The 243,508-nt window shown below is 39.6% G+C and overlaps 5 protein-coding genes across 29 annotated transcripts; 2 read left to right on the top strand and 3 right to left on the bottom strand.

The window, feature by feature from the left end:
• Nucleotides 1–36,967: 36,967 nt before the first annotated feature.
• Nucleotides 36,968–53,329, bottom strand: FAM177B (family with sequence similarity 177 member B). Of its 5 annotated transcripts, none has more exons than XM_061382277.1 (5): nt 53,225–53,329; nt 42,081–42,261; nt 41,727–41,793; nt 38,420–38,517; nt 36,968–37,786 (listed from the first exon to the last, which is right to left on the bottom strand). In XM_061382277.1, the coding sequence occupies exons 2-5, from the start codon at nt 42,249–42,251 to the stop codon at nt 37,604–37,606; spliced, it is 519 nt and encodes a 172-aa protein (XP_061238261.1). In that variant the 5' UTR covers nt 42,252–42,261; nt 53,225–53,329; the 3' UTR covers nt 36,968–37,603. The 5 variants fall into 5 exon arrangements, with proteins under 5 accessions (XP_061238261.1, XP_061238263.1, XP_061238262.1 ...); XM_061382279.1 differs by having other exon boundaries at nt 42,081–42,482; nt 53,225–53,318; XM_061382278.1 differs by lacking the exon at nt 53,225–53,329 and adding an exon at nt 50,351–53,157 and having other exon boundaries at nt 42,081–42,482.
• Nucleotides 53,330–55,269: 1,940 nt separating this feature from the next.
• Nucleotides 55,270–76,238, bottom strand: BROX (BRO1 domain and CAAX motif containing). Of its 4 annotated transcripts, none has more exons than XM_061382270.1 (13): nt 76,156–76,238; nt 73,620–73,736; nt 70,337–70,443; nt 69,931–70,027; nt 66,546–66,641; nt 65,479–65,551; nt 64,389–64,494; nt 63,337–63,426; nt 61,694–61,779; nt 60,874–60,955; nt 60,427–60,577; nt 58,869–59,028; nt 55,270–57,652 (listed from the first exon to the last, which is right to left on the bottom strand). In XM_061382270.1, exons 2-13 carry the CDS (start codon nt 73,718–73,720, stop codon nt 57,566–57,568), a joined length of 1,236 nt encoding a protein of 411 aa, XP_061238254.1. In that variant the 5' UTR covers nt 73,721–73,736; nt 76,156–76,238; the 3' UTR covers nt 55,270–57,565. The 4 variants fall into 4 exon arrangements, with proteins under 4 accessions (XP_061238254.1, XP_061238255.1, XP_061238256.1 ...); XM_061382271.1 differs by lacking the exon at nt 76,156–76,238 and adding an exon at nt 75,722–75,825; XM_061382272.1 differs by lacking the exon at nt 76,156–76,238 and adding an exon at nt 75,577–75,755.
• Nucleotides 76,239–76,640: 402 nt separating this feature from the next.
• Nucleotides 76,641–124,503, top strand: AIDA (axin interactor, dorsalization associated). The gene is made up of 10 exons (XM_061382275.1): nt 76,641–76,884; nt 84,763–84,832; nt 92,960–93,013; nt 93,405–93,459; nt 99,104–99,167; nt 99,411–99,517; nt 118,387–118,509; nt 120,540–120,662; nt 122,445–122,562; nt 122,674–124,503. The coding sequence occupies exons 1-10, from the start codon at nt 76,775–76,777 to the stop codon at nt 122,768–122,770; spliced, it is 921 nt and encodes a 306-aa protein (XP_061238259.1). The 5' UTR covers nt 76,641–76,774; the 3' UTR covers nt 122,771–124,503.
• A 2,157-nt stretch (nt 124,504–126,660) lies between these two features.
• Nucleotides 126,661–184,856, bottom strand: MIA3 (MIA SH3 domain ER export factor 3). 7 transcript variants are annotated; one of them, XM_061382262.1, is made up of 29 exons: nt 184,666–184,856; nt 181,670–181,803; nt 178,059–178,145; nt 172,895–175,700; nt 171,359–171,520; nt 167,487–167,632; nt 147,380–147,511; nt 144,557–144,578; nt 143,752–143,840; nt 143,424–143,501; nt 143,230–143,340; nt 142,140–142,211; nt 141,857–141,961; nt 141,052–141,174; nt 140,830–140,941; nt 139,596–139,651; nt 139,202–139,292; nt 138,915–139,053; nt 132,653–132,754; nt 131,938–131,998; nt 131,791–131,826; nt 131,648–131,715; nt 131,427–131,527; nt 131,121–131,258; nt 130,308–130,376; nt 130,104–130,183; nt 129,895–129,966; nt 128,220–128,370; nt 126,661–127,223 (listed from the first exon to the last, which is right to left on the bottom strand). In XM_061382262.1, exons 1-29 carry the CDS (start codon nt 184,796–184,798, stop codon nt 126,910–126,912), a joined length of 5,790 nt encoding a protein of 1,929 aa, XP_061238246.1. In that variant the 5' UTR covers nt 184,799–184,856; the 3' UTR covers nt 126,661–126,909. The 7 variants fall into 7 exon arrangements, with proteins under 7 accessions (XP_061238246.1, XP_061238250.1, XP_061238249.1 ...); XM_061382266.1 differs by lacking the exon at nt 184,666–184,856 and adding an exon at nt 182,287–183,797; XM_061382265.1 differs by lacking the exon at nt 129,895–129,966 and having other exon boundaries at nt 184,666–184,838.
• A 20,172-nt stretch (nt 184,857–205,028) lies between these two features.
• On the top strand, nt 205,029–237,683 carry TAF1A (TATA-box binding protein associated factor, RNA polymerase I subunit A). 12 transcript variants are annotated; one of them, XM_061382258.1, is made up of 12 exons: nt 205,029–205,911; nt 207,341–207,473; nt 211,769–211,938; nt 215,663–215,776; nt 221,465–221,663; nt 229,145–229,275; nt 230,540–230,698; nt 231,728–231,794; nt 232,531–232,654; nt 234,123–234,277; nt 234,841–234,922; nt 237,310–237,337. In XM_061382258.1, the coding sequence occupies exons 1-11, from the start codon at nt 205,861–205,863 to the stop codon at nt 234,873–234,875; spliced, it is 1,338 nt and encodes a 445-aa protein (XP_061238242.1). In that variant the 5' UTR covers nt 205,029–205,860; the 3' UTR covers nt 234,876–234,922; nt 237,310–237,337. The 12 variants fall into 12 exon arrangements, with proteins under 12 accessions (XP_061238242.1, XP_061238241.1, XP_061238243.1 ...); XM_061382251.1 differs by lacking the exon at nt 234,841–234,922 and having other exon boundaries at nt 205,332–205,692; nt 205,810–205,911; nt 237,310–237,683; XM_061382257.1 differs by lacking the exon at nt 237,310–237,337 and having other exon boundaries at nt 234,806–234,909.
• The last annotated feature ends 5,825 nt before the right edge of the window (nt 237,684–243,508 follow it).

The raw sequence follows: 243,508 nt of genomic DNA, 5'->3' as shown, positions 1-243,508 counted from the left end.
TTCTGGCCACAGTGCCCTGCAAGCAGGATCTCAGTTTCCCAACCAGGGATCAAATCTGCGCCCCCTGCATTGGGATCATGGAGTCTTAACCACTGGACCATCGGGAAGTCTCACTTCATCAATTTTTAAACTAAGAAGAAACGTGTATATACATACCATATACCAAACATTGGTTTTCTTTTTATTCTTATCTTTTGGCTGCACTCCACTGTGTGTGGGATCCTAGTTCCCCAACCAGGGATCAAACCCACACCCCTGGCAGTGAAAGCAGAGTCCCAACCACTGGACTGCCAGGGAATTCCCATGATTTCCAAGCTAATGAATTTTGCAAAAGTTCATAGAAGGAAGAGCTCAATTTCACTTGTATTGCGCACAAGGGGTCATTCTTCCAACTGGGAGATCTGAAAAATGCAAATTTAATCTCTTCCTATTACTAAAGAAAGTCAAATATATAGACAGAAGAATGATAAAATGGTAAGTGAAGAAAGGTAGGTGCTACAAGGAGAGAGTTAAGGAGTGGCCAGTGGGACTAGAAGAAAAAATAGACACTCAACAGTGAGGTGAGTAACTCTAGATGATTCAGAAAAGCTAGCTGTCAAACAGTTCCAAATCTAAAATTAATACGTTTAGTTAAATAATTCATAAAATGAACAAAGTCAGCAGTAAAAACACTAACACTTTTACCTTGATACACAGCATTCATAGCTTGAAAAATACTTCTTTTCATTTAAGAAGCTATTTCCTTTTTCAGACTTGAGTACTTTACATAAAAGGGTGACACGAATCGTTTTGTAAAAAGCAGATGTAGAAGAATAAGACTGAAAATAAAATCACTCATAGTGACTTTAACAAAACAAATGGATGTTTAAAATATTGAAATCATTCAGTCATGATGTGAAATGTAGTTTGTTTTTTTTTTTAATTAACAAAAATAATAAACTGTTTTGGCCAAATCAGCTTGAAACACTTAAAATATTAGGTTACTCGGCTAACTCAGTTTTCACCTTTCTCTTCCTGTTTATTCACAGACCAAAGAGAAAGATAAACTTTTCCTGCTTTTTTTCTTTTTAAGATCCCAAAGGGATCTCAATTTACAGAGGTAGATAACATTCTTTCCAAACCTAAAAATCATCAGTTTCTCTGAAAACTGGACTCACTTCAGGACTCTCCCAGTACTCCAGGCCTACACATGTCCTTCAAAATGTCAAGAACAATCCACTGTGCCTTCTTCAAGTTCATCATTAGTGAGTCAAATGAATTTATTACAGCCAATCTAACTTTTTCTTGAACTGCTGCAGCTGCTGCTGCTAAGTCGCTTCAGTCGTGTCCACCTCTGTGCAACCCCAGAGATGGCAGCCCACCAGGCTCCCCCATCCCTGGGATTCTCCAGGCAAGAACACTGGAGTGGGTTGCCATTTCCTCCTCCAATGCATGAAAGTGAAAAGTGAAAGTGAAGTCGCTCAGTCGTGTCCGATTCTTAGCGACCCTATGGACTGTAGCCTACCAGGCTCCTCCGTTCATGGGATTTTCCAGGCAAGAGTACTGGAGTGGGGTGCCATTGCCTTCTCCGTTTCTTGAACTACACCAGAGTAATTGAATTTTTGAAATACAGGAAAATAAAGTAAAATTTAATAAGATGAAACTCTTTCAATAAAAGTGCCCAAATAAAAAGTATAATATTTTGAAGCAGTAATTTTCCTACAATTTTCAAGGCAAGGAAAAATTCCTGTCTTACAGTTCACATGGCCTCCAGCCAGTAGATCTAATTGTAGGCTGGGAAGGGTGTAACCCTACAAACTAAAAAGGAGTCGGCCACCTTCGGCTAAAGTTCACTCTAATCTCAAACATCTTATCCCATTATCCATGTAAGTACACTTGGACTTGTCAGATCACTTGAGGAAATTTTTATTTCAAATATATGACCACTGAACCTTTGACACGTGGGCCACTAATAACTTTTGATATTGCTGGAACAGAATTCTCAAAGAGGTAAATTCCTAAGGCTCAATTATGAAACATATTTATCAACCCACCCATTTTTCCTCCCTGTTTCCAACACTTGCCATGGTTTTGACTCATAATTGAGGTGTTAGCTAAAGAAGTCTTAAACATTGATCCTCCCAGGGATATTTTTATTTCCCTGAAAAATGTTTCTTTTTCTTTAAAAAAAAAAAATCCTTCAAGAAATAACTAAAAGGAGCAGTAATAGTGGTCTTCTATAGAAGATCGAGTTTGCCAGGCCAGCATGATAGCTCCAGACCTTTCCATCCTTCCGATAGGAGGTGTGAAGCTTGGTGCAAGTCCCGTACAATAAGTCCCCTACATATGAGCGAGTTCCCATCCAAGAGCATGTTCGTAAGTCCAATTTGTTTGTAAGTTCACCAAAGTTAGCATAGGTGCCCAACTAATACTATACTGTACTGTAACACAAACAATACTTTTCACACAAACAATATATAAAAAACAAACAAGCACAAAAAATGAAACATTTTTAATCTTACAGTACAGTACCTTGAAAGTCCAGTAGTACAGTACAACAGCTGGCATCCAGGAGCTGGCGTCCAGTGAACAGGATGGAAGAGTTACTGACTGGAGGAGGGAGAGGAGGTGGAGATGGTAGAGTTAAAGGATCGTCAGCAATAGGAGGTGGAGGGCAAGCCACAGTTTCACTCACGCCTGACGTTGATGGAATGCACATTTGCACCTTTGAAAGTTCACAACTTGAAGGTTCGTATGTAGGGGACTTACTGCATTGCAGTAACCCTCTGCCAACCTCCCCCATCCCTCTGTCCCCTTTTTCCTCCCCCTTCTCCAAGTTCCTGCAGCTGTTTCAGTGTCATCATGTGTCTTGAGTTCCCACCTGAGACTGAATACATGAAAGATGTGCTCCTTTGAAGAACAATGGCCTCTGTCCACATCATAACCCAAAGACCTGAAATATCAGTCTAAGTGACCAGTCCCTCATTCCGTCCTTGGTTAAGGTCTCATGAATTCTGCCAGGCCACTTCCCTTCATTCACTCTCTGAGTGTCTGTGGAAGTGTCTACCTGCCCACAGTTCACAGCAGGCATCTTCCCTTTCTCCAAAGGGCTTGGGTGGATGATTTGTGTGAGCCTGACCTCCTATCCCCACTCCCATCGGCCCCCCGCCAAGAATGACTCTGGCAAATTGCGCTCAGAGTATTTAAAATATATAAATCCTGTCTTTGGGGGACCAACAGCTCTGCTTCTGGATGCTGCAGTACCAGTTGCTCTGCAGCTGCCTCCCCCCACTCCTTCAGTGTCTTGGTAGCACCATCCTTTATTCTTGGGCTGCTAGTTTTTATTTTCTAAACCTCACCCAGAGGTCAGTGATTCTCAACCTCATTTCAGTCATGGCCCCTTCCAAGAACATGAGGAAAAATGTATACCTCTTCCCCTAAGACACGGCACTCACACGGGCATGCACACGCGCACGCGCACACACACACACACACACACACACACACACACAATTTCACATATAATTTCTGTGTGCTCATGGATAGTTTGGTGATTTGGGTCTTATCTTCAGAAACTTTATGTAGACAAAGTTGCCACAATATATTAGAGATGAAGAATATGCTGCCTTTGTGAAAACTTTATGCTGCATGCTGCAAAGAATATGCTGCATGGCTCAACCCATCTCGGTTCACTTCATTAGGGGACAGTTCAGAAACCCCCTCTATCCGAGCCAGCCCAAGATGTTTGCTTCTCTTCAAGGTTTACAGAGTGAAAAATTCAGGTCTCGCTTATTTTAGCTTCAGGAATGCCAACTGGTCTACAGATTTTTGCCTAAGGCTCCATTTCTATTGCCAAAACAAAACTGGAATTAGTTCTTTCTTTTGAAATATTTCCAGAATAGTTTACTCTTCCTTGTCCAAGCCCATACTCTCACCCTGAATCATACTTTTTTTAGAGAGGAGGAAGAAGGAAATATGATCAGGATAAGAAAATCAAATAGAGTTTGTTAAATATCTATGGTGTCACCAGTCATGAGTTTCAGAGTGCAATTATGTAATAACCCAGGTTGTTGAAGGATAGTCAAGTTACAATCTTTCTCATGTAGAACAAATCTTGAGACATGACAAGCTTAATGGTGCCATTGTAATTACTGAGAATTATAATTACTTTTGGATTATGATTGTCCATTAAGTTGACAGTGACATTTTAAGTACAGTTTGGCACTGTATGGAGACATATTTACATTTATATATTGAAATATAAGTATAAGGAATATAGTACTTTAAAAAGCACTTTTAAAGTCTTCTTGATAACATCTATTATAAACCCCCAAACCACTATTTTAGCTTCTGAACCTGAAAATTCCTGACTAAAAGGACAGTAGGTAGAAAAGGAGAACAGTAAGTAAGAAGAAATGTTCCAACTTTTTAAAAAAGTGGTATTTTTGTTGTTCAACATTTCTGAGCACGCATACAATCTTCCTAAAGAACATGAAAAGAGACCCAAGCTTGAGCAACATTTTCGTGGGCTCGGTATGTAGCCAGCCTGAGTACAATGGATCATACAGCTGCGGGACATACCTCTGGAACCAGATGAAGGGCTGCAGGCCTATCCAGCCCATCAGCCTCATCAGAGCGTTCCTGAAGGCCTGATGAGTGAGTGGGCTGATGCCTCAGGGAATGAGGGATCAAGGACCCAGGGGCTGCTATAGGTTCCGTTTAAAGAAAGGAGGCTCTGGCAGTGATCTGGTTAGATGAGGGCTAAGGGACTTTCCCTGAAGCTGCTTTCAAAGCAAGCCTGTGTGTGTGTGTGTGTGTGTGTGTGTATGTGTTTGTGTGTGTGTGTGTAGGGGGGTGTCTTATACTATAAAAGTGCAGGGCCTGGACTGTACTTATTTGGAGCAGCTTGGGGGAGGCTGATGGTGCTATGGCGCCAGGGTCTTTGAAATCCCTCTCTGGAGCTTCTCCTGCATGTGCCTTCCTGCTTCTCCTATCCTCCCCACTCTTCTCTCAGAATAAATTATTGGACACCCTCCATCCCACCTCTTGCCTGAGCCAGGCAAAGGTTTCCATTGAATATTCCCAAGAATACTGGCGTGGGTAGCCAATCCCTTCTCCAGCAATCTTCCCAATCCAGGAATCAAACCAGGGTTTCCTGCATTGCAGCCGGATTCTTTACCAACTGAGCTATCAGGGAAGCCCCATACTTTCATTAAGGCTTAGCTAAAAGACAAAAAAGAAGACATTTAGTGTTGAGATTACTTGTTTGTGACTGAGAGTAAGGGAATTCTGAAGGTGTTCTCTCGACTCCCTGAAGTCTTAAGGTGTAGACTAGATCTTAAGAAAGAGATCTTGGCAAAAGAGATAGAAAAAAGTCTTCAGAAGCAGAGGTCATAATATTACAGGATGGGAAAAAAGAAAGAGTTCAACTTCTAGGTAGGAGTTCTTTTTCTCCAGAAGCTAAGCTTCCAAAGTAACTTCAATATCAACTGTTTTAAATCTTAGAGATCATCCTCTCAGAGTTGTGTGCTAAGGATCAGCTCTGAAAATATCTGTTTCATCCAAGCTTTCTCTAGATGTAGATAAACTGACAATTCCTGACTTAGAAATTTGGAGAGTCAGCTTTATCCAAAGCAGGTTTGCTTTGGAAACAGCTTCAGCAGGATTATCCCCTCTAAATCTAAAGTCTTACTACTTTGACCGTGACGATGTGGCTTTGAAGAAATTGACCAAGTATCTCCTTCACCAATATCGTCATGAGAAGGAACACACTGAGAAACTGAGGGAGCTACAGAGCCTGCAGTGAGGCAGCTGAATCTTCTAATCAAGAGAACAGAACATGGACGTTTGTTTATGTTCTTCTTTTTTACAGAAAACAACAAATAACATATCCTCATTAAAATGTCAAGGGGAAATGTATAATTCTCTTTATTCTAGCAGAATTCACCTCTTGTTCAAATTAAACAAATATTTATTGAGCATTTATTATGTGTACTTTCCTGCAATAAGTCCCATAAGGAATATAAAAATAAGTGAGAGACATTTCCTCCTATTAAGGCACTTATAGTTGGGAAGAAGGGATAAGTCAAATTACAAATTCATAAATAAATCTGTGGAAGATGAAGACTATCAGAAAGAGACTCCCCAAATGGTACAGAAACCAAAAGGAAAGGCAAATCAAATAAAGTTCAGAACAGAGGAAGGACTTTGTGGAGGAGTTGGTAATAGCATTGGCCTTAAAGGATGGGTAGCATTTTGATAGTAAAGATAAGACAGAGACTTCCCTGGTGGTCCAGTGACTAAGACTCCATGCTCTAAATACAAGGGGGCCAAGGTTCAATCCCTGGTCAGGGAACTAGATCCTGAAAGCAGTGACTGAAGATTCCACAGGCTGCAATTAAGACCTGGGGCAGCCAAAATAAATCAATAATTAAAAAGAAAAAAAAGGATAGAGAGAAGAGTGTACCAAGTGAAGAAAATACCAAGGGCAAATACTATTGGGCTTACAAAAGAGAAATAAGTTTTCTAATCCCTCCTTGTGGTCCCAATATACAGGTCAGCAGTCTCTTTCCAAAAATATTTTTTATTTACCTACTATATTAGCCTGCTAGCACTGGATAATAAAACACTACCAACTGGGTGACTTAAACAACAAAAATGTGTTTTCTCACAGTTTTGGAGACTGGAAATCCAATATCAAGGTGTCAGCAGGTTTGGTTCTTCCCAAGACCTCCCTCCTTGAGTTGCAGATGGCTGCTTTCTGGCTCTGTCCTCACATGGCCTCTTCTCTGTGTTGTCACATCCATGGTGCCACTCCTCTTCTTGTAAGTACACCAGTCATGATGGATTAGGGCCACACATATGACCTCATTTAACCTCTTTATAGGCCTTAGCTCCAAATACAGTCACGTTCTAAGGTACCAGGGGTTAGGGTTGCAACGCAGAAATTGCGGGCAAGGTACAATTCAGTCCTTAACATTTATTTAATAACCTTCTCCAGCTTAGTCTGAGAAAAGAGGTCTGGTTTTGTTCACCTCTCTACTCCATGTGCCTTAGTCTGATGCTAGGGTGTAAATATTTCTTCATCCACTTTTTGTTAATTTATAGGTAGAGTGCAGATTTGTAGGCTGAAGTCAGATGATGGAGAAGAGCTTTCAATGCTAAAGAGAGGTTTAAATATGTCAGAATAAGAAGTGAAGGTGGGAGTCATATGATGAAGCACTCTTCAAGAAAATCACTCTGGCAACAGTGTACAGGATATGTTGGAAGTAAGAGGGAAAGGAGACAGGAAAGTCAGTTGGAGTTTTTCACTGTGGCCCTGGCAAAAGGGACTGAAGATCTGAATGCTAGTCACTTTGGAGAAGGAGATGAAGGGGGAAACCTTTTTCAAAACTTATATATGACAGTCAATTTGGAGTGGGAGGAAAAAAAGGGAAAAGTGAACTTTTTTTAGCTCGATAGCTTGGCAGAGAAGTTATAGCTCCATTCAAGTCAAGAGATGGTATTCAAGCTGAATATGATGAGTTTGAGATGCAGGTGAGCTACGTGGATGCTATGGCAGGAGATTTGCTATGTAGGACCTAGGGAGACACATGTGTTTGTTTAGTTCATTTCCCAACAGAAAGTTGAAAATGCGGATCTGTTGTCCAAGAAAGAACTGTCAGAGTTAAGTTGCATGAGGGATGAAACTTTTATTTATTTCTTGTATCTGCAATTACTAGTTCAATGCCTAGCTTATATAAAAGTGAAAAGTGAAGTGTTAGTTGCTCAGTCGTGTCTGACTCTGCAACACCATGGACTGTAGCCCGCCTGGCTCCTCAGTTCATGGAGTTCTCCAAGCAAGAATATTGGAGTGGGTAACCATTCCCTTCTCCAGGGGATCTTCCCTACCCAGGGATGAAACCCAGGTCACCCACATTGCACACAGCCTATATATAATGTTCAATAAATATTTGTTGAATGAATGAAATAGGGATTGAGGAGTGATCTGCCTGGCAGGCATTGCAATCAAACAGATCATTGTTAAACTCAAAGATATGAAAGGAGGAAAGAGAGAACGAAAGCCTGCTGCTACCGCTGCTAAGTCGCTTCAGTCATGTCCGACTCTGTGCGACCCCATAGACAGCAGCTCACCAGGCTCCCCCATCCCTGGGATTCTCCAGGCAAGAACACTGGAGTGGGTTCCCATTTCCTTCTCCAATGCATGAAAGTGAAAAGTGAAAGTGAAGTCGCTCAGTCGTGTCCGACTCCTAGCGACCCCATGGACTGCAGCCTACCAGGCTCCTCTGGCCATGGGATTTTCCAGGCAAGAGTACTGGAGTGGGGTGCCATTGCCTTCTCCGGAACTAAGGCCTAAGGACATTTTATCTCCCCCATGTAATTTTGAATTATTGCACTGTAAATTATGGGAAATACAATGGGTTATACTCAAAATCACATAGAGAAAAAGCAATCTCAGAACCTCTAAAAAAAAAACCAAACAAACAAACAGGCATTTCTGGAAACAAGGGGCAAAGATTAGTAATATGTTACCTTAACAAATAGCAACACCTAGTGACCAGTTCCAAACACAACATGGAGACTTTTCAGTGAGTTTCTTAGTGAGGCTTTTTGCAGCCCTTTCTCATGTGGGGGAAACAAAGTTGTAGTAATTGACCAGCTCTGCTGGTGGTAGTGACAATAATATTGTTTGCATGGCACTTAATAATTTTCAAAACACTCTCCTATACTTTATCTAGTTTGGGAATTGAGATATTGTTGAACTAAATTGAGGCTGATGTAGAGAAGAGGATCAGTGTCTGGGCTGCTTGGCGTGGTTGAGTACTCTGATCTTTGTCACAGAAATGGTGCACGATAAGAAGCAGCAGACAGGAGAAAGGGGACGACTTACAGCAAGCCTTCACCACTACTGGAATAAATATTAGTTCCAAAGCGAGCCAAACAGCTACATGCACATACACATACACATGCACACACTCACACGCGCCCTCCCACTCACATATGCACAGACACAGACACATTTTTTCCCTTTAACCTCAGGTGGCAACTTAATCTAGTTTGTTAAGCCCTCTGTTGATTTCCGCTTGAATTCCCCCTGGCTATCTTTCTAAACCTTTTCTACCCTAAAGCTCTGGACTCCAGAGCCAGTTTGCTATGGGGTTTGAACACCTGTCCCAAAACTTCTTTGATGCATGACCTCGGTTGCTTGATCTCTCTGTGTCTCATTTCCACCATCTGTACATTGGGAATAATTACAGAACATACCTTAAAGGCTGATTGTGCGGTTTAAATGAGTTAATGTATCTCAAACTCTTAAACATGCCTATCCTATAATAGGATCATGGAAAAAGCATGAGAGTTCCAGAAAAGCTGGATCATGGAAAAAGCAAGAGAGTTCCAGAAAAACATCTATTTCTGCTTTATTGACTATGCCAAAGCCTTTGACTGTGTGGATCACAAGAAACTGTGGAAAATTCTGAAAGAGATGGGAATATCAGACCACCTGATCTGCCTCTTGAGAAATTTGTATGCAGGTCAGGAAGCAACAGTTCAAACTGGACATGGAACAACAGACTGGTTCCAAATAGGAAAAGGAGTTCGTCAAGGCTGTATATTGTCACCCTGTTTATTTAACTTATATGCAGAGTACATCATGAGAAACGCTGGACTGGAAGAAACACAAGCTGGAATCAAGATTGCCGGGAGAAATATCAATAACCTCAGATATGCAGATGACACCACCCTTATGGCAGAAAGTGAAGAGGAACTCAAAAGCCTCTTGATGAAAGTGAAAGAGGAGAGTAAAAAAGTTGGTTTAAAGCTCAACATTCAGAAAACGAAGATCATGGCATCCGGTCGGTCCCACCACTTCATGGCAAACAGATGGGGAAACAGTAGAAAACAGTGGCTGACTTTATTTTTTAGGGCTCCAAAATCACTACAGATGGTGACTGCAGCCATGAAATTAAAAGATGCTTACTCCTTGGAAGGAAAGTTATGACCAACCTAGATAGCATATTCAAAAGCAGAGACATTACTTTGCCAACAAAGGTCCGTCTAGTCAAGGCTATGGTTTTTCCTGTGGTCATGTATGGATGTGAGAGTTGGACTGTGAAGAAGGCTGAGCACCTAAGAACTGATGCTTTTGAACTGTGGTGTTGGAGAAGACTCTTGAGAGTCCCTTGGACTGCAAGGAGATCCAACCAGTCCATTCTGAAGGAGATCAGCCCTGAGATTTCTTTAGAAGGAATGATGCTAAAGCTGAAACTCCAGTACTTTGGCCACCTCATGCGAAGAGTTGACTCAGTGGAAAAGACTCTGATGCTGGGAGGGATTGGGGGCAAGAGGAGAAGGGGACGACAGAGGATGAGATGGCTGGATGGCATCACTGACTCGATGGACGTGAGTCTGAGTGAACTCCGGGAGTTGGTGATGGACAGGGAGCCCTGGCGTGCTGTGATTCATGGGGTCGCAAGGAGTCGGACATGACTGACTGACTGATCTGATCTGATCTGATCTGATCCTATAATAAGGGTTAGTGAAGTGAAGTCATTCAGTCGTGTCCGACTCTTTGTGACCCCGTGGACTGTAGCCTACCAGGCTCTTCCATCCATGGGATTTTCCAGGCAAGAGTACTAGAGTGGGTTGCCATTTCCTTCTCCAGAGGATCTTCCCCACCCAGGGATAGAACCTGGGTCTCCCGCATTGTAGGCAGACGCTTTACTGTCTGAGCCACCAGGGAAATCCATAATAAGGGTTAGCTTTTTTTAGAAAAAAAAAAATAGTAGCTAACCCTTATTATAAAAAAATAATAATAAGGGTTAGCTACTATTTTTTCTATCACTGGATTGCAATTATTAATATTTACTTACATTTTCTTTCTCTTCTCCTGGTATGGTTTCTTCAAGTGTAGACTTTTTTTCACCTCTGAAAACCCCAACATGTATGGATAGCACGTAGTAGGTCAGGGTAAAGAAGTTAGTCTTTGGGATTTTGGAGGAATAGCAGGATTTTGGAGGAGGAGGAGAAGGGGATGACAGAGGATGAGATGGTTGGATGGCATCACCAACTCTATGAACAAGAGTTTGAGCAAGCTCCAGGAGTTGGTGATGGACAGGGAAGCCTGGCGTGCTGCAGTTCATGGGGTTGCAAAGAGTCAGACACGACTGAGTCCCTGAACTGAACTGAGCAGGATATCTGAACAGGTTTCTAGAACATGATGGTATAGAAGGAAATCAGGATATATCTCCCCCAAATATGCCACTTTGCCCTGAGGGTTATTTTGAACTGAAGGCAATCAAGAAGCAGATACTGGAAAAGCTCCTGGCTTTCCCCTCATTTGCCTAAACACAGGACATAAATCTTCAAAGGTGTCCCTCCTCCCTCTCTATCAGGGAAGACAAAAGGTGATCACAAGAGGCAACTTTAGACTCTATCTGGACATGACTGTGGCCTCTATCTGCATACGTCTTGTCACGGGGCATGACTCTGCATGTTGCTTATATGCATCCCAGTTTTCCCAGGACTGTCCTGACATAATTGTTAATAACTCATACTTTTATGTTCAGAAGTGGCCCTATGTTGACAAAATTACATAGGCATTCTACTTCCTGCTCCCTAGTTCCAGCCATACTTGCCTTCTTTTCATATCTTACCTTTTGCCACTTCAGGGACTTTGCAATGCTGTTCCCTTTGCCTGAAAAGAGCTCTCCCTCCTCACTTTTCTACATAATGATCACAGCATAATCACATTCTTTACACCTTGTTTTCATCAGGTAATGGTCCTACCCCAGATCGTTGGAATCTGGGGGAATCTTGACCTGTGGGATCAAGTGCCAACACTTCATTCATTTATTTACTTTAAAGATAGTAATTGTATTTATTTATTTATTTATTGGCCGTGCCGTGTGGCATGCACGATCTTCCCGGCCAGGGATTGAACCCATGCCCCTTGCAGTGGAAACGTAGAGTCTTAACCTCTGGACCATCAGGAAAGTCCCAAGCACCAACACTTTAGACTGGGCATTCAGCCAGACTAGTCAGCTTACTGTGCTCTCTTCATCCCATTTTAAGATTCATTGAATTCATGCCCCTTGACGCGTCTCCCACCTCACTGTGACCAGAGCTGCCGTATCTGTGTGTACAGGTTTAGCCCTATACAAGCATCCAACCAAGGGAAAGAAGAGGCAGAAGGGCAGACTGGCCTCCACACACCATGGGACTGCCTCTTTCTTGTTCATGGAATATCCCTGAAGAGTCTGGAGGCCCCATCTGTGACCATTCCATCTTAGGAAGTTTGGGCCCTTAATTATCAGTGGTCCCTAAAGGTCAGTCCATTGTCCAGCACATCAGAATCTCTTGGGCCACTTACATCAAGAGATCTCCAGATTTTCTGCATTGAAACCTCTGAGTGTAGAGACTAGGGATCCATGTTTTTAGCAAGTCCCCGTGGGTGACTGATACACACTGAGGTGTGGAAGGCATTGGTGTCAGCCATTTCTCACCCAGTTTTCTTGGGCTACTATTTAGTCTTTTGTGCGTACCAGACTTGCTTCTCTGTCTAGAGCATGGCTCCCCTGAGGATGAAGACCCCATCATAAAATACTCGCTATTCATTGATCCCTTCACATGAAACAATGTGAAGGAATGCATAAACCACAGGGCCTAATTTCCCAACAAGGAGAATTCACACAACATGTAATAAACCCACTTAATTAATACTGCTTGATATGGAGGTGCCTCGGAAAACTAAAAATAGAATTACCATGTAATCAAGCAATCTCACTCTTGGGAATATATTTAGGCAAAACTATAATTCAAAAAGGTACATGCACCCCCATGTGCATAGTAGCACTATTCACAGTAGCCAAGACACAGAAAAAACCTAAATATCCATTGTCAGATGAATGGATAAAGAATATGGTACATGTATACAATGGAATACTACTGAGTCATAATTAGGTAAGTCAGAAAGACAAATACCATATCATATCACTTATATGTGGAATCTAAAGCATGACAAATAAACCTATCTATGAAACAGAAAGAGAATCATGGACATAGAGAACAGATTGATGGTTGCCAAGGAGGAGGGGGTTGGGAGAGGAATGGAGTAGGAGGTTGGGGTTAGTAGATGTAAGCTTTCGTACATAGAATGGATAAACAATAAGGTCTTACTGTATAGCACATAGAATTACATTCAATATCCTATGATAAAGCATAATGGAAAAGAATGAAAGAAAAAGAATGTATATATATACATATATACACACACATATATAAACTAGGTCACTGTGCTGTACAGCAGAAACTACTACAACATTGTAAATCAACTACACTTCAACTAAAAGATATTAAAACAAGGAGAAAAAAAGTACTGCTTGAGACTTACTAAGGGCTGGCCTTATGCTGGAGACGGAAGAGAGAGCTGTGTCCACACAGTGTTTGGGCTTCTCTCATGGCTCAGTTGGTAAAGAATCCACCTGCAAAGCAGGAGATGCTGGTTCGATTCCTGGGTTGGGAAGATCCGCTGAAGAAGGACAGGCTAACCCACTCTGGTATTCTTGGGCTTCCCTTGTGGCTCCGCTGGTAAAGAATCTGCCCACAACGCGGGAGACCTGGATTCAAGCCCTAGGTTGGGAAGATCCCCTGGAGAAGGGAAAGGCTACCCACTCCAGTATTCTGGCCTGGAGAATTCCGTGGACTGTGTAGTCCATGGGGTCGCAAAGAGTCGGACATGACTGAGCCACGTTCACTTTCGCATGGTGTTTACTGACGGGAGTACATAGATGTCACCGGGAAATGACAGTCGAGTGTGGTGGTGCAGAAAGGAGACTCCCAGAGCCGTGGGAGCACAGGGGAGAAGTTCACTCAGATGTGGGAGGCCAGCGTTGCTCAGAGGTGATGGGAGAGAAACGGGAGAATAGCCAACTGGGCAGAAGAAGCATGTGCAGCGGCCTCGATGTCAGGAGTTCCTTGTTTGGGAAGGGTGGAGAGGCCGTGAGGAGGGAGGGGGAGGATCTTGGAGAGATAAACAGAAGCCAGGTAGTGAGGGCTTTGTATGCCGAAGTGGGGACAGAGGCGGGAGTGGGGAGTAGGCTTGGCCTCAGCATTAGGTGTAAATGTCCCCCAAACACATCAGACCTTTCACATCGCTGCTTGTTTGGAAAGAAATGGCACCCCACTCCAGTACTCTTGCCTGGAAAATCCCATGGACGGAGGAGCCTGGTAGGCTGCAGTCCATGGGGTCGCCAAGAGTCGGACACGACTGAGCGACTTCACTTTCACTTTTCACTTTCATGCATTGGAGAAGGAAATGGCAACCCACTCCAGTGTTCTTGCCTGGAGAATCCCAGGGACGGGGGAGCCTGGTGGGAGGCCGTGTATGGGGTCACACAGAGTCGGACACGACTGAAGCGACTTAGCAGCAGCAGCAGCAGCAGCAGAAGAGCTCCCTGACTCATCCTCCTGGGGTTAGAGGAAGAGCACTGCGCTCTCAAAAGGGCTTCCCAACCAGTAACCAGCCCCTCCCGATTCTGTCACTCACAGTCCTTCCATTGAGAGTTGGGATGTCGACCAGCAATGAACAGTCTTGTCTATGGAACCTGGTCCTTGCATGGGGTAAGGAAGCTATGCTGAGGATTTACGTTGGGTTTAAGTGAACTGCTTATTCTGGAAATTGCCAGGGCTGAGGAATAGAATCTTGGCACAGAACCAAGAACACCAGATTCCAGGACAATTGGAACGATTTAGATTAGGCTCTGAACTAGGAGATACTATTGATTCAAAGAGTATCCTTTTTCTTAGGAGACAGATGTTGAAGGGCTTAGGGGTAATTTGTCATGATTTCTGCAACTCGTATATATCTATATCTTTGTGTGTGTTTATCTGCATATGTATATCTGTATCTGTAGCTAGGAGAGAGAAAGCAAATGCATGGCAAAATGTAAACAATTAGTGAACCAAGATAGATGAAGGCTATAGAGATACTTACTGTGCTATTCTTTCAACTTTTCTGTAAGTGTGATATGTTTCTTAATTAGAAGTTGGGAGACAAAGAAAAGAAAGGCTAGCAGGTTCCTGGCCTAAGTCAGCTTGGGTTTCTCATCCTTTGGTCGTTTGAGATGGTCCGCTCACTTTTTGATGGACTGCTCACTTGTGCATCTTGGAGTTCCCAGACGACACAAAATCTTGAAAAATCTGTTTTGAAGTTATAAAAGTACCATTCTTCAGAACCAAAAGACACACACTAAAAGATTAGGAAATTGTTCTGCCCACTCTGCAAGATTCTGTTGCTCTCCTATGCTGGCAAATGATTTGTGCAAACAGGCTAGTCAGCAATAGATTTGAAAATACCACATGCAGGAATCATATCATGCTTTATGTTTTATGTTTCTTGGGATTTGGGGTTTTAACCACCCATCGAATTCTCATTTTAAGCACTTGTGATGTATGCGGCTTTAAATAATTCATAACACAATTCTGTCATCTGTTACCACCATATTCCTCACTCCAGAGATTTACAAAATGTGTTTTCAGATGATTGCATGTGGGCTTAAGAAATACAGTAAGGGTTCCTTTGGGAGAAGAGGAAGAAAGTGGTTTATAACTAGTGACTGTAATAAATGACATGAGGATGGGTGTAATTAGTGAAGAAAAGCTATATGCTTGAACAATTTACTGCTGAGCTTCAACAACTGGCTTGTGATATGCACTACTCAGGAAAGTGATTTTATTAAGGAAAACTCAGTTGAATCAGAAATCTTTCAGTTTACTTATCCTTTATCATCTATTTGTTCTGGGGGCATGTTTGAAAATATCCCTAAAGAAATATAGCAGATAATCCCCCCTTTCAACAAGATTTTATCACACATAATTCACTGTTTTTTTAACTGAGATATAGTTGATTTACAATATTATATTAGCTTCAGATAAATCTTGATTCAAAATTGTTATAGATTATACCCCACTTAAAATTATTATAAAATATTGGCTATATTCCCTATGCTGTATAATATTTTCTTGTAACTTATTTATTTCATGCATAGTAGTTTGTACCTCTTAATCTTTTGCACGATTTTGCTCCAACCCCCTTCCCTCTACACTCTGGTAACCACTCATATTTCCCTAGGTCTGTGAGTCTGCTTCTCTTTTGTTACACACATTCCTTTGTTTTATTTTTCAGATTCCACATATAACTAATAACATACAGTATTGTCTTTCTCTGTCTGACTTACTTAACTAGCATGACACTCTCCAGGTCCATTTATGTGGTTGCAAATAGCAAAATTTCAGTTTTTCATGACTGAGTAGTATTGCCCATTCATCTGTTGATGAATACTTAAATTGCTTCTGTATTTCGGCAACTGTAAATAATGCTGCTTATGAACATTGGGGTGCATGGATCTTTAGAAATTAGGGTTTTTCCTTTTCTTCAGATATATACCCAGAGTGGAAATGCTGGATCATATGATAGTTCTATTTTTAGTTTTTTTTTTTTAATATCTATACTATTTTTCATAATGGCTGTACCAATTTACATTTCCACTGACAGTGTACAAGTGTTCTCCATTCTCCACATCTTTGCCAACCATTTTTATTGCGGCCTTTTTGATGATAGTCATTCTGACAGGTGTGAGGTGATATCTCATTGTGGTTTTTATTTGCATTTCTCTGATGATTAGTGATGCTGAGTATCTCCATAATGAATGTTGAATTTTGTCAAAAGCTTTTTTGCATCTCTTGAGATGTCCATAGAATTTCTATTCTTCAATTTGTTAATGTGGTATATCACACTGATTGATTTGCAGATACTGATTTATCCCTGGGATAAATTCCACTTGACCATGGTTTATGATCCTTTTAACATGTTGTTGAATTCAGTTTACTAATATTTTATTAAGGATTTTTACATCTATGTTAATCAGTGACATTGGCCTATAATTTTCTTTTTGTGTGATGTCTTTCTGTGGTTTTGTTATCGGGGTGCTGATGGCCTCATAGAAAAATTTTAGAGGCATTCCTCCCTCTGCATTTTTTGGGAATAATTTGAGAAGGAGAGGTATAAATTTTTCTGTAAATGTTTGGTAGAATTCACCTATGAAACTATCTGGTCCTGGGTTTTTGTTGGTTGAAAAATTTTAGAATTACTGATTCAATTTCATTGCTAATAATTAGTCTGTTTATAATTTCTCTTTCTTCCTGATTCAGTCTCCGGAGAGTGTACATTTCTAGGAACTTCTTCATTTCCTTGATATGTCTACTGGATGGAAACCATCATATGTTTCAGTGCAAGGAACTAGATCAGTGTTCTTCAAACTTTTTAAGCTTGACCCAAAGAAATACATTTTCCACTGAGACCCAGTATACACACATATCTGTAAAACTGAAACAAAAATTTCATGAGGCTACCTATTTTTATTAACTGCTTTCTAATATTTTCTTTTTTTACTCCATTTCTTTTCAAAAGAACTTGAAGGGTAAGACTCATTTAATCAATTTCAAAACTTATTGGGTCCTGACACTGATACTGAGGAACTCTGAAATAGATAACTACTTTTGAGGATGAATCTTTTTAGTGGAGAAATAAAACACTGAAATGGAAGGAAGAAAATGCTTCTACATTGTTTGCTCCATAGACTTTTAGACAAAGGATTATAGTGTGATAGTGTGATGATTCAACAGTGAAAGTTCCTGGCACCGTGCATTCTTCCTGCACATAGTAGGTGCTTAACAAAAGTTAGCTAGTCAACCAGTGCCTGCAGTGACAGTATTTTCTGCATGATGTTCAGGGCCCTCAATCCTGAGAGTTTACTTTTCCTTCAGATTGTGTTTCTTAGTCTCTTCTCTGAATTGTCATCGTTAGGTATTACCATAGGCAGCAGTTTTGTTCCAGTTTTATCTTTTTCTCTTCATGCATCAAGAATCATAGAACTAAGATTTAAAATATATTTTAAAAAGAATATTTGGCTTATAAACCAAAAGACAAAATTTTCTCTTGCTCTTCAAGAGGAAAAAGGCATTATCATCTCCAAGTCTTAATCTATGGAGAAGGAAATGGCAACCCACTCCAGTAGTCTTGCCTGGGAAATATGAACAGAGGAGCTTGGCAGGGTCACAAAGAGTCCATGGGGTTGCAAAGAATCAGACACAACTTAGCAAGTGAACACACATGTGTGCGTGCAGTCTCAATCTAATTCTACAAAGATAACTGGAAATTAACCTCTAGCCAGTAACACTCAAATCTACTGCTTTTATCCCCCTTTCCTTCTTTTTGGAGATTTGTGGAGAATAGTTGCTCTGGAACAGCCTTCACTGGGTGTGCCAGTTAGATGCTTAAACTTCTTACTCCTCACACCCTGGGAAGAAAGTTATAAGATCTTTAAATGTCAAAATGGCATCAAAGACGTGCCAATCCTTGCCTTGTTCTGAGACCAACTCTGCCTAGGATGAAAGATTAGATCTCTCTGCATTTTAACAACACAGTTAGATGGGAATTCCCTCAACTTACCTGGATGAGTCTGGATTACTTTGTCCTCCTCTGCCATCTTTCTTTGTATATGAAAATACAGATGTACATATACATTTCTTGAGAAAAACCTGTGAAATTAAATCATTTTTATACTCTGCATTATTGTGATATATTTCCCCATCAGGTTTCCTTAGTATTTCTCTCCTGAATGACTCATTATAAGCATTATACAGTAGAAAACAAAAATAACTTAAAGCTGAATAATGGTTAAAATAACCGTATCAGTGTTCGCCCAGTGACAGTGGTACTGAGTGAGGGAGTTCATATGAATCCACTGAAAATGCATGTTCCGGTGAGTGTGCTCAGAGGTGCTCAAGCTATTCTCTTCGAAAAGAACGGGGAAATTCCTTAGTGATTTGTTTACTTACTCTTCCCTCCTCAACCAAAGTTTACCACCTAGTTATCTATCCTTTCACACTTCCTTCGTATTCATATAATTACATACAATCTATACATATGTAAACTTTTTCAATTCACATTTTTAAAAAATGAGGTCACATCACATATACTATTTTGCATCTAGCTTTTTTCACTTATAGATATATCATGGAGATTTCCACAAATCAAATGATGTAAATCCAACTCATTCTTTGCAATAATTTCATGTATTCCTTGATCTAATCTTAGCACAATTTATTAGACTATGCTGAAGGGCAATTCCTCTGTTTTTGCCACAACAAAAGATTCTGCACTAAAATATCCTCATACATGTTTGCATGTGTTTACACGCTAGTGCTTTCATGTTTAGCACATAGATTTCCTGAAAGATTTATGGTCAAAGGGTATGCATATTGCAATTTATAAAGTATTTACAGATTACCTTCCATAAAAGCTGAAATAATCCAAATTCCTACCAACAGTGTGTGCAGAAAATAATTTTCTTCATATCTCCATCGACAGTAGGTGTAATTTTCATTGTCTGCTAATCTGGTGGATAACTAAGGATATCTCATTGTTAGATTAATTGGCAGTTTCTCCACATTAGAGAATGTTTTTCATTAGTTTATTGAAAATTTGGATTTCTCATCTACAAATTTCCTTTTCATATTATTTGTCCCTATTTCTGTATTTGTGTTTGCTAATCAATTTGTGAGAGCCTTCTAACTGGTATAGATATTTTTTTTTCTTTTATAGGAGTCAATTTGTGGCACATGTTTTTTCCCAAACTACTGTTTGTCTTGTGCCTTTGTTTTTATATCTTGTTATATAAACTTTTTATTTCATATAACCAAATATATTTATTTTATGCTTTTCAGATAACATTTGAATATTTCTTTATCAGTTTAAGAGTGACATATAAACATCTGACCTTTACTTTTGCTTTCTGCTCCACCAGAAAGTTTGTACAAGTTAATGGATTAGGTTATCCTGTTTACATATAGTAGAATAACCGATGCCCTTCTCATTACTTCCATTTTTATTATTTACTTTGTCTTTTCTCCTTTTTCCTTTTCATTACTATTTAACTCGTATTTCCCCTTGTCAATTAGAAAGTTTACTATACTTTTTCATTTCTAAGAGTCATCTTCTCTCCTGAAATTCATAATAAAATACCTATATTTCTTGATTATTTCATGAAAACAAGTGGTCAACTAGTTCCACCACTCACACACACCTGTCACTACCCAGGTCCTCTACTTACCACTGTTCCCAGATAGAATCTTTACAATGTTATTAATTGCTCATTCTCCATACTCACCCTACCTCCAAATACGATGGACTCAAGAGTTTCTTTTACTTCCTTTTTTTCTCTACCCTCCATTCCTAGGTTTTGCTGAGATAATTCAGTACGTTTCATTCCAATCTTTTATTAGACTTTTCCCTTGCAGAAAATATATTCTATTTCAAAAACCCAAGTTCTGCCCGTCTCTCAACCATTACCCATCTAAATTTTAGTATATATTAAAAGGGTTATTTATCATCACTATTTTCATTTCCTCTTTATCTTCCTCCTCCTGAGGTCTCTATTTTGGTTCTTCTCTACTTTGACTTGATTTCTTTCTTAAATATTTTCTTCGCTTGAGGTACCTGGGATGTTTTATTCTCTAATAACTTTTGTTTCTCCTAATAACTATATGTTCCCCCATGCAGAATTGGGAGTACCATTCTATCTCGGCAGATGGATACCATTCTATCTTGGCAGTAGAAATGGTATTCAAATACTTAAACAGACACTGACCAGTTAATAAGAAAGAAGAACCTCTGGTGTGCCAGAACAGGTTTGCAGGACAGCGACAGGAGAGGTTGGGGAAGAGAGAGATGCTCAGGGCCTGAGCTATTTCCTATCCATCATGGAAGTATTTCAGTATTTTAACAAATGTGACTAAACAACTGAGTTCTGGCTGTGCAGAAGCCTTGGGATCAGTCTTTTTCTTTCAGGAAATTGGATGTTATTTTACTCTCCTTCAGTTTCTAGGAGCAGCTGACGAAAAATCCAATGCCAGTCTAAGATTTTTTTAAACCACTGTATGTCTAGGTGTATGTCTATTTTTTTTAATGAATTCTTTATAAAACTTGGTGAACTTTTGAAATTTGCATCCTCAAGTATTTGTTTAGGTCACAGAAATTTTTCTCTGTTATTTAATTATTGTCTTCCTTTGCTCACCTTTTATGGGGCACTTTAAAAAAATACAGTATTTTTAAAGGGGTGTCTTGTCGCTAACAGTCGGACACGACTGAGCGACTTCACTTTCACTTTTCACTTTCATTTTTTGGAGAAGGAAATGGCAACCCACTCCAGTGTTCTTGCCTGGAGAATCCCAGGGACGGGGAAGCCTGGTGGGCAGCCGTCTATGGGGTCGCACAGAGTCCGACACGACTGAAGCGACTTAACAGCAGCAACAGCAGCAGGTTCACAACAAAATTGAGCAGAAAATATAGAGCTCCCATATGCCTACTGCCTCCACTGTGAACATCCTGTACCACAGAGGTACTTTTGTTACAACTGATAAATCTGTATTCGTGGGGCATAAACACCCAAAGCCCGTAGTTCACATTAGGGTTTGCTCTGGCGTTTGTACAGTCTATGGGTTTGGGCAAATGTATAATGACACGTATCCACCATCATAGTATCATATAGAATAGTGCCTGAAGGGGAAGAAATATTCTTCTACACTTTACGGGTCTTCTAACTTGTCTAAGAATTAAATTGACATGAGACAGATTAGCAAGAGAAAATCAAACAAAATTTAGCAACATGTGTATGTAAGAGACACCCAAGAAAATGAGTAACTTGTCAAAATGGCTAAAGCCCTCAGCTTAAATACTATCTTTTGCTAAAGACAGAAAAGGATGATAAGGGTAGTGGTTTAGGACTTCAAAGGGGAAGAAGGCAATTCACATGGAGATGGAAAAGCAAATATTTGGTAAGCAAATATTGTGCAGAGACAATGGGATTCAGAGAGGAATTTTAACTAACAGACTTTGCTTGTTTCCTCACTGTCTACACACCTAGTTCATACTGTAGTTATCTATAGTGAAGGCTCCTTTCTGGGACAGATCCTCTATCTACATTTTCTTAGGCAGTCAAGGGGTGAGTCAAAGTTTTTTTCTAAGTCTTTTGAGCCTTGATTGTTTTCAGCTCAAAATAATCATCAAGCTAAAGATATTTTGAGATGGCAAGTTTTGCTCCCCCTACAATAGTTGCATTGCCCAAAAGATTCTCTGTGCTTTGCCTACTTATTCCTCTCTTCTAGCCTTTCTAGTTTTCACAAATAAGATCTCTTGGCTCTGTCCTCCAAATCTTGATTTCTTTCCTAAATATTTTTTGCACCATATTTTGATCTCTTTGTATTTTCACTCTGTATGTCGAGCTATTGCTTCTACCTGATCTTCCAGGAAACATATTCAAGTTTCAACAGTGACTATTTCCACTACAACTTTGAACTTAAGATATTCCGTTTTTGCTCCAGAAAGTACTTTGCATCCTGTAATTTTTTGGTAAAGTTCTAATAGTTCTGTTTCATAGGAGCTGCCTGTTCTATGTATTCTGCATGTTGTTTCTCTGACTGCAGAACTCCAGGCCATGCTCATGCTCTCCAGACCCCACCAGCTTGCAGGACCAATAAGTAATTTACTCAGGAGAGGTGCGTGGTACCTAGATTGGGAGACTATCAGGCACAAAATGATATTCAGTCTCCTGTCTTCGTGCAAAAAAAAAAAAACTATTAAAATGATTCTTTGATTTACTCATTTTTAAAAAAATTTACTTTTTCGACACTGGAATATAAGCTTTTATTCTTTTTTAAACTAAGATGACCAATAAGCATAATCCACCCCTAGGAAAACACAGGTATGGCAGCTATGGAGGGTGTACTGCTTAGTTCCCTGTAAGAGAGATGCTGCCACAGGGAATACAGTTAGCTAACCACCTCCAGGTATACGTGGCTTCACGATCTGCCTCAGCTTTCAGGTCAAGGTCACTTGCTTCCTGGGGTCCCAGGCAAGGACTGGTCCAGGGTACTTCCATTTTGGGGTCAGCAAGAGACTCCGCTAGGATCAATCTCTGATCGAGAGCTCCTTATTGATTGGTCATCAGCACTGCAGGAATGCCTGAAACTTTTCCTATCCAATCCTCTTTCCTTCTCCCTCTCCTCTCACAAATCAGACTTGTGCCATAGTGTGAAGTTTCTCCCTGCCTTCCTTCTCCCCTTACCATTCACAGGTAAAACCCTCAATAGATCGTTTGCACTTCTAACTCTGTCTTAGTGTTGGCTTCCTGCCGGACCCATCTACACTGACCAAGAGAAATTCTTGCATATGAATATCAGGAACCGTGCACAAGCATGTTTTTGGCAGTACTGTTCATAACAACAAAAACTGGAAGCCACACAATTTCTCAGACTTCCATGGTGGCAAAGAAGTATCACACATCATTATTGACTTAACTGAAGACAAAGAACCTGAAAGCTGAAAGGGATCTTAGTCCAAAGATTGCAAAGTGGCAGCTTTGGGGAACAAACAGCCCACAAACACATTATGTTTGACAGGCACAATGATATTTTAAAAATTGAATGTGTTGGGACTTCCTTGGTGGTCCTGTAGTTAAGCATCCACCTGCCAATGCAGGGGACACACGTTAGATCTCTGGTCTGGGAAGATCCCATATGCCTTGGAGCAGCTAACCCCAGGTGCTACAACTACTGAGCCCACGCTCTGGAGCCTATGTGCTGCAACTTCTGAAGCCTGCATACTCCACAACAGAAGCCACTGCAATGAGAAGCCCACACACTGCAACGAAGACCCAGCACAGTCCCCTCACCCACCAAAAAAAAAATTGAATGTGCATGACTCTAACAAGGCTTAGTTTTTAATCTAGCACTCTTGCCTGGAAAATCCCATGGACGGAGGAGCCTGGTAGGCTGCAGTCCATGGGGTCGCTAAGAGTTGGACATGACTGAGCAGCTTCACTTTCACTTTTCACTTTGGTGCATTGGAGAGGGAAATGGCAACCCACTCCAGTGTTCTTGCCTGGAGAATCCCAGGGACGGGGGAGCCTGGTGGGCAGCCGTCTACGGGGTCGCACAGAGTCGACCATGACTGAAGCGACTTAGCAGCAGCAGCAGCAGCATGGTGTGTCTCACACGTTATTGCTACACTGCCTAATTGACTCATTTATGTTACAAATATGGACCCTGTAGACATATGAATGGCACCCCACTCCAGTACTTTTGCCTGGAAAATCCCATGGACGGAGGAGCCTAGTAGGCTGCAGTCCATGGGATCCCTAAGAGTCAGACACGACAGAGCGACTTCACTTTCACTTTTCACTTTCATGCATTGGAGAAGGAAATGGCAACCCACTCCAGTGTTCTTGCCTGGAGAATCCCAGGGACGGGGGAGCCTGGTGGGCTGCGGTCTATGGGGTCGCACAGAGTCGGACATGACTGAAGCGACTTAGCAGCAGCAGACACATGAACTCACATCCCTGATAGTCTGGGCTTCCCAGGTGGTGCGGTGATACAGCATCTGCTTGCCAGTGCAGGAGACACAAGAGATGTGGGTTCGATCCCTGGGTCAGAAAGATCCCCTGGAGGAACAAAGATCCCCACTTCAGTATTCTTGCCTGAGAAATCCCATGGACAGAGGAGCATGGCAGGCTACAATCCATGGGGTCACAAAGAGTCAGACACAACTTAGCCATCACCACCACCACCACAACAACCTATGACTGCCTAGGCAAAGACTTTCATCTTTGTTTCTTCGGTGGCCCATGGAAAGCTTTTTCCCCACCTTTTCTGAAACATGTGTCCAGATGTTCACCAATGGGAATCAGTCTGTGGCAGTTTCCAATGAAATGGTGTGTATTATTTTTGTAGCTTTATTTCCTGGGCAAAGACAAATATTATAACACACTTAAGTGAACTGGGGAAATGGTAATGGAGTCAGACTAACCACTGGAAATGACTTGCTCCAAAAGGTTTTACAGGTAGATCTGTGTGTTGTTTTTCCCTTTAGAGTAATATGGACCATTCTAAGTTTCTCCCTGCAGAAATATCAACTCAAAGCAATATTTGTTTCAGCTCTTTTGGGAGGTAAGAAAGACAGTGTCTGAAGAAAGCTCCTGCCTCTGTGTAATAGGCAGCTCACTAATGCCACTTACTGGATGACTTCCAAGTGGCTGTATCTTCAAAGATAAGTGATGAGAAGGAAAAAATTAGCTACTGATGATAAAGAATTAACTTATAGTAGGATATTCAGAGCCATGGGAAACTGTCAAAACTTTCATTCCATCTTAAACAAGGTAGAAATAGTCCCCACCTACTCTTCACGTCAAACCTTTGTTGTTCAGCCGCTCAGTCGTGTCCAACTCTTTGTGACCCCATGGACTGCAGCATGCCAGGCTTCCCTGTCCTTCACCAACTCCCAGAGTTTGCTCAAACTCATGTCCACTGAGTTGATGATGCCATCCAACCATCTCATTCTCTATCACTCCCTTCTCCTTCTGCCCTCAATCTTTTCCCAGCATCAGGGACTTTTCCAATGAGTCGGCTCTTTGCATCAGATGGCCAAAGTATTAGAGCTTCAGCTTCAGCATCAGTCCTTCCAATGAATATTCAGGGTTGATTTCCTTTCTTTGAATTAAATTCTTTCATGCACCTGCTGTTTGCATGGTCTTGTGCCAGAGGTCACGGATGCTATAAGTGTGAACAGAGCAGGATAGCCTTCCAGAGCCTGAGTGAGAGGGAAAAGGGGGTTGAAAGCAGACATCAGCATATCTGTATGTGTAATGTCTTTATGTTTGTTTGTTTGTTTTTTTGGTGTTGCACTGGGCCTTGGTTGCTGTGCACAGGCTTTTTCTAGTTGTGGTGAGCAGGGGCTACTCTGCTGCAGTGTGTGGGCTCCTCATTGCAGTGGCTTCTTTTGTTGTGGAGCACAGGCTGTAGGTGCACACGGGCTTCAGTAGCTGTGGCTTGCAGGCCCTAGATCTTGGGCTCTATAGTTGTGGTGCAGGGGCTTAGCTGCTCCGCAGCATGTAGAATCTTCCCAGACCAGGGATTGAACCCATGTTCCCTGTATTGGCAAGCAGAGATTCTTATCCACTGTGCCACAAAAGAAGTCCTGTGTTTGCATTTTAAAGTGATAGAGGAGAAAGAAGGAGAGTTGAATGAACAGTGGATAGAGAAAGAGAAACGAAAAGCAAGAAGAGCAAATTGAGGAATTTGCTTCCACTTGGACATCACGAGTAGAAATAAGCCACCAAAAACAGATCTGGTTAAACTTCTCACGTGAATTCTCCCCTTTTCATCCCTAGCACTGCCTTTCAAGTGGAATGAGAGTTCCTGAGCTGAAAGAGACCACAAAATCACCATGCTTCACCTCCTTTGACTTGCTTGTTTCCATGCTGCTGGCATGAGCCATCATCAAAATCATCAATCACCTCTATCACTTTGTCCAGTTCTTTTTCTCAGTGTGGTAACTGCTGAGCAAGGAAGGGCTCCAGAGAATGCTTAAGAAAGCTGTTGTGATGGATGCTCTTCACTTGGGCTCATTTAGGGGACAGAGAATGTCATTCCTTGTGGTGGCAAGTCATAACCTGGGGTTCCTATAAAACTTACATGGGGAGCATTTAAAGACACAGATATCTGGATCCCTACTCCAGACCTCCTGGAATCAGAATTCCAAGGTTGTGCCCCTGAGATGTGGAAATTTTTTAATTCCCACAGGGGATCCTCCTGGAGCGTAGGGATATACTCCTCGGATTAGGAACCACTGCTCCACAGGAGTCCAGGGACTTGATCCTATACTAGGACCCTACGGAGATGCACAGGCTTCAGAAGAGAGTGCCGATGTCTCTCGTACTCTTTGGGCGCACATTGTGTATACTTTCCACCTCCCAAATTTTATTAAGAAATAGAGTCAAGTTGGAAGAATAGGACAAGTAATTACCCTGATATCCACTGTTTAAAATATACCATTATTTTACTATACTTGCTTTATATCTATCTACCTCTTCACGCCTCTGTCCATCCATCAATCCATCTTGTTTGTGATGCTTTTGAAAGTAAACTGCAGACATCAGCACACTGCCCTCTAAGTACTTCCAGATGGCAGATCATTGCCTAGAGTTCAATATCGGTTTGTTCCATCTAGAGTAATAAAAATCTTAAGGGGGTGTTACATAGCCCAGTGACTCCACCTGTGCACATGATCTAAACCACCATCAAGGTACAGAACATTACCATGATCCCCAAAGTTCCTCATGCCTCTTCCCAGTCAATCCCCTCTCCTACTTCCCTGAGGCAACCATCATTCTAAATTTTGTCCACCATAGATCAGTTTTGCCTGTTCTGATCTTTATAATAATGGAATTACATGGTATGTAAGTACTTTTTTGGTTAGGCTTCATGCATTCAATATATCCTTGAGATTTAATTTTGTTGTGTGTGTGAGCATTCCATTCCTTTTAATTGTTGGGTTGTATTTCATTTTATAAATATACTAGCTTGTTTTTCCATTTTTCTAGTGTAGTCACATTATATATTCTTGAATAAGGAAATATTTGTATCAGACTGTATTTGGAGGAGAGATTGATAGTCTATGCTAGTATCTTTATTACAAATATACCTCACTCATTTACCTTTTAGTAGGATTTTAAGTCTTACAATATTGATGGAGAGTAGTAATTCATAGAAAGAAAGTATAGAGACAACTGAAAGAATGGAGGGAAATGGAGTGCTTCCAATAGTCCTTTGAGTTTCTTTGCTTTTAAAGAAAACCTCTCTTCCCTGTGCATCCTGTTCTAATGATTCTGTCTTTGCTGCTGCTGCTAAGTCACTTCAGTTGTGTCTGACTCTGTGCGACCCCATAGACGAAAGCCCACCAGGCTCCCCCGTCCCTGGGATTCTCCAGGCAAGAACACTGGAGTGGGTTGCCATTTTCTTCTCCAATTCTTTGCTATAACTACATTTTATTATAATTAACTTTTTATGTATTTGACTCTCCAGTTGATTTTAAAGCCCCTTGATAGCAGAGGCTGTCTCTTTGGTTTCCCCAGCACACAGCCCAGAACCTGACACATAGTAAGTATTTAGTACCTGTTTCATGAATGAATAAATGAGTGAATGAAAAAAAAGCATTCACTGAGTGACTTCTTTAGCCCAAGTTTCAGTCTCAATATTTCTCTGTATAATATAGGTAATATTTTCTTATATGGGCTGATCTATAGTTGTGGAATATTTCAAATGTTGTTTCAGTCATGTGTGCTTTTATTTCTAACTAGACTCTAAAATCTGAAGGCAAGGGCAGGGATGGCTACTAAAGAACAGAGTTGGTGTCACCTAATGCTCATTGTCTTCCATGTCTTTCAACATAAATGTAGAATGGAATACTGAAAAACAGTATTCTGCTTGCATGAAAAGTGCTGTTTGCATGAAAGATCTTTTTTTTTTTTAAAGATCATATTTGGAATGAGAAGCCCCAAGTCCTAGAAGTTGCTTAGATCATAGTATCCCACTTCCTGATTCTTCAAAAAGACCAAGAGCATCCAGAGGACAGGGAGTGTCTTTTGTATTTTTGTGTCTCCAGGATCCAATAGATCGCCTCTCAGTAGTTGTCACTGGATAAATTTTTAATAGAAAAAAAGAAGGAAGGAAGGGCAGATGGGAGGTGGGTGGGTGGAAGCAGGGAACTGAAGCTAGAGTTGAAAAATGATTTTGCCAAAATTTGCATCAGAATCCAGGTCTCTTCTTTTCCAACACAGCTCTGTTTCCACTAGATGGTTCACATTGTAAGCATTATGAGCATCGTCAAAAATGCCATCTATTTTCCTGTTACTGATGGCAATTTAATTAGGAGAGCAGTCGCTTTGCTTCGCTGCAGCTGTTTCCACCAGGGTACCTGAAATGCCAGTGCCCCAGCTGTCTTGATTGAGAGGCCTAGTTTGCAGGAAAACAAGACAAAATACTTTGCTGCCTTAATTCTAGTGGGAATTTAATTTAATTAGCATCTGATTTACACAATGCACTTCTGACAGCTGTGTTTGTGGAGTATCCGTGGAAGCAAGAAATTATCATCTATTGAAACCATCATCAAAGCTTATTTATCTTCCTGCTGCATCTTCCCAGCCTTCGGCTTTGGGGACTTCTGTGTGTTTATTGCACACTGCATGGAGGTTACAGTAAATAAAACTGTAGTACGTGCATAAGGATTTGCGGAGTGTTTAGTGCAGGCATGTTGCAAGGCCTTAATAGGATGAATCTGAAAATGAGGCTTTGGTGGGTTGATCAAAAGACAGGTGTTTTTTTAATGTTAGGTTCTAAGGATCATTAAGGATCTCAAATTAGAGAATCTTACCACCTGGGCCAAAGGAGCACTCGCAGAGGCAGCATTTGGGGCTTGCGCTTGCGCAATGCCGTCTGCTAGTCGCTGCTCTGGAAGGACCTGGTTGATCGTGGATGGGCTGAGCGCTGGGGCCTCTGCTCGAGCACCTGGAGCTGTCTTGGGAGAACCAAGGGACTGGTTTCAGGACCTTACCCCTGCTTATATTCCCCAAAGCCCGGCACACAGTAGATAGTTGTTGGATGAGAGAACAAGTGAATGTGATCAGCTTTAACTGAACTGGAGGCAGAACTTTTAATAAGCTTTGTCCAGGCATTCACTGTTCCCCCTGTGTTCAATACATCCATTATCTGAAGAATGATTAGCATGATTTTACAAATCACAATAATACTGGCAGGGGACTAACTAGATAAAGGGGTTTCTAACCAGGTACAGAGACGGGAGCTCACACATCTAAATAAGAGCTCAGGTATGGGTTGGGAGGGAGGCTCAAGAGGGAGGGGTATATGTATACTTAAGACTGATTCCCCTTGTTGTACAGCAGAAACCAATAAAATATTGTAAAGCAATTATCCTCCAATTAAAAATAAATTAAAAAAATAAAGCCACAGGAAAGTTTCAAAGAAGAGGTAGAAATAGAGATGTCTTGAATCATACAGATATTTTATGGGAGACAAATGTTTTTTTGTTTTTTTCAGCAGTTATTTATTTGTTTATTTATTTGACTGTGTCAGATCTTAGTTGTCGCACTTGAAATCTTCGTTGCATCATGCAGGATCTTTCACTGTGTGCACAGACTCTAGTTGTACAGCGTGGGCTCCAAAGTGTGCAAGCTTCAGTAGTTGTAACAGACAAGTTTAGTTGCTCCACTACATGTGGGATCTTAGTTCCCTGACCAGGGACTGAACCCACATCCCCTGCACTGCAAGGAGGATTCTTAACCACTGGACCACCAGGAAAGTCCTGGGAGACAAATGTTTTGATAACAAGAGATAAAAGGTGGGAATCCCGAGAGAGAAAATTATATTAACAGAGTTGAAAAGGCGTGAAATAAGCTGATTTTAAGGATAAGGGAATTTGGCTTATAGAACTAGGATATGTATGGTTAAGTTAGGGCTAGGTTATGAATGACCTTCTTGAAGAATTTCAAATTTTACTCTGTAACATCTGTGGGACCTTTGAAGATTTTTGAGAAAGGGGGTGACCTGACTAGATTCATGGCTTAGAAGAAAAAACTCTGGCATTGTGGTAAAGAATAAACAAGCAGAGAGAAGGAAATTTTTCATGCCATCATGAGTTGGACAGAGTTTCCGTGTTTCCACAGGTGAAGTAACAATGAAGAAATTGGTGCATCAGTAAAGCCTGGAAGCTTGATTGCTGACTTGGAAATGAGTTTCAGACATAACACAAAAGATAAATTGTCAGAATTTGGATGGGGGGAGGGAGGAGGGAGGGGGGTTCAGGATGGGGAATAAATTAAAAAAAAAAAAATTGTCAGAATTTAGCAATGGATGGAGAAGGCAATGGCAACACACTCCAGTACTCTTGCCTGGCAAATCCCATGGACGGAGGAGTCTGGTAGGCTACAGTCCATGGAGTCGCTAAGAGTCGGGCACGACTGAGCGACTTCACTTTCACTTTTCACTTTCATGCATTGGAGAAGGAAGTGGCAACTCACTCCAGTGTTCTTGCCTGGAGAATCCCAGGGACAGGGGAACCTGGTGGGCTGCCGTCTCTGGGGTCGCACGGAGTCGGACACGACTGAAGCGACTTAGCAGCAACAGCAGCAGCAATGGACAGCTGAGAGTCAAGGTTGCCCCTTAGGTACCAAAGTTGCCAACTGGGCTGAAGGCAAGAAAGCTGATGCCTTTAGAAAGAAAGAAAAAAAGTCTAAAAAAGATATTGGTAAATATAGCATATGTTTCCTACTTTAGCATGTCATTAGTATACCTGGTATGTATACTAGGAGATTGAACCAGAACCCCTATAGTGAAAACACAGCGTCTTAACCACTGGACCACTGGGAAAGTCCCTGTCCTCCTGGCTTTTGAATACTCACTAAGCTTTCCTTTTAAAGGCCAAGATATTCTCCCTTCCCATTCACTTGAATCCTCTGTTGGGATCTGCTGGGTATTTCATCCACTCATTGTCCCCCAGCCAACTGAGTGGAGGACTTTTAGTTCTTACCATGTAGTTTTCTGTGATCACAATTAACCATGAGAAGAGAGAACTCCAGCCCAGGTACTTCTTCATAAATATTAGGATGGTGAACTTCTTTTGGAAACAATGCGTAGCCAAGATGAAAGGGTTTTGCATAACAATGTAAGCAGTTAAGCGTGTTTAAATCAGGACAGGATGAAAAATGTGAAGCAAAGAGAGCTGTCATTCACATTGCATAATGCAAACACCAACCAACTGGCAGTATAATAATTTGCTAAATATGGTTACAGTAACTTCCAAACTGTATGCTGGATACTAGCTGTTTCAGTCGAGGTTCTCCAGAGAAAGAGAATAAAAAAGATTTATTTCAAGGGATTGATTGTCTTACACAATGATGGGGACTGACGAGTTCAAAATCCATATGGCAAGCCAACAGGCTGGAAACTCGGGCTGGATTTTTTTTTTTTTAATTTATTTGTTTATTTTGGGCTGCACTGGGTCTTTGTTGCACATGCTTTCCTCTAGTTGTGGTGAGTGGGGGCTATTCCGTAATTGTGGTGCACCAGCTTCTCATTCGGAGAAGGCAATGGCACCCCACTCCAGTACTCTTGCCTGGAAAATCCCATGGACAGAGGGGCCTGGTAGGCTGCAGTCCATAGGGTTGCTAAGAGTCGGACACGACTAAGTGACTTCACTTTCACTTTCATGCATTGGAGAAGGAAATGGCCACCCACTCCAGTGTTCTTGCCTGGAGAATCCCAGGGACAGGGGAGCCTAGCAGGTTGCTGTCTATGGGGTCACACAGAGTCGGACACGACTGAAGCAACTTAGCAGCAACAACAGCGGCAGCAGCTTCTCATTGTGGTGGTTTCTCTTGTTGTGGAGGGGCTTCCCAGGTGGTGCTAGTGGTAAAAAATCTGCCTGTCAATGCAGGAGCCGAGTAGACCTGGATTTGATCCCTGAGTCAGGAAGATACCCTGGAGGAGGAAATGGCAACCCACTCCAGTATTCTTGCCTGGAGAATGCCATGGACAGAGAAGCCTGGTGGGCTACAGTCCATGGGGTCGCAAAGAATCGGACATGACTGAAGCTGCTTAGCACACACTCTTGTGGAGCCGGGCTCCAGGGAGTGCGGGCTGTAGTAGTTGGGACTCTTGGGCTCTACAGCACAGGCTCTCAGTAGTTGTGGTGTGGGCTTAGTTGCTCTGCAGCATGTCAGATCATCTCAAATCATGGATTGAAACCCATGTCTCCTGCATTGGCAGACAGATTCTTTATGACTGAGCCACCAGGGAAGTTGGGTGGATTTGATGTTGCAGTCCTGAGGTAGAATTTAATCCTCTTTGAGGAACCTCAGCTTTTCTCTCATAAAGCCTTTCAACTGATTAGATAAGGCCCATCCACAATATTGAGAGTAATGTCCTTTACATAAAGTCAACTGATTTTTAGATGTTAACCACATCTGCAAAATACCTTTATAGTAACACCTGGATTAATGTTTGATTAAATAACTGGGCGTTAGAGCCTAGCCAAGTTGACACATAAAACTATCCCATCAGCCAATGAGGAAGACTGATATTTCAATCAATTGCCTAAAATTAACGTTAATAAAGTTTGTATACGAAATTTCAAGGGACTTCCATTCTGGTCCAGTGATTAAAAATCCACCTGCCAATAGAGGGGACATAGGTTTGATCCCTGGTCTGGGAAGATCCCGCATGCCATGCAGCTACTAAGATCATGCGCCATGACTACTGAGTCCATGTGCTGCAACTCCTGAAGCCCAAGCGCCTAGAGCCTGTGCTCCAAACAGGAGCACTCCAGACGTGAGAACAAGGGAGTCACTGCTGTGAGAAGCCTGCACACTGCAGCGAAGAGTAGCCCCCACTTGAAGACACTAGAGAAAATCCGCACAAAGCAATGAAGACCCAGCACAGCCAAAAATAAATAAACAGAAATAAAGTTTCAAGAACTACCTTTCTTTGAACTTGAAGATGTATGTTCCCCACCATCAAGGCATTCTTGGGAGACATTTTGTTCTTGGAAGTCATTTTTCTCTGTCACTGAAACTTTTTCCCCAAGACCGCTAAAGACCATCATGAAACATTTATCTTAGAAGACATTTTATACAGAAATCCACTCAATTCTAAATAGAATTTTGTTTCTACTACTTTGCCTTGATTTATACAGCTTGTTGGCCTGAGGCCGTCTTGAAGATGACAAAGTAAATGTGTCAGGTAAATTGTGTCCACTTCCTTTCAAATGATTTGTTGGGGAACCTTAATCTTCTTTTTCTCAGTATAAATCCTGTCCACTCAAATTAAATTCAGACTGATGTCACTCCCACTTTGTCCCCAACATAAATGAAATCATATACAGAAGATTTTCCCTAAAGAGATTTCAACATTCTTTTTCCTCTTGTGCCTGAAAAGCTGATAACTGTGTTTGCTAGCTCTTGGCAAGCCTACATAAGTTGCCTGAGAAACAGAATGGTTAAAGGTGTGGTTGACTTCATTTTGCTGTAGGTATAATAAATAATTATATCTTGTGGTTGGAGATGGGGCAGTTTGGCAGAAGACAGAAACTTTTACAGGAATAATTGAAGGGTATCATCTCCCACAAGCCTGCAAAGATGAAAAAGACCCAAACAATTCTTGGCAGGCTGTTCATCCAGGATAAGATGCTCAAATGATGTTTGGCAGTATGGAGATAAAGGGTAGACGCCTGCGTGCATTTGCCAGACAGCTTCTCTCATCACTTCAGACTTCTTGAATTTCCACTCTCAAGGTTAAGGTTTAGGGTGACTCCATCATTAGAAAAGAAAGATAATAAAATTAACTTTGATTTGCCTGTACTACACACAATGAAGTGTGGTGGCAGTAACCTAAAACATTAAGAAATCAGAATGATCATTAAAATTTAGTTGATTGATTAAATCAACAAACTTTTGCTACTTAACTGGTTAGTTGGCGATATTTTTGGCTGGCAAGGATCTCGGGTTTAAACATCATTGGAAGGGAAGTTAGTTAGCCCTTTCCCAACGTATCTTTGGATCTTGGGAGCTGCCAGATAGAGCTGGGCACATATTCTTTAGCATCCGTCAATCTACAAAAGGTAGAGATGACTCCTGGGAGGAAAGTGACTCAGATTGGAACTCCTTCTCCAAGGTTCAGTGATATAAAAATGAGGTAGAATGAACTGAAATGATACTGACCAAGGTTAGGTGTCATGGAAGGAGATAAAGACTCAAGAGGAAACCCTCTGTGAAAAGAGGTGGGGTCTGGAGTGGTGACAAGTACTGTTCTTTGTCTAGATTATTGGTAGACAGTGTTCCAGTTATAGGGTATGACTAATGGTAGACTCTCGTCCTACTAAGTCAATCTGACATTACGATTGTGTTTTGGGGAAAGTGGCCATGGGTCTGTAATATCACCAGAATTGTACTTTCTAGGAGGCTTGTTCTTTTTTTTTTTTTTGGCTAGGATGCTCATGATTAATATATCAGAGACTGTTTTCCTGGTCCATTGATGACCCATTTGGGTAAATAAACCCGTGGAAAATATAGGAATGGATAATGGTGGTAATAATTTTGGTCAGACATCTGATGCCAACAGCCAACTCATTGGAAAAGACCCTGATGCTGGGAAAGATTGGGGCAGAAGGAGAAGAGGGCGTCAGAGGATGAGATGGCTGGATGGCATCACTTATGCAATGGATGTGAACTTGGGCAAACTTCAGGAAATGGTGAGGGACAGGGAGGCCTAGTGTGCTGCAGTCCATGGGGTTGCAAGGAGTTGGACACAACTGGGTGACTGAACAACAGCAACAATGGTGGCAAATGAGACAGCCAGACTAAACTTGCAGGAGATGATCGCCTGGATAGGCCCCAACACAACACAATAAGGCAGGAGGAATAACGGATGCAACTCAGCGTGATCAGTCTAGCCTTGAGGAGTAAGGCAGAATTCTGGCACTTTGGGAGCATTGTGACTTGAAGTCAGCTGGCTGCTGAATAGAGGTTCCCATTAACCTGAAGCCATCCATTCCAGGAACTCTGAAACCTTGACTGATGGGAGCAGGGCTTCCAAGAATGAAAGACAATGAAGAGCCCAAGTTCCTAGAGAGACCTGGGGCCCCAGTGGCAGCAAGACAAAATTAGGAAATTATTGTTGTTACCTTTGTGGCCCATCTCAGATGCATTTCAAGTGGGCCCCCTTCAAGGAGATGTATATCCAGGTGATTAGGCCAGGCGGCGACGTCAGAGGTCTGAAGGGCCCCAGTTTCCCAAAGCCTCCTGAAACAATGTTTACTATCCATAGACATTCCAGGAAACTGGAACAGGAAAATGGTATGGAGAGGCTGGGACATGGGCTCTTGGAGACAAGTCGTATGCCTAATAGCAAAGCCTAACCTACCCAGTGCGGAACAGAGGTCAGGCTTACCTGACAGCCTTAGGGGTGGGGAGCAGGCAGGCTGGCTAGGATATCCTCCAACTGAGTCACCAAGGAGCCCTCGTTGCCGGAGAAGCCCAGGGCTAATCAAGCAGCAAGTTCAAATGTGGACTGTCACCCACTCAGAGTGATGGGAGTAGGGGGTTGTTGTGGCCTCTCCATGTGGCCTCATATCATTCAGAAATCTAGCCCAACCTTCTTTACAACATGAAGCTTTCTAAGAGGACAAGCGTCCAGGTGCAAGTGCTTATCAAGCATCCAGTTGCGTCATATTTGCTACTCTCTCTTTACCCAAGCAAGTAACATAGCCAAGGCCATAGTCAATGTAGGTGAGGCTATATGAGGACATGAATTCCAGAAGGCATTGTTCTTTGGGGACCTTCAATATAACAGTCTATCAGCTCAGTCCCATTAGTTATGTCTGACTCTTTGCAACCTCATGGACTGTAGTCTGCCAGGCTCCTCTTTGCATGGGACTTTTCAGGCAAGAATACTGGCGTAGATTACCATTTCCTCCTCCAGGGGGCCTTTCCAGCCCAGAGATTAAACCCACATTTCCTGCATCTCTTGCATTGGCAGGCAGATTCCTTACCACTGAACCACCTGGAAAGCCTATAAGTCATTAATTAGGCATTAGCAACTAATATTCACAGTTTTAAAAAGAGTTTTCATATTTATTATTTCAGTGTGTTTAACAATAACTCTTGAGAAACAAATAAAACCCCCATTTTACAAAGAAAGAAGTAGAGGCTCAGAAATTAAGACATCTAAAATTATACAACTAGTAAGAAGCAGAATTGAAACTTGAACCCAGGTCTTATTATTGCAAAACCTATAGTTTTGTATATCATAGCTACCTTTGGCCAGTACAACCTGTGTTACGCACTTATGATTTCCATGTCTGATCTTTACAGTTTTCCAAAATTTGTTGACAAGTTAACGAGAGAGTCATTTACTTTTTCCAAATACTTTCTGTAGGACTTAGATTGCCATTTATTTTTTATGTGTTTGGGGAAAAATGCACCCAACTCTCAAAGATTGCTATGTCATAACAGAGTTATTAGCAATGTTTGCTTATTGGGGAAAGCAAGCCTCAAGTAAATCAGCACAGCTGTAGGGAAGGACATCCCTTATGTGAAACCCCAAAAGAAAGTTTTATTTAGACTTTATGATGCCCAAAGTTTCTTTTTAGGAACAGAGGGTTCTTTTCTACATCCTTGCCACCTGACAAAGAGTTTTGGCCTAAAACTCCCATGTCCAAGTTCCCTAAGGCATTTATGTGCTGTGCTATGCTGTCCTTAGTCACTTCAGTCATGTCTAACTCTTTGCAACCCTATGGACTGTAGCCCACCAGTCTCCTCTGTCCATGGGATTCTCCAGGCAAGGATACTGGAGTGGGTTGCCATGCCCTCTTCCATAAGGCACTTACACTACTATGCAAATATCAATACTAACAGCCCACAACTGATGGACAGGACTTGCACCACTAGGGTGGAGTTGGGTTTCAGGGCTTATAAATAAAAATGTATATTGAGAAAGAAACCACAATTGTTCTTATGATGGCTTGCAATTCCTGGCTAGTGGAGAATAAATCACAAAGAGATTAAGATCAGATCTGGCTCAGAAGCACCACCTGTGGTGCTGTTGCCATGGTAATCAATGACCAGGGAACAGAAATCCAGGGGAACCATAGCCTGGCTGCCCATCAGGAGCTGGAATCTGCCATCGGGCCCTCCCTGGATGAGGCGCTCCACTGAGAAATGCCCTCCGAAACATCTTGTAGTCTTGTTCCATACTCACGGCCCCTGGCCTCCAGGTGACATTTCTCATTAGGAACACTGGCTGGTTGGGCCTTTGATCCATTCTCTTCACTTCCCTTGTCACATTGCTAATATAAAGAGAAATAAGGAAATGTTTACCTGTAAACCCAATACCTCTGACCTCTACATCTTATAGAGACACCCTTCTAAGAAGCTTCTCCTATAAGCAATCTCAGGTTTCACACCACCTTCTACAACCTATCTCGTGATGTTCTAACTTCACACCAGAGGCAAATATGAATAAACTTCATGGGGTAAGGCACCTTAGAAAAATAAGTCAGTGATCATAGGGGCTCAGTGAAACTGCAGTACGTGAGATACCATGTGGGAAATGCTCCTCTCTATAGGCCCAGATCCGGAGAAGGCAATGGCACCCTACTCCAGTACTCTTGCCTGTAAAGTCCCATGGACGGAGGAGCCTGGTAGGCTGCAATCCATGGGGTCGCTAAGAGTCAGACACGACTGAGCAACTTCACTTTCACTTTTTACTTTCATGCATTGGAGAAGGAAATGGCAACCCACTCCAGTGTTCTTGCCTGGAGAATCCCAGGGACAGGGGAGTCTGGTGGGCTGCTGTCTATGGGGTCGCACAGAGTCGGACACGACTGAAGCGACTTAGCAGCAGCAGCATAGACCCAGACCAGAAACACCCAACATTCCCATCTCAGGGCTCTTGCTGTCCCCATCAGGATGTGACATACCTTACTTTGTGTTCTACAGTACTCATTTAACATATACTGGTACTTGGGCTGATGAAGACCAAAGAAGACAGCAAATCTTTCACCAAGAAATTCACAGGCTAGAAGAAAGAAGAGGCACTTTGGTAAGCTGAATTAAGAATGAAAGCTTAGAGTCTGTGGACATGCCAAGAGTTTCAACTAGCCCACAGATTGTCTATTATTACACTTACCTTCAAGGCTGACAAGATATTTTAATTCCTGTAGACTCTCACAAATTTTGGGAATCAAAGGGAATTTGTTAAATCTTGTATCTTCACATAGGGTGGCTTCTAAACTATCTTTTTCAGGTGAATATATCAAGAGATCTTCAAAATACTTAATAACAAGTACAGGTCCTGAGCAATCAGAATAGATGTTGTCCATTTACACGTGTGTCATCTGATCATCAGCTGTGAGTACATTGCAAATGATACCAAAAATTAAATCCAGTATTACCAAGACCCATGTCAGAAATTCTTCCATGCATCAAAAAAAAACTCCTCCCTAAGCAGCAATTTAAGTAAAGCTTTCTTTATCTGCCTTCACTTCAGTAGTAAGGTGGCTTGCAGCCTCAGGGATTGTTAGAGTCAGGAATAAAGGGTTAGCATGAATAATGAGTGGTTTCCAGAAGGTCTTTCCTAGAGATGTTCTCCCTTAAAAGTACAGGACTAGAGGACTTCCTTGGCAGTCCAGTGGTTAAGACTTCTCTTTCCGATTCAGGGGGTGCAGGTTTGATTCCCGGTGGGGGTGCTAAGATCCCACAGGTCTTGTGGCCAAAACCCCAAAACATAGAACAGAAGCAATAATGTAACAAATTCAATAAAGACTTTAGAAATGAGCCACATCAAAACATGTAGGACTTCTGATGCACCTCCTCCCATTAGAGGACTTTGTGATTCCCATGCTTTGTTCCACTTCTAAAGATACCGCTCATACAGACATCAAAATGACGCTCTCTATTTTTTTTTAATGTGCTTTATCCTTTCAGAAATACTCTAGCTTTTTAATCTCTTTGTTTGCCACAGTGCCCAGTACATGTGCATAAGAGAAGTTTCTAAAATATTAGCATCTCAGGACGTTTTCATGTTTATGACCTACTAGAATTTTAAATTGAAGAAATTAGTTACCAGTGTCATCTGGGTTCCAGTTCTCACCAAAGTCTCTGTGTAGAGATCAGGATACTGACTGTTAACATATTTATGCCTCCACTATAGTCTGGAACCCCCAGGCAGAAGCTCTTTAAGATTACAGTTCTATATGGAACCCAGAGGTGGAAAGATTCCCCGTGTGTCCTATCCCCGTCATCTGAAATCAAAGCCCAACGTGGAAATCACTGTAGTCCCCATTCTCCTTCACACTTTGATATTGTTGTGCTGAGTTTTCCTTTTTTTAACATGACCTGATCTTTTAAGTTTCCATCCCTCACTGACTAAAGCAACTTAGCAGGCACACACAAGGATCGCTAAAGTAATTTTCAAATTACTAACCCTCTGCTGCTGCTGCTGCTAAGTCGCTTCAGTCATGTCCGACTCTATGCGACCCCATAGACAGCAGCCCACCAAGCTCCCCCGTCCCTGGGATTCTCCAGGCAAGAACACTGGAGTGGGTGGCCATTTCCTTCTCCAATGCATGAAAGTGAAAAGTGAAAATGAAGTTGCTCAGTCGTGTCTGACTCTTAGCGACCCCATGGACTGCAGCCCACCAGGCTCCTCCATCCATGGGATTTTCCAGGCAAGAGTACTGGAGTGGGGTGCCATTGCCTTCTCCACTAACCCTCTACCTTGATCTAAAAGTACTTAGGGCTCATACCATCTGACTAAATCACCCTTAATGTAATTTAAGGTCACCCTGGTCACTTTCATGGTCCGAAAGCTGGCATTGGCCAGACATACTTTCAGAACTCTCTTAAGGTGTCTCCTCCAGAGGTCACCATTCCTGAGTACTCCAGTCTATAGTCCATATATACCTCCTACCCTGGGAAGTGTAACAACAAAGCATCATTATAAGCATGTTTACTGGCCAGTATTATTCATCGAATATTAAGGTCCTTGAAAGCAAAGGCTGTCATTTGTCTTTGAGTCCCAGGGACCTGCACAGTGCTGAGCATATGAGTATTCAGTAAATGTTTATTTAATGAATGAACGGCAATCAATTCCTAAGAGCTATGCTTTCTATTTTCTCAGATTTTAAAAGTTGTTTTCCCTCCATCATATACACATGTTCGGTTAGTTGCTCAGTTGTGTCCAACTCTTTGCAACCCTGTGGACTGTACTCTGCCAAGCTCCTCTGTCCATGGGGTATTTCAGGCGAGAACACTGGAGTGGGTTGCCATTTCTTCCTCCAGGGGATCTTCCTGACCCAGGGATCTAACCTGCCTCACATTGCAGGCAGATTCTTTACCCACTGAGCCACCAGGGAAGCCCATCATATACATAAGTATATATGAATTAGAACGAAGTGAGTAATTAGATGTTGCCAATTGTGTTTTTTTTAACTGGTGAAAGTCAAACAAAACAAGATTTACTATTCATTTTTTATAAATAAATAAATACAGGAGCCCCGGTGGCTCAGAGAGTAAAGGGTCTGCCTGCAGTGCAGGAGACCTGGGTTCAATCCCTGGGTCAGGAAGATCCCCTAGAGAAGGAAATGGCAACCCACTCCATTATTCTTGCCTGGAGAATCCCATGGATGGAGGAGCTTGGCAGGGTACAGTCCATGGGGTCCCAAAGAGTTGGACACAGCTGAGTGACTTCACTTTCATTTTCTCTTATAAATAGCCACTTAGGCCATTCATTATCTCCTTGAGAGAGGTCAATAAAAGTCTTACTAATAATAGAATGATTATGACAAGGGAACTGGGAACTGTGTCAGATAACAATAATTAAAATCAAGAAAGAACTTGGAAGTTTATTCATGTGAAGAGTCCACTCAGTGAGGACTGACTATTGTCTTCAAATGTTTGAAACTCTGTCCTATGAAAGAGGAATCTAGATAGGTTTTGTCTGGCCTTTAAAAGAGACAACTAGGATCAAGGGGGAAAACTCTAAAAGAAGATTTAAAGGAAGATAGAGTTTACTAACAAGAGCTGGGAAAAGATGGCAAGGTCTCTCTGAAGATGTGAGGCTCTATGCCTTCAGGAATGTTCCAGTGTAGATCTGGAAGTGAACAGATCTTCAGAATGCTGTGAAGTGGATTAAACCACTTCAAGTCTCGTCTAACTCTGAGGGTCTATAAGCCTGTATTTATGACAGAAAAAACAAACAAACAAACCCACCATAGCAGTACTTACTAGAAAATGAGGTTCTTGCTATTTGCCCTGCACAAAACCATAGGTAGGGCCCCCAGGCAAGTTTAGACTAAAAAAGAACAAGAAAAGGAAACCAGGTTAGAGTAATTAATAACAGAAGTGATGACTGCAGAATCTGCAGTGTAGAGGCTTCAACATGCTTTGTAATAGGTTCCATTTTCTCTTTTATAGATGAGAAAATGAAGATGATCAAAATTATAAGCTGATTGTACACGGCTCCAGAAAGCAAACCAAAGAACAAGGAGTTAGCTTAAAACTATTTTTGACAAAACTTGTTGGTTTTATCTCTCATTCACTCAGCCCCCATGTTCACTAATAATGATAATCTAAACTTACAGGATCAAGTGTTGAATTTGTTGTCTGTTCATTTTCTTCCTCTTCCTCCTCCTCTGTGCTATATTCTTCCATGATGTCTCCATCAGCAAAATGGATAATTCTTCTGGGAGTTGTCCTTTTGGAAGGTCCACTCTCCTCTAGTTCTAACTGCTGGAAATTGTCTTTTTCCATAAGGAAATAACTAGTAAGTGAAAATCAGGACACTTTAGAACAAGTTGTCCAGGAGAGTGTTATATAGCAGAGACATGTCTAGTCATTTTCTTTTTCCTTTTTGGCCATTTTGTGCAGTGTGTGGTATCTTAGTTCCCCAACCAGGGATCAAACCCTCACCCTCTGCAGTGCACAGGCAGAGTCTTAACCACCAGGGAAGTCCTTGCTGATTATTTAGTTATTCTTGATGGACTGTGAAGACAAAGAGTTCACAGGTAATCACAACCATGATCTCATCAGTTCTTCAAATCAGTTCTTCAAATCTAATACAGGACTGTCTAGCTCTGTACCAAAATGGAAAAGGTTTAATTAGCAGTGAAAATGTGAACTTTAGGTCTTCAAACAAATATGTCAGCAGGGTTCCTTTACACCTTATTAATTGCAAAATCCACAGCTGCTAGTGGGGAGTGTCCATCACCCTGCGGAAATTCCTCAGTCATTTCAATAAATACTGAGAAGCAATACAAGTAGTGGTGAAGAGTACAATCTTTACACAAAACAGCTGAAAATATTTGCCAAGTATATATCTGATAAGGAACTTATTTTGAGAACATATTTTTAAAAAACCACTGCAATTTATAAAATATAAACAACTCGATTTAAATAGGGGCAAAGAATTTGAATAGACACTTTACCAAAGATTTATAGGTGGCAAATAAATTTAGGAGAAGTGCTCAATGTCAGTCATTAGAGAAATACAAGTGGAAACCATATGTCATATCATAACATAGTCACTGGAAGGCAAAAATTAAAGACTAACAATGCCAAGAGATGAGGAGTAAATGAAGCAACTAGAACTGTCATATGTTGCTTGCTAGTGGGACTGCAGTGGCACCCCACTCCAGTATTCTTGCCTGGAAAAATCCCATGGACGGAGGAGCCTGGTACGCTGCAGTCCATGGGGTCGCTAGAGTCGGACATGACTGAGCAACTTCACTTTTACTTTTCACTTTCCTGCACTGGAGAGGGAAATGGCAACCCACTCCAGTGTTCTTGCCTGGAGAATCCCAGGGTCGGAGGAGCCTGGTGGGCTGCCATCTATGGGGTCGCACAGAGTCAGACATGACTGAAGTGGCTTAGCAGCAGCAGCAGTGGGACTGCAATGGTATGGCCACTTTGGGAAACAGTTTGTATATGTGTGGGTCAAGTGTGTCCAATTCTGTGACCCTACTGGAGTTGGTGTGCCATTTTCCTCCTCCATGGGATCTTCCCAACCCAGGGACTGAACCCGATCTCCTGTGTCTCCTGCACTGCAAGTGGATTCTTTACCTGCTAAGCCATCAAGGAAGCCTAGAAAACAATTTGGAAGTTTCTTAAAAACATATACTTAACCATATAATCTTGTAATTCCACGTCTAGATATTTACCCAAGAGAAACAAAAACATATGTCAGTATAAAGATGTATATGTGAACATTCTTATCAACTTTATTTATAAGAGCCCCAAACTGAAAACAATCCATATGTCCATCAGCTGGTAAAAAGATGAACAAAATGTGGTATGTCTATGCAATGCAATACTGCTCAGTGATTAAATGTTACTGGACAACAAATATTTGCAATACTCTGAAGCAATCTCAAGAGCATCATGCAAAGTAAAAGATGCCAGATACTGTATGATTCTGTTTATTTGAAATATTAGTAGTAGAACACAGATCAGTGTTTGCTAGGACTGAGAGGATGGAGAAGACTGACTACAAAGGGGCCAAGGGAACTTACGAGGGTGAGGGGACTGTTCTCATAGATAGCATGATTGTAGTGATGGTTGGAGAAGGCAATGGCACCCCACTCCAGTACTCTTGCCTGGAAAACCCCATGGACGGAGGAACCTGGTAGGCTGCAGTCCATGGGGTCGCTAAGAGTCGGACACGACTGAGTGACTTCACTTTCACTTTTCACTTTCATGCATTGGAGGAGGAAACGGCAACCCACTCCAGTGTTCTTGCCTGGAGAATCCCAGGGACCTCGGGGCCTGGTGGGCTGCCATCTACGGGGTCTCACAGACTCGGACACGACTGAAGCGACTTAGCAGCAGCAGCAACAGCAGCAGCTGTTGTGAAGTACTTATCACTTAATAGTGTGTATATATCAGACACTGCTCTAATTTAGTAAGTACACTATTTTCTTTATTTTTTTTTTTTTTGAGAGCAAAACACCTCACACTATTTTCTTAATATTTCATATATTATAAGATTATATCAGCAAACATGGGAGGCTGAGCTGATGTGGAAGAATTTTCCTTCCTGTTCGAAACATACAGAAATGCTGGATAAAATTAAACAAACAAAACATTAAATCAGGCTGCCCTTAAGGAAGTAATAAAGAGAGAGAGTTAGGGAGAGAGGAAGGGAAGGACTAAGGGAGGTGGGAAGGAAGGAGGAGGAAAAGAGGAGAAAAGAAAGAAAAATAGAAAGCCAGGTTAGGTGTTAGGAAAAGAGAGGAAACTCAAAATCATATCATGAGCTGAAACTGAGATGGTTCCTGGAATTTCAGAATTAGATATAGGCCTTGAGGCTAGGGCTTTAATACTGGTGTGGAGAGGACAGAGTCTTAAATCACAAATCCCATGAGTGTAAGGGGATGAAATGAAGCAACCTGCATAAAACTAAGATAATAAAGTGCCATCTTATTATAAAATATGGAGGAGAAAAACTATCTTCTGGTCTATAAAAGTGGCAAAATAATTTATCATCTCTCAAGGCAACATGGGTAGAAATAGTCACATGAAAAACACTATGGGCCACGTGAGCCCCAGGCCAGGACCACATACTGGCTTGTGGCCCGAGTTCATAGTCCTCATCTGGTCCTGAAATGAAGCTGAGTGACCTGAAGTCATCGCAGTCCACAGAACTCTCAGATGCAAATGCAAATAACGCTGGAGAGAGAGTTCAACCAGACTGGGAACGCTGGACCTCTACTGCAAAAAACACCCTAAGCAGGCACTCACTGCAAATACTTGGAAATCATATGTCCAAACCAACCATCAGGAGGAGGGTTCAGCAAATGAAATGGAAAAATTTGGGAGAGCCCTCATCCAAGAATGAGGAACGATAAACACGAAGCTTTAAAAATGAAGGATGAGTTTTAAAAATCTTTTAAAAAGCTTTAAAAGTGATGGAGATTCAGTGATCAAGGCTTCACCTTCCAATGCGAGGGGTATGAGTTTGATCTCTGGTTGGGGAGCTAAGATTGCCCACTCGGGGCCAAAAAACCAAAACATAAAACAGAAGCAGTATTGAACAAATTCAATGAGGACTTTTTAAAAAAACGGTCCACATTAAAAAATCTTTAGAAATGAATGTGTTTAATATATTCCAAAAGGTAAAGGAAGCAAAACATTATAAAATCCAAAAGGAGCAGGTTGATTTGAAAAATAACCAAACAGAAATTCCAGAAATGAAATATATAGGACCATAGGATAGGTTGGATGTAGCTTGAACATAGTAAAGAAATTGGAGGAAATCTCTCATAAAACACATATGTATGTGTGTATATATACACACATACATATACATATACATATACATATATATTCTGTTACCATGAAATATGTACTTCCCTGGTAGCTCAGACAGTAAAAGCGTCTGCCTACAATGTGGGAGACCCGGGTTAGATCCCTGGGTTGGGAAGATCCCCTGGAGAAAGAAATGGCAACCCACTCCAGTACTCTTGCCTGGAAAATCCCATGGACAGAGGAGCCTGGTAGGCTACAGTCCATGGGGAAGCAAAGAGTCGGACATGACTGAGCAACTTCACTACCATGAAACATATATTAAAATATATATACATAGTCTGTTAAGATGAAAGCAAAGTTATGAGCTAAGGAATAGATGAGAAAATTCAGTATACATTTAATGGAAGTTCTGAAAGAAGTGAATAGAAATAATGGGGGAGGTAATGTTTGAAGAGGTAATGGCTATGAATTTTTCATATTTGAAGAAAGACACAAATCTTCAAATATTAGTAACATGAGAATACTAAGATGGATAAAAGAAAATCAAACCTGATCATAGAAATTATGGAAAATCTTGGACTTCCCTGGTGGTCCAGTGGTTAAGAACCAGCCTGCCAATGCAGGAGGCATGGATTTGACCCCTGCTCTGGGAAGCCTCCACATGCCATGGGGCAGCTAAGCCTATGAGCCACAACTACTGAGCCCACGCTCCAGAGCCTGTGCTCTGCAACAAAAAAGAAGTCACCTGAAATGAGAAGCCCGAGCACTGCAACTAGAGAAAGCTCTCATGCAGCAATGAAGATGCTGTGCAGTCAAAAATAATTAATAAAATGTTAAAAATAAATAAATAATAGAAAGTATGGAAAATCTTAAATTTTATAATAGATGGGCAGATTAGCATCAATTGAGATCAGAAGATAATTGATGATTGCCATGAAGAACTCAATATCCATAAACAACAAGGTCTGACTGTATAGCACAAGGAACTATATTCAATATTTTGTAATAATCTGGAAGGGAAAAGAATCTGAAAAATTATGTACGTAATATACACACACATATTTTCTGGTGTACATTTATAACCAACTATACTTGGATAAAAAATTGAAAACATTTTTAGAAAAGAATTCAATATCTAGCTAAACAATTATTATTTTTATTAGGTTGGGGCAAAGTAATTTTGGTTTTGCATTGTTGACACTTGCCTTTGATACTGGAATACATTCTTAAATAAATGTGGCTATGTTACAGAGGAGACTGAAAAAGTTGGCTTAAAACTCAACATTCAGAAAACTAACATCATGTATCCAGTCCCATCACTTCATGGCAAATAGATGGGGAAACAATGAAAACAGTGACAGATTTTATTTTGAGGGTCTCCAAAATCACAGCAAATGGTGACCGTAGTCATGAAATTAAAAGATGCTTGCTCCTTGGAAGAAAATCCATGACAAACCTAGACAGCATATTAAAGAACAGAGACATTACTTTGCCGACAAAGGTCTGTATAGTCAAAGCTACGGTTTTTCCTGTAGTCATGGATGGATGTGAGAATTGGACTATAAAGAAAGTTGAGCACTGAGGAATTATGTTTTTGAACTGTGGTGTTGGAGAAGACTCTTGAGAGTCCCTTGGACTACAAGTTGATCCAACCAGGGAGTTGGTGACGGACAGAGAAGCCTGGCTTGATGCAGTCCATGGGGTTGCAAAGAGTAGGACACAACTGAGTGACTGAACTGAACTGAACTGAATGTGCATTTCTCGCTTTTTTTTTTTTTTTGCCAATGACTTATTACTTGCTGCTTATTTTATATGTATCTTAGACTATGGAAATGGTTACACAAAAAGCAAATTTGAGCGATTTCCTTTTTCGAGTTCAAAATGGGTCGTAAAGCAGCAGCGACAACTCACAACATCAGCAATGCATTTGGCCCAGGAACTGCTACTGAATTACAGTGCAGGGGTGGTTCAAGAAGTTTTGCAAAAGAGATGAGAGCCTTGGAGATGAGGAGTGCAGTGACCGGCCATTAGAAGTTGATAATAACTAATTGAGAGCCATCATTGAAGTTGATCCTCTTAAGTTGCTGAAGAACTCAACGTCAGCCACTTTATGGTTGTTCAGCATTTGAAGCAAATTGAAAAGGTGAAAAAGCTCACTAAGTGTGTTCCTCATGAGCTGACCACAAATCAAAAAAATCATCGTTTTGAAATGTCATCTTGTCTTATTTTAGGCAACAACAACGGACCATTTCTTGATCAGATTTTGACATAGGATGAAAAGTGGATTTTATATGACAACTGGTGACAACCAGCTCAGTGGTTGAACCAAGAAGAACCTCCAAAGCACTTCTATAGCCAAATTTGCACCCCAAAAATGTCATGGTCACTGGCAGTCTGCTGCTGGGCTGATCCACTACAGCCTTCTGAATTTCAGCAAAACCATTACATCAAAGTATGCTCAGCAAATCAAGGAAATGCACTGAAAACTGCAACAGTTTCAGTCTGCATTGGTCAATAGGAAGGGCCCAATTTTTTCCAAGGCAATGCCTGACTGCACATGGCACAACCAACACTTCAAAAGTAGAACGATTTGGGCTTCAAAGTTTTGCTTCATTCGCCATATTCACCTGACCTTTTGCCAACTACCGCTTCTTTAAGCATCTTGACAACTTTTTGAAGGGAAAACGCTTCCACAACCAGCAGGATGCATAACATGAGTTTGTAGAATCCTGAAGCACGGATTTTTACACTACAGGAATAAACAAACTTATTTCTTGTGGGCAAAAATGTGTTGATTGTAATGGTTCCTATTTTGATTAATAAAGATATGTTTGAGCCTAGTTATAATGATTTAAAATTCACAGTCTGAAACCACAATTACATTTGCACCAACTTAATAATTGATTAGTCTCAGGTGTACAGCAAAGTGATTCCATTTTTTGTATGTATATTATTTCGAACTCTTTTCCACTACAGATTATTACAAGATATTGAATATAGTTCCCTGTGCTATACAATAGGTCTTTGTGTTTATTTTATATATAATAAAATGTATTTGTTAATTTCAAACTCCTAATTTACTCCTCCCCCCTCCCCACTTTCCCCTTTGGTAATCATATATTTGCTTTCTACACCTGTGAGCTTATTTCTGTTTTTAAATAAGTTCATTTGTATCATTATTTTTAGATTCCTCATATAAGTGATATCATATGATACTTGTCTTTCTCTGTTCGACTTACTTTACTTAATATGATAATCTAGGTCCATCCATGCCAGCTAAACAGTTATTGAGAATGAAATAATGGCATTTTATGACCTATAAAAACGTAGTTAACCATTCCTGCATCTTCACTGAATGAATAATATAAAATTATATGTCAGTTAGAAGGCAAGTGAGCACAGAAGCAAGAGATGAGAGAAACAAATGTAAATAAGTGAGTAATCACCAAGTCGCTTCAGTCGTGTCTGACTCTGTGCGACCCCATAGACGGCAGCCCACCAGGCTCCCCCGTCCCTGGGAGTCTCCAGGCAAGAACACTGGAGTGGGTCGCCATTTCCTTCTCCAATGCATGAAAGTGAAAAGTGAAAGTGAAGTTGCTCAGTCGTGTCTGACTCTAGCGACCCCATGGACTGCAGCCTACCAGGCTCCTCTGTCCATGGGATTTTCCAGGCAAAAGTACTGGAGTGGGGTGCCATTGCCTTCTCCAATAAGTGAGTAAACAAAGTGACAAATCTTAATAGTGACTCTTAAAAACTCTGTTTTGGTATGGCATAGCGTAAGAACAAAGAAGTATTAAGTATTAGACAATAATAACAAAAATATGAGGGGCTGACCTCTTTAAGTATTGTTTTGAAATAGGAGAGGATTAGTGTGCATGTTGACAATTTAAAGGCAACTAGAAAAATAATGGAATTAGAATATATAGCTCACAGCCAGTTGGAAAAAATCAAAGGAAATGAACATCCCACAGAAGGCAATAAAGAGGGAAGAAAGAGAGCAAAGGAAAAGCATGAAAAATGAAAACACCAGAAATAATTTCCAATAAAATATTAGAAAAAATTCCAAATAAGTCAGTGGTCATAATACATATAAGTCAATTATCAGCCACCTATCAAAATGAAAAACAGCAGATTGAATTCTTTTAAGATTTTATGGGCAAGAAAATCTTATTGAATACACACATACATATATATGTTTATGTATGTATGAATCAGTCACCAGATTGGTACAATGCTGAATTTATGCCGCTGTCAGAGTTAGCAAAAATTGTCAAGAGTTAAATTTGTTATCTAAACCAAGGTGACGTGAAACCCTCTCAGCCCAGGGTCCCCTGAGGAGTCTCAGGGATGCACATGGTGTTTCCTGACTGACTTAGTGGCAGTGTATCACAAAAGAGTCTTGCTAAGGAGAAGGAAGAGTTGGTACCACTTAGTTTCTGATGCCAAAGACCAGCAAAAAGCAAAACAAACAAACAAAACATTGTAACTTGGTGTTTAAATATGCTGAGCCTAATACTACTGCAAAACTAAATATTGTCAGTGCCGTGAGAAATAAAGCATTCCATATGATCAGAAGAAATTTAAAACATTTTCAAAAAACAACTCACCAATGTTATTCCTCTGCTTTTTCTTTCATTGCTCTAACTGGTTATGGTTGGTTTTGAAAGCCTTGACTGTGCTGACGTGGAAAGGTTTTCTTGTGTGCGTCTTACAGGGCGGAACGTATTTGAGTTATGGGAAGGTCAGATGTATTTACACATTAAATAAACCCTGTGGCTCCCAAACTTGTCTTCATCTTAGGATTATCTGGGAGCCCTTTTTTAAAATTTCAAGGCCAGGACATACTCGAGATCCTCAGTCTCTAGGAGGGGGATATGGCCTCAGTTACTGGGGACCAGCTCCCTAAGGAAAGCAGGAAGAAATGTGACTTCTAAATTGAGCAGACTTGTGGTGTACTGCAGAAAGAACCAACGGCAAGCAAAGACAGACATCTTATTTGTTTTTTTCAAGAGGTTTTTTTTTTTTTTTTGCTTTCCGCTTTCTCAGGCCTTCTTGCCTTTCCCCAGGCAGAAAACCTTAAACATCAAAAGTTTAAAATTAAGATCCAGCCGTCTCATTATAGTCAATTTACCTCTCCAAATCATCTCCCAACTCAGATATTTCCAAACCAAACGAAATTGTCCATCCCTAATTTACCTGGCTCACCCTTGTTATATTACAAACAAATGATATGATGGCATCTGGTCCCATCACTTCATTGCAAATAGAAGGCAAAAAAGTAGAAGTAGTGACAGACGTTATTTTCTTGGGCTCCAAAATCACTGCAGATGGTGATTGCAGCCATGAAATTAAAAGATGATTGTTCCTTGGAAGGAAAGCTATGACAAACCTAGACAGCGTATTAAAGAGCAGAGATATCATTTTGCTGACAAAGGTCTGTATAGTCAGAGCTATGGTTTTTCCAGTAATCATGTATGGATGTGAGAGTTGGACCATATTGATGCTTTAGAACTGTGGTGCTGAAGAAGATTCTTGAGAGTCCCTTGGACAGTGAGAAGATCAAATCAGTCAATGCTAAAGGAAATCAACCCTGAAAGAACAGATGGTGAAGCTGAAGCTACAATACTTTGGCCACCTGATGTGAAGAGCTGACTCATGCTGGGAAAGATTGAGGGCAGGAGGAGAAGGGGACAACAAAGGATGAGATGGTTGGATAGCGTCATCAACTCAATGAACACGAATCTGAGCAAACTGGGAGATCGTGAAAGACACGGGAGCCTGGCATGCTGCAGTCCGTGGAGTTGCAAAGAGTTGGACGTGACAAATGGTATCTGTTGGCTTTCTGAAGAAAATTGTAGTTTCTGTTCTTTGAAATACTGTTATGCATGAAATAGACATATTCATCTTTAAAATCAGAGTGTTCAAAGCCCATGGTGTTGGTGAGAGAGAACGAGGGAGGGAGTGAGAGAAAGGGCTAGTTTGTAGTCTATTTAGTGAAGTTTTCTGCCACCTAATGGACATTTCAGAATATGCTATGCAAAATTCATCTTTGTAACACTGTGTCTGTCATTTAGAGGGGACTCAATATTGAAGTGTGGAATCTACTTGTTTTTATTTACCAAAATCTTGGGAGCACCACCAACTTCACACCAAGTACCTAGACTCGGATGTTTTGTAAGTGATATTGCTGTTTAGTTGCTAAGTTGTGTCCAACTCTTTGCAACCTCATGGACTGTACTTAGCCCACCAGGCTCCTCTGTCCATGAGATTTCCCAGGCAAGAATACTGGAGTGGGTTACCATTTCCTTCTCCAGGGGATCTTCCCAACCCAGGGATAGAATCTGTGTATTTTCATTGGCAGGCAGATTCTTTACCACTGCACCACCTGAGAAGTGATATTTTGGAGGGTCAAGTATTTCCTACAACATACTTTAATTCTTATGATAGCCTCTAGTTTTTTCTTAAAAAAAAAAAAAATCTAGTTTATCAAGGATTGCTCCCAAGAGTATCGTGTAATTAACACACCCTTTGGGATTCCTGATCTTTCAATATTGGAGTACCCCAGGGCTCAGCCACTAGACTCATTCTGATTTTTATCTACTCCCCATTTGGCCCTATGGCTTTAAATACTATTTAAATATAAATACACACATTTATATCCAACGTTTATATCTCCCTGAATCTCAGATGCATAACAGACACCTCGATCCTCATGTCTAAATCTGCTCATACTTTCAGTGCACCCTTCTTCCTGAAACCACTCCCCTCCTCCCAGGCCCCACTCACACACTCCCATCTACTCCTCTGGCATTCTTCCCATTTCAATAAATGGCAACTCTATTCTTCCAGATCCTCAGACCTAAAACATTGGAGGCATTCTGATTCTTCTCCTATAATCACACCTCACCTTAAACCCACCAGGAAATTCTCTGGACTATTGCCAGGGTCCTAACACCATTAACCCCAGTTTAAGTCTCTCACCTGGATTATTGCAGTGCCTCCTAATTGGCTTCCTACTCTCTATACTCAAAAACAGAGTGTTAAATACAAAATCATACAGTGCCACTTCTCTACTTGTAACTCTCCAATGGGTTCCTGGCTCACCAAGAGTCAAAGCCGAAGTCCTTAGAACGGCCTACAGAGATGTGGATTTGGCCCCAGTACTTTTCTGGTCCCATTTTGCTCCACTTTCCCTCCGTTGACCTGCTTCATTCCGGCCGTTGCCCTCTTACTGCCATTCCCTGACCACCCAGCCTCTGTCCCTCGCAGGGACCTTGTGCGATCTGTTCTCTGGACGAGTCCCTCTTCTCTGAGACTTTGTTCCCTCACTTCCTTCAGATCTTTGACTCAAAGGTCGGCTGACAGAGTTCCTATCTGAATTCCATAGCACCCGCCCACTTCCTTCACCACCCCCACCCCGCAGCTTACCTCATTCTGTTTCATTACTTATCAACATTTAACACCATCTGTATTTCACTTACCTCTTTCTGTCTCCCTCTCCCCTTCCTTCTCTGCCCGACCTTCCAGCCAGGGTGGAAGGGGTTTTTCCTGTGTGCTCCCCGCTTTATCTCCTGCCCTCTACAGTCCCTGACACAGGTGGAGCTCAGTATTTGTTTAATATGTGAATCATACAGTCGGTTCACTTTAATGGGTGGGGGAAGGTTCTACATGAGACTGGAAAAATAAGAACAGCTTTATGATTATTTCCTGATGTTGAAATGGCTACCTTATTTTTCATTACACTCACACACTCATTATGTTTCAATTAACTCCTTCACTGAAACACAGCATGTTCAGCTGTAGCAACAAAATAGCATACTTCTGCATCTTGGCATTTAACTTTGGGAAGGTATGACACCTTAAATTTCCTGGAGTTCTTTCAGTTTTCATTAATCAAAAAAAAAAAAAAAATGCAAATGAATCTGGTTAATGCAGAAGAGAATTGGCATTGGGTAACTACTGAGAGTTTATCAGCCCTGTCATAGGGGCCTGCGGTGACCCCAGCTCCCTTCCCTTTTTTTCCAAGGGGGTTGGGAGAGCAAGCCTTGAAAGGACAGGACAGTTGAAGCCCGACTTCAGAGGGCAGAGGGCAGTATTCACTCCCAGCTTCTCTATGCCATTTCACCCGAGGACATGGGCCCTCGCCAATCAGTGACTCACCCCAGGCAGGCAGGCAGAGGAATTCTGAGGAAATAGGAGTAAACGAACAGTATAAACAAACCACTGCTCCTCTTTGAGAAATGCTGACCTGGCAGGACTTTTCCATTAATCTTTATTTTCAGTACTAGACCCTGTACACGTACCCAAACACCATGGGTAAGTGACGTTACTAACATACCTGTGCTATTGGGGTATTTGTCAACTTTTCTTACATCATAGCAGATGATCTAGGAAATTCGTCCAAATTCTGGAGGCGACCAGCCTGGGAGCTGCAGCCACCTGAGGCCCTGCCCAGCCAGCCCCAGAAAGCTGAGGAATAGCTTGAGGCAAATGGCCAGAGATGCTGTAGACAGTATCAAGCCAAAGGGTGATCCGACATTTTCTCTGAGACTCACCTCAAGCGCATCACAGGCATCAGATACGTCGAATTGCGTGATAGCTCTGGCCTTTTGGATAAGCACAGCCCGATGTAGTTTTTTCTTCTATGGTTCACAGGAGGCTCTCCCTCCAGATTAACTATTTTAATCTCTAGAGTTTACTACAAAGTTTTTCTTAAAACAAAAATGTAAATTCTAAGCAAGTAACTCAGTCTTTAGATACAAAATTCAAGTAAACCAAATCACACGTTTATTTTTATGCACATATTGAGATAAAAAATGCCTTATTTTCTATACCACGATTACTCTAGAAGGCAATACTTCTGAATATGATTTTGAGTACATTTATATAGTACTGAAAATGCCACCTCAAAGCTCCCAAATTTCTCCGCAGAATATTGTATAGTGATAAGGTCTCTCACTTAGCTCACCATAGTACACAAGACTGCAGCATGCTGGCTAATACTGTGAATAAGATACATGCAGGCTGGAGGCTTCCCTGGTGGTCTGGCAGCTAAGACTCCACACTCCAAATGCAGGGGGCCTGGCTTCGATCCTCGGTCAGGGAACTAGACTCCACAGGCTCCAACTAAGAGTTTACATGCTGCAACTAAAGATATCTCATGCCACAGTGAAGATCAAGGATCCTGCATGCCTCAAATAAGACCCAGTTCAGTTCAGTTCAGTCGCTCAGTCGTGTCCGACCCTTTGAGACCCCATGAATTGCAGCATGCCAGGCCTACCTGTCCATCACCAACACCCAGAGTTTACCCAAACTCATGTCCATTGACTCATTGATGCCATCCAGCCATCTCATCCTCTGTCGTCCCCTTCTCCTCCTGCCCCCAATCCCTCCCAGCATCAGGGTCTTTTGCAACCAAATAAATAAATAAATATTAAAAAATAAAAAGACTATATGCAGGCTGATTTGAAACCTTGCTTTGAAATGAAAAGATAAGTACCAGTAAGCCAAAGAAAAACTGAAAAGGTCAAGGAGCATTGAATATTTTAATGAATTCATGTAGCATAAAGCAACAGATACAAATGCATCTGTCATTTTAAAATATAACTGTAAAGAACTATGATTTTACATTGTATGAACCTTGTTACCAGCTTAATAAACATGAAAAACATTTATTGAAAAACAAAAAATTCCAATGAAATTGTAAGTAAAATCACTTTTATTTTCATAAATAAAAAGATAATTCAGTGTATTAACACCTTTAGCAGGATGTTAGCTGTCATTATCTGGTTTAAACTAAGTGTGCAACAGTTAACACAAATAGTTACATCTCTCTAAGACCTTCATGCAACTTCGTTACATTTGTTAACTTCCCCAAATTTCCAACACCATTTTCAAAGGACAGTATATATATATATACATATATATAAAATGGGATAGTTTAGTCAAAAAGTGTCACGTTTGCTGAGTCAACGGAATATTTACTATCTGCTTATGTTGAAGTTGCCAATTGATTAAATGTTAATACCAGTATTTACTGCATTTTACAGAAGCACTGTGCATTTATTACATGTTTTCATTTCATATATAGTAGTAGAATCCATTAAAATGTCAACGTGAAAATTTAGTAACTAGGCTAAATAAGCACTAGTTCCTAAAATAAATAGATCTTAGGCCAAGAGTAATAAGCTGGCATCAAGTACAGTTTAAAGTCTTGTCAGTAAATGGCAGAAAAGCACAGAAAATACAGTGAAATTAAAGTGTCTTTTTCTATAAACAACAAAATAAAACTAAATGTCTGCCCAGTTATTACTTCACTTATTCTGGAAACTGCAGCTTCAAATATTAAGTGTAATACAGCAAGGAGTAATCAGCATTTTCATATGTTAGAAAAACACCCTCACTGATTCTATATAGCTTTTTTCCCCAAGAATATAAACTATGATTTAAATAATCATTTATTTGAACACAATCCTGATTCAGATAGGCATAATATATTTATTCTTCCTAATGTAATGTTTATTCCTATCTCAATACTTTGTGCAGATTCTACTTGTTTCTCACAGAATTGCTGTGCAGATTCAAAGGTTTATCTATTTAAGTGCTCAGCACAGTGCCTAGCATGGAGTAAGCTCTTAACATACACTACTGTTTCTATTATTTGAACCAACCTGTCATTTATAACAGAAAAATTAGCTAACACCCTAGGAAACTCAAAGGAAGATAAATCTACAGGGGTGATTCTTGTTAAAGTATTAAATATCCACTATTTCCCAGGATTGTGTATATACTAAACTATTTCAAATATTACAAGCTGTTTTTAAGATATACCATATCTGTTGACTAAGTTTTTGCTATGGCCTTTGACCTAAAGCATTACAATTCTGATATGGGTGTTATTAGAAAACTATAGAAAAACCACTTACACTGATATCAGGTAACAAAGGCATTACTCTATCTTCTGCAACAAAGAAGTAGAGATTTACCAAGTATAATTCAGGACAACCTATCTTGTTTAGGTTTCAAGTTCCTTCTTTTCATCATGCAATATATGACTTCTACAAAAACATTTCACTGTCTTCTCACATAGAAACACTAAGAGCTGTTACAAAGTTCTGTCCCCTAAGTAAAAAAAAATCCATTACAAAAACTACTTTAAAAAATATTGTAGGTTTGTTTATTGAGGCTGAAATGAAGTGCAGGGCTACCAGCAGAGGTGTTAAGTTTTTGGATGGTCTTAATATACCTATAAACCTAATGAGTAATCCAACATGTGTAAGTGATTTGGTATGAAGATTTTTTGATCCTTAACTGAAAGTAATTTTTTTCCCCACCAGAAAAGATAACTGACACGGAATGTAACAACCCTGTGCTACCAGCTGACAAAATGGAGAGGGGAAAAAACTATCTGTTAAAAACCGATTCTTGTCATTCTTCTGGTATCAAATAAGAGGAAGGAAAATAAATTTTTCTTTGTGAAGATAGAAAAACACACCTGAAACCACATGATTCTGGCCTATAGTGTTTAACCTGAAACTGACTACTACCCAGATGTTCGGAGAAAAAACCCAATCCCCAAATATGCCCTTTAGAGGTGCAATAAAAATTGTCCACAAGTTGTCCTGATTCAAAAGGAGTTTGGAAACAAAGCAGAAAACATCTCTACTGTGTTAGAAATCAAGAATAAACTGAAGGAAGATTCCCTCTGAATGTACTAAATTAATCTATAGGCTTTAGAGAAATCATTGCAAGATACATGAAGTTCCATGGTTTATCCTATCTACTGGTAGACAAATTCAAAGTGCACACTGGATCAATGTATTTTAGGAGATGTAGCACCCAGTGTCCTTTTGAGGTTTGATATCTGGTTCTTTCACAGGTTTCACCACTTCTTCTGGTTTGGGTTTAGCCTAGAAGAAAGAAAAATACAGTTGTAAGTACATAAACTAAGATCTGGAAAACAAAACACTAGGTCTATTCTATTTCACACAATATAAAGGGGATATATTAAAATGTATTACTGAGACCACCAAAGCTGTGGCAGAAGCTACATACCAACCAATTCAACTAAAGACAAAATAGGAAAGCAACATTTTCACTGAAGATGAAAACCTCGATAGGTAGGCAAAAATCAAGCTAATGGTATTCTTAGTCTTCCTGAGGAGGGGGAAATTGAGTGATCAATCTATAAATGTGGAACCCTTAAGTTCAAAGATTACTTGTGACATTAACAGGCTACCTCTTAGGACTATTTTAAAAGGCTGAACAGGATGCAAAAATTGCTATTTTTAGGAATAATGGTTTTAGTATGGGTAGAAAATTATATATAAAAAACAAAACCAGGAACTTCCCTGGTGCTTCAGTGGTTAAGAATCTGCATTCCAACGCAGGGGGACATAGGTTCAATTCCTGGTCAAGGAACTGAGATTCCACAGGCCTCAGGGCAACTAAGCCCACAGGCTGCAACCACTGGCCCTGTGTCCCACAACCAGAGAAGCCTGTGGACCCCAACAAAGACCCAGTGCAGTCAAACACAGTAATACAATTTTTAAAAAATTAAAAAAAAAATTTCAAGGAAGGGGCTATGTCTGTAAAGTAATTCCTATCCCTTTTCTTCACAGACCTCTTGTCTTTTGGTAGCCAAACCTCAAAATTTCCACTTAATCTACCATTTTATTTAGCACACTAAGATATACTTAAGATATAAATGAATAAAAGAAATCTTATTTTGCCCCTGGATGATCTCACAGAATGTTGAAATTAGGTCAAATCTTCAAATAGCATGCGCTATGCTAAATCAAAACCACACTGCGATAGCACGATGAACACTGGATGAGGCATCCTTTTAACACCTGTCTTCCCACACTCCTAAGAGAGGCTCTGACCAACTGTAAAATGGCGAGGTAATGTGTTGAAAACATATCAGTCAACTATGTAAGAAATCAGAAGGCAACTGAGGCCTAGAGGTTTATCTGTGAGAGAGTTCTACAATAGATTTTACACAAAGCGCTGTGATTAGCTAACGTAACATTTAGACAAACCTATCTATTTAGAGAACAACATCAGACTGTGAAGTCTGAATTCTCTTAAAATGCTGTGAATGAACGGAAACAATCCATCTCTTACACTGTCATCCTTGGGTCTTTTGGTGAGATCAAAAGCAGCCAATGTTTCTGGTGTCCAGTGCGCACTTGGAGGAGGAAATTCGAAAGGTACAGGTTCTACGAGACCATAATTTGCTTTGAGTTCCAGTTGTGGGGCTTCTGTTGGAACTTTTTGAAAGTAACTGCAAAAAAAATATAAATAGCAATTCATTCATTCATTTTTTAACTATTTGAGTGTCTACCTGTGTCCAAGAGCCTATGCAAGAAAATTACAATTTAACATAGATTAACATAGAAAATAATTTCTTGTCTCACACAGCTTACAGATGAGTAGGTGACAAAGTCAAGAAACCCTGTCATCTACAGAGCAATGTAACTGAAGCTATGAGGGATGTAGAGCGCTGTGAAAACACAAAAGAGGGGGGTCTTTTTTTGGGGGGTCAGGGATGCCTTCTGGGGTGATGAAAAGTTAAACTGGGCATGTTCAAAGAAGTGAAAGAGCACAGCATGACCAGAACTAGAATATAAACGGGAAGAATGCAAGAGACAAAAGCAGGGACAAAATTAATTCTACCAGCTTACACAGGTGCTCATCTACAGCTTGAACAGCACTGATTTAATAATGGAAAACTGCTTGACAGAACTAGACAGGACTGATAGAAAACTGATTTCCCTTCTTTATACATGACCAAAACTAGAAGGAGATGAATATGTCAACAGAAGATATGTATTATATGTGCGTAACAGATGGAGAAGGGATGGCAGAGAAACAAAGGTAAGAGAAAGTTAGGACAGAAGAAGTGGGCTGAAGTTAATAATTCATGTGTGTTTTACAATCTGCTTTTACGGGTCATTATCAGAAGTAGAATAAAGTTAGGTCCAACATAAGTGAATCCTATCAACAATTTAAATGGAAAATTAATGCTCAACTTAAATGCAACTTGATATGAAACATATAGGAATAGAGGTAACAAACTGTGCTATTATTAAAACAATATTACTATTTAAACATTATAAATATAGTTGTCCCTTGGTATCTTTGGTGGATTGGTTCCAGGATCCTCATCACTGAAATCCACAGATGCTCAGGTTCCTTATATGCAATGAAGTAGTATTTGCATCTCTAACCTAGAGATGATTTGAAGTTTACAGGAGGATGTGTAGGTTATATGCAAATACGGCTGCTGCTGCTAAGTCACTTCAGTCTTGTCTGACTCTGTGCGACCCCACAGATGGCAGCCCACAACGTAAAGTGAAAGTCAGTCATGTCCGACTCTTTGCGACCCCATGGACTATATGGAATTCTCTAGGCCAGAATACTGGAGTGGGTACCCTTTCTTTTCTCCAGGGGATCTTCCCAACCCAGGGATCGAACTCAGGTAAATACTATGTAAATAGTGACTGGCCTGCAGCAAATTGCAGTTTTGCTTTTGAGGACTCTCTAGAATTGTTTTCCCCTGAATATTTCCTATCAGTGGTTGGTGGACTCACAGATGTGAAACCCATAGACTACAGAGGGCTGACTATATACACTATACCATTATCAATATTACTAAAATCATATATTGAGTTGTACTCACATAAATCCATTTTCTCGCTGACATTTTTCTAGAGTGTTCTTCACAAGATTTCCAAGTTTCCTAAAGAACAAGTGTCCCGAAGGTTTGACTGTTGGTCCAGGTCCTTTGGTTTCTCCATATTCTTTGCATAATGCTTCTGCCTTTGCATAAACTGAATGTGAAAGGATATAAAGTTATTTGCTTATAATCAATTATTGTTTATACTAAAAACGCTATTCATCAGAGATGCTCTTTACCTAGTATAAGAGTAATACCAACAATAATGTTAAGCGGTAGGTAGGTATGTTCTAGAAGTTTGAGGTTTTTGAAGCACTTCTTTCTTCAATACTTCTCTTAATCTCATTCCCTTTCATGATCTCAGCCAAAATCTCTTTTAACTGCCTATTCCTCTTTCTGATAAAACATTAGTTTTTAAAAGGGGAGTTAATATTCTGGTGGGATACTTACATTTTTCTGCTTCTTGGAGTGATCTGATTGCTTCACCACATTTATCACTAGCCAACAAAGTCTGACCATGATAACAATAAGCCTGATTAAAAAAAACACACACACACATATTTTTATTCATTCTCTTCTCAAAAGATGCTTTCCACTGTCACTGTTTTCTATATGCGTCAGATAAAGAAATGCTTTTGTGCATTGTTGGAAGAATCAATGCAATCCCTTACACTTCTTTCCTTGAATAAGCTAACCCCCATCTCTGTTGGTATAAAAAAACAAACAAACAGAGCTAATGCAGAGGGTAGAGGGAAGGAGGACTTTGAGATTAAGGACTAACCAGGTTTTAAGAAAAAGTTGCCAGCCTAGAGTAGGCTATTTACTCTTCAAATATCTACATCAAATCTGGGATTGCACAGGGTGTTACACAGTGTGTCTAAAAGCAGATTATAAGCTATAAGAAATTTTATTAATAATTCTTCACCAACCCAGGTTGATATACTGCATGGTTAAGTCTTAAGATTAGAATTAGTAAATATCTTTCCCAATGAACAGGACAAAATTATAGAGAATTCTTATGAAGTTTGCAGAAGGTTGCAGCTTAAGTGGGTTTGAATCAAATAGCAATTCCATTGCTATAACCCAGCTCTACATCATCTCCTTCCACCCACTTTACTCCACAATGGCTGCACTGACTATCAGGGAACATTTACTGAGAGCTGTCCATTATTTGTAAAATGCTAACGAAGAGCCTGGAGAAATGACAGAATTGGCACTCAAGGGGCTGAAGAGACAGTAACTCACATTGTTTTGGGTGAAAAATACTTACATAAGCTGTGTAGAAACACATTTTCAAGTGAAGATATTTTCTCCATTTAGCAGAGTATGCAGGCTCCAAACTGGATAAAGCATGATCTAAAGTTACATTTTAAAAAGCAAAATATAATTTCACCCTGATTCACTAGAAGACTTTTAGTTCATGTGTTCAGATGCTAAAAGCAGAATGCCATTCACACCTAAAACTCAAGCATTTACATTTTAAAAACTTTATTTACAGTGATTCATTTTCCCATAACTATATTTTAACTACACAATAAGACAGGTTAAATACCAGGGCACCTCTTTGATTTGATGATTCATGTAATTTAAGTTGGAGATAATGATAAAATAGAAATGACTGAGAACTTCGAGAGAAATACAAATACTCTTAGAGTATCTCTTTTAAATATTTTATGTAAATAACAATGCAAAGAGTACTCTAGACATCCAAGTCAGAAACAAGGATACTCTCCTAACCCTTATTCACCACCCCACTGCTGCATCTTGTATAAAATACGCATGATCATATCTCCTTCCCAACACCTCTCAAATCTATTTCTTCCTCTCCATGGCCTACTTTGCTGTCTTTGTCAAGCTTTCATTATTTCTTCCATAGTACTTAGGAAGAAGTGATTACGGTCAGCCTTACTACTACTTCACTAGCAGGCCCATTTTTCAGCTTGCAATAATACGGCTCTTAAATTCAAACCCAATCAAATCACTTCTACTTCTTTTAAGGAGTTTATCAGTTTTATCTTTTAAGGAGTCCCAAACAGCTACTGAACAAAGGCCAAACTTCTTACATAGGCTTACGAATCAATTTGTAATCTCACACATGCATACTTTCTTACCCTTTGCTCCTACCACTCATTCTGTTTCAGCTAAGAGCATCTGTCTAAAGGTTCCAGAATGCACTAAGTTCTTTCTTATCTCTGTATGTACTACAGAATTTTCTACTCTTTCCATAAGCTAAAGCATCCAAGCAAACCTAGAATTTCTATTTCTATTTCAAAATGAGACTAAACCACCAACTTCCTTTAGAAAGCTTTCTCTAGCATACCCAGATCCTTTAGGTTTTTATTTCACCCCTGTGACAACACCTTTTTCATGTTATAATAATGTGGTTACATGTTTTTCTTCTTCCCTAGGCTGCGAATCGGTACACTCAGCAACTAAAAGGGTAACCATCCCATAAACAGAAACATATGCATGTTTCCTAAATAAGTGACTGAAAAGAAAACCAGATTGAGGAGAAGACCTGAGCACTAGTCCCAGCCTCACACCTGCAAGCTGTTAAATTACAAATTAGTTATGCTAATTCTCTGGATTTCAGTTTCTTACCTAAATAAGGACAGTAATATAAAGTTGTTATAAAGATCAAAAACACTTCAAAAGAAAAACAATAGTTTAACTATTAGACATAACTGGTTAAAAAGGACAGCACTGTCCTTTTCACTAGAAATTATGGAGCCTATCAACTGTGAACATTTGTAATTCTTTTCTTTTAAATAAGGGTAATAAAATAATGTAGATATTATTCCAGCTTTGCAAATGATGAAACAATCTGAAAATCCTTTGGTTTTGCTTGTTGCCTACTAAGCCAACAGCTTACTGTGAAAACCTAAAGACTAAAAAACAGAACTGTAAACTTACCAGCTTTCTGATAGAAATTGGCTGTTTCATATGCCAGAGCAGCAATTAGTCCAGGAGCATGTTTCAGCTCAATTGCTCGAGCAATTGTTACTATAACAAAAATACAATGAAGTGTATTATATGATTAAGTTCCCTTGCATTCACTTTAAGTTCAATTATAAAAGGAAAAGATAGTCTCCCATCTATCGGGATTTTAATCCACTGAAGTTTTTTGTTAAAAGTTTTAACATGAAAAGTAAGCTGCAGAAAATACAAATGTAAACAAACCAAACACTGAGTTTGTTGGTGCTGGTATCATTTCCTTACATAATCACTGCTGCTGCTAAGTCGCTTCAGTTGTGTCTGACTCTGTGCGACCCCACGGACGGCAACCCACCAGGCTCCCCCGTCCCTGGGATTCTCCAGGCAACAACACTGGAGTGAGTTGCCATTTCCTTCTCCAATGCATGAAAGTGAAAAGTGAAAGTGAAGTTGCTCAGTCGTGTCCGCCTCTTAGTGACCCCATGGACTGCAGCCTACCAGGCTCCTCTGTCCATGGGATTTTCCAGGCAAGAGTACTGGAGTGGGGTGCCACTGCCTTCTCTGACATAATCACTAGCTACTTACTATTCACAGAAAACCACTACTACAAAATTGCATGATGTAAGAGAAAACAAATACTTTCAGGGCACTACAGTTTGAAATAAAGAACAACAAAAGCCTATGAAGTCTCATTATTTTCATATAACTCTTTATTTCCTGCCATTCAAAAGTGAAGATTTCAAGGTAAGCCAAACAGTGGAAGAGAAAAAAAAGTTGGTGAGGCAAAGATGAGTTACAGACTTAATTTTATGCTACCAGAAATGCATGAAATCAGAATCCTCTTAAGAGTCATTAAACTGTAAGTCCTTTCCTGCTAACGAAAAATGGAGGCAAATGCTAAAAGTCATTCCTCACTATAAATTTCCCAAATTCTGAAACTTAATTCCAGCTAACTGATTTTTAAAAAAGAAGAGTGAAATGCTAATTCTTCAACAACAACAACAACAACAACCTTACAATATTTAGGATACCTTCTTGAGCTTCAGCCTGACACTGGATGATGTAAGCTTCTACGAGTCGTGCCTCTAAATCCCGCCCCTTTTCTGCAGGTGTAATGAGCTTTGGGATATGACTTTCCTGAGAGAGAAAAAAAAAACAAAAATCAACAAAGAAGCCAAATTTTAACTCAGTTGTTAGAGATAAAGAAAATGGAAGTTATGAGACACCTGATTTGGGGATTTATCAGAAATTTAGGATACAAATAAAAATTGTGTATGAAGGAGCAATATGAAGCTTACAGAGAATAAAAGTTGCTGTACACTAAATCTTTTAAAGTTTTTTAATAAACTTTTGTCAAGATAAGAAACTCAAGAGCAAAATCTGGGTCAGGATACATTGCTTAGATATGCAAGTCATATTCTCAATTTAGAAAATGTTTCACTGACATGGTAACCTAGTTCCCTTTTGCATGAGAGCCAGAACTGTTCATTCACATTACTACTAGGAGATACAAAGAAGCTCAATTCTGTAGCAGACTCAGGATCACAGCTCTTTCCATCACCATAAAACTATCTCCTCATGAGAAAGTGCAACACTGGCTTCCAGGAGGCTTCAGTAAATATTGGTTTAATTAGAATGAAGTGGGGGTAATTCTGGTTGGAAAACATTTTAGTCTTTTCCCTTATTCCCATCACATCTCCAGGAAATTAAATATAATTAGTGTGTACTGACTGACCTGCTAGCATTTTCACTCTAATACAGAGAATATACTCAGAAAATTCCATTTTGCAGAATCATGAATACTCCTGCTAAGTGTGCAGACAGCAAGGAGAAATGCTGAGAACTATCAGATTTTGTGTTTTGCTTTCTCCTATCTTTTCAGAAGAGACAGAAAAACAAGCAGTGAAGTACCACCTGCATCATCTAATTATAAAAGTCATGGATGATTCTCTGAAGTGGAGACGATATTCTGTTAATTGGCTGCACTCATCAACAAGGTACTTAATATAAGGAAAACAGAACACACACTAGTTCTTTTTACATGATTAAATAATTCCTTCACCCCAAGAAGGCAATAAAAATTATTTCAACAATTTAAGTATTAACATATTCTATTATTACCTTTAAATGTTTAAAAATCCCAGCTGCAATTTTTAAGCTTCGATGGACTTCTTTTGCTTCATCCTCTGTTATGCTGAAGGAGAGAGAGAGGTGACGTTAGCTACAGGATGAATCCTGCTTCTGGTATTAAAACCAACAACTAATATATTCTCATAAAACTGCAAAAGTCAATCATTTGTGTTTTTCACTATGTTTTCTTCCTTGTAAAAAATTTGACTTAACACTTAGAAAACTAACAAATGCACATGAAAAAAATCCAAAAAGAAGAGATGACAAATGAAAAAGAGCTCCTGTCCAGGGGTCTGGACAAAGGCTTCTTGCTTTTCCTTCCAGATACTTTTCATACATAAACAAGCATAAATCAATATACATGTAAAGCATGCACATACTTGAAAAACACACACATACACAGTATTCACTCTACTCTTGTTTTAATCACCTAAATTACTTCAGACACTATTTCACATCAGCACATACATTCAACCCCATTTTTAAATGGCTGCGGATTATTATTCCCACGTTCAGCTGTACCACAGTTGGTAGTTGCCAGCTTCCTATTGCTGACATTCACCTGTACTATTGTAAAAACTCTATCTCATTTTATTTCACAGTCCCTTAATCCTTCAAAACATCTTTCACATACTTATAAGCCTTTGTCTTTTTTGGTGAATTGCCTGTTTATGTCCTTTGCTTATTTTCAATTGATTTGTTGGTCTTTTCCCTGTTGATCTGTAACAGCACAGATTATAAAAACAATTTGTCAGATGCACTACAATTTCTTAGGCCCAATCTGTCATTTGTTTTTAAACTTTGTTTATGGTACTTTTATGCAGTCAAATAGTCAACATTTTCTTTTCATAGTTTGAGGTTTTAGTTAGAAAGACCATCCCCATGACAAGATTATTAAAACTCTTTTTGCTTTTAACAGCGGGCTCTGTGATTCTGGTACTTAAAAATACCAACATTATGAGGCAACCTTACATTTATCAGAAGTGGTACTTTAATCAGTAGGCCTGAAATATTTGAAAAATAGTACATATGCATATAACCCTCTCCTTTTAACTTACTTTTCTTTTCCAGCCAGTCTTGAAGCATATTTGGTATACCATAAAGCAACATTAAATCCCATGGAAATTAATTCAAAAACAGCATCCTGCTGGGCACTAGAATTATAAACATGATCATTAAGTACTATCCATGATTGAGACATCTCTATATGAATCCTGCAATAAATCTTACCCAAAATTATAGAGCTAAATACCCACTGAAAAAATGAAGAGAGTCCTTGTATTTAATATCGGTGGGGAGATAAAACACAAGCGCACATATAATTAGCAACAAATGACTATGGGGGTGGTGGTGAGAGAGAAGCTCAAGAGGGAAGAGGTATATGTGTATTTATGGGGGATTCACAGTGTTGTACAGCAGAAAGCAAGACAACACTGTAAAGCAATTATCCTCTATTAAAAATAAAAATTCAAGAAATGACTAAACATGAAGGTCCAGTATGTACTCCGTAACAGTAAACATGAGAACAATAGTTCCCAAAGGTTACTGTATACTGAATAGCTTTAAAAACACAGATTTCTGGAACTTATCTCACAAAAAAAGTCTACAAGTGTGCAGACTCTGCCATTTTTAACAAGTATCCTGTTGCTTCTGGAGCAACTACCATATTTTAAGAAAACAGATTTCAGAGGAAAGATCATAGGCTAGAATGACTGAAGACTTACTGGTATAAACAGAATCTGAACTGTGCCTTGAAAGATGGCTAGAAGGGAAGCAGAAAGACATTCCAGATGAAGGAATGACACTGTTATAGCACAAGAAAGGATAAAGATTTTTCTGATGGCAGTGACCTAACTAGCTTGATTGAAGTTGCCAATTTATAAAGAGAAGTCGAGGAACAAGAGAACGAAAAGCCAAGATGTGAACCTGCAGAAGATTCTGAATGCTAAGTCAATCAGTGTATTATTAAAAAAAAAAAAGGTCTTAAAGATAAGTATTTTTTACATCTTGTTTCCTTCAGATTCTATCACTAAATACAACAGAAAGATGGTAAAAAGCTTATGAAACAAAAAAGATAATATTTTTATTCACTATTGTTAAGATCCTGAAAATTCTTCATGTATTACTGCATTGGTCTCAAATGATTAAGTAAAAAACCAGAATACCCTTATATAACCAGAAGTAATACCCTTATATACACACATAATACTAAAGACACAGAAAAATTATCCAAAGGGAAGAAACTAGAATTGTGACTCTGCTTTGCATGTTTTATTTAATTGTTGTCTCCATCTTAAAATGAACAGAGACATGGAAACTTTTTAGATTAAAAAAAAAAGATTCATTACAAAACATATAATTCAAAAATGACTTAAAAGTGATCCTGTTTAATATAACATCAAAATATGACAGTTATGAACAAACTCCTTAAAATAGTTTCTCATGCCAAAACAAATTTAATGCATAGTTTAAGAGCTTATATTTTTCAGCACTGAGAGCTTTCCAATGAATTATGTCTTATAACCACATCTAGTAATTCCAGCAATGGTGACCTAGGAGGCATACCAAATGTATAACTTTACCTTTAGTAATAGGATAGTTTTGTTAATTTATATAAAAGCCTCATGAAGAGCTCTCTCTTGCCCACCCCTTCTTTCAATCTGCCTTGCTCCCGAACACTCTATCTCTACTGTACCACATCTAGGTAGTAGTTAAGAGTATGTATACTTGATAAAGATATTTTTCAGAACAGATACACTCACAGCACACTTTCCATTAAATAAGCAGCAATCAAGGATAAAATAACTTAAAAATCTCAGATGTAATGAATAGTCAACATTATAACTTAAGACCTTTATCATATAATTAATTCCTCACTGTCTCATAAAACTATGCTGAGAAATGTTGTTAAAAAAATGGGAACACTTTAGAATCTGCCAAAGTTTTGTAATTGAATGATAGAGCTTTGATTCTTTTAAAGAAAAAAGTTTTTAAGATAAATATTCCTTCAAGTGTAGATGAAGTACAAAGGAGTACATAAAGAAAATAGAAAATGAGAACTTACTCAGAAAACCTTGGTATCCCAGAATATTAAAATTTGGAAGGGATTCACGGTCCCTAACTTCCTACCCAGTTTATGAATTCCACATACAATATTCCAAAGGAACAAAGGAAACTAACATTTACTGAATGTCTATTCAATGTCTGACATTACATTAGTCCCTTAACGTAAGATTTCCTGTTTTGCTGCTCACAGAAGCCCTATACCTGTAACCCCAACATATAGCTGAGGAAGCAAATATTCACATAACAGAAGCTCTGAGGTTGCATCTCCATGTGTATGAATCCAAATTCCACACTCCTTCCACTGTAATGCCTGCCCTGGCTGTTCAGCAATCCCAATTTTCTTCCTTTCTGATTTTATAAAGGTAACTCTAAAGCAAATTGAGACACAGATATATGACCATTTAAAGAACCCAACGGTGAGTTTGGGGAAAGAATGGGTACATGTATACGTATGGCTGAGTCCCTTCGCTGTTCACCTGAAACTATCACAACATTGTTAATGGCTAATTCCCCAATACAAAAAAAAAATTTTGGGGGAAAAAAACCCAGAACCCAATGGTGTTTTTTTTTAAAAAGGCAGTTAAAAATTCAGCACGATTATAATCAGCTTCCTATTACAATCTAACTAGTCTCAGGTGACTGATAAAGTTTTGAGCGGAAGTTTTTAAAAAGAGCAGAAACACTGAAATTACAGAAAAATAAACACAGTACTGTGAGTCAAAAAAGCATGGAGCTGGGGTGGAACGAGGGAGAAAGAAAAAAGAAGAGTGACCGAAGACTTCTGAACTCTCCATCAGAAAAGAAAAGGAATGGAGAAACCAAAACTCAGCTCTGCTTGAATGGAGGCAAAGGCCAATTTTGGGAATTCGGATTTCAAATTCTCAAACCATTCTTTGTGTATTATTAAAAGTCAAGGTTGTTAAAATGGATAACCAACAAAGACCTACTATACAGCACGTGGAACTCTGGAGAGGGGGTTTGGGGGAGAACGGATACATGTGTGTATATGGCCGATCACTCTGCTGTTCACCTGCAACCATCACTACCATGGTTACTACTGTTAACACTGTTAATCGGCTATGCCCCAATACAAAATATTTTTGGTGTTAAAAAAAAAAAAAAGCAAGGCTTCTCAATTCTAGTTAACATTTAACACTGATTATCTCAAAAACAGATGTGGTCCAGGACAAACAAATTTTGCTTTTACTTAATAGACTGTATTAGAAGTTTACGTCAACATTTTTTCATTAATTTCCCGAGAAAGGAAAATGCTGACCAGATTTGTATTTTGTTTCTTTAATACCGAAGCTATGAGTTAAACCACTATCTAAATAGTTACAAAAATGGTTTCAACTTAGTACCCTTGGTGCTGCTCACCTTGGAACCTGTCCCTGTAATGTATCAGTCCACTTGAAATTTTGAATGTATCGTAACTTGCTTTCTTGGGTAGATTCATCCAATGAATTAATGAAACCTATAAAAAGGAAGACAACATTTTAAATTTTACAAGAAATACCGAGTGTTCTCTTTAGAACATTATTCAGATGACTTTTTCAGGTACCTGAATGAAACCTCCAACCGCACTCCCCTTCTCCTAAGGGAACATAATATGAAATATACACACATTTAATTTTCAAAATGTTATAAAGACCACGTACCACCTTTACATTTTCACATTTCTGAAACTCAAGCATACCAAAGGATATAGCCTAGAAGACTACTTAAATTTGGATTTCTCCATAGCTGAGTTTTTAAAAACTTTAGTTCATTTGAATAAACTAACCTTGTAAAAGTGAAAAATACGAATCTGCTGCATTTTTCATCATTTCTGGATTACAGCTCAAATCAGTGAACAATTCAAGCAGTCGTGCTCTAGATGATCTCAGGTCACTTATATGAGACAGAAACAGATAATAAAGTAAGCTATATTACAATGCATCTATGTAAATATGGCTAAAAAGTTTCAATTGTAAAAGCTTAAACCCAGGTACACAACCCTCTTCTAAGACCTTTCTAAGTACATAGGAATGAATTTAATTAGGACTAATAATGGAGATAAGTGAAATTTCTAGTAATGATTGTTTTAGAAATTATACTAAAATAAGCTCAGTCCAATTAAAGGGGTAAATCATGAAAATGCACACCAAGTTTTAATTTAAAATAATCAAACTAACACAAGCATTTAAGATGGGAGGAAGGAATTAAGAGTACATTAATCTGACCAGTTCACAATAAAAGTTTTTTGAAAAATTAAAATTTAACTTTTGTGTATAACTTTAATATCCTCTTAAAATTTCTAAGTTTGACATTATGTCAAAATATATTTAAGTTCAAAACCATATTTTAAAATTGCACTCTATAATACAACACATATAAATATGCAAAAAAAATGAGGCCACTAGTTATTTTAAAAATGCTCCCTCATCTCCTGGCTCCTTTGATTCTCTGCAGCAATAAATGTGGCAGACACTTATTGTCTCTTTCCAAAATTCTTTTCTCCCTTGATTCCAATAACACTAAAATTTCCAAATTCTTCTCTTATCTCTACAAGTTACTCCTCTATTTTCTTCCATGTCCCCTTTGTATTCCCACCTCCAACAATGTTCAGTCTTTGGCTCCCTGCTCTTCATTCTTCTGAGGTCTCATCTACGAGGACGACTTTACATCTAATCCTAGATCTACACCTGTTTCACTTCTCTATCTAATTTCAGAAGGCAACTTGCTTAGTGAGGGATCCAGAAATCATATTACATAGAGAAGGACTGAAAACAATTGTGTGTGGATAACTAAAGAAAGACTAAACTGTAAGCAGCAAGAGGAGGGACTGTATATCCAGAACTTAGTAAGTGCCTGGGATAAAGCACATACTCAAAATTCTTTGTTGAGTGAAATAATACTAACATTTCAAATACTTTTAAGATTCAGAAGAACTATAACATAGCAGTAATATTTAGAAGAGAGCACAAACTTAATCCTATATGGTCCAGATGGAGTGTTTATGCATTGGTACTAACTCTTAGGAGGCTGATTCAAGAAAGTATATACCAATAACTATATGCAGCTGACCAAAAATGGGATGGGCTACCTTATGAATCTGACACTCCCTCCAAAGGCTTGGAGGGAGTCATTCTGGACTATGAAAACAATTTGAATCCTTAAGGCCTATTCTAAGGCTCAAATACTTTGCCAGCTATTTCCAAGTAGGCATTCAGTCATTACCTGAAAACCAACTTGCGTAAAGTTAAATTCATCTTAAAATGACAGAATTTGAGACAAGTGTACCTTAGAAGTATCTAATTTAGGTTATTAACTTTATAGATGAGTAATTAGACCCAAAGGAGTTAAGAGACCTGCCCAATGCCACAGATGAAACAGTTAAGCTGGGACCAATGTCTAGCAGTCCATATAGACAAAGCTATGGTTTTTTCAGTAGTCACGTACGGATATGAGAGTTGGACCATAAAGGAGGCTGAGAACCAAAGAACTGATGCTTTTGCGCTGTGGTGCTGGAGGAGACTTGTGAGAGTCCCTTGAGCTCAAGGAGATCAAACCAGTTAATCCTAAAGGAAATCAACCCTGAATATTCATTGGAAGGACTGATGCTGAAGCTGAAGCTCTAACATTTGGGCCACCTGATGGGAAGAGCTGACTCACTGGAAAAGACCTTGATGCTGGGAAAGATTGAGGGCAAAAGGAGAAGAGGGCAGTAGAGGATGAGATGGTTAGATAGCATTACCGACTCAATGGACATGAATCTGAGCAAACTCTACGAGATAGTGGAGGACAAAGGAGCCTGGCCTGCTAGAGTCCATGGGGTCACAAAGAGTAGGACACAACTTAGCAACTGAACAACAAGAGTCTAGGAATCTAAGATTAGGGGTTGGCAAACTACAACTTATAACTTGTTTTTATATGCCCCACAGCTTATTTTTGTAAAATAAAGAAGAATAATTCAATTGTGACTGTGTATAGCTCTCAAAGCCTAAAATATATACAAATGTATACAGTATTTAACCCTTTACAGAAAAAGCTTGCTAACTCCTGATCTAGATCAATACATCGGTTTTCCTACCTTCTGCTCTGATTACTTCTTTCCACCAAAAGCAGTGATTCTTTTAATTTTCCTTTAATGGTACCACCAATGTCCTGATCATCTAGGTTCTGAATCTCATAGACTGAATTCTTTTCAGCTTTTCAGAGCAAATCAGTCAATCTGGCTAGTTGACACCTCCTTCAAAACCTCTCTCATACCTATCTCTTTTGTTATCTATCTCTTATATCTCTCTGTATCTCTTGTATCTACCTCTCAGTGAAACTGCTCTATTCACACTCCCTAGAACAAAGGTTTTCCTAACAGAAATGACTTTCTCCTCTCCCTTCTTACTATCTAAGTCAGGGATCAGTAAACTCTTTCTGTAAATGGCCTGCTGATAAATACTCTAGATCTTGTGGGCCATAAAGTCTCACTTGGGAATATTCAACCTTATTGTAGAGAGGGAAGGCACCCAAAGACAATCTGTAATTGGGGGGGGGGGTGGTGGCAGCTGTGTTCTAATTAATAAAATTTTATTTATAAAAACAAGCTGTGGGCCAATCTAAAGGACACAGTCTGGCAACCCCGATCTAAGGCATACAATTCATTTAAATCCCAGTTCAAGTCCTCTCTCCTACTGAACAACATGAAGCCTATTTCAGGTCAAAGGGAAATCTCTCCCAGCTCAGAACTCAATTAATGTAGTATCTGGTCAATTAACAATATCCAAATATGACTTTGTGGAGTCTCTTGTACTGTTGTAACATACGTCTTAACTCTTTAATTGTAATTGCTTTAGCCTCTTCAGGACTCACTTACTGGTCTAAAACTTAGGACCCAGCTTAAATAATCTATGACTTAACTCTCCACATGTCATGTATAAGTTGTAGGACAGGACTTCAGGACTAAACAACAAGGAGTCTAAGGTTAGGGATGGTGTGTTACATACTTCTGCACTGTTCACGGCCCTATAAAAGGACCCTGTATCTAAGAGTGGCTCAATCAGTATTTGTAGAGACTGTCTAACACTTACCTGCAAATTTTTGAAGCAGCAGGGCCAGTGACTACACCATAGTAGTTAAAAGAGACAGGAGCTGTGGCTTTTAATGGGTTCCTATGAAACCAGTGTGTCATTTTCTCCAGATATTTCCTATTGACAAAAAAGAAATGTATAAAAACTAAAACTAAAACATTTAATAAGCAATGTAAATAGTACTAAAATATTTTTAAGTAAAAATTTTAAATTACCATAGGATATATACTTTCATATAAAAATATATAAAACAGACATATATATATAAAATACTTCACTGCCACAGTCAATCTTGTTTCAATTGTCTATAGCAGCCTATGTTTATTTAGGTAAAGCCTATTAAAAAAAAAAGTATCTGGAAATATGCTCACAGTAACTGCAATGTTAAACATGCTGGAGCAGTAATGATTAAACTTTACTGTGATAGAAATCACCCTGGGCCAAGGGGTGAGAGTTCTTGTTAAAAATGTAGGTTCTGATTCAACAATCTGTGGCAGACCTCAGAAGTTGATGCTGCTGGTTCCCAGTCTACACTTTTGAGTAGCAGAGCACTGGACTTTGGTTGGACAGCTGAAAATGTAACAGGCATAGGACCAGGAAAATGTAATTCCAAAACAAGTTCAAATGGTGACCCCTATTAAGACCGCCAACGATACTTGAAAGAAGTCTTAAATTAACTATATTTCCCATGTGATACTGCTGAGGCCAACTATTTATAGCATATGTTCTATAATAAATATACTTTTGACAGAATAGCTAACAAGAATCAATGCACGCATGTGTGTGCTCAGTTGCTCAGCTGTGTCCAACTTTGTGACCCTATGGACTGTAGCCCACCAGGCTCCTCTGTCCATGGGATTTTGCAGGCAAGAACACTGGAGTGGGGTGCCATTTCCTCTGAGAGGATCTTCTGGACCCATGGATCAAAACCACGTCTTCTGCGTCTCCTGCACTGGCAGGAGGATTCTTTACCACTGAGACACCAGGGAAGCCTAAACTAGTATACAGGATGGATAAACACCAAGATTCTATCGTATAGCACAATATCCTGTGATAAACTATAACGAAAAAGAATATGTGTGTGTATAACTGAGTCACTTTGCTGTACAGAAGAAATTAACGCAACATTGTAAATCAACTATACATCAATAAATTTAAAAAATATATCGATTCTTAAAAACCAAGACATTTAAAAAAAACTACCCAAATGAAATTCCAACTTAAAAAAAATTAAGTTTCACACCTTTCCGGTAAAAAAAAAAAAGTGTGTTCCACTTGCTTAAAAGTTTTTGTGTGAATAGTGAAGATAATACAGGAAGGCAAAGCTGAAGACTTAACTATGGCAGTTAGATTCCAGAAGTAGAAATTCGGTAAGATTTATTTGAAATTTGAATTTGAAAATTTGAAAGCATTATACAATGTTGTCCATTAACTTTTCCTATTGGGAAAAAAGCGTGGGCTGCTCAGTGTTAAAAATACCTACTTTATGCATCTCCCTTACTATATTTAGTTATTCATGTCAAAACCGCCTTTGGAGAGCACCAGATATTTAAGGAAGAGAAAGTGCATTGTGTACCCAGTGAAAAATTGAGTAAGTTCACTTACGACTCAATCCAATTAACAAGGGCTTCAAAAATATATAACCTTCTAAACATCATCCACTTAAACCTCCTTTATAACGTATGTAAACTAATACAGCATCTCTGTACATATAAACCAAGCCTCCTAGAAATTGTGGCACACAATACTGATTGTGAGTTTAAATTTTCCACAAATACTATTTTAGCTCGCCCTCCCACTTAGTGGCTGAAAATGTTTTAAGTTCCATACACTTTTACTTTAGGAACGAAGAGGGTTAAATACTCTGTCCTTTGCCCCTGGCCGATCTGTCCGGGGAGAGACTCGCACTCCGGTTTTCAAGAATTCGAAGGGTGGGGTAGAAACACGACACACCCACCTGCAGATGCAAGGAAGGGTGTCTTTAAAACCACGCAGCACAACAGTCGGATCGAGCCTGCCGCCTAAACCGGCTGCCACAAGAAAAGTCTGATTACCGACAACGGTCCCCCACTCTGGAGACCCTGGGTCCCCGAGTCACCTACCGCCACCAGAGCTCCGAAGGTCCACTTCCTGTTTACCACCCAGCCTCTTCCTCCGGTGCCCAGACCAGTTGAACGCCGTGACCTTGCGCAGGCGCATATCCTAGCGAGCCCCTCCTAAACAGACATTTTTGTGGAAAGCCGATACTATCCAACTGGGAGAGGCGGACAGAGGTGCCTAAACAACCCCCTACGTATAGCTTATGAGACACCCCGACTGCTAGTGGAGACGCGGGCAAGGGGATTCAGCGAACCTAGCTTGTTACTACCATTGATTCGTGGGGCTAACGTGGATTTTCTTTCATTTGTTTGGAGGCACTAAGAGGAAACTTTTGTAGACCACTTATCCGGGAGTCTATGGAACCGGTGTAAAAAGGCTTGACCCTATTGCTCGGCACTGTGGGGAGACGACAGGTTCAGCCTCATAACATACTTACCAGATTCCTCGGAGTCTGTACAGCAGTCCTCCTGAGGGAAGAAAGGCAATGTCCGACTCCTTAAACGAGAAAGGGAGGGAGTCGGCAAGCCGGGACTACCGAACCAGAGCGACGGAACGAAGCCTGCGCGAGCCGCGGTCACGTGCCCATGGCGGCCATGACAACTACCGAGGCGGCGGAGCCTCGGTAGTGGAGGCTGCCGCGTTGTCGCAGGCCCCTTAAAACACTTCGTTCCTCAGCCCTTTTAAAGATATTCCTCCACAGTCTTTCCTCGTGAGCTGCGGTCTCCTCTAGAGACAAAGAGCATGGCTGGCCGAGCCTCCTAAGCCGAGGAAGAATTCCTTAGTAGCAATGGCAGCCAATTGGGGGAGCGGGGCGGCCTCAACCTAACCCGGGGCGGGGCCTCGGGGGCGGAGCTTCGGCGGGGCGGCCGCTTCAGAGCCGCAAAGTTTGGCTGTGGCGGCAAATGGGCTTGGGCGGCTCCTTGGCGGGTGGCGGCGGTGGCCGTAGCGGTTCCTCCTGGCCCTGTTAATGTCGGGGCCAGGCCCGGGGAGGATGGCGCCCTAGAGCCCAGCCTTTCCTGGGGGTAGGGGCGGGAGGGGACGGGTGGGGACCGGCCATGTCGGAGGTGACCCGAAGTCTGCTGCAGCGCTGGGGCGCCAGTTTTAGGAGAGGCGCCGACTTCGACTCTTGGGGCCAGCTGGTGGAGGCGATAGACGAGTATCAGATGTGAGTGACTAACTGCGGGAGCGGGCCAGACGGGTTCCAGTCGGCCGCCTCCCCCCTTCTTTCTGTCGGTGTCTCTCATCACTGTATCTGTAGCCAAGGCTTCTCAGGGTGGGGCCCCGCAGGCACTGGGGCTGAGACCTCACTGGCCCCGGAGACAACGGTCCGCTCCCTGGGGTTTTTCGCCCTCCGCCAGGCCAGTTCAGTGCAACAGGTAGCCCTTCTTTCCCGGGGCGCCAGCCCATTCAGGCTACTACTGAGTTCCTTGCCACCGTCTCCCGGGTCCCCCGCTCCGCAGTTTCCTTTTCCCCTCTCCTCCGCCTCTCTCACGTTGCCGCCCCTCAGTTTCTCTTTTAGAATCTCTTAGGAATACTTCTGTGTTCTCCGCCCACGTTCCAGGGATGAGTGGCCTTGCTCTGTGTACAGTGCCTTCCTCCTCCCCTGTGTAGGACAGGACGGAACGGGTGGCGATTGAGGGGAGGGGGTGCCCCCGGCAAGCATCGAGACCGGAGGTCTCATCAGACGAAAGAAAGGTCCCCTCTCGCGCCCCTTCTCCACCCCTCTTTCTGAGTAGCCTTGTTTTCCCAATTCACCTCGAATCCGTTTCGGTTTCTAGGACTGTTATTTGCTAGGCTGGGTGAGTCCCACCCGCCCCTCGCTCGGTTGCTCTGGGTGGAGTCCGCGCAGGATGTGAACAGAAGAGAGCAAAATGTGAATTAATAGACCACGCACAGGAGCCACCACTCCCTCTTCGGGTCCCTCCTCCTTTTCCTGTGTATAATGTATAGCCGCCGGGTACAAGTGAGCACCAGGTTCTTTGATCTCCCCAAGTCCAGTTTTCTTTCCTTTTCTGGTTTCCTCCCAAAACTTCAGGGATGTTTTTAAAATTATAAGGCTAGGTTTGCGTATATATAAAACCTTGCTTGGTTTCTTGCACATTTTACTGAACTGCCTGCTAAAATGCTATTGTTTGCAAACTGTTGACATTAATTACTTCTTGGTTTAAAGTAAGTTATTGTTTGAAATCATGTGTTAGTAAAACATTTTTTTTTTCCTTCTCAAACGTCTTTTGCAAAGAATACAGGATTGGTCCTTGAAAGATCTAAATCCTGTATTCTTTTTCTACAGTGGTTACTTGTTTTTTTCTGACCATTAAGGTAATTTAAATGCGTAGATGTTTTTAAAGGTTTTTTTCTTAATGAGAACCGTTATTTGTTAAAATATTGCTTTTGTTTTGGTTTCTTGGCTGCCAGGCATGTTGTGTGGGGGTGGGGGGGGTCCAGCTCCCAAATCAGGGATTGAACCCTTACCACCTGTATTGGAAGGCAGAAGTTTTAGCCACTGGACCGCCATAGAAATCCTGCATAGATGTTTTCTATTTCACCTTACTGACTTTGAATTGCCTGCCATTTTTCAAAAGCCCTGAAAACCATCATGCTTTGGGCCATTTTGCCATGTATGATAACTTCTGGCTTTTGTTTCACACTTTCACTTGATTTCACTTACTCTTGCAACTGCTCAGTAAGAATATTATTATTCTCATTTTACAAGTGGGGAAACTGAAGCTCAGTTTAATGGGATTACCTGGAGTCACTGATGTCTGGGATTTTTTTTTTTTTAATTTCAAATCCTGTCTGCTCTGTTTAAGACATTTTGTTAAACACAAATGTTTTGATACATTGTATAAGTGAATTGGACACAGTAGAAGACTTCCTTTTTTTACCAGAGAATGTATCCTTCCATTCTGTAGCCAGTTAGTGAGCACTGGGCATCCTCATTCTATGTTAACTGAACTTGCAGGGCCTGAAATCTAAAGCTGCCTTTTACTTGTGATGGTGGGACCTCACAGCTGTTGGCACTCAGCAGTAGACCTTACAATGGAAAGTGAAGAATACCATGTCCAATTGAAGTTACAAAGGAAAATTGAATATGCAAGCTGTTTAGCTGGAATTTCTAAAAACATCTCAGTAAGGGAGTAATAGGCACAGACGAATCTATTGTTGAACCTCAGTTACTAACCTTGAACGTCATGATTCAGAGTAATTCTCAAATTATTATAAAAACCACCAGTGTCAAATTTGAATAGAAATATGTCATGATTGGCTTAAACTTTGTAAACATATAGGCTACATATACAATGAAATTGAATTTAAAATTAATATACTCACAAATTTGAAGGCCAAATGTCTTTTTCATTTGAATTATCTGTGAGAAAAGCTGCTGAAAAAGAGAAGATTTGAGAGCCACTAAATGATGTGAGAAAGAATGGACAGGATTTAGCCACTAACTAGATACTGAGAGAAGGAGGAGGCATCTGGGAGAACTGGCCCGTCTGATGGGGAAACCAGCAGTGTTTTTACAACCCTACAACATACAGGAGTGTGTTCATGGGATGTTGATGTTGAGGGAAGGAATAAGCATGTTTGTACTTATTGTGAGGTAAGAATATCATAGCTTGAACAGTTCCATCACTCAGCAAGTGAGAGCTAAGCATATAGACATGAATAACATTTGATCTCCACCCTCATAGTACTGAGTCTAATGGAGGATTTTAAAACAAAGTTCTGCCACTCTCCTTGCTGTTTCCTGAAGCGTGCTTCTGCCTTAGTCCATTTGTCCTTTTCCTGGAACACTCCCTGTTGTCTATTTGGGTTGTTGGATCACCTCCTTCAGGTCTTTAAGTCCAAATATTGACTTCCCGGTGAGACCCTCTCTGGCCACCCTATTTAAAACTGCTGGGTTAAAAGGAGAGTGGGTGGACTGAATTGGGAGACAGATGGACATGTATAAACTGTTAATACTGTGTATAAAATAGACAACTAATGAGAACCTACTGTAGAGCACAGGGAATTCTACTCAATGCCCTGCAGTGACCTAAGTGGGAAGGAAATCCAAAAAAGAGAGGATATGTGTAAACATACAGCTGATTTGCTTTGCTGTATAGCATAAACCAACTTAACATTGTAAAGCAAATATACTCCAATAGAAATTAATTAAATAAAATTGCTCGGTTAAGTCTGCTATCCACTCCCACTCACCTCACTTTTCCAAATCCAACCCCCTAATCTTGGTTTTTTCCTTAGTATTTACCGCCATTTAAAATACAATATACTTTTTGTATTCATTTGGTTTGTTGTCTCCCTCTCCACTTGGATGTAAGCTCTTTGAGGACAGAAAATAGGGGGAATTGTCTGTTTTGTTCTCTACTGTATGCTTAGTGTCCAGAGTAGTAGTAGGCTGCTGCGTGTGTGTGTGTGTGTGTGTGTGTGTGTGTGTGTGTGTGTGTCGCTCAGTCGTGACCAACTCTTCGCGATCCCATGGACTGTACTCCACCAGGCTCCTTTGTGCATGGAATTCTGCAGGCAAGAATACTGGAGTGGGTTGCCATTTCCTTCTCTTATCTAGATGTTATATAATTATTGTATTCTAGTGAATGGTTTGATTCAGGAGTATGCTGTGGAAGCTTTAAGGAGTTGATGCCACGATACTATTGGAAAATCTAAACAAATTATGTCAAAACTAAAATTGCTCCCCCAAATATGCATGGTCAATTAAAAACAACTCTTATCTATCAGGTTACCTCTTTTAGCAGCCTGGGGGTGGGTACCTGCCCCCTAACTTAAGGTAGAGTGGCATGGACTCTCTTTTCCCTATTTCATAGAATCAGTCTTAAGGTATTGATCCAGCACATGGATGCTCAGTAAATATTTGTTAAATGAATGGGTGAGTTTGAAGATTGGATAATACTTATTAATCATCTTTACTGTGTCTGATATCAGCACCTCTCAAGGTGTGGTCCCAGATCTTTGCTGGTCTGCAAACTGTTATTGGTATGCAGTGAGATAAGTAAAGAAATAGGGATTTAAGATTTAGGAACTTTATTGAAGTTTGACATCTTTGTGATAGTTTTTATTTTATTTTATAAAAGTATTAGACTAGAACAGAGTGTGTGGGGGGGGAGCTCGTCCTTCAGTCTAGATAGTTTGAGAAGAACTGTCATAGATTGCTGTGGGACTCTCTGGGTTACTTGTTTATGTTCATTAAGTATATTTAAAAATTCCCCTTGAGAATAGTCCTGTATTAACTGTAGGCACCCTTGTATGAGGTTATTCTCTAGAGAAGGACAGTTGGTAGGTTTCTCACCTTTACTAATAGAATGTCAACTCTTTTACCTGCTCTTTCATTCCTAGAGCATGTGGGTTTTTCCTCAGTGGACAGATTTATGTCTTATTTTGTCTTAAAATGGTGCACTCGTTTATGGGTTTGGCTTTCTTGCCTAGGTTTTTAAAAAAGTTAAAAAAAAGATAACTTTATTGAGGTTTAATTTATCTACAGTGAAATTCACCATTTTACAATTCAATGAATTTTTAGTAAATTTACCAAGTTGCACAACCATCAGTACAATCAAGTTTTACAGCATTTCCATCACCCCACAAAGATCTCTTTGCACATTTGCAGTCATTCCATATTCCCGCTCTAGTCCCAGGCAACTGTTAATCTACATTCTGTCTCTAAAGATGAAATGATCTTTTCTGGACATTTTATGTAAATTGAATCATATGATCTGTATGTGGCTTCTTTGATTTAGCATCCTGTGTTTGAGTTTCATCCATGTTGTTGCATGTATCAGTCTTTTGTTCCTTGTTACTGATGAGTAACATTGCATTGTATGGAGATACCATATTTTGTGTATCCATTCACTAATTGATGGACATTTGAATTCTTTCTAGTTTTTTAATACTGCTGTGAACATTTACATGCAAGTCTTTGTGTGCACATGTATTTTCATTCTTCTTAGGTAGATAGCCACGGAGTGAAATTGCTGGCTCATATGGTAAATTTATGTCTGATTTTTAAAAGGCAGCTGCCAAATGGTTGATCAAACTGGGTGTACCATTTTACATTTCTACCACCAATATATGAGAGTTCCTGTTTGTCCACCTTGGCAGCATTTGTTATCATGTGTCTCTCTGATTATAGCCATTCTAGTGGGTATATAGTGTATTTCACTGGTTTTAATTTGCCTTTCTGTTACAACTAATGATCCTGAGCATCTTTTCTTTGATGCTTATTTTCCTTGTAAATCTTGTTTCTAAAATGGCTTCAAACTTTTTGCCTGTCTTTCAGTTGAGTTGTCTTTTCCCTATTGAGTTAGAAGGGTTTTTTGGTATATTCTGGATGTAAGTCCATCATCAGATAGGATATATGATTTGCAAATATTTCCTGTAGTCTTTCTTCTGACAGTGACCTGCTTAGGTTAACAGTCACTATTGGCGTATTGTGTGGGCATGTGTGTGTGCTAAGTTGCTTCAGTTGTGTCCGATTCTGGGTGACCCTGTGGAGTGCAGCCCACCGGGCTCCTTTGTCCATGGGATTCTCCAAGCAAATGGAGCTAGTCAAATAAAGAAACTGCCACACTATAGCTTCCCTGAATTCAGGGATGTACAGTTGACATTGTTAAGTGTAGACTGTGATTCCTAAAGAGAACTATACGTAGATGGTAGACTAGCAAGAATTAGAAAGTAAATGAAGTACTGTAAGGGACAGGTATGGCTTTGTCTATTTCTAATTATACTTACTCCTGCTTAAAATCTGCAAAGAGTGGGTCCAGGAATGACATTTTAGGAAAAATATTCTGGGATTTCCAGTTTGGGAGGAAAAGAAACAAATGGATGGAAACATTTTAAGTAACATAGTAGAACTATCCTGGTAAATGTTATGATTTCATGTAGGAGTTTCTTAGGTTATGATTAGAAGAATGTGGACCTTTCATAGACTGAATAGAGGTCATCAAGTGAACTTGATGCCTGATCTTTAAAGATACAATTACATAGAATAGAACTTCCATCTAAGACTTTTTGGAAACATGGTGAATTTCTTTTGCTGTGGCTTGGTAGGAAATCCAGCACATGCACCTCTTGTGTCCCTGCCTCCGTTCCCCACTTGGGATAGTATAGTATGCTTGGGAATTGTAGTTTCAAATTCTTTAGCCAGTTATAAAATGTTTCACCAAAAAAGTCCTTTTGGTTCTTTGGTTCCCCCACCCCCTGCTACCCCACAAATTTTAAAAATTAAAATAAATATCATATAACATGAGATTTATCACTGTGAGGTTGTACAGTTTGGTAGATTTTAGTCTATTCATAATGTTATGCCAGCATCATCACTGTCTAATTCAGAGCATTTCCATCACCCTCATAAAAAACCCTTTACCTGAAATGGGTCACTGCCAGTTCTCTCCTTTCCGAAGCCCCTGACAACCACTAAACTGCTTTATATCTCTATGGATTTACCCATTCTGGATATTTCATGCAAATGGAATCAGGTAATACATGATCATTTACATCTGACTTCTTTCATTTAGTTTAATGTTTTTAAGGTTCATTCATGTTGTAGCATGTATTAGTATTTTATTCTTTATGGTCAAATAATATTCCTTTGTGTGTACCACATTTTATTTACCTGGGGTATTTGCACTTTTTGGCTATCATGCAAAATGCTGCTGCTGTGAACATTTATGTACTGTGTGTGTGTGTGAACATGTTTTCTGTCCTCTTGGAAATATACATAGGATTTTGAAACTGGTGGGTTATATGGTAACTCTTTAACTTTTTGAGGAGCTGCCAAATTGTTTTCCACAATGACTGTACCATTTTACTTTCCTTACTTCAGTGTAAGGATTCTAGTTTCCACATCCTTGCCAACATGCATTGTAAGTTTTCTCCCCTCTTTTAAAAGTTATACCCATCCTGGTGGGTGTGTAGTGGTATCTCATTGTGGTTTTGATTTATATTTCTCTAATGACTAATGAGGAGAAGGCAATGGCAGCCCATTCCAGTACTCTTGCCTGGAAAATCCTGTGGACGGAGGAGCCTGGTGGGCTGCAGTCCATGGGGTCGCTAAGAGTCAGACATGACTGAGCGACTTCACTTTCACTTTTCACTTTCATGCATTGGAGAAAGAAATGGCAACCCACTCCAGTGTTCTTGCCTGGAGAATCCCAGGGACAGGGGAGCCTGGTGGGCTGCCGTCTATGGGGTCGCACAGAGTCAGACACGACTGAAGCGACTTAGCAGCAGCAGCAGCAATGACTAATGATATTCATGTGCTTATTGGCCACTTTTATATCTTCTTTGGAGAAAATGTCTGTCAGTCAAATCCTTTACTCATTTTTAAATTTAGTTATTTGTCTTTTTATTGTTTAGCTGTAAGCATCACTCCTTTGGTTTTTTGTGTCTCAGAAACAGCTCTGGATCTTTATTGTTGAGCTTAGACTTGTAACACAGATCTGTCCTTGAAAGTTCATCCAAGACTAGCTGCTGTTTATAAGTATGATGATAACTGGGCAAATAATGATTTCCATGTCTGATCAGTAGGGAATTTTCTTTATTTGCCTTGAAAGATATGTTCAAAAGTATAGTTTGATAGAGTATCATCACTTTGTTACAGCTGTAATTTGAACTAGTCTTATCAGCAAATTAATGATAGACTGATAAAATATCTCCGGTCAGTACTATTATTGGTGTTCACTGGAAATGCTTAAGCTGAATCTGGACAACTGCTATTGGTTTATTGTAGAAGAAAATCATATGTACTGAAGAAAGTTGAATTAGATGTCATTTGAAATTCTTTCCAGTTCTATGATTCTGTTTTTATGGTTTCGAGCTGAAATTTATCCCAGTGAAATGGTTTGAAAAGTATTGTATCTTACTTTAATTGTTGCACAAAGTTAGATTCTAATGATAGTGTAGATTTATACTTTGAAAACAGAGGAAAAGTGTTATTGTACTTCACTGTTTTTTAAGATTTAAATTGTTTTACCTTGTACTTGAAATACTTTGCTGTCCTTCACTTCTAAAGAATGTTTGTTTCTTCTTACAGATTAGCAAGACACCTACAAAAAGAGGCCCAAGCTCAACACAATAATTCTGAATTCACAGAAGAACAAAAGGTACCATAAAATAATCTCTAGATACATCAGATTCCAAGTGAAAAAGGGTCTGTCTTTTGAGTCCATTAAGCAAAAACAAACAACGAAAGCCATTATACTTACGTACAAAGAATGATAGTGATCATGCTTTGCTGATCATTAAGTAATCAGAGATACCACATGATTTACCATGCAGTGAATTTCTCACTTAATGAATTTCTTTTCTCAGCCATTTAGACTTTAACTTTAGTGGAGACCATCCATTCTTTGGTTGGGAGGAGGGGGAACCAGAGACTGGAGTGAGATTGTGAGTAATTGCATCTCACCTCTTAACTCTGAACTCCCTTAACTCTTTTTCCACCTCCTCTCAAAACAGACAAAAATCAAACAAGCCACCACTGAAAAAAAATTAGTTCAAGTCAAAAATTTGGCATGAGCCCTTCAACAAAATAAATCCATAAAGTTTCAAAATGTTTTGAGTATCCTTTCTCCTTGAATTAAAATTTTAATGGGTCAAGGTGATTCCCTGTACCGCTAAAGACTATGAAAAATGGGATATTTTAAGAAGCTTTACTTTAACAGAATGAGAAGAAATGGGAGGAAACAATCCATATTTTCTCCTAGCTCAAGAGGTCCAATGTTAAGTCAGATTTTAATCTCATAGATAATGAAAAAAATTAATGTCAGTTTTCCTCTTATTAAGAAAAGACATTGTGAAAACTATGGCAACTTAATTTGCTTTTATCTTTTTTTGTACAAGGAGTGGGAATGACTCTTTGAACACTTCTTAGGCTTGTACTTATTTGATTCTTCTTTATAAGAGTTTGAAAAGAAAAATATCCCAAAGATTAGGGTCAGTCATATTTCTTACACAGGTAGTATGTTTGCATTTAAAACTATTTAGAGTTTGTGTTATCTAATGTATGTTTATTTTGTATTTTAAAAAGAAATAGCACTTTTAAAATTTAAAAGTGTAGTTTTCTTTTTTCCTTAATAACTGCTAGTATTGCTGATAGATAGATGGCATTACCAACTCAATGGACATGAGTTTGAGTAAACTCCGGGAGTTGGTGATAGACAGGGAGGCCTGGTGTGCTGCAGTCCATGGGGTTGCAAAGAGTCGGACACGACTGAGCAACTGAACTGACTGATGATAGATTTAGGAAGTTTAGGATTTTAGCCCAGGAAAATAATTAGCTCAGAGGGAATATTTGGTTTGCAAAAGGAAAGGGAAAAGGACTATATGCTTTATCACATCCAAGATTTGTGATATCTGTCTAGGAATGACTAGGATGTGATCAGCTGACATCACAGAATTTAAGGGTTAAAACATCTACATTTTGAAACAATCTCAGCTATTTGAATATGTAACTTTAACAGCTAACAAAGCATGTTATGAATATGGAATCAAAATGAAAGCTTTGGAAATTAAAAAGTTCGACAGCCATGTTTTAATCACCTGTTTCCCTCAAGTTACTTATATGCCTCATCTCTAACATCTACTGCTTAGGTATAGGATCTAATATGAACTCAAATATAAAGTGATTTGACCTAAAACATACTCGTTTTTTAAAATGTTATCAAGAAATGAGCTTTGGCATATGATGATGATTAGTCTAATGAGACAAAATCAGGTTTTTCTTGATTTTCTTTAACTTCCTAAGGCTGAAGCTGGGTGTTTGATAATGCTGTTTGTTTAGCTTATTGCTGTTTATAGTAGCTGCCCAGCTGCTCTCTTTTCAGCTTACACAGATCCACCCCTCCATAAGGCCCAGGAGGCAGCATGACCTAGAGGAATGAGCCTGAGATCTGAAGTGAGAAGATTTGGTCTTGAACCCTGGCTCTGTCTCTGGGCCTTAAATTCCTTGTGTATGAAGTGAAGGATAAGATAACCCTAAATCATCTTGAAAACCATCTTCACATGACCTCTGCCTTTGAAGTAGTCTGCTCCTCCTCCTTTCCTAGAGACCTGATTTCTGAGGTATTTAATATTTAAAAACCTGCCTAGGAGGCATATGTGGCTGCCATTTGTGTCTCCAGAGAGAGCTTGTGCCTGTCTGCCTATTCCTTGGGCTTGGGAGAAGGACCCGCCCCCACCCCCCATTACTCTGTACTACATTATGAATATAAGGCAAGTCATTACATTTAAAATTTTAACTTTCCTTAAAAATACAGATAAAACATTCACAGTAGGCAAAAAAAGTCACTTTGAAATAGAGCCTTTATTTAATGTCACTTAAGGAAAAAGTTCCACAGTTTGTTGTGACTGTGTGGATCACAACAAACTCTGGAACATTCTGAAAGAGATGGGAATACCAGAGCAGCTGACCTGCCTCCTGAGAAATCTGTATGCAGGTCAAGAAGCAACCATTAGAACTGTACATGGAACAACAGACTGGTTCCAAATTGGGAAAAGAGTACATCAAGGCTGTATATTGTCACTCTGCTTATTTAACTTATATGCAGAGTACATCATGTGAAATTCCGGACTAGATGAAGCACAAGCTAGAATCAAGATTGCCAGGAGAAATATCAATAACCTCAGATAAGCGGATGACACCAACCACCCTTATGACAGAAAGCAAAGAGGAACTGAAGAGCCTCTTGATGACAGTGAAAGAGGAGAGTAAAAAAGTTGGCTTAAAACTCAACATTCAGAAAATGAAGATCATGGCATCCTGTCCCATCACTTCATGGGAAATAGATGGGGAAACAATGGAAACAGTGACAGACTTTCTTTTCTTGGGCTCCCAAATCACTGCAAATGGTGACTACAGCCATGAAATGAAGACACTTGCTCCTTGGAAGAAAAGCTATGACCAACCTAGACAGCATATTAAAAAGCAGAGACATTACTTTGCCAACAAATGTCTGTTTGGTCAAAGGTGTAGTTTTTCCAATAGTCATGTATTGATGTGAGAGTTGTACTATAAAGAAAGCTGAGTGCAGAAGAATTGATGCTTTAGAACTGTGGTGTTGGAGAAGACTGCTGAGAGTCCCTTGGACTGCTAGGAGATCCAACCAGTCTATCCTAAAGGAAATCAATCCTGAATATTTATTGGAAGGACTGATGCTGAAGCTTCCAATACTTTGGCCACCTGATGTGAAGAAATGACTCATTGGAATAGACCCTGATGCTGGGAAAGATTGAAGATTGAAGGAGAAGAGGACGACAGAGGATGAGATGGTTGGATGGCATCACCAACTTGATGGACTTCAGTTTGAGCAAGCTCCAGGAGTTGGTGATGAACAGGGAAGCCTGGCATGCTGCAGTCCATAGGGTCTCAGAGTTGGACATGACTGAGTGACTGAACTAACTGAACTGAAGGAAAAAGTCAGAGACTCCAAGTTAATAAATGATTAGAAAACAAAGATTTTCCAGACATTATCTGGAGAACATTGACTCAGAAAAATTAATACATGTTATATCAACAGAGTTTGTGACTTTTCAGGGCTTTTAACATGCTAATGTGTATGTTGGATTTTTAAAGAGTTTGGGTAATGGAGTATTTCTTAAATTTGTTTGCTTTTGAAAGCCTCCCTCCTCTTCTCTTTATAATATTTCATTGGGTCTAAAGAACATGTTATGGGAAATTTTGAAACCGACTGTTAGGTCTGCAAAATTACTTGAATGCCAGACCTGGCATGTAAGCCAAAGGAGAAGAAACTCAATTGTGTTTCCTTAAAAGAGAAAAACGGAGAATGTTCCTTACATTAGTCTATGCAAAACTATTCTATGTGTTTTCTATTTTGAATTATATTATTTGTGCTTTTACTATTTTAAATATATTTGTAGCAGAGACAGGTTTTTAGAATTATGCCAACCATTCAACAATTTGTGGAACTTTAAAAGAAGATTTTTTTAAAAACCACCATATTTCTAAAGTACTTTCGTTATGAAACTTTTTACTGTTGCTCCCAATAAGATTTCAAAACTATTTGATGATTAAATGCTTTGTTAGATCTTAGATTATTGATATTTATTTGTATTATTAACATGAGAGGAATCATTTTTTTAGAGAGTAACCTATATACTTCTCAGTATTTATTTTAAATGTGAAGATATCTAAAGCCACACTACTGATCTCTCTTAACTTTATTAGTTGGTGGTAGAAAATCTTCGTATGGATTTTCTATTCATAATCTCAAAGATTTCTGGTGGAAAATAAAGTTTATAATTCTTATTTGATCCTCCCTCATGATCAGTTGACTTAGCTTTCATTTCATTTCTTAATAGTTTTGTCATTATAACAACTGGGTTTAGTTGCCAAAAAATAGCTGCCAAAAGCTTTCATTCCATTAAATTCCCTACTTTGGTGTAGTAGATTTTCTCATGTAAGTTTCTGGACAGAATAGAACATCCTGTCTCATGATGCTTAGAAAGTTTTTCCCTGTTTTGAATCAGATGTAGTGGTGATGAGAATTCCAGCACTATATGCTTGTTTTATATTTTATAGATCTCCCTTTCCACTGCCTCCTCCCTCGCTTCCTTTCTTCTCTGCCTCCCCCCAGCTAGAGGATAGACGATGGGCTGTCTAAATCTAAAAAATTGTCTGGATTGAGACTGTACTTCTTAACTCGTTGTATTTTTGTAAACTATTTTTTCCCTTAATATGTTTTGGCAAAATTACTATAGTTCTTTAATTGTTAACTGCTTTTTTCCTTTAATAGCTCTTTTGGAGTTAACCATTCCCCTAGCTAATGACAAAGTAAGACAGCCAGTATTCTGAAAATGATAACATTTTCCACCTATATACCTTGTTAGATATATGCAATTAATTTGAATGAAATGCTAATTATTTAAATCTTTCTAAAATTAAGTTCACTTACCTTGAATGCTTAGTCTTAATGTGTATTAATCAGGATTTATGTTTTGTGCTTCTTAATAATTTTTCTGAACCGTTTCTTTCTAAGAAAGGTGGAATACTGACAGTAGCAAGCACTTGATTTTGACGTCAATAAATGCTACATTTTAAAAGTCATTGCTGTGGCTGAAAATGATAGTGTTTCACTCTTTTTTAATACTGATGTTGGGTGTGGTCCCTTAAAATAGTTATGAATAATGCCTATTGGTATTTTGCCATAGTTTCAATAGACTGTAAAAAAACTGTTGCTTCTTCTTAACTTGAAGAAATGTTTACATTTAAAATAGGTTATTAGTGGACTTATAGTTGTTAAATTAGAATATGTTTTACCTGAAATGTTAAAAACATCAAATCAAATGGGTTGTATAGTAAAGAAGGACAAGGAGTTAACTAATGTTTTTAAAGACTTACTCATTGATACATGTCCCTTAATACAGACAGCCCTTTTTCAAAACCATTTTTTAAAAAGAACATAAGTGTGACCAAATGGTATTAAAATAAGTGTATTGCTTTGTTGTATATATTGCTACTGTATTGAAGACATTGATGTCCAAGACAAGCTGCTTAACCTCTCTTTGGTTTTCACATCTTATAGATGTGAAATGGTTGTATCTAGTGCATAGGGTTATAGTCAGGATTCAATGAATTAATGTGGGCAAATCACCTAGGAGAATCTGTCACTTGTAAGTGTTCAATAGGTTTTAGCCATTACTAACTATATTAAAGTAATTTACTAGTTTTGTCAGATTTGAGTGGTTTATATGAACACCACTGATTTAGGGATATTAGATTTTATATAGAAAAGATTGTTGCTGGCTCCCCTACAACAGCTGTTTCAGAGGGTAAATAAATCTGTATCTTGAATCCTTTTACAGCAATTATATTAAATATAATATTTAAATATAAAATTTCAGAATAAAATTTGACATTTTCTAAACTCACATTAAGATTAAAGGAAATTTTAAAGATTGTGGAAATAGTTAAATGTTGTTACCAGTTCCTTGACTAAGAGTCATATCTTTTGCTCAGTAGTAGTTTATTTATTTTTGAAAAATTTTTATTGATGGATACTTGATTTATAGTGTTGTGTTAACTTCTGGTGCACAGCTAAGTGATTCAGTTATACATACATATACATATTCTTTTTCGTATTCTTTTCCATTATGGTTTATCGTATGATAGTGAATACAGTTCCTTGTGCTGTACAGTAGGGCTTTATTGTTTATCTGTGTTATATATAGGGCTTTGTGTCTGCTAATCCATGCTCCTAATTTATCCCTTCCCCTTTCCCCTTTGGTAACCATAAGTTTGTTTTCTTTGTCTGTGAGTCTGCTTCTGTTTTATAAATAAGTTCATTTCTGTCATATTTTAGATTCCAAATGCAAGTGAGATCATATAGTATTCGCTTTTCTCTTCTGACTTACTTCACTTGGTGTGATAATCTCTAGGTCTATCCATGTTGCTGCAAATGGCATTTCATTCTTTTTTATGGCTGAGCAGTATTCCTCTGTGTGTGTGTGTGTATTCTTTTTTATCCATTCATCTGTCAGTGGACATTTATTTACCTTACTTCATGTCTTGGCTATTATAAATAGTGCTGCTATGAACACTGAGGTGCATGTGTCTTTTCAAATTATAGTTTTCTCTAGATATGTGCTCAGGGGTGGGATTGCTGGATCATATGGCAACCCTATTTTTAGTTTTTTAAGGAACCTCTGTACTGTTTTCCACAGTGGCTGCACCAATTTAGATTCCCACTTGCAGTGTAAAAGGGTTCCCTTTTCTCCGTACCCTTTCTAGCATTTGTTATTTGTAGAATTAGTGTTTTATTTTGTGAATTGCTATCCCAGCTATATAATGCCTGTATGATAATCACCTAGGACTCACTAGCCTGAGTGCCAGATACCAGGACAATACTTGTTACTCCTCTTTGCTCCTCATTTATCTTCTAAAGAAAATTGGCATAAGAGGAAACCATCAAATCTAATTGACTGAACTTTTGCAGGTCATCAGTATGTGTAGAAAAACATCACTTTTCCCCAGAATATTGTATTGTGAAGGCATTGCAAATATTGTACATATATACTTCACATTTATGGTCAGGGTTTATTTCTAACAGAAAGTTAAGAAATATGTTTTTTTGGAAAGATTTCAGTCTTTCTTGTCATAATTTAGCTGCCTGCTCTTGTGCGTATTTGTTTTTTGGGTCTCCTCCTTTTCAGTTCAACCCTAGTCATCCATGTTCTTTTTCTGACTACTGATTACCTGGACAGTTGAAATAACCTGATCTAACCTTTAGTCTTTGCCCTTCTCTCCTTTACCCTAGGGACACTGTTATCACAACAGTTTTCTTAAAGGGCAAATCTGACAGTCATTCTTCTGTCCAAAAACTATCTGTGTAATTTATTGCTAAAGTAATAACAGATTCATTCCTCAGCTAGTCATAGAAGGTTCCCTTCATAATAACCCCTCCCCCCGCAATGCACACACATTTCACATTTCAAACCTATCTCCCTATTTTCAGTTTGGGACTTTAGACAACTGAACTATGACTTTTTCCCAAGTTCTTTAGTTTTAGAAATCCTCCCAGTCACTGGGGCTTGATTCCTAATTTTGATTCCTATCCTATTTCTTCAGGGCATATTAGCATTTACTTTGCTGACACCTGTAAACCAAGTTCCTCTGTTTTATGTTACAGTGATTTTATATGTTTAATAGAAACATGAGCTTATTAAAGGAAGGACTATGCCCTGTCATTTATATCTATTTGATAACTCAGATCTGACTATAAAGTTTGCCACCATTTATCACAAGTATTGATTTTACTTGGCATTGCTGATACATTTAATTGAACAAGTTAAGATTGGACTTGAGTCAAAATTAAATTATACCACTGTGCTAACTTTCAGATATTTTTGATTTTAAGTCTTTTAGTGAATATCAGACCTTATGGAGAAGAAGAGAAGGCAAAGCTTGGAGAGAAGATGTTTGAAGTCCTTTTCATTGCCCTTTAACTCATATAGAAGGCTATCATCAAAGCAAATGATTTAAAATTGGTTGTGGCACATTAGACCAGGAGTGAATATATGCTCATCTTCTCTGCATTGTCCCAGCCTTTTGCCTCCTATTTCTCATCTCCAGTGTCTCAAAGATGCTAAAAAGAAATAAAATTTAACCTAACTTTTAAAATCATAGATCACTTATCAATAAAATATTAACTCGATTTTTGGCAACTAACGGTTATAATGTATTTGGTATTTATAACTTTTTCTTTTTCCTGCAGAAAACCATAGGCAAAATTGCAACATGCTTGGAATTACGAAGTGCAGCTTTACAGGTAAATAGATTCCGCCCCCCTCAACTTCTTAATATAAGGAAAAGTAATTAGTATGAACTATTGATAAAATGTTAGGCATTCATGTCAAAAGCAGTATAGTCTCAAAAGGATTTAACAATAAGAATTCATGGATTAAACTCCTATTAAAAGATCTGTTAGTTCAAGTTATATAAACTGTAAAAATAAAAGATATGGTTTCAACTTTTTTAGTAAGAATGTTCCAAAAAAAAAACTAATTTGGAATTAAAAAAATTTTTTTTGACCTTGAAAGCAAGAAATGGATTCTTTTACTTAGGCTACTTTTTGAATATTTTGTCAGCCATAATAAAAAACATAGGGTGCAATGAAGTCTTTGTATTAAAAATATGTAATTTGCATATTTTAAATTCAGTCCACACAGTCCCAGGAAGAATTTAAACTGGAAGATCTGAAGAAGCTAGAACCAAGTAAGCTTTATTTCAGATTTTTTATTGATACTGCTTTAGAAAAATGTTTACACTATTATGGATATTAAGATTATTTAGCAGAGATGCTAATTTGAGTCTTTTCTGTTACTATCTAATCCTATGTAATTTTTCATGCTTTTATAATTCCTATAATATTTTTAGTAATTATTGTTTGGTTCACCTTATGTGCTCAGTCGTGTGCGACTCTTTGCAACTCCATGGACTGTAACGTACCAGACTCCCCTGTCCATGGAGATTTCCACACAAGAATATGAAGTGGGTTGCCATTTCCTATTCCAAGGTATCTTCCCAACTGAGGGATCAAACCTGCATCTCCTACATTGGCAGGCGGATTCATTACCACTGCTACCTGGGAAGCCCTCTCACCTTCATTACAGAATATGAAAAATTATTTGACTCTATGTTGTGCCTCACTTATCTGTTTTAGCCTTTGTTTTATTCAGTTTAATAAGACTACAATTAAATTACTTTAGTAAACATTTACAGTAGATTCTACTGGAAAGTATAAAGTTATAGTCATTGATGCCTATTTATACTGAATGTCACTGAAAACTGCAGTCCAGCTGTTTGAACTGCTTTATAAAATCTTTCCTTATTGTCCTCATTTTCCTTCCTAAATTTTTGTTTTTAAGTAAACAATTCCTTCAAATATTTTGGTGGTTAGGATGTGCTAGATGAAGCTTTTTTGCTGGTTCAAATGAATGTTCTCTTAGAGGAAATGTTTGAAATATAGGCAAGGGCACAAGTATTGAATATCACCACAGTCAGTTTTAGGACATTTTTTAATCACCCCATAAAGAAACCCTGTATCCGTTAGCATTCACTCATTTCCCTCTAGCTTCCCCTGATTCCCAGCCCTAGGCAACCACTAATTTACTTTTTGTCTCTATAAATTTGCCTATTCTGAATGTTTCATGTAAATGTAATCTTACAATAATTGGTCTCTTGTAAGTGCCTGTATATAAGATTATTTTAAGAAAAACACGTTTGTGCTCCCTCAGTCATGTCTGATTCTTGTGACCCCATGGGCTGTAGCCCGTCAGGCTCCTTTGTCCATGGAATTTTCTAGGCAAAGTGGGTTGCCATTTCCTCCTCCAGTGAATCTTCCCAACCCAGGGATCGAACCCACATCTCTTGTGTCTCCTGCATTGGAAGGTGGGTTTTTTTAAAAAAAGATTTCAGCTGCATTAAGGATATCTGAGTTATGGTTCTGAAGAAAATTAGAAATGTTCAATTTTAAATGATAAGAATAATGAGGATTTGGGATCCTCGTTTAGTAAGTATTTTCCATCTCTTTTCAATTTTGTTTCCAAATAAAACTTAAGAATATGTAGGTTCACTATAAAGACTGTAAACACTTATAATCAGATGTTTATTATCTCTTTCCATGGACACACTCAGTTTTTCCCCGTTACCTCATAGACTCTCTTGTTGGTAATAATGATCACTATTTTTTAGAGTAGCAGGAATATGCCAAACACTCAGATAAGTAGACTCGACCACATTTTGCTGACACTTGCCCATGATTTTACAGCTTGTAAATGCTTGAACTGGGTTGGGTTTGAAGTGATCTCAAAGCCTACATTCCTACCATTACACTGTTATTAATACTTGTAATCATGCAATATTGACATCAGTCCTTGAGATCATGATTCTTCAGGTCAAACTCCTGAGAGATTATTGACCCATGTATTTGTGGAAGATTGAACTGAAATCTACATTGTTTTCTGATTTGTTTGTTTGTAAGATTTGGGGTGGGAATAGAGAGGAAAGAGAGTAATTTGGATTTGTTTTTTTATTACATTTTGATTTTATATAAAGTTCCTCATTTGGACTTCTCCCTTCCTGGTACTTATTTTAGATGATTTTAATTTGCTTCTTGCCTCTTAAACTTAAATGTGTATGTTGTATCTCAGTAGGCTATGCCCTGTAATTAAGCTTGAATTTATAAAATTTATTTTACAAGAATTAAACATTTTCAATAAATTGGTATTTGACTATATTTCAAATTAAGTGTTCTTAGTCAACCTGCCCTTTGCCTCTTCTAATAATGTAAGGAAGGGAAAATTAACAAATGACTGTATCTTTCAACTTGTTGGTCTTAGTTGGTTTATTTTGCTAATGTATTTTTCCTTCAAGATTTTTAAAATCTCTTTGTAAATCTGAAATTCATACTAAAACTAAGATCCTGAACGTAATAGTTAATTTAATTTTCTTATGTTAATGTTTAGTAATACACTACTTCTTACTCAAATATACCTCCCTATGACCAACCCATAAACTGTAAAATTCCCTTCCATTAATTAAACTTTCAAGGCCCCAAAGAAATCGCACCTTGCCCTGAAAGCTTTTTCTTCTCTCCTTAGCAGTTATTAGACTCTGTCTCATGTTCTTTATAGGAGCACTTTTTATAGCCACTGTCATAGTCTGCCCTGTACTATTCTCACTAATATTTATTTATTTTCTCAAGAATATTGTGAATAACCTTTGTATTTTCCCCACAGAGCCTCATTCAATGCTTTGCCTATAGTATGAACTCGGCAGATTTTTAAATTGAATAGAGTTAAATGTCTACAGGGAATTGTTTCCCGTAATTTAAAATAAACTTTCAGATGGGAAGCACTTGCTCATTTTTCCTACCACAAAAATGAAAACTAGCTACAAGGAAAAAAAAAGAAATACATGTGGGGCGTGTGTGTGTGATTTTTAGTGTCAGATTCAAGAGGATGGCAGGCCATGCTCCATGAGCATAGGCTGGGAGTGCTGAGTGCTCACCAGTAGATGGTATGCCATCAAGTCAGCATTCAGGGGGCCTGTGTGCATTATTCCTACTGAATGAACCAGTTAGTCCCCAGTCGTGGTGGACTCCACACTCAGGATCACCCCTTCCATGAAATTATAAACTAGCTTCTCCTCTTCTCTACAACCTCCAAAAATATCAAGATTCATATTAGAAGAAAAATCCTATGATAAGTTTATGTAGAATCTTATTTTAAAACATTAGAATCCCTGTTATTCCCCAGTTGGTGAAAATGGAAAGCCATCCTGCAATTACAGAAAGCAAGAAAGGTGCTGTTATTTTTCTTTCAAAATTATTCATACAAGTTAAATATCTGATGTACTGTATACTTGTAAATACAAAATAAAGAAGAGGCTATTTATGCCAAAACAGACATTTCCTTTTCAAAACTTTGATACCTAAGAAAAGAAAATGATGTTTAATTCTTCTATTATAATACAAATTCAGGATATTCTTAGTAAGTAATATGATTTTCAGCTGTTTCATTGATGTTTTGTTTACATTTTAAGGGTTGACTTTTTCCTTTTCACTATTAAAATGTGGTCATTGCTGATATAAATATGCATAATCTTGTCACCCATTTCCTATTCTCAGCATCTAGAACAATACTTAGTGATTATCTGATATTTGAATTGAATGAATAGTTTACTCACAATAAACAGTCATGCACCAAGTTTAGAGGTGACATTCTTAAAATTTGAAAAATAGTCCTTCTTAGATCTAAAATAATAGGATTCTAGTCAGTCAGATAGGGAGAACTATGGACAGAATAAATTACCATATAGACTTTACTTATACTGTAAGTGTTCCTATGCAGTGTCGTGTTATGTTATTTAATTCTCTCAACAATCTGTGAAGAAAGGTAGAATATGATTTTGGAACTGGGGAAGCTGAGATTCAGAGTAGTTACATGAATGCTCAAGTCATTAACATCATGGGAGGGCTAAGATCTGATTCAGGTCGCTTGCCACTTGCCCTTTGCTTATCAGACTTCAGCTTTGTGGTCCTCTCCATTCCTTGAACAAACTCCTGCTGCAGAGCCTTTGCTGTTGCTCTGCCCTGTTCTCTTAATACTTGGAGAGCCCTTGCCCAGAGCTGCTTGTGGACATTTCTTCTCATTCAGGTCATGGCTCAAATGTCTTCTAATAATTCAGGTTTGAGCAGCCTACTCTGTTCACTTCAGCTGAAGTAATCCTTCTACTCCACTTACACAAGCATCCTCTGGGTCCTTCGGCCACAGTCTTAACATCATCGTGTTCATTTTGTGGCTTGTTATTGTCTGCTTTTCCTGGCTAGGGTCTAACATCCGTTTGAAGGTGAGAGCACTCTGTCTCTATCACTGCCATATCTTAGCACTCAGTACACATTTGTTGAGAAGAAGAAAGAAAGAGGAAGGAGGGTAGGAGTTGGAAGGAGAGAGAGAATAAGAATGAGTGAAAATATAGACACAAGTCTCAGACTTCTCTCCCTGAAGGGCTTAGTAGGAGTGCATATATTAGAAGAAGTATGATAAACACATTTGACTCCTGTGGGAGTAAGGCATGTAATTGCAACCTGTACTCAGGGATTTTCTTTTTGAGGATGACAACATCCATACCTATATCAGCTCTAAACTGTAAGACTCCAAAATTAGAATGAATAAGTTGAGTATAAACTCACAGAAACATTTTGGATTGTACAATTAATGCCATTACTTCATATAACTGCAGGTAGATACTGGCAATCCGTAAGACCAGATATGAAGCACCTCTCCAAATGTAGGTAGAATTGTAGAGCATCTCTCTTTTTAAGTTTCCTTGCCTGGATATAATCACTGACCACAAACATAATACAGGAGGTTGTAATACAAGAGATTGTTTAAAGACTTCTCTTGAGGATAAATCCCTCTTTGTGTTTGTGTGTGCATATATATGGAGAAGGAAATGGCAACCCACTCCAGTTTTCTTGCCTGGAGAATCCCATGAACAGAGGAGCCTGGCAGGCTACAGTATCCATGGGGTCACAAAAAGTCAGACGTGACTGAGCATGCATGAGCCTGTATGTAAGCATATATGTACATTATGTATGTATATATTACATATGTATAATAAACTATGGTAAAGGTATATGAGAATTATAACCTCACTACTATAAACTTTACCAGTTTTGTGGAGTTGAGGGGAAGACTAATCAAGACATAGAATAAGATAGGCTCATATCCCTCTCATTGGTCATCTTTGACACCAGTCTTTTAATTAAAGTACTCTAGGAAGGAGATATTGTCTTTCTCAGGTGCCCCATGTCTCACCTTGGATTTTGTACTTAGAACTATTTTGGAGTTCACTTTCCCTAAGCGCTCTGAGACTCTGGAAGTTACCTTCCTTGGAGTTCTGACAGTACTCTGAAGTGTGAATATTTTCATTTTGCTAAGATATTCAATGGACAAGTGCATTGTGGCTTTGGATGATAAGATTGGGAATATTTAAAGTATTAATAGACACCCCAGTGGCTCAGCGGTAAAGAATCTGCCTGCAGTGCAGGAGACACGGGTTCGATCCCTGGGTCTGGAAGATCCTCTGGAAGAGGAAATGGCAACCCACTCCAATATTCTTGCTGGGGAAAACCCATGGACAGAGGAGCCTGGTGGGCTGTGGTCCATAGGGTCACAAAGAATCAGACACGACTGAGCAATTGAACACACACACACACACACACACACACACACACACACGTATACATACATATTAATAGGCATGGTAAAATTGGCTAAAATCAGTCACTTACAATAAATTTTTTTATTCTGATTCATGACATAATTCATGTGTCTTTCTCTTTTTATTCTAGTCCTAAAGAATATTCTTACATATAATAAAGAATTCCCATTTGATGTTCAGCCTGTCCCTTTAAGGTAAAATAAATTAGCACCAGTATTTGTCTTCTTATTTTATCATCTTATTTTATACCTATTTTTCAGATATTTCTGGATGTATCATATCAATGTTAGTATCATTGATATCATTAATCCAACATATTAGCATTTTATGTCAGCATTTTTTATATCAACATTTTACCTGGGAAATGAGTAGCTATTTGGCTTCTCTTGTATATTTGGTTTTGTAGCTCACTGTTTTTTCTGTCCTTTTGCATGTAGAAGAATTTTAGCACCTGGTGAAGAAGAGAATTTGGAATTTGAAGAAGATGAAGAAGAGGGTGGTGCTGGAGCAGGATCTCCTGATTCCTTTCCTGCCAGAGTTCCCGGTAAGTATCAATTGTTAAAAATATCCATAGCTTAATTCACAGTCAAAGTTTTTGGAACCTACTTTAGTATTTGCTAGTGGGAGTAAAACCTTTCCAGGGTGCATGTCCATTTTAGGCAAAATTTGATGGTCATGTTATCGGCAGTAACTGTTTTATAGGTATAGCCTGGAATTATCTTACTATCTGTATTGGGATCCCAAAGAGCACACTCAGGTTCCGAGTTCACTAGGGGGACTCACTCAGCATGTTGCTGTAACCAACAGCTGTGCTTTATCCCAGAAAAAGAATTACAGGCACAAAACCAGCCAAGGGAAAATGTATGTGAGCAAAGTCCAGAGGAAACCAGGTGCAAGCTTCCAGGAGTCCTCTCCCAGTGGAGTCACACAGCTTGTACTTGATTCCTCTAGTGACAAATTCTAACGACACTTGTGAAGTGTCCCTTGAAGTGGGAAGCACATAAGGGACTCTCTGCCCAGAGCTGTTACATAGGCACCTTCTGCCTAGCACTGACCAAAATTCCAGACTCCCAGAAAGAAAGCAGATAATTCAGCATAAACCATATTGTTTGTAAGAAGAATGTAGACACAGTGACCATTCTTATCAGAGGTAGTAGCAACCCTCCCAAAATCCAGATTCCCAGATGCTAGTCAGGGGCTGCCCTTGTAGTCAGGCCTTTCTAAGAGTGACCGTCTCAGACCTGCTGTGTTAACTCTTTTTCGGTTCACTATCAAATTTGGTCGTTAAAAACTGGACCCAGGGAGAATGGCTACTGAGCAAATGCCTTTTTCTTCCCATCTGTTTTAAAGAAAGTAAATAATGGTGAGGCTTTTTATTTATAGCTGATCTTCCCTGCCTGTCAATAACCTAAGCAGGCACACTGGATAAATTTCTTATTTCTCCCATCACTGTTTTCCTCTGTTCTGTTCTTACACAGCACACAGTTTTCATTTCTGGTCAATTAGTTCACTTTAGTGTAATATGCTGATATATTGTGATGTGTTTTATAATAGACTCCAAAAGCTTTAAAATACAGCTAGATACAATTTATGTGTTATCCTGATAACTTTCTTGGTAACAAAAGTACAGGCAGACCTTGGTAATACTACAGGTTCAGTTCCAGATGACAATAAAGTGAATATTGCAAGAAAGCAAGTCACACGAATTTTTTGGTTTCCCAGTGCATGTAAAAGTTACATATACAGTAGTCTGTTAAGTGTGTGATAAGCATTATGTCTAAAAAATTCTTTTGTATTTCATTGTATATATTTTTTATTGAAGTATAGTTGATTTACAGTGCTTCAGGTACACAGCAAAGTGATGCACATATATTATTTTTCAGATTATTTTCCATTATAGGTTATTACAAGATATTGACTAGTTCCCTGTGCTATAAAAAATACTTTATTGCTAAAAAATGCTAACCATCATCTGAGGCTTTAGCTAGTCACAACCTTCTTGCTGTTAGAGGGTCTTGTGTTGATGGCTGCTGACATCAGGGTGCTGGTTGCTGAAGGTTGGAGTAGCGGTGACAACTTCTTAAACTAAGACAGCAATGCAGTTTGCCCTCTAGATTGACTCTTCCTTTCATGTTTCTCTGTAGCATGCAGTGCTGTTTATAGCATTTCACCCATCATAAAACTTCTTTCAAAATCGGAGTCAATTCTCAAGTCTTGCCACTGTTTATCCACTAACTCTGCATAACATTCTAAATTTTTTGTTGTCATTTTAATAGTCTTCATGGCATCCTTACCAGGAGTAGATTCCATCTTGAGAAAGCACTTTCTTTGTTCATCTATACAAAGCAGTCCTCATCTGTTAAAGTTTTAGGAAATTGGAACAATCCAGTCACATCTTCAGGGTCCACATCTTATTCTAGTTCTCTTGTTAATTCTGCTACATCTGCAATTAACAATAGTAACATCAGAGATCACAGGTCATCAGTCACTGTAACAAATATAAAAATAATGAAAAAGTTTGAAATATTGCAAGAATTATCAAAATGTGACACCGAGCCACGAGGTGAACAAATGCTGTTAGAAAAATGGCACCAGTAGACTTGCTTGACACAGGGTTACCACAAATGTTCCGTTTGTAAAAAATGCAATATCTGTCAAGTGCAATAAAGTAATACAATAATAATAGTACCATTTCAGTGTTTATTATGCCCCTTGGGGTGGAGGCGTTATGGGGTAGAAGCAGTGTAGGTTCAAACCAACAGACACGGGGCTTGAGTCTAATCTTAGTACATTACTAGTTGCACCTGTTCTGTTTCTTTTTTTTTTTTTCATTTTTGTTATTTGTTTATTTGGCTGTGTAGGGTCTTAGTTGCAGCATGCAGGATCTTTAGTTGTGGCAGGCAAACTCTTAGTTTTGGCGTATGAACTCTTAGTTGCGGCGTATGGTATCTAGTTCCCTGACCAGGGATCAAACCTGCCCCCTCTACCCCCACCCCGCATTGGGACAGAGGAGCCTTAAACACTAGACCACCAGAGAAGTCCTGGTTGCACCTATTCTTAAACCAGTTTGAACTTCAATTTCTCTTTTATTTATAAAATGAATTGATAATCATGCCTACCTCATAAGGTTCCTGTGAAGATTAAATAAGGTACTGCATATAAAGCTTTTAGCCCAGTCCCTGTCATATGCTGAATATTAGTGAGGTGGTTATTTTCATCCTCATCACCTTTCAGTGGAGGGAACAATACTACAGTATAGGATTACTGGGAAAATTACTGTCGATGGTAGCTATTATTGTTAATGTATTTTTCAGTATAAGGGCATTATTCCTAATATACTTACTTTATGAAGAGAGATGTATTTTTCTTGCTTTTGTTATATATGTAGAAAATGTCAAAATTGCTGAGATTGTGAAAGAAATTTTCTTGCTGTTTTATTTAACTAAATAGTTGTAATTCTGTTTTCAACCCATGTATTGTAATTGCTGAAGCTTCCACTACTATAAATTTCTATCTGATTTGGTTGTCAAATCACATATTTGCTATACAGACAGATCAAGATTTTTATGGGTTTCAGGTTGCTGAGTTGAAGGAAACTTTTACCATAAATTAAATCCATTTGCTATGTAAGATTAAACGTAAACTTCATAGATTTTTGTATTCTGATATAGTATTGTGATAATGCATTTCAGAGGTAGAGAAAGCTTACTGAATCCTTCTAGTCTCTGAATTTCTTTTTCAAAAAAGCACATGTAGTTTAATTAACTGTATTTAGTTTGGGATCATTATTGTTCAGGGCCTATGTGTTAGTGTCGGTTGCCCAATAGTGTCCAACTCCTTGTGACCCCATGGCTTGTAGCCTCTGTCCATGGAATTCTCCAAGCAGGAATACTGGAGTGGGTAGCAATTCCCTTCTCCAGGGGATCATCCTGACCCAGGGATTGAACCTGGGTCTCCCACATTGCAGGCAGATTCTTTATCATCTGAGCCATAAGTGTCATTAAAAAATAACTTTTAAAATAATATTCATTGACGTAGCAAGATGGCATTTAACTTTTTACTTAACTGGAAAGCAGGAAACATTTTCTTTTCCTTGTTACACTGAGAGAATCCAAGATTTCAGTGATGCCCAGGCTGTGTCTGCATTTTGATGGCAAGATGGTTCTAGAAATTGTTGTGGTTTTTTTCTTTTTATTTATTATCTTTGTTTCTATATAATTTATTGAATTATAAGTTCTTGGGATTTGTTTAAAAAGTCAAGTCTATGAGATTCTATTTTATATACAGAATTCACCCTTTTTAGTGTGCAGGTTTATGCTTGTTGATAAATGTGTACAGTTGTGTTAACCACCACTGCTGTTAGGCTAAAGAGGAATAAGGAATGGAATTTGTGACCCAGAATAGTTTTTTCCCATTTCAAATAGAAAGTGACTTTTTAACCAACCTTTAATTGGCGTAGGTGGGGAGTAGGGGCTAGGTATTATCTTTCTTTTTAATATTCATCTCTTTCCTTTTCAAAAATTTAAAAATTCATGTAGAAAACATAAATTTTTGTTAAATAATTGGCTTGAGCCAAAATAGAGTTTAATTTTTCTAAAGGTAGGCTTCAGTTCAATCACTCAGTTATGTCTGACTCTTTGTGACCACATGGATGGCAGCACACCAGGCTTCCCTGTCCATCACCAACTCCCGGAGCTTGCTCAAACTCATGTCCATCAAGTTGGTGATGCCATCCAACTGTCTCATCCTCTGTCATCCCCTTCTCCTCCCGCCTTCAATCTTTCCCAGCATCAGGGTCTTTTCCAGTGATTCAGTTCTTCACATCAGGTGGCCAAAGTATTGGAATTTCAGCTTCAGCATCAGTCCTTCCAGTGAATATTCAGGACTTATTTCCTTTATGTTTGAAAGGTAGGCTTGGTAGATTTTAAATCAAGGATGTAAATGTACAACCTGTTTTATTGGCCTGAAAATTTGCCAGTATGAATATAAAGCTATTAAAATCATAAGCCCAAGAAATATGAATAGACGAAGACAAAATTTTCAAGATTTAAAAAAACAAACACTTTCTTACTGAATGACATGATTAAACTCAAATATAGGCTTAGTTTCAAAATTTTCACAAATGTGTTAGTTTCTTTAGCTCTTAGACTTAATCGTGCATAAAACGTGTTTATTTTTGAAGCTGAAAATAAGGAAATTTACCTCTTCAATGTGAAACCTGTGCATGGTTTTTGCTGTACAAATACTCAGTTCTGAGTTGAACTTGAGAGAAGCAAACATGGATTTCATTTTTAGCTGAAATGAGGTTTTTCTTGCTCACAAGTATAAGAAGTTGCAAATTGCAGCAAAGTGTTCGTTGCTTTCTTGTGAATATCAGGCATCCTTCTTTCATAGAAATCCAGAGCATGCCTCGGGGCACAGCGGTGAATATCATCTTAAGAGTATGCTTAGGTCAGAGCTCACAAAGTTCTTTATCTTCTCCCAGAGTCTCAAGTTCTCAAACTGGAGAGAAGAATCAGAGAAAGCGTTCCTCACCCAGGCATTTATTTGTTTATGTGTGTGCTAAGTCTGTTCAGTCATATCCGACTCTGTGCAGCCCCATGGACTGTAGCCCGCCAGACTCCTCTGTCTGTGGGATTCTCTAGGCAAGAATACTGGAGGGGGTTGCCATGCCTTCCTCTAGGGGATATTCAGACCGAGGGATTGAACCCATGTCTCTTCTGTCTCCTACATTGTCAGGTGGGTTCTTTACCACCAGCACCACCTGAGAAGCCCTTGTATATAAAGCAAAAGAAAATACTCTTTGATTTTGTTCTCTGTTTCTCCAGGCTAGTTTTTAATAAGGTTTGAGACTTACTGATATTAATATTTTTTCTCACTTTCAAGCTTAAGCAGGTTGGGAAACATTTTAAGATTTCTTTCTACAGCTTTTTTTTTCTTTTAAATGCAAGAATCCTGTCACTTGAAATTAAAGGGTTTTCTTTAGAGTTTTGCAGAGACTAAGTCATATGAGATGTCTGTTAAGTAGATTACATTTTGCAGCCCTCATCTTCAAAGCACCCAGCAACATCTAGCTTACTCTTTCTTAAAAGTACTCTGCAGTTCAGCCTTTTGACTCAGACACCTGTGAGGAACTCTTCCTTGCTTCCTGTAGGGAATGATGGATTGCCCTGTTTAAACTAGCATTTCTAACATGAAGCACATGCCCACTGGCTCCTTCCAGATTTCGTGTGTTTATTAAATTTTTTTTCCAAAATTAGGTATAGTGACAGTTGATATACTCTTAATGTATGTGAACAACTTCAAGCAGGTATGATTTTAATTTATTATTTGAATGATAATGGCCATTAAGGATTTTTTTCCCCAAAATTTTAAAACAGTTTTAAAAATGAACAAGCATCTTATATGGGTTTTCAAACTCTTTCTCTTTTCTTTCTTTTTTTCTGTAAATTATTTATCTATTTTTGGCTGTGCATGGTAGGCTGTTCTCTAGTTCCAGAGAGTGAGGGCTACTCGCTAGTTGCAGTGTGCAGACTTCTTGTTGCAATGGCTTCTCTTGTTGTCAAGCACAGGCTCTGGGCACCTGGGTTCAGCAGTTGCAGCTCCCGGGCTCTGGAGCACAGGCTCAGTAGCTGCGGTGCGGGGCTTAGTTGCTTCACAGCATGTGGGATCTTCGTGGATCAAGGATTGAACCTGTATCCCCTGCATTGGCAGGCGGATTCCTATCCATTGAGCCAACAGGGAAACCCCAAACTGTTTTCCTTGAAAGCTTAAAGGAACCTATGTTCCTCAACTGCTAAACAATAAATTACTAGCTAAAAGAAATTGTGTATGTATTTTAATATTTTACCACAATTTCTGCCTCTATACTAAATTCAGCATTTCAAAACAAATAAGTGGCTCCATAGCTTTTTTATCTATATCCAATATCAGTTGTAAAGATTATCTATAGCCAGAATTTGAAGACACATTTAATGTGTTACCTATCTACCAAATATTGTGGCCAGTTTGATCAATATTGTTACCTTAAATTGTGTTTAAGATTATCCTCAAATAACTAAATAATTTTTCTTGAAAGAAAAAATGCTACCTAAATGCAAAATATTATCATATATGTCCTTTTATGGAGAAGGCAATGGCACTGTACTCCAGTACTCTTGCCTGGAAAATCCCACAGACGGAGGAGCCGGTAGGCCTAGTCCATGGGGTCGCTAAGAGTCAGGCACGACTGAGCGACTTCACTTTGACTTTTCACTTTCATGCATTGTAGAGGGAAATGGCAACCCACTCCAGTGTTCTTGCCTGGAGAATCCCAGGGACAGAGGAGCCTAGTGGGCTGCCGTCTATGGGGTCGCACAGAGTCGGACATGACTGAAGCGACTTAGCAGCAGCAGCAGCAGCATGTCCTTTTAAAAATTACACTTTAGCAGCACGAAGAAATGTGCACTTAAAAAATTGGATGACAGAGAATCTGTCAATAGTACTAGATATGTGAGTTTAGTTACAAGTATGATAAATCTAAAACAAAGAAAACTAAGATTAAATGTGTTATCACATAAATATATGATATTGCTCAGTCTACATTTTGAACACTTGATTGAACTCTGCTCTAAGTGTGGATAAACATTTAATCTACTTTTTGCTAGTGATATTTAATTTCCAGATCACCAAGGCAAAATAAGGACCAATTCACCTCTCACTGTAGAACCGATACCTGTGGGAACATCTGTACAATATGACATAAAATGTCAAGCAAGTAAAATGAACTCAATAAGCACATTGAAATCACCATGTTTTTCAAAAGATGTAATCCTCAGTAATTTTCTAAAAAGGCATCGCCTCTTTAGGATTCTTGTCTGGGTGATGATGTACTACTTTTTTGGAGCAAAGACCATCATGCCATTTTCTGTTTTAGGCCAGAAGGAAAAATCATATGAGGACAGGGTCTTATGGAGTTCACTGACTTCAGTTTCCTTGTAACCTTTGCTTTCTTCTGTGGAGTTAACCACACAGACTCCTGGTCCCTGGGCGGGCAGTCTATTCCTAGTCTGGTTCTCCATAATCTTTCTTGTCCAGAGTGTCTTGGCCCCTCACAGAGAACCACTCCGTGTGAGGAGCTCCTTCTCATGCCAGGATCTGCAGTGTTATCATTTTCCCTTGGGACAGAGCAGTTGTTGGTATGGAATGAGGGGCCACAGCTGCTGCTCCACTTCTCCTGGTGCCAGCTGCAGGCGGGAGATGGTACCCATTGCTGGACATTGCACCAGCAGTCTGGGGATTTGATGCCTGGCACACTGCCACCCCCCCACCCCCATATAGAGGCTATAATACAGTCAGCCGAGAGCTGTTAGATCAGACATTTTCACCCATTTTTTGTTTGTTTGTTAATTCTGGAGTACAATTTCTCATTGTTTAATAAACTTGGCTATTTTTGTGATAATGGCACCCCACTCCAGTACTCTTGCCTGGAAAATCCCATGGACGGAGGAGCCTGGTAGGCTGCAGTCCATGGGGTCGCTAAGAGTCAGGCATGACTTAGCGACTTCACTTTCACTTTTCACTTTCCTGCATTGGAGAAGGAAATGGCAACCCACTCTAGTATTCTTGCCTGGAGAATCCCAGGGACAAAGGAGCCTGATAGGCTGCTGTCTCTGGGGTCGCACAGAGTCGGACACGACTGAAGCGACTTAGCAGCAGCCACAACTACTTTATATTTCATCTGCAACAGTTTTGACAGCAACATCTCTCTGTGAAGAAAGCCATGAGTTGTGACATGTCAGGGTGTTCTCCTTCTACAGGAGGGGGGCCAACTGTTAATGGACACCTCAGAAAAGTTCTTCAGAGACAGAGATGAAGACTGGACATTGAATCCATTTTCCCTTGACTTGTTTGGGCCCTTTGCAGCAGGAGTTTTCTTGACTTTCACCACCTTTTATAGAACTCACAAATGCTACATGACATTGATTGACTAAGCCTGGAGACTCAATAGAGAAGTTATGTTTATCACAAAACCTTCAGGATCACATGAAGTGTCATCAATGTCAGCTTATTATTGAAGGAATGTAAAAAGTAGAGCATTTTTAATTTCTTACCCTGAATCTTGGGCTTCCCAGGTGGTGCTAGTGGTAAAGAATCCACTTGCCAACTCAGGAGACATAAGAGATGTGGGTTTGATCCCTGGGTCAGAAAGATCCCCTGGAGGAGGGCATGGCAACCCACTTCAGTATTGTTGCCTGGAGAATCCCATGGACAGAGGAGCCTGGCAGGCTACAGTCCATTGGGTCGCAAAGAGCCGGACATGGCTTAGCGACTAAACCAGCAGCATAGCTGCATTCATAAATTATTTTCCACAGTTGATGCACAGTGGAGTAGGACAACTGGAATACCAGTCCACATACAGACTACTGATAAATAGCTTTCATCACCGAGATGGGCTTTGGGGCTCTAGCGCAATAAAATGGCCCTGGAGCTTATGATTCACTCTTGTTACCTTGCCAGAATTATCTGTAGGCTTCAGCTTGGATCCTGTTCTTCTAACTCATAGCTCTTCTTCAGAAGCCACACTGAATCAAATAATTCCCTCTACTTTTCTTTGAAAGCAGTAGGACACGTTTGCTCCAGGTGGAGGTTGGGGTCAATCAGAAGACACTGACATCATCAGGCTGCCTTCCTCCTTGCAGAGTGGAGCTTACCAGCTGCCAAAGGCTGCCCCTGTCTCGCATAAAAAGCTAAAAATGGATCCAGTCGAAAGAACATGATCTTACTGCCCACCACCATATGAGGCTCAGAGACCTGGAATAAAGTTGCAGTAGGGATGGCCCAGTCTCCGACCATCACAGTGAACCTGTGTTGCTAAGCGCACGCAGTTTAGATGGTGCTTACCCTTGATCACTATCTTTGATGGAGCTGCCAAGCCACAGCACCAGCACTTCCCTAGCATTCTCCAGAACCCTGGTTGAGAAATCCTGCTTTGGACAGTTAGCTGTAGCACAGAGTTTTCTGTATTGAAAAGTGAGGTGGAAGTAATGGCCCCCCAAAGATGTGCATATGCTAATCCTCAGAGCCTGTAAACATGTACGTGGCAAAGAGCTTACGTTAACGACCTTAAGGTAGAGACTATCCCGAAGTACCTTTTTAGGCTGTGATGTGCTTAGTTGCTCATGTCTGACTCTCTGCGACCCCATGGACTGTAGCCCTCAGGCGGAGATTCTCCAGGCAAGAATACTGGAGTGGGTTGCCATGCCCTCCTCTAGGGGGTCTTCCCAACCCAGGGATCAAACCCAGTTCTTCTGCATTGAAGGTGAATTCTTTACAATCTGAACTACCAGGGAAACCCAAGAATACTGGAGTGGATTGTCTATCCCTTCTCCAGGGGATCTTCCTGACCCAGGAGTTGAACCGAGGTCTCCTGCATTGCAGGGGGATTCTTTGCCTGCTGAGTACCAGGAAAGCCCCTCTTTTTTAGCCTTTATTGGCTTTATGGACAATTAAATTACAAAAATGGCAAATGAGACAAGGTGGTTAAAAACATGTACTCTAGGACCAGACTACTGTGTAATAGAGAACAGGTTACTTAACTTTTCTGGATCTCAGTTTCACTTCTAAGTAAATGGGACTGACATTAACACCTATGTCAGAGTTCTTATGCGGATTAAATTAGTTGATACATACAAAGAATTAGAACAGTGCCTGGCACATAGTAAGTGTTCTGTAAGTGTTGAATATTTGTTATTTATGCAGCACTTCCACATAGAAGAGCATTTGTTATTTTTGATCCTTTTCCTAGAGCTAAGAGCAAATTAGTTAGTTCTAGTTGGAAAAGCTTAGTTTATACCAGATGGTGTATGGTCATTTCTTATCCTGATTATAGTCTTCGTTTTATGAGTGTAATTACTTTTTCTCATATTACTTTATATAGTTGAATATTTCAGTTTTACATTTAGAAATCTTTTAACGTAGTGCTTTGATGTCTAATTATCATATGGTTTTACTTTTGGTACACAAACATGCTACCTTTCTCATGTAACCCAGGAGCTATAGCTGGTGTGGTATTATACTATTATTTTATCTTCTTTCATGCACCTGTCATGTAAGACAGTGCATCTGTATATATATGTATTATATATATTGTCTAGCCATTTGTCTACTAGAACATAATATAACCTTTAGAGCTGTGAAATTCAAAATTCATTTTTAAAAGATCTGTATATTACTAATACCACACAATTCAATACCATTATCCAGATTTGTCTTTCAAGTTGCTTAATATGCAGTCAATAAGACAAAGCCGACAGTACATAATTATGGTTAGAGATGTTGTTGTTGTTGAGTCGCTCAGTCATGTCTGACTGTGACCCCGTGAACTGCAGCATGCCAGGCTCTTTTGTCCTCCAGTTTCTCCTGGAGTTTGCTCAGATTCATGTCCATTGAGTTGATGATGCTATCTAACCATCTCATCCTCTGCTGCCCTCTTATTCTCTTGCCTTCAGTCTTTCCCAGCATCAGGGTCTTTTCCAGTGAGTTGGCTCTTTACATCAGGTGGACTAAGTATTAGAGCTTCAGTTTCATCATCAGTCCTTCCAATGAATACTCAGGGTTAATTTCCTTTAGGATTGACTGGTTTGATCTTCTTGAAGTCCAAGGGACTCTCAAGAGTCTTCTCCAGCACTGTAATTAAAAAGCATCAATTCTTCAGCACAGCCTTCTTTATGGTCCACCTCCGGTATCTACATGACTACTGGGAAAACCATAGCTTTGACTATATAGACCTTTGTCAGCCAAGTGACACCTCTGCTTTTTAATACACTCTCTAGGTTTGTCATAGAGTTTGTTCTTTCTTCCAAGGAGCAAGTGCCTTTTAATTTAATAGCTACAGTCACCATCCACAGTGATTTTGGATCTCAAGAAAATAAAGTTTCCATTGTTGGAAACACTGTTTCCATTGTTGCCCCATCTATTTGCCATGAAGTGATGGGACTGCTTGCCATGATCTTCGTTTTTTTGAATGTTGATTTTTAAGCCAGCTTTTTCACTCTCCTCTTTCACTTTCATCAAGAGACTCCCCAGTTGCTTTTCACCTTCTGCCATAATGGTGGTGTTAGCTGCGTATCTGAGGTTATTGCTATTTTTCCCGGCAGTCTTCATTCCACCTTGTGTTTCATCTAGCCTAGCATTTTGCATGATGTACTTTGCAGATAAGTTAAATAAGCAGGGTGACAATATACAACAACCTTGTCACACTCCTTTCCCAATTCTGAACCAGACAGCTGTTCCATGTCTGGTTCTAAATGTTGCTTCTTGACCCACATACAGGTTTCTCAGGAGACAGGTAAGGTGATCTGGGTATCCCCACATACAGGTTTCTCAGGAGACAGGTAAGGTGATCTGGGTATCCCATCTCTTTAAGAATTTTTTCTTAAAAATTATGGATGAACAAAAAAAGGCTAAGGGATTTCAGCACAGGTAATCTAGCTGGAACTGAGACTCAGAGTGTGTAGTAGTTAGTGATACAGGGAGAGAGCATCTTGGAAACTATCATGAAATAGCTTGAATAGTTACCGTTCTATATCATTTGTAGTCTTCAATTATAGTCAACTTGCAGATAGTCTTTCAGCTTGAAATCACTGCCTTTGTATTGCATTGTTAGAAATATATTTACCAGTTAGATTTTAATGTGGTCTGAGGCAGAAGAGTTTGCTGGTAACAAGGAAAGAAATGTCATCCCATTGACTCACTTCAACTAAAAGAGCTAGATGATTATAGATTATGAAACTAATTCATCCAAAAGTAAAACTAGTTTTAATGTTCAGTTAGGAAAAACATGGTGGCTGCAGCCGTAAAATTAAATGACACTTGGCTCCTTGGAAGAAAATCTATGACAAACCTAGATAGCATATTAAAAAGCAGAGACATTGCTTTGCCAACAAAGGTCCATATAGTCAAAGCTATGGTTTTTCCCTTAGTCATGTATGGATGTGAGAGTTGGACCATAAAGAAAGCTGAGTGTGGAAGAATTGATGCTTTTGAACTGTGGTTTTGGAGAAGACTCTTGAGAGTCCCTTGGACGGCAAGGAGATCAAACCAGCCCATCCTACAGGAACTCACTCCTGAATATTCAGTTGGAAGGACTGAAGCTGCAGCTCCAGTACTTTGGCCACCTGATGCGAAGAACTGACTTATTGGAAAAGACCGTGATGCTGGGAAAGATTGAAGGCAGGAGGAGAAGGGGATGACAGAGGATGAGATGTTTGGATGGCATCACCAACTTGATGGACATGAGTTTGAACAAGCTCTGGGAGTTGGTGATGGCATGCTGCAGTCTATAGGGTCTCAAAGTGTCAGACACAACTGAACAACTGAACTGAACTGGGAGAAACATAGTCTCAAAGAAAGAAAATCTGTCATTGACTTTGGATATTGGATAAGAAACCACTTTTCACTGTCAAAAAAAGAAAGAAAAAAAAAAGCCATAATCAAAGTAAAAAAGACAAGGGCCTAACATCCTTAATAATAGAAGTAAAAAGTTTGAGTTGCATCAACAAAGACCACAGGCATATTTAAAGTCTGAGCAAAAAACATGAGCAGACAGTACACACACATACAGACATACAAAGATGTACAAACAGTTCTTAAACATGGGAAGAGATACTCTAGAACTACTTTAACTCTGAGGATGACAGATTTTCATCCACTGCTGGTGGAAGTACAAAATAATACAGTCCCTTTGAAGGGGAGTTCAGGGTGATTTAACAGTAACAACAGAAATACACATTTATTCTCAGGTCCAGCAATCTCACTTCAGGAATTTATTCTCAAGATATACCTCCAGTAATATGAAGAAAACTTTGCATATGTACCAGGTTGTTTATTTCTGTATAATCTGTAATAATAAAGTACTAGAACCAACTAACTGCCATATGTAGGTTGGCTGAGTAACACTATCGTATACTATAGATAATAGTTAGGAAAATCTCCATGAACTGATGATTTTTCAGAATATGTTGTTATATAAGTAAAGTATATCGAGGCAATTCACATTGGCAGAATAAGGAGGAATATCTCATAATTTTCTGAATAAATCTCTTCTTGGACTTCCTGGTGGCTTAGTGGTAAAGAATCTGCCTGCTGGTACAGAAGAGATGGGTTCAGTCCATGGCCCAGGAGGATCCCACGTGCCCATGTGTCACAACTATTGAGCCTGTTGTCTAGAGCCTGGGAACCACAACTGCTGGAGCCCGCATACTCTAGAGCCTGTGCTCCAAAATGAGAAGCCACCACAGCGAGAAGCCCTCGCGCCACAACTGGAGAGTAGCCTGCACAGCAGTGAAGACCCAGCACAGCCAAAATTAAAAATATTAATAAATAAAAGTTATTTTAAAAATTCCTTTAAGTCTCTTCTTGATTTTTAAAAATTCTAGCAGGCTAAAAACAGAACACTTCACTGGATGTTTTCTAAAGGATGCTTTGAGCCAAAATCGTCCTTTAGCATTCCTTTTTAGATCAAGAACAAAACGTGTTTACTATATCCTCTTTCCATCAACATTCTAGAAGTCTTAGCCAGTGCACTAGGACCAAAAACAGAAATATAGATAAAAATTATTTGTAGGTTTTATGTATGTAGAACATACAAAACCACCTTTTGCATAGATAAATAGAAATAGTAACAAAGTTTATCAGAGAAATAATAACAGAGTTCCTGGATGTGAAATCTGTACATAAGAACAGATTCTGTACACTTACTGTGATCATTTTACAATATACAAGTAGCAAATCATTACATTGTGTACCTGAAACTAATATATTGTATGTCAATCATAGCTTGATTTTTGAAAATTACATACCAAAAAAAGGATTTTATCTCTATAAGCAAGCAACAGTTGCTTAGAAAATGAGATATATTTTAAATTTATTTTTAATTGGAGGATAATTGCTTTACAGTATTGTGTTGGTTTCTGCCATACATCAACATGAATCTGTCATAGGTACACATACGTCTCCTCCCTCTTGAACCTCCTCCCATCTCTCACCCCATCCCAACCTTCTAGGTTGTCACAGAGCCCAGGAGTTGAGCTCTGCATCATACAGCAAATTTCCACTGGCTCTTTTACATATGGTAATGTATATGTTTCCCTGCTACTCTCTCCATTCACCCCACCCTCTCCTTCCCCACTGTGTCCGTAAGTCTGTTCTTTCTCTCTGTGTCTCCATTGCTGCCCTGCAAATAGCTTCATCAGTACCATCTTTCTAGATTCCATATTTATGCATTAATATACAATATTTATTTTTCTTTCTGACTTACTTCACTCTGTATAATAGTCTCTAGGTTCATCCACCTCATTACAACTGACTCAAATGCTTTCTTTTTGTGGCTGAGTAATATTCTTTTGTATATATGTACCACAACTTCTTTATCCATTTATCTGTCAGTGGACATCTAGGTTGCTTCCATGTCCTAGCTGTTGTAAATAGTGCTGTAGGGGACACTGGGGTACATGTGTCTCTTTCAGTTACAATTTTCTTAGGATATATGCCCAGTAGTGGGATAGTTGGGTCATATAATAGCTCTATTTCTGATTTTTTAAGTAATCTCCATACTTTTCTGTATAGTGGCTGTATCAGTTTACATTCCAATCAACAGTGCTAGAGGCTTCCCTTTCCTCCACACCTTCTCTAGCATTTATTGTTTGTAAATTAGAAAATGAAATATTTTGACATTTATAATAGTATCAGAAAATAACAACATAGTTTAATAAATCCAACAAAAGAAGTATAAAACCCATTTGAAGAAAACAGTAGAAATTTATTGAGAGAAATTAAGAAGTCTTAAATCAGTGGAGAGATATATTCCAGTTCATGGGTTGGAAGAAGCAATTTGTAAAGATGGGACTGTTTCTAAAATTGAGCAGAACTTCACCACAGTCCTAACAGTGTTTTTGTTGTTTGCTTTTTTTTTTTTTTAAGAATTTGACAGCTCTTGTTATAATTTACATGGACATGCAAAGGGCTGAAAGTAGTTAAGACTTGAAGAATAATGTCAAGGTGGGAGAATTCAAATGTTGAGACTTTTGTAAAATTATAGTTATCAAGACACTTGTGGTAGTGATGCGAAGATAAACAGTCCAGTGAAAGAATGGGGAGCCTGGAAACAGACCCACTTATTGTCAATGCAGATCCTTGGGTAAGATGACAGTCTATTAAATAAGCAGTGCTGGGACAATTGAGTGTCGATGTGAAATGAGTGAGATTGGGCTCCTACCACATGCCATAGTAAAAAATTAATTCTACCTGGATTATATAATTAAATGTGAATGGCAAAACATTCTTATAAGAATACCTTCATGACCTTGGAGTGGGGAAAGATTTCTTGAATAGGACACAGAAAGCACTGACTATAAATGAATTTAGAGGCTGAGAGATTTGAGTACATTAGCATTTAGAATAAACAGAAAAGGCATTCTAAACACGCAGGACCAATATTGGTGTTAAAAGTCGAGACTAGCTGTTGTCTCTTTGGGAGAAAGAGTGATCTGGGTGTGTGTTGGGGGCACAGATCAGGCTCCTAGGACGCTGGTAATATCTATCTTTCCTGAACATATTACCATTGAATATAAAGGTTTTTTTTTTTCTTAAGGGAAGCCACTGAAAAATTATGTAAATTAAAATATCCAACAAAATGCTTATATCAGAATATTAGAGAACGCCTACAAATCCGTAAGAGAAAGGTAAATATTTTGATAGTAAAGTGGGGAAAATAATTGAACAGACACTTCAGAAAAAGGGAAATCCAAATGCTTATTTTTAAATGAAAAGGTGCTCAACCTTATTAATCATTGGAAAAATATACTTAAAACTAGTTTGGGAACAAATTGAGAAAGTAACATTGACATATATGTATCTACTGTCATGTGTAAAATAGATAGCTGGTAGGAATCTGCTGTATTGCACAGGAAGCCAAGTCTGCTGCTCTGTGATGACCCGGGGTGGGGCCATGGGAGGCTCAGAAAGGAGAGGATAAATATATAATTATGGCTGATTCATGTTCTTGTTCAGCAGAAACCAACACAACATTGTAAAGCAATTGTACTCCAGTTAAAAAATGTAAAAAAAAAACCCCCTAAATTGGTGTTTCTCCACACCTGAATTGGCTAAAAAGAAGAATCTGACAACTGCAAGCATTAGTGAGGATGTGGGACAATGGGAATTGTACTCTGAGTAGAAATTGGCATACTCATTTTGGAAAATAGTTTGTAATTACATAGCAGACATGGAGGTACTACACCATGTGACTCAGTAATTCCTCCCTTTGGAAATGTGTGCTTTTGTGTCCAAGAATGTTTATAGCAGCAGCATTGTTAACAGTTTCCAAAAACTTGAAGCCTCTCAAATGCATATCAACAGAAGAATGGATACAAAAACTGTTGGATGTTTATACAACCTATATACTATACAGTTATAAAACTGAACAAATTACAGCTACTGACAGCAGTTTGATAAATCTAAAGTTCAAAAGCAGGCAAAACATAATTATACAGGGATGCTTTTTAGTAGTGATTTTAAAGGGTGGTGAGGAGGAATTCAAAAGAGCATTCGATGGGGAGAGAAGGGAGCTCCTGAGGTCATGCTTTATGTTTTGACCTCAGTGGTGGTTACATAGATGCTTGCTTTCCAACTTTTCATTAAGCTGTGCACTCATTTTATTTGCTTTTCTGAATATGTGTTAGATTCACAATTAAAAAATTTTTTTAAATGGTTAAGTGGGTGCAATAAAGACCTTTTATCGTTAGTGTAAGAAAACCTGTGAATATTGAAAGTGTGTTGATATATGGCAAAATATTCCACGTGAGAAAGTTAATGTTACTTCCGAAATGGTATTAAATACTGGTGTGATGTCCCGTTTTGGTTTTTTGCTTTTTATCTTTGTACCTTTTCATTAGCCAAAATTTTCTTTAACCAAGTATTACCAGTTAAGACTCTTAGATTTCTATAGTGATTTTCATGTCCTAAAATTCCCTCATTGTAAGTGTACAGTTCAATGACTTGATAAATCTGTAATATTGTGCATCTATCAGTTTGATCCAATTTGAGAACATTTTCATTGCCCTCTAAAATTCCCTCAAGCATGTTTGCAGTCACTAAATGTATTTTGAATGTGGTAAGTTGATTGATTCATGTACTTCAAATACTTAATCATTAAAAGTAGGATAGGACTTCCCAGGTGGTCCAGTGGTTAAGAATCTGCCTGGCAGTGCAGAGGACACGTGTCTGATTCCTGGTCTGGGAGGATCTCACATGCCATGGAGCTCCTAAGCCCATGCACCACAGCTTCTGAAGCCCACACAGCCTAGAGCCTGTGCTCTGCAACGAGAGAAGTCACTGCAGTGAGAAGCCCCACACATCGTGGCCAGAGAGTAGCCCCTGGTCGCCACTAGAGAAAGCCAGCGTGCAGCAATGAGACCCAGCACAGCCCAAAATAAGGAAATAAATTTTTTTAATCTTTAAAAAAATTAAAGCAGGATAACACATTGTTGGATAGAAATGTGAAGAATGTCAGCTAATGTCCTTTATAAATGTTAGGTTGTATAATTTTTGGTACTATATACATATTAGAATCAACTTTTGTTTGCATTTGTTGCTCGCCAGTTATTTGAGATAAATGAACAAACTGTACAGGTGATTTCTTTCTTCATACTGTTTTCTCTCTGGGGAATGCTCTTACGTGATTTCGGGTGGTTTTTCAGTGTTAAAAACTTTAATCAATTTATAGAAAAGATTTCAAACATACAGTTGCTCTTGTGGTTTTATGTAACATTCTCAGCAGGACTGATTTCTGACAGAATAGATCATAAAGAATAGGATGAAGAAAGCAGTGGGAAATGAGACTGTCAAGTTATTCAATTAAATGTATAAATATTAAGTTATAAGTTATTTCCTCCATTAATAGTAAATGATTTGTTGATTGATTCTGGTATTAAATTTTTCAAGCTTTAGGAAAATGTAACAAATGTTTAAAAAGCTTTTTCTGTCTTTGTTCTACCACTTCACATTGAAATATGGGATATATTATATATATAGCAATAAATGTGAAGTGTAAATATTGTATGAATCTATTACATACATTATTAATTATATGGCAATTTGTAATTCAGCTTCCTGGAGTGGAATTTCTAACAAACTTGAGTTAGTAATTTATGCTTTCGTGTTAAATATGGAGTATGGAAGTATAGATATATTTTATGTATAATTAAGAATTTGAAAAGAATAACATCAAGTGTTTGGGAGTTTTGGTAACCAGAATAATGCCTGCCTAGTTACTAAGCCAATTAAGAGCAAAGCAATATCTTCTCTATGTTGTTAAAATATTTACCCTGGAATTATTGGTGGAACTCATTTTTATTGCTGTTTCTCTGCTGCCAGGTACTTTATTACCAAGGTTGCCATCAGAACCAGGAATGACGTTACTCACTATCAGGATTGAGAAAATTGGCCTGAAAGATGCCGGGCAATGCATTGATCCCTATATCACAGTTAGTGTAAAAGGTCAGTAACTGCATATACCTATCTTCTCTCTGGTGAATTTTAAAGTGTTGCTTCTCATTTGGGACTTTTGGGGGGTTTGTGAGGGGGTTTTATCTGTGATAATTCATTTAGTTCATTTTATAGTGAGGCAAAATCCTGGGAAGATGTAGTCATCATTCCTTCTCCAAACATTTGTCAGAGATTTACAGAAAATATTTTCCTATCCATAACTTATACTCAGAGTTGCTTTTGGTTTTTTCTCTTTGTGTGTCTTTTTATTCTTCCACATTCCATCAGGGTGCTGACTACACAGACACGCTGTCTTTTATAGTAGATACATCATTCAGGAAACAAGTTAAAGAAAGGCCCCCCACTTTCCAAGGATGTGTGGTTTTCTTTGCAAAGCCCAGTGCTCTCTGTTTTCCTGTGCCTCCACTTCAGGCCCTGTCATTCCTGTCCAACAGAGGTTTGTACATGGGAGGGCGGTGCAGAGGTGGATGAGAATCGGCCTTCAGTGAATCATGAGTGGAGATAGGGAAATAGGACGCATACATAAACTCTGCACCCTGAATATATCCTGCAGGACATTAGACAAGTGATATATTTTTTAATTTATTTAATTTATTTTAATTTATTTAATTTAATTTAATTTAACTATGTCACTGTCATTATTAAGCATGATTACTCCTAGGATTTGTTTTTTTCTACTGTTCAAGTTGGCAAACTGTTTATTCCTTGAAAACAACTTTTTTGATCGTTGGTTTAAGAGGGAAACTGCAATGGTTGAATTCTTTTGTCATTGCTAAGGTTTTTATACAGCACTTTACTTGTAAGGCACTCAACAGTCTTTTAAAAATAATTATTGGGTGACTGGGAATGAAACTGTCATACTATTATTCAGAAATAACTGCGCAGTTAATTCAATCTACAGTTAATAAACCTACAGTTTAAGACAAATCAAACAGATGTGGACTAAAATTAACTGGAGGGAATGCTTACCAATCATAGAAACATTCAGACCCATGGGTTCATTAGTACCAAGTAAAAGCAAAAAGGATTTTGGCAACAAAGAAGGATTTTGACATGAAAACACCATGATCCTCAGCACTGCTGCTCTGATGCTTTAGCCTCTGGTTCTGTGGGCTCTCATCGGCCTGTCTACTGCAGAGTATTTATACACTAGGTTATTTGATAGGCCATTCATAAAACTGAATCTCTCTCTCAGGAATGAACACTTGTAAAATACAAAAAAAAAGTAATGAAATATAGATATTATATTACCTTTGCATATGGTTGAACTCAAACGTGTTTTATGTAAATATCTTCAGGAACTGAAGTAATCAAACATACTCTCTTGTTTGAAGGTCCCTAAGATGGGTCTGTTGAATAATACATAAACAGTTGAGTGATCATTAAATGAGTCTGTGTTAGATTTTATTAAACTGGATGATTCCTGGCTCCAGAAATTACAGCCATATACCCTACATCGTGTGCCATCTGGTTATTGTAAATCAGCTTATGTTGTAGCACATAGCACCAGAATTTAAGTAATAGACATAAGAAGTGTTCATTCCTGGCAAGGTTTCGTTGGCAGCTGTCGTGTCCACTGTTTGGTCCTCTGACATGAATACAGCAGGGTAATGCTGCTGATGTTCGATTTACAGGCCTTTCCATGCCGTGCACCTGGGCAAGGTTGGGAAGTAGGGGTAGGGGCACCACTGTGGTGTATTACGTCCCCAAACGCAAATCACAAAACACACTGGCCTCCTCCCCCAGAAGACACCTCTTAGCCAGAAGGATTCAGTTCCATGATCTGTAAGGAGGCTTCCTTCTCCATCCATGGGGTCTCCCACCCTGTTCTGCGCCCTCCACATGACCTCAGAAACCAGTCACCTTCAGGTATCTGCTCACCCTAGACACGGGTTTCTGTCAGCCTGAGAATCTCCTCTCAGCTCTCGCCTCTTCAGGAAACACAGCCCATTGTGGTTCCTTTGCAGTTTTTAAGTCTGTGTGTTTGAGGGCTCTGAGCAGAAACTTTATTTCCTCTCTAGATCTGAATGGCATAGATTTAACTCCTGTGCAAGATACTCCTGTGGCTTCAAGAAAAGAAGATACGTATGTTCATTTTAATGTGGACATTGAGCTCCAGAAGCATGTTGAAAAGTTAACCAAAGGTTTGTGATGCTAAAAGTAGAACTATATTCAGAATTTGACTCTTCCTTTTCTCCGACTTTGAATCTGTTGTGTACAGTGCTGTCGTTTTAACTGAAACTAATGCTGGTGAGCATACTTCATGCTGATGAGCATTTCAGTTATTCTTCCTGTAGGCTATTTTCATTTTACATCTTGCTCTTATAAATGCCATGAAGTATAGAGCTGTGCATACCATAAATGCAGGAAATATATTATCTAGAGATGATGCAGATGAATAATGAATTTTTTTAATGATGGTATCATATTTGAACTTTAATGTTTCCAAATATGACTTTACTTTTGCATTTATTCAGACCTCAGACACAATCACAGGGACAAGGAGATATATCCATAGCTGAAGAAATGTGATCTGCTATCTTAGAAATCTGTGAGGATTTTTAATAATAAAATGCCTCTATTATTGCTGTGGAAGGGAGAAGAGAAGCTACTATTTTGTGGACATGGCAGGGTCATGCACCTAGGGACAGAAGGCCACTGGTAACCTAACAACTGTGATCCTGTGTGTTGGTAGTAGATGCTAAATATGCCTGCCTTGGGAGTTCCTTGGTGATCCAGGGGTTAGGACTTGGCACTTTCCACTGCCGGGGCCTGGATTTTAGTCCCTTGTCAGGGAACCACGTGGTACAGCAAATAAATAAGCAAGCCCATCTCCCCCTCGATCACATCCCTTTGCCTCCTAAGCAATATAGGTTTTTCTTTCCTTGACATGCAGAGTGCTTCATTTGGACCCAGGCGCCAGAACTGCACACACATTTCTGAACATGGTGAAACTTCTAGTCAGTTGGTAGTTTTGTCATCCATGAAAGTGTTAGATGTATGTTGATTGTCTATAAAAGCAAAGCAAGACCCAGCACCACTCTGATTAAGGCCATGTTAGTAAGGAGTCGGTTAAGAATGAGAGCCCGGCATCCTTCTGTCTCTTTCCTTGCTTTCATTAGAAATTAATTGTTTTTTGGCTGTGTGGATGAGGCAACTTATTCTGTTTGTAGTGTTTTTCTGTAGGGAGGTGGAGAGAGCTTATCTGTAGGACTCTGGGGAGAGAAAACTGTTTTATCACCACTTGCTCATTGTGTGTGTGTTTTTTTTAGGGAGAGGGGTGGGAGTAGGTCTGCTTTCTAAGCATCTTGAAGTGCTGTCTTTACAGAAGGACTTGTTATTCCAGGAAAAACAAAACAGGGCTTTGGACACTGAAAAATGTATTAGGAAGTAGTTAATATTTAAAAACTGAACCAGCACATGATTTATGTTGTTCAAACTTAAAAACACCCCAGATACTGAATTTTTTAACTTTTGAGTTTTTAATTTGGGTGGGGAAAAACTAAGTTTGGATTTTTTTGATGAGCTCTTTTAATGTGCCTTTTCTACTTAATGAGTTTCTGAGTAATGTTCATACTTAACAAGTATCTTCTGTGTTCTTTTTTGTAGTATTTAGTGTTTTCTGTTCTTAATATTTTATAATTCTGTGGATAAACTTATTTGCATTCTTGAGTCAGGCTGGCTCAAGTTTTGCTCTACTTTGTAGAGTTGGGTAGTACAGACACATGCCCCTCCTTTAGGTGCAGAAGAGTTTGGGGGTGACACAGTCAGCTGTATCATCAGAGACATCAGTCTGACAAAGGTTACTTTGCTGTGACCATTATGACAGTTGTTGCTTGTTCACTGGCCTCTGTTGATGAGAGAAAATTTTTTGAGACCCTAGAATGGGCTGTCTGTGGCTAATGTGTTTTGCTTTAATTCCTTAGGTGCAGCTATTTTTTTTGAATTCAAACACTACAAGCCTAAAAAAAGGTTTACCAGCACCAAGTGTTTTGCTTTCATGGAGATGGATGAAATTAAACCTGGGCCAATTGTAATAGAACTGTAAGTGATGCACATACAGAATGAGTACTAAGGAGTGGTGGCTAGTATCTCATCTTAGTGTGTGACCTTGGAATCGATCGCTCATCAACGGTTTTTCTGTTGTGGTTACAGATACAAGAAACCCACTGACTTTAAAAGAAAGAAATTGCAGTTATTGACCAAGAAACCACTTTATCTTCATCTGCATCAAACTTTGCACAAGGAATGATCCTGACATGAGTATCCTGGAACTTCTGTGAATCTCACCACTCCATAGAATCCATCATTGCTCTGTGTAGCATATGCACCCATCAACAGGCAGGAAGCAACCCGGACCCAGGCCGGCAGGCCAGAGTGAGTCCATTACAAGCTGTAGCACAGAATTCAAAGTCCAGCGTCACTGACATAACAGACTCTTTGGATACAGGCTTATTGTAGATCTTGAAACGTTTTCACTTTCCTATTAATTGTGCAATTAATAGTCTCTTTTCTAATTTACCACTACTCCCGCCCAACTTCCTGGAACAACACTGTTGTGGGTGGGATGTGCTCATCTTCAAACATAATACAGCAATAAGAATGTGCTAGAGTTTACACACCTGTCCACTTCTGCTCCAGTATGCTCTTTAGCTTTCCGAGTTAATGTCAGACTTTGGGTTGATGTGGGGAGAAGAGCATGAGACTGCTAGAGGAAATGGGACCAATTGTGCTGCCCAAGGTCAGTCTGGAAGTTTATAGGCTGTTCCTTAGAGACAGCCTCAGTTCACCCCGATCTCATGGTTTTCCTGCCTAGAAATCGTGTGCCTTGGCCAGTCTCCCACATGGGAGTGTTCGCAGGTTGTAGCTGGAATTTTTCCAGATGACCAGATTGTTCTTTTGAAAGTGAGCATATTTTTAGTCACGTTGATTAGCTTTTTTCCTACATCACATTGTTATTCTTTCTGATAGTGATTCTAGGGTTAATGAAACCATCTCAGAATAATTACAAATTCTTGGTGGGTTTATAATGTCTTCTAAATCATGTAATCTAAAAATAATTTGAGTCAGATGCTAATGAGATACTGCAGGAATAACTGCTGTTTTTCTGACAACTGATTGTGAAACCTTAAAACCTGCATACCTCTTCTATAGTGATGAGTATGCAAATCTGAAGATATTCTATTTTTTTTTATATAGGTAGATAGGATTGCCATTTATTTCCTATTTAGATACATTGACATTCATCCATATGGAAATATGCAGGTCATTAGCTTATTATAATTTGACTATTTACATTCTTTTGACTTAATAATGGGGCCTAAGTAAAACTTTCATAGTACATACACGGTGGATATTTGATACACAGAACATGAAGATTTGGGGTGGGCGTTCTGTGGGTTAGATGTGGAGCCCACATATTTAATATCACTATTTTAAATGACCAACACTAGAACGAGCAAAATGCAGTGCCAGCACTTGGCCTATTTTTAAACTAGTGTAACAAGCCTAGTCATACCATTCAGTATGTTTGCTTTTTAAAATAAGTAACCATAATTCAGTTCCAGCTGTTACACTTCAAGAGACCTCGTCTCCACTTTCAGCTGTCTGTCCAGTCAGTTCTCTTTACTATGATGATGTAAAAATTCTCAACAAAATTGTCTTGCCTCTCATCTTCATTAGATTAATTCCAAAATCATTCTACCCACAATTATCTTGAAGGGATGAAGAATTTGCCTTAATAAATTACTTTGTTGTTCATGCAGCTCTTATAGACTGTGAGTTGTCAGCCCACCCCCACCCCGACCCAGCGTGTAAGCTCCTCAGGGGGCAAGAACCACATTTTCTCCGTGTCGTGTACATTTTCTGAGGTGCTTGGCAGCACTCTGTACCCTGTGGAGTACTCAGTACCTTTTGTTTGATGTTGCTGACAAGACCTAAAGATAATCCCTTAAAAAATCTACCATTAAAGTGTAGCAAAACTGATACATTGTTCTCTTTTCTCATAGACCGTAAGACATGAATATCAGTGATTGTTTATGTCACACCTGCTGTCATTCACAAAAGTATGGTTTAGATGAACTACAAATGCCTCTCATCAGTATTAACAAAAAGCTTAGATGGAACAGAGTGATTAGCTTAGCTCTGTAATTCAGATCTGAGTAACAAAATGAATTGACAGAGTAGACACAGAATACTCCACATCCCACAAATTCTTTTCAATAAAAAATATCAGCTAGTGAACAATAACCACTACTATAGCAGACTTTCCGGCTGAAATATTGCTGCTCCATAAAAGATTATTTTAGCAACTAAGCCAAGAAAACAGTTAGCTGCAGGTGAGTTCTGAATTAGATTTAATCTTCAAGATTGGCCAAGCCTGGTGTTGCTGAGAAATGATGACCCCCACACCCTCTCTACATTGGCAGCTTGCCTGGGCCATGCTGAAGTGGTACAGAGAGGGTTCTGGGAGGCAGCGGTGTTGGCAGGATTGGGGCCACTCAGGCCACACTTAGAATTTCTCTACAATTTACTGATTTTTCAATAATATGAAATATAAAATGAACACCAAAAAAGGCTTTAGAGGTAAAGAAAAAAAAGACTCCAGATTTGATTTTTAAAATAGATTTAATGTACCTTTGCTACTTTATTATCTTCCTGGTATAATCTATATTAAAATATTAAGTTCTGAAATTATTATTCACCATTATTTCATGTCCTGAAGAGACTGATATACTCAAAAGCTGTATTTGTGACTTAATTTATTTTCCTGGTTAAAAATAACTTGAGTTTTCCTCCTAAAATTTCTATTTTGGATATTAAATAGGATGTAAAGATGGAATTTCCTTTTCCTGAAAAACTTCTTATATACTCATTATGAATTTTGGAAGACTCGTCTTCCTTCAAAGGCCTTTCACTTTAGTATTAAGAAAAGGTTTTTGTTTCACAGTGAAGAATTTACTGTTAAGGTATTCTTGGTGGATTCCTCTTAATGGTGGCAAGTCATGGTCTAGATATCATTAGGTTCATCACATAGAACTCGAGAGAATGGGAGAGTATGATCTAGCTATGAACAAGAATGTAAACCTTTTGTAATTCTGATTTAATGAAATCTGATTCTTAAAATGTGCTTAGTTACTAGAGCTGAAGTGTCATAAGTTAGGACTTAGAAATAGTGTTTAAAAGACATTGTATAGTAATGAGTGTAGTAATTACGGTGTATTCCTCGATTCTCAGATCTTTTTGCTTTTAAATGTAAGTGCCAGGATTCAAATATTAACTTTGTAGCAGTATCAGTCAATGAACAGAACTGGGTTCAGCCCATGGTTGCTGACCTAGGGCCTGTTACAAGGCTTATAACCCTAAATCATCTCATAGTATTATACATGCTTTGGTCTTTTTTTGCCATATTCCTTGAAAGCCAGTGGCAAGGGATAGGAGAAATAATAAACTCTACATCTTTTAAAAGAAATTTTCTTACTTTATGGTCGCAACATATCATTTTCATTTTTCTGTTACGCACCCTTAACACAATAATAGTAAAAGCAACAGAACAACAGGTTAAACAACTCTTGTTACATGTAAACTCATACTCAGAAAACCACTCAAGTCAAAACCAATCAGAGTCACGAGAAAACACGTGCCTGCTGTCCAAACAGGCCTGGTGGCATCTCTGAAGCAGAAGGCAGGCCTCAGTGGTGATGCTTCCCGGTGACTCTGAGGCTGAACGCCTGAGCAGCGGCCAGGGAGCGTGCTGCCAGGTCACCATCTTCAGTTTGGGGAGCCTGAGCTTACGTGTTTCCAAAAGGGTATAGATCTCAGGAGAAAACAATCCAATGAATCAACAGACACTTGGGAAATGTTAATAACCAAATTTTTATGAACTATTACTACAAAGAACTTAAGCAAGAGAGGAGATAAAATTTTAGTGATCTTTAAGTAAACATTTTTAGCGTAACAGCCTTTGCGACCAGATATTTTTTAAAAATCAAGCTTATAAATACCATTGCTCTATATTCAACTGGTGTACACTAAAAATAGGATAATAAATGGAAATACATGTTCTTATAGCATTTCCACAGGAAATGTTCATACTTTTCACAACATTCTAAATCATTTAGCAGTAACATATGCTACATGAACTAAAACACAGGTATTTTTTTATTGCACATTTCAAAGTTGTAAGGAGGCTCCAGCTTACAAGATGGTTTTTTATTTTAAGGGGGAAATATTTTTTTAATTGTTTGGCTCAAAAATGCACACTGCCAGGGCAGCTTAGATTTAAAAACAAACCTTTTAAAATCAGCTTTTGGATTTTGAAGCCAATGAAAACCTTAACTGTAACGAATAGTGCACAGTCTACTTTCTCTCAGACTGAATGTCCAAGGTCAGTTATGGGCTCTGTTTTAAAGCCGGTGAGCAGTCCTGGCTAGTGCCCTGAGAGGCAGGCGGGGGCTCATCTCTGGAGCCGGAGGGCGGTAAGTCTCTTGCAGCAGAGGAAGGTGGATAATCCTGGGGCCCATGATTGGGGGGTGGTAATCGGGTACCAGGAAAAAAGTACTCTCTTGGGCCGAGAGAGCCTAAAGGTCTAAAAGGTGCATGTCCTGGTGGTAAAAATTCTCGAGGGTCGAGAGGCAGGTCCCGTTTTCCCGGTGGAACACCTGGTGCATATTCTCTTAAGCCTAGTGGTGGACGCATACCAGGACCTGAAAAAATTAAAATTAAGTCATGTAAATACATACGAACACACTTAAATTTAGACAGTTCCCAGTATGTTAATCAATTTCTTATACCCCTGGAAGTCAGGTGGTGGCTCCCGACTTTACTGATGAGGCAAACAGGCTCAGCAAGTTTAAGTTACATGCCTGTGGCCAGCCAGTCACAAAGCAACAGAGGCTGGACTTCAATATCGCTCTACCTAGCTGGTGGTTTTTTCAACTATACAATTCTGCTGTATCTTGTAAGAGTTGATTTGTACTCAGAAATACCATGCATCATACCAAGATGACAGATTATGAAATAAGGGTTTCACTGTAAGTAAATTTTGATAAAGGAAATCCCATAGTTACTGTGTCAATTAAAAATGCACACAGGAGCTCAGCATGGACCTACACATGCCATCAAAATCAAGGTGTCTGCCCTGCTGGGAAAGGCCTGCCAGCTCCACCTAATTGAATTCAGCAGCTTTCGACCTATTAGCTGTTACATTCTACCTTCAACACTTCCTTCCTATTTATTCCCAAGGTGGGTAGTGATGGCTTCATCTTTCCTTTTATACTCTGTGACCCATTGCTTATGCTTCTATTATGGTGATTATAAGTTTTATGTTGTATAATGTATGTATGTGTGTCCTACAGGATCCCTTAAGCTCATGGAGTTAGGACAGTTAATTCTATCCACTACAGAGCCTAGTACAAAGCCAGAGATGTTCAAGCAACATAGCAGAAGTAGTATTTCTGACTTTCTATGAACAGTCCCCCTTTTCCCTGTCTACAAGAGATTCCTCCTGTGCATCTCAGTATAGGGAGATGATGCAGCACCCCTTGAGTCCTAAGAAACTGGTGGAAAAGTTCAAATGTATCAGCCAGCTTTACCCTTTCATTGCACAGCCCTGCGACAGCAACTGTTAACATTTTACTAGGGACTAGAATGAAAAGATGAACACACTTTACAAGCCCATTACTACCATTCAGTCATCATACCAAAGGGTGGAGGGAGTGGCCGAGGTCCGAAAGGCCCACAGAGTTGAGGAGGTGGTCCATATCGGATGGGTGGCAGTAGAGGGCCTCCCACAGGGGAGCTCATGAGGGGTGTCCCTGGAAAGGGAGGGGGCCCTTTTGCAGCCATATTAACCTGCAAAGCAGAAGTAATGAAAGTTGTGAATTACCTGGATATAATAGACAAAAGCACCAACACCATAAGAGCTAAAACCCACTGAGCAGATGTCAGACACTTGTCCAAAGAGCCAACTAGTGCAACAGAACTCCACCCCTCCTCTCCATCCCCCTGAGAGCTCAGGCAGGTTAAGAGAATGTCAGAGGAAGGAACCCTTTCACCGTAATCATATTATTGCTTGTATGTGCAAACAGAGAGGAAGCAAGAGGACTGTCAAAGGATATTAACAGAGGCAATTCCCAACTGAAAAATTCACCATACCACACACACTATAACCTGTGTCTAGGGCAGCCCCTCCCTCTTATCACCACAAGAGCTCCTTTTTCCATATTAAGAACGGAAAGAACAATAAGGAAAAAAATCAATTTTCACACACATGTAATAAAAGCTACTATTCAGAGTACCTTCAATTTCCTTTCCTATGTTATAAGATGTCATCTTGTTTTAAACATGAGGGAAAAGCAGCACAGAAGAGTATTAGATATTTGCTGAAGGTCACACAGCATATAAAGAGGCTGAGTTAGAATTCACTACAGGGGGTCTGACTCCAAGCCTGCACTCATCCTCCTCTGCCTCCCTTCTGTCAAAGGAAGCTCCACTCTTTCTGAAGTCTGCCACTCCAAAGGGGTCTTGGGTCTTCTCCAGGTTGCCCTGGGATAAAAAGAGCTCTCAAGCAATGTGTCCTAGAGTCCTGCCCTGGAAGTCGAAGGAGTTCCACACAGAGACAGTGCTATATATACACGAGTTCAGCAGGCACAGCTCTAACAGCCACCCTCATTCTCCAGCAACATCATCCTTTGTACTACAAAATACTAACCTGTACTTCCCTATGGGAAACTGGGTTGGAAATTCTCAATAATGAAAATATGTATCTTGATTTCAACACAGTAAAGCGCTCTGAGGTATAATCATAGGACTCACTAGCTGTCACAGCTATGCAAGTTGCAAGAGAAGACCCTTATGTGAACATAATTTAAGGCTACTGCTGGGAAATGGCATAATGGGTAATTAAAGATTTCCACTATTCAGTATTTCACTTACAGCAATCAACCTCTGTTACCAATCTGTAATTTCAGATTATTCACAATACGGCACAGGGTTTGCCTAGTGTACTACTGGAGATATTCTTAAATAGCATACTTCCAAATATGATGAATTTATGTAATACATAATGAACTGATTTGCCTTAGAGCTCTCATCATTGAAGCACATACCGTATAGCGTTGGAGTGATGACTTTTTCACATTTTTTTAAGGTTATTTACAATAGATGCTCTAAAGAGATTAATCACTTAACCAAAACAGGAAAAAGGAGTAAAAACCAACCAACCAGACTTCAGCGACCCAGAAACACTTCAAGGTCATAAGGTCAGTATCGCCATGCAATTTTAAGCAAAGCAGATTAGCGTCATGCTCCTTGGAACTTTTCTAGAAATACACCAAGTAGAAAATGCAGTGTTGCTCTCAACCTCTAAGTACTTACTGATACTGGATGCTCAGCCAAAGAAGGAATGCTGGGAACTGAAGGGCCTTCAGGCTCTTGGGGAACAGTTTGCTTTTTCAAAAAATAAATGAGATGGTACAGATAGACACATAAAAGGGAAATGGATAAGGCAAAGAGAGGATGCTGTAGAAACAGTTACATGTGTCCGGAAATACCTAATAACAATTCAAAATGACCGCAGATTTTACCTTGCCCTCATCCATCACCTTAGAGGGCGAAGAGCTTCTGGAGCTGCTGTTCACTGTGGGAGCAGCGCCGGATTCTGGATCTGTGGGAAGCCAGAGAGCAGACTTAGGCTTGTTCTGACTTGTATACGCGCTCTGAGGACTACAAAGGCCTTCGCCCACTTCCTCCACAATCTGAGACTCTGTGAACACACTCAGGTCCCTTACCAGAGGCAGAGGGTTTCCCAGATGCCTCAGAGGCCCATCGAGGTCGAGGGAGAGGCCCATCCACTGATCCTTGAGAGAGAGGTAACAGAGTCCTTGCATGAATTTTTCAGAATAAACCAACTGTGGACAGGTCAGGGTTCAGTTCTACCTAAAGCAAAATTTTAAACGGATCTCCCAATACATATGAGGAGAAATCACTTACAGTTTATGCACAAACCTATAGAATTAAAACAAGACCTATGTGGGACTGAAAGACCTGCACGCTAATAGCACCAGCACAGTCAGGTAGTTCAGGCCGCCGGCAACTGTTTAGACCTTTCTGTCTATATGTAATCTGACTTCTGTATCTTAACAAGTATAAACACATTTATGATTAGAACTAGACTTAAACAGCATTTCATATTAAAGTAATGAGTAGTATATGTACACTGCATTAACTATAAAGTTTAAGGCTACTTTTATAATACTCAAGAGAGGAACTCAACAGAAATTTAAAGATAAAGGTTTATACTTCATAACAAAAACCTGAAAAGAAACAATAATCAATGATATTTTTATATACACTATATATAAATGTTTATATTTGTTTACATATATGTTCACATATAATAAATACAATAGTATAATAGTAAATAAACGCTTTTTGTTCTAAAGCAGATCTAAAGTAGACTATTTACTCACCAAGACTAATTAATCCTTCTCTATATTGGACAGACCCAAATTCTCAACTGTTGCTTACATTAGCAACAGAAGTCTCAAAGAAGGAAAGAACTCTTGAAACAGTTTACCACAAGGTAACATGGCAATGCTCACCAAATTCACTTCGAGGCATCTCTCTTCGATTAAGCGTAGCAGACAGAGGTCTTGCGGGCGGGTCTGCCGTCAGCGGTGGGGAGCATTCTCCACCGCTCACAGGAGATGGGCCAAAAGAGCCATTCTGGCTCAGGGGACCTGCAGACAATGAGGAGGAGTTTGCATTTTAACCTTTTTTCTTTAGTAAGTTCTTGGGATTATTTCTAGGGCATCATAAATTTACACACATATTACAGAAATAAAAAGTAACTTAAAACACATTTTTCACCAAAATATAGACTGCTGCCATTTAAAAGTACTCCCTACCTCTCCGTGGAGGGTTTTGTGTGTTGGGTCTTCCTGGCATTGGTTTTACAATCACAGGTTCTTCTTGCATCATTGCCATCTTTTGGGTTAGTTCCAATAATCTTGAATATAAAGAAAGAATAGACTTAAATATGAAACAGAAAATTCCTTACTGGATATCATGGCACAGCCTTTAAAAACTCTTAAAACACCCTGAAAATATAAGTTTTAAAAACACATACTTATGTCTCAAGTTGGCAGCTTCTCTCTTCTCTTCAGCTATAGCTCTTTCTGCAGCACGAGCTTTGAGCTATTGGGAGGAAAAAAATCCAGAATAAGCTGTGATAGACCACATAAAATAAAGAAAAGAAAAAAAAAATCTTACCCAGTTATCGTGAGCTTTCTTCTCATGAGTAGCAATCTGAAAAAGACAACCCATCAAAAAATATGTTCAAGGATTCTGTATAATAGCTATTTTAATAATCTGTATCAGATAGCAAAGAATTCTGCCCTGTAGGGCAGTATAATTTACCTGGTTTTTAAATGAGCGCTCTGTTTTCTGTAGTTCATCCTCCATTTCTTCAATTCTCCGCCTAAGGGTTAAACTTCCTTTTATTATTTAAAGTGCAACTGCATAAAATTTTACACAATCTTACCATGTTCCCTTTAACAACTGTACCCTTTCAGACATTACCCATACATACAAAAACACATTTTTCCTGGTTATAGGAGCATATTGTGATTAAAACTAATACCACATAATTTCCTTCTTTAAGAGCTGGAGATTCTGAATTGATACATTATAATTTCCTTAACTGCTCTTCATATGTTCTCAAACAATCCTGCTATAAATCTTTCTCCAGAAAGCTGTATCTCCTTTTAATTATATCCATAGGAAATTTTCCAGAGCTATGACTACTATCATTTTAATGATTTTTAGATACATCATACAGCAAACTGCCTTCCAAAAAAGATTTCGCCAATATATAAAACCACTCAGAACTGCTGGCATGAACCAAGCTTCCTCAGTCTTGCTAGTATTGGGTGTAAGGAAATTTCTGTTAATTTAACATTTTTTCCTTTGTTAACTTAAAACTTATGTTTTCTCATGTTAATTAAATGTTTTGACCATTTATTTCTGCTTTGGTGCTATTTTTGTTCTACACAGTGTAAAACAGTTTTGTTTTGAAAAAATGCCTACAGTAGTTTCATCAGCCACTGACACCCTTCTCAGAATCTGAACTCACTTGTAAGTTTTCACTTCCTCTGCCGCCAAAACCGCCTTTTCATCTGCAGCTGACAGCCGCTGCTCTCTTTCTTGCCGCTCATACTCTTCTTGACTCAATTTCCTAAGATAAAATCAGTTGTCAAATGAAGGTGCTTCTCTTTTTTCCCAGCATTCTGTCTAAATGTCTCTAGGTTACTTTCCATCCTTTCCAAAACATATTCATACAAAGTCATAGGAAGGAATTCAAACCTGCCACTTAGGGATAAAAATCACTCTGCCTGTTGGCAACACTTGCATTTTTTAACTTTTCACAATTCTCTACTCACTAGTAAATGAAACAAACAAATGGAAAAAAATGCTGCATCCCATGGGCAAGTTTCTTGTGTTCGAGACAATGAGAGCTCATTTTACTTCAATATGGAGAGCCAGGGCTGATCAACCTAACACAATCAAGCTTACTAGGATAGAGCAGGGGATAATTACGGCTCTTATTTCTACCATGGAAAGGCCTGTAATTACTTCTCTTATTTCAATCTTGGAAGGACTATTTTTCAATCCAGACTGGCACCATGATAATTAGTCCTCAAAAGCCTTTTAGAAAGTCTTCCAATTGTGCAATTAACCATAGAACACTTCCACACTTCAGATGTGGAACTTCTACTGTGTATGTCAATGGAACTATGATTAGAGGAAAGAGGAAAATCTTAGAATTGGCAGTGACTATTGGATAGAAAAAGAATCTAAACTATCCCATAATCAGAGTATCATCTACAGAAACTGGTTTTAACTTTCAAGTTCAAGATATTAATATACTATAACAGAAATTTTAATGGTAGCAACATGTGATAATGGTTTTAAAATGCTTTTTTTTTACCTTTCTAGTACTTTGACTATAGTTCTGATTCAAAAGAAACTTGAAACTTAGTTTCTATGAATCAGAAGCATAATCAGAAAAAAACACAGTAAAAACAGTAATCACAGAGAAAAAGAGATATATTCTTTTGTAACTGTCCATTCAATATTTCAGCAAGTGTCTTATGAATGGCTAAAATATACTGGTTACCTAGTAAGATGCTAAAGATAACAATATGCGTGAAGTACTCTCCCTGTACTAACAGAGTGCACTGTTGAATGCAGTTTAGCAGCGCACTTAACCACAGAACAATCCTCTAACTCTGGCACAGGAAGAGATGTGAGAAAACTGGGTCTTGAAGAAAGATCACAGACAATTTTCCTTCCAGGAATTGAATGACTTAGTGTGAGAACATTAAAAACATTAGACAAATAGAACATTAGACAAAAATATAAAGAACATGCTTGAAGGCATCAAGCTAATACATGAGGTCACAATCCAATAAAAAAAGGAATCTCAGAATTACAAGTAAGCTTGCCATCTGAAGTTACTTTTCCCCTAGGTTGACCCATGCACTGAAGACAATGAATAGATATGAGGAGGCTGAACAGAGTTCAACAGATTCCTGGGGGCACAGAAAACAAAGCAGAGCTAAGGGGTTCCAACAAGGGGCATCCTAGTAAAAGCCTTGGGTTATGTTGACACTAGAAAGAATTGTGTACTTGGAGTACCAAACAAACAATGCAGTGTCCTTTGAAGGAACTAAGTCATCTCTGATCTTTATTGCTGACTGGATTAAAGTAATGGCCACCTGCTAGAAACCAACTGTTTTTTTCCTTTAGGAAAATAACACCATCTTAGGCCTCCAATTCCTTCTACAGTGTGCACCACTCAATCAAAAATGCCTAGGCACCCCACAAGACACTGTGATTAAAATCTGAAAGACAACAGAAATGACTCATTGAGGATCCACATAATGGAATTATCACACAGGCTTTAAAATAACTGTGCCTTATATATTCAAGGAAGTAAAGATTACAAATTTCAGCAAAGGATTAGAAATATAAAACTAAAACACAGTAACTGATGTTAAGAACTCAATGAATGATTTTAGTAGCAGATTTGATAACTGAAGTGAGATGCCAGCACACTGGAAGATAGATCAGAAAAAAACATACAGAATGAAGCAAATACAGATGACAATGTAGGAGACACAGGGGGAAGTAATTTTAAAAGATTTAAATGGAATCTCAGAGAAGAATGAGACAATTAATATGTGGATTAAAAACCCAAAAATTCAGCAGGTGTCAATGACCTCAAACGCATAAATGCAAAACAGATTGGGGGTGGGGGGTGGGGTGGAAGGAGAAGAGAAATGAAAACCAAAAACACCCATACCTAGGCAGCTCCTAATAAAACTGCTGAAAAACCAAAATAACAAAGACCACAAAGGCAAGGGAACAGGGAAAATAAGAGTGATACTAGATCCGTGAAGAAACTTTAAAACCAGGAAGAAATTGGTTATCTTTAAAGTGTTGGAATTAAGTAACTTCAAATATCCCAGAGCCAGCAGAAGATCCTGAAAAAAAGGAGTCAAAGATGTATTCACACAAAGATAAACTGGCCACATCTGTCACTAAAGGATGTTCTTCAAGTAGAATGAAAGGGATTCCAAATGAGAGACACCGAAGGTGCAGGGGAGAAGGAAGAACTACCAGCAGACCTCAAAGATACTACAGGTTCAGTCCCAGACCACCACAATACAGCAAAGAAAGAAAGGGGCTTTTGGAACTATTTTAGTCTCCCAATGCATATGGAAGTTCTGTTTACACCGTACTGTAAGTAGTGCAACAGCATCGTGTCTGAAAACCACATACAAGCCTTAACTACTGAACACTTTACTGCTAAAATACGTAACCATCATCTGAGCCTTTATGATCATTTTGTAATAGTAACATGAAAGATCACTGATCACAGATCACCACAGCAAATATAGTAATAATGAAAAAGTCTGAAATACTGTTAGAATTACCAAAATATGACACAGAGACATGAAGTAAGCAAATGCTGTTGGCAAAAATGGTACTGACAGACTTGCTTGACTCAGGGTTGCCACAAACCTTCAATTTCTAAGAAGTGTAGTATCTGCAAAGCACGATAAAGCAAAATGCAATAAAATGAGGTATGCCTGTAAATTAAGTGACTACCGGCTGGAAAGCACTATAGTGGACAATAAAAACAACTTGTGGAGTTCAAATATACAAAGAATTAAAATGCAGGAGCATCTAAGTCAGGATGTCTATTAATTTAGTAAGTCCAGGATGCATGCTGTCGTCTTTAGAGTAATTACATGAAGACAATTAAAGCAACCAATAACTACCTAGCTTACACAGGGGAAAAGCAGAATTCTGAAAAATATTCAAACAACCTAAAAGACACAAAGAAGAAACAGAAAAAAGAACACAGAACAGGCCACCAAATACGAAGAAAATATCAATATGCAGATTTAAACCTTAACAGGTTTAAATACATTATAATTAGGAATGACATTACAAGGAAAAAGAAGAAATTACATTATAAGGGAAAAATGAGTACTCTGAGTAGTCACCTACTTCCGTCACAACTTACTCTAGAAAAGATTTTAAGGCACATAACCATTTGAACAGGCAGGAGATTGCCAGGTGGAAATAAAGTAAAAGGACATTTTTACTGCAGAAAGGCAGTATGTGTAATGACAAAGAAGCTCAGAGTGGCATGAAGAAACCGTGGTCAGGCTGCTAAGGCAGCATCAGGAGTCGCAGGAAACACACCTGGAGAGACCGCCCAGGATCACAGAGGGGCAGTGCCCTGTGCGCCTGCTGGAGAGTTCAAAATTGATCCTGAAGGAACAGAGCCTCCTTGACAGATTTTAAGCACGTGACAACATAAAAGGACTCATAGTTTGGGAAGTTTGTTCCAGCAGCTGTAGACTTTGGAAGAGGTATAAGAAAGAGAAACTGGAGACAGGTGACTAGTTAAGGTAAGGGGTGGCAGAAGAGATGATTCGAGTTTGAGCACACACAATGGCTTTGCGGATGGAGTGCAGTGTGTGCCCTGACATGTGACTGAGTGGATGCTGGAGAGTGCCGTATCGTACTGACTTTATGTATCATAAAGGCAACTGCCATTCAGGTAATTCAAATGACTACCAGTGTCAGAGAAGTGCTTTTTAAAAAATAATAATAATGAAATGAGAAATATTTGTCTAAAGCAAACAGTTACAACTGGACATGGAACAACATCCAAATAGGAAAGACAGAACATCAAGGCTGTATACTGTCACCCTGCTTATTTAACTTATATGCAGAGTACATCATGAGAAATGCTGGGCTGGTTGAAGCACAAGCTGGAATCAAGATTGCCAGGAGAAATATCAATAACCTCAGATATGCAGATGACACCACCCTTATGGCAGAAAGTGAAGAGGAACTAAAAAGCCTCTTGATGAAAGTGAAAGTGGAGAGTGAAAAAGTTGGCTTAAAGCTCAACATTCAGAAAACGAAGATCATGGCATCTGGTCCCATCACTTCATGGCAAATAGATGGGGAAACAGTGGAAACAGTGTCAGACTTTATTTTTGGGGGCTCCAAAATCACTGCAGATGGTGACTGCAGCCATGAAATTAAAAGACGCTTACTCCTTGGAAGGAAAGTTATGACCAACCTAGACAGCATATTCGGAGAAGGCAATGGCACCCCACTCCAGTACTCTTGCCTGGAAAACCCCATGGATGGAGGAGCCTGGTAGGCTGCAGTCCATGGGGTCACTAAGAGTCGGACACGACTGAGTGACTTCACTTTCACTTTTCACTTTCATGCATTGGAGAAGGAAATGGCAATCCACTCCAGTGTTCTTGCCTGGGGAATCCCAGGGACGGGGGAGCCTGGTGGGCTGCCATCTATGGGGTCGCACAGAGTCGGACACGACTGAAGTGACTTAGCAGCAGCAGACAGCATATTAAAAAGCAGAAATATTACTTTGCCAACAAAGGTCCGTCTAGTCAAAGCTATGGTTTTTCCAGTGGTCATGTATGGATGTGAGAGTTGGACTATAAAGAAAGCTGAGCGCAGAAGAATTGATGCTTTTGAACTGTGGTGTTGGAGAATACTCTTGAGAGTCCCTTGGACGGCAAGGAGATCCAACCAGTCCATCCTAAAGGATATCAGTCCTGGGTGTTCATTGGGAGGACTGATGTTGAAGCTCAAACTCCAATACTTTGGCCACCTGATGCAAAGAGCTGACTCATTTGAAAAGACTCTGATGCTGGGAAAGATTGAGGGCTGGAGGAGAACGGGATGACAGAGGATGAGATAGTTGGATGGCATCACTGACTCGATGGACATGGGTTTGTGTGGACTCCGGGAGTTGGTGACGGACAGGGAGGCCTGGCGTGCTGTGGTTCATGGGGTCGCAAAGAGTCGGACATGACTGAGAGACTGAACTGAACTGAAAAAGCAAACCAGGTACTTAGAGCTGGCCTGAATAAAACTTGGAAAATCTAAATTGATTTCTTGGTGAGCAAAGAATTAAGAGAAAAAGTCAGTGGTATGGTTTCAATGTTTAACAGCATCTGGCAATAGCAACCAAAGCATTTGGAAAAGATTAAATTTCCTTAGCAAAAGAAGCTTTCTCACAGACTGCTATAAACACCAAAGAGTGAACTACAGGAACAAACACAAATAGCAACTGCCACCAATAAGCTACTTGTATAGAGAGTTCAGGTATTTTTGTGAAGAAAATTTTAAATGAACTACAAAAGTATATCTTTCAAAAGATACCTAACTCCTAATTTGAGATGTCTATTTCAAAAGATTAATACCTAAATACACCAAACAGGTATTTCTAAATTCAAAACTCCCAATAACCTTGCCATATTTATGTATTATATATGTATACTCTGAATATTTGACCGTATTAAGTTCAAAAACTTACAATATTGTCAGTAACTAAATATTCTTTTTAAAGTATAATGATTCTACCAAAAATCATGTCTTATAAATCCCTCAGGATTTTTAAAGGCTATAAGAACTAGAACGAATGTAAGACAAATAAGAAGGATGTAAGTGACAACAACAAAGAACACTGGAATGAGCGGTGGAGCTGCAGAAGGGTGCAGATTATCAAAGAAGCACTTTCAGAACAGCAACTGTTAGTACCAATAACTACCACCCTTCAGGTAAATTACAGGCAATAATTTCTGACAATTAGTCAAAATGGAAAAAAAATGCAAGTTATGGGAAACAGGGTAGAAAAGGAAGAAGCCTTTATCTATACTAAGTATAGATAGAAAATACAATAAACAATCTTTAAAAAAGACAAGATTATCTACAGTAGTACATGCATTTAGTTAGATGACAATATTGTTAACAATGAAGCACCATAATCTTACTTTTGTAGAGCCATCTCTTTCTGCTGATAGAGTTCATTTAGAATCTCTACTTTCTGCCTCAGTGTTTTGCATTCATCTTCCAGCACAGTTTTGGCAGACTGAAGTGAGCTGCGATCCTCTTCTAATTTCTTTATTTGGTCTACAGGGGATAAAATATCTTAGTTTTGTGTGTGTGCACAAGAAACGGAGAACTCGTTGACGGGGGCAGTATTAAAGGGGGTGAAAAATATGGAAAGAGGAAGTCATTCTTTATTTTTCCAACAGCAATTTTTTAAGAAGCAACCTACCTTCCAGGTTACACTTAGTGGACATGGAGGCTCTGAGTTTACACTGTAAAAGTTTCAGATCCTCTTCAACTACTGATATTGCAGTCTGTGTCTAAAAATTGCAGAAGAGAAAAATATTCTTAAAAGTAAGAATTCTTGATAGTAAATAGTCTTATATTTACTATTCTTAATAATAAATACTCTACTTCTCAATATTCTTACTAGTAAGAACATTACTATCACAGGCACTTATAGTGCTGGTGCTTTAGTCACTTAGTCATGTCTGACTCCTGCGACCCCATGGACTGCAACCTGCCAGGTTCCCCTGTCCGTGGGATTTCTGAGGCAAGAATACTGGAGTGGGTTGCCATTTCTTTCTCCAGGGGATTACAGTACTCTATAAAAAGGATTATACCCGAGAAACGTCCATCATCTGCTTAATCTGATTCTTCACCTTCTCACTCCGGTCACCTAAAAAAAGAAAAAAAAAGGATTTCATTGCTCTTTCCTTCCTTACTGTTTAACTATATGTCCTTGATTTCCCCCAAACAATTACCATGTTCAAACATTCAAAGAAAAAACAAACTAACCAAAAGAACTGGATTAGGCTATTTGACTTCCAAGAGATTTGCAAAGTTAGATTGAAAAAATTAATGAATTCCCAGTCTGTACAGTAAAAACATCCATGCAGTTCTTGAGCAGGAAGGAATATGTGAAATATAGCTTTTCTTCTCTCTTGGACCCACCCGCCCCCAGTCAAATATCTTCTTTAGAAAGACTCCCTCCTCTCCTCTCCCCTGGAACCTGCTACCAGGTATAGTTTAAAACACTCCCAATTGGGCAACATTCAACCCGGGATTCAGTGTCTAGAAATACCTCCTTCATCAGTAAACACTGTTGCCCTTTAGCTTCCACTCTCATTGCTTAGTTTACAGCTCCCTGCGGCTCAGTACCTTGAAAACTGGTTGCGGCCCTAAAACCACAGAGCTACAGATACAGTAGACATGAAGCTGAGAAACAAGTTTCTCCTACTGAAGAATGTTCAGGATGCAGAGGAGTGAGACAGGACTGATGCTGCTCTGGCGCCAGTGCACATACCCAGCTCTCAATGGAATGGGAAAGCCATGTCAGTGTTTACCACATGCCTAGCTGTACTACGACCCAGTAACCACCTCGGCCCAGTGCACAAAGCCCTGTAGCCCTCAGTGTTCACCAGAGATTGGCTCCGGACTTCCTTCCCCACACCTCCCCCACAGGAAACCAAAATCTATGGATGCTCAAGTACTTTATATAAAATAGCACAACCTTTGAACATAACCGACACAGACCCTCCCACATATTTCACCTCTAGGTTACTTATAATACCTTATACAATGTAAATGCTAAGTAAACAGGTGCTGGCATGAAGCAAATTGAAACTCTGCTTTTTGGAACTTTACGGAATTTTTCTCCTCCCAATATTTTCAAAACGCAGTTCGCTAAATCTGCAGATGCAAACCCACAGATTTGGAGGGCTGACTGTACAAATTCAGTGACAGGCATCTACAGCTGGAACCCTTAATAGGAAATTCAGTCTGCAGAAAAAAGCATTGGTGTACTTAAAGACAAGAAGGCACAAAGAGGTCCAACCTCCCAGAAACCAATCGTACCTCCCACTTCTCCATTTGCTAATTCATCTGATTCACTTCCTCCTTTATTTTGATCCTCAGATTCAGATTCACAATCTAACCGATTCAACTGTGTAATGCAATTAGTCAAAGCCTAGAAAAGAAGCAATAGGATATTTATTAGAAACAGCCTCTCAATTTCAACTGCACAGATTTCATGAGAATTTATGAGAATTAAGCATGTATTCAAGAAAATGAACTCACATTAATATTATCATCTTTGTGAGTGAGAGCTACTTCTAGATCTTTCTGAGACTTCTCAAATGATCTGATTTGCTCACTGAGCTCAGCATGTGATTTACTCCAGTCTTTGATTTCTTGCTGCAACTGAAAAGTTAAAATACATGAATTTCCAAACATTATGTTTGCAGAGGAGGCAGCAGGACCACATGAACGAGACAGGGAAGCGGGGACCACATGAACGAAACAGAGAGAAACAGTGCTTCTCTCTGGCTTGTCACTATGAGCTATGGCTTTGGTAAAAGGAGAGGAGAGAGTGGCTCTAACACTCAGAACTGCAGTGAGAACCTAAGAGCTGTCAGGACATTGGTCTAGTGTACTGCATCCTGCAGAAAACTGCCACCAGTTCAAATAACTCACTTCCAGTAGGAACAGAAGGGCAATAGCTCACTGCCTACCAGGTCCAGACTCCACATCATGTAACCTTCTCTTGGTCAGAGAGGCAGTAACTCCTCAAAGGAGGGTAACAAATACCTAATTCTTTGGTCTAAGCAAATCCCTCGCCCCCTTGAGGCTACTCAAGTTAGTAACTGGTTGGTGCTGGATGAGACAAAGACTAAACATTCTGATAGCTACAGGGAATTGCATAAAACAGAAGACCCAGAACAGATGGAGAATGTATACATGCACTCAATCTGGGGAGCACAGTTTATACTTTGCATACCTAAAAATAGAATTCTGCATACATACTTCATTTTCTTAAAAACATATCCAAGAAATAATAATACTTGGTTTTCTAGTTTAATCTATGATGCTAACTTTCCTTTACCTGCTCTTTCTTCTTCTTAAGTCTAGCATTTTCTTCTTGAACCCGATGGCATTCAGACTTCACTTTCTCTTCACTAAGTTTAGCTTCATTAAGGGCAATTTGAACCTAATGCAAAACACTGCTATTAGTGCAGTAATTCCAATGAAAAACACACAAAAAAGTTACACTTTCCCAATTAATTCATATGGTTTTGGTTTTTTGCATTTCCTAGCATACATCAATGTTTGCTCCTCAAAATACTAAGATATCATATTACTATCTTGCAGGAATTGTAGAGCATTACCTCTGAAAATTCTGAGGCATTCACTGAGATAACATCCTTTAACTTCTCTATAGATTTCTTATTTTCTGATATCTGCAATGGGGAAAAAAGGGCACAAAAATGTTTTAGGACTGCAGTAGAAACATTGGGATATATGATAAAAGGAAGAAACATTAACAAAACACATCCCAGTGCTATCCCCTAGGTACTGAGTAAAAGCAAACGATCCAATTTTGGCCTATGAGAAAAGTCAAGAATGTAGAAACATGAGGAAAGAAAATACTGAAGATATAAACGTTTCATACCATTCACAACTTTCCTAGTTATGACATAATGTGGTACATGATGGGATTAAAAAAGTCAAAGCAAAGAAAATGAAAAAAAAATCGATTAGACCAGTTCAAATCAATGAATTTTCCTAGTGGTCAAGAAAAAAAATCCCAAAGTCACTTAAAACTTCTCTTGCTAAACTAAAAATGACTGCACTTGAGGGAGAAGAGCCAAATCTCAGAAACAGAATTCTAAAATTTACAAAGATACTCTGCCTTGTCACGGAGATGGAGCCTAACTCTTCATGCTTTAACTGTGGGTTGTGCACAGTAACCTTCTTCCAAAGAGTATACTATGCAAAGGATGGCAAAAGGGTTAATTTCATAGCAGAGAAACCTGTCAAATACTACCTCAGTCAGGTGATTAAGCTTAACTGGGTGTGCAATATATGGGAACATTCTCTATTATTTTTGCATTTTGTATGTAATTTGAAAAATGTTCAAGTATTTAAAGTTTATTTTTAGAAACAAAACATGCAAAAATAAAACAAGGTACTAAGACCACACAAAGGGGCAACTATTTCTTCGTTGCTCTCCATGTTTCAAAGGGCAGGGCCAAGCAACGTGAAAATTACCCAGGGCAGAGGACAAAAAATGTTTTCTAGGCCCATAAAAATAGTAACTTGGGAAAATCCCACAAAAACGCACAAAAGTAGGTTCCACTTCCCTGACTTTCAATATGACTCTAGTTACAGCACAGGAAAATGCAGAGTTCATCTCACCCAACCTACAAAATAGTTCAAAAGCCAAATTATAGCAACACTTAACAGCAAAACTCTTACCAAGTCCTGATTCTTAGCATTCTGTTCTCTCTCAGACTCTAACATAGCGCGTAAACTTTTAGCTGTGTCTCCCAGAATTTCATTAGTTTCTTCAAGACTCTTGATTTTATCCTACCAAAAAATGGATTAAAAACAACCATTCATTATTTTTCTTTAGTTTTTAGAATGTAATCTCAAAAAGAAGAAATTTTTACCTTAAATTTAATTGCTTCATCAGAAAGAATCATGTTTTGTTTCTTGGTTTCTTGAACATGTTTCTTTGATTCCTTGATCTATATAAAATAAAGCATTCAAACTTTAGAAACATAAATTATAGAGCTATCAAAACTTATCTCCAAATAGGAGATCGCTGAGAAGAAAGCAGTAAGACATGTATGATGACTGCTTCATATTTGAAGGGTTTGTAGGAGATAATGAAACTTAAAAATATGATTTAAGAACACTGTAATAACTGAACTATAAGACAGGAGGAAATAACTCAAGACAGAACCACGCGGGGGAGAGGAAATGAAAGAATACTACCTTCTGCTCATAACTTGACAATTTTTGTACAAGTTCTGCATTTTCTTTCATGATATTCTTCAACTTCTCAGAAATTTGCTGTTCAGTGACTAAAAAGGGTGGGAAATCCATAAAATTATCATGATCACTAAAAACTGAATTACCCAATGTATTAGCAGCAAAGACGTGTTATCTGGCACTTTGAGGTAAATGAACTTAGCAGAACTATTATGCTTTTAAAAAGAAATCTGTGTTTAATAGCAATAAGGGTATAAACATATTACTAAAATTTAAGAAAAATATAATAATAACCCTTATTTCAATGAGATTCCACTTCAAATTTATTTCAAAGATAAGAAACATAGTAAAATGTTTTAGCTCAGTATCTTTCCCCTTCGTGGACATCTTTCTTCTCAGAAAATATGATCACTTCAAATATATTTCATTTGAAAATAGAAACAGAAAATGCAAGCATACTGACATAGCTCTATTCCTCAAATTATCTACTTAAATATTTACTGTATTGAATTAATCATTAGCACAGGAACATGTTCACAGGTAATAAATTGCATTACATCAACATCCAAAGTCAGTCTGCTCAAAGTGAATCTTCTCCCTACACTCAATTTGTTCCACCTCATCTCCTCTCACCTACTAGCGTCACCATCTACTCTGTCATCTAAGCATACAACCCGGGATTAGTAAAATATTCAGGAATTAATCAGAGATCAGATGTCACCATTTCTACTTTCAGCTTACATAAAACTCAGATCAAATATCAACACTGAGGGTACAGCACAAAAACAAAATAAGCCTGAATATTTACCTTGATATACTCTACTCTTTACCTAAAAGAGAAAAAAATAAGCTTGATGTCAAGACATCTTACTAATAGAATTATTATAGTTCTTAACACAACAGTCAAATCATAACCAAATGAAAATTTAACAATGATTTGATTAAGCATAAGGATCCACAGGATTAAAAAATAGGAAAAGGCTAAAACATTTCAAATGTAATCGGTAGTGATATTTCATAACAGTTCCTGATGGATAAATGCACTAAGGTAAATACCTTATTTTTGCAATGAAAGACACATCCACGTATTCTTTAAATGAGCACCAATCTTAGTAAATGAGCACTTAAGTTCCATAATGGAAAGGGATTATGAGATATCTGAAAACTGCTAAGAGAGCAGATCTTAAAAGTTCCCATCCTAAGCAGGGAAAAAATCTTGTAACTATGTATTGGTGATTGACTGTCAACTAGACTTTTGGCAATCATTTTGCAATATATACAAACATCAAATCATTATTTTACACACTTGAACCTAGTATATTACTTGTCTGTTATACCTCAATTTAAAAAAAGTGAAAAAGGAGTAACATTTTCCTGTTAAATACACTAATGCTTCATTTACCCAAAACCATTTATTTGACAGCCCCAAATAGCCAGAATGAGATCTAGAAACAAAGATAGCTGAAAAAGACTGAGGAAACAAATTAAAGGCATAATCAGGGAACTAAGATATGCTTCTTCCACCAGAAAACATCTTAGAAATCCTAATCAAAGTTGGCTACTGGGTGAATTTAGAAATCAAATACATTAGACCATCTGATTTTCCCAACTTCCTAAAAATTGAGGTCATAAATCTAAAAGGGAAAAGACTGCAGAGGGAAAAGTCAGACAAGACTTAGCAACTAAACAACAACAAAAGGAAAATACACAAGCAACAAGAGAAATAACAGCCAGTATCTTCTAAATCATCCCCTAGGGTCAGCACTGAATTACAGAATAAAATCCAAACAGTACTCAATTTTTTTAAAAAGTATACTGAATGTCTCTGTAACCTACTCCCTTTGTCAAACGTCATAAATGGTGATGAGATGCTCAGATCAGTCCACAAATCATCCACGATATCTCAGTATTATTATAGTATCTAACACCATTTTAATGATGCTCTCTACAAGAAACTCGGAGAAGGCAATGGCACCCCACTCCAGTACTCTTGCCTGGAAAATCCCATGGACGGAGGAGCCTAGTGGGCTGCTGTCTATGGGGTCGCACAGAGTTGGACATGACTGAGCGACCTCATTTTCACTTTTCACTTTAATGCATTGGAGAAGGAAATGGCAACCCACTCCAGTGTTCTTGCCTGGAGAATCCCAGGGACGGGGGAGCCTGGTGGACTGCCTTCTACGGGGTCGCACAGAGTCGGACACGACTGAAGTGACTTAGCAGCAGCAGCTACAAGAAACTACATTCAGTTTCAACACAGAAATTAATGACAATTTCTCTAATGCCACAGCCTTGTTAATGAGAAAGTAAGCTTCCTTTATCCTCCTCTCACCCAAATCAATAGGTAGGAGAAAGCAGGAAGAAGCAAGAAACAGGCAACGAGAGTACGGAACGAGATCCCAAATGTTGAGACTGTGGGGCAGCAGTTAGCACATAAAGCCTACACAACCTTGCGTCCGAGGTTTTGAGATGGGAGAATCAAGACTAGAAAATAGAAAATGTTTTTGCTGTCTGTTCTCGCTCTTTTTTCCTTGTAGCTGAAGAAAAGCCCCATGAGATTTAAGGGGTCTTCACAACAATCCAGGCAAAAGACCTTTGTTTTAAAATCATTTTACAATCACTTGTGCAAGGAGAGAAAGCTTATTAACAGTGATATGTCTGAGAGAATTAGGAAACCAGAAGACTCAATTTTAGAAAGATATGCATGCATCAAATGCTTCTGGCCACTTTAACTGCTAAGCTCCAACTGAAACCTTTTCATCTGCAAAGGTCATTTATACAGAATGACTTTTCCCCCAATTACATTAGATGACCATGAAACAGAATCGTTAAGTATGTATCTGTACGAGAATACATACACCTATAAGCATGAAAGACAAATTACACACAGAAAAGGACTCCAAGGAATAAAAATTTTAATGGTGTCTTTGGACACTACGTAATCTGTATTTCCAAATAAAAAGATGTTTTCTGAACACAACAGCATATGATCAAATTAGAAAATATGTGAAACATACATGTAAGGAAAAAGACTGAAAAATTATTTTTGATATATATTTTTACCATTTGCAGCATTTCTTCTGTGCATATATACCTTTTTACATAATAAACAGTTTATCTACACTATAAAGTCTTGGTTGTGGCTTTCTTCCACTTAACATTGAATTGTGAGCATTTTCTGTGCCCCAGTGTCTTTGAAATACATAAATTTTAAGAGCTGCCTAATATCTCATTATATGGATGTACGATAATTTAATAACCTGCCCCCACAACAGATCATTTAGGTTCTGTCAAGTTTCCACTCTAATTAATATGGTTCCATTTTTAACACCCTGTATATATTTTATGACTGGTTATTTCTTTAGGATAGATTACTTGACATGGTATTATACTATACAAAAGGACATGAACATTTTTAAGGCTTCTGATTTATAAACTAAAGTTTCCCCACTGAGATTATACACATGTCATCTTGTTCACCTGTCTTTACCAACAAAGATTACACTGAATTATTTTATAATGTTAGCGTGGATTATAAGCATTCATTTGAGTTCAAGTCAGTAATTAAAAGCAAAAGGGCCAGTGATACTCCTGTTTTAATGAGTCTAAAGGTATAAATTAATTTACTCACAGCAAGGACAGTTCTCCAGAAGAAAACGGCAAATGAAACAATTCCTAAGGAGGCAGTGATAAGTACAGGCTTCCATGGCAGTCCATAAAAATCAGGCCCAGGCTGGACATCATCAGGCAATGTAGCAAGGAGCTGGAAGAGAAACATTAGAAATAGTGGGAAACCTGAAAGGAATTTACAATAAAGCATCACAAAGAATCATCCACAGAAATCTAATTCTATCTCCATTAGACAGAGATTCCCTGAACGTTCTTCAGTATTTCCACTGCTTAAATAAAAAGAAGATATTGGCAGCCTCCTCTTTTCTGTTTGCTTGAAGTCTTTTTAAACATTATAAATCTCAATCTCTTTATGTGGCGCATATATTTCCATTTCGCAACAGTCTCCAAAACACCATTTTGCCCAACACACAGCTAGAATCCCTCTGGATCACCATTTTTCTCTTAGTTGATTTGTATGATTTGAGAAGCCACATTAAAAAAAAAAAACGAAACATTACTATAGAAGTTTTTTACGGGTGCTAATAAAACAAGAGTGATAATGAACACCACAAACAATTAGCTTTTCCTCTGAGATCTTAAGTCTTAACTGTTTTCTACTTACATAAAGACAAACACTGAGAAACCTCAAACAGTTCCTGATAACTGGTCTAGATAGACCGCTCTGAATTTTAACTGGTTCCTAGAAACTCTGTTTCATTACAAACAGGGCATTACACTCCTCTCCGCTTCTATTTTCTGTTGTACTGACCCCATCCCCCAACGGTGTCATGGGTCAAGTGAAAAGGACCCGCAGGGACGTGATGCTCGCTTATTTTGACCACGACTGTACAATGGCAACCCACTCCAGTACTTTTGCCTGGAAAATCCCATGGACGGAGGAGCCTGGTAGGCTGCAGTCCATGGGGTCGCGAAGTGTCGGACACGACTGAGTGACTTCACTTTCACTTTTCACTTTCATGCATTGGAGAAGTAAATGGCAACCCACTCCAGTGTTGTTGCCTGGAGAATCCCAGGGACGGGGAAGCCTAGTGGGCTGCCGTCTATGGGGTCGCACAGAGTCGGACACGACTGAAGTGACTTAGCAGCAGCAGCAGTACAGTCGAAAGCAACACACTCCCTGCCACATCATAAGTACTCAATTTTAAAAAATGAAAACGCCACAAAACCTTCTTAAATACATTCCCCACTATCTCCTTAAACAGGACCGGAACGTCCTGCCCGCCCCCGGCTGACACACTATTTCTCCTCCGCCCGGTCAGGGCACCCACTCCGCTCAGAACTCGTCCACCCGCCTGCCAGAGCTGGGGGAGAGGGCCGTCACCTCCAGGAGCCTGGCTATGAGTGCTGCGTAGAGCCCCGACAGGGGTCCCAGAAGCTCCGGGTCCCCCGAGGAAGAGGTAACAGAAGGCACAGTGGCAGGTACTGAGTCCATCGTGACGGGACAGCGGAGCGCGGCCGACGCTTCCCGGTGGGACAGCACCAAAACCCCTATCACCGCTTCCTCCTTCGGAAAAGACCCGGCTCAGGGGGCGGAAACTCGGACTGAACTTCGCCTTCCTCGGCCGCTGGCACTTTTGCCCCGCGCCTCCTAGAAAACACGTCATAATACACGGCCCCTGGCGGAAGTACCGATGCCTACGGGGGCCGGGCCTGCAGGGGGCGGGGCCACGGCGGAAGAAACCACCGGTCGAGCGGGGCGGGATGAAAAGCAAAGACACCGAGTAACAGGAAGGGGAGACGGAACGGCTCAGCAACTGGGAGAGAAAGCGCGATTCCCTCGGCCCGGGAGTTTCGAGGACAATCAGCTGAGGCTGGGGGAAAGGAGAAAGGTGGCCCATTCACGCCTGCCCAGAACTGGACCCTTTTATCTCCAGGTGCTGAGACGCCAGCCGCTCCCGGTCCCTCTGACGGACCACCCTCCGCCTCGGCCGCGACGTAGGGCCAGGTTCCTTCCCGGCCCTCTGCGGTCTCCGGCTCACTTTTTCCCTTTCAGGCTTCCTAATGTTCGTAATGCGCCCACGTTCTCGCTGATGCTCCTCTAAGAAATATAATTCTAGGGAATCTTGTCATTACACTTATGCCAGCGGGGTCAGTTCTGAGTCCCACTTTTTTACCGTTTTAGGATTTGTGGAAAAGGACAAGCAACAGTCTGGAAATCGCGTTCTAAGGGTGGAAGATAATAAAAATATTTAACCCTGAGGGGTGGAGGGGCTGACGTTTTTAGATGTTTAAAGATATGTATGTTTATGGGTTGAATATAAAGTCAATTCAGAAAAACAATTAAGCAGGGAAAGCTAGAAATAGAAGCGGGGGTAGTGGGCAAAGGCATGCTCCATAATTTAAAAAGTATGGTACTGGCCCAAGAATACATACAGACAGACCATGGAACAGGACAGATTTTTTAGAAATAGACCGAACTACATTGGCAATTTATAGTACAGTAAGATTCAGCTGTGAGAAAAACAAACTTTTTAACAAGTGGCATTGACATACCTAGATAACCAAGTAGAAAATAATAAAAATGGGATTTTTTTTTTTTTCTCACTGTCCACAAGGATAAATTCCAACTAGGTCAGAAACCTGAATGTAAAAATGAGAACAAGTAAGTACAAGAAAAATACGGATGAATTTCTTGATTAGTCAGTTCAGTTCAGTCACTCAGTCCTATCCGACTCACTGCAACCCCATGGACTGCAGCTCTCCAGCCCTCCCTAACATCACCAACTCCCTGAGCTTACTCAAACTCATATCTATTGAGTCGGTGATGCCATCCAACCTCTGTCCTCCCCTTCTCCCGCCTTCAGTCTTTTCCTGTATCAGGGTCTTTTCAAATGAGTCAGTTCTTCGCATAGATGGTCAAAGTATTGGGGCTTCAGCTTAAACATCAGTCTTTCCAATGAATATTCAGGACTGATTTCCTTTAGGATGGACAGGTTTGACCTCACAGTCCAAGGGACTCTCAAGAGTCTTCTCCAACACCACAGTTCATAAGCATCAATTCTTTGGCACTCAGCTTTCTTTATAGTCCAACTCTCACATCTATCCATGACTACTGGAAAAACCATAGCTTTGACTAGACAGACCTTTGTTGGCAAAGTAATGTTTCTGCTTTTTAATATGCTATCTAGGCTGTCTTAACTTTTCTTCCAAGAAGCAATTTAGTGTAGTTCAGTTGCTCAGTCATGTCCAACTCTTTGTGACCCCATGAACCGCAGCATGCCAGGCCTCCCTATCCATCACCAACTCCTTGACTTTACCCAAACTCATGTGCATTGAGTTGGTGATGCCATTTAACCATCTCAGCCTCTCTCGTCCCCTTCTCCTCCTGCCTTCAATCAGAGTCTTTTCAAATGAGTCAGCTCTTTGCATCAGGTGGACAAAATACTGGGAGTTTCAGCTTCAACATCAGTCCTTCCAATGAACACCCAGGACTGATCTCCTTTAGGATGGACTGGTTGGATCTCCTTGCAGTCCATCTGTGGAGCTCCACCACAGTCCAGAACTGTGGTGTTGAAGAAGACTCTTGAGAGTCCCTTGGACTGTGAGATCAAACCTGTCCATCCTAAAGGAAATCTATTCTTCGGCGCTCAGCTTTCTTTATAGTCCAACTCTCACATCCATACATGACTACTGGAAAAACCACAGCCTTGACTAGTCGGACCTTTGGTGACAAAGTAATGTCTCTACTTTTTAATATGCTGTCTAGGTTGGTCATAACTTTTCTTCCAAGGAGTAAGCGTCTTTTAATTTCATGGCTGCAATCACCATCTGCAGTGATTTTGGAGCCCAAAAATATAAAGTCAGCCACTATTTCCACTGTTTCCGTATCTATTTCCTATGAAGTGATGGGACCGGATGCCATGATCTTAGTTTTCTGAATGTTGAGCTTTAAGCCAAATTTTTACTCTCCACTTTCACTTTCATCAAAAGGCTCTTTAGTTCTTCTTCACTTTCTGCCCTAAGGGTGGTGTCATCTGCATATCTGAGGTTATTGATATTTCTCCCGGCAATCTTGATTTCATCTTGTGCTTCATCTGGCCCAGCGTTTCTCATGATGTACTCTGCATATACGTTAAATGAGCAGGGTGACAATATACAGCCTTGACATACTCCTTTTCCTATTTGGAACCAGTCTGTTGTTCCATGTCCAGTTCTAACTGTTGCTTCCTGACCTGCATACAGGTTTTTCAAGAGTCAGGTAAGGTGGTGTGGTATTCCCATTTCTTTCAGAATTTTCCACAGTTTATTGTGATCCACACAGTCAAAGGCTTTGGCATAGTCAACAAAGCAGAAATAGATGTTTTGCTGGAACTCTCTTGCTTTTTCCATGATCCATCAGAAGTTGGCAATTTGATCTCTGGTTCCTCTGCCTTTTCTAAAACCAGCTTGAACATTTGGAAGTTCATGGTTCATGTATTGCTGAAGCCTGGCTTGGAGAATTTTGAGCATTACTTCACTAGCATGTGAGATGAGTGCAATTGTGTGGTAGTTTGAGCATTCTTTGGCATTGCCTTTCTTTGGGATTGGAATGAAAACTGACCTTTTCCAGTCCTGTGGCCACTACTGAGTTTTCCAAATTTGTTGACATATTGAGTGCAGCACTTTCACAGCATCATCTTTTAGGATTTGAAATAGCTCAACTGGAATTCCATCACCTCCACTAGCTTTGTTCGTCATGATACTTCCTAAGGGCCACTTGACTTCACATTCCAGGATGTCTGGCTCTAGGTCAGTGATCACACCATCGTGATTATCTGGGTTGTGAAGATCTTTTTTGTACAGTTCTTCTGTGTATTCTTGCCATCTCTTCTTAATATTTTCTGCTTCTGTTAGGTCCATACCATTTCTGTCCTTTATTGAGCCCATCTTTGGATGAAATTTTCCCTTGGTATCTCTAATCTTCTTGAAGAGATTTCTAGTCTTTCCTATTCTATTGTTTTCCTCTATTTCTTTGCATTGATTGCTGAGGAAGGCTTATCTCTCCTTGCTATTCTTTGGAATTATGCATTCAACTGGGTATATCTTTCCTTTTCTCCTTTGCTTTTCACTTCTTTTCTTTTCACAGCTATTTGTAAGGCCTCCTCAGACAGCCATTTTGCTTTTTTGGATTTCTTTTTCTTGGGGATGGTCTTGATCCCTGTCTCCTGTACAGTGTCACAAACCTCCATCCATAGTTCATCAGGCACTCTATCAGATCTAGTCCCTTAAATCTACTTCTCACTTCCACTGTATAATCATAAGGGATTTGACTTAGGTCATACCAGCAGATGTTGGCAATTTGATCTCTGGTTCCTCTGCCTTTTCTAAATCCAGCTTGAACATCTGGAAGTTCATGGTTCACATACTGTTGAAGCCTGACTGGGGAACTTTGAGCACTACTTTACCAGCGTGTGAGATGAGTAAAATTGTGCTGTAGTTTGAACATTCTTTGGCATTGCCTTTCTTTGGGACTGGAATGAAAACTGACCTTTTCCAGCCACCTTTTCCTGTGGCCACAGCTGAGTTTTCCAAGTTTTCTGGCATATTGAGTGTAGCACTTTCACAGCATCATCTATTAGGATTTGAAATAGCTCAACTGGAATTCCATCACCTCCATTAGCTTTGTTCATAGTCACGCTTCCTAAGGCTTCGCATTCCAGGATGTCTGGCTCTAGGTGAGTGATCACACCATCATGATTATCTGGGTCGTGAAGATCTTTTTTGTACAGTTCTTCTGTGTATTCTTGCCACCTCTTCTTAATATCTTCTGTTTCTGTTAGGTCCATACCATTTCTGTCTTTAATTGAGCCCATCTTTTCATGAAATATTCCCTTGGTATCTCTCATTTTCTTGAAGAGATCTCCAGTCTTTCCCATTCTATTGTTTTCTTCTATTTCTTTGCATCGATCACTGAGGAAGGCTTTCTTATCTCTCCTTGCTATTCTTTGGAACTCTGCATTCAAACGGATGTATCTTTCCTTTTCTCCTTTGCCTTTCGCTTCTCTTCTTTTCACAGCTATTTGTAAAGCCTTCTCATACAACCATTTTGCCTTTTTGCATTTCTTTTTCTTGGGGATGGGTCTTGATCCCTGTCTCCTGTACAATGTCACGAACCTCCGTCCATAGTTCTTCAGGCACTCTGTCTATCAGATCTAATCTCTTGAATCTATTTCTCACTTCCACTGTATAATCGTAAGGGATTTGATTAAGGTCATACGTGAATGGTCTAGTGGTTTTCCCTACTTTCTTCAATTTATGTCTGAATTGGACAACAAGGAGTTCATGATCTGAGCCACAGTCAGCTCCCAGTCTTGTTTTTGCTGACTGTATAGAGCTTCTCCATCTTTGGCTGGAAAGAATATAATCAATCTGATTTCGGTATTGACCATCCAGTGATGTCCGCGTGTAGAGTCTTCTCTTGTGTTGTTGGAAGAGGGTGTTTGCTATGACCAGTGCATTCTCATGGCAATACTCTATTAGCCTTTGCCCTGCTTCATTTTGTACTCCAAGGCCAAATTTGCTAGTTACTCCATGTATTTCTTGACTTCCTACTTTTACATTCCAGTCCTGTATAATGAAAAGGACATCTTTTTTGGGTGTTAGTTCTAGAAGGTCTTGTAGGTCTTCATAGAACTGTTCAAATTCAGCTTCTTCAGCTTTACTGGTTGGGGCATAGGCTTGGACTACTGTGATAGTGAATGGCTTGCCTTGGAAACAGACAGAGGTCATTCTGTCATTTTTGAGATTGCATCCAAGTACTGCATTTCAGACTCTTTTGTTGACTATGATGGCTACTCCATTTCTTCTAAGGGATTCTTGCCCACAGTAGTAGGTATAATGGTCATCTGAGTGAAATTTCAGTCCATTTTAGTTTGTTGATTCCTAAAATGTCGATGTTCACTCTTGCCATCTCCTGTTTGACCTCTTCCTTCCCTTGATTCATGGACCTAACATTCCAGGTTCCTACACAATATTGCTCTTTACAGCATCGGACATTACTTCCATCACCAGTCACATCCACAACTGGCTGTTGTTGCTTTGGCTCTGTCTCTTCATTCTTTCTGGAGTTAGTGGAGAAATAACTCCAGAAATAGCATATTGGGCACCTACTGACCTGGGGAGTTCATCTTTCAGTGTCCTATCTTTTTGTCTTTTCATAATGTTCATACTTGGGGTTCCCAAGGCAAGAATACTGAAGTGGTTTGCCATTCCCTTCTCCAGTAGACCACCACATTTTGTCAGAACTCTCCACCATGACCCATCCGTCTTGGGTGGCCCTACACAGCATGGCTCATAGTCACTGAGTTAGACAAGGCTGTGGTACATGTGATTGAATTGGTTAGTTTTCTTGATTACTAGGAGTGAGGAAAACATTCCTAATTATGTCTCAAGATCTAAAGGAAAAGATTTGTGAACTTGATTACTTAGAAATTAAAAAAAAAAAAAGAGCATCCAGCCCTTGGACTAAAATAAGCAAAGTTTGATAGTGAAAACCGGAGGAAAAAATTATTTGAAATTTATTACAAAGGGTTAGTATTCCTAAAGAATAAAGAACTTTACAAATAGAGAAGCTGGCCAGCAAGCCTGCAGAAAAAAATGAAGATAGTCCTCAGGAAAGAAGTAGGAAGAGAAGAGCTCACAGACATAGGGAAACATGTTCTGTCTCACTCATAATAAAAGAAGTACAAATTAAACCTATATTGAGATATCATTTCTCACTTCTATTGGCAAAATCCAAACATTTAACACATACTCTTTTAGTGAGAGAATGCAGAGGAAATGGGTATTCTCATACATTACTGATCATTATACAAAATGATACAAACCCCTATGAACAAGAATCTAGCAACATCTCCCCAAAACTACCTGTGTAATAACCTCTGACACAACAATCCCACTTCTAAAGATCTGTCTCAAAGATATTAGAACCAGAATAACAAATGCTAGAAAGATATATGTACAAAGCCTTCTTATAATAACAAAAGATTGGAAATAACCAAACTGTCCAATGACAGAACAACTGACCACTGAGCAACACAGAGGTTAGGGGTACTAACCCTTGGTGCAGTCAAAAATCCCCATATATTTCACAGTTAGTGGGCCCTCCTTAGGCAAGAGTCCTCCTGCCTCCGAGGATTCAACCAACTGTGGACTGTGTAGCACTGTAGTATGCATTTAGTGGGAAAAAAAGCAAACATGTATAAGTAGGGATCCAGGCAATTCAAACTTGGATTGTTCAAGGGTCAACTGTAGTATGAAACTGGAAAAAAGAAATGAAATAATTCTATATACCGCTAGGGTTTGATTTCATATATATATGTGTGTGTGTGTGTATATATATATATATATATATATATATATATAAGAGAAGAATTTTAGGTAAAACTGACATGTAATAAACTACGCTTATTTAAAGCGCACAATCTGATAAGTTCTGACAGACGAATACATCTATGAAAACATCACATTCAAGATAATGAACATACCCTTCACCTCCAAAAGTCTCATCATCCCCTTGGTAATCCCACCTCCTGCCACTTGTCACTCCTCCCTGCCCCCAAGCAGAATTTCAGTCCTAATTGATTAGTCTGCATTTCCTAATGTTTTATATATATGGAATAATTCACTATGTATTCTATTTTCTCTGGCTTCTCTCACTCAGTATAACTTGAGATTCATTTGTGTTGCTGCATAGATCAATAAGTCATTACTATTTTACTGCTGAGTAGCATTTCATTGTATGGATAAACCACAATTCATTTACTTACTAACCAGCTGATGGACATTTTTTCCCCTCCACTTTTTGACTTTAACAAACTGAACTGCTACAAACCTTGATATACAAGGCCTTCTATGGATGTATAATTTGTGCTTGGTAGAAGAATGGCTAGATCATTTGACAGGTGTATGCCTACCTTTCTAAGAAACTGACCAACTATTTTCCAAGGTGGTGGTACCATTTTATATCCCCATGTGCAGTCCCTCCACATCTTCCCCAAAACTTGGGGAAGTGTTTTTAATTTCAGTCATTATTTAGTCATGATGGTTTAAATTTGCATTTCCCTCATAATTAATGATGTTAAGCTTTTTATTTTTTTAAAGTGCTTATTTGCTATCCACATCTTTTTTGGTGAACTGTTATTTTACTGGCCTATGTTTTTTCTTAGTGAATTTTGAGAGTTCTTCATATAATCGGGATAGAAGTCCTTTATTAGATACATGCTTTGTAATGACTCCCTTCTAGTCTGTGGCTTGATGTGGTTAATTTTAAGCCCAGCATCTTTTTTTTTTTTTCTATTTATCCCATCTGTTCTTTGTTCCCTTTTTCCTCTTATTCTACCTTCTTTTAGATCGTCTTTTTAATGATATTAATTATCATCTTTGTTGATTTATTAAGTGATCTATTAAGTGTATTCCTTGTTTTGTTGTTTTAGTGGCTGATTTAGAGTTTATACTATACTATATGTGCGTGTGCTTAGTTGATTGGTCGTATCTAACTCTTTGCGATCCCATGGGTTGTAGTCTACCAGGCTCCTCTGTTCATGGCTCTCTGCAGGCAAGATTACTGGAGTGGGTTGCCATCCCTTTCTCCACCGGATCTTCCCCACCCAGGGATCAAACCCAGATCTCCTGCATTGCAGGTGGATTCTTTACTGTCTGATCCACCAGGGAAGCCCATACTATACTATACACCTATACTATTATACTATACATCTTTAAATGATCAATGATCACAGTCTACATTCACGTGATACTGTACTACTTCATGTATGCAATAAGACTTCTACAAGTTATCACCTTTTCTCTCTCTCCTGATCAATAGTATAAATACTATTGTTGTCATATATATTATTCTTTACATATTTTGTAAACCCCATTATACACTGATAATATTTTTCTTTAAACAGAAAATTAACTTTTAAAGATATTTAAATAATAAGATAATGGTTTTATATATTTAGCCATATATACCTACCATTTCTGGCATTCATCACTACTCTGTGTAGGTTCATTATATCCGTCTCTTGTCATTTTTCTTATGCCTAAAGGTTTTCCCTTAACATTTCTTATGGTGCAGGTATCCTGGTGAATTTTTTCAGCTCTTGTATATTGAGGTAGGGGGGCGGGGAAAGAGTCTTCATTTTTGAAAAATATTTTGCTGCATATAATGTTGGAAATCAACAGTATTTCTCAAGTATATTAAAAGATATTATTCTACTATATTCTCTCATGTCTTGTTCCCAATAACAAATCTGATGTCAACATTATCTTAGTTTCTAAAATATCTCTTTTCTCTGGCTAATACTGCTCTTTATCACTTACTTTGTGCAATCTGATTATTATATATGTCCATTTGATCCCTGGGTCAGGAAGATCCCCTGGAGGAGGAGATGGCAACCCACTCCAGTATTCTTTCCTGAGAAATTCTATGGACAGAGGAGCCTACTAGACTATATTCCATGGGGTCACAAAGAGTTGGACATGATGAGCAACCGAGCACAAGCACATATCTTTGTGTAGTTTTTTTCATGCTTTTCATACTTGAGTTTCACTGAACTTTTTGGCTCTGTAGGTGCAGCTTTTATAAAGTTTAGAAATTTTTCATCCTTTATTTCCTCAAATAATTTTCTGAACACCTCTCTATCCTTTCCTCCAGGGATTCCAGTTAAATGTATTAGATTGCTTGAAAAGTGTCCCCACAGCTCACTGATAATCTGTTCAGTTTTCTTTTTTCCCCCTATCCTTTTAGATGTCTTCTATTGCTGTATCTTCAAGTTCACTAATCTTTTCATCAACGATGTCTAGTCTAGCATTAATCCCACACAGTATATTTTCACCAGAGGCGTTTCATCTCTAGAAGTCTGACTTGATCTTTTCCAAAAAATATTTTTCATGTCTCTACATTAACTTTTTAAATATCTGAAACATGGCAGTAGTAACTGTTTAATACCATCATATAATTCTAACATCTCTGACAGTTCTTTGTTGGCTTTGGCTGATTTTTCTCATTATCACAGGTCATCTTTTCTTGCCTCTGCACGCCTGATAATCTTTGACAGGATGCCATACTTTGTGAATAAATGTGATGGTCAATTTTTTACATCAGTTTGACTGATCCTAGGGTACCCAGTGGCAGCCCACTCCAGTACTTTTGCATGGAAAATCCCGTGGACAGAGGAGCCTGGTGGGCTGCAGTCCATGGGGTCACTAAGAGTTGGACAAGACTGAGTGACTTCACTTTCACTTTTCACTTTCATGCATTGGAGAAGGAAATGGCAACCCACTCCAGTGTTCTTGCCTGGAGAATCCCAGGGACGGGGGAGCCTGGTGGGCTGCGTCTATGGGGTCACACAGAGTCGGACACGACTAAAGTGACTTAGCAGCAGCAGCAGAGTACCTAGATTCAATGTTATTTGGGGCTATGTCTTTGTGTGTTTCCAGATGAGATTAGCATTTGAATTGATACAATAAGTAAAGTAGATTGGCTTCCTCACTGTGAGTGGGGATCATTCAATCCATCAAGGCCCTGAAGACAACAAAATGCAGAAGGAAAAATTTGTCCCTTCCTTCTTGATTGCTCAAGCTGGAACATCAGTCTTCTGCTCCTGGTGCTCCTGGTTCTCAGGCCCTCAGACCAAGGGAAGAATCAGTTCCCCTGGTTCTCAGGTCTTTGGACTTGGACTGATTACAGCCCAACTTTACAGGGTCTCCAGCTTGCAGACTGCAGACTGTGGGACTTCTTAGCCTCCATTTGTAACTCAATTCCTTAAAATAAATCTCTTCTTGTATGTATATCCTACTGGTTCTGCTTCTCTAGAGAACCCTGACTAATACACCAGATATTCTTAAGCTTTGTTCTGGGAGGCAGGTAAATTGCTGGGGAACAGTTTGGTTCTATTGAGTCTTGCTTTTAAGATTTGTTAAGGAGGACACGAACAGCATTTAGGCTGAGGCAAGAACCTTCTGAGACTCTACCCAATTCCCTTAGAATTACGAGGTACTATTCCTGGCCCTGTGTCAGCAACTGTCTCTTCTACTCACTAAATCAAGGTCACTCTCTGCCCTTAAGTCGTCTGTCACCCTCATGTGTGATCAGTACTCTGGTGAATACTCGGGCCTTTCGGAAATCCCCAGGGCTCACTCTCTGTGTAGCTCTCCTCTTGGGCTTCCACCTTGTGAATCCAGGCTGCTTTGCTTCTCCTGGACTTTCAGCTCCATTTCCTCAGTTCAGGGGTTCTCCTCTCTGTGCCACAGCCTGGGAAGTCTCTCAATGCAGTGAGATGTGACAATGGTAAACCTCATGGCGTCTGTTCTCCAGCTTTCAGAAGCTACTGTTCTTTGTTGCCTGATGACTTGAAAACTGTTGTGTCATGTATTTTGTCTCAGTTTTTTTTCTTTTTAGCTGTTTTAGTTGGCAGAGTAAAGCTGGTATCTATAAATCTACCTTGGCTAGATGCAGAAAAGTGAAAGTCGCTGAGTCGTGTCTGACTCTTTGCGAACCCCATGGACTGTGTAGCTCACAGGGCTCCTCTGTCCGTGGGATTCTCCAGGCAAGAATACTGGAGTGGGTTGCCATTTCCTTCTTTAGGGGAATCTTCCTGATCCAGGGATTGAACATGCATCTCTTATGTCTCTTGCATTGGCAGGCAAGCTCTTTACCACTAGCACCACATAGAAAGCCCAGATGCAGAAATCATTTGCTTATTTTTTAATGGCAGGGCAGATAATGAAATTAATTTTAAAATTACCTATAGAGGAACATATCAACAGGTTGGATGGAAATAGGTCAAAAGTTAGACTTCTCTGAACAGACTTTGTTCTACAAATTGACTTTGGCTCTTGTAAATTTGTTAGAAAATTAGAAAATTTAAAAATCTTTAAAAAAAAAAATCCCTAAAAATTGAAAGCAAAAATGAAACAACTAAGCTAACTATGTCAACTTAATGGCAGGACAACATAAAAGGATTATTTTCAAGGATACCCCAGTGGGATACAGGTTAAAGACAAAATGAGCTGCAAAATACCCTTGCGATATTTTCAGCAACACATTGTGGGTGGTAGTGTTGATATGGTATTTTTAATACTGTTATGTGAATATTGTAAAATAAGATAAATAATTATGTTGATGTCATTAAAAACTGGGATTTCCAACATCGGAGGAAAAAAATACAATATCAGATAGATGTGCTTAAGTAAAATTCCATTAGCATCTGGAACTCTGATTGGGAATATCTAAATGGCATCATAATGAACAGTCACACAAAAAACCTCCCTTATATCCTAGCTTTGTCCTCTGAAAAGGCCTAGAAATGATGGCCAACTCTAAAGCGGTAAGTGATCTTAGTATCCAGAATGTTGCCTCTGAATACCATTTCCCAGTGAAAGGAAAAAAAGACTCTTTAGAGAAATAGCTCCTTCAAGATTTGGGCAGGAAATGTACAAAATGAACTTGGAACATCTTGTTACACTAGAAAGCAAGGAAGGTATCAATGACCATGAGATGACGGCAAAAGAGCCCAGGAGCAAAGCTAAAGAGGCTCCCAGTAACCAAAAATGGGAGAGATGGAACATTGATAAGAATAACAACTATTGTGGGTTATAACAAACCAAATACTTTAAAATTCATGCATCATAATGATTCTTAGAAAAGAGAAGAAACACACATAAACCTTTGGGGCATCTTTGGATAATGCTGGTAAGACAACTCATTATTTTGAAAACTACTTAAACAGAAAGAATCAAATATTTATACTGCCTTAACTATACAAACCAATCTCAGTATAAAGAACATTGATTATTAAGTTTCTCTTTGTAGAAGTGTCCCAACCTTTAAATGATGTGGGAACGCTATAAGTAGACAGTTACCATTCTACAGCCTATAATACAGACATTCTAATCAATGTCACCAATTGCTAGTAACATCAAGAAAAAGAGGGACATCCAGACAACAGATGCCTCCTGATGGAAGTATACAAACATCTTTTATTAAGTATTCCTGCCAAACAAAAATGAAACTGAATCTGGACTCCCAATATGACTAAGCAATTACCAAGAAATATAAACAACAAGGGAAAATGTTCAATTGTACTAGAGGAATGCAGTTAGCAAAACCCACACTATGGTACTTCCTAGCAGCCAAACAAACCTGTCTCTTTAATGAATACACTGAACTAACAAATAAAATACAACAAACAAACAAAAAGAAGACATGTACAGACTGAGTTAACTAATCTGATACTTGCCCTGCCACTGAAAATAACTAGAAAACTGGACAAAATTTATAGAAAAAAAAAAAAGTTTTTCAGGTAGAGAACAAGAGGTAACACACAATTGTGACTCCTGAGGAAAGGCTAACACATTAGTTAAGCCCTGTGATCACCCAGCTTTTTACCTGGAGGTACTTTCTAGACAGCAATGTAGGGAAGGTAAGCAGAATATACCAATCTTGCCAAGGAGGCAGAGATCAGAGTTCAGGGAGGCTGAGGTGCCTGACACATGCACGGACAGTTACGGGGAAAGATGAGAACTACAGAGAAAAAAGAGTTTTAGGAATCTGCAAGGATGTCTCCTTCAGTCGTGGGCTAAATTCAAAGCAGCACCTGTATAAGCAAGATTCCTCGAGGATCAGCAAAGAACAACTACAGGCAAAAAGAACAACTTACAAGGAGGCTGGAAGCTGAACAATTTCCAGTTAATGCAGGGCTGGGAGACATCTGTATTCCAGCTAGTCAGCATGAATTGACCTTAATGAATGCTCAGGGCATTTAGTAGATTCCAGAAGAATAACATCATTACAGTAGGGAAACACTAGCCCTGGAGTAAATACTACTATACACACTATACCTCGCAACAAATCTTAAAAATAAGTCTAGAAAGGATCAAGCAGATCTTCAAATAACTTAACAGTCTAGAAAAACAAACTTCAACACTTTTTTTAAAGGAACCCACCAAAATACAGGCACCCATCATTCACATTCCCAGTGCCTAGTATTCAAAAAGAAAAACAATCAAACAAAAAAAAAAACCAAAAACACAAAACCTCTAGACATGAAAAAAAGCAGAAAAATGTATCCCATTTAAGAGATAAGTCAACCTACAAAAATAGACCAAGAAATTGCAAGAGATGACAGAATGTTAGCTTTGCTGCTGCTGCTGCTAAGTCGCTTCAGTCGTGTCCGACTCTGTGCGACCCCATAGACGGCAGCCCACTAGGCTCCTCTGTCCCTGGGATTCTCCAGGCAAGAACACTGGAGTGGGTTGCCATTTCCTTCTCCAATGCGTGAAAGTGAAGTCTCTTAGTCGTGCCCGACTCTTAGCGACCCCATGGACTGCAGCCTACCAGGCTCCTCCATCATTTGCCAGGCAAGAGTACTGGAGTGGGGTGTCATTGCCTTTAAGGGGCTTTAAAAGAATCATTTAAAAATATATTTAAGAAATTTTTTTTTAATGACCATACTGAGGAGAGAAATGGAAGATATAAAATAAAACTAAGTGGAACTTTTAGAGCTAAAAAATAAAATAACCAAAATCAAAATTTTACCTGATGGCTTAAGAGCAGATAAGATACCACAAAAGATCAATAAACTTAAAGTAGCAACAGGAAATACTTAAATTACATAAAAAGTACTTAAAGTACATAAAAAGACTAAATAACAATAACAACAAAGAACAGAGCCTCAGTGACCTGTGGAACTACATAAAATGAGCTAACATAAATACAGTTAGAGTCCTAGAAAGAGAGGCAAGAGAAGGATGAACACAAAAATTTTTGAAAAAAATGTGAAAACACAGAACTGCATACAGAAAGGGTGAATTTTACTAGATATAAATTATGCTTTAATTAATCTGACTTTTTAAAAAGGTGTTTATTCATAGATAACATGGTCATCTACACAGAGAATCCTATGAAATCTACACTCCCCCTTAGAAATAATAGATAATTTAGTAAGATAATAAGTAAGGTCAGTACAAAAAATTCAACTGTATTTCTACATATCAGCAAAAAATTGCAAACAAAATGTAAAAAAAATACCATTTAGAACATCAAGAACCATGAAATACCTGGCATACATAAACAAAATATGCATGAAACTTGTACACAGCAAAGTACAAAGCCCTGTTGAGAGAATATAAAGATCTAAATGAATGCAGAGATGAACTTAGTTCATCTTCATTAGAAGCCTTAATATTTGTTGATACTAGTTCTTCCCAAATTCATCTATGGATTCAGTATAAGAACAATCAAACGCTCAGCATGCTTTTTTGTAGCAAGTGGTAAGTTGATTCTAAACTTTATACGGAAATGCAAAGGAAATGCAGGGACCAAAACAATTTCACAAAGGAACTACCTGATTGCAAAACCTACTATAAAGCTACAGTAATCAAAACAGTGTGGTGGTGTCTGAGGATAGGATCAATAGAACAGAGTAGAGTCCATGGGGTCACTGAGGGTCCGACACGACTGAGCGACTTCACTTTCACTTTTCAGTTTCATGCATTGGAGAAGGAAATGGCAACCCACTCCAGTGTTCTTGCCTGGAGAATCCCAGGGATGGGGGAGCCTGGTGGGCTGCCATCTATGGGGTCGCACAGAGTCAGACATGACTGAAGTGACTTAGCAGCAGTAGCAGCAGCAGAGTCCAGAAAGAGACATATATATATATGTGGTCAACTGACCTCAACTCAAGGTGCCAATGTAATTTAAAGGGGAAAGAAATGGTATGGGAGCAAATGGATATTCATTTGGGGGGAAAAAAATAAAACATGATCTCTACCTCACAACATTCACAAAAATTTACTCAAAATGGAACAAAGTCTTAATCATGAACGGGTATAACAATAAAACTTCTAGAAGAAAATATGAAAATATTCACATCATTGAAACTATCTATGATTCCTTAGGCAGGAGACAAAAGGCACTTACCATAAAAGTGAACATTAATAAAATGGTGCTCATCAAAGTTAAAAATTTGCTTTTCAAAAGACAATGCTAAGAAACTGAAAGGCCAAGCCAGAGTTTGGAAGCAATTATTTGCAGTATGTATCTGAGAAAGGAGTTGTATCTAAATTATGTGAATATAAAGAACTCTTAGACTTTAATACTTATAAAAAAAAAAACAAATACCAGTTTAAAGAAGGACAAAAGATTTAAAAAGCTATTTCACACATAAGCCCATGAAAAAGTATGGCCACATGAAAAAGTGCTCAACATCATTAAGCATCAGGAAATATAATTAAAACCTCAAAGGCATGCCCACTAGAATAGCTACACTTTAAGGCTGATAATACCAGATGTTAGGAAATATGTGACCAAATGGAAGTTTTATAAATTGTTAGTGGAAATATAAAATGGTACAGTCACTTTGGAGAGCAGTTGAGCAGTTTCCAAGATAAAATAAACTTACCATGAGGCTGGGCTGTTTCACACCTAACTATAAATCCATTTATAACTATAATTCTACAACAGGAAAAGCTAATGCATAGTGAGAAAAAGTTTTGTCAATGGTTGCCTAGAACAGGTGGTTTGGGTAAGATACACTGAGAAGGTATGCAAAGGAACTTTTTCAAACAAAAGAAATATTTGGTTATGGTTGTTTTTACATAAGTGTTTACATTTGTTAAAATTCATTCCTAGAATTACATATACACTTTGTTATATGTAATTTATATCTGATTAAAAGGTTGATTTAAGACATGTATGAACCCCTTATAACTTTTGGACCTCAAGATCCTGAACTGAGTAAGAATAATTTTAAAAGGAAGGGAGGGGATTCTGAAATGTGTCCAAAAATGGGTGATATTAAGGAATTACTGTTAAGTTGAGTGATGGGCCATAATTTCATTTCACTATTTTCTCTTTACTATTACCATTTTCAAATTTTCCATGCTAAAACACTAAAGGAAAAAAAAATTGAAGCATAACTTCAAATATTTAAATGATTACTATGTAAAAAAGGAATTAGATTCTAAGAGAAAAAAATTATATGGAGAAAAATTTGGAGTCAATATATGAATAAACTAGCCAACAAAGCAATGTGTATGTAGTCTTATAAGACAGATGGCTCACACTAGGAATTGTTGATGCCCAGACCCCATAACTACTAGTCAGGGCTGGAGTAGAGGAAATTAGCGCAGTTTGTAAAAAGTTGAATTAGTTGCTCTCTCAGATCTCCTCTAGCCTGGAGATTCCATCAACTGCTGATCTATGCATCTGACTTCTGGTGCAGTTTTGCCAAACAAGTCAGCACCCCATTATTTCCCAGCTCTACAAATAGTTATCTATACTACTTATCTGATACTTTACAACAGCTATTTCGTGTTTCCCATTTTTCCAATTTCCATATATACTTGATATGTCCTTTTTTAAGCCTTTCATAAATCAGAATCATGCTTTATACCTCTTAGACTCTTCTATTCCTAACATAATACTCTATACATATTGGGCCATCCAAATACTTTCTTGACGATAACCTTTCAAGTCACTGTTAATTTGTAATATGCACCCTTTTCTCTTGCCATTCATGTCTGTGTCTTCTCCCGTTATCCCTCAAGCAGAAATAATATCCTCTACCACATCTGTGTCCTCCAACCCAGGTCTACAACAGGGCTCTGTGCATACCCACCAATAAAATGAACAAAGAACTCCTCCCACATCTGGAGGCTGTTAAGTTTTAGAAGTGATGATGATTCATGCTGATAACCAAATTCTAATTCTGAGATCGCCTTCATCACTGAAAATTTCCTTAAGAACTCTAACTGCACAGGGCATACACATTCACTGGGGTGGCTGCCACTACCACAAACACGGAGAAAACTGAAAAGTTTCCTCTAACTTTCCCATCCTGGCGGCCTTTCTCCTCAATTCCCTGCAGTATCCAGTATTTTTATACTGCCCTCTCTGATCATCCAAATGAGAAGCGGGTGGGGGGATGAGATCTTATAAAATGCCAGGCACTACACTATATGCTTGATATTATCGATTCATTTAATTCTTACCACTGGGGTAGGTATTATCTGCATTTTAAAGATGAAAAAACTGAGGTTCAAACTTAAGTAATCTACCCAAGTTTCTAAATGACGGACCTGGGATTTGAAACCAGATTTATTCTCACTCAAAACCCATGTGTATAACAGAACAAAAAAATAACCCCTTTTCCTTAAAAAGTCTTGAAATAACAGAACCTGGAAGATAGATATCTATTTTTGATGCAGAGTATACTTTATAACTCCAAGGGCAACTTGGCCTCTGAATTCTGAAAGCTTGCTCATTCCCATCATTTACCAAGAATGTCCAATTCCAGAAAATACCACAAGGGGGCGCTAAGCCCTAAACAGCTTAGATCACATTCAATGGATGGACGGACTAAATGATGTCTCATATGGATCAGAATTCCTTAGACAGATAAATTTGAATAAATAATTCTGCCGTAAGTGACTCTTTCTAAGAACAAATATGACTATACTTATTTCCTGCTTAAAACCTTCACAGGATCTCTAACACAACCTACCATGACATACAACCTCCTGTACCTGAGCCCATCTCCCTCCACAAGACCACGCACGCCCCTCGAACTTTATACTTGGACAATGCCAAGTAACCTTTTCTTCATGTCCCATTTCCCCAAACATATTTCTGTGTGCCTGTGCACTCAACCCATCCACCTCCCTAGCCCTATTCAACAACAAATTACACATCAAACTACACGGATCCTGCAACTCGGCTCAGAAGATGTCTCAGCTAACTTCTGACCTCCTCTGCCCGTCCTCCCACCTCAGTGAATCAATTTATTTAACATACTCTCACACCATCAGGTAAATACGTCTCTTCTTTCCCATATCATATTGTGTTTCAAGTGAATTTCATTCTCTCCCTGTTAGACCAAAAGATCCCTGAGGGTACAAGGTGTGCAGATGCCCAGCACTGGCCGCCAACGTTATCGCCAAGTGCTGAACTGAACTAAGAACCCACCACCATCACACACCTGTGGCTTGTTTCAGAGGCTGCCTTCAAAGGCGTAGGAGTAGTTTTCATAAAGACATTATAAATTCTTCATCTCATGCTTAAAATCAACTTGAAAATGGTAATAATTAACATTGTATTTGAAAAAATTACATGTCAAACTTACCGTCTTAGTTAAATGAAACACAAGTGAGTATATGAAAGCAATTGCATTTTCCAGAGGCGTGACACTTGCTGGTTCTTCAGTATTTGCTGCCAGCTGCTTTTGGGCATCATCAGCATCGACAGGAGTGCCTTGTGGTGTAATTATCCCTAAAGTTGAAGGAGAAAGCAAATATTTTATTTAAGCTTCAGAATAAGTTTTGTTTCCCTTCATTTTAAATATTTATCAAGTGCCCACTGAATATTAGTCTCTCTACCTGGATATGTGCTTCTCCTGAAGATAATTATATATTAAAAAAATGTCAGAACCCCCATTAGAGCCATCACATCCTCAATTATAAAATGAACACTATCTCCGACCTGCCAGCAATCCCTCCATCACATCCCTGGCAATGCAACTGCTGTCTGAATAATACAGGCTCACGGGGATTGAGGAACACAGAATTTTATGCGTTTCCTATAGACACACTTATCACATTTAACAAACATTTATTTAGTGCTGGTGACTTACTGTATTAGAAACTTCAGGCAAACAATGAGAAAGAGAAGAGTGTCAGTTTGCAAACTTGCACCTACGCTCAGCACAGAATCTGGCACCTGGCAGGCACTGAATGCATGAATGACAGCTACAAAGGGAGGATGGCAAACACCAAGAGACGAAAGGGAACCGCTTACAGGTAGGGGCCTGGTGTAGCTCTGCGAAAGAGGTCCAATTCTACCTCTACCTGGAAGGATCTCTACATGAGGTGGAGGTAGGGAAGGAATTTCAGGAGTTTTGGGGGTCTGGGGTGTTTCTTATAAACAGCTAGGAGTCCAAGAAGTAACTAACGAGAAGGAGGATTAGTTGCCACGCAGATGTCTTCCAACCCTAAGACTCGCCACTGCTACTGACCTATGAATCTGACCACTGGTGAAGTTTTCCCAAGCAGGTTAGAACCTCATCTGAGATGCATGAAGGGAGATTTGGGAAGATCATCTTCTAAAGAAGGGCATGGCAACCCACTCCAGTATTCTTGCCTGGAGAATCCCAGAGACAGAGGAGCCTGGTGGGCTACAGTCCATGGGGTCGTAGAGAATCGGACACAAATGAGCAACTACTACTTTCACTTTCACGGTTCAGTCTCTAAAGGAAGCTGTGTCACTTGGTGGTGCGACTTAAAGGATGAGGCAAGACATCTGGTTTTAATTCTGCAAGCAAAATCTTGCAGAGAGTTCTGACCAAGAAGGTATCAACTTATTCAGTACATGACTTATTATCAACAAGGAAAACATTTTTGAGTTACAAGAGTTTAGAAGTACAGAGTACTGCATATGAACGCAATATCCTCTGGAACGCAAGAGACCTCTGATATGCCATTTCTTCTCAAATTAGCTGAATTCCTCTTCCTGCTGTGACCTCTCCTATATTTTGAAGGGCTGAGGTGGTCAGGGACGCAGCCCAGTGTCGCTGGGCCTGCGGTATCATAGGGTAAGACTCTACTTATGGTTAGAGACCACAACCTCTAAAAACACAAAACAATAATGATGTTGTATCACAATACTGGATAGACAAAATAACACAAATCGGCTGTTCTTCTGATTTATCAGTAAAGTGAGTGAGCTACACAAAAATTAGAACGCCATTGATACTAACACTGGGGTTGCATTTTTAAAAACCTTATTTTGGGGGGGAGGGGGGAGGGAGGGGACATATATATATCTATGGCTGATTCAAATTGATGTATGGCAGAAACCAACACAACAGTGTAATTATCCTCCAATTAAAAATAAATGAATTTAAAAAAATCCTTTATTTTGAAAACAACTTTCTCAATCCAAATGCAATCTGCTACTCACTGTTCCATTGGATGTTTACTGCGCTCTGTGATTAAGTAGTGATACTATTCCCAAGGTTCTGCCTCCACTGGACTGTTACCTCCTGCAAAGTTCTGCACTGTTTCCTCTAATCTTATAGTATAAGGATGCTGCTGCTGCTGCTAAGTCGAGTCAGTCGTGTCTGACTCTGTGGGACCCCATAGACGGCAGCCCACCAGGCTCCCCCGTCCCTGGGATTCTCCAGGCAAGAACACTGGGGTGGGTTGCCATTTCCTTCTCCATTGCGTGAAAGTGAAAAGTGAAAAGTGAAAGTGAAGTCACTCAGTCGCGTCTGACTCTTGGCGACCCCATGGACTGCAGCCTACCAGGCTCCTCCATCCATGGGATTTTCCAGGCAAGAGTACTGGAGTGGCTTACCATTGCCTTCTCCAGTATAAGGATAAGGATATCTAGATGTAAATATCCCCTTCACAGATTTAAAAGAAGCTTTACCATGACTAGGTAGCATATTAACAAAAGACCTGAGCTACAATGTACTCTATTGGGAGTGGGATGGAGGAGAGAACAGAGGGAAACAGAATTTGAGACACAGAGGTGCTGCTGCTACTAAATCACTTCAGTCGTGTCCGACTCTGTGCGACCCCATAGACGGCAGCCCACCAGGCTCCCCGTCCCTGGGATTCTCCAGGCAAGAACACTGGAGTGGGTTGCCATTTCCCTCTCCAATGCATGAAAGTGAAAAGTGAAAGTGAAGTTGCTCGGTTGTGTCCGACTCTTAGCGACCCTATGAACTGCAGCCTACCAGGCTCCTCCACCCATGGGATTTTCCAGGCAAGAGTACTGGAGGAGGGTGCCATTGCCTTCTCCGAGACACAGAGCAGTAGTTCTCAAACTTCAACTTCTAACAGGTCAGAATTCCCTGGAGGGATTGTTAAACAAGATCGCTGGTCTCCACGCCCAGTTTCCCCGCTGTTGGTCTGGCTGAAAACTGCTGGTTTTGAGTACAAGACTTTTTAAGAATAGTATTTTAGATTTCCATTACTCACATAAGCTAATGCCCGCCAAGTACTGGTTGGTAGATTAGTTATAGTCTCTGACCTGTTTGCTATTACTGATCTCCATCTGTCTTGACTCCTGCTTTTCTCTGCTAGTTCTGAGAGGGTAACAGGCAGAAAGGCCAGGGGGCTCCAAATGAGGAAATAGCCTACAAGTGTCAGACATTTTTATCTCTCCTAAGGGGCAGGAGGAAACAAACTAGCGATATTTTTTCCTTCTCTATACAAATTTAAAAGGAGGTTTCTCTTAAAATACTGTGTTGCCATAATGACACCTGGTTTCCATTGAAGTTAACTTCTCAAACCTAGAGATAACCAATGCCTTTTTCTTATGGAAATGTTTGTCTTAAGCTATGCTAATGTACTATGCATTTATCCCAAACTCTGTCTTCAAGTCGGTTCCACCTCTTGGCTCAGAACCTGCTTGACAAACCAGTATGTTATACTCAGATACTGTTCCCCTAATCTATGTAAATGAAACTATTTGTATGGTGGTCTGCCCTTCTTCAAGATTCAACTTAATCATTTTATGGCCCAGGATAAACCATTTGGTGCCAAGATTATTCCAAAATGCATCTTATGGGTGAGGGGCCTGGTGCCATTCTAAATTTTAAGACATTCCTTTCTTTCATAAACAGACTGCTAGTGACTATATAACATCCAGCTGAAGACTAGCAGGGGTGTACTCTTCTGCCCCCTTCTGATGCCTATGTCAGAAGCTTTCTCTATGTCCTTTATACTTTAATAAAACTTTATTACACAAAAGCTCTGAGCGATCAAGCCTTGTCTCTGGCCCCGGATTGAATTCTTCTCCCCTGGGGGCCAAGAATCCCGATGTCTTTGCATGATTAAACAACAACCTTTCAGTTCCAGGATTTCTTACTTTTTAAATGCATTTATGCCTGTGTTATGGTCCCCTCCATTTCTTACTTTTATCAACAAATTTCCTAGCGGGTCTTCTCTAGGACAGGCTTCTACTTTGTAAAGAAAAATTAGCACATGTTACCTGGGTCTCCATCTTCCTCGGTTTGCGGCTTCTGGGCCACTCCTGAGGTACCCATGTCCCTGGTCACGGGTTGAGCCAAATGGCCGGGCTCTTTGGGAATCTGCATCAGAGGAACTTCCATGTGCTCCTGTGGGAAGTTCTCCTCCAGTGGTGGCTGTGTGTCTACAGGAGAGAAGAACATATTGGGCTGGCAAAGCTCAATGACAAGTCCCCCTCCAGCACGCCCCCAGCACACAACTCCGTGGCCCCCCACCCTGCCCTCCATGCGCTGGCACCCCACAGGGCAAAACTGGGCAAGGAAAGAAGAGTTTCAACTGCTTTCTCTCACATTACGGATATCTAATCTATATGATAAAATTTATGGAGAAACTCTGATCCCAAAGCATTTCATAAATATCTTTCCTGTAAGGACTTCAATAAACCTAACTTCCCTTGGCAAACCAACATATGCCCACACAGAAAAATGTGGAAAAGGGAATTCTAGTCAAGAGCAGAAATAGCAAACATCTACTCCACAAAGAAGTAACACATCTCCTCCACACAGAAGCAGGCTTGCTTCACAGAGCTGGTACAGGGAAGGGCGTGACATGAAAAGGCAGCTCGCCGAGGTGCCTTTCAAATCTCTTCAAAGTATACCTAAGAGTCTGTATACCTCCCATCTCAGAAGCACGGGGACAGGGGAAAGAGCATGGAGCTAGGAATCAACTTTTCTAGGGTTCTGCCTCAGGGTCTGTCCAGTCGCTCTGTAAGGAATGGCTTCTATGTCAAGTGCTGTGTTAGGAGGCTCTGCATCCTGGTTCCGTTCCTTGGTTGGAATGGAATCTGAATGCAAGAACTCAAGGGCTTGGTAGAATTTAATTGATCAAAGTGCCTGCCTTAACAGGGCAGGGAAGAACATGGCATCCGTTGAAGATGAAACCTGGGCAGAGGGGTGACTACACTGGAAGTCCAGTAGTTAAGACTCTGCATTTCCGCTGCAGGGGGCTTGGGTTCGATCCCTGGTCTGGGAACTAAGATCTTACACGTCGCTCAGTGCGGCCAAAAAACAAAACCAACCAACCAAACAAAAACTTTCTTAAAAAAAAAAAGAAGAATGTTAGAGGGCATGAACTCAGGCAAGGCATCGAGTTAAAAGTTAATGCCAGTCCATCCCTGGACAGACAGGAGTTATTTTATGGTGAAGAAAATGTGTTCAAAAAGTGCTTTCATGAAATTGGTAAGCTGTCACCAGGTCTACTTTGTACACCATTTTCTTGCTCGAGTCTTTTTCTTTTTATAAAGTTTCCTGCAGAGTATGCTACTGGTCTCAACTGTCTAAGTGAAAAGTGGATCAAGAAATATTTATCTATACTCCAGCCTCCAAGAGAGAAGGTGGGAAGGGCCATGTGGACATCCCTGTATTGCCCCTCACCTCTGAGCACATTGGGACCCATGGAGAGAGCTTCAAAGATCAGGCATGAGGCACTTCAGCGGCCCCCCGGCCTCCACGCCTGTTTCTCAAGCCCAACCCTACAAGGCCATAGGTGGGTACCTCACCTTCTGCTGGTCCATCCCAGCCTCCCTCTACAGGCTGTGCCGCTGCTGGGGGAGCAGTCTCCTCCACTGTGGAGTGTTTGTACCTGACGAAATAGATCAGGTCTTGAACATCATCGAGCACTGCAGCCTCCTCAAAGACGCTACTATCCTTCGTTTCCAGGTCTCTGTTTTCCGTCACGCGAGCATCAAGCATGTTCTCTGCCTCTGTCAGAATGCGTGACTCCCAAGCACGAAAGACCTTATCGAGGACTTTCTCCACGTTATAGGGCAGGCTCTCTCGCTGAGCTGACTTCAGCTTGGATGACATGTCCTGGAACATGGCTTCCAGCTTGTGGATGTCAAAGTACTTCTGAAATCGCTGCAGAGACTGCTGATCTTTAAAGAAGCTGCTGATTAGGGGCAAGTCCTCCAAATGGACACTCTCCTCAGGCTGCACAGGGGCATGTGGAGCCCAGGGGAACGGGTCATCGTCAGGGTCCTCGGAAGCAGACCCCCGGCTTCCTGGGTCCACGAATTTCTCTGCATCCTCGTCGTCCTCTTTCGAGGGTTGTACCCCAGGCTTCTCCATGAGCCCTGAGGTCTTTGGGTGGCCCTCATGGTTGTCTTCTTTAAGATAACCAGGATCTTTCTTCTGAGACGCTTCCCCTAACTCTGGAGTCTGATTTTGTTTCTTGCCAGGAAAGTCACTTCCTTCAGAGGGTCTCTGTACCTTCTGATGCACAGGAGAGCTTCCTTCTTTTTCCACCACCGGGCCACCTGCGTCCCTGCCCAGACTGTCTACCGCTTTACCCGCAGTCTCATTTTTTCTTTCATTTTCCGATACATGACTAGTTTCTTCTTTGCTTTTTTCAGTTTCTGGATCAGTCTTAATGGCACCTGAAACAGGTTTTTCAGGGTTTTGCAGGTCAACATCTAACCTCTTATCCTGAATCTCAGGGCTTCTTTCTTTAGCCTGCTTTGCACTTATAGCATTTTCATCCTCCAGAAGTTCTTCAGGGCTGTAATCTTCATCTTCTGGGTTTGGTTCTTTTGGGCGGAAGCCTCGCCCTTCTATGCTATCAGTTTGGCCTGTTTTTCTTACTTCCTGCCCTTCATCTGAGGCATCCTTGGTGACCCTGGTGACCTCTTCTTCAGGGAGCTCTCTCTTTTCGCTCACTTGCTTATTAACTGCGGCAGCCACACCTCCTTGTTGCCAGGAAAGATTTCTTTCCAGAACGGGCCGCTTTTTTTCCAGGTCTCCTGGCAAGCCCCTGTCATCTGGAGAGGAAAACCTGGTCTGATTTTGAAGTTTAAGAAGCCGATCCTTTATAAGTTCTGCGCTCGGATGCTCCCCCGAAAGCACGTGTGGTTTAGGCCCACTTATTGAACCGTCTACTTCGTCCACGCTGTCTTTGGAAGCATTAGGCTGATGATCGCCCGAGGGGGCTGCCACGCCCACAGGTTCCCGTTCAGTCTTTCCTTCCTCCCCTTGATTCCCCGCCGCTTTTGCTTGCGGGACTGAGTCACTCTTTGAGGCACCTTCCAAACTCCACCCTGAGGGCTTTTCTTCGTGAAGCATTTCTTTGGAGATGTGAACGGCTGCTCCTTTCAGGTCATTCTCTTGGTTAGCAAAGGCTGATTTTAATGTTTCTGTACTTTTTTCAGCAGCTGGTGAAGACCTGAGGTGGCCACTCTGAGAAGAGCCCTGCACAGCCTGGTCTTCTTGCGTCTCGTCCTCTAGCCCTACCTCATGCTGCACCCAGTCCCTCCTGGGCTCCTCAACTTTCCGCCCCTTGTCTTTCATGTGAAGTCCTGCGCCCACTTCCGGGTCGTCGTCACTGTCTGCTTTGGGGACTTCTACATTCACAAGGTGGTCTGCTGCCTTTTCAGGGTCAGTATGATCTTCTGGTCGTGGTTTCCCCAATCTGCTATCCATGACTAATGGGTCATCCTCTTCCTTTGAATCAGAACTCTCTAAATCTGTGTCTGTGTTTTCTTCCCCTTCCATAACATCAGAGAAGACAGTATCTTCCCGGTGTTTCGGTATCTCTTTATCACCCTTTTTGATGCCTGGGGGCTGAGTTTCCTCAACTTTATGCTCTTTGTTTGAATTCTGCTCTTTCTCTGTTGGGTGTTTCTCAATTCCGGAGTGCCCTGGACTTTTCGTATCTTCTCCATCTGTAAAGGTTAGTAACGGCAGCTCATCGAAGTCTTCTTTACTCTCCTCTTCTTCCTTTCCCACTGTGTAATACTCAGGATCCAAATCCTCAACAAAATCGTCCTCTAATGAAGTAACAAGCCTGGTTGTCTCATCATCAGATACCAGTGCATCTGCAGTTGAGCCAAATTTGGTTTTCAAGTCCAGAGTCATTTCTGTTTTCAAAAGTTTATAAGCATCGATCTTCTCCTGCTCGTGCGAGACCTGAGAACTATTGCTGGTTTTGTTGTTTTCACTGTCTGGCACTTTTAACTTATCTTGCAGCATTTCTTCAAAAGATTCAAATGAAGTTCGCTCTCCCTGAGCATGACCTGTTTGACTGTTTACCTGGGGGTGGCTCTTCTGAGCCTCAGATCTTTCCCTGAGTTCCGCAGTGTTTTCTGAGAGTACGCTTTCACTTTCCTCTGAGTTGGATTCTCCGGGCTCAGGTTCAGCGTCACTTTCATTAGATGCTTCAGGAGATTCTTCCACACGCTGAGCAGTTTTTTCTTTAACTTTTTCAGAATCTTCAGTGGCAGAATCGTACAATTCCAAAAATCCTAAAAGTTCTTCGACATTATAATTATCAAAATCATCTCTTCCCCCATCAAAACAAACGAAATCTGTCTCCTGCAAGGCAAAGAAAAACATTAGCGTGTCACTAGCCGAGTGTCAAAAGAACAAGTGCTTGCCCACGCTAATGACAGAGATGATTTCAAATTCATGTTTGGTCCTGGCGGGGCTTTTGTGCCAACCCTGGGGAGTCAGGAGATAGAAGGATAGACCCCATCTTTCCCTTGGCTTCGTATTTCCATGAGGAAGGGCTCCTACCTGAGTAATGTTCCTGGCTTCCCTTCATTCTCTTTTTCCCTAAGGAGGAATGACTCATGTGGCTGGTGGGTTTGTCCTGCACCACCCCTGTTCTCTGCTTGGGCCTGGCTGGAGGGAACACACACCCTCTCTCTTCCATGCTGGCAGTTTTATAAGGGACAGTCCACTAGGAGAGCCCCCTAGTTGGCTAGCTCTGCCTGTGGCTGGGTAAGTCTGTCTCATTCTAGACTGCCATGTTCAAAGCCCATTAATTTCTGCACACTTGAGCTGTGTTCTCCAAAAAGTTTTATCAGTAAGAGATGGTGACATCCTGGTCTCCATCTACCTGCCTGCTGGGTTTCTCAGTTTGTTCTGAGTACAAGTAGGGAAAAGTAGGGCATCATTTATTGGTCCTCCCCACTTCCAGCATTTATACCTGATGCTCTGGGAATTTACCCCATAATAGTTTGTCCAGAAGAAACTAGAAGACCACCCAGCATCTCCCTCATCCTCCCCTCTAGGCTGTACTTTCCTGCTTACCTAGCTGGAGACAAGCAGTACCACCTTGCTGACAGGCTCTCGTTCTACAACGGATTCCTGACTTATACTTTACTTGGACTGGGAAAGTTAAATCAGCTTAAGAAGCATCTTACTGAAATACAAGTGCAGGGGAAGTAAAAATATCGAGGGACAAAGAATGGTGTCAAGGGGCTCCCACTTAACCATCACAAGTATAGCTTGAAGACAAGATTCAGTGAGGGAGACACTCTACTCTAAATCAGGGTTCTGATTAGGTGTCAAAGAGATCTGCTTTCAGACTACCCATAAACCTAATACTTTTTTTTAACCTCTGCTAGTAAACAAATTGACATAAAATGGGTCATTAAACAGAGGGAAAAGTTTAAAAACCAACAAAGATAATTTCCTTCCCCTAACTAAACTCTCAGAGTCCTTGGAGAGACCGGACAAGTGTGGCAGGAACGAATGATTCCTCTGCTCACCACGTGCCTTTCTATGCCATTTCTTCATGTTGAGAGAAGCATGGAGTGAAAGGTGCAACAAGAAGGTGGAATCCCCAACAAATGAGGTCTCTGTGACCCACGAGCTGCTGTCTAGCGTATAATTTCCCTCCCAGCAGTATCCTCATTAGGAGTAAGGACTAACAGGCAATCAGGCTGATTTCATGACCCTTGGGAAGACAAAAAGTTTCAAGAATAGCAATGGCTCTGTGACTTCATCTATTCAGCAGAGCTCAGCTGATACATGCCCCAGGCCAGCAGCCTGCACACTCTTGCAGAGACTCTGAAGAGTTGCTCGAAGATTTCTGTTTGAAGGTGGGTTTCAATTCTTATTAATTTTAAAACTCCAGAAATAATCAGCTGGAGTAAGGATCCCAGAACACAAAATCCTTGTCATCACAAAGCTACTAAAATTAGTGCACCTGGATGAATGCTTTCCAGACTGTGCAGTCAGGACCTTGCAGATTCGAGGCTGGACCTTATGTGAAACACTCAGGTTCCCTTTTCCAGAATCTATCCCATAACTCTAATCCCTTAAATCATTAAAGAGTCCAAAAGAAAACCTTATGGCCTAACGTATAATTTAGGGTTTGATTAATTTAACCTGATTTCTATATACTCGCAATGTCTAAAGGCTATTCAATGAGTATTGAGACAACTTCTCATCTTGCTCGAAGTAAAAAAAAAAAAAATTACTTCAGGTAATTTGAAGTAAAAAAAGGTAAAAAAAAATTTTATTTACTTCCTGCATTTAATAACTAAATACAAAGATACTGAATTCTTCATTTTTTTCTCATATCAAGTAGCAAATAAAAATCCTGAATAAGCATACACAGCCTTGTACAAGAACACCTGCTTCAACGTAGAACTGTCAGATTCTGATACAAAGTCTGCCATAAATTCTTTTCAAACTTCTCTTTTCTTTAAAGGCAGTCTGATAAATTAAAATCTGAAACACAGATGTTAACTTGTTTTTCCTTTTTTGATCAAAACACATTCAAAATTAGTTAATTAAGTGTAACCCTAACTCCAACTCTAATTTTTTATGATTTTATGTGTTTTGATCAAAACACATTCAAAATTAGTTAATTAGGTGTAATTGGTGAATTTATAAGTCAATTTATAACTGAGAACAACAACAACAGAATCCACAACTTACATCTGTTGGAACTTGCAGCTCTTCCTGAGTATATTCATGGACTACTTGGATTAAATCCTTTGGAAAATATCCAAAAGTATGGCCAACCTACATTAAAAAACAGCAGAAGAAATGAGTATCAGTCAAAATTCTGTATAAGAAACATAAACAAGAGACCTCTCAGTAGTGAGAGGAAACATACAGATAGGCAGATATAACCACAAGAGATAGATAGTTGCTGTTATGATTACAGAGATTATTATTCCAAAATAAATTAATACAGAATGTTGTAAGGACAACTTTTCTAAAACCACTGAAATTTTATTTCAATATTCAGCTTAATTCTAAACACGGGGCACATACAGTGAGATTTCTAAAATAGCTAGAAGATCTGTACAAGAGAAAGTTAGTGTATATTATGCAATTAAAACTATGTAAATAAAAGTTGATTAGAAACAATTCCAAATACCCTCTAACAAGAATTTATCTGCACATTTCACAGCATCACTCATAAACCAGGTCTTAGACGTATTAATAAGTAAAAAAAAAAAATACATTTCTGAAATGCATGACCAGTACAACAAAAGGCAAATATTGACTGATACCATGGACTGCACTAGCTTTTTCCAAACTAGATTTTCAAGTTTTGTGGGAGAAAATAAAATTCATACTAATCTACACAGCAAGCTTAGTTTCATGCAAGTAAAGACAGAAGATAATCCCATTTATCTATAGCATGAACAGCTTTCCCAACAAGAATACTGGAATGGGTTGCCACTTCCTTCTCCAGGGGATCTTCCCAACCCAGGGATTGAACCACCTGGGTCTCTTGCATTGCAGGTGGTCTCTTGACTGAGCCACCAAGGAGACCTAAAAGGTATTATTATCAATATATTGTGTGTCCTCTTGAGAAACACATACTGTCTTTTACTAACTGTAGTCTGAAAGGGAGTAGCAGATCTCTTCCCAATCAATAGAGGAGGAGACTGACATGCAGATCAAATGCACAGAAAGGGAAAAAAAAAAAAAAAAGAGGGTATCTTATCACTAACTCCTAAAATACCCACATTATGAGAGCTTTTGTTATATCTGGCAACTCTGTGAAAGCCAGTTTTACTAGAACACTGCCTTGAAGATTAGATAAGACAGTGCAATTTTAAATTGCTACACTGGCAGTTAAAGTATAAAATTCTAAAAAAACAAAAGAAAAAAAAAGCTGCAGAATGAAAACTAAAAAATAGAAACAAGAACGATCTTGAAAGTTCAGGAGACAGAGTTTTTAATCATGAAATGAGAGGGGAGGCTGAGGGAAAATACACTTTTTCCCTTCTCAGGAAAAGTTTATTAAGAGAATCTAGAAAAGGCAAAGAAATCAGAGCTATGTGGAGAAAGGAAATACATTTATCTTGGTGTGATCTTTGTCAACTGAGACCACAAGTTGTAAAAAAAACTCCATATATTTTTACATCGAGTAGGTACTGTTTCTTAGGATTTGACAAAAAGACGCAGAATCATAGGTCCTCATGATTGAAGGTAACTTTTATATCTAATCTTGCTTCTATATTTCATCTCTGTTGATTTGATTTGGGAAAAGAATATTGTTTCAAGAGAACAAGTACATTAGCTACACTTGGGACAAATGGAAACAAGTGCTGCTCCCTGAAAGGAGATATTCACAAGGAAAGTGGGTAAGACACATGCCCCGTTACAGAGTTTCTGACTTTACTAGAGCTAAGACAGTACACATTAACTGCGATACAAGGCAGTAAAAGGAATGCCACACGAGTCGTGCAAACAAAGCGCCGCCTGAACGGCGGCTGTCTATTAGACAGCAAAGATCCCTTCTGGCTGAGAGCTGAGGGCAGGGTTTCCCTGCAAAGGCAGGGTCAGAGTCAGGAACCAGAAAGATTGGCAGGCTCTCTAGAGGTGAAAAGTCAAGTTCACTTACCCAAATGCTCCAACTTCACCACTTTATCAAAAACGGTATGGACTTGAAAAAAAAAGTTCCAAGAGTAAAGACTATCAAGAAATCTCATGCAATAGACTTGAAAGGAACAAAACAGACTGTCTTCTGAATATGGTGATTCAATTGGTGTGTGTGTGTTTGTTGGTCGCTCAGTTGTGTACGACTCTTTGTGACTCTATGGATTGTAGCCCGCCAGGCTCCTCTGTCCATGGAATTCTCCAGGCAAGAACACTGGAGTGGGTAGCCATCTCCTTCTCCAGGGGATTTTCCCGACTCAGGGATCAAACCCAGGTCTCCTGCACTGCAGGCAGATTCTTCACCATCTGAGCCATTCAACTGGGATTCTGCCTCAATAGAAAGGTTGTACCTGACCAGTTGGTCTTACTGGAGGAATCTGGACCACCAGCAAAATAAATCTGTTTTTCCCAATAGGGGATTCTTAAGCTTTCTTTTCTGTTGTTTGATTTACAGAGAGTGAAAATGTTCACCTTTGGGACTGAGTGTTATCTCTAAGTTTGGACAATCCTTAGGGTATTCAGGACTCTTACTACTTTCAATAAATAATCAGGCAACACATCACATAGAAAGGAAAGGACAATAGCTCATAAGCCTCCCAATCAGGTCACTTCTAGTGAATCACCTCATTAAAAACATCAAAGCGTGACAAGTCATTGATTTCCATGTCCGCCATCCCTGCACCCACAGAGCTGGCTGGGAATAGACCTGCTGGGAAGAACTCGTGGGAGCAAGTGTCCAAAGAGCAGGAAAAGGATGCCCCAGCAGTTGCAAGCAAAACAAGCAAACAAACAGGAAAGCACACAGCAAAAATCACATTTTGCTTTTTTAACAGAAACAGCACACATGATTAGGTATGTTAACAGTTTAGAAAAAAAATTCTTTTAAAAAATCAGCTCTTAACAGGAATGCCTGAAACACTATCTTGCCCATATTTTACAGGATTAAGTCTAAGGCTCAGGAATCCTTCCTTTTTGAAACAATGAAGTTAAGAAGTTTCAAAGTGAAGTTTCAGGTTTCACTATTGGTAACTACCAGTTTGTTTTCTGCATCTGTGAGACTACTTCTGTTTTGTTATATTCATTTGTCTTACTCTTTAGCTTCCACTTATAAGTGGAAGTATTTGTACGTACAGTATTTGTAACATACAGTATTTGTCTTTGCCGTAATTCACTAACACGACACCCTCCAATCCACCCATGTTGCAAACAGCAAGACTGCAGTCTTTTAATGAATGAACAATACTCTATTGCGACTCAACGGACATGAGTTTGAGTAAACTCCAGGAGTTGGCGATGGACAGGGAGGCCTGGAGAGCTGCAATCCATGGGGTTGCAAGAGTCAGACACGACTGAGAGACTGAACCTAACTGAAATGAACTGAAGTCCTTATTTGCTACATATGGAGCATTCATGGCTTGTAAGGCCTGACTCTGAGGAGCAGCACCTGGAAGCAGTTCACTTCTGTTGGAGACCCCCTTCTGTGCCAGGCCTGATGCCAGCAGGGGACATAGAACGAGCCCCTTTTTCCACAGTCAAGCAGAGGGGACAAGTTAACTCCATCAAGACCCCAAGAAACTGTAGCTACTTAAATCTACAGTGCTTAAACAAGTCAATAAAAAGGCAGAAAATTATGTCAAATTTTTACTTACACTTCCAGCCCAAACTTCAGGTGATCCCCCTGCCAGTTTATAGTAGACATATACAGTGTCTCCTTTTTTAAAATTCACAAAACGACAATCCGGGCCTGTAAAATCTTCTAGAGCCTCACCCCGGTACATTAGCACTGTATAGAAAGAGCGGGGAGGGAAAAAGCGGGTATCAGGATTCAACTTTCAAATATTGATTTATCAGGAAACATAACAATCCACTGTAAACAACAATCAAGCTTCTCCAGTACTCTCTGAAACCAATCAGCCTCAGCTCATATGCTCAGAGCATCTATAGAGCTGTATCGTTATAAATCAGGACATCCCCTTGCAAGTAGCCAGGAGAGAGGTAAACTTGCCTTGTTTTTCCTATGGATAATGCAAACAAAAAGCAATGTGTCCACTGCCACACATGGCTGGTCTCGAGTGAAACTCTTGGTTCCCTCTCTAACCATCCAGCTTTCAGTCTTTGGTGTTTCATAATTATAAAAAGCTTCATTTTGCAGTTGGGTAAATTCAAGCACAGATGCGACTAGTGTAAGCATGACTACATGCAGTGGTAATAGGTAACTGGGGAGAGCACCCAAGAACCCCCAAGAGGTCAATTAACTTGAACTAACCACTCAAAGGCCCTCTTCAAGTGGTTATAACTGCTACTATGCAACAGGAAACACCTTCTACTTCACTTGCAGTCAAGTTGCTCTGTCAGTATCTGGATAAATTAATGGGAAAGGCTATCATACCCAATTATGGATCCAATCACATAAGATAATATCTTCTGAAAGCATATAATGCTGAATATATCCAACATTAAGGAGGTTTATTTATTTCTAAAAACAAAATCAAAAGTGGGCAAACAGGTTTTGTTTCTATAAGCAAAATCGTATGTGGCAGGGACAAGCAAAACCATGAGAACTGTCCAGTAGTTACCTTCAGTCTTAACATGCAGGACTTAAACGATATTCGATCTAGAAATTGATAGAAGCAGTATTTTTCTTTTTGTTGGCCAAATATACAGCTTCTCGTCAAATGAAATAACAAATGCAATTAAACAGCAGAGAAAGGAAAGGATGAAACGGAAATAACACTTGTTCTAAAAGCCAACTGGCAATAAGTACCTTAAGATGTATCTTTACATACATATTTGAGGGACAAACACAGATTTAAAGGGGGTTATCTGGATTTTGAAGCTGATTATTTTAATACATGTCAGCATTCTAATTCAGATATAATTAGGTGAGAGGCAAAGTTGAAGGTGATGGACAGTTCTTAAATTGATAGACTGGAGATCCTATCAGAATTGGAAATATGAAGATCACTGCAGAGGTATAATAATAAATCAGATGACAACATAATGCACTCCGTGGGGCAGCTACCTGAAAAGCACACAAGGACAGCTAACATGGACACATCTTACTAAACAAACACTTTACGCAATACAACAGGGGACCCAGACCCTGCTCTAGCTGCTGGCTATCGCCTTTGGCTACACTCGTTGGACACACGCCATTTCTCCAGTTATGTGACACCCATGGGCCCTTCTAACACCATGTCTCCATACTGAGGAAGCATTAGGGATGTTATAATTTTCCAGATGACTGGTTTTGAGGTACCCAGGCAGGATAGTGTTTGAAAGCAAAGCAGAGCCAACACTGGCCATATCCAACACTGCTTGCTAATAACCTGGACTTACTCTGAGAAAACTGCAGGAAAAATTGATGGAAGTTGCTCCACTTTTGTAGCGTTTATTTACATCAGTCTTAGGGTTACCTCTAGGAATGGCTTAAACAAATCCAAGACAGCCTCCTTTCTTTCCACTAATGATGTGGCAGTGCTACGGTTCTTCCGATTGTGAAATCTGTTTTTGAATAACACTGATTTCCATCTAAATAGCTAAACTGTAGGCTTTGGCCTCAGAAGGAATGTTTTTCTATATGCACTGATTACAACACATGAACAACCTTGTGTGAAATGGTTGTCAGTAAGTTACAAGGTTATTTGAGACCACAACGATGATAGCGGCCCAAGGCAAAAGCACAGGAGGAGAGCCCAACAATGTAACTGATCAAGGCTCAAGCTGGCTGGATTTATAAAACCCCTGGGGTACTTACTATTTTCACTTTAACACTCTTCATCTGAGTCGGGGGATCTCTGCCCTTCTCACTACCCCCAGCCCACCCCGAATTCGCGGTTAGGGAACAATTTCGCTTCCTGCGCATTGGAGACGACTGATACCAGGTGGCCGATGCAGAGTCTCGGCCTCTTTCGAGAGACAGATTTTGGCCTTCCCGATGCCCTCCCTGCCGGGCTATTTGCGGGAGCCTTCCAAGCACAGAAATGATAGGATTGAGGCAGAGCCGGGGAGGAGACCTTGGAACACACCGCACGCCTGGACTCCGGGCTCATTCCAAACCTCAACTCCAATCCGTGTTGAAAAGGCGGTCCGAGCCCGGAATCTGACTTAAGCAGAGGGGCGAAGGGGCTGCGCCAGGGAGGATTTTCCGAGCCCTAGCAACCTGCAGCATGGAAGACGCCCACCGAGTCCCGGCGCATCCGCCCCCGGACTGCACCCAGCGAGGACCCGGCGACGGGGGCAGGAAAGCGCTCGCAGGCAGCGTGCGGAGCCCGGGGCGCGCGGCGCGCAACCCCATCTCCCCTCGGAGCCGGGGCGTGCCGGGGGAGGGGACATTGCGAGCTGCCCCCGGGGAAACCGGGGGGCCACCTCCGAACCCCCCACACCATCCCCCGCCTCCGTCCGCGAAGGAAAAATGAAAAGCTGGCAACAAGTGGGAGGCAGAGACCCCCACCGCCCAGGCCGGTTGGCCGGGCGCCCGGAAAGCCGGAGGGGACAGACGCAGGGACCCGGAGGTCGCCCTCCCCCACCACCCGGCGCTCCGCCCTACCGGCCTGCGCCCCCCCGGGTCGGCTTGCGGGACGGCCGAGCTCCCGCTCCCGCCCCGGCGATGCCCCGGCGCCGCCGCCGCCCTCCCGGCACTCACTGCTGCATTCTTCGTCCGCGCAGAGTTTGAGCTGCGAGAAGCGCCGGCCGGGGTCCTGCTCCGGCTGACCGGGCACGCGCCAAGGCGGCCCGAGCAGGAGCAGCCAGAAGAACAGCCCCTGCGCCGCAGCCATGTTGTGGTCACCTCGCGGAGCCGGTGACGCGGAGGACGCGGCCGGGCGGGCGCCGGCGGGCGGGGCGCGGGGCGCGGGGCGGGGCGCGCGGGCGGGGGACGCGCGGCAGCGGGAGGGGCGGCGCCCGCCGGCCTGTGAGTCCGCTGCCGACACGTCAGCGCGGCCTCCGGGAGGGGACCGCGGGGGTCCCGGAGGAGGAGAAGGACGCGCGCTCCCACCTCCTTGCCGAGGCCTCTTCGTCGGGTGTCTGCCTTGGCAACCGGGACTCTCTTCTTCCTCGTCCAACCGCGTGCCTTTGCCTCGGTCCCTGCGTCGTCCACCCTCCGCGAGACTCCATTCCTCCCTCACTCTGCTCTTCCATCTTGCATCCCCCACCCCGCGCCATCCCACAGCAGGTCTTCTTGGACCCCTTTCTTGCAGCTTCCGATTTCTGGTCCTTCTCAGTCTGGCTCATCCTCACCTCCCCATCGTGGTTTGATACTTCTTTTTCCTAACTACCAAATCCCACACACGATTTTCCACTGCTAGTCTCCAGTTCGAGATTCCCTCTTCTGACTCCCAGGAGTTTTGGGGAGCATCCCCATCCCGTGATCTCCCTATAGGAAAAGGAGAGGTCAGCAGAATGATGGGTCGCTGATGTACATTAGAGCCGGTGGCCTGCTTGGCCTTTTTCCGCACCCCTCGTCCCCTAGCCTTGGGGGATGTAGATGGGCAATGGATCCCCATGCTGAGATCTTCAGATTCTGCGGGTTTTATCCATAAGAAATTTAAAGTGTTAGTCGCTCAGTCGTGTCCGATTCTTTACGACCCCATAGAATGTAGCCTCGGAGAAGGCAATGGCACCCCACTCCAGTACTCTTGCCTGGAAAATCCCATGGATGGAGGAGCCTGGTAGGCTGCAGTCCATGGGGTCGCTAAGGGTCGGACACGACTGAGCGACTTCACTTTCACTTTTCACTTTGATGCATAGGAGAAGGAAACACCAGCCCACTCCAGTGTTCTCGCCTGGAGAATCCCAGGGACAGGGGAGCCTGGTGGGCTGCCGTCTATGGGGTCGCACAGAGTCAGACACAACTGAAGTGACTTAGCAGCAGCAGCAGCAGCAGAATGTAGCCCGCCAGCCTCCTCTGTCCAAGAAGGATACTGTCAAGGCAAGAATGCTGGAGTAGGTAGCCATTCCCTTCTCCAGGGTATCTTCCCTGCCGAGGGATTGAACCAGGGTCTTCTACATTGCAGGTTGGTACTACATTACCATCTGAGCCAGCAGAGAAGCTCTTATCCATAAGGGGAGAATAATTTAATTCAATGCCAATATGTTGGAATTCCATTTCATGCTACCATTTTAGGCCAGATGTTGGACAAAACACTAGGGTGGTGAAGGCAAACATGTAGATCAACAGACAAGCCCACAATTTAGGAGAAACCAACTTACATCAAAACGACGACAAGCAAAAGTTGTTAGGAAGGAAAAGCTAGTTAATAGCGGCCTCCATTTGTTGAGTGTTTTCTTTATGTCCAGGTGGTATTCTAAAGTCCTTATAGGTATCAGTTTGTTTAATCTTCACAATAATAGTAGGTCCTATTACTGCCTTCATTTTCAAGATGAAGATATTGCATTTGTCTGTGACCAGGGGCTTCTCTCTATAGTCTCTGCCAAGGCTGATCATCAACTAACCCCAAATGCCAATCAAACCCATTAATTAGTTTCCGAAACTGACCAGATTCCTTAAAAGCAAGAGGAAAGAATGTGGTCCCATCTATGCAAACCATAATGTTGAATAAAGAAAAAGACGAGCAAGAGTTCACAGTTGTTTATCTACAGGGACCATGAGATGTCCCACTGGTCCAGTGTCGTTCCCATGCTGTCTGGAGAGACTATACAACAGATTAGGTGACTGTGGAAATAGTATTGCCATTAGGAGTTCTTAATTTCTTTTCTACTATGTTTCTTTGCTTTAGAATCTTAGATTTGTTTATTAGGCATCCCCAACTTAATATGTTGAAAACTAAACTTCTTATTTTCTCTCAAGCCATGCTCCTTTCAATATTCCCTATCTCAACAACTGGTCATTGTATTTTCTAGATGTTCAAGTCAAAAACTTACAAACTATTCTGACTCCTCTTTGTCTCATACCCCAAGTCCAATCCATCAGATAATCCTGGGCACCCTTTATTTGAATTATTTGATTGAGGTATAGGCAGACAGGCAGAGATTTACTCAGTTGTGTCCAACTTTTTGCAGCCCCACAGACTGTAACCTGCCAGGCTCCTCTGTCCATAGAATTCTCTAGGCAAGAATACTGGAGTGGGTTGCCATTCCCTTCTCCAGGAGATCTTCCTGACCCACAGATAGAACCTGGGTCTCCTGCATTGCGGGCAGATTCTTTGCCATCTGAGCCACCAGGTAAACCTGTTTGAGGTATAACTGACATACAGTAAATTGCACATATGTAAAGTGTACAATCGGAGAAGGCAATGGCACCCCAGTCCAGTACTCTTGCCTGGAAAATCCCATGGATGGAGGAGCCTGGTAGGCTGCAGTCTGTGGGGTCGCTAGGAGTCGGATACGACTGAGCGACTTCACTTTCACTTTTCACTTTCATGCATTGGAGAAGGAAATGGCAACCCACTCCAGTGTTCTTGCCTGGAGAATCCCAGAGACGTGGGAGCCTGATGGGCTGCCGTCTATGGGGTCGCAGAGTCAGACACGACTGAAGCGACTTAGCAGAAGCAGCAGCAAAGTGTACAATTGGGGCTTGCCATGTAGCACTACAGATAAGGAACCTGCCTGCCAAAGCAAGAGACATACGAGACTCGGGTTCAATCCTTGGGTCAGGAAGAACCCCTGGAAGAGGGCATGGCAACCCACTCCAGTATTATTGCCTGGAGAATCCCATGGACAGAGGAGCCTGGTGAGCTATAGTCCATGGGGTTGCAAAGAGTTCGACATGATTGAAGCAACTTAGCATGCACATGCACACAGAATCTACAACTGGATAAGTTTTGACATGTATACACTCATGAGACCACCACTGCAATCAAGGTAATGAATATATCCATTCCCCTGAAAAGAATCCTCATGCGCCTTTGCCATCCCTCCCTCCCCTCTCCTGCCTGTCTCCAAAAAACCTTGTGTTACTCTAGATTGATTTGTAGTTTCTAGAATTTGATATCAATGGGATGATACATTATGTTTTTTTTTTTTTTTTTTGTCTGACTTCTTTCACTTAGCATAAGCATTTGAAATATGCCCAGAATTTGACCACCTCCTGTGTTAACACTGCAGGCCAAGCCACTGTCATCTCTCACCTGAAAGACTGCAATAGCCTCCTTACTCTTCTCCCTGCTTCTGCCCTGCCCTCCCAAAGTCTATTGTGTCAGCAGCAGTCAGAGCGATCATTTGATGATACAGATGTGGTCATGTCTCTCCTCTGCTCAAAATCTTCCTCTGGCTTTCCACTTCCAAGTACAACACAGTGACTTTATTATGGTCTGCACTGCCTTCTTTGATCTGACCCTGCTCATCCCTTTTACTCCCACTTCCTAGCACTTTCTCCTGGCTCTGTTAGTTTCACTCAAACACACCAAGCCCACTCATACACGGGAGCATCTGCACTTGCAATTTTCCCTCAACCTGGAACAGTTCCCCTGAATAGTCTGCTGGCTAACCTGTTCCCTCACTTCATCAAGGGTCTTTATCAATAGCATATCTCATTAGAGATGCCTTCCCTGACAACCCTAAGTAAATAAGAGCTCCCTACTTATTATTAGCATGGTTATCTAATCCATGTTACTGATTTATTTTTCTTCAGAGCAGCTACCACCTGCTTTATATTTGTTTACCTATTTGACTGTCCCCCTACCCCAAATATAAGCTTCACTGAAGAAAGGAATTTGTCTGTTTTGTTCACTGGGTAACATAAGCCCCAGGGAAAATATCTGGAATACATGAGGTACTCAACCAATGATTTGATGAACTCATAATTCTTCACATATTATAAATATACTACACTATTTACCTACATGGAGCTTCCATATATAAATATGGAATATTTATATATGGAGGGAATATGCCATGAGAGCACGCCATCTTCTGTCTTCCCTTCAGCAGCACCCTCAACACTAGAAACAAACTTGAAATATATTTACTGTTGATTGAGGACATATTTGTTGTGGAGGGAGTGAATGAAATTGTACTGTACTCTCTTCCTGTATCCTACCAGAATATTAAAGCAGATAAAGAGGTCATTTTAACTTCTATTATTTCTATTTAGAGTGGTATTACTAACAATTCATTGGTGGGAAAAGCAAAATTTCAAAATGACCTAATTAAATATTACTTCATTAATAATTATTTTGACTGATTTTCACCTGTGCTTTTATATGAAGCATGAGAGTGCTCAGTTACTGAAGAACTGACTGCTTACTTTGTAGATTTTCTACAGATTTTATATCTGCATCATTTTTTTTTTTTTTACTATTATTATTACCTTAAAGAGATACTAACAATCTTGGTGGGTAATCAGAAAAAAAAAAAAAAAATTCTCTGCTGACCACAGTGAGAGCAGTAGTGGTAGTGCTTCCTGCCTGCAGATATATAACTATAGTGGATGAATCAGCATTCATTTTTAACTCAGCATTTAAACACTGATGCTTGACATAAACTCTAATCCCAAGTGTATTATTTTTTAACACTTCAGATGGAATTTTCACTAACTAAAGGCTGAGTAACAGTCGAAAAATAGATGTGGTGACTTCCCTGGTAGTCCACTGGTTAAGAATCCACCTGCCAGTCTGGGGATGCAAGTTTGAATCTGGTTGGGGAACTAAGATCCCACATACCCTGGAACAACTGAGCCATGTGCTGCAACTGCTGAGCCCACGTGCCTCAAAGCCTATATGCCACAACTAGATAGTCCCCATGTTCTGCAAGGAAAGATCCCGAGTGATGCAACTAAGACCCGATGGAGCCAATTAAATAAATATTTAATAAATAAATAAATGTGTCTAGTTTGGTGAGGATTGGGCATAAAATATAAGGTATGGAGGGTCCCTGACCTTAAGAGAATTTGCATTCTGATTGAGAAAACTAGACAAGTACACCTGAAACAAACAGAAGACAGCATAATACCATATATCACTGTAAACCTCCCACGGTGCCTAACGCTGCGAGGTTTACAGTGGAGGAACATCCAGAAGACCTAACATTGGAGTTATAAGAAATAACCCAGCCTATTCCCAATGATAAAACTACTCAGAGTGCAGAGAATGGGATACAACATTTTTTAAAGACTATGGCTACCAGTCTAGATTTCCCTCCCTTTGTGCTTCAGTTAAATATCTAGAAAACTAGCAAAAATATATGAAATGATCATTTTTAGACATTGGACAATAAACAGCACAGGATAGTGATCCCTAAAGTAAATGGAAGAAATGAAGAGAGTGCTACGATTATCCCAGCTTACTCTCCAGATAAAGTTTCCAGGCCACAACCAGAAAAGGGGAAACTCAAACAAGTGATCTCCTTGAGCTGAAGAGACAGATTCGAAAGTTAGGGGAGGCAAACACAGCTGGAATACATAAGAGAAAAGTACAGGAGAGGAGAGAATGGCATGGGGAAAAGAGAATTTTGCAGAGAGAGCTCAAGAGATCTGTAGAATGTTCCTCTCAAGTCTTCAACTGACTAATGATGAGGAACTGCATGTGAGGAACTACCTTAGGCCAGGGAAGAATCACCAGAGAGGACAGGAAGAACAATTACTGGAGTAGAGAATAGTTTGTATTTTCACTAGCCAGAGTGGAAAACCTATGATTCAGTGGATCAGGTAGATTACTCAGTAAAGAGGAATCGGCCTAAGATCTAAAGCTACTCTTATCCTACCTAACAAGGCTTGAAAACAAGTCTTGAAAAGATCAAAATGTTTCTAAGTAAATTAACTGCATTTCAGAACAGAGCTCAAGATTATTTAAAATAGTAAAAAATATGTAGCACTTAACAAGGTAAATTCACAATATCTGGAATACAATAATTTTACGAAGCATGCAAAGAAGTAGGAAAATACAACCCATAAGGGAAAGAGAAGTCAAGTGATAGGAATCTTCCAAAATAACACAGATGATACAATTATTACACAAGGATATTGACACAGTTATATTTCATAAGCATAACATGGATTATATAAAAATGATTCAAATCAAACTGAGGTGAATAAATCAATGGCTGACAAGAAAATACACTGGACAGGATTGACAGCATACTAGATATTGCAGAAGAAAATATTAGTGAACTTGAAGACATAGCTATATAAACTCTCCAAAATGAAACAAAAGAGACTGGAAGAAATGAACAGAGTATCAGTGTGGGCACTTGGGTCAGCTGAATATATGTGTAACTGGAGTCCTTGAAGGAGGCAGGAAACAGAAAACACGTTTCAAGAAATAATGAAAGAAAGCATTCCAAATACAATGAAAACTCACAGATCTAAGATGCTCAACAAACCCAAACTTAAGGAACGTGAGTAAAATGACATGAATGCACATCAAACTGCTTAAAACCAGTGGCAATGAAAAATACTCATTAAGAGAAAAAACAGATACACTATGTACATGGTGGTGGTGATTTCGTTGCTAAGTAGTGTCCGACTCTTGGCGACCCCATAGACTGTAGCCTTCCAGGCTCCTCTGTCCATGGGATTTTCCAGGCAAGACCACTGGAATGGGTTGCCATTTCCTTCTCCCAAAGATAAATTTCTCCTTGGGGATATGCAATCCAGAAAATGGAAGATCAATATATCTAAAGTGCTGATGGAAAATATGACAGTCTGGAGTTTTTACATCAGGTAAAAATATTTTTCAAAGATAAGCTGAAGTCTTTTCAACACATGGTGCTGGGATAACTGATATATATAAGCAAATGAAAGAAATTGAACCCTACCTTGTTGCTATTGTTCAGTCGCTACGTTGTTTCCGACTTTTTGTGACCCCGTGAACTGTAGCATGCCAGGATTCCCTGTCCTTTACTATCTCTTGGAGTTTGCTCAAACTCATGTCCATTGAGTCAGTGATGCTATCTAATCACTCATCCTCTGTCGCTCCCTTCTCCTGCTCTCAATCTTTCCCAGCATCAGAGTCTTTTCCAGTGAGTCTGCTGTTTGCATCAGGCGGTCCACGTATTGCAGCTTCAGCTTCAGCATCAGTCTTTATAATGAATACTCAGAGAGTTGATTTCCTTTAGGATTGGCTGCTTTGATCTCCATGCTGTCCAGGGGACTCTCCAGAGTTTTCTTCAGCACCGCAATTTGAAAGCATCAATTCTTCAGTGCTCAGCCCTTTTTATGGTCCAACTTTCATATCTGTATGTGACTACCAGAAAAACCACAGCTTTGACTATACAGACCTTTGTTGGCAAGCTGTATACAAAAATTAACTCAAAATAAATCATAGTCCTAAATGTAAGATCTAGAAGTATAAAAATCTTTAAAAATATATATAAGGAGAAATCTTAGAGTAGGCAATGATGTCTTAGGTATGACACTAAAAGCATAAGCAACAAATGAAAAATAGATAAATTGGACTTCATCAAATTTAAAACATCTGTCCTTCAAAGGATCTAATCAAAATAATGAAAATACAGCCACACAGAGGGGTAGAAAATATTTGCCATTCATGTATCTGATATGGGACTTAGATCTAGAATATATAGGGAACACTTTAAGTTTAATAATAAAAAGACAAATACCTAGTTAAAAATGAGTAAATAATTTCAATAGACATTTCTCCAAAGTAAATATGCAATCATAAATAACTAGATGGAAAGATGCTTAACATGGCTAGCCATTAGGAAAATGGTAACCAAAACTACAATGAGCTATCACTCCATATCCACTAAGAAGACTACTAAAAGAGACAGATAATAACAAGTGTTGGCAAGGATGTAGACAAACTAGAACTCTCATGCATTGCTAGTAGAAATGTAAAATGGTACAGCCCCTTTGGAAAACAGTTCCTCCAGAGTTTAAACATAGAGTTGCGAATTAACCCAGAAATTCTAATTTTAGGTGTATAACCAAGAGTAATGAAAACATGTATCTATACAAAATCTTGTGCACAAATATTCATAGCATCATTATTCATAATTGCCAAAAATGGAAACATCTCAAACATTCACAAAACTAATGCATTAGTAAATAAAATGCTGTATATCAATACATTGACAAAAAGAAAAAAATGGAGAAAATAAAGTACTGATACATACCACAACAGAAATGACCCTTGAAAACATTATGTTAAGTCATGAAAATCTAGCCACAAAAGACCACATATTATATGGTTACATTTACATGAAAAGTCCAGAACACAAAAATCTATAGGGACAAAAAGTAGATTACTGGTTGCCTAGGGCTGGCAGAGATGGGGGAGTTGAGGAAGGGGGATTTCATTTTGGGGGTGATGATAATGTTCTAAAATTGACTGTGGTCATGGACAACTCTGTGATTTTACTAAAAATGATTGAATTGCTCACTTCAAATGGGTGAGTGTACACTTACATGATTTATATGTCAATGACATTATTACAAAACAATATGATTCCTATGCCAAAAAGCAAGTTTCTAAATATGTAAAACAAAACAAAGCAAAAGGTTGGTAAAATATATTTTCAGACACACAAAAGCTAAAAGAATTCAATAGTACCATATCTACACTGCAAGAAATGTTGAAATCTTTCTTTCAGCAGAAAGAAAAAGTTAGATGAAAATCTGTGGTGGTTCAGTTGCTAAGTCGTGTCCAACTCTTGCGACCCCATGGACGATAACCCTCCAGGCTCCTCGGTCCATGGGATTCTCCAGGCAAGAATACTAGAATGGGTTACCATTTCCTTCTCCGGGGGATCTTCCCAACCCAGGAGTCGAACCTGGGTCTCCTGCATTACAGGCAGATTCTTTACCGACTGAGCTACAAGGGAAGCCCCTAGATGAAAACCTGAATCTGCACAAAAAATTAAGGATACAAGAAATGAATGTGTGCATGCTCAGTCATGTTCAACTCTTTGCGATCCCATGGACTATAGCCTGCCAAGCTCCTCTGTCCATGGAATTTATCCTGGCAAGGATACTGGAGTGTTTTGCCATTTCCTCCTTCAGGGAATAATGCTGACCCAGGGATCAAACTCGCATCTCCTGTATCTCTTGCACTACAGGCAGATTCTTTACTCCTGAGCCACCAGGGAAGCCCCCTATAAGAAATGTATATATGTGGGCAAATGTAAAATATATTTGTTTAAAATATAAAATATTTTTTCTTAGTTCAAAAAAATCTCTTTAAAAGGTAATTAACCATTTGAAGTAAAAATAGTAACGCTATAGTGTGATGTTTATACGTATGTACAGATAAAATGGATGACCACGAGCATATAAAAGCAAGAGAGGTAAAATGGAAGTATACTGTTGTAAAGACCTAAAACAGTAAGAGAAGCGATAAAATACCACATGGGGGTATACCATAATAAGTTAAAGATGAATATTATGAACTTCATAACAACAGCAGCTTCCCTGGTAGCTCAGCAAGAATCCACATGCAATGCAGGAGATCCCAGTTTGATTCCTGGGTTGCGAAGATCCCCTGGAGAAAGAAAGGCTACCTACACCAGTATTCTTGGGCTTCCCTGGTGACTCAGACGGTAAAGAATCCACCTCCAATGCAGGAGACCTGGGTTTGATCCCCGGGTCGGGAAGATCCCCTGGAGGAGGGCATGGCAACCCACTCCAGTATTCTTGCCTGGAGAATCCCCATGGACAGAGGAGACTGGTGAGCTACAATCCATGGGGTCACAAAGAGTTGGACATGACTGAGCAACTAAACACATTATAAACTTTATGACAATAATAATAATAGCAACAAAACCACAAAGAGGTATAAGTAAGCCAACAAAAGAGATGACAGATTCTCAATTAATCTAATGGGAGATAGAAAAAAGAGAAAAGGAGAACAAAGAACAGATGAGACAGAATGCAAATAGAAAGACCATAGATTTAAATCTAATCGCTTCAGTCGTGTCCAACTCTGTGCGACCCCATAGATGGCAGCCCACCAGGCTCCCCCGTCCCTGGGATTCTCCAGGCAAGAACACTGAAGTGGGTTGCCATTTTCTTCTCCAATGCATGAAAGTGAAAAGTGAAAGTGAAGTCGCTCAGTCATGTCCAACTCCTAGGGACCCCATGGACTGCAGCCTACCAGGTTTCTCCATCCATGGGATTTTCCAGGCAAGAGTACTGGAGTGGGTTGCCATTGCCTTCTCCATTCATCAATAATCATATTAAATATAAATAGTCTAAACATGCCTATCAAAAAATACAGATTTTCAGATTTAATTTTAAAAAATCAAGACTCAACTATATGCTTCTTATAAGAACACACACTTTAAGTAGAGGGCACAAATAGGTTTAATTTTTTAAAAAAAGATGAATCAAGCTAACACTAATCTAAAGGAAGCTGGAGTAGCCACATGATTATCAGACAAAGCAGATTTCACAGCAGAGAATATTACCAGGTATAAAGGAAGTTGTTTAATAATTTTAAAGAAGCTAACTCATCAAGAGGATATAATAATTTTCATAGCTTACCTTAATAAGAAAACTTCAAAATATATAAAGCAAAATCAGAATTTATAGGAGAACTGCACAAATCTATAATTATTTTTGGAGATTTCAGAGGTCCTCTCTCCCTCAATGATAGACAGAATAATTAGACAGAAAGTCAATAAAGATATAGAAGACTTAAACAATACAATCAGTTTAGTTGACCTGACTGATATCTATCTATGGGGGCTAAAACACTACCTCAAAACAGCAGAATATACATTTCTTCTTCAAGTGTTTGTGGAATATTTACCATGATATTGTGGGCCAAGGAACAATACATTTTAAAAAATTTGAAACATACAAAATATGTTTGTTGATCACATGGAACTGAAGTATCAAAATATAGAAATTAAAGTATAGAAATCAATAACAAAAGGTCTCCAAATTCTGGAATCTAAGTAACAAACTTGAAAAAGAAAATAACAAGCTTTTAAATAATCCATGAGTCAAAGAAAAAAATCTAATAGAAAATTAGAAAGTATTTCATAGTGAATGAAATTGAAACCACAACATATCAAAATTGGTGAAATGTTACTAAAATACTGCTTAGAGGGAAACTTATATCCTTAAATATTTATGTTAGAAAACCAGAAAGGTCTCATATCCATAACTTCACCTTCTACCTTAAGAAACTTGAAAAAGAAAAACAAATTAAAGCCCAAGTATGCATAAGAAAGGAACTAATAAAGATAAAATCAGAAATCAATAAAATAGCAAAAAGAAAATAGAGAAAATCAATGAAACAAAAGCTGACTTTGAGAATTCCAATAAAACTTACAAACCTCTAGTCAGATTGATCCGAAAAAATAAAGAAATGACACCAATTGCCACTATCAGAAATGACACAGAACATATAACTACAGATCCTACAGACATTAAAAGAATATCAAGGGAACATTATCAACAACTTTATGCCAATAAATGATAAAACTATGATAAAATGCATGAAGTCTTTGAAAAACACAGAGTGCCAAAGCTCACTTTAAACAAAGATAATCTGAACAACCCTGTTTTTATTTATTAGAGAAATTAATTGGTATTCTTGCCTGGAGAATCCCATGGGCAGAGGAGCCTGGAGGGCTGCAGTCCATGGGGCCGCGGTCAGACACAACTGAAGTGACTGAGCACACACATGGGGAAAATACTTTCCAACAAAGAAATCTCCATACCCATATAGCTTCACTAGTGACTTCCACCAAACATTAAAGAAAAAAGTAATATCGGTTGTATACTACAAACTTCTCCAGGAAACTGAAGAGAGTGAAATATGTCCAAACCCATTCTAAGTAATTTATCATATTAATATCAAAAAAAGCAATATGATCATCTCAATAGATACCAAAAATATTTGGTGAAATCTTATATCCATTCTTGATAAAAATTCTTAGCACCTTGGAAATACTGGTGTTCCTTAGAGATATTGTGAGTTTGTTTCCAAACAATGGCAATAAGCAAATATCACAAAGAAGCAAGTCACACATATACAAGTTTTATTGGTTTTCCAGTGTGTCTACAAGTTATGTTTATACTAAACTGTAGTCTATTAAGTGTGCAATAGCATCATGTCTAAAAAATGTGTATTACTTTAAAAAGGCTTTATTGATTAAAAATAATAACCATCTTATGAGCCTTCAATGAGTCATCATAATAATAGCAATGATTATTGATCACAAATCACCATAACAATATAATAATGAAAAAGTTTGAAGTACTGTAAGAATTACCAAAATGTGTCAGAGACATGAAGTGAGCAAAGGCTGTCAGAAAAATGGAGCTGATAGATTTGCTCCACAAAGGGCTGCCACAAAACTTAAATTTGTAAGACAGATAGTATATGGCAAAGCAATAATGAAGAGTGCAATAAAACCAGGAATGCCTGTAGAGGAAACTCTCTCAATTTGATAGAGGGCTTGTACAAAAGAAACCTATGCTAGTGTCAGTTTTATTGATCAAAAATCGAAGACTTTCCTTTAAAGATCAGGAAGAAGTCAAGGAGGTCTGCTCTTACCATATCTAGTCCACATTGTATTGAAGCAGTGGAAAAGGCAAGCAGAACATAAAAGGCATAAAATTCAGAAAGGATGAAGTTAAATTTGCAGACAAATTTCTAGAGTATCCTAAGAAATCTACAAAAAGCTACTAGAATTAAGAAGTTTGCAAAGTTTCCAAAAACAAGAACAGTATGCAAAAATTAATTGTGCTGCTATATGCCAGCAGTGAACAATCAGAATGTGAAATTAAAACTACAATACTTTTTACAATAGCACCTGAAATAAAATATTTTGGGGTAAATCTGACTAAAGATGTGAAAGAACTGAATATTAAAGAGTATAAACTACTATTGATGAAAATTAAATTTAAAAAACGAGAGTTAAACCATATTCATGGGCTGTAAGACTTAATATTATAATAATATCCACTTTACTTAAGTTGATCTATGAATTTAATGAAATTTTAATCAAAATCCCAGCAGGTTTCTTTGTAGAAATCAATGAGCTAATTATAAGATTTATGTGGAAATGCAAAGGATATGGGATTCCTGGGTGGCGCTAGTGGTAAAGAACCTGCCTGCAAATGCAGGAGACACAGGAGATGAGAGTTAAATTCCAAGGTCAGGAAGAATCCCTTGGAAGAGGACACGGCAACCCACTCCACTAATCTTGCCTGAAGAATCCCATGGACAGAAGAGCGTGGCATTCATAGGGTTGCAAAGAGTCAGACACAACTGAAGTGACTTAGCATGCAAGCACTCAAAGGACATAGACTAGCCTTGAAAAAGAGAAAGCTGAGAAGTTACACTACGTTTTTAAAGACTTACTGTAGTTACATTAATTATAATAATGTGATACTGGTATAGCTCAGTTCAGTTCAGTTGCTCAGTTGTGTCTGACTCTTTGCAACTCCACAAACTGTAGCACGCCAGGCCTCCCTGTCCATCACCAACTCCCGGAATTTACCCAAACCCATGTCTACTGAGTTGGTGAGGCCACCTAACCATCTCATCCTCTGTTGTGCCCTTCTCCTCCTGCCTTCAATCTTTCCCAACATCAGGGTCTTTTCAAATGAGTCACCTCTTCGTATCAGGTGGCCAAAGTACTGGAGTTTCAGCTTCAACATCAGTCCTTCCAATGAACACCCAGGACTGATCTCCTTTAGGATGGACTGGTTGGATCTCCTTGCAGTCCAAGGGACTCTCAAGAGTCTTCTCCAAGACCACAGTTCAAAAGCATCAATTCTTTGGTGCTCAGCTTTCTTTATAGTCTAACTCTCACATCCATACATGACCACTGGAAAAACCATAGCCTTGACTAGACAGACCTTTGTTGGCAAAGTAATGTCTCTGCTTTTGAATATGCTATCTAGGTTGGTCATAACTTTCCTTCCAAGGAGTAAGCGTCTTTTAATTTCATGGCTGCAATCACCATCTGAAGTGATTTTGGAGCCCCCCCAAAATAAAGTTAGCCACTGTTTCCACTGTTTCCCCATCTATTTGCCATGAAGTGATGGGACTGGATGCCATGATCTTCGTTTTCTGAATGTTGAGCTTTAAGCCAACTTTTTCACTCTCCTCTTTCACTTTCATCAAGAGGGTCTTTAGTGCTTCTTTACTTTCTGCCATAGGGTGGTGTCATCTGCATATCTGAGGTTATTGATATTTCTCCCAGCAATCTTTATTCCAGCTTGTGCTTCCTCCAGCCCAGTGTTTCTCATGATGTACTCTGCATATAAGTTAAATAATATACAGCCTTGACGTACTCCTTTTCCTATTTGGAACCAGGATGTTGTTCCATGTCCAGTTCTAACTGTTGCTTCCTGACCTGCATACAGGTTTCTCAAGAGGCAGGTCAGGTGGTCTGGTATTCCCATCTCTTTCACAATTTTCCACAGTTTATTGTGATCCACACAGTTAAAGGCTTTGGCATAGTCAATAAAGCAGAAATAGATGTTTTTCTGGAACTCTCTTGCTTTTTCGAAGATCCTATAAGCAGACCACATAGGTCCACAGGACAGAATATTCTAGAAATAAACCCACACATATAGAGGCAATTGATTTTCAACAAACATGGCAAGGCAGTTCAGTGGGAAAATGTTAATCTTTACAATAAATGGCGCTGGAACAATTGAATAGCCATTGGTTAAAAAAAAAACAATCAACCTCAACCCTTACTACATACCATATACAAAAACTGATTGGAAATAGATCACTGACCTAAATGTAAGAATAACTTCTTGAAGAGACTATAGGAGAAAATGTTTGCGACCTTGGATTTACTAAAACTGAAAAAATACACACAAAACCCATAAACTCTAAAATAAAGAAATTAATATGGGGTTTAGAAAAGTAAAAACATTTGCTCTCATTTCTATTAATATATTCTCAGTTATTAAAAATGGAAAGGTAAACCGCAGACTGGGAGAAAATATTTGCAAAGCATGTATCATGTATTCAACAGAGAACTTGTATCTAGAATATATAAATACTATAACATTAATAACAATAAAAACAACCCAATTTGAAAAAAGTGGGTCAAAGATTTGAACAGATACTTTACTAAACAAGATACAAATGTGGCAAATATGTACAAGAAAAGATTCTCAGTATCATCAGTCATTGTGCTCAGTAGCCAGTTTCAGTTGTGTCTAAGCCTGCAGGTTCAGAGGAGGCAATGGCACCCCACTCCAGTACTCTTGCCTGGAAAATCCCATGGACAGAGGAGCCTGGTGGGCTGCAGTCCTGGGGTCGTGAAGAGTCGGACATGACTGAGCGACTTCACTTTCACTTTTCACTTTCCTGCATTGGAGAAGGAAATGGCAACTCACTCCAGTGTTCTTGCCTGGAGAATCCCAGGGAGAGCCTGGTGGGCTGCCGTCTATGGGGTCACACAGAGTCAGATACGACTGAAGCGACTTAGCAGCAGCAAGCCTGCAGGTTCCTGTGTCCATGGAATTTTCCAAGCAAGAATACTGGAAGAGGTTGTCATTTCCTTCTCCAGGCTGTCTTCCCGACCCAAGGATTGAACCTGCAGCTCCTGCATTAGTGGGCAGATTCCTCACCAACTACACCACCTGGGAAGCCCCATCAGTCATTAAAGTGATGTGAAGTTGTTCAGTTGTGTCTGACTCTTTGTAACCCCATGGACGTAGCCTACCACGCTCTCCGCCCATGGGATTTTCCAGGCAAGAGTACTGAGGTGGGTTGCCATTTCCTTCTTCAGAGGATCTTCCCGACCCAGGGATCGAACGTGGGTTTCCCTCATTGTAGGCAGACGTTTTACCGTCTGAGCCACCAGGGAAGAGTCTCATTAGTCATTCAGATCAGATCAGTCGCTTAGTCGTGTCCGACTCTTGGCAGCACGCCAGGCCTCCCTGTCCATCACCAACTTCCGGAGTTCACTCAGACTCACGTCCATCGAGTTAGTGATGCCATCCAGCCATCTCATCCTCTGTCGTCCCCTTCTCCTCCTGCCCCCAATCCCTCCAAGCATCAGAGTCTTTTCCAGTGAGTCAACCCTTCACATGAGGTGGCCAAAGTACTGGAGTTTCAGCTTTAGCATCATTCCTTCCAAAGAAATCCCGGGGCTGATCTCCTTCAGAATGGACTGGTTGGATCTCCTTGCAGTCCAAGGGACTCTCAAGAGTCTTAAAACCATAATGAGATATTACTGCACATCCACTAGATGGCTAAAATTAAAAAGATTGATCATAATAAATGCTGCCAAGGATGAAGATAATTGGATTTCTCATTACATTGCTGGTTCTAATTTAAAATGATTCAACCCCTTTGGAAAACAGTGTGGCAGTTTCTTTAAAAATTATGCCTATCATACAAATGCAGTCTTTCCACTCCTGGGTATTCACTCAAGAGAAATAAACATATCCACACCAAGACTTGTTCACAAATGTTCATGGTGGCTTCACTGGTAACAGTGAAAACCAAAACAAACAAACAAAAACACAGCTGTCCTTTCACAGGTAAATAGATGTTAAAGTTTGGAATATTGCTCAGCAATACTAAGGAACTATAGATACTAGCAACAACAAAGAGATTCGGAGTGAAATAACCCCGATCCAAAAAATAATACACATTGTAAAACTGCATTTAAATAAAATTCTAGACAATTCAGACTAACCTATGACAGTGGTTGCTTGATGATAGAGCAGGGAGGGTAGGGATGGGCATAAAGAAGCATAGGAGAAAAGAAGACAGTGATGAAACCTAAACTTCTGGATTGAAATGATCCTATTAAAAAGTAGTGGGATTATGTATAGTGGACACCTCTATACATAAAATAGATAACTAATAAGAACATACTGTAAAGCACAGGAAACTCCACTCAATACTCTGTAATGGTCTATGTGAGAAAAGAATCTAAAAAAGAGTGGATATATGTATGCTGCTGCTAAGTCGCTTCAATCGTGTCCGACTCTGTGTGACCCTAGAGATGGCAGCCCACCAGGCTCCCCCGTCCCTGGGATTCTCCAGGCAAGAACACTGGAGTGGGTTGCCATTTCCTTCTCCAATGCATGAAAGTGAAAAGTGAAAGGGAAGTCGCTCAGTTGGGTCCGACTCTTAGGATATATGTATATGTATTACTGAATCATTTTGCTGTACATCTGAAACTAACACAGCATTGTAAATCAGCTATACTTCAATAAAAAATCTTAAAACAAGAGTAGTGGGAGATAATTTGGGTGGTGAGGGTAAATCAGATTATTAAAGATTATTAATCAAGCACAATAATTTAGATTTAGAGTGAAAAACAGAAAGCTATCAGACTTTCAGTAAATGGATCATATAACTGAAATGGAACTTAAGCAGTATCCTGTCTGAAAGCCAAAGAGAATTGAAGATTTCCATTGGGAACGGCCAGTAGAGTTAAATTATTTTCCTACAATTAAAAAGCCACGTCAAAGTCCTGTCAAAGGGTATATTCTCCTGGGAGTGAGTCATATACAAGGCAAGGTCTTCTATCAGCATGTACTATTTGTCTAGTCCTGACAAATATTATTACCATTTCTACTGAACAAAGAAAGAAACTCAAACACATGAAATTGCCTGGAGAATATAGGCTTATATAGAAGTTCCTGTTTCCGGGTCTGCCTGATTTACTTTGGCACTATCTTCATAGAAGCCAAATATTTGGTGCTTTGAACAAATACCAGGGTGAGGCCTGTACAGCACAATTTCCACAGTGTAGACTGTTTGGCTTATTTATTTACAGTTTTCAGATAGGGATTACTTCCTTACTGGGACAATTAGCAGACACAGAGAATGGAGTCAAAAGCATTAAAATATATCAGAAGTTTAACTGTATGACCCTAGGCAAGCTGCTAACTTTTTTGAGGCTTAGAGTTCTTGTGTATAACATTGGGGCTCATGGTAAAACCTCATAATGTTTCTATACGAATAAATGGGATAACATATTATGAAGTTGTCCATTTATGTTGTTTAAATAAACAGCAGAGTCTCAGGCTCTTACAGCCAATAGGGATGGTTGATGATACAAGAAAGTGAAGTCGCTCAGCTGTGTTCGACTCTTTGTGACCCCATAGACTGTAGCCTACCACACTCTCCGTCCATGGGATTTTCCAGGCAAGAGTACTAGAGTGGGTTGCCATTTCCTTCTCCAGAGAATCTTCCCGACCCAGGGATCGAACCTGGGTTTCCCGCATTGTAGGCAGACACTTTACTGTCTGAGCCACCAGGGAAGAGTTTCAGCAAATCAATGACTTTGTCACAGAGGAGACACTTTTTGATAGTACCTACCCGGGAAACTGCTCCTTTGTTACTAAAAGATAGCATGGAGGGTTATAACTCCCTCCAAAATATGCTTGTGAGGTCAAAAGTGCCTCCTGGAAGGAGACGCTGAGAACTGAGAGGGAGAAAATATGGTTTTGATGAAACATATAACCACAGCAGACTTGTTACAGATCATACACAGTAATTTCCAAACTCCTCTTGGTAGAAATGGTACTAACCTCCCAGTTGAGAAACACTGCTTATAACTTTTTCTAAAATCTGACCAGTTAATAAAGCACCTGTGGTGGTGAAAATTCTGTATTTCGTAGTTTCTCTTAGCTGTAAAATAAAAAAAATCAATCTAAGAAAAAAAAATATATAAGTTTCTCTTAGCTGTAAAATAAAATTATAATATCAATCTAAGAAAAAAATATATGTTTATCTTAGCTGTAAAATAAAATTATAATATCAATCTAAGAAAAAAAAATATATGTTGTTGTTTAGTTGCAAAGTTGTATCCAGCTCTATTGAGACCCCCATGGACTGTAGCCCACCAGGCTCCTCTGGATTTCCCAGGCAAGAATACTGGAGCGTGTTGCCACTTTCTTCTCCAGGGGATCTTCCTGACCCTGGGATCAAACCCACGTCTCTTCCAATTCTCCTGCATTGCAAGCGGGTTCTTTATCACTGAGCTACCTGGGAAGCCCTGTATATATCACTGAAGCTAATACTACCTTAGTAGATATATTACACGTCTGAATTTGTATTACTCTTCTCTGAGAGGGGTCTTATATTGTTGTGCTTCCACACTCCCACAGTTGTTTCCTCTTCTGTACTATCTTATCCTGAATTTAAAACTGAATTGGTTTTTTTTTTTCCCTTTGTATTGGGAGTCAAATCATGGATATATTTAAATTATCGGGAATATTGTAGAGGAATTTTTCCCTTTATTCGTAACAAAAGAACATATTTCTCAACTAAAACTTAGGCAAATGTAGGCTAACAGGCAGTAGGTACAATTATTTGGATAATAATTAAGTGGGAATTCACTGGTGGTCCAGTGGTTAGGACTCGGCACGTTTACTGCCATGGCCCAGGTTCAATTCTTGGTCAGAGAACTAAGATTCCATGTCAAGTTTTCTAAACTATGCAGTTTTGTTGCATGTTTTCCAGGTGATTTGAACCCTTTTGAATGCCCTGATGTTTCCGGCGCTTAGAGGAAGTGTTCACCAGCCAGCTGGTTTTGTGGAAACTTCCATCTCTATCCTACTTTCCCACAGAAAACCAACACAGAGAGAATAGCTCCTGATTGGTTCTGTCTCTCATTATTGACTTATTTTCAGCAAATATGTTTCTCCAACTTGTGTAGCTAATAATGGAAATAATCTGGTAGTCTGTCAGAGAAAAAAAGAAAGATATCAGTTAACTTCCTCCCTTTTATCTACTGTTGCCTTGAGTTGACTGATAACTTTAAGTTGTCAAAAATTTCTTCCCCATTTTTGTGGGAGCATGAATTTCCAGCCAGGTAAAACCCATTTTAGGTTGGTTTGGGTGAAATTACACCTCACAGCAAGGGAAGAAATGTAGCCAAACCAAATCTTTATATTAGAAACTTACTTTCAACACTTACTTCTTAGTAAGTTCGTTAACCCTCGTCATGAAAAGTGACTCCAGACGGGTGCACACCTCCCTTAAATTTGGGGGAAGCAGTCAGTCATTTCAATTCAAAGCTAAACCTTAAATAAAAGAAAAAAAAAAAAAATTTCCAGGACGCAGTTAAAAGGCTATGCAGATTTATCTTGGCCACGCCTCCGAGGCTCGCTGCGCGCACCCGCGAGCCAAGCAGTAACTGAAAGGTCGTCATACGGGGAACTACTCGGATAAAGTGACGTTCTGCTTTTTTTGACTGTTACCCTTATCCAATGGCACCCCACTCCAGTACTCTGGCCTGGAAAATCCCATGGATGGAGGAGCCTGGTAGGCTGCAGTCCATGGGGTCGCTAAGAGTTGGACACGACTCAGCGACTTCACTTTCACTTTTCACTTTCCTGCATTGGAGAAGGAAATGGCAACCCACTCCAGTGTTCTTGCCTGGAGAATCCCAGGGACGGGGGAGCCTGGTGGGCTGCCGTCTATGGGGTCGCACAGAGTCGGACACGACTGAAGCGACTTAGCAGCACCCTTATCCAGCCGGCCTCCCCTTGCATTAATCTTCTTTTACAATTAAAGTCTCTCATTTTTCCCGCTGAGACAAACCAAGCTGTAAACCTGAGACCCATCCAATGGGAAGGCGGCAATCCACGGCCACTTCCGGGTTATTTCCGGGGTCGAGGCTGCTCCACCGCCCAATCGAGAGTTAGGGGCGGGGCTGCGTCTGCGCGTCTCCAGAGCGCTGGAGGCCAGTTTTGCAAGCTTGTTCTCAAAACTTACTAGTTTCGCGTTGTGTGAGGGTTTCCTCCCGCTGGTCCGGAGTCAGAAGACATTTGGTATCACAGAAAAATTCTGGCTTCAGGCAGGTAAGTCCCGCGGTTGTCGTTACTGCCTGCGTTCACGTGAAAGAGGAAGGCCTACCCTAGGCTTCACCAGTGTTCTTATATTTTCTCTTTTACTCTGAAACGGGTTCCGCGGGCAAGGCTGAAGGCGTGGAGCTGCTTTGGTTACCGTGACAACTACACGACGCCTAAATGGCTTTAGAATTTGGGTTGGGAGAGCTTCTTACTGGAAGGACTCAACGTGTGAGTCGGGTTCAAAACTCATGTTACTTCAAACACGTGCTTTTAATCTGATTTTGAAAGGTTTGTTCGGTTGATGATGTGGAGAAGCCAAATTTGAGGCAAGATTACTAGTTGGAAAGCTCATGCAGTAATCTAGACACAGTTTGAAGGAGTCCCCAGCTGGGGGAGTGGTGTAGAGTTGCGGAGTTTGGCGAAGATGGGAGAAGTACTAGCAGGTAGTACCTGCAGGACCTAAATTGGGTATGTGGAAGGACGGAGAGGAGTCCTGAGCATCTTGAGGATTGAGTCTAAACTCAGCTTGGCACAAAGCTGTTTTTGTAGATTCTCTTCCCGCCATCTGCTTTCCGCCTCCCTCTTCCACGAACACCCCAAACTCTGTTCATGTCAGTTGTGTTTGGGAACACATTCTAGTTCCCAGAATATTGTCCTCACTTTTTTGTGACATTGGTCCAGGTTACAAAGTTTCACTGAGCCCTTCAGTTTTTTCAACTACTCACTTCCAGATTTCTGTAAGGATTAAATTAGATACTTTGTAGGCTTGGTGTATCGGAGAAGACGATGGCACCCCACTCCAGTACTCTGGCCTGGAAAATCCTATGGATGGAGGAGCCTGGTAGGCTGCAGTCCATGGGGTCGCTAAGAATCGGACACGACTGAGCGACTTCACGTTCACTTTTCACTTTCATGCACTGGAGAAGGAAATGGCAACCCACTCCAGTGTTCTTGCCTGGAGAATCCAAGGGACGGGGGAGCCTAGTGGGCTGCTGTCTCTGGGGTCACACAGAGTCGGACACGACTGAAGTGACTTAGCAGCAGCAGCAGGCTTCGTATATAGAGAGGACTCAATGAGAATGATAATTACTACTGTTGTTATTGTATTTCTCATATTGTCTTATTATACATCATTTGTGCTTCCCCGGTGGCTCAGTGATAAAGACTTTGCCTTGCCATTGCAGGAGATGAAAGAGATGCAGGTTTGATCCCTGAGTCAAGAAGATGTCCTGGAGTAGGAAATGGCAACCCTCTCTAGTATTCTTGCCTGGAAAATCCCATGGACAGAGGAGCCTGGCAGGCTATACCCCTTGGGGTCCCAAAGAGTTGAACACGACTGAGCAATCACCTTTACCTCATACATCATTTATATGTTTCTTCCTCTATATTAGTTTTTCTTTTTTAAATTAAAGAGTTAGTATTTTATCTATCCTTGTCTCTTCTTGAAATATAGTAGTATTTGAAGTAGTCAATAGTTTTTAAATGGGTCATTCATTTTGGCTGCTGCTGACATAATTAAATTCATTTTTTTTAAAGGAACTACCAGGTGCTGTTAATTTTGTTGATCATTGGTATTTATTAGATAAAAGTGGCTGTCTTTCTGTATAATTCAGAAACCTGTGGATTAAGATGTACAGAAAGTAACTGATATTTTCAGTCTGGAATAGATATGAGTGATTTCAGTGAAGAATTGATAAGACCCACGACAGAGGATGAACAGGGAGAACCGTGTGTGCGCTCTGGTTCAGGAATGTGTTTCCCTTGGCTCCAGAAGCATATAGAATCCATAGGTAAGTAAAATAACATATAACCATTTCAGCTTTAATGAAGTAGATGATAAGATTCAATATGGATACAAAATCAGATAGCCAAGCTGGTTCAATTTTCAAGATAAGAATATATGAGGATTTTTTTTAAGGCAGTTAATAAAAAAGACACAGGAAAAAAATATTCTTTTTTTCTCATAGAATTCTTTGAATTAATAACAGTCTGTATTGTGGTCGATACCCTTTTTTTTTTCCTTCCAGTAACTCTTCTGAGCATTTTACTATATCCCTGGCATTGGCTTAATACTGGGGACAGATTTGTTGAAGAAGATAAGATCTCTGCTATTGAGGAATACATACCAGAAATTTCTGTTGAATTGCATTGAAATAAGCCCTAATAGAATTGATCTATAGTAGATTTTAGGAAAAGACTATTTTCTTCTTTGTTCCTCTAATGTAGAAATAAACAAGTTGTTCTATGGGATAATTCCTTATTAGAATATATTTTAAAAAAATCAGTTATCTGTATGTTGTCATGAACTAGCACTTTTCTAATTATTCACAAATATATCTTTCTTAGCCTAGCTTTCTTTCCCCTTGATTGTGAGTCCCTGGCTGTTAGAATTTAGCTCTTATTTATTTTTTAACCTGAATATTATCTATTTAATTATCTCAGTAAATTAGTTCTCAGTAAATATATGTACCAGGCATTTTACAGATGAGGGAACTTAATTTCAAAGAAGTTAAAATTCTAAATGCTGGTATCAGGAGTCAAACCCAGGCCTATCTGATCTCAAAATCTGCTTTGAGATACATATGTTTAAAAAAAGGGAAAAGTGCCTCGCATAGAGCCTTGTGCGTAGTGAGTGTTGAAAATGTAATAATTTATTGCCTCTTTCCTCATTTTATTTTTACTGGATTAATATACATGGTTTGAGTCAGGTTTCAATGAATGGAACTTCAGAGAGGGTGTTTCCTTGCCCCTGTGGGGAGCTATTAATAGTAATCTAGTTTCTGCTAGTTACTGCATACCTGGGCATGTGTCTGTCAACAGTGTTCTATGGAGAGCTTGAGTCAGTCCATAAACAAGTAGGTTTAAGACCAGAATTTACATACTTAAAAATGTTTCATCTTTTATGGATAGCCTGTTAAACCCCAAATATTAATACTTTCGTCTGCTATGAGAATATAGTTGCAGATAATATTGATGTTTTATTGGTAATTAACCACAATAGGAAAACCTAGTTGCCTAACAATTATTTACTTTTTATTCTTTTAAATTTCTTTGGGTGTTTTGAAGGGTGTGTCCCCCAGAATAAAAAGTTTGAAGGTGGGCACCCTATGGTGAGTGCCTAGACTAGTGCTTGACCATGGCAGTGCTCAAAAAATACTTGTTGACAGGCTGATGAGTTTCTAGGTTCTCTCAAAGGAATTAGAAATTAGGTTGCTGACACTAGTTCTTTACTGTATCTCATTCCATCAAATATATTTTCCTTGATAGTTATTCTTCAAGTTTATCAGAGACAAATAACATTATGTTTTGCTTACGAAGAATGCTATTCTTTGAGCTGTTCCTGAGATAATTAGGCTCAGGTGTAAGATAGGAGGGGCATTGCCCAAGGATTTTTGTATCCTCGTCTAAAGTCAATTTCCAGTATGAGCTGTGAAAACTTTAGAGGTATAACAGAAGGGAGTTTGGCCTGACATCAGTTTTCCTTTAGATGAATAAATGAGGTTTTAGGGAAGAAGCATTTTGTCAGTTTCTTGGCCTAGCTGCCTGGTGTTGCTGCTGATATCCTAGGAACTTGGCTGTAGATCCTGTTAAATGCAGCTTCTAATTCAGAGAGGTAGGCAGGGCATAGTATTCTGGATTTCTAATAAGCTCTCTGGTGGTGTTAGGACTACATCTGGATCCCTGGGTGATTTGTATATACATTTAAAAAGTTGGAGAAGCACTAGTCAAAAGAAGTAGTCTACTTTTTTTTTCCCCTAAAAAATTAGGTACTATCTTGCACCATTTTAATGTGCCATCTAAGAATTGCATCATAAGTTTGGTAGTTCCAAAAGGCATAATTTTCAGCATATATTGGCACTTTCAAATGAAATTATTATATGACTTAAACACACATATTTGGTGAGACTTCCTGGGTCCAGTGGTTAAGACTCTATGCTTCTACTTCAGGGATGCAGGTTCAGTCCTTGGTGGAGAACTAGGATCCCACATGCTGTGTAGAGCAGCCATAAATTAAAAAATAATTGGTAGAGTCTAAATAGCTTAGGAATGTGATATCTTTTATCATCCGTTTTGTGTTTATGAAAAAGCTTTTAATAGATGGAAATTTTATATTGTTGCTTTATTCTTCCATAAAGTATGTATCCACATTTAATTTTTGCTAATATCCTGTAAAGTTTTTAACTATTAAAATTTCTTCTGGATTGAAACATTATTATAATTAATTTTTTACATAGCTGATTAAAATAATGTATTACTTTTTTTGTTAAATTTTAAGTGTTAAATGTAAATTTTTATTGCTTATTTATCTCAATAAAATGGATAAGGATATCACTTTTTTCCAATTCTTATATCTGTGGATGAATATTATATATTTCTAGAATGAGAAAAGATTTAGCTTTAATTCTATTGTATATTTTAAAATAATTTTATTTACTTAATTTATTTTTGGCAGGGCTGGGTTTTCATTGCTTCGTAGGCTTTTCTCTTGTTGGGGTCAGCAGACTTCTCGTTGCAGGTGGCTTCTCTTGTGGCTCCTGGGCTCTAGACCACAGGGTCAAAAGTTGTGGTTCACAGGCTTAGTTGCTCCACAAACTGTGGGATCTTCCTGGACCAGGGATCAAACCCGTGTTTCCTGCATTGGCAGGCAGATTCTTTACCACTGAGCCACCAGGGAAGCCCCTGTATTTTGTTTTAATTGGTGGAAATTCTGAGAAACTTTACTCACTTTAGTAAGTAGCTGGCAATGGATGGCGTTTAATTTTAGCAATGTATCAGGTCTTTGACTCCTCCTCACTTACTTCTGAAAAAATTACATAGTGTTCTAAAAAATTATTAGATTCTTCTACACTTTTGATAATTAAAGAACTAGAAATCACCTGACTTGCAAATGGATGTTAGAGTCATTCATTTTCTCAACACTAAACACTTGTATTTTCACCTTAAGGTAATATTAGAGTTATTTTGATGAAGCCTTGTCTATATGCACAGCTTTCTAGAAGATCAATTTTAGGAAAGAGTATGTGAGAAAGTTGAAGATGTGCAGGTTGATTGCTATAAAGCTATTTTTGCATGATACTTATTAATCTCTGTGTATTCCCAGGGGTGGGGTCTTCCCTGGTGGCTCAGACAGTAAAGAATCCTCTGCAGTGTGGGAGACCTGGGTTCGATCCCTGGATTGGGAAGATCCCCTGGAGAAGGGCATGGCAACCTATTCCAGTATTCTTTCCTAGAGAATCCCCATGGACAGAGGAGCCTGGCGGGCTACAGCCCATGGGGTCACAAAGAGTCAGACACATCTGAGTGACTAAGCATATTCCCAGGGGTGAGGGCGCCCCAACTGGAAGACTGCTGGCCCATAGGAGTCTTTAGTGGTGTGGGAAGGGAGGAAGAGGTGGCAATATGCAGCTTGTTGTCATAGATGAGGTTGTAACTAAGCACAAATCTTTTTTTTTTTTTTTCATTTTTGAACAGTTTTTATGGCTGAGACACATATGGGATCTTAGTTGCCAGATCAGGGATTGAACCCATGCCCCCTGCATTGGAAGTGTGAGGTCTTAACCAGTGGACTGCCAGAAAAGTCCTAACCCTAATATTCTTAACATGAGGATTGTCAGTATTTTAGAGATACAAAATGAAAGTGGTCCATGAAAAATAAAAGTGCACCTCTTGGTGTTTTCAGAACATAGGTAGGAAAAAAGACAGTGCTTTCCTAGGATGACCCTGATGATTTTTACCCATTCTGAATACTTGGTATTTTGCACTGGGGGCCCTCTCTGAGAGATTCTTCCCAGACTGTTTAGTGCAAGGGTGAAAGGATAGTTGAATCAGATTTGAAGGAACTGGTGACCTTGGTAGCCCAAGAACATCAAATTAGACATCTCTTAAATAGAATTTTTTTTTTTCATTTGCCACAACTGGTTAAAATGATGTGGAAGAGTTGGTCTCAAGTGAAGCTAGCTTTGGTATTGGGGATGGGTTGGGTTAAGTAATACCTACTTGTTAAAATTGTGCTTATCAGAAGTAAGATTCTTGAATTATTGATTTGAGGTCACTGGCTCAAGACTTTCCTCTTTAACCTTTATAGCCTCTGGAGGAAAACAGGAGAAAGATTTTGCTCAGACAACAAGCGCTTGTTTAAATTTTATCCAAGAAGCTCTGCTGAAGCACCAGTGGCAGCGAGCTGCAGAATACATGCACAGTTACCTTCAGGTTTTGGAAGATACGGATAGCAACAAAAGGCAGGGTGCACCCGAGGTAAGTGAAGTGTGAGTCCCCTGGAAGATAGCACAGAATCCTGGGAGTTTCTGCCTCTTGAACTCCACCCAGAACAGCTTTTGCAAGATCTCAAATTGAGTTTGTATCAAGACATTTTTTTTCATACTTCATTTTTCTATTATCATTTTAAGGAGACAAAAAATACTTTAACTCTGAATTCTCAGATTCCCAAATATTTATTCATTCATTTAAGTAATTCTTCCATCTTTCCCCATGTCCTTATGGTCCCCTTTCTATAGGATGGTTCCCATTTTCATGCAAACATGTCATTCTCTCTCCCACTTAATATCATCTCTTGACTTCTACTTCTTCCACAAGCTGTGCTCATTTCTCCCTTCTGCCTTTCAGCAGAACTCCTGGGAAGAGTTTATATATCTATTCGTTCCAAGCCCTCTTCAGTTAGACTCCCCCACAAATCATCATTTCTACCAAATTGCCTTGTCAGGGTCAACAGTGATATCCACTTTGCTGAATCCAGTGGCTGATTTTCAGTACTCGTTTAACTTGATCATTACCAATATTAAGCATACCAGGTCATTCCCTTCTGTGTGATGAAGAAACAAACAGAATTCTTCGTCTGGCTTCCAGGACTCTGCACTCTCAGGTTTTTCTCCTACTGCACTGGCCATTCCTCGGTTTCCTTTTCTGATTGCTCTTTGTCTCCTTGGCCTTCTGACGTGGGAGTCCTTGAGAACTCCAATCTTTAGGTGTTATTGTTATCTGAACTCTCTTGATCTCATTCAGTTTCATAGCCTTTCATTCAGTCTGTATACTGGTGATCCCCCATTGTGTATCTGGGGCTCTGACGTCTGTCAAGTCCAGATTGCTGTACCCAACATTCTGTTCAACCTCACCTCTTAGTATCTAATACCAGCTAGTACGATATGTCGTATCATACTAGCAAATATAAACTGGTTCTTCTGATATTCCTTGTCCAGCCTAATTTTCCTTGTCTCAGATCAGGGTTCCCTTATCTAATTTTGAGACCCAATCTGGAGTTGTTTTTTTTTTTTTCTCTTTTGCACCTCATATCCAAACCATCAGAAAATTCTGTCGGCTCTCCTTTGAAAACCTGCCCCCTGCAGTCTTGAGTACTTCTTACCACATCCTTTTTGCTGCTTCCTTGACTCAAACCCCCATCACCTCACTTAGATGACTGCTTACCCTCCTCTGCCTCCCAGTGTATTTTCAGCATAATAACCAGACTGAGCCTTAACAAAACAAAAAAAAAAATAGCCTTATTTAAGAGACATTAAACACCATACAGTTCACCCATTTAAATTGAACAATTCAGTGTGTTTTCATATATTCACAAGAGATGTGCAACTGTCACCACAATCTAAATTTAGAACATTTTTTGTCGCCCCCCCCTCAAGAGAAACACTGTACCCACTTGTAGTCCCTCTTCTCCAGACCCTGCCCTTGGCAACCATTAATCTACTTTTTATTTTGGACATTTCAAATAAGTAGAATCATGTAATATATGGCTTTTTATGAATGAATTCTTTTACTGAACATAATGTGTTCAAGGCTTATTATACCATATTGTGGCATATTAGTTCTTCACTGATTTTTATTGCAAAATAATATTCCAGTGTAAGGCTTTATCTCATTTGATGAGATAAAACTGATACATCAGTTTTTAGACATTTGAGTAGTTTTTCTTTCTGTTACTATGAATAATGCTACTATGAACATTCATGTACAAGTTGTTTCCTCCCCCACCATGTACAAGTTTTTCTATGGGTGTTTGTTGTAATTTCTCTTGAGTAAATATATCGAGGAGGAGGAGTATGCTGGGGCATATGATAAATATATGTAACCTCTTAAGGAACTGGTAGACTGTTTTCCGCATTGACTGCACTGTTTTACATTCCCACCAGCAACATACAAGGTTTCCAACATTTGTACATCCTCGCCGACAGTATTATTGTCTGTCTTCTTGATTACAGCCACCCTAGTGATTGTGACATGGTGTCTCGTTGTAGCTTTGATGGGCATTTTTCAAATGATTAATGATACAGCGTAGTCCTTTTAAACCATGAGTCAAATCATGTCACTGCTCAGCTGAAAACCCTGCAGTGGCTTTCCTGTTTCACTCAGTAAGAGCCAGCGTCCTTTTGATCACCTGCAAGTTCTCCGTGCTTTGGTCATTCCCTTTCCCCTTTGGCCTCATCTCCTGTTACCATCTAACTTACTTTTCTTCCCCAGCCTCACTGGCTTCCTTGCTCATCCCTTGAACAACCATACTTCTTCCTGATTGTCTTTGCTGTTTCTTTGGCTATCACTGTGGTCACCCTCCTTCACGTCATACTTGCAGTGGGGCCTCCCTTCACTATTTAAAGTTGCAACTGCACACCAACCCCCTTCACTTTCCAGCTGGCACCCCTGGTCTTCTGACTCTGCTTCATTGTTTTCCCCATAACACTTGCCAGTTTAATTATTGTATTTCTTTGTTATTGTCAGTCTCTCTACAACAGAATGTAAATTCCACCAGGGCAGGGATCCAGAACAGTGCTTGGCATGTATTGTTAAATTTGTTTTGTAAAAGACAGTATATCCACAGATAACTTCACATGGATATCTCAAGTAGCTTTTACTATTAGAGTAACCATTGCATCAGTTAGATGTCTAATAGAACCAAAAAATATGAAAAAAAAATTTAACCATTGATTGAAAGTTTAGTTTATGGACTACAGTTAATCTAGATCTATAAAACATTGGACAAATTACAGCCCTTTTTTGTCCAGAGTTTGTTTTATAAATTAAATCAGTGGTTACCAGATGCTTGTTTGGGCTCTGTTTGAGTCACATAGAGCCTTTGTTGAAAGTACAGATTCCTGCCCTCCACCAGAGTTTTACTGAGTTCAAGTCTGAATCCCTGGAATATTTGTTTTTAACTGGTGTCCCAGGTAATTCTTACATACATGTGAATTTAAGAACAACTGTGGTAGGATAATCTCCACATTTTATTTAAGCTTCAAAATACTGCAATTTGTTTATCTATAAAAGAACTCTGTCTCTTTCTGAGTATTATGATTATACTAAACCAATATTATACCAAACAACCAGTTTACTTTGAAGATCAGTATCATTGAAGTACTTTAAATGGAGTAAGAGAAGTAGAGATTTGCCCTCATGCAAAAGAAGAGCTGCAAGTACTGTCATCAAAGTTTTGGTGCTCTGGGGAGAAAATATTTTTATTAAAATTTATAATAAATAAAGCTGATGCAGATTCTTAAGTTGAAGCTCTAAAGATAGACCAACTATAGTCAATAGTTGTAGAACTTGATGAAATGTGAGGAAACATTGAGTCCATAGCTCTCGCTTGATACATAATGAGAGCAGTGAAGAAGCCAATATTAATGGAACCCGAGTTTTCTAACTTTAATGTTTTTCTCCTATACTAATTAAAAATGTTATCTTCAATATGTATCTTAACTGCTCACCTTCTTTAGACTTCTGGCTCAAAATGACACTGTTAATGACACCTGGTATTTTAATCAACAGGAAAAGCTTTTAATCACATAAAATGTAATAGTACTTCCATTGGGTGAAGTACAGTAAAATGTTGACAGTAGTGGTATCTATAAAAAGGAATTATAGGTTGTTTTTTAATGTTGTAATTAGAAGAAAATAGCTTCCTGAGACATTGGTTAAGGCAGGGGTTTTACAGTTTTGTTAGTAACTTCTGTTTTGACAGATTGTTTGGAGGCTTGGAAGTGAAATTCTTTATTATCATCCCAAAAGCAGCGTGGAGACTTTCAATACCTTTGCTGATCGGATGAAAAATATTGGCATCACGAATTACTTGAAGGTGAGAATGTAGGCTTTGTGAATTTACATCTGCAGCATTCTTTTTTTAAAATTGCTTGTCTCAGTGATAAGGTAGGTAAGAATGTAAAAAAGATGGGAAAGGGAGTAACACACCTGGGTCAGTAAGAGAAGCTGAAAGAAAAATTGCATTATGAGAGCCATTTACTTCTCCATTTCCTGTCGCCTACCACGTTGTGTGAGTGAAAATGTCTTCTCCTTGTGTATCTCTGACTGCCACAACCGGTCCTTCAGAAATGGCATGTGTACTTCACTATGATAATGGACCAAATTCTAATATGTTTGCTTAAGTCAATTGAGCTCTCTAAGAATTGGTGCTTTTGGAAAAAAGGGAAAGAGCTAAACAAATTGGGAATTTGAATACTTGAGAAAAGTTTTTCAGCTTTGTTGAGATATAATCGACGTATGATTTAACTTTGTTTAGGGTATACAATGTGATAATTTGATAGCATGTATATATTGCCAAATGTTTACCACAATGAGGTTAGTTAACATCGCCATCCCCTCACATAGTATCATTTTGTTGTTGCTATGTTGAGAATGTTGAAGTTCTACCCTTGTGGCAGCTTTCAAGTTAACAGTGCTATAGTCACCATACTATACATTAGACCCTCAAACTTACTCATCATATAATTGAAAGTTTGTGTCCCTTGACTACTCCAGCCTTCAGCCTGCTCTGTTTTTATGGGTTGGATGTTTTTAGATTCCACCTGAAAGTGAGATGAGAGAATATTACTTTTTTTGTATGACTTATTTCCCTAAGCATAATGCCCTCAAAGCTCATCCATGTTGCCACACATGCAAGGTTTCATTCTTTTGCATGAGTGAATAATACGCCATTGTATATGTGTGTGTATACAATATTTTCCTTATCCATCCATCCATCATTGCTCACTTAGATTGCTTCCATGTCTTGGCTCTTGTGAATAGAGTGTTTCAGTGAACATGAAAGTGAGGATATCTCATCCAGATAGAGATTTCAACTTTGGATATATATGCCAATGTGGATTGCTGGATCGTATATTAGATCTGTTTTTAATTTATTAGAGGAACCACCATACCACCATTCTCCATAGGGGCTAGACCACTTTACATTCCAAAGGGAATGTATACCAGCAGTGTACAACAGTTCCCTTTTCTGCACATCCTTAGCAACACTTGTTATTCCTCGTCTTTTGTTCTGTTTTCCTTTTGGTCGTGCTGGGTCTTTGTTGCTGTGTGGGCCCTCTCTCTTTGCGTGAACGGCAGCTGCTCCTCCTTGCCATGTGCGGGCTTCTCCTTGTGGGGCACAGGCTCTAGGTGCCTGGGCTTCAGTAGTTGCAGCACACAGTCTTTAGTTGCTCCGTGGCAGGTGGAATCTTTCCAGGATTCCACATGTGAATCATGGGATTCCACACAGGAATCAAACCTGTGTGCCCTGCATTGGTAGGCGGATTCCTATCCACTGTACCACCAGGGAAGTCTTTCTCTTGTCTTTTTGATGCTAGCCATTCTAGCTCGTGTGAAGTGGGAGAATTCCTTGGCTATCCAGTGGTTAGGATGCAAAACTTTCACTATTGTGGCTCAAATTTAAATTATTTATTTATTTTCAATTGGAGGATAATTGCTTTGCAATATCGTGTTGGTTTCTGCCATACATCAACATGAATCAGCCCTAGGTATACATATGTCCCCTCTTTCTTGAACCTCCTCCTCCCACCGTTTTTTTTTTTTTTTTAATATTTATTTATTTGGCTGCACCAGGTCTTAGTTGCAACATACGAGATCTAGTTCCCTGACCAGGGATCAAACCCCGGCCCTCTGCATTGGGAGCACGGAGTCTTAGCTACTGGACCACCAGAGAAGTCCCTCTTTTGCCCATTTTTAATTGTAATATGTTTTTTGTTGTTCTTGCTATTGAGCTGTATGAGTTCTTTATAGATTTTAGGTATCTCTTATCAGATACATGATTTGAAAATGTTTTCTCCCGTTCAGTAGACTGCCTTTTCATTTTGTTGATGGTTTCCTGTGTTGTGCGGAAGCTTTTTGGTTTGTGCAGTCCCACTTGCTTATTTCACTTGTACTGCTTGTGCTTTTGGTGTCGTACCCCAGGAATTCACTGCCGAGACCAATATCAAGGGCTTTTTTTCCCTCTGTTTTCTTCTGAGAGCTTTAGTTTCAGATCTTACCTTTAAGTCCTTAATCCATTTTGAGTTAATTTTTGTGAGTGGTATAAATTAAGGGTCCAGTTTCATTCTTCGGCATATAAACGTCTATAGTTTCCCCAGCATCATTCATTGAAGAGACTAACCTTTGCCCTTTGAGTATTCTTGGCTCCTTTGTCAAATATTAGTTGACAACGTATGGATGGGCTTATTTCTGGACTCCCAATTCTGTTCCACTTGTCTGGTGTGTCTGTTTTGAATGCTATAGTTTGGTAATATAGATTGAAATAAGAAAGTGTGATACCTGCAGTATTGTTCCTTCTCAAGATTGTTTTGGCTATTCACGGTTTTTTTGTGAATAATACAATTTTTGCATCCAAATTTGAAGATTGTGTTTTCTATTTATGTGAAAAATAGCACTGGTATTTTGATAGGTATTGCATTGAATCTATAGATGGCTTTGGGTAGTACGGGTAGTGTGGACATTTTCACAGTAGTACAGACGTTTTCACAGTATTAACTCTTCTGATCCATGTGTGAAAATGTTTCATTGTTTCTCATGTTTAGGCGGAGTTTTATCCAAATTAAAGTGTCCTTTAATAAAAGTTTTATCCAAAAGAATTGACATCCTCCAAAATGTTATGATAATCTTCCTCTCTGTGTTATGTATTTGACTAAAAGCACTTTCTCAATCAAGTTTTTACATGCTTTTTAATTTTTTCCAGTACCTCTAAATAAAGTTTTGTTGGAACATTACCACACCCATTCATTTCCATATTGCCAGTAGCTACTTTTAGCCAGACAATGGCAGAGTCGAGCAGTTGTGACTGAGACCAATAGGCCTGTGAAGCATAAATATTTACCCTCCTATTCTTGTTTTGTTTTTACTTGCCCTAGTTTTCAGATATTTTTAAATTGTTGCAAAATATACATGATGTAAAGTGCGATATTCTAACCATCTTTAAGTGTATAATCCAGTGGCATTAATTATGTTTCCATTGTTGTGCAGCCGTCACCAGTATTGCCAAAATTTCTATCACCCCAAACAGAAACTCTGTATCCATTAAGCAGTAACGCCTGGTTCCCTCCTCCTCCCATCCCCTCATAACCTCTAATCTACTTTTTGTCTCTATAAATTTGGCTTTTCTAGGTATTTCGTATAAGTGGAAGCATATAATATTTGTCCTTTCATGTTTTGGTTATTTCACCTAGCATCATGTTTTCAAGATTTATCTGTGGCATGTATCAGACCTCATCCCTTGTTACGGCTCAGTATAACTACAATATTCTGTTGTATGTATCTGTCACATTTTCTTATCTTTTCATCTCTTGTTCGGTTGTTTCCATCTTTTGGCTATTGTGAATAACACTTCAGTGAGTGCTGTCATACAGATACCTGTCTGAGTCTCTGCTTTCAGTTTCTTTGGATGTATACCTTTGAGTAGAATCGCTAGGTCATGTTTTATGGCATGTACACACATATACACATATTTGTTGTTGTTCAGGCACTAAGTTCTGTCCAACTCTTTGTGACCCCATAGAGTGTAGCATGCCAGGCTCCTCTGTCCTGCAGTATCTCCCGGAGTTTGCTCAAACTCACGTCCATTATTGAATCAGTGATGCAATCTAACCATCTCATCCTCTGTTGTCCCCTTCTCCTTTTGCCTTCCATCATTCCCAGCATCAGGGTCTTTTCCAATGAGTTGGTGGTTATATATGTGTATTATAAAAACATGTATGTATAGACATATAATTCTATGTTTAACCCGTTTAGGAATCACTAAACTGTTTTCCTTAGTGGCTGTAGCATTTTATATTCCTACTGCTTTCTAATTTTGAAAAAAGATTTCCCCTAGTTTAGGGTTCTTTACAGGTTTTATTAATTTAGGAAAAAATTTTGTTTCTCTTATGTGCCAGGTTCTCCCTTAGGATCTTATTTTCTGGTAGACCATGTACATTATAAGTAGAAACTAAACGGAGGCAGCGTATGGTTCCACTTAAGAACTTTCTCAGCGAACAGTCGGAGTAAGGGGATAGCCTGCCCTGGTGTTGTGTGCTTCTCTTCTTTCAGGGAGAAACTAGATAGCCGTTTAGGGAGGGAAGGTAGAGTTTTAACTAAATTAGTGGTTAGCTCCTTCTAAGCTCATAGAATCTACTCAAGTGAAGTAAAGAAATCTGGGAGGAACTTTATTTCATACTCCAGAGTCTGAGGGTGGTAATTAGGATAGACAAAAGACATTTTTTAGTAACACTTTTAAAAACACCTGCTGCTGTTTCCCAGACAATCTGCTGGACATGGTTCTTGCAGTAAAGGGAGACAGGTATGTAAATGAAATAAATGGTTATGGTTGCCATGGTAGAAATGCAATTACAGTGAGAAGACAAAGTCGAAAATGGTTGGCTCTCTGGAATTGGAAAGAGCTAGGACTGAATGAGTTAGTGGAGTCGGGCAAAGAAGGGATGTGATGCTGGAGATGAGTCTGAAGAAGCTAGTGGGTATTCACTGTGCATACTGGAGAAAATTGTAGTCTAGCATGGAGGGGATAGTAAAGAGTCTGATACCTCTGTGTCTAATGTGTCTTTAAGTTAAGTTGCTCAGTCATGTCTGACTCTTTGCGACCCCGTGGACTGTAGCCTACCAGGCTCCTCCATCCATGGGATTCTCCAGGCAAGAATACTGGAGTGGGTTGCCATTTCCTTCTCCAGAGGATCTTCCCAACCCAGGGATCGAACCCAAGTCTCCCGCATTGCAGGCAGACGCTTTAACCTCTGAGCTACCAGGTTATTCTAAAAATCACATAGGTAGAAAGCAGGGGAAGTAAGCTGAGCTCTGTATGCCATCTCTATAGAGCTGAGATTTTTATTCTGTAGGCAGTGGGAACTGTTGAAGAATTTTACACAAATGACCAATGTGATTTCTTTGGTGGTCACATGGAAGATGGATTGTAGGGGGACAGACAGGAGACACGAGTTGAGAAATTATTACAATAGTTGAAGAGGAAGGTTTGAACTCTGACACTGTTCATATAATTAACTGTATTTCCCATTATTCTTCTCCTTAATGCTCTCCCTATTTGTATTGCTCTTTCTTTATGTAATTATTCTTTTTTTAATTTTTAATTGAAAAGTTGACATATAGTTGATGTATGGACTTCTCTGGTGGCTCAGTAGTAAAGAATCCTGCCAAGCAGGAGATGCAGGTTTGATCCCTGGGTTGGGAAGATCCCCTGGAGAAGGAAATGGCAACGCACTCCAGTATTCTTGCCTAGAGAATCCCATGGGCAGAGGAGACTGGTAGGCCCACAGTCCATTGGGTTGCAAAGAGTTGGACACGACTTAGTGACTAAACAACAACAATTTTTTTCATGCATCTTCTGCTAGATTGGAATTTTTGATCATGGGGACAATGTTCCATTGTTTGTGTTCTCCCAAGGTCTTAGCCCAGCATGTATCATATATTTACTGAGTTTTTAAACTAATGGTTATCTAATGACCTGCATGACAGTGGGCTTTTCTTAATGTTGCAGATTTCCTTACAACATGCATTATACCTTCTGCATCATGGATTGCTTGAAGATGCGAACAGAATTCTCACCCAGGCAGAGACATGGCGATATGGTGAAAAGTCTTCTTCCCAGGAAGTGTTAGTCAACCTTATTCAGGCCTATAAAGGTCTTTTGCAGTATTATTCTTGGTATAAAAAGAAGATGGAATTGTCTAAACTCGGTGAGTAACTATGAGTGATGAGTGGTAAGACTGTCAGAGGGATAGAAGGAATCTTGAGGAGTAATCTAATTCCCCTTCTTCCAAGCCTGGCTTTATATAGATAGTACAGAGAACAGAGATTGCTATGCTTGTAAAATTCTGCTTCATCCTTTATAAAATCTCTGATATTTAAACAAAAGACTTTTCAGACATAAATTAGGTAATTCATAGGTTAAGTTCATGACCATTTTAGATTCGTTGCTTTTTTAAAATTTGTTTTTATTTTTGGTTGCACTGGTCTTCATTGCTGTGAGCAGGCTTTCTCTAGTTGCAGCAAGCAGGGGCTACTCTTCACTGCGGTGCATGGGCCTCTCATTGCAGTGGCTTCTCATTGCGGAGCCCGGAATCTAGGGTGCTGGGCTTCAGTACTTGTGGTGCTGTGGTTGGTAGCTGTGGCTCATGGACTCTAGAGCACAGGCTCAGTAGTTGTGGCACTTGGGCTAAGCGCTACAGCATGTGGAATCTTCTTGGACCAGGGTCCAAGGGGACTAAGAACCCGTGTCCCCTTCATTGGAAGGTGAATTCTTATCCACTGTGCCACCAGCAATAGTCCTAGATTCATTCATTTCTTAGAAACGTGATTTCCAGGAAAGGTTACACATTTTCATCCATGGGCATTATCGCATAGAAGAAGCATTTCTTCCTGTGTGTTTACAGTGGAGTTTAGTTTGTTTTGTAATGTTGTTTCTTAGGAAAACATGTTCAAAGAATAGGGCAAGATAAAGTTGTTTCATTTCTGTACAAAGGTCATCACAGACAATTTTCTTGACTCACTGATCACCTCCAAAACTGACTATGTGTTCTCCTCAGCTGCCTTCTCTTCCTCTTACTTGCAGTGGTGGTGATGTCCTCTCCTGTCCCTAAATTTGTGTTCTTTGAAGCTGTATGATTCTCTGCACCTTTTTACCCTCATATAGTTTTTCTCCATAACTTCTCTAGGATTAACCTTTTTCTGTTTTTACCTCCTTCATCCAAATCCCAGTTCTGACATTTATCACTTCATTTATGTTAAGCTATGTTTCCTCAATATCCTTAATTGATAGTAGTATTTCCTTGGTCTCTGAGCGGGTGGGTTCACCAATCGCAAATTCCCTTCCTGTTTCCTGTCTCTAACCACCCCCAAGACACTTCTGAAATGCTGTCTTCATCATGATAACCTTGCGAGGCCTCTTGTGCATCCTCCTGCTCCAGTATGCCATCTGTCTTCAGGACCCGTTAGACCTCTCCTCCTTTTACTTTAAACCCAACATACCAGCTGCATGTTCAGCCTGTATCAATTGACTCTTCACCTTTTGCCTTTTTAATCATTCTAAGTTTTTTTCATGTGTGTTTTGTGTTGTGTCTCCTTGTCTAGACTCATCAATCTTTTGAGGTCACATATCTGTATTTCTTTCGTTAACCTTGCTGAAGGACTTCCCTAGTGGCTCAGACAGTGAAGAATCTGCCTGCAGTGCGAGAGACCCAAATTCAATCCCTCGGTTGGTAAGATCCCTGGAGAAGGAAATGGCAACCCTCTCCAGTGTTCTTGCCTGGAGACTTCCATGGACAGAGAAGCCTGGCAGGCTACAGTCCATTGGGTCATAAAGATTTGGGCAGTACTGAGCGAGTAACAACACAACAACACACCTTGCTGAAATGCCCACTGTAATGTTCTTTTTAAGAAGGCTTGCTGATACTGATTTAGGTGAGTTTTAAAATCATTATTTCCTTTTCTTCTCACACACTTAGGTAGAACTCAAGCAAATACATGATGATTAAAGCAGTTGGAACATGAATTTATACCGTCACTTTCATGGTTAGATAATTCAGTACCTTCTGCAGCTGACACTCTTCTGGAGCAACAAGAGATAAAGATGGGATGAAATGTGGAGATCTTTAGATTGTCTTTAACTTCACATAGCTATTTAATGGGAAAAAAAAAACTAGGACTAGTTTTATATAACCAGACTTATGGAATGTAACACATGAACGTGTGCTCAGAGTTGCCTTGAGCTTTTCCTTTCTGCTGTGGCCTGTGCTGGTTGGCTTTGATGCACTTGGTAGCTGGGAACCCCCTTCCATGGTAAATTCACACCCAATTTATATTTACTCAGGGATCTGCCTTTCTTTCTCACATTTTTTTTTCTGATATCCATTTACACCTGCTTTCCAGTTACCATTTCATTTCCAAGTTCATATTGATATTTATGCAATAGATCCACTGGGAAGAGGATACTAATCTATATATATTGGGTGAAAGGAGGCTACTATTTTGGCCAAAAAGAAGTATTGGAACCCAGAAGTGTTTTGTGCTTCTGTTTGTTTCAAAGGACAGATTTTCTTTTTAAACCTTTAAGATTGTGAAATATATCCTGAAGAAGTGTGTCAAACAAATGTATGATAGAATGAATATTATAAAACAAACATCCATGTAACTACACCCAGAGTAAGGAGCTCAGCATTACTGTCCCCCTGAAAGTTCTCCATGTGTTCTTTCATGATCACATCTCCCATTCTGTCTCAAGGAAACTGCTGTCCTGACTTCAATGATAATTATGTTCAGAGCTCAGTCATGTCCAACTCTTTGTGACCCTGTGGACTGCAGCCCACCAGGCTCCTCTGTCCATGGAATTCTCCAGGCAAGAATACTGGAGTGGGTTGCCATTTCCTTCTTCCTGACTCAGGGATCAAACCCACATCTCTTGCGTCTCCTGCATTGCAGGTGGATTCTTTACCTCTGTGCCACCTAGGAAGCCCCTTAATGATAATAGCTCCTTTTTTTTTTAAAGATACCTTTACCACTCAAGTATGCATTTATAGGGGCTTCCCAGGTGGCTGCAGTCCACAGGGTCACAAAGAGTCGGACAGGACTGAAGCAGCTGAGCCCAGCACAGCGCGTGCATCTGTAAATGTAGTTTAGTTTTGCCTATATTTTAATGTCATATTTGGATCCACACTGTACATATTTTGGGGGACATTGCATATTTTGTTCAACATTTAACATGTGATTGTATGGTTGAATTAGCTCTAGTTTTTTCATTTTTGTTGTTGTGAAACAATATATTGTATGATATTCTTGCAATTTATTCCTTCTATATATTGATTGCTATTTAGGATGTTAATAGTTTGGGGATATTATAATTAATGCTGCTTTGAAATTCTTGGGCACAGATAGTGGTGCACATATGCATGTGTTTCTCAGAGTAGAATTGTTGTCACTAAGCATGTGTATCTTCAACTGTACTACATAATAGGCTAATGTCTTTCCAAAGTGGTTATTAATTTATATCCCATTAGTAGTCTGTTTCACTTTCCCTTTCATGCATTGGAGAAGGAAATGGCAACCCACTCCAGTACTCTTGCCTGGAGAGTCCCAGGTATGGGGGAGCCTGGTTGGCTTCCATCTATGGGGTCGCACAGAGTCGGACACGACTGAAGCGACTTAGCAGCAGCAGCAGCAGTCTGTTTTGAGTTTTCTTTTGTCTGTTGTCTCCTCATCATTTATTATTATCAGGAGTTTTCATGTCATCCAGTTTATTGTGTGGTATGGTAATCTCTCTTTTTTTTAAATAACAGCTTTATTGAGAATTGAGATATGATTCTTAATATGGTTCACCCACTTGTTGTCGTTATTCAGTCACTAAGTCCTGTCCGAGTCTTTGCAACCCCATGGACTACAGAAAGCCAGACTTCCCTGTCCCTCACTATCTCCTTGAGTTTGCTCAAACTCATGTTCATTGAGTCAGTGATGCCATACAGTCATCTCATCGTCTGTCATCCCCTTCTCCTCTTGCCCTTGGTTTTTTCCAGCATCAGGGTCTTTTCCAATGAGTCAGCTCTTTACATCAGGTGGCCAAAGGATTAGAGCTTCAGCTAAAGCACCGGTCCTTCCAATGAACATTCAAGGTTGATCTACTTGGACTCTCAAGAGTCTTCTCTACCACCACAGTTCGAAAGCATCAGTTCTTTGGTGCCCAGCCTTCTTTATGGTGCAACTCTCACATCCATACATGACTACTGGAAAAACCATGGCTTTGACCATGACCATATGGGCCTTTGTTGGCAAAGTGATGTCTCTGCGTTTTAATACACGGTTAGGTTTGTCATAGCTATTCTTTCAAGGAGCAAGTGTCTTCTAATTTCATGGCATGCAGTCACCATCGAGATTGATTTTGGAACCCGAGAAAATGAAATTTGACACTGTTTCTACAGTCTCTCCATCTATTTGCCATGAAGTGATGGGGCTGGATGCCATCATCTTTGTGTTTTGAATGTTGAGCTTTAAGCCAGCTTTTTTTGCTCTCCTATTTCACCTTCATCAAGAGGTTCTTTAGTTCCTTCACTTTCTGCCATTAAAGTGGTGTCATCTGCATATCTCAGATTGTTGATATTTCTCCTGACAATCTTGATTCCAGCTTGTAATTAATTCAACCCGGCATTTTGCATAACGTGCTCTGCTTTTAAGAAATAAGCAGGGTGACAATATACAGCCTTGATACACTCCTTTCCCAGTTTTGAACCAGTCCATTGGTCCATGCAGTTCTAACTGTTGCTTCTTGTCCTGCATACAGATTTCTCAGGGGGCAGGTCAGGTAGTCTGGTATTCCCATCTCATTAAGAATATTCCACAGTTTGTTGTGATCCACACAGTCAAAGGCTTTAGCATAGTCAGTGAAGCAGAAGTAGATGTTTTTTGGAATTCCCTTGCTTTTTCTATGTTCCAGCATACGTTGGCAATTTGATCTCACTTAGAGTATAATAAATTCAGTGTTTTGTAATATATTCACAGTTGTTCATCCATTACCATCATCAATTTTAGAACAGTTTTGTCACCCCTGAAAGAAAGCCTGTCCCCCCATTAGAAGTCCCTCTTGACTCTTCCCCAGTTCCTGCATTGCCATGCAACCTAGCAATCTACTTTCTGTCTCTGGATATCTGTTCTGCACAGTTCATACAAAGGTAGTCCTGAAATATGTGGTCTTTTGTTACTGACTTCTTTCACTTAGTCTTTCACTTAGCCTAATGTTTTTAAAGGTTCAACCACGTTGTAGCATGTAATGGCACTTAATTCCTTTTTATTTATTTATGTTCCATTGTATGGATATACCACACTTAAGTATCCATTATCAGTTGGTGGACATTTGGGTTGTTTCCACTTTTTGGCAATTTTGAGTAATATTGCTGTGAACTTTTGAGGGACCTCCATACTGTTTTCCAAAGTAGCTGTGCCATTTTCCATTCCCACCAGCAGTGTATGTGAAGGATATTGATTTCTTCTCGTCCTTCCCAACACTTGCCGTTATCTGTCTTTGACAGGACTATCCCAGTGGGTGTGAGGTGGTGTACTGTGGTTTTGATTTGCGTTTCCTTAGAGGCTAATAATGTTGAGCATCTTTTCATGTGCTTTTGGGCCATTCATTTGTCTGGTTGGAGAAATTTGCATTCAGATTCTTTTCTCCTAGGAGGTTTTTAATTGAAGTACTTTTTTTTTTTTTAATTATTGAGTTTTAGATCTTTATATATTCTAGGTCCAAGTCCTTTATCAGATAGGTGCAGGATTTGGAAATGTTTTATTCTGTGGATTACCTTTTTCATTTTCTTAATGGTGTTTTTGAGTCACAAAATGTTGTAATTTTGATGAAGTTTAGTTTATCTGCTTTTTCTTTTGTTGCTTATGCTTTTGGTATCACATCCAAGAAACCATTGCCTACTCCTGGGTCACAAAGATTTAGACTAATATTTTCTTCTAAGAGGTATGTAGTTTTACTCCTACATTTTGGTTTTTTGATTCGTTTTGAGTTAATTTTTGTATGTCATGTGAGGTAGATAGAGGTTCAACTTTGTCTTTTTACATGTGGATATTCAGTTGTTCCAGCACATTTATTTGAAAAGACTATTATTTTCCCACTGAATTGCCTTGGTACTCGTATCAAAACTCACTTACTCATATACGAAGTTTTGTTCATGACTCTAAATTCTCTTCCACTGATGTGTACACGTCCATTGTTGTTGTTAGTTGCTAAGTCATATCCAGCTCTTTGCGACGCCATGGTCTACAGCCCACCAGGCTTCTCTGTCCATGGTATTTCCCAGGCCAGAATACTGGAATGGGTTGCCATTTCCTTCTCTAGGGCAGTCTTCCTAGCAAAATCAAATCCATGTCTCTTGCGCTGGCAAATGGATTCTTTACTGCTGAGCCACCCTGGAAGTTCATGTTATGGATATACATATACCTATATCACACAGTCTTAGTTACTGGAGTTTTGTAGTGACTTTTGAGGTCACACTGTGAATCCTCCAAATTTTTAAAAAATATTATTTTGGCTCTTCTTGGTCTTTTGCATTTCCATATGGATTATAGGAATAGCATGCCAATTTAAGCAAAAAAAAAAAAAAAACCAGCTGGGATTTTGATAGAAGTTGCATTAAAATTATAAGTTAATAAGTCGTCTAATCTTTGATCATGGGATATGTTTCCATTTACTTAAGTCGTTTTTAATTTCCTTGAACAATACTTTTCAGATGTGATTTGTATCTCTTTTGTAAAACTTATAGCTAAGTTGTTTCTCGTTTTTGATGCTATTGTGCTATTATAAATGGCATTATTTTCCTGATTTCATTTTTGGATGATTTGTTTATTTTTGTATGTTGATTTTATATTATACAAGTATGAATTCATTAATTCTAATAAATTTTTAGTGGATTCTTAGGATTTTCTATGTGGAAGATCGTGTCATCTTCAAGTAGAGATAGTTTTAATTCTTCCTTTCTAATCTGAACATTGTTTATATCATCTTCTTGCTGAATTGCCTGGCCAGAACCTCCATGAGAGTGTTGAACAGAAGTGGCAGGAGAGGAATTCTCCTTTGCATGCAGTTTTTCACCATGAATTCTGATATTACTTGTGAGTTTTTCACAAGATGCTCTTTATCAGATTAAAGAAATTCCTTCTATTCCTAGATATTGTGTGTTTTTATCATGAAAAGTTACTGAATTTTATCAAATGCTTTTTCTGCAACAGTAGGGATGATTATGAGGTTTTTGTCATTATTCTGTTGATTTGGAATATTGTATTAATTGATTTCAAATGCTAAACAACCTTGCATCCCTGGAATAAATCCCACTTTATATGTTGCTAGGTTCAGTTTCCTAGTAGTTTGTTAAGAATTTGTACATCTGTATAAGAGGTGTTGGTCTGTAATTTTCTTGTGTGTTATTGTCTGATTTTGGTCTTAGGGTAATACTGATCTCATAGGGTAAGTTGGGAAGTGTCCTCTCTGTCATTTTTGGGGAGATAGTTTGTAAAGAATTACTACTCTTCTTTGAATTAGTACTCTTCTTTGTTAGAATTCACCAGTGAAGCCATTACAGTCTAAGCTTTTCTTATGTGTAGTTTATCAATTACTGATTCTGCGTGAGTCTCCAGTACTGACTGCTTTAAAAAATCTTTTGTCTTTGGGCAGATAAAGATGATTATGCTTACAACACAGCATCCCAGAATATGCTTAACCACAGCTGGAAGACGTCTATAAACCTTTGCACATTGATTCAAATTCCTGGAGTTTGGGACCCTTTTGTGAAGAGTTATATAGAGGTAAGTAGACTTTTCTTAAGTTTTTATTAGTTTCATTTTAAGCTTAATCTTTATACATCAGAAGGCAAATAATGGAGAAAATTATTTTTTAAACAGTAGGATGCCCTTTTTTGGTCTGAATAATTTTTGCTATTTTCCTACTATACAGTAACAACTGTGTTTATTTTCACCACTGGATAACCTGTCGTGGCCAAATGCAGTCACCCCTCAGTACCCTTGGACACTGAAATCCCTTATATAAAATGGTGTAGTATTTGTATGTAACCTACGCACATCCTCTTGTATACTTTAAATCATCTCTGGGTTACTCTTAATACTTAACACAATGTGAATGCTGTGTAAGTAGTTGCCTTTGTGCAGCACATTCAAGTTTTGCATTCTGGAACTTTCTGGAAATTTTCTTTTTCCGAATATTTTCAGTCTGTGGTTGGTTGAAGCCTAAGATGCAAAACCCAAGGATGCAGGGCTCATGGATGGTGCAAGGGTGATGGTTTATTTATTTATAAATAATAGCACAATAGTTGTAAATGTCAATTCTGTATTGTTCTGATTGAGCTTAAAAGAAAAGCAGAAAGATCTTCTATGATATGGTGGGATCAAGAAGGGAAGGGGGCAAAAATCTGAAACTAGGTCACAATATGTGAAATGAAGAAGAATGGCTCTTAGAAGTTCTTAAGGACATCGTATTATCTTAGAGTTATTGTGAAAGGACAGAGGACTAGGAATATATCATCAAAATACTTTGCTTTTTGAAAGTTTCATTAGTGCTAAAGTGAGAATTATGTTGTCAGAAGATAATCTCTGAAACTGTATGCCAGTGAATCTGGAAACTCCTGTGTCAGGATGGGAAAGAATGAAAGGAAAGGAATTATAATTCCTATGCTCTCCTTTTGTGGCTGGAGTATGTAGGGCACTGAGGTTAGTGGCATCATATGGTCTTTTTTGGTCCTTAGTTTGCCCTACTTTGAAGCCTTTATTTCTCACAGGAACAGTTCTTATGTTGAAGTTGCTATATTTTTCAGTAACAAAATATGACAAGGGAAAATTGGGAAACCGTGTAGGCCTTTGATGTGATCTTCTCTATTCCACGGAGGTTGTAACATACACTGATGGAAGCAAAAGCTAGCATCACTATTGTTCCCTATACAATAAATGCTGTTTTTCAGATGTGTGATATTTTGTGCTCATCAGTAAAGTTGTACATGATGTTTCATATAGGTATCTTATGGGCTTTACCTAAGATATCATCACTTATTTTATATAGATGCTGGAATTCTACGGGGATCAAGATGGCGCCCGAGAGGTGCTTAACAATTACGCCTATGATGAAAAGTTCCCATCAAATCCAAACGCTCATGTCTACTTATACAACTTTCTAAAGAGAGAGAAGGCACCAAGAGAGAAACTGATAAGTGTGCTTAAGGTAGGGAATTCTTAGATCAGTGCTTGAACAGGGTTGGGAATCAAATACTTTTAAGACTTCTTAGGTCACTACTTTCCAACTTTCATGTTCTAGCACCCAGAGAAAGTGACCGTGTATGGATGATACACTGAGATAAAGACAGGAGGCTGTGGGCTTCAGGCAGATCCTCCTCTCATCAACTACTATTCCCCTATCCTCTGCCCAAGTGAGACCGAGGGGACAGGATCAATATTACAGAAACCCTTTGTCACCCTGGTTGGAAAGTTTTGCATTGCTGTTGTTTTTTTTTTAATTAACTTATTTATTTTTTGGCTGTGCTGGGTCTTTGTTGCTGTGTGTGGGCTTTGTCTAGCTGCAGCGAGTAGGGGCTGCTCTCTTATTGTGGAGTGTGGGCTCTAGGGACATTGGCTTCAGTAGTGTTGGCGCCTGGGCTCTTTGAGTGCAGGCTCAGTAGTTATGGTGCATAGGCTTAGTTGCTCCACAGCATGTGGAACCTTCCCAGACCGGGGATCGAACCTGTGTCCCCTGCATTGGCAGATTTCTTAACCACTGGACCACCAGGGAAGTTCCTTGACTTTTGAATACCCTTTATATAGTACATTCCTCAAACAGTCTTCCAGAATAACTAGCTTTGCTGTTTTGTTTTCTATATTTTGTGACCTTTTGTGATCAGTAAATATCTGTGTGATATTCTTTTTCCTTATTTTCTCCTCAGTCCTGGTGCTGAAAAGAAAGTAAATTTTTCGAGTGTGGTCAACAGTATAAATATGGAGAAAAGAAAAAGTCTTTGTTTATCCACACTACCCACCCACCCAACCAGCTATCTTGTTTTTAGCAGGGATTTTTTTGTTTTAAATATCTTTGCATAGAATACATTTTTATACCAAAATTAAAACTGGATAAAAGCAAAAGTATCTTTTAAATCCTTGATTCATTTTCTGAGAGCATATTAGGTAGTAAGAATTTTATCTGAACATATACTAATGCCTTTAGAATGGGTAACAATTACAATATTACTCTTTCTTCCAGATTTTGTATCAGATTGTACCATCTCATAAACTGATGTTAGAATTCCATAGGTTACTGCGAAAATCAGGTAAGTAGTTCTTATTTTCTGTCTCTTTGTGTAGACAAACTGTAGACTAGGGCTCAGCCAACTGTGGCCTTGGGCCCGATCCAACTCTTGCCTGTTTTTATAAATCAAGTTCTGTTGGAGCACAGCCATGCCCATTTATTTACATATCACCTGTTGCTGCTTTTGCCCTGCAACAGTAGAGTTGCATAGTTATGACAACCTGTAAGGCTTGCAAAACTTAAATGTTTAGTGTCTGGCCCTTTACAGAAAAAGTTTGCTGACCCGTGCTGTAGAGTATTAGGCAATGGTTGCAAAAGAAAAACGGCTTCTATTTGTATAATTCAGCTCATTTTAATCTTTACTTTATTCAGCTCAGTATAGGAAAGAACATTTCTTCATAGGAGGAAATCTGCTTAAGTCTATTAGGTACTGGGACTGCCTCTGTACCTCTCCTAATAGAAAAGAATATGTATGAAATGCCTCAGTAGGGTAGGTACTTTAAATAACATTCTGAGTAGCATAAACCCATACAGAAGTCAGACTCACCATCCTGCTTTCATTAGCATGGACAAAGTTATTGAATTTTTCAGATTCATCACAGGAGCATATGTTGATCATAATGTGATCATGTGAATTGTTTTAAACTGTTAAACTTTAAGGCTTATGCTTCAGTGATATTTTGTCGATGGAATGTAATCTTTTAGCTTTGTGCTCTTCAGTGCTTTCTGTAAACTCTTAATGGTTTTGACCATCACAGACAAGGAAGAACACCATAAACTGGGATTGGAAGTGTTATTTGGAATTCTAGATTTTGCTGGATGCACTAAAAATATAACTGCTTGGAAATACTTGGCAAAATATCTCAAACAGACTCTAATGGGGTAAGTAAGAAACACATAGTGTTTATTACTAGATCAGCATAAATAACACTTTATAAAATTTTAGCTAATATCTGTCAATTTTTAAAGTTCTTTATGTTTTTGGATTTCTTAAGCTGTGTTTTTAGCTGTTTTCTTCTGAATACATCAGAAGACAGGAAATAGGAAATCACAAGTAAAACATAAAAAATTCTATCAAGATTTTTTGTACTATTAAAATAAATGCTGTCAGTTACCACTACTCTACTAAGGGATAACTGTGTACTTTCTTATCAAAAATAAAGATTAAAAGGGGTCACTTCCTCTCGTGACGAGATTCTTTGTAAACTGTTTTGTAATTTGTGTCATCTGCTTGTAAGATCACATAGAAAGCAGCTTTTCTCCCAGCTGTTTTCAGTGGACTTTTTTTAGGACCTTTTAAAATCATCTTGGTTATTCATTCAGCAGATATTTATGGAGTCCCTTATGAGCTGAGTATCTGAAACTATACCTCTGATCATAGTAATCATCAATGCCACATGTCGAATATAAGAAAAGAAGTGGCCCTTGTCATTTTTACCTTGTCCATGAAAATAAAGGATATCACGACATGAAAGTTTCATTGAGTTATTTTATCCATTTTAGTTTATTAGGAAATTAATTATCAGTGGGCACTTGCTTCAGGCTTCAGACCTGACTTGACCTTAGAGATAGAATAGTCCTGATCATGAAGTGTTTTTAGTGTGGTATGTTGGTGTGCTCAATGTAAGCCACTTTCCAAATCTCAGTCTATACCCCTACTAACCATAAGTTTCTTGAAGGCAGAGAAGTTTTGCCCACAAGGACAAATAGGTGCTAAATAAGTCAATTAAATTGTTGATGAACACAGCATTGCCTGGATTTAGCTGTCAAACCCATGTGTTCATGTAAATATACAATAATGGCATGTCAATTTGGATAGTAATTCTTTGTAGCCTATAAAATTTAAGCTTTTAAAGGAACTTTTAAAGTAATGAATAATAATAGCTAACATTTATTGAAACTTTACTTTGTACTGGACAGCAGGCAAAGAGTTTATGACACCTACCAGACTGTGGGCCAGTTTAACCCTAATAACAGGGCTGTGAGATGCGTGCCATTCGTGTACCCAAGGACCCTGGGCTCAGAGAGGTTAAGCAACTTGCACAGGCCCACACAGATAATAAATGGAAGATGCGGGATTTGAATCTGAGACTTGACCTCAGAGTCTATGCTGGTAACCACTGTGCTGTGCTGAACTGGCTATTTCAGTAGATGGAGAATGGGACGTGGAGATCAAAGAAGTCTCAAAAGGATTTGCTTTCATGTATGTTCTGTGCCATGACTGTACCCAGAAGCTAGTTTCAGAACATCTGGTTTGTTATCTTTCCATGGACCCGACTGAAGTTCACATTCTGACCGTATAGGTCTGTTGCCATCACTGACCTTCGCTTTTGACATTTTTCTTTTCCAGGAGTCATCTTGCCTGGGTTCAAGAAGAGTGGAACTCCAGGAAAAGCTGGTGGCCAAGCTTTCACTTCAGCTACTTTTGGGCAAAAAGCAATTGGAAGGATGATAAAACTTTGGCTTGTGAGAAAGCTTTGGTAGCTGGGTTATTGTTAGGAAAAGGTACATGTTTTGTTTTCTTTTTATCTAGCCATAGCTTTTAGGCGATTTTGAAATTACAATGTGGGCATTCATGCTGGAGAAATAACTGATGAATAGAAAAATGAATCTTGAGTTGGGAGGGCCAGTGATCTGTTGGTCGGGAATTTCCATGGATTAGAAACAGTGATTTCAAACTGTTGTTGTTGGTTTTTATACTCTTGATTTGAGTATATTTTAAGGGCCATTAAGATAAAGGATGCAGACTGTTTTCACAGTAACCATTTGGCTGTGCTATAAAGTTGACTGAGATTGTCTATAAGAAATAGAAAAATATTCTTTATTGATTTCATTTTTAAATGACACTTTTATGTTCTATTAACTTCCCTGTTCCTGTAACAATGAGTCATTTCTTCCCTTACAAAAAGAAAAACATACCTCCTATTAACTTACCTAAAAATTTTCTTAAAGGGAAATTGATCTTTTCTTTGGGGAGTATCTTGGCTGTTAAAACTCTTACCTGCTTTCTCCCACTGAAATATGGAAAGGTAGCCAGTACTGAAATGAGACTTGTCCATCTTGTCCAGAGATGAAGAAAGGAACCTCACGGTGGCCACAGTGAGCACTGTGTGGCCAGGGAATTTAAAGTGCTCTAAAGAGATTCTTCAGGTCAGTTTAGATATAGTTTGTGCTAATTCGGAATTAGTATTCTCAGTTAATGTTTCAGATGGTTACTAAGATTAACCAGATGCTGATTTTGTGGGAAGAAAGGGGTTAATAAACATGAGAGTAATTTTAAAAATTTCTCCCTAATATACTGACGACAAGACACAAAAATGTGATTTGGACTGTGATTTCCAACTTTATGAGTATAAAGATTTCTAGTACAGATATCAGAATGTACCTGTGTTTGAGCAGGGTCTGAAGACGTGGGTTAACTTTCCAATTCTGTCCCTTACTCGCTGCATCACTTAGGCCAAGCAGGTAGCCTTTGGGAGCCTTCTGTGTGAGACGGGCAGTGTAACAGCTGCCTGATTTGCTTACAGGATTGTTGTAAGCATCACGCAAAGCTCATGTTAAAGTGCTGCGTAAGTTCTGAAGTATCAGGCATATCAGGCATAAAGTGCCTGAGAGTGGGCTCACTGCTTCTTTTTTCAGGATGTTACTGTGGGGGTTAAGTCAGTCTATCGGGAACTGAGCTGGGTTTTGTTCTTGGTCTGGTTACCCTCATTACACCCTGGATTTGAATTCTCGCCATCATCTGCCTTTGCTCTGTGCTCGGAGCAGGGTGTAGGGGCTGCCCTTCCTCCCATGCTCCACTCAAGGCGACCAGGCCCACTTCTCCTTGGAGGGGCCTTTCCTTCCTGGCCATCCAGGCTGCTCGGCTGTCATGTGACTTCAGCTCAGGTGGGCTTGAAGTTAGGAGATTGTAGTTTATTTGGCTTTTTCTCTTTGTTACGATGGGAGCAAAGTTCTTTCCAGTTTTCTGTATTCTAGACAGAAGCAGAAATCTGTACTTTGTTTTTGCTAAAGTGGCAGACACATTTAGAAGCACAAATTATTAACATTGCATATACCACTGCTTCCCAGCTAACAAAATATTAGCAAGTCTCACATACTATTTTCAGGGGTAATAAACTAATTACTCTAGGTACAATATATGTCCTAGGAATTTCCAGGAAAGATGAATAGAGGCAAGCTGAGACTGTAATAATGCTAATTTTTTATACGTGATTTATGGTCTCATTTATTAAATAGAAAATCCCTTATAATACCCAGCTTACATTTTTCTTACAGGAATTTGACTCATGTCTCTCAGATACTTAACTAGTGATCCTCTTAGCACTGTAAGAGTATGAAAAGCAGATAGAAGGTCTGATGAGCACCTTTGGCAGAACTCCTTGATCACCTCTGGCTGCCTGCTAGATGGTGGGAATGAGAGATAATTTTTGATCTCTTCTAACCTAGAATTTGTCTGTCCTAATTCTTCACATCAAGGTTTTCTACAGAGGACTTTCTAATTGTTACAGATACCTCTGTGACTGTTCGACCAAGTTGTCATTGAGAAGGAAGCTATTGTAGTTTGCTTCTGGAGAAGGCGTATTTAATACATGAATGTGATATGCATGGGCTTCCCTGGTAGCTCCTGCAATGCAGAAGACCCCAGTTCAATTCCTGGTTTGGGAAGTTCCCCTGAAGAAGGGATAGGCTACCCACTCCGGTATTTTTGGGCCTCCCTGGTGGCTCAGATGGTAAAGAATCTGCCTGCAATGTCGGGAGACCTGGGTTCCATCCCTGGGTTGGGAAGGTCCCCTGGAGGAGGGCATGGCAACCCCCTCCAGTATTCTTGCCTGGAGAATCCTCATGGACAGAGGAGCCTGGCAGGCTGCAGTCCATGGGTTCACAAAGAGTCAGACAAGACTAAGCAGAGCACAGTATAATATGCATCTCACCTTAACTAAGGTTCGGGAGGGAAGGTAGAAAACAAGCTAAAGTATAAGTTTTAATCATGATGGATCAGAAGTATTTTTGTAGGTAGGAAGCAGTCCATTTCACTGGTGACAGTGCTGAGAATGAGCTTAGACATATGTCCATGCTGCTGCTGCTGCTGCTGCTGCTGCTGCTGCTGCTGCTGCTGCTAAGTCGCTTCAGTCGTGTCCGACTCTGTGCAACCCCAAAGACGGCAGCCCACCAGGCTCCTCCGTCCCTGGGATTCTCTAGGCAAGAACACTGGAGTGGGTTGCCATTTCCTTCTCCAATGCATGAAAGTGAAAAGTGAAAGTGAAGTCGCTCAGTCGTGTCTGACCCTCAGCGACCCCATGGACTGCAGCCTTCCAGGCTCCTCTGTCCATGGGATTTTCCAGGCAGGAGTACTGGAGTGGGGTGCCATTGCCTTCTCCGAGACATACGTCCATAGATAATACAAATCCATCTGTTTATATAATCATCAGTGTGCCAGAGTTGAAGTAGAATTTTTACAATGTAGAAAAGCACTTGAAGAATTTGGTAAGTGTTAAAACTTTTTGTTTATTTTGCCTTGATTTTTTTTTTTTTAGGTTGTAAATATTTTCGGTATATTTCAAAGCAAGATCATCAAGCGTTAAAGAAGAAAATGAAGCAGATGAAGAAATCAGTGAAAAAATACAGCATTGTAAATTCAGGACTCTGATACTGAATTTTAGTTATTTCAGATTTGTAGCTACAGAGTAGTAATTCAGTGATAGTTTTAAGTGTATTTTATTTTGTATTTTAAGGAAGTAGTTTATTTGACTACAAAAGGTTTATTTGTATATTTTTTTATATATTTTTTTACTAACAGTTATAGCTAGAGGAAGAGTCTCATTTGTTCTTTGTAAATACATTTTTTCCCTTTTGTACTGTTAAATGTAACATTAAGGAATAATCTTCAAATAAAAATATATTTGTTTAATCTAAGAATATAGTGCTACAGCAGTTATTGCAGTTTGCAGCTAATTTGCTTCTGACAATCGTGTAATGAAATACAACTTGTGGGACTATTAAATTAACTTGTGTTCTTTTAGATGTTAATTGGGGCTTCCCTGGTGGCTCAGAGGTTAAAGCGTCTGCCTGCAATGCAATGATCCACGTTAGGTTTAATACCATGAAGAATATATTGGTGATCAGTTCTGTTGAGGAAAGAAGAATTTAGAAAAGGACTCCTCCCCTTTCTCTTTTGGTAATGAGACATGGCAGTGTGGGGTTAAGTGAGCTCTGGTAGAGAGGGACCTTTGCCGCTAGAGGACATTTGGGTAGAGAGGGTAGAAGGCCTGCTTGTTTCCAGCTGGCACTGGCCTAACTTGAGAGGACTCCAGTTGTGTTCGTCCACTTGTGTGCCTGGCAGGGCCGGCAAAGACTTGCTCCAGAACTCCTGTGTCCCTCTCCTTTCTCCCAGAGACCAGGCTGCAGCAGTGGATGGCTGGACAGTGGAGAAGTAGTGTCTGAGTGTTATATAGGAAGCCCAATGGGGAAGCTTTGCTCAGATGCCAAGAACAACTTTCCCGGAATATGAGTGAATTTTATAACATGTTGTAGTAACCGTTGGAGTAAGTGCTTCTTCAAAACTGTCTTGGCTCGGATACATTTACTGTTCAGATAACTAGTATTTGAGTTCCTTGAAGGCTCCCTAACTTCAGAGCAAGTCCAGTATTCAGATGGCAAACCACACATTTCCCCCATTGGCTTATGTGTGATCATATACTCAGAGTCCTGTTTTCTGCTGCTATTTCCTCACTAAGCTTGAAAGCGAAAGTATTAGTCTCTCAATTGTGTCTGACTCTTTGTGACCCTATAGACTGTAGCCCACCAGGCTCTTCTGTCTATGGGGTTTCCCAGGCAAGAATACTGGAATGGGTTGCCATTTCCTTCTCCAGGGGCTCTTCCTGACCCAGGGATTGAACCCCAGCTCTCCTGCATTGCAGACAGATTTCTTTACCATCTAAGCCACCATGGAAGCCCACTATTGGCTTATATTCTTACTAATTTCAAACCTTCTGTGAGAAAACCAGCAGATAAATTACGCTTTGTCAATAATTTAACTTGATATCTTATATTTCATAAATAAATGACCCATCAATGAACAACTACCCAACCTTATACTATTTATGTGAGACAAGCAGATGCCCAACAGAACCAAAGTAAAGCAAGTGAAAGCTACCAGTGACCAGGATTGGCTTTACCACTGGGAGTCCATGCTTGGGTGGTACGGAAGTTCCATATAAGATTAACCCTATAGGGATGTCCACATCCCATCTATTCCCTGATACCTTTAGTCAAAAGCTCTAAAATAGGATTTATGAATTCTCCTCATCTCTAGCAGGATGGAGGTGAGGATGAAAGAGAAATGAGTACATATGGTTATCAAAAGTTTGTATCTAATTATGCAATGAGAGCAGTGTGAATCAACTGAAAATTTCTTAAGTGCTCTAAAAGCCAGTTTCATAAATAATAACGGCTAAAGTTTATCAAGCACTTTGGGCTTCACATTTCATCATCTCATCACTGCAATCCTACGAACTATCCCCTATCTTACCAAGAAAGAAAGTAGGGTAGTCAGAGATTAAATAACTCACCCAAGGTCACAGCTGGTAGGTGTTGGCATCAGGACTCTAACTCAATCAGTGTAGTTCCAAAGATCAGAGACTATCTGTGGTATGTGTACCGCCTCCCAGGTTAGTCAGTGTTTATAACCTGCAGAGCCCTGAGCTAGGGATCAGGGCAAAGAATACAGGGAAGCCATCGCCTTTCCCCTCTCCTGGGCATGGAGGGTTCCCTCTCTGTGTCCTCACCAATCCCTCCCCTGCAGCCTCTTGTCAAATTGTCAAATCACTGCATTGTTTAATGATCTTTGTACATCTGTCTTTCTTAGTAGTGTATTATCCGGGCTTCCCTGGTGGTTCAGGCAGTAAAGAATCCACCTGCAATGCAGGAGACCTGGGTTTCATCCTTGGGTGCGGAAGATCCCCTGGAGAAGGGAATGGTAACCCACTCCAGTATTCTTGCCTGGGAAATCCCATGGACAGAGAAGCCTGGCAGACTACAGTCCAGGGGTTGCAAAGGGTTGGACATGACTGAGCGATTAACACTAATAATCTCCATATCACCAACACCTAACAGAATTTCTGGCTTATTAAATATTGAACAGAACCGAATGAAAACTTAAACGAAAGTTATTGACTGACTGTGCCTATCCCATAGGCAGTAATATTTTGGTGAATTTCTGCCAAGTGCAGACCTCAAGAGGCTTGCAATCCTCTTGAATTGGTTCAATAGGTTTGAATCCTGGGCTTATCATAAGCTTTCACAGTTTCTTTACCTATAGAATAGAGACAAGTAAGATTATTGCTCTATTAAAAAAAGCTTTTATACATCATGATGGAGTGAGCGATATCTGGGCTATAACTTGGAACACATAAATTTTCATGCCATCTTTTTCTTTCACCTAAAGCACGACTCTTAAGTGTTTTCATGGAATCTGAGACTGAAATCACTTGTCTGTACATTGGTAGTGGAATATCTGCCCTGTTTAACTAATAGAGTTATTGTGAAGATCACCTGAGATGAAGTGAGAAAATGCTTCATACACTATAATACAAATAAAATAAGAGTTATTAATACTTTCCCTAAGCTCAAACACACCTGCTCATTTTCGGATTGTTAGAGAAGGCAGATGCCAGAGAAAGCAGTAAGCGTTGTATAAGAGGTTACTGAGCTGGAGCATTGCTTTTTATGTTGTTTCTATTCTATTCCATGACCTGATTCTAAGATAAACACCAGATTCTTAACATCATTTTTAAAAGGCACTTGTCTTATGAAACATTGTGTGCATGCCAGTGTATGGGTGCATATATATATTTTATATATATAAAATGATATACTGAAATCCTAACCCTCAGTTCCTCAGAATGTGACTTTATTTGGAGATCAGGTCTTTACGGAGGTAATTAAGTTAAAAATAGGATCATTAAAGTGAGCTCTAATCTGACTGATGTCTTTATGAAAAAGGGAAATTTGGGCACAGAGAAAGAAAGTCATCTGAACACAATGACAGAAATCAGGGTGATGTATCTATAAAGAATGCAGAACACTGCTGGTAAACCCTGAAACGCTAGGGGAGGGGCGAGGGCCAGATTCTCCCTCCTGTCCCTTAGTGGGAACCCACCTTGCCGACACCTCGATCTCAGACTTCCAGCCTCCTGAGCTGTGAAACAATAAATACTTGTTGAAGACTCCAGTTTGTGGTACTTTGTTATAGCAGCCCTAGCAAACGAATATAGTAATTTTTAGAAAAATACCATGTTTGCTTCAAAAGTGAGAGCTAAAGTGATTTCAGATACTGCGTCTGGGCCCAGCTGTGATTCCAGGTTTATCTCCTAGGCTTACCTCACGGTCAGAAACTGTTGTCCACTCTTCCCCACCTGTACCTTCAATACCCTGCTCAACCTTCTTTATGATTTTTTTCTTCATTCCCTTGAGCCTGATGTCATCTCTTCCTCCTTGAATCTACTAACAAACTGCTGATTATCTCAATATAATGTCCCTTGTATTATTTAGACACTTATTTTAACGTTTCTTCTCAGAGCATAAACTTCTTGAAAAAGTTTAGTTCACACATCAGTTTTCAGTTTAACATTCCTCTTCCAGTATAATCCTTTGCACATAATCATAAAAACCTACCGAATTGACACTGAGACATCTGTTACAAAATTAATTACTGCATCATTATTACATAACCAAACGTATCATGTAATTATATTTAAAATATTATGCAGTCCCACCTGAAACACTGCATATTTTAATAGTCAGAAATTCATGCTGTCGTTACTTCTGATGGGACCTGGAAACCAATATCTCCCTGCTAATTTTATAATCACTGCCCCAAACAGTAAGATCTGACTTGAACTTACATAGATTTGTGTTTAATTATGTATAAGTTTTTTAATACTTAGCCATAATTATGTAAATAGAAACATTAAAATTATTTTCCAAAAAGGAGGCATTCCTTTGGACTCAATTTTTTTTTCCTGGCGAAAGGGAAACTGACCCAAACGTCAGTAAAGAATCAAAAAGTACTCCTAGGCCCTACATGGAACGAGAGAACGCATTCATTCTCATACATTACAGGGCAGCTGGTCACCTCCCATTTCTGAGAAGGTCTCAGGGCTGTGAATTCACTGGCTGAGGTTGGTCCAAGAGCAGTTCCTCCCGCCCAAGGCTTCCCAAGCGATGACATTATCTGACCTTTGAGCAAACAAGCCTGTGGAATCAGCACAGTTGCAATGAATAATAGATGCTGTGTTATGTATGTTTTGAAAAGCGACATTCAACAAAGTATGATATTGAGCCATACCCATGGGAGAGCAGGGCTGTGCTGGGGAGTCATTCTAATGAGTCCCTCTTCTTGCCTTTTCTCATAGTTATAAAAACATAGTTTAAAAGCTACTCTGGGCTTTCATAATCCAAAGCATCATGAGCACAGACTTGGCTAGACTGAGGCTCAGTGTCCCTTCTTGGTGATGCTCTGGCAAAGGCTCTTGGTGCTGAAGAGGGTGCCAGGTGGGGAGCCCTCCTCCATCCAGAAGAATCTTTGACTTCATCTGCATTTCAGAGGGCAGTGTTTGCCAGTAAGGACATTTTAGGGTGGAGTGAACTTGTGGAAAAACCCAAAGGACAGTGAGCTCAGGTACCAAATGTCTCCTGTGAGCCTGAGCTACTCCTGTTCATGCCTCCATTTGGGGTTGAGTTTGGGATTCTGTGTACTTCATCACACATCCAAGAAATATTTATCAAAGGACCATTATGTGCAAGGGACATACATAAAGCAAAACATGCTTGGTCGCATCTGGCTCTTTCTGACCCCATGGACTGTAGCTCGCCAGACTCCTCCATCCATGGAAATCTCCAGGCAACAACGCTGGGCTGGATTGCCATTTCCTACTCTGATAAAGCAAAATGTGTATTAGTATTCATCAGTGCTAATGTTGAAACACATGCTAAGTGAGGAGGGCTCTCCCCCCAAAAATACAGATTCGGCAAAAATAACCCAGACGTTCTGTGCTTTCTAATGAAACCACCCCAGATAGTCCTTGCTGATGCCTTGTTTACATTAGGTGTGAACCTCTCCTTTTCCTTCACCATCTCCTCTTTTTTTTCAATTTTATTGAGCTATAGAACTATTATGTTTAAGGTGTACAGCATAATAATTGGACTTCCATACATCATGAAATGATGCCCATGATAAATTCAGTGATGATCCATCATCTCATATAGATACAAAGTTAAATAGAAAACAATTTTTTTCTTGTGGTGAGAACTCTAGGATTGACTCTTTGGACAACTTTCGTATAAAACATATACGTGTTAATGATATTTATCATATTGTACATTACATCCCTAGTATTTGTCTTATAAGGAGGAAGTTTGTACCTTTTGACTGTCTTTATCCAATTCCTCATCCCCCCATAACCATAAATCTGATCTCTTTTTCTGTGAGTTTGTTTTTGAAGTATATTGATCTACATACAACACTATGTCAGTTCCTGTTACATAACATAATGATTCAATACTTATATACATTCCAAAATGATCACCATGGTAGTTATGACTCACCATCTCCTCTTGATTCGTGAAATGTCCTGTCTTCCTACTCCTCAGAATACACACCTTTCTGGGTCTCAGGAACTGCAGGGCCCCGCTGCCTGCCCCACCCCGCCTCCGTCTTCCCAGATCCACACCCGA

This window comes from Bos javanicus, chromosome 16 (assembly GCF_032452875.1).
Source record: "Bos javanicus breed banteng chromosome 16, ARS-OSU_banteng_1.0, whole genome shotgun sequence".
Lineage (NCBI taxonomy): Eukaryota > Metazoa > Chordata > Mammalia > Artiodactyla > Bovidae > Bos > Bos javanicus.
This window is presented reverse-complemented; position numbering and strand designations above follow the sequence as displayed.

Coding starts and splice junctions, on each gene's coding strand:
- TAF1A (XM_061382251.1), top strand. CDS start 205,861: ATGGCTTTAGAATTTGGGTTGGGAGAGCTTCTTACTGGAAGGACTCAA. Junction 232,655..234,122: donor CTCAAACAGACTCTAATGGG/GTAAGTAAGAAA, acceptor TTTCTTTTCCAG/GAGTCATCTTGCCTGGGTTC. Junction 234,278..237,309: donor TGGGTTATTGTTAGGAAAAG/GTACATGTTTTG, acceptor TTTTTTTTTTAG/GTTGTAAATATTTTCGGTAT.
- AIDA (XM_061382275.1), top strand. CDS start 76,775: ATGTCGGAGGTGACCCGAAGTCTGCTGCAGCGCTGGGGCGCCAGTTTT. Junction 93,014..93,404: donor TACGAAGTGCAGCTTTACAG/GTAAATAGATTC, acceptor TTTTAAATTCAG/TCCACACAGTCCCAGGAAGA. Junction 118,510..120,539: donor TATCACAGTTAGTGTAAAAG/GTCAGTAACTGC, acceptor TTTCCTCTCTAG/ATCTGAATGGCATAGATTTA.
- BROX (XM_061382270.1), bottom strand. CDS start 73,720: ATGACACACTGGTTTCATAGGAACCCATTAAAAGCCACAGCTCCTGTC. Junction 70,444..73,619: donor GCTGCTTCAAAAATTTGCAG/GTAAGTGTTAGA, acceptor GTCTCATATAAG/TGACCTGAGATCATCTAGAG. Junction 57,653..58,868: donor AAAGACCCAAGGATGACAGT/GTAAGAGATGGA, acceptor TCTTTCTTCTAG/GCTAAACCCAAACCAGAAGA.
- MIA3 (XM_061382262.1), bottom strand. CDS start 184,798: ATGGCTGCGGCGCAGGGGCTGTTCTTCTGGCTGCTCCTGCTCGGGCCG. Junction 131,259..131,426: donor ACAAAACCCTCCACGGAGAG/GTAGGGAGTACT, acceptor CATTGTCTGCAG/GTCCCCTGAGCCAGAATGGC. Junction 130,377..131,120: donor GATGCCTCGAAGTGAATTTG/GTGAGCATTGCC, acceptor CTCTCTCTCAAG/GATCAGTGGATGGGCCTCTC.
- FAM177B (XM_061382277.1), bottom strand. CDS start 42,251: ATGGAAAAAGACAATTTCCAGCAGTTAGAACTAGAGGAGAGTGGACCT. Junction 41,794..42,080: donor CAAATTCAACACTTGATCCT/GTAAGTTTAGAT, acceptor GTTCTTTTTTAG/TCTAAACTTGCCTGGGGGCC. Junction 37,787..38,419: donor ACTGTAGAACACAAAGTAAG/GTATGTCACATC, acceptor TCTTTATATTAG/CAATGTGACAAGGGAAGTGA.